Here is a 259,345-nt window from a genome sequence, read left to right as displayed (position 1 = left end):
TCACTTTCATCAAGAAACTCTTTAGTTCTTCTCTTTCTTCCATAAGGGTGGTGTCACCTACATATCTGAGGTTATTGATATTTCTCCCAGCAATCTTGATTCCAGCTTGTGCTTCATTCAGCCCAGTGTTACTCATGATGTACTCTGCATAGAAGTTAAATAAGCAGGGTGACAATATACAGCCTTGACGAACTCCTTTTCCTATTTGGAACCAGTCTGTTGTTCCATGTCCAGTTCTAACTGTTGCTTCCTGACTTGCATACACATTTCTCAAGAGGCAGGTCAGGTGGTCTGGTATTCCCATCTCTTGAAGAATTTTCCACAGTTTATTGTGATCCACACAGTCAAAGGCTTTGGCATAGTCAATAAAGCAGAAATAGATGTTTTTCTGTGACTCTCTTGCTTTTTCCATGATCCAGCAGATGTTGGCAATTTGATCTCTGGTTCCTCTGCCTTTTCTAAAACCAGCTTGAACATCTGGAGTTTCGTGGTTTACATACTGCTGAAGCCTGGCTTGGAGAATTTTGAGGATTACTTTACTAGCGTGTGAGATGAGTGCAATTGTGCAGTAGTTTGAGCATTCTTTGGCATTGTCTTTCTTTGGGATTGGAATGAAGGCTGACCTTTTCCAGTCCTGTGGCCACTGCTGAGTTTTCCAAATTTGCTGGCATATTGAGTGCAGCATCTTTCAGGATTTGAAATAGCTCAACTGGAATGCCATCACCTCCACCAGCTTTGTTCGTAGTGATGCTCCCTGTGGCCCACTTGACTTTGCATTCCAGGATGTTTGGCTCTAGGTGAGTGATCACACCATCATGATTATCTGGGTCATGAAGATCTTTTTAATATAGTTCTTCTGTGTATTCTTGCCACCTCTTCTGTTAGGTCCATACCATTTCTGTCCTTTATTGTGCCCATCTTTGCATGAAATATTCCCTTGGTATCTCTAATGTTCTTGAAGAAATCTCTAGTCTTTCCTATTCTATTGTTTTCCTCTATTTCTTTTCACTGATCACTGAGGAAGGCTTTCTTATCTCTCCTTGCTATTCTTTGGAACTCTGCATTCAAATGGGTATATCTTTTCTTTTCTCCTTTGCTTTTCCCTTCTCTTCTTTTCACAGCTATTTGTAAGGCTTCCTCAGATAGCTATTTTGCTTTTTTGCATTTCTTTTTCTTGGGGATGGTCTTGATCCCTGTCTCCTGTACAATGCACGAACCTCCATCCATAGTTCATCAGGCACTCTGTCCATCAGATCTAATCCCTTGAATCTATTTGTCACTTCCACTGTATAATCCTAAGGGATTTGATTTAGGTTATACCTGAATGGTCTAGTGGTTTTCCCTACTTTCTTCAGTTTAAGTCTGACTCTAACCCTAGGTACTTTGTGCTCCACCCAAATTGAAAGGACTTCCCCACTGTGGTTTGTTACCCAAATAGGGCATCTTTTCATACCTATTTACCTTTGTATATACTGTTCCTACTGGCTTTAATGCCCTTTCACCACATTACTTTATCCATTTGACATGTTTCTTGAAGTTTTACCTCAAATATCAGCCGCAGTATTACTAAATATGCAGAAAAAAGTGAATGTAGCAAGTCTGAGACTGTTGTTCTCTGCAAGTCCTGCTTTCAAGGTTGGCCTTTGGCTAGCACCTGGGAATTTGGATTTTAGGAGGGTTTCTAACTACCCTAACATATATCAGTGGATCATGGAGCCTAAACTGTGCTAGCAATATGGTTTATGCTAAACACCAGCTTTCCTTTTGGGAGTTTGAAATTTTTGTACATGCTTGGCAGAGTGCCTGCACAACTAACCTCTGATAAAAGCCATGGATTCCTAGGCTCAGGGAAGTTTCTCTGGTAGACAGCACCTCACAAGTGGGGTTATAGTTTCATGCTGGAGGAATTGATGATGTCCTGTGTGACTTTACTGGGAAGGGACTCTTGGATGTTTATGCTTGGTTTCCTTGGACTTTTCCCCATGCCTCCTTTCCCTTTGCTGATTATTTTTGTCTTTTGGCTATAATATATCATAGCTATGAGTACAGTGATATACTGAGTCCTCTGAGGCCTTCTAGTGAATCACTGAACCTGGGGACTCCTGACACACCTACTAGATGAAATTCTCCTTAATGTCTCCTCTCTTCCAGGAAGAAGTAAACAACTCATTTTCTGCATGCTCCTATAACACTTTCTACTGCCTTTTTCTTTATTTACAAATAGTTTGTTATCATATTTAATACATATAAAATATCACATAAACTATAAAGAATGAAAATATAATGGACACTCATGAAGTCACCATCCAATCTGAACTAGGATGTTATTTTGTTTCCCCGCCTCCTCCTAACTGTTATTTTGAATTTTGTATTTATAATTTCCTTGCTTTAAACAAATTGCATATATGCTTAGAAAACATATTATTTAATTTTTTTGTTTGCATTTGAGCTTCATAAGCATGGTATCATACTGTTTGTATTTTTTACCGTGATTGTCCTTTTTCATTCAACATTAAATTTCTAATATCTATGTTGTTGCAAGAAACTATGTTTCATTCATAGTCACTTGGGGACAATATTTTATTGTGCGGATATACCATAATTGCTTTATCTGTTCTGCTATTGATGGACATTTGAGATGTTTCCAGTTTTTGCTTTCAGCAGAGCTACTACTAAGATTCGTATAATTAATCCTTGGGGGCACTTGGGCAGGAGCGTCTTAGGATCCACACCTAGGAGCTGAATTGTCAGGTGGTAGAAAGACTCTACACATGGACATCATCAGATGGTCAACACCAAAATCGAATTGATTATATTCTTTGCAGCCAAAGATGGAGAAGCTCTATATAGTCAGCAAAAACAAGACTGGGAGCTGACTGTGGCTCAGATCATGTACTCCTTATTGCCAAATTTAGACTTAAGTTGAAGAAAGTAGGAAAAACTGCTAGACCATTCAGGTATGACCTAAATCAAACCCCTTAGGATTATAGAGTGGAAGTGACAAATAGATTTAAGGGACTAGATCTAATAGACAGAGTGCCTGATGAACTATGGGCAGAGGTTCATGACACTGTACAGGAGACAGAGATCAAGACCATCCCCAAGAAAAAGAAATGCAAAAAAGCAAAATGGCTGTCTGGGGAGACCTTACAAATAGCTGTGAAAAGAAGAGAAGCAAAAAGCAAAGGAGAAAAGGAAAGATATTCCCATTCGAATGTAGAGTTCAAAAGAATAGCAAGGAGAGATAAAAAAGCATTCCTCAGCAATCAATGCAAAGAAATAGAGGAAAAGAACAGAATGGGAAAGACTAGAGATCTCTTCAAGAAAATTAGAGATACCAAGGGAACATTTCATGCAAAGATGGGCACAATAAAGGACAGAAATGGTATGGACCTAACAGAAGCAGAAGATATTAAGAGGAAGTAGCAAGAATACACAGAAGAACTGTACAAAAAAGATCTTCATGACCCAGATAATCATGATGATGTGATCACTCACCTAGAGCCAGACATCCTGGAATGTGAAGTCAAGTGGGCCTTAGAAAGCATCATTGCAAACAAAGCTAGTGGAGGTGATGGCATTCCAGTAGAGCTATTTCAAATCCTGAAAAATGATGCTGTGAAAGTGCTGCACTCAATATGCCAGCAAATTTGGAAACTCGGCAATGGCCACAGGACTGGAAAGGTCAGCCTTCACTCCAATCCCAAAGAAAGGCAATGCCAAAGAATGCTCAAACTACCACACAGTTGCACTCATCTCACATGCTAGTAAACTAATGCTGAAAATTCTCCAAGCCAGGCTTTAGCAATACGTGAACCGTGAACTTCCTGATGTTCAAGCTAGTTTTAGAAAAGGCAGAGGAACCAGAGATCAAATTGCCAGCATCATGGAAACAGATCAAATTGCCAGCATCTGCTGGATCATGGAAAAAGCAAGAAAGTTCCAGAAAAACATCTATTTCTGCTTTATTGACTATGCCAAAGCCTTTGACTGTGTGGATCACAATAAGCTGTGGAAAATTCTGAATGAGATGGGAATACCAGACCATCTGCCTTGCCTCTTGAGAAATGTGTATGCATGTCAGGAAGCAACGGTTAGAACTGGACATGGAACAACAGACTGGTTCCAAATAGGAAAAGGAGTTCGTCAAGGCTGTATATTGTCACCCTGCTTATTTAACTTCTATGCAGAGTACATCATGAGAAATGCTGGGCTGGAGGAAGCATAAGCTGAAATGAAGATTGCCGGGAGAAATATCAATAACCTCAGATATGCAGATGACACCACCTTCATGGAAGAAAGTGAAGAGGAACTAAAAAGCCTCTTGATGAAAGTGAAAGAGGAGAGTGAAAAAGTTGGCTTAAAGCTCAACATTCAGAAAACGAAGATCATGGCATCTGGTCCCATCACTTCATGGCAAATAGATGGGGAAACAGTGGAAACAGTGTCAGACTTTATTTTTCTGGGCTCCAAAATCAGTGCAGATGGTGATTGCAGCCATGAAATTAAAAGATGCTTACTCCTTGGAAGGAAAGTTATGACCAACCTAGACAGCATATTCAAAAGCAGAGACATTACTTTGCCAACAAAGGTCCATCTAGTCAAGGCTATGGTTTTTCCAGTGGTGATGTATGGATGTGAGAGTTCGACTGTGAAGAAAGCTGAGCACTGAAGAATTGATACTTTTGAACTGTGGTGTTGGAGAAGACTCTTGAGAGTCCCTTGGACTGCAAGGAGATCCAACCAGTCAATCCTAAAGGAGATCAGTTCTGGGTGTTCATTGGAAGGACTGATGCTAAAGCTGAAACTTTGGTCACCTAATGCGAAAAGTTGACTCATTTGAAAAGACCCTGATGCTGGGAGGGATTGGGGGCAGGAGGAGAAGGGGATGACAGAGGATGAGATGGCTGGATGGCATCACTGACTCAATGGACATGAGTAAACTCCGGGAGTTGGTGATGGACAGGGAGGCCTGGCGTGCTGTGATTCATGGGGTCACAAAGAGTCGGCCATGGTGAGCAACTAAACTGAACTGAACTGAGAGTATGTGAATGATATACTTTATAAGCTAACACCTAATTGCTTTCTAAAGTGATTGAATCAATGTATATTCTCATCAGCAAAATATAAGGGTTTCCATTGATTTTCATTCTCTATAGCACTTGGTACTAGCCGACTTCTTTATCTCTTTCCAACTAATTGGTGTAAATGATATTAAAAGTATGTTAGACCTTTTCATTCTATTCTTTATTTCTCCCTCTTTTTAAAATTCATTAAACATTTATTAAGCATCCTCCATGAACTAGATGGCTTCCCAGGGGTTAAGAGCCCGCTTGCCAATGCAGGAGACATAAAGAAATACAGGTTTGATCCTTGGGTAGGGAAGATTTCCCTGGAGGAGGGCATGGCAACCCACTCCAGTATTCTTGCCTGGAGAATCCCTTGGCCAGAGGAACCTGGTGGGCCACAGTTCATGGGGTCACAAAGAGTTAGACACAACTGAAGTGACTCAGAATGCAACCATAAACTAGATATTTTTTAGGTACTAGGGAATTTAATGTCTTTTTTCTTTATATGCTCTTTTTTTGGCTGCACCATATAGTTTGTGGGATCTTAGTTCCCTGACCAAGGATTGAACCCTGGGCCCTGGCAGAATGCTGAGTTCTAACCACTGGACTGTCAGGGAATTCCCAGTGTCTTTTATTCTAATTTACATTAAAAAAAATTAGCAGCGATTGGTTTATTTTCTTTTTTTTTTTTTTTTTTTTTTTTAGGGAACTAATTTTATTTTTCTGAAAACATTAGGAACTATCACACACACACAAAAAAGCTGAATATCTGGCCATATCAAAAGCAAAATACAAGTAAAAATAACATTCAGAAATCATATTTAATCATAGAGAAATATGTTTTAAAATATAAAATTTAACACTTTCCTCCATAAAGCAAAACAAGTTTACTAAACCACAACACTGAAGTGGAGTTAAGTAATTTTTTAAAATAAAAATCAAAAGAGAAAAAGTACTCCATTCCCACCCTGGAATCCCATCATATATAAAATAATATGCTCAAACGTTAGTGGAAATAAACAATTGGTAAACTTGAAAATAAATCTTTCAATGAATGAACTCAGATTCCAACAGAACACAGTACTACCTTGTATTTGCAGAAGACCTTTTGTCATACTTAGGCCTTACCAAATACAAATATAAAAGGGGATTAAAACAAACTACTGTATCAAAATCTTTTATGTAGAGTAGCAGCTTTCACAAAATAAAACAAACCTAGTTCCATACAATTGTATGCATACAGCCAATTTTATTCCCAGAGTCCCAGAGTCTTGCACTATCAAAATAAAATTATCTTTGTCTTGGAAAAAGTCTGATGAAGGCACCAAAATCCTATTATTCACATTCCTCCAATGATACTTAGAATGCTGTTATCATCCTTTCAAAGTAACTTCAACTTATTAAGTTAACATTCTAAAAATATATAAGGAAGTGTCAGCCTCATCTGCATTACAAGTTCCTTTCTATTCATATAGCATGGGTTGGCCTTTCATTCACCTCTGACTCTATGCAACCCCATGGACCGTAGCCCACCAGGCTCCCCAGTCCATGGAATTCTCCAGGCAAGAATACTGGAGTGGTTTGCCATTTCCTTCTCCAGGTTTATTTTCTTATAAATTAATCAATTAATTCCTTTTTGCTTGCACTGGGTCTTTGCTGCTCTTCACGGGCTTTCTCTAGTTGCCTTAAGTGGAGGCTACCCTCTGGTTGAGGTGTATGGACTTCTCATGGCGGAGGTTTCTCCAGCTGAGGAGCACAGGCTGTAGGGCATGCAAGCTTTAGTAACTGTGGCACAGAAGCTCAGTAGTTGTGTCTCACGTGCTTAGTTGCCCTGCAGCATGTGGAATCTTCTCAGATCAAGGATCCAACCTGTGTCCCCTGCATTGGCAGCTGGATTCCTAACCACTGAACCAGCAGGGAAGTCCCTCTAATTTACATTTTTATATACAACTTACTTAAAGTGTATAAATACAAATCTTGAATGAATTTTATATATAAATACACCTGTATAACCCCTGCCTATATTAAGATTTGGAACATTCAGAGTCTCAGAATGCTCACTGTCTCATCTTACCCCCCAAAAATTATCTCCAACTCTGTTTCTGTGGATTAGTTTTGCCTGATCTTGAACTTTGTATAAATGAGTTGCTTAATTTCCATATATTTGGGGCTTCTTTTAATTTCTTGTTAATTTATTATTTAATTTATTGTGATCAGAGAACATAATGTGTAAGACTTCAGTTTTTTGAAGTCTCTTAAGATTTGTTTTATGGGCCAGCATATTGGTCTCTTTGGTGAATGTTTCCTTTGTATTTAAAAAGAATGTATTTTGCAGTTGATGGGTATAGTGTTGTATAAATATTCAATTATGTCAGTGTAGTAGGTTCAGATCTTCTGTATCCCTACATACTTTACTAGTTCTGTCAGTTGCTGAGACATGTGTGTGTTGGAGTCTCCAACAATGATTGTGGGTTTGTCTACTTTTTCGTTCTGTTATTTTTTGTTTTGTATATTTTATTTCTAAAGATGCAATTAGAAACTTGTATTTTCAGCTATACAAACACTTTTATCAGTGTGAACTTACCTTAAAGTCTATTTTGCACGATAATAATTTAGCTAAGCCAGCTTTCTTCTGTTTGTATTTTTTTGTGTTTTTTTTTAACCTTGATGAGCTTATATTTAAAGTGTGTCACTTGTAAATAGCATATAGTTGTATTTTTAAAATCCAGTCAGATAATCTTTATTTTTTATTTAGAGTTTTTACTTCATTTTCATTTAATTTTGTTATGATGTAGTGTGTTTATTTCTACTATTTTGCTGTTTATTTTGTACTAGCTGTTCTTTGTTCCTTCATTCTTTCTCTTTTTTGGCCTTTTGTGTTGAACAATGACTTAAAATTTTTTTATATATTTATTTTTGGCTGTGCTGGGTCTTCGCTGCTGCCTGGGCTTTTCTCTAGTTGCAATGAGTGGGAGCTACTCTAGTTGCAGGGCACACAGAATGTGCCCAGGAGGAGCCCGGCAGTGCACGAGCTTCTCGTTGCGGTGGCTTCTCCTGTTAAAGAGCACAAGCTCCAGGGCATGTGGGCTCAGTAGTTGTGGTACACTGGCCCAGTTGCCCCAGGCATGTGGAATTTTCCTGGACCAGGAATCGAATCTGTGTCTCCTGCATTGGCAGGCAGATTCTTTACTCTTGAGCCACTAGGGAAGCCCTGAACAATGATTTTTATCATTCCACTTTTTAGTCTTTATTTTCTTTAGTATTTAACTATTTAGATATTTGATTATTATTTGATTACTCTTTTAGTGGTGTGAACTGTGGTGCTGGAGAAGACTCTTGAGAGTCTCTGGGACAGCAAGGAGATCAAACTGGTCAATCCTAAAAGAAATCAACCCTGACTATTCATTAAGGACTGATCCTGAAGCTGAAGCCCCAATACTTGGGCCACCTGATGCAAAGAGCCGACTCATTAGAAAAGACCCTGATGCTGGGAAAGATTGAAGGCAAAAGAAGGAGGGGACGACAGAGGTTGGATGACATTGCTGACTCAATGGACATGAGTTTGAGCAAACTCTGAGAGATAGTGAAGGACAGAGAAGCCTGGCATACTGCAGTCCATGGGGTAGCAAAGAGCTGGAAAGAGATAAAGAAGTCAGCTAGTACCAAGTGTTGTAGAGAATGAAAATCAATGGAAACCCTTAAGGGCAGAAGGAGAAAGGAGTGACAGAGAATGAGACGGTTAGGTAACATCACTGACTAAATGGACATGAATCTGAGCAAACTTCAGGAGATGATGAAGGACAGAGGAGCTTGACATGTTGCAGTCCATGGGGTCGCAAAGAGTCGGACATGACTTAGTGACTGAACAACAACATGACAGGAGAGGGACCTGAACCAACGCAGAGGCAAAGGAGGGGGTGGATCAAAGTGTCTTTCTGAATTCAGGAGTCCATGACCTATGGGATGTGCCCAGGAGGGTGGTCCAAGAAGCTTCTAGCTTGAGGAAATATGCACAATAGATGGTATGTAAGAGGAGCCACCCCAAGTTGAAGGTCAGGAAAGGTGGCAGTGAGGAGATACCCCTCATCCAAGGTAAGGAGCAGTGGCTGTGCTTTGCTGGAGCAGCAGTGAAGAGATACCCCATGCAAGAGGGCATCAGAAGGCAGACACACTGAAACCATACTCACAGAAAACTAGTCAATCTAATCACACTAGGACCACAGCCTTGTCTAACTCAATGAAACTAAGCCATGCCCGCAGGGCAACCCAAGACGGGCGGGTCATGGTGGAGAAGTCTGACAGAATGTGGTCCACTGGAGAAGGAAATGGCAAGCCACTTCAGTATTCTTACCTTGACAACCCCATGGACAGTATGAAAAGGCAAAATGATAGGATACTGAAAGAGGAACTCCCCAGGTCAGTAGGTGCCCAATATGCTACTGGAGATCAGTGGAGAAATAACTCTAGAAAGAATGAAGGGATGGAGCCAAAGCAAAAACAATACTCAGCTGTGAATGTGACTGGTAATAGAAGCAAGGTCCGATGCTGTAAAGAGCAATATTGCATAGGAACCTGGAATGTCAGGTCCATGAATCAAGGCAAGAGATGGCAAGAGTGAAAGTCGACATTCTAGGAATCAGTGAACTAAAATGGACTGGAATGGGTGAATTTAACTCAGATGACCATTATATCTACTACTGCAGGCAGGAATCCCTCAGAAGAAATGGAGTAGCCATCATGGTCAACAAGAGAGTCCGAAATGCAGTACTTGGATACAATCTCAAAAATAACAGAATGATCTCTGTTTGTCTCCAAGGCAAACCATTCAGTACCACGGTAATCCAAGTCTATGCCCCAACCAGTAATGCTGAAGAAACTGAAGTTGAACGGTTCTATGAAGACCTACAAGACCTTTTAGAACTAACACCCAAAAAAGATGTCCTTTTCATTATAGGGGACTGGAATGCAAAAGTAGGAAGTCAAGAAACACCTGGAGTAACAGGCAAATTTGGCCTTGAAATGTGGAATGAAGCAGGGCAAAGACTAACAGAGTTTTGCCAAGAAAATGCACTGGTCATAGCAAACACCCTCTTCCAACAACAAAAGAGAAGACTCTACACATGGACATCACCAGATGGTCAACACTGAAATCAGATGGATTCTATTCTTTGCAGCCAAAGATGGAGAAGCTGTATACAGTCAACAAAAACAAGACCTGGAGCTGACTGTGGCTCAGATCATGAACTCCTTATTACCAAATTCAGATTCAAATTGAAGAAAGTAGGGAAAACCGCTAGACCATTCAGGTATGACCTAAAGCAAATCCCTTATGATTATACAGTGGAAGTGAGAAATAGATTTACGGGCCTAGATCTGATAGATAGAGTGCCTGATGAACTATGGAATGAGGTTCATGACATTGTACAGGAGACAGGGATCAAGACCATCCCCATGGAAAAGAAATGCAAAAAAGCAAAATGGCTGTCTGAGGAGGCCTTAGAAATAGCTGTGAAAAGAAGAGAAGCAAAAAGCAAAGGAGAAGAGGAAAGATATAAGCATCTGAATGCAGAGTTCCAAAGAATAGCAAGAAGGGATAAGAAAGCCTTCTTCAGCGATCAATGCAAAGAAATCGAGGAAAACAACAGAATGGGAAAGACTAGAGATCTCTTCAAGAAAATTAGAGATACCATGGGAACATTTCATACAAAGATGGGCTCGATAAAGGACAGAAATTGTATGGACCTAACAGAAGCAGAAGATACTAAGAAGAGGTGGCAAGAATACACAGAGGAACTGTACAAAAAGGATCTTCATGACCCAGATAATCACGATGATGTGATCACTCATCTAGAGCCAGACATCCTGGAATGTGAAGTCAAGTGGGCCTTAGAAAGTATCACTATTAACAAAGCTAGTGGAGGTGATGGCATTCCAGTAGAGCTATTTCAAATCCTGAAAGATGATGCTGTGAAAGTGCTGCACTCAATATGCCAGCAAATTTGGAAAACTCAGCAGTGGCCACAGGACTGGAAAAGGTCAGTTTTCATTCCAATCCCACAGAAAGGCAATGCCAAAGAATGCTCAAACTACCACACAATTGTGTACTCATCTCACATGCTAGTAAAGTACTGCTCAAAATTCTCCAAGCCAGACTTCAGCAGAACGTGAACCGTGAACTTTCTGATGTTCAAGCTGGTTTTAGAAAAGGCAGAGGAACCAGAGGTCAAATTGCCAATATCTGCTGGATCATGGAAAAAGCAAGAGAGTTCCAGAAAAACATCTATTTCTGCTTTATTGACTATGCCAAAGCCTTTGACTGTGTGGATCACAATAAACTGTGGAAGATTCTGAGAGAGATGGGAATACCAGACCATCTGACCTGCCTCTTGAGAAATGTGTATGCATGTCAGGAAGCAACAGTTAGAACTGGACATGGAACAACAGACTGGTTCCAAATAGGAAAAGGAGTTCGTCAAGGCTGTATATTGTCACCCTGCTTATTTAACTTCTATGCAGAGTACATCATGAGAAACGCTGGGCTGGAAGAAACACAAGCTGGAATCAAGTTTGCTGGGAGAAATATCAATAACCTCAGATATGCAGATGACACCACCCTTATGGCAGAAAGTGAAGAGGAACTAAAAAGCCTCTTGATGAAAGTGAAAGAAGAGAGTGAAAAAGTTGGCTTAAAGCTCAACATTCAGAAAACGAAGATCATGGCATCTGTTCCCATCACTTCATGGGAAATAGATGGGGAAACAGTGGAAACAGTGTCAGACTTTATTTTGGGGGGCTCCAAAATCACTACAGATGGTGATTGCAGCCATGAAATTAAAAGACGCTTACTCCTTGGAAGAAAAATTATGACCAACCTAGATAGCATATTCAAAAGCAGAGACATTACTTTGCCAACTAAGGTCCATCTAGTCAAGGTTATGGTTTTTCCTGTGGTCATGTATGGATGTGAGAGTTGGACTGTGAAGAAGGCTGAGCGCCGAAGAATTGATGTTTTGGAACTGTGGTGTTGGAGAAGACTCTTGAGAGTCCCTTGGACTGCAAGGAGATCCAACCAGTCCATTCTGAAGGAGATCAACCCTGGGATTTCTTTGGAAGGAATGATGCTAAAGCTGAAACTCCAGTACTCTGGCCACGTCATGAGAAGAGCTGACTCACTGGAAAAGACTTTGATGCTGGGAGGGATTGGGGGCAGGAGGAGAAGGGGACGACAGAGGATGTGATGGCTGGATGGCATCACTGACTCGATGGATGTAAGTCTGAGTGAACTCCGAGAGTTGGTGATGGACAAGGCAGCCTGGAGTGCTGCGATTCATGGGGTTGCAAAGAGTCGGACACGACTGAGCGACTGAACTGACTGACTGACTTACTGACTGAAACCCATTAACAGAGATAAGGAATATATTAGGTGTGCATGTTCAGAGGCAAAGACAATGAATTTTTGTTTTTCTTCCAACTTTTTTATTGTGGTAAAATACACGGAACATAAAATTTGCTACTGTAACCATTAAATAATGTATTTTTGTTTATTTTGGCAGCTCCGTGAGGCTTGGGGGATCTTAATTTTCCAACTAGGGATCAAACCCCAGCCCTTGGCAGTGAAACGTGGAGTCCTAACCACTAGACTGCAAGATAATTCCCCTATCTTATCCTTTTAAAAAAATATTTGATTATTTATTTGGCTGCATAGGGTCATAGGGAAAGAACCTGCATACAATGCAGGAGACCTGGGTTCAATTCCCAGGTTGCGAATATCCCCTGAAGAAGGGAATAGCAACCTACTCCAGTATTCTTGCCTGGAGAATCCCGTGGACAGAGGAGCCTGGCAGGCTATAGTCTAGAGGTTAGCAAAGAGTTGGACACAACTGAGCGGTTAACAACGGAGAAGGCAATGGCACCCCACTCCAGTACTCTTGCCTGGAGAATCCCAGGGACGGTGGAGCCTGGTGGGCTGCCGTCTATGGGGTTGCACAGAGTCGGACATGACTGGAGCGACTTAGCAGCAGCAGCAGCAGCAGCTTGAGGAGAAGAGCTTCTTTATATCTGAAAATGAAGATTAGAAGCCAGTAATGTATCAGACAAAAACTCATGAAAATTTTAATCATATGTAGCAGTTTATTTAATCCCTTGTAATTAATCTTTATTCTATTGTCCTTGCCTGATGATTGAGGTTGATCGTAACAGTGATAGTTTTAAGAAGTTTGTGAAGTTTTTGTTAAGGCTTGTATGATTGTCCCATGAAGTGGGTGCCTTGATCACTGGAGATGGTAGAGTGTATACTCTGAGTGAAAGATGCACTTTTAACTTTTTTTTTCCTTTGTGAAGGCATTAACCCTGCAGCCAGGAAAGGCTTTAACCCATTAAATAAGAAATGAAGTTTGTCTGGGAGCCAGAAAGCCAAGTGGCTGTCTTGGATTTCCCAGAGCCCTGACTGTTTTATTATAGCTTTTGTTTACCCATTTTAAATTCCCTGATTTACGAGTAGGCTGTTGCCATGTTACAAGGACATCAAGATGGTAAAAGTCTGACAATGAGGGGTTAATTTTTTGTAGAAGCAGAATGAAATTTATCTTCATAGATCATTATGAAATAATATTTATTAATTTTTATCAAAGTAACAAAAGACTTTAAAAACAAATATAAGTCTTTCAAAGGCAAAGAAATTCACACAGTCTGTTATCAAAAGTCACATTCATTCCAAAAAAACTGTGTTCTCTTAATAAAAAGAGAAAACCAAATAAATTCCAGTTTGGTACCAGCTTATAGTCACTGTGAAACAATAGTTATTCACTTAGCCAAAGTAACAATCAGTTCAGTTCAGTTCAGTTCAGTCGCTCAGTCATGTCTGACTCTTTGCAACCCCATGAACTGCAGCATGCCAGGCCTCCCTGTCCATCACTAACTCCCGGAGTCCACCCATGTCCATTGTGTCGGTGATGCCATCCAACCATCTCATCTTCTGTCATCCCCTTCTCCTCCTACCTTCAATCTTTCCCAGCATCAGGGTCTTTTCCAATGAGTCAGGTGGCCAAAGTATTGGAGTTTCAGCTTCAACATCAGTCCTTCCGATGAACACCCAGGACTGATCTATAGAGTGCTGAAATAAAGGACAGTTCATGGTTGCTTAAGGAAAGTAAGACATGGACTTTAGGATGGACTGGTTGGATCTCCTTGCAGTCCAAGGGACTCTCAAGAGTTTTCTCCAACACCACAGTTCAAAAGCATCAATTCTTCGGTGCTCAGCTTTCTTCACAGTCTAACTCTCACATCCATACATGGCCACTGGAAAAACCATAGCCTTGACTAGATGGAACTTTGTTGGCAAAGTAATGTCTCTGCTTTTGAATATGCTGTCTAGGTTGGTCATAACTTTCCTTCCAAGGAGTAAGCATCTTTTAATTTCATGGCTGCAATCACCATCTGCAGTGATTTTGGAGCCCCCCAGAATAAAGTCTGACACTGTTTCCACCATTTCCCCATCTATTTGCGATGAAGTGATGGGACCTGATGCCATGATCTTCGTTTTCTGAATGTTGAGCTTTAAGCCAACTTTTTCACTCTCCTTTTTCACTTTCATCAAGAGGCTCTTTAGTTCTTCACTTTCTGCCATAAGGGTGGTGTCATCTGCATATCTGCTGCTGCTGCTAATCTGAGGTTATCAGTATTTCTCCCGGCAATTTTGATTCCTGCTTGTGCTTCTTTCAGCCCAGCGTTTCTCATGATGTATTCTGCATATAAGTTAAATAAGCAGGGTGACAATATACAGCCTTGACCTACTCCTTTTCCTATTTGGAACCAGTCTGTTGTTCCATGTCCGGTTCTAACTGTTGCTTCCTAACCTGCATACAGGTTTCTTAAGAGGCAGGTCAGGTGGTCTGGCATTCCCATGTCTTTCAGAATTTTCCACAGTTGAATGTGATCCACACAGTCAAAGGCTTTGGCATAGTCAATAAAGCAGAAATAAAAGATTTCAAAGGCAGTTCAACATCTCAAGAAAACTTGTACTATCCACAAAACTCTTTTTTCAGGGTCTACTTTCCATAAACCTTTTTTTCACTTTCTGTATTTATCACTTTATTTGTCCATTCAGAGAACAGCCACCTGTAAGTCAGATTTACTTCCTTTTGCCTTAGTAAAATGCAATTCCACTCCTTATACCTTTTTAATAAAAGCACATGTCTTACTTTCCTTAAGCAACCATGAACTGTCCTTTATTTCAGCACTCTATAGATCAATAAACATAAATCACTTAAAGCTCTTATCTCATTTGCATTTTTTTTCCTTAAAAGTTTTTTCATATCAAGACTTTCCTTGTTGACACATTTGCAATAGATATAATAAGATCTTATTTAGTTTATATTAAATCTAGGCATAATAAAAGTATTATACTTAGTGTTGATGATTCTTAGATATGTCCATATTAATTAGATTAACAAACAAACATTAATATTGATACCAGGTATTAATTTAATATTGAATATTTCCCAGTTCATGTGAACCTGAAATTCATTCAGTTTAATTTATCTTGTGTTTAGAATTATTTGTTTTGTAAGCACTTACTTTTCTTTAAGCCAATTAAACTCTAGCTTATTTACAAATTAATTGTAGCAATATTATCAAAAGACAAAGACACACACTAAGACCTACATATCCAGACAGACAGAAATCTCATGTTTGAGATTTTAAATGTCCCTTTGCCTTTTTTTTTTGGCTTTAAGTTCTGCTAATTTGCCCAAGTCTGAAGCCTCAAGTAGAGTGAGCTGTGTATTTCAAGGACATGATAAGAATTAACTTTAGGCTTTTTCCTAGGTGACTTTCTGTTTTTTCAAGGTGAAGTGAAGTGAAGTGAAGTCACTCAGTCGTGTCCGACTCTTTGTGACCCCCATGGACTGTAGCCTACCAGGCTCCTCAGTCCATGGAATTTTCCAGGCAAGAGTACTGGAGTGGGTTGCCATTTCCTTCTCCAGGGGATCTTCCCAGGGGATCTTCCCAACCCAGGGATTGAACCCAGGTCTCCTGCATTGCAGGCAGACGCTTTACCATCTGAGCCACCAGGGAAGCCCTTTTTCAAGGCAGTTTGTATCAATCCCAATCTCCTAATTTATCCCTTCTCCCCTTACTCCCTGGTGACCGTAAGTTTGTTTTCTACCTCTATAGAAAACCTCTATTTCTGTTTTATAAATAAGTTCATTTATACTCTTTTTAAAAATATTCCACATATAAGCAATATCATATGATATGTCTTTCTCTGTCTGACTTCACCCGAGGTCCATACATGCTGCTGCAAACAGCATTATTTCACTTTTTATGGCCAAGGAATATTCCACTGTATATATGTACCACATCTTTCTTATTCACCCCTCTGTTGGTGGACATTTAGGTTGCTTCCTTGTCCTGTAAATGGTACTGCAATGAACATTGGGGTGCTTTATATTTTCAAATTATGGTTTTCTCTAGATATATGCCCAAGAGCAGGATTGGTGGATCATATAGTAGCTCTAATTTTAGTTTTTTAAGGAACTTTCACGCTGTTCTCCATAGTGGCTATACTAAGTCCCAGTAGTGCTATAACTGGATGTTTCGTTCTCCTATGACTGAACATTTATTTTCAGCATTTTAGAATCACCAGCGAGGGAGTTCCCTGGCAGTCCAGTGGTTAGGACTCAATGCTTCCATTGCAGGGGGTACAGGTTCAATCCCTGGTCAGGGAATTAAGATGCTGCAAGCCATGTGACACAGCCAAAAGAAAACCCCCGAAAATAAAATAAAATCTCCAATGGATAAACTTATATATATGTATTTTTGTATGACTGAAGGTAGATGTTTCTTTAATCTGATTTATAATACCTAAAAAAAATTCAGATTCAAATATTTGAGTATTTGTTAATTATAATGGTCAAAAAAATAGCTTGCTTGCAATTTCAAGCTGTTCTTCAGTTAAACTGAGATGGAAGCTTTAAAAAAGAGAAGGAAAAATTTATTTCTAAATGGAATCAAGAACACTATGTAATGGTGTGTATTCCCTATAAATATATAGATTTGAAAAAGCCCAATGGTATAATAAATGCTGAGGCCAAAAAATGAAAAAAAGAAATGATAAGAAAAAAGAGAAGATTACATCATGGCTAACCAAGTGCTGTATGCATATACTTGAGACTCTTCTAGCATTTTCTTGGATGCTGTGCACATGTGCTTTGGTACTGTTCTCTTTTGCTATAGTTTTATAGGAGTAGATAATTATATAGCCCTACATTTTTTTTTTAAAGAAAAGTAAAGAATTATCAGCTTCCTAATTATTGTGGTTTGAGGAGGTCAATAAATAACATTCCTGTCCTTTGGCCAAGATTGGAATGGATTGAAAGATTAGTGTGTTAACCAAGTGAGCTTGCTTATATTTCAATCCTGAATTGGATGGGCTTGCCATGTCATGTGTGTGCATGTGCTAAGTTGCTTCAGTCATGTCTGACTCTTTGTGCAACCCTATGGACTGCAACCCGCCAGGCTCCCCTGTTCATGGGATTCACCAGGCAAGAATACGGGAGTGGGTTGCCATGCCCTCCTTCAGGGGATCTTCCTGACCCAGGGATCAAACCTGCATCTCTTCTCCTGCATTTGCAGGCAGATTCTTTACCACTAGTGCCACCTGGGAAGCCCTTACCATGTTACGGGTACATCTAAACAGTCTCAGCTTTTCTTGGTGTGTACGGTAGAGGTGAGGGATGGTGTAATGTGCTGAAAAGTTATAGCAGAGACGAGCAGAAAAAATGTGCTTCATGCAGGTGGGTGGATCTGAGGGAGAGTGAGGAAAGGACTGGGAAAAGCAAGTGCGGTTCCTTCTCTGAAACCTATCAGTCATATAAGTCTGTCCTACTCTGGGAGGTGTGAGGAAAGAGGTAGAGAGGGGCCAGGCTTTTTGCACTAACTGTAGTATTTTCACGTGGAACATGAGGAGTTGTAAACAAATGATTTTCCTAATGTTAATAAATAACACACTTTAAAAATGACATGAAGTTCTATGCATAAATGGCAAGAAAAACTTTAGAAAAAAAAAGATCAACACAGAAAGATTAGATCCCCTAACGCAGCAATCATTAAACGGTCTTAGTGATTGCTTATAAAGAAAGCTGAGCACCGAAGAATTGATGCTTTTGAACTGTGGTGTTAGAGAAGACTCTTGAGAGTCCCTTGGACTGCTAGGAGATTCAACCAGTCCATCCTAAAGGAGATCAGTCCTGAGTGTTCATTGGAAGGACTGATGGTGAAGCTGAAACTCCAATTCTTTGGCCATCTGATGCAAAGAGCTGACTAATTTGAAAAGACCCTGATGCTGGGAAAGATTGAGGGCAGGAGAAGAAGAGGACGACAGAGGATGAGATGGTTGGATGACATCACCAACTCAATGGACATGAGTTTGGGTAGGCTCTGGGAGTTGGTGATGGACAGGGAGGCTTGGGTTTGCAAAGATTCAGGCACGACTGAGCAACTTAACTGAACTGAGTGATTGTTTTGTTTACTTTATAAATATATGGTTTATTTATTTTTAAATTATAGAGTAGTTGTAAAAATAAAATGAGAATATTACAGATAAATTAAGGTTCTCTTTGTCTGAACACATTTTTGGACTTCTAGCTCCCTTTCCAGAAGTATTCTCTACTTTTGGCTTATTATGTATCCACCCATCCTCCCAGGCCTATGAAAATACTTAAAAAAATTATTTATTTATTTATGTTATGTTTGGCTGCGCTGGGTCTTTGTTGCTTTGCTCTGGCTTTCTCTAGTTGCAACGAGTGGGGGCTACTCTTCCTTGTGGTGTGCAGTCTTCTCATAGATGTGTGGCTTCTTTCATTGCAGAGCACAGACTCCAGGTGCATGGGCTTTAGTAGTTGCAGCACGCAGGCTCAATAGTTGTGGCTCCCGGGCTCTAGAGCACAGGCTAAGTAGTCGTGGGCTTAGTTGCTCCCCGGCATGTGGGATCTTCCCTGATCAGGGATCAAAATGTGTCTGCAGGTAGATTCTTTACTGATGAGTCACCAGGGAAGCCCACTAGAGTCTTTTTATAACCTAATTTTGGAAATGACATCCCAGCATTTCTCTCGTATTATATGTTTTTTGAAAGAGAGTCATTAAATGTAGCCCACACTGGTGGCTCAGATGGTAAAAGTGTCTGCCTACAATGCAGGAGACCCAGGTTCGATCCCTGGGTCGGGAAGATCCCCTGGAGAAGGAAATGGCAACCCACTGCAGTACTCTTGCCTGGAAAATCCCATGGATGGAGGAGCCTGGTGGGCTGCAGTCCATGGGGTCACAAAGAGTCAGACACGACTGAGCGACTTCACTTTCACTTTCACACTCAAAGGGAAGGAGGAATTCCATAAGAATGTGATTGCCAGGAGGCAGGATGATCCGGGGCCATTTTAGAGGCTGCACGCCGTAGGCTGGCTCTCTTTAGGCTTGCAAGATGGCTGTTAACAACAATTGATAAACATTTTTCTCTGAGGTAAGATGCTTCAAAAGGACATTTCTGGCCCTATGCTGAAAGCTTTTCTGATCTCCCCATTTCCCAGTTCAATTCTATCAACAAGTTTTGGGTGTTTATTTTTGGCCAGGCTCTTTACTACTTGCTAGGGTTATATGGACCATATCTTCAGAAAGTTCACAAGTCATATTGTCATGGTGTACACATACTCATCTCTGCTTGCTCCTCTTACCTTAACCCCAGCTTCAAGACTTTTCTTTAAATACACCTGCTTTCTCCCCAGAGGCAGGTCATAGTTTCCCAGACTCTAGTCTGCCACTCTCCCCATTGGGTGGCAAATCAATACATTTCTGGAGAAGGCAATGGCAACCCACTCCAGTACTCTTGCCTGGAAAATCCCATGGACGGAGGAGCCTGGTAGGCTGCAGTCCGTGGGGTCGCTAAGAGTCGGACACGACTGAGAGACTGCACTTTCATTTTCACATTCATGCATTGGAGAAGGAAATGGCAACCCACTCCACTGTTCTTGCCTGGAGAATCCCAGGGACGGGGGAGCCTGGTGGGCTGCCGTCTATGGGGTCACAGAGTCGGACATGACTGAAGTGACTTAGCAGCAGCAGCAGCAGCAATACATTTCTTCTTCCTTTATCCTCAAAACTTTGTCCCCATCAATCTCATTTGGTGTGGTGACAAGGACCAAATTGTCAGTAACATATTTATTGACACATTACTATTCAACAACTCTTACGAGCTGTCAAATGTCGATATATATAGTACTCATTTATGAGTCTTAAATGTAATATTTTATTGTAGAACATATCGTTTTATTCATTCACATCTTATTGTACATTTCCTTTGTTTATATATTTCACAAGGAAGTGGGCCTGAATATGAACACGTCTTCTGCACACTTGTAGACATGAAATTGCTGGGTCATAAAAAAGCAGGTTTTAAATTTCACCACATGTGGCTTATTTTATGCTTCTTATTTTATGCTTCTACCTTGCATTCCACTTCCCAGAGTCCCTTCTCCTGAAATGGTCAGACTTTAATAACATTTCCCATCCGTAGATTTTTTTCATTATCTTATGAACAGATAATTTCAGTGTAACTTAAGTTACACGCAAAAACAGGGCCAGACGAGGCTTGATGTGGCAGAGAAGACTTTCAAGGTTTCACGGTAGGGTTTCACGGACTCTGTTACTACTACTCTTTGGTTTCCCTCAAAGTACTGGCAAATGATAAAGCAAACGAACAGACTGCGAGACCACTGGGATGCGCCCAGTCGACTCAAGGAGATGAAATCTGCCTCCGGTTGATGGCGACCCCCCACCTCACACAGTTGGTATGTCCTGGTGGCAGCCTCCCCCCGCAGTGCGGGTTGGTTCCGTCCTTGGACGCCCGCGCATGCGCCCGCCCCGAGAGCGCGTCGCGACCCCGCGGTGTTTCAGGTTCGCGCGCTCTCGCCCGCCTCAGATTCCTAACGAGCTGCGGCCGCTCGCGGCCGACAGGACCGGAGCGGAGGGGCTCATCCGCGCGGCGCCGACGGTCGGTGAGTACCAGCCGCTTCGGCACACCTCCAGCCGCCTTCTTCCCGCCTCCTCTTCTCCCTCAGTGGGGGCGCGGCCCACTCCTCCCGAGCGGAGTCTCTGACTTGGGGTTAGGACCCTCTTGATGCTGAGGCGGGTCTCTTCGGACGCCAAGGTGGGCGCCTGCTGACAGGACGGCCCTTCGGGACGGCAGGGTAGGCCGTTAGGACACCGAGGATGGCCCCTCAGGATACTGGGCGCCTTGACGCCGGTTGGGGCGCTGGGGACCCCGAATGGTCTTCCTCCCTCGACTGCCGGGCCCGCTCCCCTCAAACCGAGGGTGCGGCCTTCCTTCTCCCCAGGTCCCTTTCGGCCCTTCTGGGTCTCCTGCGACCGGCTCCGGTCCCCGCTCACCCCTCGAAGGCGTCTTTCTCACGCTGAGCACCCAGGGAGGGGGCTCCGTCTATGCCGCCTCCTTTCGTGGGGCCTCACAGCCGGGACCTCTCTCGGAGTCAGGTCTCCTGGGTCCCCCAGCCCCTTTCTCCTCACGCTCCCTATCTCCTCCAGGCTACTGTTTTCTGTTGGTTAGTGGTCTAGGTTATTTTGCCCAGAAATTAAGATTTTCCTTGGGAATCCTGATCGTCGTGTACCACTTCCCCCTGCCACAGAAGTAGTATGTTTCCGTTCTGTACGATGATAGACAGTGTTTCAGGCCTTTTACACATACACATTTGTTGAACGTTCACGACAGTCTTATGCCGTAGGTACTCTTACCGTCTTTAACTTATGTGTTAGATAACTGAGGATCAAAGACACACATGGTGTAAGCGGTTGAGCTGGTTTTGAATCCAGCCAGCCTGACTCCAGTGTTCTTGTATATAGTCACTGAATATGAATAAGTGAAAGTCTACTGTCTTTATTTTTTCCTGTCAGAGGCAGTGCCTTTTAGTTGAAATTAGATACATTGTGCTTCAATTATCAGCATTCCCATTTTGAATTTAAGAAATTGCCCAGATGTTTGATTTTGAGTTTCCTAACTTGTAAAATCATGGTAAAAGTGTTCTAAAATCATGAAACCTACCACGTAGAGTTTTTGGGAGGAATAACCTCTATAATGCATTTGAGGTACCTAAAATAGTGTCCAAGGACCCAGTAAATAACTATTACTCATTGTGTTTGGATTCTGTTTTTACACACTTGTCTTAAACTGAGGCTGAGTATAAACTGGGAAATAGAGCATGTGTGTGTAGGCATATAGAGCATCGGGGTGTGTGTGTGTGTGTGTGTGTGTGTGTGTGTAGGTGTGCATTTACTTTTTTTTAAATTGGAGAAACAGTAAAGCTCATATGATCAGTTGATGAAGAGCTTGGTACCAGATTTCTTGAATGGCAGATTATTTAGAAGTAAGAATCAATCAGAGAGGACTGTTAAGGTTCCAATGCCTCCAGGCTTTCAGAGCAATTTTGACAGGTTTGGTAGGTAGAATGTCAAGATTTAAAATTTTCTTGTCAGTGATTGTTCTTCGCATAGATCAAGATGATGGATGTGTTGAACAAAAATGACAAACAATATCTTACAAATTGGAGATTTTCCAGGACGCTACCAACTGTAATATAACGAGTCTCATTTTTGGGTCACCTTTCCTGCCTTTGCATTCTTTTAGAGACGTTTTGTTTCTGTTATGATTGAGAAGAGAGTGTTGATATCTAGACTCTGTTCCTTCTTTGCAGATACTTAGTGGTAATTCCTTCTGTAGACTCTATTCAAGTAGTTGAAGATAAGCCATTGTTTTAGTGATTTTTTTTTTTTTCATTTTGAAAGATGGCAACTTAAATAGGAGTTGAATTATGTTAGATTGCTTGTTTAAATTGGCTGAACAGTGACTTCTTTAGGGACTTCCCTGGTGGCTTAGCGGTAAAGAATCCGCCTGCAGTTCAGGAGCCACAGGAGACACGGGTTCAATCCCTGGGTGGGGAAGGTCCCTTAGAGGAGGAAATGGCAACCCACTCCAGTATTCTTGCATGGAGAATCCCATGGATAGAAGAGTCTGGCAGGTTACAGTCCATGGGGTCGTAAAGAGTTGGACACAACTGAAGCAACTTAGCACGCATGCACATGACCTTTTTTACTCTTAGAATTTCCATGGAAATAGTGTGGCTAAATGTCATGAAGCAATGGAATTTTGGAATCTGTCTGTGGGGTGCCTCTGACTTAATGCTTATTGATCCCTTATCTTATGATTCTTTGAAAGCCCACTTTGAGCCTGTAGATGATTCTGTGCTAAGGAGAACAGTTTTTGTTTCTTTACATATCTTTAAGAAATTAGATGTATTTGATGGTGTAGCACCATTGCTATCAGATTTGAACATATTGGTTTCAATAATTAAATGTACAGGAAAGTACATTTAATTATTGAAACCAATATGTTCAAATCTAGATATTTTCCTAGGGCACTATGGTTCCTCCTGTCTGACCCCATACTTATCCCTACTTCCAAGTCTTGTTCAAGCTGTTCTCTTAGATTCAAGGATCACCTCAAGTCTTATTGTTCTCCATATAGCAGTAGTTTCCTTTGACCTGTAATTTAGCCTTTTGTGCTCTTATATAGCATTCAGTAAGTTAAATATATATAATTTAAACATTTTATTGAATTATATTTTATAATTTAAATATATAGCATAAAGTATGCTAAGTCACTTCAGTTGTGTCTCTTGGCGATTCCATGGACTAGAACTCACTGGGCTCTTCTGTCCATGGGATTCTCCAGGTAAGAATCCTGGAGTGGGTTCCTATTTCCTCCTCCAGCGGATCTTCCTGACCCAGGGATAGAACTCGTGTCTCTTACATGTCCTGCATTGGCAGGCAGGTTCTTTACCACTGCTGCTACTGCTAAGTCACTTCAGTCGTGTCCAACTCTGTGCGATCCCATAGACGGCAGCCTACCAGGCTCCCCCGTCCCTGGGATTCTCCAGGCAAGAACACTGGAGTGGGTTGCCATTTCCTTCTCCAATGCATGAAAGTGAAAAGTGAAAGTGAAGTCTCTCAAGTCGTGTCCGACCCTCAGCGACCCCACGGACTGCAGCCTTCCAGGCTCCTCTGTCCATGGGATTTTCCAGGCAAGAGTACTGGAGTCTTTACCACTAGTACCACCAATTCATCTAATATTTATGTGTCATACCTTACATCAGAAATCCAAAGATTAAGTCATGGAATATTGGAGTCAGGATTTAGAGTCAAGAGATAGAAGCACAAGTCCCTGCTTTGTGACTTTGGGCAGGTTAGTGTTTTGAACCTAAGTTTCCTTATAATAATTATATATACTTCTTAGGTTTTTATAAGGATTAAATAAAATAGTCATTCACTCACAAGTATTTATTATTAAAAAAGTATTGTTTGCATATAGTGAAGTGAACCAGTCTTAACTGTATAGCTCAATATGTACATCCATGTAACTGCCACCCAAATCAAGATAGGAAACATTTTTGACACCTCAGAAGGATACCCTGTGCCCCTTTCCAGTTAGTACCCTCCAAAGGTAACTAAATCCAAAGGTAACTAGTGTTCTGACTTGGTCACCATAGCTTAATTTTTTTAAACAGCTTTATTGAGATATAATTCATATACCATAAAATTTACACACTAAAATGTACAATTCAGTGGCTTTTAGTATTTTTCACAGAGTTGTATAACCATCACAGCAATCAATTTTAGAACATTTCTTCACCCTAAAGAGAAATTCCACACCCCTAATTCATCAGTACCAATCCCCCTGAGCTGTAAGCAATCACTGATCTACTGTCTGTCTATTTAGATTTACCAGTATGGGTATTTCATGTAAATGGAATCAGACAGTATGTGGTCCTTCTGGCTTCTTTTTACTGATCACAATGTTTTCAAACTTCATCTGTGTTGTTGCATGTATCAGTGCTTCATTTCTTTTTATTGCTGGATAATTTTTCATTGTATGGATCTGATATACATTTTATTTATTCCTTCATCTGTTGATGGATATTTGGGTTGTTTCCATTTTGGGGCTGTCATGTAATGCTGCTTTGTGAATATTTATGTACAGGTTTTTGTGTGGACATAAATTGTAATTTCTTTCGGCTGTGTACGTAGGAGTGGAATTGTTGAGTTGCATGGTAACTGTAATTTCAACATTTTGAGGAGCTGCTAGACTGTTTTCCAGAGAGTCTTCTCTGTTTTACGTATCTGTCAGTAATGTATGCAGGTTCAATTTCTACACATCCTCGCCTAGACGTGTTACTGTTTATCTTTTTGATTATACACCCATTTGTGATATCTCATTGTGATTTTGATTTGCATTTCCCTAATGGCTAATCATATTGAGCATCTTTTCACCCATTTATTTGCTGTCTGTAAATAATCATTAAAGAAATGTGTACTTAGATTCTGTGACTGATTTTTATTGGGTTATTTGCTGTTTTATTTTTAAGTTATAAGAATATATATGTATATATATTTTAAGTACAACTCCTTAACATATATGTAATTTGTAAGAATTGTCTCCAGTTCTGTGGAATGTCCTTTTGCTTTCTTGATAGTGTCTTTGAAGCACACAATTTCTTGATTTTTGATGTCCAGTTTAGTTTTTCTTTTGTTGCTTGTGCTTTTGATGTCATATATAAGAAGCCATTATTGAATTCAAGCTTGTAAAAATTTGTCTGTTTTCTTCTATGAGTTTTATAATTCTAGCTTCTACATTTAAGTATTTGATCTGTTTTAAGTTAATTTTTGTATGGTGTGAGGGTAGGGATCAATTTCATTCTTTTGCATCTGGCTGTACAGTTTTTCCAACACCATATATTAGAAAGATGATTCTTTTCCCTATTGAGTGGTCTTGGCACTCTTGTTGAAAATAAGTTGACTGTAGATATGACAATGTATTTCCAGGTGTTAGTCCATCACCTTTTTTTCCCCAAGATAGTTTTGATTGTTTCAATTATTATTTTGAATTTCCATGCCAATTTTAGGATCAACTTGTCAGTTTTCACCAAAAAAAATCAACTAGGATTTTATTAGGGATTGCACTGACTGTGTATGTCAATTTGGGAAGTATTGCCATCTTAGTTTTGTCTGAGCTGCTGCTGCTGCTGCTAAGTCACTTCAGTCATGTCTGACACTGTGCGACCCCGTAGATGGAAGCCCACCAGGCTCCCCCGTACCTGCGATTCTCCAGGCAAGAATACTGGAGTGGGTTGCCATTTCCTTCTCCAATGCGAGAAAGTGAAGTTTCTCAGTCGTGTCCGACTCCCAGTGACCCCATGGACTGCAGCTTACCAGGCTCCTCTGTCCATGGGATTTTCCAGGCAAGAGTACTGGAGTGGGTTGCCAGTGCCTTCTCTGATTGTCTGATCTAGTGGCGGTGATGGAATTCCAGCTCAGCTATTTCAAATCCTAAAAGATGATGCTGTTAAAATGCTACACTCCTTATGCCAACAAATTTGGAAAACTAAGCAATGGCCACAGTCCTGGAAAAGTTTTCATTCCAATCCCAAAGAAAGCAATGCCAAAATACGTTGAAACTGCTGTACAGTTGTGCTTATTTCACATGCTAGCAAAGTAATGCTCAAAATTCTTCAAGCTAGGCTTTAACAGTACAGGAGCTGAGAACTTCCAGGGGTACCAGTTGGATCATAGAGAAAGCAAGGGAATTCCAGAAAAACATCTGCTTCGTTGACTATGCTAAAGCCTTTAACTATGTGGATCGCAACAAACTGGAAAATTCTTAAAGAGATGGGAATACCAGACTACCTTCCTGCCTCCTGTGAAACCTGTATGCGGGTCAAGAAGCAACAATTAGAACTGGACATAGAACAACAGACTGGTTCAAAATTTAGAAAGGAGTACATCAAGACTGTATATTGTCACCAATATTTAAGCTCTATGCAGAGTACACCATGCGAAATGTTGGGCTGGATGAATCACAAGCTGGAATCAAGATTGCTGGGAGAAATATCAACAACCTCAGATACACAGATAATACTACTCTAATGGCAGAAAGTGGAGAGGAACTAAAGAGCCTTTTGATGAGAGTGAAAGAGGAGAGTGAAAAGCTGGCTTAAAACAGCAGTCAAAAAACTAAGACCATGGTATCTGGTCCCATCACTTCATTGCAATTAGATGGGGAAAAAGTGGAAACAATGACAGATTTTATTTTCTTGGCCTCCCCAAACACTACAGACGGTGACTGCAGCCACGAAATTAAAAGACGCTTGCTCCTTAGAAGAAAAGCTGTGACAAATCTAGACAGTGTATTAAAAAGCAGAGACATCACTTTGCTGACAAAAGTCCGTCTAGTCAAAGCATTGGTTTTTCTAGTAGTCATGTATGGATGTGAGAGTTGGACCATAAAGAAGGCTGAACACTGAAGAACTGATGCTTTTGAATTGTGGTGCTAGAGAAGACTCTTGAGAAGACTCTTGGAGAAGACTCTTGATATCCACAGCAAGGATCTCAAACCAGTCAATCCTAAAGGAAATTAATCCTGGCTATTCATTGGAAGGACTGATGCTGAAATTGAAGCTCCAATATTTTTGCTACTTGATGCGAAGAGCCTACTCATTGGAAAAGACTTTGATGCTGATTGAGGGCAGGAGAAGAGGGTGACTGGATGAGATGGTTGGGTGGTATCATTGACTCAATGGATGTGAGTTTTAGCAAACTCTGGAAGATAGTAAAGGACAGGAAAGCCTGTCATGCTGCAGTCCATAGATTCTCAAAGAGTTGAACACAACAACTGAACAACAACATTTGTTTCCTAGGCTATCTTCACTCTTTTTCACTCTTTTTTTTTTTTTTTTTTTTCCTTTTCTGTTTGCTGTTGTGATTGGGTGAGTTCCAGTGCCCTCTCTTTAAGTGCAGTGACCCTTTTTTTTCTTGCTTCATCTGGTCTGCTGTTGAACCTTCACATTATATTTTCCATTTCAGTCATTGTATTCTTCAGCTCTGTGACTTCTATTTGGTGCTTCCTTTTATTTTCTGCCTCTGTTTTGAGATTTTCACTTTGTCCCTCCATTTTTCTCTTGAGCTTGGTGAATATCTTTATAACCATTCTTTTGTAGTTTCTTCAGGTTAAATCACTTATCTCTGTTTCATTAAGGTCTTTTTTTGAGGTGTTACCTTGTTCTTTTACTTGAAACATATTTGTTTTTTCATTTTCCTTGTCTCTGTGTTGGTTAGATACGCATTAGTTGGTTATGCATTAGATGAAATAGCCACTGTTTAGTTTTGAAAGAGTGACCCTGTGTAGGGGATGAATCTTATCATTCAACTTTGCCTTAGCTCTTGGTTGTCTCTCAAACCTTTGTGAATGTCCAAGCAGCCTACTTTATTTTCAGTGGCCCCCAGTAGTTTAAGATGTGCCAAGACCTGTCAGTATCCCAAAGTGGAAGAACTCTGCTCCTAGATAAAGGCTGATTCAAAGCCAGACTCTTAGGCAGCTGCTTTTAAATTATGCAGATAGGGACTTCCCTGGTGGTCCAGTGGTTAAGAATCTGCCTTCCAGTGTAGGGGACATGGATTTGATCCTTGATCAGGGAACCAAGATCTCATGCTGCAGGACAACTAAGCCTGTGTACTACAACTATTGAGCCTCTGCGTTAAAACAAGAGAAGCCCCTGCTACAACTAGAGAGAAGCCCGTGTGTCTCAGTGAAGAGCCTGCACACCACAACGAAAGATCCTATATGCTGCAATGAAGATCCCATGTGCCATAACTAAGAACTGACACAGCCAAATAAATGTTAAAAAAAATAGGCAGATAGCTACAGTCCTGCGGGATTCTGAGCGTAAGCCTTGTTGACCACTAGAATTTGGCAATCTAGAGGTGTCTTCTGGTGGCAACTGCAGAAATTAAGGCATCAGATGAGGGTACAAGCTCTGTTCTGTGAGATACTGACAAGCTGGAGCAAATCAGAGGAAGAGTGCAAAGATGTCACCCACCAGCCTTTGTCTCTGAATAATATTTCAGCAGGTGCTTAGATGTGTATTAAGTTAGATGCCTTCTCGTCAGGCCAGTTCTTTATGATAAGCAAATAAACCTTTTTCACAGAAAGTTTGGGTGTTTTTCAGTTGGCTTCTGTGCTAGGCTCTTGGTGGTTTTCTGTGTGTGTGAGCCCTTTGAGAACTGTTTCTCAGTTTACTATAGCCTTGTGGGTTTCAAGAATGCAAGCGCTGTCAGGTTTCAAAGTTAGATGTATTGGGGATCATCTCTCACGTGCGTGTTAAAAGTTGGGCTGCCAGATACAGGGTTCAAACCCTTCACTCCTCAGGGAGAAGATTGGGACTTTGAGTTCCTTCCTGATTGTGGGTCACTACATGAGGGTGTGGAATTTACTTTGAAGTAAATTTCTCTTGTTTGTCTGATGTGTAGGATTTGCTCAGCTATGGGGTTATGTGTGTGTGTATGTATAATTTTTTTTTCTTCCCTGCAGGAAATTGTTCTGTATGTAGCTGTAGATTTGTGGGAGGAAGCGAGTTCAAGATTCTGCAACATCACCATCTTGAACTGCAATTCCAAATTATCTTTTAATAACACAATCTTGATACTGACATTGGTATAACCCACTGATAGATTCCCCCCATTTTACTTATATTCATTTATGTGTTTCCGTGTATGTGTGTTAACTACTACAATTTTATCATTAGTGTGTAGGTTCCTGTATTATCCACAACAATTGAAAAATTAAACCGTTCCAATACCACAGGAACCCCTTTTCTAACCAAACCCGTGTCCTTCCTGCATATCCCCTCTCCTGTCCCTAACCCTTGACAATAATATGCTTGTTTTCTAAAATTTTGTCATTTCATGCATTTTTATAAATGGGATAATATAGAAAATAAAAGATTTATATATTTATTTATTTCATTGTTTGGCTGTGGTAGGGTCTTTATTGCTGCATGCAGGCTTTCTCTAGTTGTGGTGAGCAGGGGCTACTCTTCATTGTTGTGTGTGGACTTCTCACTGAGGCTGCTTCTCTTGTTCTGGAGCACAGGCTCTAGGTGCTCAGGCTTCAGTACTTGCAGCATATGGGTTCTAGAGTGCTGGCTCAGTAGTTGTGGCACACAGGCTTAGTTGCTCTGCAGCATGTGGGATCTTCCTGGACCAAGAATCCAGCTGGTGTCCCTCACATTGCAAGGTGGATTCTTAACTCCTGGACCACCAGGGAAGCCCTGTATAACATTTTTGTTGTTCAGTCAGTAAGTCATGTCTGACTGTGACCCCATGAACTGCAGCATGCCAAGCTTCCTTGTCCTTCACTATCTTCTGGAGTTTGCTCAGATTTATGTCCATTGAGTCAATGATGCTATCTAACCTTCTCATCCTCTGTTACCCACTTCTCCTTTTGCCTTCAGTCTTTTAGGATGGACTTTTTTTCTCAACACAAGTCCCTTAAGAGTCAACCAAGTTGTTGCATATATCAGTAGTTCATTCTTTTTCTTTCTTTTTAACTTGTTTGCCTTTTTGGCTGCGCTGGGTCTTAGTTGTTGCATGTGGGATCTTTGATCTTTATTGTGATATGTGAACTCTTAGTTCTATTAGGATGGTTAAAAAGTAATTGTGGTTTCACAACCCAATCAAAAAGTAGAAATAAGACCTAAAGAGACATTTCTCCAAAGACATGCTGCTGCTGCTGCTAAGTCGCTTCAGTTGTGTCTGACTCTGTGCTACCCCATAGTCGGCAGCCCACCAGGCTCCTCTGTCCCTGGAATTCTCCAGGCAAGAATACTGGAGTGGGTTGCCATTTCCTTCTCCAACGCATGCATGCGAAGTTGCTTCAGTCGTGTCCGACTCTGTGCAACCCTGTGGACAGCAGCCCACCAGGCTCCTCTGTCCATGGGATTCTCTAGGCAAGAATACTGGAGTGGGTTGCCATTTCTTTCTCCCTCCAAAGACATACAGATGGCTAATAAACACAGGAAAAGATGCTCTATATCGCTTGTTATTAGAGAGATGCAAGTCAAAAGTACAGTGAGATATCACTTCACACTGGTCAGAATGGATATCATCAAAAAGTCTACAAACAATAAATTCTGGAGAGGGTGTGGAGAAACGGGAACTCTCTTGCACTGTTGGTAGGAATGTAAATTGATACAGCTACGATGGAAGACAGTATGGAGATTCCTTAAAAAACTAGGAATAAAACTACCATATGACTCAGTAATCCCACTATTAGGCATATACCCTGGGAAAACCAAAGTTGAAAAAGACACATGTACCCCAATGTTCATTGCCTGCAATAGCTAGGACATGGAGGCAACCTAGATGTCCATTGATAGATGAATGGATAAAGCAGCTGTGGTACATATATACAATGGACTATTACTCATAGTGATAAAAAGAATTACATTTGAGTCAGTTCTAATGAGGTGGATGAACCTAGAATTTATTATACAGAGTGAGGTAAGTCAGAAAGAGGAAAACAGATATCATATACTAATACATATAAATGGAATCTAGAAGGATGGTACTGATTAAATTATTTCCAGGAGTGGAGATAAGTCTCCACTGTGTCTCCAGCAGTGGAGACACAGACATAGAGAATAGACTTATAGACATGGAGCGGTAGGGAAGGAAGGAGAGGATGGGTTGTATGGAGAGAGTAACATGGAAACATACATTACCATGTGTAAAATAGATATAGTAGCCAGTGGGAATTTGCTGTATGACTCAGAGAACTCAAACTGGGGCTCTGTAACAACCTAGAGGGGTGGGATGGGAAAGGTGGGAGGGAGGTCCAAGAGGGAGGGGATATATGTACCTATGACTGATTCATGTTGATGTTCGACAGAAACTAACACAATACTGTAAAATAATTATTCTTCAGTTAAAAATAAATAAATTTATATAAAATAGGTGCAGTTTTAGATCATGAATTTTACGTCATTAGAACTAGGCTCAAAGACATCTTTATTAATCAAAATAGAAACCATTACCGTCAACACATTTTTACCAATGAGAAATAAGTTTGTTTATTCCTGTAGCATAAAAATCCTTGCTTTGGGATTTGATGAACTCTTGGAAAGCATTTTCTGCCTCCTGCTGGTTATGGCGGAGAGGGCAATGGCACCCTACTCCAGTACCCTTGCCTGGAAAATCCCATGGAGGCTGGAGCATGGTAGGCTGCAGTCCATGGGGTCGCTGGGAGTGGGACATGACTGAGTGACTTCACTTTCACTTTTCACTTTCGTGCATTGGAGAAGGAAATGGCAACCCACTCCAGTATTCTTGTCTGGAGAATCCCAGGGACCGGGGAGCCTGGTGGGCTTCCGTCTATGGGGTCGCACCGAGTCGGCCACAACTGAAGCTACGTAGCAGCAGCAGCAGCATCTGGTTATGGAAACATTTTCCCTTCAAAAAGTTGTCAAGATGCTTGAAGAAGTGGTCGTTGGTTGGCGTGAGGTCAGATGAATATGGCAGATGACACAAAATTTCGTAGCCTAATTTGTTCAACTTTTGAAGTGTTGGTTGTGGGAAGTGCAGTGAGATGTTGTTATGGAGAAGAATTGGGCCTATTCTGTTAATCAGTGCCATCTGCGTGCCTTGAAGTTTTCGGTGCCTCTCATCGATTTGCTGAGCATACTTCTCAGATGTAATGGTTTCACTGGGATTCAGAAAGCTTTAGTGGATTAGACGGGCAGCAGACCACCAGACAGTGACCATGACCTCTTTTTGGTGCAAGTTTGGCGTTGGGAGGTGCTTTGAAGCTTCTTTTTGATCCAGCCGCTGAGCTGGTTGTTGCATAAAATCCACTTTTTGTCGCAATCTGATTGAGAAATGGTTCATAGTTGTTGCACAGGATAAGAGAAGATAATACTTTAAAATAATAATATTTTTGATGTGTGGTCAGCTCACAAGACACCCACTTATCAAGCTTTTTCACATTTCCAATTTGTGAGATTGAATTGTTTGGCAGCTTATTGTGGAATTGTAAGAGGATCAACTTTGATGATCCTCTTAACTGGTTGTTGTCAACTTCCGAGGGCCAGCCACCGTGCTCCTTATTCTCAAGGCTCTTGTTTCCTTTGTAAGACTTCTTGAACCACCACTGCACTGTATGTTTGTTAGCAATTCCTGGGCCAAAAGTGTTGCTGATGTTGTGAGTTGTCTTCACTGCTTTATGACCCATTTTGAACGCGAATAGGAAAGTTGCTTAAATTTACTTTTTGTCTAACATCATTTCAATAGTCTAAAATAAACACCAAGTAATAATGTCATTAGCAAAAAAACTAAAGTGAAAACTGTGCATTAAAATGATATATTACATAACCACATTTATTTAAAAATGTATTCCAATATCAAACAGCAAATTCAGCAATGCAGAACTGCAATTACTTTTGCACCAACCTAGTAGTTCCTGTTGGAAGCATGGAGTCTTAGCTTCCATAGACTACCAGGGAAGTTCTTCGTTGTTTTTTTTTTTTTCCATTGCTGAATATGTTCCATAGTATATATATACCACAGTTTGCTTAGCCACTCACCTACTGAAGGACTTTGAACTGTTTCCTCGATTTGCTATTACAAATAAAGCTGCTGTGAACATTTGTGTACAAGGTTTTCATGTGAATATAAAATTTTGTTTCTCTGGGATAAATACCCAGGAGTACAGTTATTGGGTTATGTGATAGTTAAGAAACTGCAGAACTCTTTTCAGAGTTGTACCATTTAACATTCCTACCAGCTTTGTATGAGTGATCCAGTTTCCCTGAACATTTGCCTGACTTTGGTGGTGTGACTTTTTACATTTTATTTATTTTGATAGGTGTGTATTCAATAGTATTATCTCGTGGTTTTAATAGATTCATTTTGAGTTGATTTTGTATAAAGCGTTAGCTTGAGGTTTTCTTTTTTCTTTTTGCCAATGGATTGATTTCTGCTTGCTTTAACATCATTTGTTGAAAAGACTTTCCCTACTAAATTAGATTTGAGTATGTTGTGATGGTTTCTGAGCTCTTTCTTCTTCATTGGTGTATGTCTATTATTCTTCCAATTCCACACTATTTTGATTACTGTAGTCATATAATAACCTTAATATGGAGTAGTGTGATTCCTCTCACTTTATTCTTTTTTGTCAGGATTGTTTAAGCCTTTTTAGGGCCTGTGCTTTTCCATGTAAATTTTATAATAAACTTGTCTAAGTCTATAAAAAGATATTGCATGGATTTTTATAGGAATTATGTTAAATCTAAGATGAATTGGGGCTCAGATGGTGAAGAATCTGCCTGCAGCATGGGAGACCCGGGTTCGATCCTTGGGTTGGGAAGATCCCGTGGAGAAGGGAATGGCTACTCACTCCAGTATACTTGCCTGGAGAATTCCATGGACAGAGGAGCCTGGTGGGCTGTAGTTCATGGGATTGCAAAGACTTGGACATGACTGAGAGACTGATACACTAAAATGAATTTGGGGTGAATTGACAGCATTATTATGTTGAGTCTTACAATCAGTGAGCATGTATGTTCCTCTGATTTAGATCTTTGGTTGCCTTCATTAATTACTAAGAGACGTTCAGTTCAGTTCAGTTGCTCAGTTGTGTCTAACTCTTTGCGACCCCATGGACTGCAGCACACCAGGCCTCCCTGTCCATCACCAACTCCCGGAGTTAACTCAAACTCAGGTCCATTGAGTTGGTGATGCCATCCAGTCATCTCAAATATTTAGGCATAAATCTAACAAAATATGTACAGGACTTACAAGCTGAAAACTATAAAACACTGCTAGTTTTTCTTTTTAATATTTAAAAATTTTAAGACTAGAAAGTTTGGATAAAGGAGAAAAGTATAATTTCACCACTAAATTGTTCTAAATTTTGCATAAGTAATTTATTTAATAAGTATTTGATGATTATCTATTATTTACAGAGAATGTGCTAAGTCCTAGGGCTACGCCTATCCTTGTCTTTCTGAAACCTACAATCTACTGGAAAAGACAGGTATTTCCTTAAAAAAATCACAAGCATAAATATATAGTTACAGCTGTGATTACTTACTTTGAGGGAAAGCTGATGCGTTGCGCATATGTGGTAAGAGATTTGATCAAGTTTGGGGGTCAAGAAGACTTCTCTTAGATCATAGTTCAGCTGAGATCTCAAGGATGAGAAGGAGTAAACTAGGTGAACGGGGGAGTGTTGGAGGGAATCTTTCATGCAGAAGAATTGTGTGAGAAGGCTTTGTGGCAGCAAAGTAGTATGGATGTAGCTTAAGAACTGAGGGAGTGGTTAGAGCAAGAGAAATCTGGCAGGAGGGCAGATAATACAGGGCATACCATATAGACCATATTAAGAGTAAAATGTCTTATATATGAAACAGTGAGATATTGAAGTTTTAAATAGTGCAATATTATTTATTTTGTTTGTTTTGGCCTTGCCATGTGAATTGTGGGACCTTAGTTCCCTTAGTTATTGGCCACTGCTGCTGCTACTGCTGCTAAGTCGCTTCAGTCGTGTCCGACTCTGTGCGACCCCCTAGATGGCAGCCCACTAGGCTCCCCTGTCCCCGTGATTCTCCAGGCAAGAACACTGGAGTAGGTTGCCATTTCCTTCTCCGATGCATGTAAGTGAAAAGTCAAAGTGAAGTCGCTCAGTCGTGTCCGACTCTTAGCGACCCCATGGACTGCAGCCCACCAGGCTCCTGCATCCATGGGATTTTCCAGGCAAGAGTGCTGGAATGGGGTGCCATTGCCTTCTCCGATTGGCCACTAAGATAGACTAAAAATGTTCCTACCTAGTGAGTCCCCGCCAGCTGTGAAAGTGAAATTATTGATATTCATGTCCTTCCTTTGCTTGGTTGGTGAATCTAGGGTCGGGGGATATATGGAAGAAGCTCTTGGTATGAATTGTAGAGATTCATGGTGTTCTTACTGAAAGTTAAGTAGTTTTCATGAATAAATATTTTTAATTTTGTTATATTCAGTTAGTTTCCAAGTTGAAATTTGTCAGCTTTTTAAGTTTCTTTTTGAGAAAAGATTTATTAACCTCTTTATTGTCATGACAAGTAGCCAGAAGTCTGTGGTTGAATTTCGGTCACAGTATCTACCTCTGTAACCACCTCCTTAATCAAGATACAGAACACTTACTTCAAGAGGTACCTTTATGCCTTTTACCAGCCATTTTTCTCCCTCCTCCATCCTGGCCTGAGGCAATTACTTGACTGTTTTTTTTTTTTTTTTTCCCACTGTTGATTATATTAGTCTTTTCTAGAATTTCAAACACAGTTATACCTCAAATACTGTGGTTCAGTTCCAGACCACTGCAGTAAATCAAAATAAAGTGAGTCACATGATTTTTTGTTTCCCAGTGCGTATAAAAGTTATGTTTACACTCTAGGCTGTTAAGCTTGCAGAACCTAAAAAAATAATTTTGTTGTTGTTCAACTGCTTAGTTGTGTCTGACTCTTTACAACCCCATGGACTGCAGCACACCAGGCTTCTCTGTCCTTCACTATCATCTGGAGTTTGCTCAAGTTCATGTCAATTGGATCCATCACCAATTGGTGATGCCATTCAACCATCTCATCCTCTGTTGTCCCCTTCTCTTTCTGCCCTCAATCTTTCACAGCATCAGGGTCTTTTCCAGTGAGTCAGCTCTTTGTATCAGGTGGCCAGACTATTGGAGCTTCAGCTTCAGTATCCGTCCTTCCAATGAATATTATGGGTTGACTTCCTTTAGGATTGATTGGTTTGATCTCCTTGCTGTCTAAGGAACTCTCAGGAGTCTTTTCTAGCACCGCAGTCAAAAGCATCAATTCTTTGGCGCTCAGCCTTCTTTATGGTCCAGTTCTCACATCCATACAATGTATCTATTGAATTAACGGGGAACTCTACCCAATACTCTGTAGCGGCCTATATGGAAAAAGAATCTTAAGAGTGAATATATGTATAACTGATTTATTTTGTTGTACACTTAAATCTATTAATAACACAAAATTTATAAATTGACTATAATGAAAATGAAAAAGTTGCTAAAAATTGCTGTCATCTGAATCTTCATTGAATTATACTAGTAACATAAAAAAATTACTGATCAAGAAAAAGAAAAAGAAAAATGGAAAAGAAAATCATTGAAAGTGGGTCACCTTGATAAATATAATGAAAAAGTTTGAAATGTTGCAAGAATTACCAAAATGTGACACACAGATACGAAGTGAGAAAAATACTGTTGGGAGACTTGCTCCACACACGATTGCTACAAACATTCCGTTTGTAAAAAAATGTAGTATCTACAAAGTACAAAAAATGAGGTATGCCTGTAAATGGAATCATATGGTATGTACTTATTTGTGTCTTGCTTTCTTTGCTCACCATAATGTTTTATGTAGTTTAATTGGTGAAGTAGTTTTCTATGGTATGGATAGACCAAAATTTGTTTATCCATTCCCCTATTGGTGGATATTTGGGCTGTTTAGAGATTTCATCTATTATGAATAGGGCTACTATGATGTGACTTTATTTCTTTTGGGTAAATACTTGAAATGGCTAGGTCATATAGTAGGTGTATGTTTTACTTTTTAAGAAACTGCCAAACTGTCTTTTCAAAGTGGTTGTACCACTTTTTATTCCTAACAGCAATGTATTAGCGTTCTAGCTGCTCCTGTATTCTTATCAATGCCTGATCTTTTTAGTCTTTTAAATTTTAGCCATGCTAGTGGATGTGTAGTGGTGTCTCATTTTATTTTTTTCCTTATCAATTTTATTGCAAAATGATTTATGTGTAATAAACTGCATCTATTTGAAGCATATAGTGTGATGAAATTTTCCAGTTGTATACACTTGTGAAACTGCTGCCAAAATCATGATACAGTAGGTTCCCATCACCCTCAAAAGCTTCCTCATGCTGTCTTCTGTCCTTCTCTTCTTACACTCCTGAACCTTAGTAACCACTGATTTACTTTTTGTCACTATAGGTTAGGTTACATTTTATATAAATGGAATAATACAACCTTTGCTCTTTGTGACTGGCTTATTTCTTTGGCTGTGATGGGTCTTACTTGCTGTGTTTGAACTTAGTTGCAGGATGTGGGACCTAGTTCTCTGACCAGGGATTGAACCCGGGTCCCCTCCTTTGGGAGCGTGGAGTCTTAACCATTGGACCACCAGGGAAATTTTTCATTCAGCAAAATGACTTTGAGGTTCACTCGTATTTTTGCTTGTGTCCTTTTTATTGCTGAGTAGTATTCTGTTGTATGAATAAATCACAATTTGTTTATTCATCTGTTGATGGACATTTGGGTCATCTCGTGGGGTTCCCTGGTGGCTCAGAGGGTAAAGTGTCTGCCTACAACGTGGGAGGCCTGGGTTCGATCCTTGGGTTGGGAAGATCCCCTGGAGAAGGAAATGGCAACCCACTCCTGTACTCTTCTTGCCTGGAAAATTCCATTGATGGAGGAGCTTCAGTCCATGGAATTGCAGAGTTGCACACGACTGAGCAATTTCACTTCTTAGTGCTTGACATTGTGTGAAAAGCTTCTTTGAACGTTACTGTACAAGTCTTTATGTGGTGACATGTTTTTGTTTCTGTTGAGTAAATAGTAGTAAGCAGAACGACTGGCCTGTATAGTAGTACACATTTAATTTTAAGAAACTGCCTGACAGTTTTCTAAAGTGGCTTAAAATTTTACATTTCCATTGGCAGTGTATGAGAGATCCATGTATTCCTCATTCCTGCCCACATTAGTGTTTTCAGTATTTTTAATTGTAACCATTATAATGGGTGTGTAGTGTTATGTCATTGTGGCTTTAATTTCTATTTTGATAACTAATGATGCAGAGCATCTTTTTCTGTTTGTTTTGCTTATTGGCTATTAGTACATTTGCTTTTGTGTCCATATCTTGCTCATTTAAAAAATTGGGTTGTCTTTATTATTGCATTATGAGAGTTATTTGGGCTTCCCTGGTGGCTCCAGTTGGTAAAGAATCCTCGTGCAGTGCAGGAGACCTGGGTTTGATCCCTGGGTTGGGAAAATACCCTGGAGAAGGAAATGGCAACCCACTCCAGTATTCTTGGCTGAGAAATCCCATGTACAGAGGGGCCTGGTGAGCTACAGTTAATGGGGTTGCAAGGTTGGACACGACTTAGCAACTAAACCATCACCACCATAAGAGTTCTTTATATATTGTGACTATGAGTCTTTTGCAAGATATATGCATTGCAAATATTTTCTCCCATTTTATGACTTGTCCTTTTGTTTTCTTATTGGTGTCTTTTGAAGAATATAAGTTTTAAGTTTCATTGAAGCCTAGTTTGTCAGTTTTTTAAAAAATTCTGTGTTTTTTACTCTTTGTATCCTGAGAAATCTTTGTTACTCAGGTCACAAAAATTTTACCTTTCAGTGTTAGAAGGCATGCACACACAAAAAAAACTCCAAAATGTAAGAAGGTAAAATAGTCATAATTCTTAAACACAAAAACACTGGGAGACTGGTTATGCACGTCAATTTAAATCTTCGGGTTGTTTCTGAAAATGAAGGGGTTTAGCTAGATCATTGGTAGTTCTAAACTCTTTTGGATTTTGAGCTCCTCTGAGAGTTGGATGAAAGCTATAAGAATTTTTCCCAGGGAGCATACAAAAACAAGACAGTTTTACACACAGTTTCAGGAGATTGTGAATCCCTTGAAGCCTAACCATAGGTCCTTTAAGGGCTTGGGGATTGGTTAAGAACCCTTAGCTAGCAGTTCTTTAAGTATTTTTCTAAGATTTATCTCTTTAATTTGCCAGATTCCTTTATACTTTTACCTCAGATGTCTTAGCTGTTTCTTTCTTGGTCTCCAAAAAGATTTGTTTTTCTTTGGGTAATTTCCATAATGGCGGTAACAGACCTAAGTCTAAAAGGAGGGATAGAGTGAGTGGTTAAAACTAAAAACTTCAGTGATTTTAGTAATTTATATTAGAATATGGCACTGTTTATACAAAGTTTTGTTTAGTGTGTGTTTTTTAAATATCTGTTACAGTTTGGTGTTTGAAGAATTGCTCCCCCAACTGCAGGATTATCATTAAAATTAATTCATTTTACTTTAGGAAGTAAAAATACGTCTAATTTATCTAAAAATTTGTCTAATAGTGTTATAGGTTAAATCCTTCCACATATTCATGTTTGATAAATTTTTTTTCTTGCAAATTGACAGTTCATGTCTCGTTATCTAATGGGATGTTAGTATTTTGTGTCAGTTTGTACTTTTTAAATATAATCAATAGCTTTTTTCATGTATGCTATAAATATTTTTCTAATTTTATTGTTACTATATGTATTTAAATATATATAGACTCAAAAGTTTAGGTGGCGGGCGCCTGGGCTGCTCCCTAGCTGAGCCACCGCCCGCTGGCTGGTCCCTGAGGCAGCTGGTGGGGTGGGGGTGCCGGGCGCACAGCCTTTCGCCATGTACACCTTTGAGGTGCGCGATGAGAACAGCAACGTCTGTGCCAACGAGGTGTTCTGGCTGCTGCTTGCCACCGGCCACTGGAAGCGGCTGCAGTGGGACAACCCCAGGTTCAGCCTGATGCTGGAAGAAAGAAACCGGCTGCCCTTCGGAAGACTGGATCGTGAACCTGGGCTGATGCAGTTGGTGAATTACTACAGAGGGGCCAACAAACTGTGTTGCAAAGCATCTTTAGTGAAGCTCATCAAAACCAGCCCACAACAGGCTGAGTCCTGCACATTGTTCTGCGAGTCCTATGTGATTTATCCAACCAACCTCAAGACTCTAGTTGCTCCAGCTCAGAATGGAATCTATCCACCGCTCCATAGTTCAAGGACAGACAACAGAGAATTTTTCCTGACTTAATAGAACAGAAAGAAAGAGGAGGGAGAGGGCAATGCTTGGATTGCAAAGTCATCAGCTAGAGCCAAAGGTGAAGGCATCCTCATCTTCTCAGAGGCTATAGAACTGTTGGATTTCATAGACAACCTAGGCCAGGTGCACGTGATCCAGAAATACCTGGAGCGCCTGCTGTTCCTGGAGCCTGGTCATCGCCAAGTTTGACATCCGAAGCTGGGTGGAGGACCGTCAGTTTAATATCTACCTCTTTAGAGAGGGTGTCCTGCAAACTGCTTCAGAACTGTATCAGGTGGATAATTTCCAAGATAAAACCAGCCACTTGACTAATCACTGCATTCAAAAGGAGTACTGAGAGAACTATGGGAAGTATGAAGAAGGGGAATGGAATTCTTTGAGGAGTTCAATCAGTACCTAACAAGTACTTTGAACATGACCCTGGAAAGTAGTATCTTACTACAAATCAAAGGTATAATAGAGTTACCCAGTCCTATCTCTTTTGGTTAAATGTGTCTTGATGGAGCTTTGGGAGTTTGTGCCTTTCAAGGAATTGTTCCATTTCAGTTGTCGAGTTTAAGGACAAAAATTATTTGTTATATCCCTTTATTATCCTTTTAATATCTATATTATTTGTAGTGATGAAACTTTTTAAAATCCTTATGCTTTATCCTTCAGTTACCTTATATTGGTAATTTATATCTTCTCTCTTTCACTTGGGCAGATTGGTTAGAGGCTTATCAGTTTTATTAATCTCAGAATTCTAAAAGTCAGCTTTTGGCTTTATAGATTTTCTCTGTCATTATTGTTTTCAATTTCTTCATGTTCTTTATTTTTTTTATTCTCCTTTTGAGGTGCTTGCTTTTCTTTTCTTTTTCTAGTTTCCTTAAAGTATAAGGTCAGGTCACTGATTTGAGATATTTAGTTTTTAAAAAAAATACAAGCATTTAATGCCATCAGCTTTCCTATAAGAACTCCTTAGCTGCATCCCACAGATTTTGCTTTCGTGTTTTTGTTTTCATTTTATTAAAATACTTTCTAGTTTCCCTTGTGGAAAAAAAAAGTTTATATGTAGCTTAAATTGTTAGAGAAATGTAAATCAGAACCATAATGAGGTATTACTTCATACTGGTCAGAATGACTAGTGAAAAGTCTACACATAACAAATGCTGGAGAGGGTGTGGAGGAAAGGGAACCCTCCTACTCTGCTGGTGGGAGTGTAAATTGGTGCAGCCACTATGGAAAACAGTATGGAAGTTCCTTAAATAAAAGTAGGGCTGCCATATGATCCAGTAACCCCACTCTTAGGCATATATCAGGAAAGATGAAAACTCTTAATTTGAGAAGATACAGATACCCTAGTGTTCACAACCGCACTATTTACAGTAGCCAAGACATGGAAAGAACTCAGGTGCCAATCTGGTTGGTTGGTTTAAGAAGATGTGCTATTGGAGGAATAGGAGCTGGGGGAGGGGGTGAGCATGCATGTGTGTGTCTGTGTGTCTGTGTATAAATAAAGTGGAGTATTATGCATAAGAATAAATGAAATAATACCATTTTCAGCAACATCAATGGACTTAGAGATTATCATACTAAGTGAAGTCAGATAAAGACAAAATGTTATATAATAACACATATGTGGAGTCTAGAAAATAATACAAGTGAATCTATATATAAAACAGAAACATACTCACAGACATAGTAAACAAACTTATGGTTACCAAAGGGGAAAGGAAAATTAGGGGTAGGGGATTAACAGATAGAAACTGCTATACATAAAATAGAGAAGCAGCAAGGATTTACTGTATATTACAGGGAACAGTGATATTTGATATCTTGTAATAACCTGTAAGGGAAAATAATCTGAAAAAATAACTGAATCATGTTGCTGTATGCCTAGAACCAACACAGTATTGTAGGTCATCTATACTACAATGAAAAATGTATGTGTTTAATATTTTCATCATTCTGTATGATTTCTTCTATTTCTTCAAGACTTAAGTCATTTAAAAATAAACATTAAGAATAGAGAAGAAATTTGTGTTTGGCTTCTATTCTTACAGTAGGGAATGATATTGTGAGTGACTAGATTGGAAGAGTTTGAGTGTGTCCTTTATTAGTGTGTCCTTTATTACTATCCTCCCTTACTACTCAGGTTGTCCAGATGTTTTTTGACAATGAGTTGTAACATTTCTCTTAGGAGTAATTGAATGATTAAACAATTTAAGAAGTTTGTAACACAGTTAATGTTCTTTTAAAATCAGTATTTAAGTCAGTGAGTCTCTGCTTTGGTTATAATAGAAAATCATCTGGAAAGTTTTTTTTTTTTTTCAAATTTAGGTAGATTTCTGCTGCTGCTGCTGCTAAGTCACTTTAGTCGTGTCCGACTCTGCGCAACCCCATAGATGGCAGCCTACCAGGCTCCGCTGTCCCTGTGATTCTCCAGGCAAGAATATTGGAGTGGGTTGCCATTTCCTTCTCCAATGCATGAAAGTGAAAAGTGAAAGTGAAGTCGCTGTGTCGTGTCTGACTCTCAGCGACCCCACGGACTGCAGCCCACCAGGCTCCTCCGTCCATGGGATTTTCAGGCAGGTAGATTTCATAGACCGTAAAATCCAGCAGTTATCTTTTTAAAGTGTATAATTTAATGGCTTTTTGTACATTCAAAATGTTGTGCAACTACCACTATGTTCCTTTTTTTTTAAAAGATTTATTTATTATTTTTGGCTTTGCTAGGTCTTTGTTGCTGTGTGCAGGCTTTCTCTAGTTGTGGCAAGCAAGGGTTATTCTTCATTGTGGTGTGCGGTCTTCTCATTGTGGTGGCTTCTTTTGTAGTAGAGCACCTGCTCCAGGTGCATGGGCTCAGTAGTTGTGGTTTGCAGCCTCTGGAGTACTGGCTCAGTAGTTGTGGTGCACAGGCTTAGTTGCCCCAGAACATGTGGAATCTTCCCAGGCCAGGGATTGAAACTGTGTCCCCTGCATCGGCAGGTGAATTCCCTGGACCACCAGGGAAGTCCACTTTCTAATTCTAAACATTTTCATCACCCCAAAAAGAAACCCAAGGCCATTAAGTAGTTACTCTGTATTTCTGTCTCCTCAAACCTCTAGTTATCTTAATCTGCTTTCTGTCTCTGTAGATTAGTCCATTCAGGATGTTTCATATAGACAGAATCGTATAATTTGTAGGCTTTTGTGTCTAGCTGCTTTCACTTAATGTGTTCTCAAGGTTTATCCATTTTGTAGCATGTGTTAGTACTTGGTTTCTTTTTAAGACTGACCAACATTCCATTGTATGGATGGATGTACCACATTTTGTGTATCCATTCATCATTTGGATTATTTCTGTTTTTGGATATTATGATTAATGATGTCGCTGCTGCTACTGCTGCTGCTGCATCGCTTCAGTCTTGTCTGACTCTGTGCGACCCCCTAGATGGCAGCCCGCCAGGCTCCCCCGTCCCTGGGATTCTCCAGGCAAGAACACTGGAGTGGGTTACCATTTCCTTCAATGCATGAAAGTGAAAAGTGAAAGTGAAGTCGCTCAGTCGTGTCCGACTCTTAGCGACCCCATGGACTGCAGCCTACCAGGCTCCTCCATCCATGGGATTTTCCAGGCAAGAGTACTGGAGTGGGGTGCCATTGTCTTCTCCATGAACATTTAAGTGCAAGTCTTTGTTTGAATACTTGTTTTTAACTTTCTTGGATGTTTACTTGGGAGTAGAATTACTAGACGTATTTTAATATTTTGAAGAATTGCCAAGCTGTTTTCCACAGCAGCTGCAGAATTTTATATCACACTATGAATGAATGAAACTTTTAATTTCTCTGCATCCTTGCCAATGTTTGCTGTTTTCTCTAAGAAAAAAATGCAACTGTATTGAGATATAATTCACTTACCATATAATCCATCCACTTAAAGCATATAATTGAAATGAAAAAATAGAACTGCTGTATGATTCAGCAGTTTTACCTCTGAGTATTTACTCAAAGAAAACAAAACACTGATTTGAAAAGGTATATGCATACCAGTGTTAATTACAGCATTATTAACAAAAACCCAAGATATGGATGGAAACCCTTTTGCTATTGAGTTGCGAGAGTTCTTTATTCTGTATACAGTTTCTTTATTACATAGATGCTTTACAGATACTTTTCTCATTCTTTATTTTTTTTTAAACTTCCTTAATATTGTGGTTTGGAGCACAGAGGTTTTTAATAAGATGAAGCTCTGTTTATTTATTTTTTCTTTTGTTGCTTATGCTTTTGATAACATATTTAATAAACTCACCTATCCAAGATTACAAAGCTTTATGCTTATGTTCTGCCTTAGAATTTTATAGATTATGCTCTTTCATTCAGGTCTTTGATCTGTTTCATGCAATTCTTTATTATGTGAGGTAAATGTCCAATTTCATTCTTCTTGCATTTGGGGATCTAGTTGTCAGAGTACCATTTACTGCAAAGACTTATACTTTGTCCATTGAATTATCTTGGCACTTTTGTTGAAAGCAATTGACAGTAAATGTGTGGATGTTTTCTGAACTCCTTGGTCTTCTGTTCCATTGATGTTATTTTTATTCTTGTGCCAGTGCCACACTGTCTTGATAATATAGCTTTGTAGTAAGTTTTGAAATTGAGATGTGTGAGTCTTTCAGCTTTGTTCCTTTTTTTCAAGATTGTTTTGGCTGTTCTGGGACTTCTGTTTTTCCTCTGTTTTGCATTTCCTCTGTGAATTTTAGGATCAACTTGTCTATGTCAACAAAAAAGCCAGTAGGAATTTTATTAGGAATTACGGGGTATTTGTAGAGCAGTTTGGGGAATATTGCTGTCTTAACAGTGTCAAGTCTTCTAATTCATGAACATGGGATGTCTTTGCATTTATCTTTTATATCTTCCAGCAATATTTTATAGTTTTTGGTTGCGAACCTTGCACTTTTGTTAAATTTTAAGAATTTTTTTATTTTTGGTGCTATTAAAATATAATTTGAAATTTTAATTTTTGGATTATTTATTGCTTATAGATAGCTGTTCAGTTGATTTCTGTATATTGATTTGTATCCAGCAATCTTACTGAACTTGTTCATTAGTTGTTTTTCAGTGGATTTCTTAGTTTTTTTTTTTGTTTTAAATTCAAGATCATGTCATCTACAAAAGGCAATAGTTTTACTTCTTCCTTTCCCATTTGGATTTTTTATTTCTTCTTATTCCATAATCGACCTGTTTAGAACCTGTAGTATAATGTTCAATAGAAATGATGAATGCAGACATGCTTGTTTTATTCCTATCCTAAGAGGAAAGCATTCAGTCTTTTACCTTTAAGTATGATTATTTGCAGTGGATTTTTTAAAAAAGTTGTCCTTTATTGGGTTGAGGCATTGATATTTAAAAAAAAAAGCTTTTAGATGAATAATAATATGCAGTTAGAGAGCCAGTTATTTAAGTTAATGTTTAAGGAACTATGATAAATTATTATATTATTCCTATTGAAATGTCACTAAAAAATGAGATTTATATATATATTTTTTCCTTTAGAGGAAAAATACAAATTTTATTTAGTAGATGAGTTCAGAAATCCAGTTTTACTTCTGTTAGATATCTTTTTCTTTTATATGACCAAATGATAAATAGAATCTAGAAAACTTATACTTTAAGGACATTATTTTTCCTTTTGCTGCTGCTGCTGCTGCTAAATTGCTTCAGTCGTGTCTCTGTGCGACCCCATAGACCGCAGCCCACCAGGCTCCTCTGTCCCTGGAATTCTCCAGGCAAGAATACTGGAGTGGGTTGCCATTTCCTTCTCCAATGCATGCATGCATGCTAAGTCGCTTCAGTCATGTCCGACTCTGTGCGACCCTGTGGACAGCAGCCCACCAGGCTCCTTTGTCCATGGGATTCTCTAGGCAAGAATACTGGAGTGGATTGCCATTTCCTTCTCCAATTTTTTTTTCCTTCTATTTCAGACAAAAGGATGCCACGGAGAAAAAAAAAAGTTAAAGAAGCCTCTGAAGCTCAGAACCTGGAGAAGAAAGATGTAGAAACTACCAGTTCTGTCAATGTCAAGAAGAAGCGTAGACTTGAGGATGCATACATTGTGATATCTGATAGTGATGGAGAGGTCAGTATTCCAAAGAGTAGAGCTCTAGGTCTCAAACTAGGCCTTCTTATCTGTGACTGGTTTGTTTGTGAGATTGAACTTTAATGACATCTTGCCAGATCATGCAGCTTTTACTCAGCTTCGTAAATGGAATTAAGAATTACTTAGAAGAAAGTAGTCATACAGTTTGGCTGAGGATGGATCATAGCTCCTCAGTTTTATAATATATTAACTGATGGTGATATTTTAAAACCATTTGAATAAATCAAATGGGAAAATTTTCATATGTCTATAAAGTGAGAGAAAGACAGCCTTTTAAGTCTCTAGATATACTCTGTCCAGTGTGGTAGCAACTAGCCACCTGTAGCTATTTAAATTAATTAAAATTAAATAAAAGGAAAAATCAGTTTATCTCTTGGACTAGTCACATCTAGTGTCTGCTGTGTTAGTGTAAGTATAGAACATTTCCCTTCATTATAGAGAGCTTTGTTGGACAGAGCTGTAATAGATTTTAAATCTTTCCCTTGATCTGTGTTTCCATTTGTTTATTGGAAATTTCTGCCTGTTTGTAGGTCATATCCAGTAAGACGGTGAAGTAAGTCACTGTTTTTTCATCTAAGTTTACCTCTCACTCTTCTTTATCTGCTATCTCATTTGATGGTAGAACCACTCATTTGCCTCAGGTTATAAAGCTCAGAATTGTCTCTGACTCTTCATTTTATTGAACTGCTTTTGTGACTGCCTTCTTTCACTTGACATATGTTTTCAAGGTTCATCCATATTGTAGCATAGAACAGTACTTAATCCCTGTTAAAAATTTTTATGAATTTATTTATTTTTGGCTGAGCTGGGTCTTTGTTGCTGCACACGGGCTTTCTCTAGTTGAGGTGAGTAGGGGCTACTTTCTAGTTGTGGTGCAGGGCTTCTCTTTGTGGTACCTTCTCTTGTTGCAGAGCACAGGCTTTAGGGCGTGCAGGCTCAGTAGTTGTGGGGCAGGGGATTAGTTGCCCTACTGCGTGTGAAATCTTCTCAGATCAAGGATTGAACCTGTATCCCCTGTGATAGCAGGCAGATTCTCAACCTCTGGGCTATCAGGGAAGTCTTCTTCATGCCTTTTTTCCCCTACAGTGACTGTACCATTTTACATTACCATTTTACATTCCCATCAGCAATATACTGGGATTCCATTTTCTCTACATTCTTGCTAACACTTGTTATTTTTAATAACAAGTTTAATTTTATATCACCCTAGTGGCTTCCCTGGTGACTCAGAGGTTAAAGCATCTGCCTGCAATGCAGGAGACCTGGGTTCGATCCCTGGGTCAGGAAGATCCCCTGGAGAAGGAAATGGCAACCCACTCCAGTATTCTTGCCTGGAGAATCCCATGGACGGAGGAGCCTGGTGGGCTACAGTCCACGGGGTCGCAAAGAGTCAGACACGACTTCACTTTCACTTTCACTTTGAGTGGATGTATCATGGTTTCTCATTGTGATTTTGACTTGAATTTCCCTAATGGCTAATGGACTTGTGCGTCTTTTTTTTACTTGTTAGCCATTTGTATAGGTTCTTTGAAGAAATGCCTGTTCAAGTTCTCCGTCCATTTTTACCTTGCAGTTTTTCTTTTTGTTGTTGAGTGGTTAAGTTTTCTTTTTCTATTTTGCATGTTAAACCTCTTATCAGATACATTATTTGCAAATATATTCTTCCATTCTAGGAGATGTCTTTTCACTTTCTTGATAATGTTCTTTGAGGCACAATAGTTTTAAATTTTGAAAAAGTCCAAGTTACCTTTTTTTCTCTCTTTGGTTATTTAATGCTTTTGGTGTTGTAGCTAAAGAATTATTACCAAATCTAAAGTCATGAAGTTGATTCCTAAGAGTTTTCTAATTTTAGCTCTTACAGTTTGGTCTTTGTTCCATTTTGAAATAATTTTTGTGTATGGTATGAGATGGCATGTGTGTGTGTAGTGTTAAAATATACATAACATAATTTAGGATTTTAACCATTTTTAGATTATATATATTCACATACATGTTGTTGTTGAATGGTGAAAGTTGCTCAGTTGTGTCCGACTCTTTGCGACCCCATTGACTCTACAGTCCATGGAATTCATCAGGCCAGAATACCAGAGTGGGTAGCCTGTGGATCTTACGAACCCTGGTCTCCCACATCGCAAGCAGATTCTTTACCAACTGAGCTATCAGAGAATCCCTAAACATGCTTCTGCCTGTTTTCAAACCAGGGACCTTTTGTGTATGGGGTGAACGTCATAACCACTACACTACAGAAATGCCCGTTGAATTGTAGGGGTTCTTTATATATTGTGGACAGTTAGCCCCTTGTCAGATAAATGATTTGGGCATATTTTCTCTCATTCCATAGGTTGCCTTTGTACTCTGTTGATAGTCTTTTTATGCAGAGTAGTTTTAAATTTAGTCCAGTTTATCTGGTTTTTGTATTACTGCGTGTGCTTTGGTGTCATATCCAAAAAGTCATGCCAAATCTTCCATGTCATGAAGCTTTTCCCCTATGTTTTCTTCTGTGTGTGCTCGGTCATGTCCAACTCTTTGTGATTCCATGCACTATAGCTGTCAGGCTCTGCTGTCTGTGGAATTTTTCAGGCAAGAATACTGGAGTAGGTTCCCATTTCCTTCCCCATGTTTTCTTCTAAGAGTTTTAAAATTTTAAGTGTTATATTTAGGTCTTTGATCGATTTTATGTAATTAGCTTTCGTGTATCATATAAGATAGGGATCTAACTTCTTTTTTGCTTGTGCATATCCAGTTTTTCCAGCACCATTTGTTGGTATTTTAACTTTTAACCTAGGTATTTGTTTATGTTTTATTTGGATTTCTTGTAGGTAGCACATGGTTTGAGGTTTCTAATTTTATACAGTTCTGAGAATCTCTTTTTTTAATGGATGTGGCTGGATTATTTATATGTAATAAAGTTACTGAGGTACTTTAAAAGGTACCATCCAACTGATTGTTTTCGCATTGGTTCTTTGTTTTCTTCCCATTCTTGTTGATTTAATTTTATTTTTGCATTATGTAGAAAATTGCTTTATTGAATAAATTAAATGTATAGAGAAAGATATTCTCAAGTTATCTTGCTTCTCCATTCTATACACCCTATTCCACATCCCTCACACCACTGATAACCAATTTCATTAATTGTTTTTAATTCTTAAAACATTGCTTTAAAGCAAAAATAAGCCCATTCATGTTTTTCTCTCTCTCTTTAAATATTTATTTATTTGGCAGTTTAGTTCAGTTTGGTTTAGTCGCTCAGTCGTATCCGACTCTGCGGCCCCATGAATCGCAGCACACCAGGCCTCCCTGTCCATTACTAATTCCCAGAGTTCATTCAAACTCATGTCTGTCGAGCTGGTGATGCCATCCAGCCATCTCATCCTCTGTCGTCCCCTTCTTCTTCTGCCCCCAATCCCTCCCTGCATCACGTCTTTTCCAGTGAGTCAACTCTTTGCATGAGGTGGCCAAAGTGTTGGAGTTTCAGCTTTAGCATCAGTCCTTCCAGTGAACACCCAGGACTGATCTCCTTTAGAATGGACTGGTTGGTTCTCCTTGCAGTCCAAGGGACTCTTAAGAGTCTTCTCCAATACCACAGTTCAAAAGCATCAATTCTTTAGCGCTCAGCTTTTTTCACAGTCCAACCCTCACATCCATACCTGACTGGAAAAACCATAGCCTTGGCTAGATGGACCTTTGTTGGCAAAGTAATGTCTCTGCTTTTGAATATGCTATCTAGGTTGGTCATAACTTTCCTTCCAAGGAGTAAGTGTCTTTTAATTTCATGGCTGCAGTCACCATCTGCAGTGATTTTGGAGCCCCCCAAAATAAAGTCTGACACTGTTTCCACTGTTTCCCCATCTATTTGCCATGAAGTGATGGGACCAGATGCCATAATCTTAGTTTTCTGAATGTTGTACTGCATCTTAGTTGTGGCACATGGGATGTTCAATCCTTGTTGTGACTTGAGGGATCTAGTTCCCTGACCAGGGATCAAACCCAGGCCCCTTGTACTGGGAGCACAGAGTCTTAGCCACTGCACTCCAGGGAAGTGTCCCCATTCATGTTTTCTTCTGCTTCTTTTTATGTGAAATGTTGCATATCTATTTGCATCCTGTTCTTCTCTCAGAACAGTGTATCTTGTAGCTTATTCCTTTCATTTTCTCATTGTTTTCTTGTATTTCTTTAGTGGCGCTTTCAGATTTTTACTTGAATCTGTTTTCCTTTGGAGACCACCCCCCTCCCTTTTTTTAAAGGGAACCCTCTTGCATTGTTGGTGGGAACGTAAATGGATACAGCTACTATGGAGAACAGTGTAGAGCATTCCAGATCAGCGGCAGCATGCAGATTCTTTTTTGGGGCCCCACCAGGGATCAAACCTGGGCCCCCTGCATTGGGAGCTCAGAATCTTAGCTCCTGGACCACCGGGGAAGTCCCTGTTTTTCTTTTTTGAGATAATTTTATTTATTTTCAGTTTTGGTTTTATCAAGTTTCAATTTATTTGTTCCTTTCCTTGTTGGTTTATGGTTTGAGCTTTCTGATTCTAGGCTTTTCTTAATCTGTAGATGGTTCTTTAAAATTTGTTTGGGATGTGGTAATTTCCTTTTCTGGGTTGATGATTAGAGAATATTCATAAACTTAAATGTTTTTATTTACATTTTCTCTTTCTGTTTTATAGTTGCTTGGTTTGAAATTTCTTTTTTTTATTCTTGTATTTACTGGACAAAAGCTTCTCTTTTGTCTTTTTAGTGTAATTCATTTTAGTTTTTTTATGGATGGTATTGTTGATATTAGAAGAGAGGTTGGCATGTTTATTTTTTTTCTTCAGGACCTGTCATGTTTTTCCTCCTTTCTTTTTATTTTATGAAATCTGAGGGGGTACCATCTCTTCTTTGTGTATCTTCCTCTTTTCTATTGGCAGTAGTCTTTGAGGTTGCCACTTTTGTTTCTTTCACTTTCAAGCCGTTTAAAATGTAGCTGATTATGTGAAATGCCACGTCTTGGACCAATGTTTGGTCTTAGTGTCAGACATTCTAATTTTGAAGGTGGTTTTGTCTGTGTTCTTAAGTTTTTCATCTCTTTTTCTTGTTTTTCATATAGTCTCTTAAGCCTTCTCTTTCTTTGTTCTGTTTACTCATAGACTTGCAATAGCACTGGGAACTCTGTTAGAATTTGCTGTTTCTCTGCTCACTGGTTATTTGAATTCTGTGGTATGATTTGTCTCCTAATAATGTTGAAGGCATTGGTCATAGGTGGTATTATTTCTGGTCCTTATTGCATGCTAAGTTGCTTCAATCGTGTCCAACTCTTTGTAACCCCATGGATTGTAGTCCATCAGGCTCCTCCGTTCATGGGATTTTCCAGGCAAAAATACTGGAGTGGGTTGCCATTTCCTCCTCCAGGGAATCTTCCTGACCCAGGGATGGAACCCAGGTCTCCTGCGTCTCCTGGATTGGCAGGCAGGTTCTTTACCACTAGTGCCACCTGGGAAGCCCTATTAGTTTTGTGTGTTTTTCTGGGAGGATATATGGAGAGAGTCAATTTAGGTAGGTGGCTCAGTGGTAAAGAATCCAGTGCAGGAGATGCACGGTAGATTCCTGGGTTGGGAAGATCTCCTGGAGGAGGAAATGGCAACCCACTCCGGTATTCTTGCCTGGAAAGTCTCATAGACAGAGGAGCCTGGCTGGCTACAGTCCACAGGGTCACAAAGAGTCAGACACAGCTAAGTGACTGAGCATGCACACACAATTACTGTTATCTTCTAGACCTTTCATTTTTAGCCATTCTGGATCACTTTGTTATAACCCAGCCTCATAGCATTGAGTTTAATTTTTTGTTATATTAATTTTATTTCTTTTTCTATATTCTTTGATTTTTGACTCTGCTTTTGGCATATATTTTGGTATATCTTTTTATATCTGTATTTATAGAAATGCTTTTCGTAGTTCCTTCTTTTTTTTTTTAAATTTAGCTCTCTGTAGTCTGGTTTGTCAGTTGTAAATAGTATCCTTTGATTTTCACTTATAGTGCATGCAATAGAAAATGAACTTATTTTACTTTCCATTTCTGATTTCTCTCAATTATTAGGTGTGTCATTTCTGCATATAATATTTACACGTTTTATTCTGTTCTTATCTCTACTTTTGTTTTAGTCTTAGTTCTAAAATTAAATATGTTAAATATTTTCTATCAATTCTTTTGCCAGGTTTTTCTAATCATTTTTTAGTTGAATAGTGCTTGATTTTTACTAGATTTGTCAAGTAGGTCTTGTGACTAGATTATTTCCTAAGTTGTTATGTTTTTGATACTGTTTTTCTATAGTCTTGATATCTGAAAGACTGCTTAATGAGATCCAACATCCTTGGTTTAAAATTTTCTTTTTTCCCTTGAGTTTCTTTAAAATGCTGCCTTCTTGATTTTTGCTTTGTATGTTATGTTTGATAAGTCTGATTTATTTTCCTTTTTTTGGTAAGTGACTAGTCCTTTTTGTTAGTATGAATGCCAAGAATTTTTCTTTAAGGTGAGATACGTATATTATATGTATGTGTTAGGAAACTGGTCAGAGTGAACTTTCAATATGTCAGTTCAGTTCAATTGCTCCGTCGTGTCTGACTCTTTGAGACCCCATGGAGTGTAGCTTGCCAAGCTTCCCTTTCCATCACCAACTCCCAGAGCTTGCTCAAATTCATGTCCATTGAGTCAGTGATGCCATCGAACCATCTCATCCTCTGCCTTTTTTCCCTTGTAAATTTTATTTATTATAATCTTAATGTCAGTTTGTTTCATTGTTTGTTTTCTTCGTCAGAGATCCCAGTTATATATTTATGGGATCACCTTTACCTGTATTCTTTTTTTTTTCATTTTTAATGACATTTATTGTTTTTATCTTAATTTTACAAGCAATACCTGTTGATTGTGGACAGTTAGAAACACGTAAAAGCCTAAAATAAAAAATGACAACCACCCACAAACCCCACCCTGTAGAGATAACCACCATTAGCATTTTGATGCATTCTGCCCCCACCACCTTCCACACACTGTAATTGAAGTATAATTTATCCAAAACACTGTATTAGTTCCAGGTGCACAAAATAGTGATTTGCATCCATTTTATCCAATCTATGGTACTTGTTTCCTCACAATAAATATTTTATGAAATGTTTTCATTTTTACTATTTGTATAGATTAAAAAAAGATACCTATATAATTGTTGTGAATTGTATTTCCATATACATACAAGCTCTTTGGGTATGTTTTTCTATGAAGTGTCTTAACATGTTTTTTGCCTGTGGGAGGGTGCTTTGTGTTGATTTGTAAGAGCTCTTTATATATAAGGAAAATTAGCCCTTTATCTGATAAATATGTTACATACTTTTCCCTGGTTGTTCTGTTGCTTTTTAAAGTACTGATTTAAAAGAAGTGAGTATGCACTGGGCTTAAACGTTATTACTGACTTTGAAACATTGAATCGAGGTTTCTCTGAACTTGGGTGCATACTTCCTGGTATTTTACAGATGGGCCAGTTTTTATATGAGCTTGACTATGACATAATTATATCTGTATATTACAGTGTTTTATTTTTATTGGTTCTGAATCTACATTTTTCTTTTTCTACCATAAAGATCTGTTTCTGATGTTTTCTTTGAACATTTACAAAGAATGTTACAAAACATTTACAAAAACACTGATTCTTTAGAGGTTTAGTGGCCTCTGTTAGCTGTAGAGGAGGATAGAAAGAGTACTACTTTTAATGGCAATCAACCTGATCATGTTTCTTGTTTTGCAACAGGAGCCAAAGGAGGAAAATGGATTGCAGAAAACGAAGGCAAAACTGTCAAATAGAGCAAAGTGTTTGGCTAAAAGAAAAATTGCACGTATGTTTTCATTTTTGTGTTGAGAATGGTTTGGAAGTTTCAGCAGTCATAGAATTGACACTAGTTTCTTCATTAAGAAGAGGTTTCTCTGAATAAGAATGTGTGTGGTTCTTGTTAATTCTGGATTCCATTAAAATTTGTGGGATCACAGTTACCTAGAGTGTATAAAATTGATTATTAAAGGCAGCATGTTGAAATTAAGAATGTACCCTTTCAGAGTTAGGCACACTTGGTTTTGAATCCTTGTTTCCACTTACTATGTGGACTTTAGGCAAGCCACTACAGCCTACTGCTGTTACCTCATCAATAAAATGAAGATAACACGTAGAAAATCACTTAGTGGCTCCAATAATGGTGTTACTGTTTTGATCACTAAAATTCTGTGTGTCTCCTTTACTCTCAGCACTTTATTCTGGTATCAGATGTGTAAGGTTTTTTTTTCTCCCCTACACAAAGCACTTCTCCAACTCTTTGGACACTGGGTGCCCTACAGTTTGTGGAAATATGACACTGTCAGATCCCACAAGCTAAAGGCATAGTTCTGCATGACTTCCCCTTCTTTTAGATGACAATTGCAAGTCCAGGTTGTTACCTATGCTTCTGACCCATTGGCTATAAATCAGAGGTTCTTGTGACCCTTTTTTGTGTTCAATTAATTTGCCAAAATGGCTCTCAGCATTTAGGGAACAGTTTACTTATTAGATGACTGGTTTATTATAAAGGATATAACTTAGTAACAGCCAGATTGACTTCCCTCGTGGCTCAGACTATAAAGTGTGTGCCTACAATGCCGGAGACCTGGGTTCAATCCCTGGGTCGGGAAGATCTCCTGGAGAAGGAAATGGCAACCCACTCCAGTATTCTTGCCTGGAGAATCCTATGGACAGAGGAGCCTGGTAGTCTACAATCCATGGGATCGCAAAGAGTTGGACATGACTGAGCAACTTCACTTTCACTTTCATTATAAAGGATGTAACTCAGTAACAGGCAGATTGAAGATACAGGGCAAGATATAGGAGACCTGGGACCTCCTTGACCTACCCAGGTTTGTCACCTTCTCAGTCCCTGTACATGTTCACCAACCTGGAGGCTCACCAAACATTATAGTTCAGGTATTTTATGAAGTCTTCATTATACAGGTATGATTGATTAAATCATTGTTCATTGGTGATTGGTCCAACTTCCAGCCAGTTGCTCTTCCTTCTCTGGAGGTTGGGGAGTTGGAATAAAAGTTCTAATCCTCTAGTAGCTTGGTTGGTTCCCCTGGCAACCAGCCCCCATCCTTAGGGGCTTTCCAAAAGTAAGTTCATTAATAGAATCTCTGGTGTGCCTAAAAGGGAATTGTTATGAATAACAAAAGATACCTTTATTGCTCTTTTCATTTAGGAAATTCCAGTTGTTAGGAGCTGTTAGGAAATTCCAGGATTATTAGAAGCTCTGTGTCAGGTGCCAAGATTCAGTATATATCATTATAAATCACAATATCACAAAAATTATTTATTGGAAGTTTTTTCTCTTCTGACTTTGTTACTCAATTGTGAAGTTATTTAATAATGACTATAATTTTGCATTTTAATGTCATGTGAGATGTTTAAGTATTTCAGTGAACTTGTTAAAATGTATGTTAACTAGCTGAGATTATTACAAAACGTTGAAGATACAGCAGAATTTTTTTCACTATTAATTTGAATTTAGGTGATTTAAAGTATAATTCTCAGCCTTATAAAATAAGCCATAATTGTTGTCGTTGCTAAATCGTTGTGGTGTATCTAGAGGTGGCTGTCACTGTGATCTCCATGAGGCAGCAGTGTGCAGTGGCATGAAGTAAGGTCTTAATTCCCTACCCAGGAGTTGAACCTGGGCAACGTGGATGAAAACCAGGAATCCAGACCAGCAAAGGCTAGAGGCTAATTTTTTTCCTGGGATCTTTGCCCCCAGTGAAAGATGCATTTATCATGGAGACAAAAACTGTAAATGCAGGTATAAAGTTTATTATTAGAGACATAACATAAGAACAAGTGGGAGGAACACAAAGAGAAACAGTTTGTTTAGTTAAGATAGAAGCAAGGCAGAGATGCACCTGGAGAGAAGGGGTGTGGGCATCCCCCATAGTGAGGAGCACAGAAAATGTTAAGTCATTTATATAGGACAGTTCTTCCTAGTCTTCTTTAGCCACTTATCTGGTTTCTTTTTCCACACCTGACCTGTCCTAACCCTCCCCTGGGTGTGCACAGACCTTTCAGTTAAGATGGATCCCACCGAAAAGGCTTATGGAAGGGGGGTAGCAAGGCTTACTTGGTCTGGCGTCCCCTGCCCTTTTGACCCCATGAAGGATTTTTGCGTATGCATAGTGTCTCCTTTGCCCTAAGGATGGGGGAGTGTGTGACCTCTTAATCTTTTAACAGGTTTTGGTCCCACTCTGTCCCTGCCCTAAAACTGCCCAATGTCCAGTTATTTACCCTGTTCTTGTTGGTTTTTATATTGAGGTATAGATCTTAAAATATAGACAGAAGTCCAGTCATAAATTTGTAGTCCTGGAGCCCATTTGTCTCTTACTTCAGGAAATGTAAACAGGGGCTGGTAATGAATGACCGGCCCTAGGAGATATGAACAGGAGGCCAGTTGTAGATAGCTGACCTGGGGCCCATCTATCTGCTGCCTCATCTATGAGTGTGTGTTAGTTACTCAGTTGTGTCTGACACTTTGTGATCCCATGGACTGTAGCCCACCAGGCTTCTCTGTCCATGGGATTCTCCAGGCAGGAATACTGGAGTGGATTGCCATGCTTTTCTCCAGGGGTCGAACGCAGGTCTCTTAAATCTGCCTTGACAGGTGGGTTCTTTACCACTGGTGATACTTAGTAGCTCAGACAGTAAAGAAGCTTTATGTGTAGTAGGTTTTAAAGTCAGGTAGCATCAGTCCTCCTGCTTTGTTCCTTTCCTTCAGTATTGTGTTGACTATTCTAGATCTTTTGCCCTTTCCATATGAACTTTTATTTTTTTCATTTTGAATGCCTTAATTTATATTAGTCAATAAAATATGTAAAGATTTAAGTGGGCAGACAATTCCCATCATCTTAATAAAGGCACTGTTTCCTTTGGAAAAGAAATTGATTGAAGTAGTTGTTACTACTTTTTATCTGAGCCTGGATAAAAGATTTATTTCTGACGAAGGAGTGAGTGAGGTCTCCACATACACAAAAAGGACTGTTATAAGAGAGATGAAAAAATGTAGCTTTTTTCCTGAGATGATTTAGAGAGCAGAACTAGGACACAGACCACAGGGAAGATGATCTGATTTCAAGAAAGAATTGTCTACTAGCTGAGCTGTCCAAAGATAGGGTGGGCCACCTGGCCAGGTAGGCAGAAAGCTGGCCTGGATGACTTTTAAGATTCTTTCCAGCTCTGATATTATATGAGGCTCTATTAAGTACAGAAGCAAAAAAAAAAGACCACACTTTGTAAACAGAATATCACTATCCTGGGGGCAAAAGTTGCTGCTGATGGTTTTCTGTTGGCTGACAAATGAACATTGCCTATGGAATGTGGAAGAGACACATTCTTAGTAGTGAAAATTAGGTTTACTTTGGGCCAGACTGGAATCAGCTTCTTTTTACATGCAAAATCTTAAAAAAAAATTCAACCATATACTTGGCATATAGTGGGGGCTTTATAAATATTTATTGAACATTAAGAACTGGTAGTTCTAGTTAAGATTATCCCCCATTTTAGAGAAGAAGAAACAGGGTGAGGCCAATTAAGTGACTTTTGTAAGATTATCCAACCACTAAGTGGGTGAGTCTTTATTCAAACAAGGACTATTAATTCTCATACTCAGGTTCAGTGAGTGAAAGAAAGTATTTGATATGAGTTTATCTCAAGCTGACATGTATGTGTGTGTGGACCTGATGGAGGCAGAGCAGTGGTCAGTGCCTTTGTCTGAGACCACATTTCTCTTGGGAGACAAACAGACTCTAGAGAGCATGTACCAGGACTGGCCAGCTCTCCAGATGACCATACCCTTCTTCTGATGTAATCACTCAACTTAATCCAAATCATTTCATTGATGTCTTAGCAAAAACAGTATTTTCATTTCAGTCCAGTGTTTAGTTTGGTGGGTGGGGGTGTGGGGCATGGGATGACCCAGGCTGGCAAGCTGCACTGGTTGGAGTAGGTGGTTTGCTTTTGTTGTTGTTGTTTAGTTGTTCTGTTGTATCTGACTTTTTTGCAACTCCATGGACTGTAGCCTGCCAGGCTCCTCTGTCCATGGATTACCCAGGCATGCGTACTGGAGTGGGTTGCCATTTCCTTCTCTCCATATAAACTTTAGAATAAGTTTGTTTGTATGTACAGAATTGCTGGAATTTTGATTTCGATTATATTGAATCTACAGATCAGGTTTGTAAAATTGATATCTTGACATTATATAAGTCTTTGTGTCCCATGATATGGAATCCCTTTAGTTAGTTAATTTTTACTTGATTTTGTTAATCAGAGTTTTGTAGCTCTCCTCATATAGATCTTGTACATTATTTTATTACCAATGTAAATGGTATTGTGTTTTAAGTTTCAAATTCATGTGTGCATGTAGTGCCTGACTCTTTGCAACCCCTGGACTGTAGCCTACCAGGCTCCTTTGTCGATGGAATTTTCTAGGCAAGAATATTAGAATGGGTTGCCATTTCCTACTCCAGGGGATCTTTCTGACTCAGGGATTGAACCTGTGTCTGTTGCATCTGCTGCAGTGGCAGATGTATTCTTTACCATTGCACCACCTGGAAAGCATCAGATTTCAAGTTACACTTGTTCATTTCTGGTATATGGAATGTGATTGACTACTGTTCTTGTATATCAGAACCTTAGTATAATTACTTCTAGGAATTTTGTTGATTTTGTTGGATTTTCTACTTAGATGATAGTGTGATTTGTGAACAAAGACAGTTTTACTTTTTCTCTTCCTTGTCTGTATGCCTTTTATTTCCTTTTCTTGTCTTACTGAGTTAGCTGGTATGTCCAGTACAGTGTTGAAAAGGAGTGATGAGAGGGCCATTGTAGCCTTTTTCCTATTTATAATGGGAAAGCTTTGAGTTTTTTCCTTTTAGCTATACGTTTTTCTTTATAGATTATTCTCCATCAAGTTGAGAAAATTCTCTATTCCTAATTTATCGAGAGGTTTTATCATGGATGAGTGATTTTATCCACTGCTTTTTCTGAATCTGTTGAATATGATCATGTGATTTTTCTTTTTCATTCTGTTTATGCATTGCATTATGTTAATTAATTTTTGAATGTTGAACTAGCATGCACATCTGGGATAAATTCCATTTGGTCATGGTGTACAATTCTTTTTATGTATTGTTAGGTTCAATTTGCTAATATTTTGTTAAGTTTTGCATCTGTGTTCATGAGAGATATTGGTCTGTACTTTTCTTGTAACATTTTTGTCTAGTTTTAGTGTTAGGGTTAATGTGGTCACATGGAATAACTTATGTAGTATTCCCTCTGTTTCTATCCTCTGAAAGAGATTGTAGAGAATTTGTATAATTTTTTCCTTAAATATTTGGTAAAATTTATTAGTGAATCCACCTGGGCCTGTTGTTTTTTGTTGTGCAAGGTTAATTATGAATTCTGTTTCTTTAATAGAAACTGTCAGACTGTCTTTTTTTTTTTAATGTGAGTGTTGGCAGATTGTGTCTTTCAAGAGAATTGGTCTGTTCCGTTGAGGTTATCAAATTTGTGGACATAGAGTTGTTCATGCTGCTGCTACTGCTAAGTCACTTCAGTCATGTCCAACTCTGTGCGATCCCATAGACGGCAGCTCACCAGGCTCCTCCGTCCCTGGGATTCTCCAGGCAAGAACACTGGAGTGGGTTGCCATTTCCTTCTCCAGTGCATGAAAGTGAAAAGTGAAAGTGAAGTCACTGAGTTGTGTCCAACTCTCAGCGACCCTATGGACTGCACCCCCCAGGATTCTCCATCCATGGGATTTTCCAGGCAAGAGTACTGGAGTGGGGTGCCGTTGCCTTTTCCGAGAGTTGTTCATAGTATTCCTTTATTATTCTTTTAATCTCCAAGAGGTCTGTAGTGATGTCCCCTCTTTCATTTCTGGTACTAGAAATTTGTGTCCTCTCTTAGTTTAGTCAGCCTAGCTAGTGGTTTATCAATTTTATTGATTTTTTAAAAAATATATCAGCTTTTATTTTGGTTCATTTTCTCTATTCACTTCTCAATTTCAATTTCATTGATTTCTGCTGTAGTTTTTATTATTTTTTCTTCTGCTTACTTTGTATTTAATTTGCTCTCTCTCTCGTTTTTTTTTTTTTTTTCTGGTTCCCTAAGGTTAGATGATTGATTTTAGATCTTTTTTTGTCAGTGTATGCACTCAGTGCTGTTAGATGATTGATTTTAGATCTTTTTTCCCAGTGTATGCACTCAATGCTATAAATCCCCTCTAAGCATTGCTTTTGCTGCATCCCAGAAATTTTGATAAGTTGTGTTTTCATTTTCATTTGATTCAAAGTATTTTTATATTTCTCTTGAGATTTCTTCTTTGAGCCATGAGTTATTTAAAGTATGTTGTTTAATCTCCATTTATTTTGAGATTTTCCTGTTATTTTTCTAATTGATTTCTAGTTTAATTTCATTGTGGTCTGAGAGCAGACATTGCATGATTTCTCTTGCTTTAAATTTGTTAAGGTACCGTGCCTGGTACGTTGTGGGAGTGATAGAGTCCTGTTTGTGGGAGGAGGCAGAGGATGCAAAGCAAACCGGTGAATCTATAAAGAAACCAGCCTCATAGGAGAGGGAGGGGAGGAGCCCAACTGTGAGGTGTGTGGGCTCAAGAACCATGTCTGAGTGGGAGTACTTTAATCGGGAAAGTTATGAATTGGAAAACAGCTTCTGGTTAACTAGGTTCACTTAACTGAAGGGCTCCAGCTTCAAAGGGCTCTAAGATGTCCTGCAGAAATTACTGGAGTCCTTACAGGAGAATCACTTCCAAGAAGAAGAGCAATTTCTTGTAGCAGATGTGCCAAGATTTGGCATTGGGATGGACACCTGTGTCTTTCCTCTGAGGCATGGCAGTCTTCCCTTGGTTCAAATTGCAGACTACATTCAGCCCATGGTTGCTGACCCTTATATGGTGGGCAGGATAGCCTGTGCCAATGACCTCAGTGACCTCTGTGCCATGGGGGGCACAGAATGTGACAACATGCTGATGCTTCTTGGAATCAGTCATAAAATGACCAACAGGGAAAGGGATAAAGTAATGCCCCTAAATATACAGGGTTTTAAAGATGCAGCAGAGGAGGTGGGAACGTCTATAACGGGTGGCCAAAGAGAGCTAAACCCCTGTGTTAAACCCATGGGTTGTTGTGGATACAACTGTCTGCCACCCCAATGAATTTGTCATGCCAGATAATGCAGTGCTGGATGTGCTTGTGTTGACAAAACGTTTGGGGATGCAAGTGATCATGGCCATGCACCAGTGGCTGGACATTCCTGATAAATGGAATAAAATCAAGCTAGTGGTTCCCCAGGAAGATGTGGAGCTGGAGTACCAGGAGGCAATGATGAACATGGCCAGGCTCAACAGGACAGTGGCAGGACTTGTGTGTACATTCAATGCCCATGCAGCCACCAACATCACAGGCTTTGGGATTCTGGGCCATGCACAAAACCTGGCCAAACAGTAGAGAAACAAGGTGTCTTTTGTGATTCATAACCTTCCTATCCTGGCCAAGATGGCAGCTGTGAGCAAGGCCTGTGGAAACATGTTTGGCCTTATGCATGGGACCTGTCCGGAGATGTCAAGAGGCCTCCTGATCTGTTTACTTTGTGAGCAAGTAACTCAGTTCTGTGCAGAGATAAAGTCCCCCAAATATGGTGAAGGCCAACAGGTATGGATTATTGGGATTATGGAGAAGGGTAACCACACATCCAGGATCATAGACAAGCCCCAGATCATTGAGGTTGCTTTGCAGTTGCCCACCCAGAATGTGAACCCCACACCTGGTGCCACCTCTTAATTTAGGCTGAAGCAGCTGTGTGGTTTTGTTTTAAATAGCTATTTCCTTTGTTGTCATTTCAATTAAAGACTATGAACAAAGAATAAGAAAAATAAAAGTTTTTATTTTGTCTTCACTTATTCTTTCTTTGGTATTCTTCCTTTGTTAATGTAGATCTGAGTTTTTGACCTAGATAATATTCCTTCTGTCTAAAGAACATCTTTCAACAATGTTTTACTCTACTTTCCTATTGCTTGCATGGTTTCTGAGAAGTCAGATGTAACTCTTATCTTCGTTGCTCTATAGGTAAGGTGTTTTTTCCCTATGGCTTTTTTCAGCACTTTATCTTGGATTTTCAGCAGTTTGAAAACTATATGCCTTGGTATAGTTTTGGGGGTGCATTTTTGCTGGTTGGTGTTTTTTTTTTTTAATTGAAGGATAATTGCTTTACAGTGTTGTGCTGGTCTCTACCATACATCAACATGAATCAGTCACATTCTTATCTATCTATCTATCTGTCTATCCCCTCTTGAGTCTCTCCCTACCCATTCCACCCCTATAGATGATCACAGAGTGCTAGGCTGGGCTCCCTGTGTTATACAGCAGCTTCCCTCTCGTACGTGTTTTACACTTGATAGTGTAAAAAGGGGTAGGCTACCCACTCCCGTATTCATGGGCTTCCCTGGTGGCTCACACGGTAAAGAATCTGCCTGCAATGCAGGAGGCCAGGGTTCCATCCCTGGGTTGGGAAGATCCCTTAGAGGAGGGCATGGCAACCCACTCCAGTATTCTCACCTGGAGAATCCCCATGGACAGAGGAGCTGGGCAGTCTATAGTCCATGGGGTTGCAAAGAGTTGGACAGGACTGTGTGAATAAGCATAGTGTATATAAGTCAGTGATACTTTTTCAATTTGTCCTACCCTGTCCGTCCCCCTCTGTGTCCACCAGACCATTCTCTATGTCTGCATAGAGAATAAATAAAAAAGTTCATCAGTACTATTTTTCTAGATTCCATCTGTATGTGTTAATATACGGTATTAGTTTTTCTCTTTCTGACTTACTTCACTCTGTGTAACATGCTCTAGGTTCGTCCACCTCACTACAACTGACTCAAATTCATTACTTTTTATGGCTGAGTATTATGTCATTGTATATATGTGCCACGACTTCTTTATCCATTCATCTGTTGATGGACATCTAGATTGCTTCCCTGTCCTGGCTATTGTCAGTAGTGCTGCAGTGAACACTGGGGTGCTTGTGTCTTTTTGAATTGTGGTTTTCTCAGAGTATTTGCCCAGTAGTGGGATTACTGGGTCATATAGTAGTTTTATTACTAGTTTGTTAAGGAATCTCCATACTGTTCTCCATAGTGGCTGTACCAATTTACATTCCCACCAAAAGGGCAGTAGGATTCCATTTTGTCCACATCCTCTCCAGCATTTATTGTTTGTAGTTTTTTTGTTGATGGTCATTCTGACTGGTATGAAGTGATACCTCATTGTAGTTTTGATTTGCATTTCTCTAAGTGATGTTGAACAATTTTTTCATGTGTTTATTAGCTATCTGTATGTCTTCTTTGAAGAAATGTCTGTTTCTGCTGCTCATTTTTTGATTGGGCTGTTCATTTTTTGATATTGAGCTGTATGAGTTGCATATATATTTTGGAGATTAATTCTTTGTCAGTTGCTTCATTTGCAGTTATTTTCTCCCATTCTGAGGGTTGTCTTTTAAAATTGTTCAACCTTTCCTTTCTTGTGCAAAAGCGTTTAATTTTGATTAGGTCTCATTGATTATTTTTGTTTTTATTTCCATTACTCTAGGAGGTGAGTCAAATAGGATCTTGCTATAATTTGTGTTGAAGAATATACTGCCTATGTTTTTCTCCAAGAACTTTATAGTTTCTGGCCTTACATTTAAATCTTTGATCCATTTTGAGTTTATTTTGTGTATGATATTAGGAAGTGTTCTAGTTTCATTCTTTCACATGTAGCTGTCCAGTTTTCCCAGCACCACTTATTGAAGAGGCTGTCTTTTCTCCATTGTATATATTCCTGCCTCCTTTGTCAAAGATAAGGTGCCCATAGGTGTGTGGGTTTATCTCTGGGCTTTTTATCTTGTTCCATTGGTCTGTATTTCTGTTTTTGTGCCAGTACCATACTGTATTGATGACTGTAGCTTTGTAGTATAGTCTGAAGGCAGGAAAGTTGATTTCTCCAGGTATGTTTTTCTCAAGATTGCTTTGGGTGTTTGGGGTCTTTTGTGTTTCCATACAGATTGTGAAATTTTCTGTTCTAGTTCTGTGAAAAATGTCATTGGTAGTTGGATAGGGATTACATTGAATCTGCAGATTGCTTTGGGTAGTATTATCATAATATTAATTTTTCCAATCTAAGAACATGTTATATCTCTCCATTTGTTTGTGTCATCTTTGATTTCTTTCATCATGTCTTATAGTTTTATGCATAGAGGTCTTTTGTCTCTTTAGGTAGGTTTACTCTTAGATATTTTATTCTTTTTGTTGCAATAGTTAATGGAATTGTTTCTTTAGTTTTTCTTTCTTATTTTTTATTGTTAGTGTATAGGAATGCAAGGGATTTCTGTGTATTTTATATCCTGTGACTTTACTATATTCATTGATTAGCTCTAGTAATATTCTGGTGGCATCTTTAGGGTTTTCTATGTATAATACCATGTTATCTTCAAATAGTGAGAGTTTTATTTTTTCTTCTCCAATCTAGATGTTTTTTATTTCTTTTCTGATTGCTGTTACTGGGACTTCCAAAACTATAATGACTAATAATGGTGGGAGTGATTACCCTTGTCTTCTTCCTAATCTTAGTGGAAATACTTTTAGTTTTTAAATAGTGAGAATGTTTTCTGTGGGTTTGTTGTATGTGGCCTTTATTATGTTTAGGTAGGTTCCTTCTGTGCCTACTTTCTGGAGAGTTTTTAATTGTAAATGAGTGTTGAATTTTGTTAAAAGCTTCCTCTGCATCTATTGAGACGATGGTATACTTTTTATCTTTCAGTTTGTTAATATGGTACATCACATTGACGTGTATATTGGAGAAGCCCCTAACCCTAACCCTAATTTTTTTATGGCAGGATAAACCCCACTTGATCATGGTGTATGATCCTTTTACTATGTTGTTGGGTTCTGTTTGCTAAAATTTTGTTTTGGATTTTTTCATCTGTGTTTGTCAGTGATATTGGCCTGTAATTGTCTTTTTTGTGATGTCTTCTTCTGGTTTTGTTATCAGGGTGATGGTGGCCTTATGGAATGAGTTTGGGAGTTTCTCTTCTTCTGCAGTGTTCTGGAAGAATTTGAGGAGGATAGATGTTAACTCTTCTCTAAATGTTCAGGAGAATTCACCTGTGAAGCCATCTGATCCTGAGCTTTTATTTGTTGGAAGATTTTTTATTGTAGTTTTGATTTCAGTGCCTGTAATTGGTCTGTTCATATTTCCTGTTTCTTCCTGGTTCAGTCCTGGAAGGTTATACTTTTCTAAGAATTTGTCCATTTCTTCCAGATTTGTCCATTTTATTGACATACAATTGCTCCAGAGTCCACAGTCTCAGGCTGATCAGTTCAGTTCAGTTCAGTTCAGTCCCTCAGTCGTGTCCGACTCTTTGCAACCCCATGAATTGCAGCACGCCAGGCCTCCCTGTCCATGACCATCTCCCAGAGTACACTCAGACTCACGTCCATGGAGTCCGTGATGCCATCCAGCCATCTCATCCTCGGTCGTCCCCTTCTCCTCCTGCCCCCAATCCCTCCCAGCATCAGAGTCTTTTCCAATGAGTCAACTCTTCGCATGAGCTGGCCAAAGTACTGGAGCTTCAGCTTTAGCATCATTCCTTCCAAAGAAATCCCAGGGTTGATCTCCTTCAGAATGGACTGGTTGGATATCCTTGCAGTCCAAGGTACTCTCAAGAGTCTTCTCCAATACCACAGTTCAAAAGCATCAATTCTTCAGCGCTCAGCCTTCTTCACAGTCCAACCCTCACATCCATACATGACCACAGGAAAAACCATAGCCTTGACTAGACGGACCTTAGTCAGCAAAGTAATGTCTCTGCTTTTGAATATACTATCTAGGTTGGTCATAAGTTTTCTTCCAAGGAGTAAGCGTCTTTTAATTTCATGACTGCAGTCACCATCTGTAGTGATTTTGGAGCCCCAAAAATAAAGTCTGACACTGTTTCTACTGTTTCTTCATCTATTTCCCAGGAAGTGATGGGACCGGATGCCATGATCTTAGTTTTCTGAATGTTGAGCTTTAAGCTAACTTTTTCACTCTCCTCTTTCACTGTCATCAAGAGCTTTTTAGCTCCTCTTCACTTTCTGCCATAAGGGTGGTGTCATCTGCATATCTGAGGTTATTGATATTTCTCCCAGCAAACTTGATTCCAGCTTGTGTTTCTTCCAGCCCAGCGTTTCTCATGATGTACTCTGCATAGAAGTTAAATAAGCAGGGTGACAATATACAGCCTTGACATAGTCCTTTTCCTATTTGGAACCAGTCTGTTGTTCCATGTCCAGTTCTAACTGTTGCTTCCTGACCTGCATACAGATTTCTCAAGAGGCAGGTCAGGTGGTCTGGTATTCCCATCTCTTGAAGAATTTTCCACAGTTGATTGTGATCCACACAGTCAAAGGCTTTGGCATAGTCAATAAAGCAGAAATAGATGTTTTTCTGGAACTCTCTTGCTTTTTCCATGATCCAGCGGATGTTGGCAATTTGATCTCTGGTTCCTCTGCCTTTTCTAAAACCAGCTTGAACATCGGGAAGTTCACGGTTCACGTTCTGCTGAAGCCTGGCTTGGAGAATTTTGAGCATTACTTTACTAGCGTGTGAGATGAGTGCAATTGTGCGGTAGTTTGAGCGATCCTTTGCATTGCCTTTCTTTGGGATTGGAATGAAGGCTGACCTTTTCCAGTCCTGAGGCCACTGCTGAGTTTTCCAAATTTGCTGGCATATTGAGTGCAGCACTTTCACAGCATCATCTTTCAGGATTTGAAACAGCTCCACTGGAATGCCATCACCTCCACTAGCTTTGTTCATAGTGATCCTTCCTAAGGCCCACTTGACTTCACATTCCAAGATGTCTGGCTCTAGATTAGTGATCACATCATCATGATTATCTGGGTCTTGAAGATCTTTTTTGTACAGTTGTTTCATGTATTCTTGCCACCTCTTCTTAATATCTTCTGCTTCTGTTAGGTCCATACCATTTCTGTCCTTTATCGAGCCCATCTTTACATGAAATGTTCCCATGGTATCTCTAATTTTCTTGAAGAGATCTCTAGTCTTTCCCATTCTGTTGTTTTCCTCTATTTCTTTGCATTGATCACTGAAGAAGGCTTTCTTATCTCTTCTTGCTATTCTTTGGAACTCTGCATTCAGATGCTTATATCTTTCCTTTTCTCCTTTGCTTTTCGCCTCTCTTCTTTTCACAGCTATTTGTAAGGCCTCCCCAGACAGCCATTTTGCTTTTTTGCATTTCTTTTCCATGGGGATGGTCTTGATCCCTATCTCCTGTACAGTGTCGCGAACTTCATCCCATAGTTCATCAGGCACTCTATCTATCAGATCTAGGCCCTTAAATCTATTTCTCACTTCCACTGTATAATCATAAGGGATTTGATTTAGGTCATAACCTGAATGGTCTAGTGGTTTCCCCTAGTTTCTTCAATTTGAATCTGAATTTGGTAATAAGGAGTTCATGATCTGAGCCACAGTCAGCTCCTGGTCTTGTTTTTGTTGACTGTATACAGCTTCTCCATCTTTGGCTGCAAAGAATATAATCATTCTGATTTCGGTGTTGACCATCTGGTGATGTCCGTGTGTAGAGTCTTCTCTTGTGTTATTGGAAGAGGGTGTTTGCTATGACCAGTGCATTTTCTTGGCAAAACTCTTTTAGTCTTTGCCCTGCTTCATTCCGCATTCCAAGGCCAAATTTGCATTACTCCAGGTGTTTCTTGACTTCCTACTTTTGCATTCCAGTCCCCTATAATGAAAAGGACATCGTTTTTGGGTATTAGTTCTACAAGGTCTTGTAGGTCTTCATAGAACCATTCAACTTCAGTTTCTTCAGCGTTACTGGTTGGGGCATAGACTTGGATAACTGTGATATTGAATGGTTTGCCTTGCAGACGAACAGAGATCATTCTGTTGTTTTTGAGATTGCATCCAAGTACTGCATTTCGGACTCTTTTGTTGACCATGATGGCTACTCCATTTCTTCTGAGGGATTCCTGCCCGCAGTAGTAGATATAATGGTCATCTGAGTTAAATTCACCCATTCCAGTCCATTTTAGTTTGCTGATTCCTAGAATGTCAACGTTCACCCTTGTCATCTCTTGTTTGACCACTTCCAATTTGCCTTGATTCATGGACCTGACATTCCAGGTTCCTATGCAATATTGCTCTTTACAGCATCGAATCTTGCTTCTATCACCAGTCACATCCACAGCTGGGTATCCTGTAGCTGCGAGAGTGCCTTCCCTTCTTCTTTGTTCACATAGTCCCTGGAGCTTAGCTTTGGTTTTGGTCCCACCTCTGTTGAAGCTTCAATACTTTGGCCACCTGATGAGAAGAACCAATCCATTGGAAAAGACCTTGGTGCTGGGGAAGATTGAAGGCAAAAGAAGGGGCAACAGAGTATGAGATGGTTAGATAACATCACTGACTCAATGGACATGAATTTGAGCAATCTCCAGGAGATAGTGGAGGACAAAGGAGCCTGGCATGCTACAGTGCATGGAGTCACAAAGAGTCAGACACAACTTACTGACTGAATACCAGTAACAGCTGCTTGTAGGCAACCTTCTGGTGTCTGTTCCCTGCCAATACAAGAGGGGGTGAAAATAGCAGCTTATTATGGCTCACCTCTCAGTCGGGCTGGGGAGATGGAGAGGTATAGCAGACACAATTGGGGTGTGTGGGGAGTACCTGCTTCAGCAGAGGCCTGTGAGAAGTTGCTATAGTCTAAGGTGGTTCATACACTCCCCTAGGACCAGACATCCTGGAATGTGAAGCCAAGTGGGCCTTAGGAAGCATCACTATGAACAAAGCTATTGGAGATGATGGAATTCCAGTTGAACTATTTCAAATCCTGAAAGATGATGCTATAAAAGTGCTGCACTCAATATGCCAGCAAATTTGGAAAACTCAGCAGTGGCCACAGGACTGGAAAAGGTCAGTTTTCATTCCAATCCCACACAAAGGTAATGCCAAAGAATGCTCAAACTACTGCACAGTTGTACTCATCTCACACGCTAGTAAAGCAGTGCTTAAAATTCTCCAAGCCAGGCTTCAGCAATATGTGAACTGTGAACTTCCAGATGTTCAAGCTGGTTTTAGAAAAGGCAGAGGAACCAGAGATCAAATTGCCAACATCCGCTGGATCATGGAAAAAGCAAGAGAGTTCCAGAAAAACATCTATTTCTGCTTTATTGACTATGCCAAAGCCTTTGACTGTGTGGATCACAATAAACTGTGGAAGATTCTGAAATTGGGAATACCAGACCACCTGACCTGCCTCTTAAGAAATCTGTATGCAGGTCAGGAAGCAACAGTTAGAACTGGACATGGAACAACAGACTGGTTCCAGATAGGAAAAGGACTATGTCAAGGCTGTATATTGTCACCCTGCTTATTTAACTTCTATGCAGAGTACATCATGAGAAACGCTGGGCTGGAGGAAGCACAAGCTGGAATCAAGTTTGCTGGGGGAAATATCAATAACCTCACATATGCAGATGACACCACCCTTATGGCAGAAATTGAAGAACTAAAGAGCCTCTTGATGACAGTGAAAGAGGAGAGTGAAAAAGTTGGCTTAAAGCTCAACATTCAGAAAACAAAGATCATGACATCTGGTCCCATCACTTTATGGGAAACAGTGGCTGACTTTATTTTTCTGGGCTCCAAAATCACTGCAGATGGTGACTGCAGCCATGAAATTAAAAGACGCTTGCTCCTTGGAGTGAAAGTTATGACCATCCTAGACAGCATGCTGAAAGGCAGAGACATTACTTTGCCAACAAAGGTCCATCTAGTCAAGGCTACGGTTTTTCCAGTGGTTATGTATGGATGTGAGAGTTGGACTGTGAAGAAAGCTGAGTGCCCAATAATTGATGCTTGTGAACTGTGGTGTTGGAGAAGACTCTTGAGAGTCCCTTGGACTGCAAGAAGATCCAACCAGTCCATTCTAAGGGAGATTAGTCCTGGGTGTTCATTGGACGGACTAATGTTGAAGCTGAAACTCCAGTACTTTGGCCACCTGATACGAAGAGCTGACTCACTTGAAAAGACCCTGATGCTGAGAATGATTGAGGGCTGGACGAGAAGGGGACGACAGAGGATGAGATGGTTAGATGGCATCACCGGCTCGATGGACATGGGTTTGGGTGGACTCTGGGAGTTTGTGATGGACAGAGAGGCCTGGTGTGCTGCGGTTGATGCGGTCGCAAAGAATCGGACACGACTGAGCGACTGAACTGAACTGAAGGGTAGTTGGTCCCTGGTTGTGTGTCCCTTGTTAGAGCCAAGCCACATAAGTTCACAGGAAGATGTGGACTGTGACCTCTGCCTGCTGACAGCTTGGTGGCAGCTGCTACCTTGGGGTTGGAACTGCAGTGGCAGTTTGTTCCCTGACTATTGTCTTGCCCTGGCTTTGACGGTGGCCAGTTGGCCTGAATACCTCTCTCTGGGATCATAAGTTGCATTTGCGACTCCTGCCACCTCTGGCACTTGTGCCAGCTTTGGTGGTGGCTGGCCAGCGCATCTGCCTCTGGGGTCGCAGTCCACAGCTGGGGCTTGTCGCACCTATGGCACTCTTGAAGGCTGGGTCCTGTTGTAAGTTGAGTGCACAGTTTTTGAGGATCCCCACAGCAATGATCTCCTGTCTCTCTGTCAGGCCCAACTCCCTGGAGTCCCTCAGCTGTGTTATACTAGCCACTTCAGAGTATCTTCACAGCAGTCAACCCCAGTCCTCTCCCTAGGGTCCAGCCCTCAAAGCCCTCAGCACCCAGCCCATACTGGCTGCACCAGGGCATGCCAACAGCATCTTGCCTGGTAAATGCTGGTCAGCAACAATCTCTGTGGTGATTTCTCTCCATTTTACCTTCTGAGCACATGTTGCTGCATTCCCCTCTGTGGTTCCAGAGCTCTTCCCCAACCCTGCAGTGAGGGGGTTTCCAAGTGTGCAGAACTTTTTCTTCTTCATGGCTCCCTCACCAAGGTGTAGGTCCCCATCCCAAATCCTTTGTCTCATTTTTCTCTTACAGCTTTTCCCCTACCTCATTCTGTGGAGATTGGTTTGCCTTTTTGGAAGTCTGGGGTCTTGCCAGCTTTCAGAAGGTGTTCTGTAGGAGTTGTTCCATACGCAGATATGTTTTTGAGATATTTGTGGGGAGGAAGGTGGACTCTGTATTTTACTCTGCTATCTTGCGGGATCTCCCTGTTTAGTGTTCCTTAAGCTTCCTGGATCTGTGGTTTAGTATCTGACCTTAATTTGGGGAAATTCTGAGTCATTATTATTTCACATAATTCTTTCGCTTCTATTTTTCTCATCCTTCTGGCAGTTGCATTATGTTTTTATTACTCTTTTTGTAGTTGTTCCACAGTCCTTGAATATTGTCTTATTCTTTTCAGTCTTTGTTCTCTTTATGTTTTAGTTTTGGTGGTTTCAATTAACATGTCTTCAAGCTCAGATTCTTTTTTAAAGTTGTGTCCAGTCTACTGATAAACCCATCAAAGCATTCTTCATTTCTGTTACAGTGTTTTTAATCTTTAGTATTTCTTTTTGTTTCTTTCTTAGGATTTCCATCTCTCTATTTACATTTCCCATCTGACCTTGTTTGTGCTCTAATTTATCCTTTAAAGCCCTTATTTTAATCATAATTGTTTTAAATTTCTAGCTTGATAATTACAGCATTAGCACCATGTCTGATTCTGATGCATAGTCTATCTTTTCAAATAGTAGTTTTTGCCTTTTAGTGTGACTTGTAATGTTTTCTTGATAGCTGGACACGATGTACCAGGTAAAAGAAACTACTCTAAATAGGCCTTTAGAAATGTGGTGTTAGGTGTGGCTAATAAGGGAAGTATTCATAGTTCCCTGATTGTGAAGTGAAAGTCTCTCAGTTGTGTCCAACTCTTTGCGATTCCATGGACTGTAGCCTGCCAGGCTCTTCTGTCCATGGGATTTCCCAGGCAAGAATACTGGAGTGGGTTGCCATTTCCTTCTCCAGGGGATCTTCCTGATGCAGGGATCAATCCCGTGTCTCCTGCCTTGGAGGCAGATTCCTTACCATCTGAGCCACCAGGGAAGTTCCCTAATTAGGTCTCACTATTTCAGTCTGTGAACTTCACAAGTGTTTCTAATTTTTTCCTCCCTCTTTAGGTGGGAGAGGATGGCTAGAGTAGGTTGGAGTTTGGCATGTCCCTTCTCACACGTCAGTTACACTGTTAGTCTAGACTGATTACTTAGTTTCTACTAGGGCAAGCCTTGCTGGAAAGAACAGAGGGCCCTGATAAATTTCAAAATAGCTCCTCTCTCCTACTCTGTTTGGGACATTTAAGAGGAAGTTTTCCCTATATTTATTGTGAGAATCTGGTTAAAATCTTGGAAATAAAACTTACAAGTCTGTGGGCCCCCTTTGACTGAGTTTCCCTGGAATTTTTAACTCCCAGACTTGTCCACACCAAGCCCCCAGCAATTTGTCCCTTACAGTTCAGATTTTCTTGGCACTGATTTCTGTGTTAGTTTTTACTCTTGAATCTCTGCTCTGATAAGCCATGACTCACTGTATTCCCTTGTTTGTCTCTCCATCTTGTGGGCAGCAATGTGCCCTGTGCCCTCCTTTCTCACAGATACAGGAAGAGTTGTTGATTTTTTCAGTTGCTTTATTAATAGCTTTTTACTCTTCAGGACAAAGCAGTGACTTACTTCCAGGTTTCTTACATGTGGAGTCAGAAATTGGTTCTGTAATTTCCATTATATTTTCACATGGCTTTTATAGACCTTTATCATTTTTATACATCTTCATGATTAGTATTTTGATAACATAGGAGTCTCTTGAGTTAACATGCCTTATATAACTTAACAGTGGCTTTGTTTTTAGGAAACTTAAGTCAGTCACCTTGTAGGTTATAGTGTGTGTGTGTGTCAGCCGCTCAGTCATGTCCAACTCTTTGTGACCCCGTGTACTGTAGCCTGCCATGCTCCTCTGTCCATGGGATTCTCTAGGCAAGAATACTGGAGTGGGTTGCTATTTACTTCTCCACAGGATCTTCCCGACCCAGGGACTGAACCCGAATCTCCTGCATTGCAGGCACATTCTTATACCACTGAGCCACCAGGGAAGCCCAGGTTATAGTGTAATGAACTTTTTTTTGTGTCTAACAGTTTTTCTTTTCAGTGATTGTTCAGAATAAACTCCCAGAAGTGGTATCAATTTGTTTGAGAATGCATATCTATACAGGTGCCTACACAATGCCTTGATGCTTTCGAAAGTGTTTTATAAACTTAAATTGTAACTGGCAATGTGTAGATATATTAAGTTTATCACAGTTGCAGAGCTCTGTTTTGCAAAAAAAAAGTTCTCAGGAAAAGATTTGGGCAGGAAGATAATTTACCTTTTGTTGTTGCATGAAATGTGCTCTGTCAGAACATTTGTTCTGTTCTCTCGGTTTACTTATTTATTTAGGCCATGCTGGGTCTTCATTGCAGTGCACGGGCTTCTCTAATTTTGTTGTATGGACTCTAGAGCGCACAGGCTTAGCGGTTGCAGCACATGGAGTTGTTGCCCTGTGGCATGTGGGGTCTTAGTTCCCCAGTCAGGGATCAAACCCCCATTTCCTGCATAGGAAGGTGGATTCTTAACCATTGGACAACCAGGAAGCCCCTCAACCTTTTTAAATAACCACAAATTTTACAGGTTATATCTGTTTTTGTGTTCTGGATTGTTTGGATTGTTGACAGCCTGTTTTCACATCTCAGTGGGCCAGCATGAATGTTGGGAGATCATAAATTTTGAAGAGCATAATCAGAATCATTTGATAAGCTAGTTGAGCCAATTCTCTTAGAGATTCTAATGTTGACACTTGCTGACATTTCCTCCTGGCTGGAATTCCAGTTTGTTTCTCCCTTTCTTCTAATGGTTGGGTTCTTATATTGTAGAGAGGTTAGGTAAAATATGTCCTAGTCAGTAGTGATGTTTATTAGACTCTAGTCTCAGATCATGGTTATATAAAAAATAAGAGTCAGTAACTAGTGAATAAGAATGTCCTTTTAATTCTGATTGTGGTTAGAGTAAATATGTAGTGGTGGCTTTGTCAGATTATGTGCTTGTATGTTATTGTTTGTTGTTTAGTTGCTAGTTGTATCTGACTCTTTTGTGACCCCATGGACTATAGCCTTACAGGCTCCTGTGTCCTTAGGATTTTCCAGGCAAGAATCCTGGAGTGGGTTGCTATTTCCTTCTCTAGGGCATCTTCCTGACCCAGGAATCAAACCTGCATCTCCTGCATTGGCAGGAGGATTCTTTACCACTGAGCCACCTGGGAAGGCAGGTGTTATTGTTAGTGAAAGACAATAATCTGAAGTTTTGGATTTCTTTAAATAAAATGTAATAACAGTAAATAATTTGTTAATTGATACAAACAGTTATTAGACACTTGTTATGTGCCAGGTACTATTCTAAATATTTTTCATGTATTATTTAACCATTGTAACAGACTTAAATACTATTATCTCTGTTTTTCTTGTGTGTGAAGTAAAACAAGTTTTATTAAATCATAGTATTTATATGAGAATTCTAATGTTAAGAGTATGTTTATATTTACTCTAGATACGTGGTCATGCAGATTAAAAGACACAAAGAAAAAAGAGGGAGGGAGATTATCAGAGACCAGCACCAGTATCCAGGTTTAGAGGATAAATAACATGCTCAAAATTTTACAACTAAAAAGGCATGCAATCAAGAATTAAACCCAGGTAGTCTGGCTGTGGGGGCTTCCCTGGTGGCTCAGATGGTAAGGAATGTGCCTGCAACATGGGAGACCTGGGTTCAATCCCTGAGTTGGGAAGATCCCCTGGAGAAGAGAACGGCAACCCACAGCAATAGAATTGCCTGGTGAATTCCATGGACAGAGGAGCCTGGCAGGCTACATATAGTCCTTGGGGTTGCAAAGAGTCAGACATGACTGAGGGACTTTCATTTCCTTCCTCATTCTGGCTGTGGAGCTTCCCGTCTATGTAGTTGAGAACAGAATCCTTACTAAGTTCTTGTTTTCATGTTAATGTAATAGCAAAGCCTACTTCTCTCCAGAATCTTTAGGAAATATGTTGTTCAGTCTTTCAGTCGTGTTCAACTCTTTGTGACCTCATGGACTGCAGCACACCATGCTTGCCTGTCCCTCACCATCTCCTGAAGTTTGCCCAAGTTCATGTCCATTGTGTCGGTGATGCCATCCAGCCATCTCATCATCTGACTCCCTCTTCTTCTGCCCTCTGTCTTTCCCAGCATCAGGGACTTTTCCAATGAGTCTACTATTTGCATCAGGTGACCAAAATACTGGAGCTTCAACTTCAGCATTAGTCCTTCTAATGAGTACTCAGGGTTGATTTCCTTTAAGATTAATTGGTTTGATCGCCTTGTTGTCCAAGGGACTCTTAATTAGAGAATACAAGATACTTTAAAAGACTGAATATTACAAAGAACTCATTTTGCATTATTACATGGTTTTGATTCTCTTAAACTGAACACAAAGGATATAATCAACATCAACATTTTCTTGATGACTTAGTGATTTCATTAACAATGAATAATCATGTTGTAAGAATGTCAGTCTTCCATTTTATCCATTCTATTGATATATAGTGGTAGCTCATTTTAACTTGCATTTTCCTTATGATTAATGATCTTTTCTTATGCTTAATGATTATTCCAAAATTTTCTTTTGTGAAGGATTTGTTCAGATCTGTTGTTCATTATTGATAAAATTAGATGGCTTGTTTTCTTACTATGGAGTATAGATATTTCATATACTTTGGATACAAGTCTTTTGTCAGATTATATATATTGTGAATATGTTCTCCCATTTTGTGACTTACCTTTTTCTTTTCTTTCTTTTTTACTTACAATTTTTTTTAATTAAAAAATATTTTTTTACTTTTTATTTTTGTAACAAAGAGAAGTTTTATATTTAGTTTTTTCTTTCTGTATCATGTCTAAGCAAAATTTGACTACCCCTCGGTTACAAAGATTTTCACCTGTGTTTTCTTTTAGGATTTTTTTAGTTTTAGCTTTTACATCTAGATATATATTCCATTTTGAGTTCAGTTCAGTTCAGTTCAGTCGCTCAGTCGTGTCCGACTCTTTGCGACCCCATGAATCGCAGCACGCCAGGCCTCCCTGTCCATCACCATCTCCTGGAGTTCACTCAGACTCACGTCCATGGAGTCCGTGATGCCATCCAGCCATCTCATCCTCGGTCGTCCCCTTCTCCTCCTACCCCCAATCCCTCCCAGCATCAGAGTCTTTTCCAATGAGTCAACTCTTCTCATGAGGTGGCCAAAGTATTGGGCCTCAGCTTTAGCATCATTCCTTCCAAAGAAATCCCAGGGTTGATCTCCTTCAGAATGGACTGGTTGGATATCCTTGCAGTCCAAGGGACTCTCAAGAGTCTTCTCCAACACCACAGTTCAAAAGCATCAATTCTTCAGTGCTCAGCCTTCTTCGCAGTCCAACCCTCACATCCATACATGACCACAGGAAAAACCATAGCCTTGACTAGACGGACCTTAGTCGGCAAAGTAATGTCTCTGCTTTTGAATATACTATCTAGGTTGGTCATAAGTTTTCTTCCAAGGAGTAAGTGTCTTTTAATTTCATGGCTGCAGTCACCATCTGCAGTGATTTTGGAGCCCCCCCAAAATAAAATCTGACACTGTTTCCACTGTTTCCCCATCTGTTTCCCATGAAGTGATAGTGTGAGATAAGGGTTAAATTGGAAAGCAGAGACATTACTTTGCCAACAAGGATCCGTCTAGTCAAGGCTGTGGTTTTTCCAGTGGTCATGTATAGATGTGAGAGTTGGACTGTGAAGAAAGCTGAGTGCCGAAGAATTGATGCTTTTGAACTGTGGTGTTGGAGAAGACTCTTGAGAGTCCCTTGGACTGCAAGAAGATCCAACCAGTCCATTCTAAAGGAGATCAGTCCTAGGTGTTCTTTGGAAGGAATGATGCTAAAGCTGAAACTCCAGTACTTTGGCCACCTCATGCGAAGAGTTGACTCATTGGAAAAGACTCTGATGCTGGGAGGGATTGGGGGCAGGAGAAGGGGACGACCGAGGATGAGATGGCTGGATGGCATCATGGACTCGATGGACATGAGTTTGAGTGAACTCCGGGAGATGGTGATGGACAGGGAGGCCTGGTGTACTGTGATTCATGGGGTCACAGAGTCAGACATGACTGAGCGACTGAATTGAACTGAACTGAACTGAAGGGTTAAAGGTTCATTTTTTCCCCTTATGGATATCCTGTTGTTCTGGTACCATTTGTTGAAAAGGCTTGTTGGTAGGAATCAAGTGAAAAATATTTGTGCATCTATTTCTGAATTTTCTATTACGTTATGTTTGATGAGCTTGTTTGGATTTTCATTGGGATTGTGTTGAATCAGTTTGGGGAGACTTGATATCTTATTTTCTGAATTATGTTGCTATTATTTTTTTCTCTAGTTTTTGTTAGAATTCACCAGTGATGAATGTCAGATAGCTTTGGATTTTCTGTATGGAGAGGTTTTTAATTACAGATTCATATTCTTTAATAGGTATAAGGCTGTTCAGATACTCTTTTTCTTCTGTGTTTGTTTTCATAATTTATGTTTTTCAGTGATATTTTTGTTTGTTTGTTTGTTTCAGTTAAGTCAGTGTTTCTCAGTCCTTTTTTCATTACTGTTCCCTGAAGGATCCTTTTTAGACTTTTTTTTTTCCTAGCCACCACTGTCCCCATGAAATTTTAATGCCATAGATAATGCTATATATTCTATTTATGTACTGACTTATACACCTGTACAGATTTCTTGGACTTCCAAGAACCAGTTTTTATCCACTTGGGGATGATATCATGCCAATTGAGAATGCATGCTTGATTGTCAAATTTATTGGCATAAAATTGTCCATGGTATTCTGTTTTTCTTTTCACGATTGTAGAATCTGTAGTGATATACCCCTCTTATTCCTGTATTGTTAGTTTACATGTTTAATTTTCTTCTTAATCAGTCTAATCAGAGATTTATAAATTTTATTGACCTTTTCATGGAACCAAGTTTTGTTATTAATTTTTATTTTCTGTGTTGTACACCATCTTCTATTTCATTGATATCTGCTCTTTATATTACTTTCTTCTTACTTTGGGTTAATTTTGCTCTTCATTGTTTAGCTTATTAAAGAGGAAAGCTTGGATCTCTGATTTTAAATTTTTCTTTTCTTATATGATCATGTAAAGCTATTCATATCCCTGTAAACATTGCATTATGTACTTCCAGAGATTTTGACTAGGAAAAAAAAGTCTAGAAAGGATTCTTCAGGGAATAGTAATGAAAAAAGGACTGAGAAATACTGACTTAATTGAAATAAATTAAAAACATCACTGAAAAACATAATTTATGAAAACTGACACAGAAGAAAGTACATCTGAATAACCTTATATCTATTAAAGAATTTGAATTTATAGTTAGAAAACCTCTCTATAAAGGAAATCTAAGGCCATCTGACATTCATTCACTGGTTAATTCTGATCTGTTTTCATTCTCATTAAGATCACTTTAAATTTATTTGGGTGCATTTTTTTATGTTGGAATTTAATCTTAGGGATCCTTCATCCTTACTGATTTTATTTTACTTTTTAAAAACAGGTTTAACATTTACCCGATTAAGTCAAAGATATACCAAAAGATATAGTCAAAGAAATGTCACTGCTTCCCTTATCCCTTCCACTTTGTACCCAACTACCTTTATATAACCATTTGAATTAATTTCTAATTCATCTTTCTTGTGTCACTCTTTGCAAAAATTAGCATACTATATAAACTTTTGTGTTTTGCTTCTTTTTTTTAGCTTAATACTGAATCTTTAAAATAATTCTATTCCTAGAGCATAGATACCTTCCTTATTCTTCTTACAGATTTATGTATGAATACCAAAATTTATTCAAGCAGTGTCCTGTGATGGTCATTACGTGTAGTCTATTGTTTTGCAAATTCAAACAATGCTGCAGTGAAAAATGAGTACATATTTGGTTTTGTTGTCATTGTTCAGTTGCTAAGTTGTGTCCAACTATTTGCAATCCTATAGACTACAGCATGCCAGGCTCCTCTGTCCTCCACTGTCCCCTGAAGTTTGCTCAAATTCTTACCCATTGAACTGGTGATGCTGTCTAACCGTCTCATCCTCTGTCACCCTCTTCTGCTTTTGCCTTCAATCTTTCCCAGCATCAGTCTTTTCCAGTGGATTGGCTCTTCACATCAGGTGGCCAAAATATTGGCGCTTCAGCTTTAGCATCAGTCCTTTCCTGAATATTCAGGGTTGATTTCCTTTAGGATTGACTAGTTTGGCCTCTTTGCAGTTCAAGGGACTCTCAAGAGTCTTCTCCAGCACCACAATTTGAAAGCATCAGTTCTTCAGTGTAGCCTTCTTTATGGTCCAACTCTCACATGCTGAAGCAGGCTGGTTGGTCTGCAGGTTACGGTTCTTGCCTCTGGCATGAGAGGTCCCAGTTTCAGGTCCCAGACGAGCCCCCAAGATGAAAGGTGGTTGCTGAGCCGTGAAAGACGCCGGGATTCTTGGCCTCTAGAGGAGAGGAATTCAATCTGGGGCCAGTGACGAAGCTTGATTACTCAGAACTTTTGTGTGATAAAGTTTTATTAAAGTATGAAAGAGATGGACAAAGCTTCTGGCATAGACATCAGAAGGGAGCAGAAAGAGTGCCCCCCTGCTAGCCTTTAGCAGTATGTTATATACATATCAGCAAGCTATTAATTAGAGAAAGGAGATGTCTCAGAGTGGCACCAGCCCCCTCACCCACAACATGCATTTTGAGATAACATTGGCTCCAGGTGAGTCATCCTGGGCCATAAAACGATTGACATGAATCTTAAATATATAGTTTCATTAACATAGATTAAGGAAATAGTGTATAAGTAAAACATATAGGTTTGTTGAGCCCTTATCTGAGTCTTAAGCAGAACAGAATTGAAGAGAGACAGAGTCTAGTGTAAATACATAGTTCATTAACATAGCTTAAGAAAACCGTTTCCATAAGAAAAATGCATTGGTTAGCTCAAGGTTTGAGAAAAGTTAAGTTCAGGTGGAACCAGGTGTCATCATGGCAACACAGAATTTTAAGGGAAACCTTTTAAATTTGTATAGAGAAGGGAATAAAATCTGACACTTGTGGTTTGTTTCCTCCTGCTGCTTAAAAGAGAGAGAAAAAATGCTAAGACTTGCAGCCTATTTCCTCCGTTTGGAGACCCCTGGCCTTCCTGCCTGTTACCCTCTCACTACTGGAAAAACCATAGCTTCACTATGCACACATTTGTCAGCAAAGTGATGTCTTTGTTTTTTAAATATGCTGTCTTGTGTATATTTATTTTTTTAAAAGTTGAAAATATATCGTTAGAGTACGTTGCTCGAATTGGGATTGCCGGGTCATATGTGTAGTTTGTTAGTCACTGCCAGAATCTTGTCCATAAGCATTGTACAAAATGGCAATATTATTTTTTATATTTATTAGCTAGAATAATTCTCTTTTGAAGTATTTTTTAAAATTTATTTAGTTTTAACTGGAGGATAATTGCTTTTCAATGTTGTATTGGTTTTGCCATACATCAGCATGAATCAGCCACAGGTATGCATATGTCCCCTCCCTTTGAAACCTCCCTCCCATCTCCCCCCCCACCCCGCTACATCCCAGCTCTCTAGGTTGTCACAGAGCACTGGGTTGAGCTCCCTGCATCATACAGCAAATTCCCAATGGTTATCTGTTTTACATATGGTAATGTGTATGTTTCAATGCTACTCTCCATTCATTCTACCCTCTCCTTCCCTCACTGTGTCTAACAAGTCTTTTCTCTATGTCTTCATCTCTGTTGCTGCTCTACAAATAGGTTAATCAGTACCATTTTTCTAGATTCCATATATATGTGTTAATATACAGTATTTGTTTTTATTTTTCTGACATGCTTCATCCTGCATAACAGGCTCTAGGTTCACCCACCTCACTACAACTGACTTTATTCCTTTAGGCTGAATAATAGTTATATATAGGTGAAAGTGAAAGTCACTCAGTTGTGTCCAACTCTTTGTGACTCCATGGACTATACAGTCCATGGAATTCTCCAGGCCAGAAAACTGGTTAACCGTTTCCTTTTCCAGGGGATCTTGCCAACCCAGGGATCAAACCCATGTCTCCTGCATTGCAGGCAGATTCTTTACCAGCTGAGCCACAAGGGAAGCCCGTTATATATATATATATACACCACACACACATATATACCACAACTTTATCCATTCATCTGTCGATGGACATCTAGGTTGCTTTCATGTCCTGGCTATTATAAATAGTGTTGCAATGAACATTGGGGTACATGTGCCTTTTAGAATGATTTTTCTCAGGGTATATGCCCAGTTGTGGGTTTGCTGGGTCGTATGGTAGTTTTATTCCTAGTTTGTTAGGGAATCTCCATACTGTTCTCCATAGTGGCTATATCAATTTACATTCCCACCAACAGTGCAAGAGGGTTCCCTTTTCTCTACACCATCTTATAACTCTTTAAAGAGAAGCTTCTTTTCATCTATTTGGTTATCTAGTAGTATAGCTTATATTGGAAGAATAAGACAAAAGCTTGGTTCTCTTTTTTTTTTTTTCAGTTTTCAAAATAATTGATTAATTGTTGATTGAATAACATATTGTTAACATTCTTCGACAGTGACCAATTAGTTTTTTTTTAAAGTACTATTATGAACTTATAGATTTAAACTTATTTGCGTGTTAGTCAACCAGTTGTGGCCAACTCTTTGTGACCCCATAGATTGTAGCCTGCCACCTCCTCTGTCCATGGAGTTCTCCAGGGAAGAATACTGGAGTGGGTTACCATTCCCTTCTCCAGTTAAACTTATTGTTTCAATTCATTGTATTTATTATCCTTGTTGATGTTTACTGGTCTCATTTTTGGCCATTGAGAACCTTTTTAAGTTGGGTCTTAAGTTCTTTTGATATAACCCTAGTAGTGTCTGGTAGATTCTTTGCTCATAGATATGACAGGTATTCTAATTCATCTATTAATATGTTTCATTCTCCAGACTTGCAGTCAACTACTCCTCTCCAGGGTACCCCAGTTGCTTTTAATGGGAAATGCTGTTTGCAGATGACACTCAGGTCTTTAGAGATGTTCTTTTCTACTGTATAAATCAGAAGATTCTGAAAAGTAAAATTACTCTGGCTTGATGTTGAGCATAAAGCAAATATGTATCAGTATGAAGTGATAGGTATTGAAAAACTCTGGATTGGGAGGTAGTTCCTCTTATTCACTCACCAGATATTACCTGTTAGGAGCCAGGTACTCTTCTCTTGTGCTGAAGATACAACAGTGAAGAAAAGTAGGCAGAAACTCTGCCTTCATAGGAGCTCACAGTTTCGTTAATCATGGACTCTTATAGCTGTTGCTACTGATCTTTACTGGTACCTTACCTTTTGGAGCTTTCCTTATTCACAAAATTGTACTAAGTGATCTTTAGTGTCTTCTCTTGAAAAGTTTAATAATTCTGTTTCTTGTCTACACACTTATTTAATGTTTGTGGTGTCACTCTCTCTCTTTTCCCTGTCTTCTTGCAGAAATGACAGAAGAAGAACAGTTTGCTCTGGCTCTCAAAATGAGTGAACAGGAAGCTAGGGAGGTGAACAGCCAGGAGGCGGAAGAAGAGGAGCTCTTGAGGAAAGCCATTGCGGAGAGCCTGAATGTAAATATGCTATGTTGAAAAAGTTTGTGAGCATTGATCAGCAATATTTTATTTCTGCAGCGTCATGGCTAATTAGGAACTAGCTGTAGTAAGTAGTTCATAGGGTTTTCAATTAACAGATATTTCCCATTATCATTTTTAAAATCTGTGTCAAATTGTGAACTCAATTTAGTGTTTTGTTAGTTCTATAGGGAAGAGTTTTTTACCTCACAGATTTTCAGTCCATGTCTTAAGAGAGCCATAGTATTTGGCAGCTTCTGAAAAGAGTTACTAAGTAATAAGAAACCAAAAGAGAGCAAGATAAGGTGCTTACTTTCCCTGTATTGTGGGGAAAACAAAGGGAATGAGAACTAGAGGTAGGTTATGAAGAGACAGAATGAGCAGTATTAAAAATTTTCAAATAATAATACATTGTGATTTGAATATGTGTAATTGAAGTTATTATAAATGTGAAAGATATTTGCCAGTGGCAGATCCTGAGCCATCCTTTATGCCATTCACTTTTCTATATTAGAAAAAGGTCTAGTATAGTGATCTAATACAGTGCTTTGTACATAGTAGGCATGTAGGCATTGTGGAATTTATTTGAATCGAGCATCTACGTTTTGGAGAGGAGAACCACTTAGGGACAGTGGACTCCTCTTTTTGTACTTCCTATGACCCTTCATGTATAGCTATCTTAATAATAAACCTGGTCTGGTGTGGGATCACTTGTTTCAGAGTTGCCGGCCTTCTGATGCTTCTGCTACCAGATCTCGACCTCTGGCCACTGGACCATCTTCACAGTCCCACCAACAGAAAACCACAGACTCTGGGACCACTGAAGGCATGTCTCCCTGTTCTGGCTCCTTCTTCTCATCAAGCATAACCATATCAGAGGGATATCATGCTGAGAGTAGATATACAGAAATGTCCAGAATCCCTTTGGTGGTATTAAAGAGGTTAAATCAGATAGTAGTTGAGTTCTCACTAATATCCAGCATACTTTTATCTCCCAGGAGAAGCCAACTTACTTTTGGTTAAACCCAAAGATGAGCCTTTTTTACCCACATTATGTAATTCTTGATAAGTGATAACTTACCAAACCCTCTTAATAAAAAATGGTTTGTCCTTAGCCCTACTTTTTCTCAAATACCTACAGGCATATGGCAGCTGGTACCTCCATCACTGTTTAAAGGCTCACATATCAGTCAGGGAAACGAGTCTGAGGAAAGAGAGGAGCCTTGGGACCACACTGAAAACACTGAAGAGGAGCCGGTCTCTGGCAGCTCAGGAAGCTGGGACCAATCAAGCCAGCCAGTGTTTGAGAATGAGAACGTTAAATGTTTTGACAGATGTACTGGCCACTTGGCTGAGCACACTCAGTGTGGGAAGCCACAGGAAAGTACTGGGAGGGGTTGTGCTTTTCAAAAAGCTGCCCAGGGTAGGGGGGACACATCTAGGCACTGTCTGCCTACCCCAGCAGATGCCAAAGGTCTCCAGGATATTGGGGGCACTGTACACTACTTCTGGGGTATTCCATTCTGCCCTGATGGAGTAGACCCTAACCAGTATACCAAGGTCATTCTCTGCCAGTTGGAGGTTTATCAAAAGAGCCTGAAAATGACTCAGAGGCAGCTCTTAAAAAAAAAAGGTTTTGGGGAACCAGTGTTACCTAGACCTCCTTCTCTGATCCAGAATGAATGTGGCCAAGGAGATCAGGCTAGTGAAAAAAATGAAGGCATCTCAGAAGATGTGGGAGATGAAGACAACGAGGAGAGGCAGGAGTCTAGGGCATCTGTCTGGCACTCAAAAACCAAGGATTTCCAAGAAAGTCCAATTAAAAGCTTGAAAGAGAAACTTTTGTTGGAGGAAGAACCAACAACCAGTCATGGTCAGGTAAGGGTCAGTGATGCTGTGATTAAGGATGATTTATTCACAGATTAAACAAGGATTATTTTAGCTGTTTTTTTTGTGTTGCCTTCTCCTCTCGGCTTTTAAAGTAGCACATATATGATCACTCTGAAAAGTTAGGAAAGTACAGAAGAGTGTAAAGAAGAAAAAATTGACCATAATACCAGCACCAAAAGGCAATCATTATTGCTTCTATGCATATAAAGTTATTTTTTTGTAAATTTTTCAACAAAATGAAGACTTTTCTGTATAAATTTTGTTCTTTCTCCTACTTAATAGCTTATTTTAGATCTTTTCCTATTCCTTATGCATTCTTGAAAACATTATTGTATCAGATGTATGTATCAGTTTATTTTTTGTTTTAAAATATGTATTTCTAAAAAGTTAAGTTTTTGAATAGGTAGTAATGTTCAACTGACTCAAAATTCAAAAAGATATAAATAAAGTTTGTCTTCTATCCCCATCCCCAGCCAACCAGTTCCCCTTCCTGGAGTCAACATTTATTACTGTTTTCTAGTGCATCCTTCTGAGGATTTCATGTGGTGCAAACAATGTGTATAGATACTTTTCCTCACCTTTTACACAGCTGATAGCATACTCTTCATTATTCTGTACCTTGCTTTTTTCATTTACTGTCTCTATGGGATCATTCCATAACAGTACATAAAGAATTTCTTCTTTTTCTTTTGGAGGGAGAATGTGTAATACACCATGTATGAATGAGTTTATTGTATCTAGTGTTCCTATTGGTGGACATTTAGGTTGTTTCCAAAATATTACTATTATAAACACTACTGCAGTGATTATTAATTTTTTTTAATTGGAAGAGGATTATTACTTTTGTGCATAAGATGTTTCATCTACATGGGAGATTTTATAGGGTAACTTGTTGGTATAATTGGTAGATCAAAGAATATATGTATTTACAATTTTGATAGCTGTTCCTAAATTGCCTTCTGTAGAGGTTGTATGCGTAGCAGCTTTCCCCATACCCATACCGGTACTGTATTGTCAGGACTTCTTGATCTTTGCCAGTCTGAGGATGAAACACAGTGGTATCATAGTGCAGTCTTAATTTTCACTTTTCTTATGTATGCTTGAGACGCATTTGTATTTCCTTTTTTGTCTGTTTACATCTTATGGGCATTTTTCTTTTATATCAGTCTTTTTCTTAGTGGTTTATAGACATCCTCTATGTATTAGGGGAAGTGGTCCTCTGTGATAGGAAGTGCAGGTAGTTTTCCAGTTGACTTTTTTACCTCACATAATCATGCGTTTCTTATTTTTGCTTGAGATTGTCAATAATTTACTGAAAATGATTTCCTATTTGGGCACATTTGCCTTTTAAGTCTTTTTCTGAGATACATAGATTATATTATATAGATGTATATTTGTATATATGGTAGGTTAAACTTATACAAATTCTTTATTAACTGTAATTTTCAAGGGTATAGAATATTTTATTACTGTACTGCTTTGTGTTGCTGTTTCTGTTATTGGACTCTTGAGTTTTTGGTTTTGTTTTACAGTCATGCTATTTTTATTTTTATTTTTTTGGTCTCTTAAGGGTTCAAGAAATGGTAGTGATGAGAAATTTCATTGCATTGTAGAGAGCATGGATTTGGAGTTTGAATTTTTATTTTAGTGTTTTAGTAACTGCCTTTGAGAAGGCCATTTAACTTCTGAATCTCAGTTTTAAAATATCTATAAAATGAAAGTAGTTATTCATATCTTTCAATAGTTTTAATGAATAAAGTGAATTCTGTGAAATGTCTAGTATAATACTTGGGAGATAATAGGCACTCAACAAATGGTAGTTTTCTCTAAGGGACCAGAAGGTTATTGATTGAAAATATATATGGGAATTTTTCTTCCCTAGCAGCCTTCTTCATCCATGTTCTAGAAAGATAGCTGTGTGGAAAGATAAAGCATTTTTCTTAACAGTTCTTCCAGTGATTTGCCTCTCTTCCAAAGGAAAGTTAAGTTATGCTTATGATAACATTTTGTTTATCCATTGTGATTCAGAGATGCTTCTTCTTAAAAGAATAAATTAAGTCCACAGAGTGAATGTTTAATATTTTACTGTAGTTCAAGTTGTTGGCTTGAAAGATCCCAGGGGCTGGAGTTTTAGAATACAGACTTGTGTCAGGTTCTGAGGTTTTAAACCAGTTCCTTTAGAATAGGCTGGAAGTGACTAGAACCTAATAGCTGGCTTTTTAGTTGAAGTTCTCTAACTTCATGAACAGGCCACCAAATACTACACATAGTATTATTATTTGGTACTATTTGGCTACAAGAAACCAAATCAGGCTAGCTTAATTTAAAAAAAGGACTCGATCATAAAAAAGATAGGTTCTCATAAATTCTCAAACAGAATGGTAAACCAAGCCTAGATAAGGTACTAGGTTTAGAAAATTCATCCCTGCCTCATAGTTATATCTGCTTCATTTTTCTCCCTGCAAACTGGCTTCCTTTGCTTCTCTGCTATACATGGTAGGTGGAAGACATTGATCGTCCAGTTCCCAAAGGTAAATACAGGTTACAGGAGATTTATTCTCTCCAAATTTCAACTTCAAACTTCTAGGAAATGACTTACGGCCCATATGGAGTTAGTCATCCTCCCCAGCCCAGTTGTCTGTGGTCCAGAGGGGCAATGATCCAAATTGTACAAATGGCTGTGAGCCTACTGCTGTGCCACCATTCAAGGGGAGTGAGGAACAGTCCTCAGGAAAAGGAGATCAGGTAGACAACCCAGCAAATACTCAGTTTAGTCACTAACATTAATTTTAGAAATCACTTAGAACTTGAAAAATGCCAAAAAGTGTAAAGAACAAAGTTGAAAGTATCCACAGTCTTACGATCCAATGATGTATTCCTTCATTTTTTTTCTGTACCTATTTTTTTTCTATAGTTTAGATCATATTGCTATATTTTTATATTTTAACTTAACATACAAACATTTTCTGATGTTAAAATTACTTATTTTTAATGGCTGCTTATGAGTTTACCATAATATTTAAATTATTTTCCTATTGATGGATATTTCAGTTGTGATAAACATCTAAGTAAAACTTTTATTTATTTAATTACACTAATTTGTGTCTTTAGGGATAGAGAACCAGAAAGATACTGGGTTAAAGAGTTATGAATGTAGAAAAAAAGACCTACTGTTTATTGCTAAATTGCTTTTAAGAAAGATTGTTCCAATTTGTACTATTTCCTTCCAGCAATGTATGAAAATGCCTAGTTCACTGCAGTCTTGCCAATGTAGAATAATATCTTTAAAAAACAAAGAGAAATTAATATCCTAATTCTATCAGCAAACAATGAAAATCTTGCAGTTGTGATTTCACATCTTGGTCTTTTGCTTTCAGGAACTGGGTAGAAAGAGTTTATGTGCTTGTTAAACATTTTCAGTGGCTTTGTATCACTGACTCAATGCACATGAGTTTGAGCAAACTCTGGGAGATAGTGAAGGACAGGGAAGCCTAGTGTGCTGCAGTCCATGGTGTTGCAAAGAGTTGGATGTGACTTAGTGACTGAACAACAGCATGGCTTTGCTGGAACTGCCCATATTTGAGACTCCTTGGTTAATAGAGATAGCAAGAGTCCCAGAAATAAGGACTCAGAGAAACATTTACCCTGGGGCAAATTACTTAGTCTATACGAAGGCTGCAGAAACTTTGTATAGACTAAGCGATTTGAATCAGATGATTGATAACTGGTTTCTGGCATCACTGCAATTATAGAGAAGATTTTAATGAAGATGGAGGGGTCATCTAAATGGCTTTACAGCAGGGAGAAGAAGGGTAGTATATTGATGTGGTCACTACTTTTCAGGGTCTAATCTTTGATTTTTAGTCCAGGTACTGGGATTTCTTTCCCAGGTTGTATGAGAATGTGAGAACTGACTTTGACTAACCAAATATCAAGCTGGTATGTATACCAAATCTCTGTTACTTTATTGTGGAAGAGAGACATTTTCATTGACCACAATACAAATACACCATCACACCTTTTTCAAGCTTGAAGGATCTGGAAGGCTAAAAGAATCATCAGAAAATGGAAATTTTAAGGTGTGGTTTAACTAGGCTGTGGAAAGACCTAATAAGCTACCAGTGCCTGATAGCAGAGGACATTCTGTGGTGATCAGATGATGTGTATGTCTATTTGCTTTCACTTGCAGATCACGATTTTGAAGCCACTGCTTGATTCTGGGTCTTTGGATTTTTCTTTTTTATTTGTTGCAAACTATCCATTTCCATTAGCATATTTGTTCATGCAGAGTACAGTGTCTTGATTAGGCCACCGGTTCCTTAGTGAAAGTTACATTCCTGTCATGCTTCTCTGTTCATTTTGATTAGCCGTGAATAGTCTAATCAGATTTTGTTTGCTTGTTTTGCTGTCTTATTTTCATATTCTGGAAGAACCTTACTTTGCCTCTGTGTTTAGATCACTGCCTTTGAGGTGTAAGTTTAGAAATTAAAAATGATTTATTGAAATAAAGACAGTTTTGGGATTCTGTATTGACATGGTTAGGAAGAAGATCATTTGGAGTCAGAAAGGTCCAAGCTCCACTTTGAACAACTCTATGATTTTGGGAAGAAAATTTAACCTGTTGAAGTTTCACGTTGCTCATTTTAAAAATAATTTAATAGCTTCTACTTCAGAAGGTTCATGTGAGGATTAAAGGATAATACGTGTAAAGTGATTAGCATAGGCCTGACACATAATAGGTGTAACAATAATTGAAAAAAAAATTAGACTGGAAAAGGTCGAGATGTGCTTTAGCCTAACATAGAGGTGGCAGTATCTCATAACTTGTTGATTAGTGCCTTATTTGTTTCTGAAGCCTGAGTCTTGATTGGCTAGTCATTCTAATAAAGTAAAATTCTATTAAATGGACACCAGGTGTCAGTATTTACCTTTTGGTGTTTTTTTTTAGATAACAGGAACAAAACTGTTTTGTAACCGTTGAGTTCAAACAAAAAGATAAGTATTTATTACTGTTGTATTTTAGTCCTTTTGACAGTTTTGTTCAACCCTCCTTTTTCATGATGACTACATTCCCAGTCATTGTACAGCTTTATCTTCTCTTTGACTGAGGACTCATCTAGGCTGTTCTTGTTTATTAGTATATTCCATCATTTACTTGAGAGATAGAGAGGTGCCTAACTTGTTTAGGTTATTTATATTCTGTTAGGAGACCCTGAAAACTTCAGCTTTATATCTGTTGGAAGAAGCTTCGCAGCCCAGGTACTTCATCAGAAGTACCCCTAAGTCAGCAGTAGCTGCTTTTCCCACACTTTTCCATGCATCTACGTTTAATGAGTTAACATTTGCACCAACTCTATTAATAGTCAAAGAAAATAATTTTTTCCTTATCCGGTCCCTATTTGTTGTGTTTCTTAAACGATATCTTTTGTAGCTAAATATTAACCATAGTGGCAGATTCATATCAAAAGGAATCTTTATAACCTTTTCTTTTGGATAGCCTATTTATGTCTTGGTTCTACCAAGAGATACTTCTTTCCATTGAGAGCTGAACTTTTCTCTGTATTTCTTCCTTCCACAACAAAAGCTTCATAATTGCTTTTCTGAAATCATAATTCATTTGACTCACTGATATTTATATGCTTTGTGTTTTACACAGTGCATTGTATAAATTATCTTGTTTAATTCTCACAGTAACACTGTGAAGCAGGTTTTAATACTATTTTAAGATGAGGAAACAGATTGAAATGTTACTTATCCAGGATTAAAAGTTAATAGGTCATTCACCTGTGATTTAAATTCCAGTGTTCTGATTCCACAGAATATGTTCTTTTTACTTAAAATCACTGACTTTTATAAAATGTTTTATTCTTATTACTATGTGCTGAGTGTTAATGTTGAACAATTACTATTTTTTTTTAAAGGAAGAAAAACCAGTTCATCTGTGCCTATATATTTAGGATGTTACATCTTTCTTTACAGTCTTCCCAACGACTCTTTGTTGAAGAAACCTCTGAAGAAGGAACTTCTGTACCTGCCTCACAGAGGTAAGATAAATATTATTATGGGTCTGAATTCTCCTCTGATAGTACCAGAATAAAAGATAGCCACATGAGTGAGACTGTATAGGAACAGCTTTCCCAGAGACCTTTTAGCTCTTTTATACACACAGCCAAAGAGAAATCGTTATCTTCCAGTTCTCAAATATGCATCTCATAGAAGCCTAGTGAATTAGGGTGGAAGAGATCTTAGAGGTTTACTTGTCTAACACAACTATCTTGGCACAAGTTCCATCTAAAGTGCTATTCCTGAAAAGCAGTCACATCCTGCTACTGTCTTAATGACATTCACTTCCTATGCCAATAACAAGGCTCTAGAATGATTTCTAAATCAAATCCCTAATACAATGGAAGTGAGAAATTGATTTAAGGGCCTAGATCTGATAGACAGAGTGCCTGGTGAACTATGGACGGAGGTTCGTGACATTGTACAGGAGACAGGGATCAAGACCATCCCCATGGAAAAGAAATGCAAAAAAGCGAAATGGCTTTCTTGGGAGGCCTTACAAATAGCTATGAAAAGAAGAGAAGCGAAAAGCAAAGGAGAAAAGGAAAGATGTAAGCATCTGAATGCAGAATTCCAAAGAATAGCAAGAAGAGATAAGAAAGCCTTCTTCAGTGATCAATGCAAAGAAATAGAGGAAAAGAACAGAATGGGAAAGACTAGAGATCTCTTCAAGAAAATTAGAGACACCAAGGGAACATTTCATGCAAAGATGGGCTCGATAAAGGACAGAAATGTTATGGACCTAACAGAAGCAGAAGATATTAAGAAGAAGTGGCAAGAAAACACAGAAGAACTATACGAAAAAGATCTTCATGACCAAGATAATCGCGATGGTGTGATCACTCACCTAGAGCGAGACATCCTGGAATGTGAAGTCAAGTGGGCCTTAGAAAGCATCACTACAAACAAAGCTAGTGGAGGTGATGGCATTCCAGTTGAGCTATTTCAAATCCTGAAAGATGATGCTATAAAAGTGCTGCACTCAATATGCCAGCAAATTTGGAAAACTCAGCAGTGGCCTCAGGACTGGAAAAGGTCAGCCTTCATTCCAATCCCTAAGAAAGGCAATGCCAAAGAATGCTCAAACTACCACACAATTGCACTCATCTCACACGCTAGTAAAGCAGTGCTTAAAATTCTCCAAGCCAGGCTTCAGCAATACGTGAACCATGAACTTCCTGATGTTCAAGCTAGTTTTAGAAAAGGCAGAGGAACCAGAGATCAAATTGCCAACATCTGCTGGATCATGGAAAAAGCAAGAGAGTTCCAGAAAAACTTCTATTTCTGCTTTATTGACTATGCCAAAGCCTTTGACTGTGTGGATCACAATAAACTGTGGAAAATTCTGAAAGACATGGGATTACCAGACCACCTGACCTGCCTCTTGAGAAACCTATATGCAGGTCAGGAAGCAACAGTTAGAACTGGACATGGAACAACAGACTGGTTCCAAATAGGAAAAGGACTATGTCAAGGCTGTATACTGTCACCCTGCTTATTTAACTTCTATGCAGAGTACATCATGAGAAATGCTGGGCTGGAAGAAGCACAAGCTGGAATCAAGATTGCTGGGCAAAATATCATCACCTCAGATATGCAGATGACACCACCCTTATGGCAGGAAATGAAGAAGAACTTGATGACGGTGAAAGAGGAGAGTGAAAAAGTTGGCTTAAAGCTCAACATTCAGAAAACTAAGATCATGGCATCTGGTCCCATCACTTCATGGCAAGTAGATGGGGAAACAGTAGAAACAGTGGCTGACTTTATTTTTCTGGGCTCCAAAATCGCTGCAGATGGTGATTGGAGCCATGAAATTAAAAGACGCTTGCTCCTTAGAAGGAAAGTTATAACCAACCTAGATAGCATATTCAAAAGCATAGACATTACTGTCCCAACAAAGGTCCATCTAGTCAAGGCTATTGGAGAAGGCAATGGCACCCCACTCCAGTACTCTTGCCTGGAAAATCCCATGGATGGAGGAGCCTGGTAGGCTGCAGTCCATGGGGTCGCTAAGTCGGGCACTACTGAGCGACTTCACTTTCACTTTTCACTTTCATGCATTGGAGAAGGAAATGGCAACCCACTCCAGTGTTCTTGTCTGGAGAATCCCAGGGACAGAGGAGCCTGGTGGGCTGCTGTCTGTGGGGTCGCATGGAGTTGGATATGACTGAAGTGACTTAGCAGCAGTAGTAGTCAAGGCTATGGTTTTTCCAGTGGCCATGTACGGATGTGAGAGTTGGACTATAAAGAAAGCTGAGCACTGAAGAATTGATGCTTTTGAACTGTGGTGTTGGAGAAGACTCTTGAGAGTCCCTTGGACTGCAAAGAGATCCAACCAGTCCATCCTAAAGGAGATCAATCCTGGGTGTTCTTTGGAAGGACTGATGTTAAAGCTGAAACTCCAATACTTTGGCCACCTGATGCAGAGAGCTGACTCATTTGAAAAGACTCTCATGCTGGGAAAGATTGAGGGCAGGAGGAGAAGGGGAAGACAGAGGATGAGATGGTTGGATGGCATCACTGACACAATGGACATGGGTGGACCCCGGGAGTTGGTGATGGACAGGGAGGCCTGGTGTGCTGTGGTTCATGGGGTCGCAGAGTCGGACACGACTGAGCAACTGAACTGAACTGAACTGAAAGGTTGATTGGTTATAAACTGCATTAATTAGATCAGACATCCAGTTATTTTTCTCTTTTATCATTAGTTGACCTTTGGGGATTATTCAAGAGCTTAATTTTGTGTTAACTGACTGTCATCTCCCAAACAGTAGTTGAGGCCCAATCATCATTTGCTGTTACTTAAGTTGATGTTCTTAGGCTTTTGGTTAAGTTGATAATACTGGGTGTTTCCTCCTGAGCTAAAGAATGTGACTTTGGTTTGATTCCTGCTGTTTAGACAGTTTTGGAAGTGGTTTTAACTGGAGTAGGCCTTCTGCTTCCTGCAGGCCTCTCTGCTTTGTTGTGGTGAGCCTTCTGCAGAGCAGATGTAGGTTTTAATAAATGATTATACGCTTTGTCACCAGGAGAGAGTTGGAATTGCAGGCAATGTGGTTTGACTTCAAATTGATTAGCCCATTTAATAAATGTCAGCAAATTGTTTTGTGATGGACCCTTTGAATAGAGCTCTAATATTACCTACAGAATAAACTGTATCTGGCTTAGGTTTATAACAAATGCTCTGAGATGTTTTATTTAGAGGGAGTAATCACTTGTGGTTTCTTATCAGGATTTGATTATTTATCATGAATCAGTGGTGGTTATTCTCTCTTCTCTGTGGTTCTTGGTTGCTGTGAGGATTTGTGTTTTTAAGCATTCTCTTGCATACTTGATTAAACTAATTGTAAAGCTCTGTGAAGCATGAGGGGGCTAGCTCAGATGCTCAGATCTCTAAGCCATGTGCTCCTATGTCAAGAAGAAATTGCACTCCATGAGCAGTCAGGGTAAACCAAAAGATTGGATGATGGTAGCCTTTCATAATTATGTTTTCCTCAGAAGAGATACTCAGCTTGGTTGGACAGATTTTTGCTGTAGGCAGTTTGGAATTGTATCTTATTTTTGTTGCATGTAGAGCTACATCTTGAGATAAATAGGAAATTTAACTGCAAGGTGAGGGAAAACCTATTGTGTCAGAAGAATCTTCACATCTTCTCTTATGAGTTTACAAAACTCTAGCTTTCAGAAGGCTGAGATGGAGACTGTAAAACACTTTTGACATCCTTATATTGGAGTAGAGTTTTTTTTTGGTTTTCTGTGATTCCATGGAGAGTCCTTACCCTTCAACCTTCCTTTGTGAAGACTCCAAAAGGGGATTCTTTTCATTCAGTGATTTCACTGAAACCAAAGTTGTAAGCATATTTATTTTCCCTGTTTTGGACTTGGAGTTTTCACTGCTGATTCCTTGCTTCCCTGTTGTGCTTTTGTGGTGTTGGACAGCAGGTATCAGATTACCTGTGGCTTTGTGAAAGACTAACCATTGCTTTTGGTCCTGTGTTCTGATTTATTTTACTGGGAATTCACTGGGGGTTTGATTCTTTTTTCAGCGTTGCTGCTTTGACCAGTAAGAGAAGCTCAGCCTTTATGCCAAAGAGTTCTGCAGAGGAAATCACTGTGTGTCCCGGTAAGTACCCCACTGTGTTTTTACTAGTTTCTGGTCCCTACCTTTTTGTGTCTATTAATTTTTCTGACTTTTCCAACCCACTCTCAGGAGGTTTATGTGTGATTGATGTGTGTATGTGTTCATACAACACGTATATATATATACATATACACTTATTTTGCTGGACATTGGCTCTGCATCTCACCTTTTCTCTTCTTAGAGATAGTTTGAAATTTACATGGCTCTTTTGTCTGCTTGTTTACTTACTGGTGTCATCAGAGATGGCAGCAAAGCCTTCGGAGCGTTTAAATCTACATTCAGAGCCTAGAGGACTTTATGGTTTGGTTTATGGGTTCTTAAAGTGGGTTGTCCTCAAAGTGGGTTGCATGTCATTAAGCAGTTTTTTTCACTGAGGCTTTTACTGGTTAGTTTTACATTGCCATTCGTGGAGTCAATTGCATAGGGAGTTCAGAAATTGAATTTTTTGCACAGTTCTGTCATTGACTTATTTTTAATCTCCAAATAGATACTTAACCTGGTTAAGTATTGTACTTTGCTTTTGTTAATAATAATGATGAAAATATACATGTACTTTGTTTAAGGTTTGAGAAGATGTTTATTGAAAGTTGCACGTGAAAATGTTTTGATGTACAAAATAATGTAAAATGAACTAAGATATCCATTATCTAAGTGAACTCTTGAGTTGAATCATTGTATATATGAAGGATTATTTTGTGATATGAATCACTACTTTCTAAGGAATTTGTTTTAGCTTAAATATATATATATATATATAGTATATTTGGCTTTTCTTAAAAATGAGGGCTAGTAAGTTATCAGTAGCCTCATTCATGTGAGTAACTTCCTCTTAACATTTAAACTCTTTGGACAGCGAGAATTGGACAAATGTTGCCTTAAGTCATATTTAGTTTTTCCTGAGATTGCATGTAACCTGTTGGGGTCAGAGAGACTCGTAGTTTTCTTATTTTGGTTTCTTTCAAGTTTTTTCCCACAGATACTCGTATTTAGTTTACACATTAGTCTAGGAAAGTCCTGCCAAAGTTTAAACATTTGACAACACATTATAAAAGTCTTTATTTATTTTTAAAGTTTAACTGTGTCATTTTTGTTGAAAGTGGTTTCTTTATTATTTGAAGTTTATGTGAATTATTGTCTAATGATGGCACTACCAAGTGCCATGATTTTGGCAGAAGCTCTCAGGAATACGGTGTCATTTTTGTGAAAAAATAGCATTACTCCCTCTCCATCTAGGCCTGTTGACCTATGTCATCTAGAGGGAAGCAGTAAGTTAAGGATGATGGCGTGTGGCATCACCCTGGGATCTTACAGGAGGAACCTGCAAATACAATAATATTGAAATCCTAATGAGAGGAAAGTTAATGAGGAAAAAGCAAGCCCTTCATCACTGTGGTTATATAACTTTTGTGATCATGATTTGCTGTCATTAACCTGCTAATTAACTCCAACTGTTTGTTGATATAAGCCACTTCTAAATGAGTTAGGTAAAAGGTTTCCCTAACATTATTGTTCTTTTTGCTAAGAAAGTATAACTACTTCTCTATGGAGCTAGACTCCTGAGTCTCTATAATTTAGTGGCTTAAAGACTTAAACATAAGACACCATAAAACTCCTAGAAGAGATCATAGGCAAAGTATTCTCTGATATAAATTATATCAATGCTTTCTTAGGTCAGCCCCCCAAGGCAATAGAAATAAAAGCAAAAATAAACAAATGGGACCTAATAAAACTTACAAGCTTTTACATAGTAAAGAAAACCATAAACAAAGCAAAAGATAACCAATTGAGTGGGAGAAAATATTTGCAAACTATACAACCAACAAGGATTTAATTTCCAAAATAGACAAACAGTTCATATACCTCAACAACAAAAATCAAACAACCTAATCAAAAAATGGGCAGGAGACCTAAATAGACATTTCTCCAAAGGTGAAATACAGATGGCCACCAGGCACATGAAAACATGCTTAACTTTGCTAATTATTAGAGAAATGCAAATCAAAACTGCAGTGAGGTACCATTGACCTCACACTGGTCAGAATGGCCATCATTAAAAAATCTAAACCTACCTTTGAAATAGAAACAGACTCACAGACCTAGAGACAAACTTTTGGTTGCCAAAAGGGAGTGAGGGAGGGATAAGTAGGAGGCTTGGGTTAACAAATGCAAACTGTTAAGGATAAACAATAAGGTTCTTCTGTATAGCACATAGAACTATATTTCATTTCCTGTGATACACCATAATGGAAAAGAATGTAAAAAGATGCATATATATGTATAACTGAATCATTTTGCTGTACAACAGAAATTAACACAACTTGTAAATCAACTATACTTCAATAAAAATAAAATATATAATTTAGAAGCTATATATAAAAATTTGTCCTAAATGAATGAAACACAGATTGAGTATAGTAGTCCATCTTACCTAGTTTGTTTTGTCTCATATTGCTTGCAGTTCCTGGGGTCTGATACTCAAATTATAACATCATCTTAGTGAAGAAGCAGGATTACAACATCATGCCCACATTGTGCATGATGCTAACATTATTTCTATGAAGCTAATGTCCTCTTAATTTGTCACTATCATTGAATACATAGTTAAATGTTTCAGCCATTTACAGAAAGCTTAATGAAGGACTTTTATTGTTACAGTGGTACAAGCAGTGAGCAGCTCTTTTATTTTCTAACAGATTAAATGTCATTTTTGAAAATAACTCTCAGGAAAGCTTGATAGAGAAGATTTTGAAGTTTATACACTATAAGTCTTTTTCCAACAAGGTGGTGAAATCTGTGTGTGTAACCAGTTTCAAAAAAATTATGATGTATTAAAATATGATTAACACTAGAAATGTATATAATCGTTCTTTGATGATTGAGAAGCTACCTCAGTACCTTTTAAGTATACTATTTGCCCAGCATTGGCTGCTTATTGTATTTGTGAAGCACAGAAATACCAGTTAGATGTATAGTGTGTATAGTGTAGATAACAGAAAACTTCCTGGATTGTGTTCTCAGATAAATTTCCTTTCTGGACTTATTGTCATCTTTTGAAATATTGTTTCTGTTCTTTTATCAAGTGATAGATGTCTAGACCAGAGGATGACAAACTTTTTCTGTTGGGTTGGTGCAAATGTAATTGTGGTTTCAGACTGGGAATTTTAAATCATTATCACTAGGCTCAAACACATCTTTATTAATCAAAATAGGAACTGTTACAGTCAACACATTTTGCCAACTAGAAATAAGTTTGTTTATTCCTGTAGCATAAAAATCTGTGTTTTGGGATTCGATGAACGCTTAGAAAGCATTTTCTGCCTCCTGCTGGTTGTGAAAGCACTTTCCCTGCAAAAAGGTTATCGAGATGGTTGAAGAAGTGGTAGTCATTGGCGAAAAAATAAAATCAGGTGAATATAGATGAGGCAGAACTTTGTACCCCAATTTGTTCAACTTTTGAAGCATTGGTTGTGTGATGTGCAATTGGATGTTGTACAGAAAAAAAGCCCTTTCTTTTGACCAATGCTGGCTGTGGGCATTGCTGTTTTTGGTGCATCTCATTGATTTGCTGAGCATACTTCTCAGATGTAATGGTTTGGCTGGGATTCAGAAAGTTGTAGTGAATCAGACAGGCAGCAGACCACCAAACAGTGACCATGACCTTTATTGGTTCAGGTTTGACTTAGGGAAGTGCTTTGGATTTTCTCGGTCCAGCCTCTGAGCTGGTTGTCTCCAGTTGTCTTATAAAATCCACTTTTGGTCACATGTCACAAGCTGATCTAGAAAATGGTTCATTTTTGTTGCACAGAATAAGAGAAGATGACACTTCAAAATGATGATTGTTTTGACTTGTGGTCAGCTCAAGAGGCACCCACTTTCTGAGCTTTTTCACCTTTCCAATTTGCTTCAAATGGCAAATGATCATAGAATGGTCGACATTTTCTTTGGCAACTTCTTATGGAGTTGAAAGAGGATCGGCTTCAGTGATTGCTCTCAGGTGGTCATTGTCACCTTCTATTGGCTGGCCACAATGCTTGTCTTCAAGGCTCTTGTCTTTGCAGATCTTCTTGAACAGCCACTGCACTCTACGTTCATTAGCAGTTCCTGGGCCAAATGTGTTGCTGATGTTGCAAGTTGTCTCTGCTGCTTTACAACCCGTTTTGAACTTGAATAAGAAAATTGCTCAAATTTGCTTTTTGTCTAACATCATTTCCCTAGTCTAAAATAAATATAAAATAAACAGCAAGTAATAAGTCATTAGCAAAAAAACATAAAATGAGAAATGCACATTCAGTTCAGTTCAGTCTCTCAGTCGTGTCCGACTCTTTGCAACCCCATGAATTGCAGCACACCAGGCCTCCCTGTCCATCACCAACTCCTGGAGTTTACCCAAACTCATGTCCATCGAGTCGGTGATGCCATCTAGCCATCTCATCCTCTGTCGTCCCCTTCTCCTCCTGTCCCCAATCCCTCCCAGCATCAGGGTCTTTTCCAGTGAGTCAACTCTTCGCATGAGGTGGCCACAGTATTGGAGTTTCAGCTTCAGCATCCATCCTTCCAATGAACCCCCAGGACTGATCTCCTTTAGGATGGACTGGTTGGATCTCCTTGCAGTCCAAGGGACTCTGAAAGAGTCTTCTCCAACACCATGATGTGTAACATAACTGCATTTATTTAAGAATGTATTCTAATATCAAACAGCAGATTTCAACAGCACAAAAGCAAAATTACTTTTGCACCAACCGAATATAAAAAGACTAGATAATAAATATTTTAAGCTTTGTGGGCCATACAAAGTACTTGAAATTACTCTGCTATTTTAACTTGAAAGCATTCATAGACAGTATAAAGAAGAATGAATGTGGCTGTGTCCCATTAAAACTTTATTTTCAAAAACAGGCAACTGGCTCTACTTGAACTGGTTGCGGACCCCGGAACCAGAGCGTGAGGGGTCCCCATCTTGCTGGGTTGGCCAAAAAGTTCCTTCAGTTTTAAAAGTAAAAATAAAAGATACATTTTTTTATTTTCACCAAGAACTTTATAGAACAGTGTATTCATTGTTTTGTTCCACTACCTTCTGCCATTTTCCAGGCAACTTCATAATTCCATTTTCCCAAAACTTATTATTTTATTTTTTAGCAAAGAACTGCTCCAAAGCCTTTTACAATCTTCCAGAGAAAGAAAATTTTTTCCATTAAGAGAATTTTGTAGAGACCAAAATAAACGTGCATCTGAAGATACAACTTTTGGCGAATACAGCAGAATGAACTTCCTAGCCAGGATATAGCAGTTTTTGCCTGGTCATCAAAGAAACATGCATCATGCATTATTTTGATGGAAGATTATGTATTTTCTTTTGACTAATTCTGGACCCTTTTCATTGAGTGCTGCTTTCAGTTGGTCTAATTGGGAGTAGTACTTGTTGGAATTAATCATTTAGCTTTCCAGAAGGACCTCATCATAGAAGGCTCCCTTCCAATCCCATTATATATACAGCATCACCTTCATTGGATGATCAGCCTTTGGTGTGGTTGGTGATGGTTCTTCTTACTTGCTCCATGATCTCTTCCATTCCACATCATTGTACAGTATGCACTTTTCACTGCCTGTCACAACTTGCTTTAAAAACAGAATGTTTTCGTTGCATTTAAGTAGAGAATTGCATATGGAAGTATGGTCAAGAATGCTTTTTCTGCTTAATTTATGTGGCACCCAAACATCAAAGCTATTAACATAACCAAACTGGTGCAATTTTTTTTCAACACTTGATTTGGATATTTTGAGTATGTCGGCTTTCTCCTGTGTGGTTAATGTTGATTATTCTCAGGTGATGTCTTGATTTGATTGCTGTCAACTTTAACTGGTTGACCTGACTGTGGAGCATTGTCCAGCCAGAAATCTTCTGCACAAAATTTCGCAAACCGCTTTTGACACATTCAATCAGTCACAGCACCTTCACCATATACTGCACAAATCTTTTCTTGTTTCAGGTGCATTTTTACCTTTCTTGAAGTAATAAAGCATGATATGCTGATAATGTTGTTTTTTTGCTTCTGTTTACAATACTAAAATGGCTACACAAAACCCACCAGTTTTGATAGGTTTTTTAAAAAATGCATGCTGATATAACAGCTGTCACAATACAATCTAATAAAATTGTTTCAAATGAAGTTAAAGACAACCAAGTGCTAGTAGAGCCATTGTACAGAAAAAAAGCGAAACCTTTTGGCCAACCCAATACTTCTTATTGCTAGTAGCCTATACAGTGCCTGGAACTTCTTTCATAAATATGTATTGCATTAATGTTGAATTAGTAGATGCTGCTTAAAGAATAGTTAAAGACATATCTTCGAGAATGTATTTGTAGTTCTGCTCCCAATTTTTATGTCTTCTCTAATCATCCCTTTAGCCTCAAGAATTAGCATTGGCAATGTTTTGTTTTAAATGTGTAAATATACTTTAAAGCCAGAACTGTGCTGGAAAAGAAGCCAAATGGATTAACAGATGAATGGATAAACAAATTGTGATATAGCCATACAGTGGAATGCTATTAAGCGGTAAAAAGGAATGAACTACTGATATATGTAACAACATGAATGCTTCTCATACACATGCTAGAAGAAAGAAATCAGACACAGAACATGACACACTGTGTTATTTCATTTATATGACTTTCTAGAAAAGGCAAAACTGTAGGAACATAAGGTAGATTGGTCATTGTAAGGAGCCAAGTGGGAGGAGGATTGACTGCAAAGGGGTACATAAGAACTTTTGAGGGTGCTTGAAATATTTTATATCTTGATTGTGGTTATGTGATATAAAGATGCCATGTATACATTGTATGCATTTGTCAAAACTTACTGTATACTGAAAATTGGTGCATTCTGTTATATATAAATTATGCTTCAGTAAAGTTCTTTTTTTTTAAATGGAGATAAGCATTAAAAATTTTCTTTAAATTTATTTAGTTTTGGCTGTGCTGAGTCTTCGTTGCTGTGTGGGCTTTTTCTGTATTGTGGTGAGCGGGGGCTACTCTCTAGTTGTGATGTGTGGGTTTCTCATTGCTCTGGCTGCTCTTGTAGAGCACAGGATCTGTAGAGTGCAGGGCTTCAGCAGCTGTGGCATGTGAGCTCAGTAGTTGCAGCTCCCGGGGTCTAGAGCACAGGCTCTATAATTGTGGCACATGGACTTAGTTGTTTCGTGGTGTGTGGAATCTTCCCAGACCAGGGATCCAACCCATGTCTGCTGCTTTAGCATCTGGATTCTTTACCACTGAGCCACCAGGGAAGCCCTCAGTAAAGTTTTAAGAAGAAACAAGCTTGATTTATATTGCTACTGCAGTATTATCTATCATAGTCTAAGGAAATAAGTGTTTTCTTTTAACTATGAAAATACAAACTGAAAATTAATGAAGTTTTGATTTTTTAAATTGCAGAGACACAGCTAAGTTCTCCTGAAACTTTTGACCTTGAAAAAGAAGGCTTTCCAGATGGCAGAGAGACCCTGGATGAAGTAAGAATAATGGCAGATAAAGAGGTGAATATTACTTTTAATTTTTCTCAGTGTTTTCTTTCTACTGGTCGTCCTTTCTCTGATGCAGTATTGACCTTGGATGAAGAGATTTAAGTGACAGTGGGTTAGGTTTTTATCTTAGATTCTTAAAAGTGAGTTCAGCACTATTTCTAAATATAACAGTAATTCCATTTCTTCAGTATTGTAATATGCTTTATTATGTCTAGTACAGATGGGAAAATGGAGATTTAGGATGTTTGAGTAGTGTTGACCTAAAAAATAGTCACAACCTAGAAGCTGAGAGTTATGTTTTATTTGGTGGGAATTTTTAGGGGGGAGGAGTCAGGTTATACAGAAACTCTTAACATGGAGCAGGTAATCTAAACATCAAAAGGTTATTGTTAATTAAGGAAAACCAAATATCTCAAGAAATTTAATGCTTTTCTTTGTGTGGGAAGATGCAAGAGTCTGGGCTTACTGAAATCATTCCTTTCATATGCATCTCAGCTGTCTGGAGCCAGTGCTCACCCTGGGGAGTGGTTGATGGCTCCTGATAGCAGGCATTGTTCTTCCTGGGCTCAGAAATTCACATTTGGAGGGCCAGAATCCCTGATGGCTATGACAGTCATGTTTATTGATGTGACAGGAAATACTCCATTTCATAGTAATTTGCTCAGATTCAGACTGCTAATAATGATAGCACCAGAATTTGGGCATAGATTTGTCTCCAAAGTCCTGGAGCATTTTCTGTTAACATAATGATGTAACAGAGATGAACAATCTTGGAAAAAGTTGCTACCTTTATATTGTGACCTAACTTTCAGCCCTAATTTTGAGATGTGATCAGAAATGCAAAATCTGGATAACAGCATGATAAAATAAGTCAATCTGTATTTGTACTAGTACCTTTCTTAAGTTCACATATCTGACATTAACCATAAGGCTGATTGACACAAGTTCATACGCCTGATTAAGATTCAGTGCATATTTTTTCATGTTGAGTCTGACAAAACAATTTAAATATCAATAACTCTTTTAAAGAATTTAGACCTTTAAAATGTGTTGTGAAAAGTAGCCTGAGACTTAAACTAGTTTTTCATGAAAATAAATTTTTTGGTTACACATGTGCATACGTTTTATTCTGAGCAATGCTCTTATTCTCAGCTTCATTCTCTTATTCCTTTTTATATTGTACATTTTTTTGAAAACAATTTTTGCCTTAGAAGTTATTAATAGATCCCCTTCCTAGTTTCTGTACTGCAGGTAACTGAGTGGAAATCCTGCTTTCGTGACTTGTGCCTGTTGTTTGGTTCCCTGGAACCTGATCTGTCACAACTGACAGATTGAGATTCCCTCATGCCTGTAGTGTTAGTTTCCTAACACCTTTTGGTGAGGAGTTCCCTATTTAAGAGCTGCTGAAGCTGGATCCTGCTACATAGTGTCAAAATGGCCTCAGGTTCTTATCTTAGGGAGAAACTATAACCTTCTCAGTAGGGATGGGGGAACAGAGTGTTGTTAACATAGTTATCTTAACATGCAGAAGAAGCTCTGCAAGCCTTTAGCTAATCAAGGCTGATTTCTTAAGCATCCATGACTGTGGAGGAAACAAGTTTTTGGGCAAAGAGCAAGAACCCTATTTAAAAGTTATGTATGTCTGAAGCACTACACATCAAGCGGATGGAATTGTATGGTCTTTTTCACATCTAATGTCCCCTTTTTGGTGTTGCTGTTTGCTAATATCTGTGGATGCTCTAAATAGTCTTAGAAGTTAACATTAAAGGAAGTTGGAGATGCTGTAGTTTTTAAGTTATTGCACAAACACTAGTTACAAGTCACTTACTAGAAAGATAGAATCTGGGCCTTTTTTGTGTACAATGATATTACAAAGGGTGTGGACTCTTGCCATTGGAATCTGTGTACAGGGTCATTTACCCCAAAATTTCTTGTTTATTGTGCAAGGAACTTGAGTATTGGAACTAGAAGACATGACTTTGAATTCCAACCCTATCACCTTGGTCAGATTAATTGCTTCGTTCATTTGTTTGGTTCAGATATTATAGTTTGTGTACTGTGTGCCAGTTACTGTTTTGGAGTCGTGAGATATAGGTAAATATAAAAACAACTCCTGCCCTCAAAGGGACACATAAACAGATAATTATAATGTGGTCTTGTTGCAGGAAGAGGGCGCTCGTCTAACACTAGGAAATGAATTGTCTGAGGATACACATGTGCTGACAAAGCAAGAGATTTTATTGGGAAAGGGCACCCGGGTGGAGAGCAGTAGGCTAAGGAAACCCAGGAGAACTGCTCTGCTGCGTGGCTCACAGTCTCGGGTTTTATGGTGATGGGATTAGTTTCCGGGTGGTCTTTGGCCAATCATTCTAATTCAGAGTCTTTCCTGGTGGTGCAAGCATCACTCAGCCAAGATGGATGCTAGCGAGAGGGATTCCGGGAAGTGGACGGACACGCAGTGTCTCCTTTAGACCTTTCCCGAACTCTTCCGGTTGGTGGTGGCTTATTAGTTCCGTATTCCTTATCAGGATCTCCTGTCATAAAACAACTCATGCAAATAGTTACTATGGTGCCTGACCAGGGTGGGTGGTTTCAGTGTGCTACCCCTAACAGTCTGACAAATGTAAGGTTAGAAAATGCCTGGGGCATTAGGGGAGGGCATTAGAGGAATGCCCTAATGGAGAAGAATGCTTTTCTGAATCTCAGTTCTTCATTTATAAAATGTAGACAGAAATAGCCTATTTTATTGGGTTGCTCTGATGATGAAATTAGATAAAGAATATGAAACATAGCAGGGATTTGGCACAAGTAGAAATATGCATGTGGAACTGCTTTGTAACACACTGTGGCTGCTCAGTGATATTAGCTTACTAATGACACAGAATTGCTTGACGGTAATTGAGGTATTTGGAATACCCTTGCCAGAACTGTAGTCCCTCTTGATTTGATTTCCTGCAGTGGTAAGGTTCTTTTGGAAATAATATTTTTGGATTATCTTGCTTGAGTGGGGGTCTCAGATATTCGTACTCAGAAGTCTGTTAACTGTGGGCTTTATTCAGACTCAGATACAGTTGACCCTTGAACAACAAGGGGGTTAGGGGTGCTGACTTTTCATGCAGTTGAAAACCTGTGTATAACTTATAGTGGGCCCTTGGTGTCTGTGTTTTCTCCCTAACACAGCCAACCGCAGTCTTAGAACTGTAGTATTTACTGTTGAAAAATATTTGTATATTAGTGGACCTGCACAACTATAGTCAGTTTAGTCAGTTGGTTAAATAAACTGTGTTAAATAGACTGTGTCTAAGATAAAAGGGGAGATAAACACTTTCCCAAACTATGCATAAATCTTATGGGGAATGGGTAAGGGAGTTGGTGACTGTAGGACATACTCTTATTTTCATTGGATCCATTTCTTGAGATGAAGTTTCTTTTCAGGCCAGCCTTTAATAGATCATGATTTGGTATACAAGTACCTGTTTTGAGAAAATACACATATAGTATTTTAAAAGCAGCAGGAGCAGCTCTGCAGAGACCCAGTCCCTGATTGCATAGTCCTCACAAAAGCTTCTTGGCTTGTATTTTTTTTTCCTTTTGAGGCTCCTCCATTATAGTTAATATTTAAATAGACATTTTTAATGGTGCTGGGAAAAAACTTGCTGCTGCTACTGCTGCTGCTGCTAAGTCCCTTCAGTCGTGTCCAACTCTGTGCGACCCCATAGATGGCAGCCCACCAGGCTCTGCTGTCCCTGGGATTCTCCAGGCAAGAACACTGGAGTGGGAAAAAACTTAGGTAAACATAAAAATGTTTAGAAACCTTCTGGATTGCCTATGAATGTGATTGGAAGTGGTCTTGTATTAGCAATAAAACAATAATAGATCAGCTTCTCCCTGTGAATACTATAATAATAGTTGAAGGTACCTTCTCTGCAGTTTATAGAGCTGGTGATGGAATACAAAGGAGTATAGTACTGGATGGGAATACAGGTATCATTCATGCCATATAACTTTTTTATGAGTGCATGTGTTAGTCGCTTAGTTGTGTCTGACACCTTGCTACTCCATGGACTGCAGCCTGCCAGGCTCCTCTATCCATGGAATTCTTCAGGCAAGAATACTGGAGTGGGTTGCCATTTCCTTCTCCAGTTTCTATGCTTAGTGAACTTTAGAACGCCAAGTTACTGCTCAACTGCCACTTAATTTTCAAGACTATTTGTAAATTATAGGGTATATTGACTTTTCTTCCTTCTCCTCAAATGGCTTTGCACTTACAGGACAACTTTTCCTTATACAAAGGAACCTGTGTTTGTGAGAATCTCAGTGACTAAGATTGAAATAAAAAGCACCTAGAACTTTTAGAAGAGAAGGCAATGGCAACCCACTCCAGTACTCTTGCCTGGGAAATCCCATGGGCAGAAGAGCCTGGTAGGCTGTAGTCCATTAGGTCGCTAAGAGTCAGACTCAACTGAGCAACTTCACTTTCACTTTTCACTTTCATGCATTGGAGAAGGAAATGGCAACCCATTCCAGTGTTCTTGCCTGGAGAATCCCAGGGACGGGGGAGCCTGGTGGGCTGCCATGTATGGGGTCGTACAGAGTTGGACATGACTGAAGCGACTTAGCAACAGCAGCAGCAGAACTTTTAGACCCACTTGACTTACCCCACATCCTAGAGAAGAATAATTTTAGAACCAGAGTGTCTCCTAATACCTGGCAGAGTCGGCTTCCAGAAACAAAGTGGGTGGGGAGTGCTTTTGTCATACTGTGGTGAAATACTGAGAGTTTGGATGCCTCCATAGGCCTGGGTTTGAGTCTACATTGTCCACGTAGTCATTTTGTGATCAGCAGATTACTTTGCCTTTTCAAGCCTTAATTTCCTCTTGTATAATACTGGAGTGAGTGATACCTCTGACAATTAGGTTGTTGTGAGGTATGGATATGGAAAATGCTTGGCCAAGCCTGGCATAGTACAGGAACTCAACCACTCTTGGTTCCTTTCTTATCTTTCTTCTCCGCATCCACCTTTCTAAGTAAAAAGCAGGTATGTGTTGAAAATAACATTTTCTGGCAGTTGTAGAAATTGTTTTACTTGGTATTTATTTAGATGGCCTGTTTCCCTCTCTTCTGGGTTACATTCACAGGTGATAAATTTTAGGGATGACCTAAACGGAGAAGGCAATGACACCCCACTCCAGTACTCTTGCCTGGAAAATCCCATGGATGGAGGAGCCTGGTAGGCTGCGGTCCATGGGGTCGATAAGAGTCGGACATGACTGAGCAACTTCACTTTCGCTTTTCACTTTCATGCATTGGAGAAGGAAATGGCAACCCACTCCAGTATTCTTGCCTGGACAATCGCAGGGACCGGGGAGCCTGGTGGGCTGCCGTCTATGGGGTCACATAGAGTCGGACGTGACTGAAGCGACTTAGCAGCAGCAGCAAACTTAGAGACTAAAAAGAGGAAAAAAACCCGGTTTTCTCAGAGCTTAAATGATCTATCCACTGCAGTTTTGGTCTCATTTTGTTCTTGTATCAGAAAAGGGTTTATTTTGTTTTCTATAGTAAAGCATAATGACGGCCTAGTTGCTCCTTGCTTTTAAATGGAAGCAGTGGCTATGCAGGATAGTTTCACATTGATTGGCTAGGACATGCTGTCCTTTGAAGCAAGTGTTAGGCAGTAGTGCTGCAGTGCTCACGCATACTGTTGAATTAATCACTGCAGAGTTCTTGGCTCTGACCTGTGAAGGTAAAATAAAACTGCCTGTGAGAGATACTGGGAACTGTAGGAAAAATGATGACTACAAAACACTGAAAAGGCAATAAGAATGGCTTTGTCAGAATTGTTTTAATGATTGCCTTCAGGCCTTCTTAAATGTTTGAGTCTTAGTTGTGTTTCCTCTTTCAACCTAAAAGAAACAAAACATAAGAGGTGGTTTGTCTTACTGGTATAAGCTGAGGCCTAGATTCTTAACTTAAATTTTAGTTGCGTTGCTTGAGCTCTTTTCTTTGCCCCTCACTCCTGATGTCCGAAGTTACTTACAATGATCACAGTTCTTTTTGTGTGTTTGTGGAATTAATTCTTTTTTTTCTTTCAGTTTCATTGAGATATGATTAATATATAGCTCTGTTTTGGAGAAGGAAATGGCAACCCACTCCAGTATTCTTGCCTAGAGGATCCTATGGACAGAGGAGCCTGGTGGGCTGCTGTCCATAGGGTTGCACAGAGTCAGACACGACTGAAGCGACTTAGCATGCATGCATGCATTGGAGAAGGAAATGGCAACCCACTCCAGTGTTCTTGCCTGGAGAATCCCAGAGACAGGAGGAGCCTGGTGGGCTGCCGTCTATGGGGTTGCACAGAGTCGGACACGACTGAAGTGACTTAGCAGCAGCAGCATAGCGTCGTTTAAGGAGTACAGTATAATGATTTAACTTACATGCATAGTTAAATGATTATCACAATAAGTTTAGTGAACACCTGTAATCTCATATAGATATAAAATTAAAGAAATAGAAATTTTTTTTCCTTGTGATGAGAACTCTAAGGATATACTCTAACAACTTTCTAATATATAACATACAGCAATGTTAATTATATTATTACATTGTAAATTACACCCTAAATACTTATCTTTCAATTAGGAGTTTATACCTTTTGACTGCCTTCATAATTCTTTTGTGAGATTGAAAAACTGTCTTTAAGATGCGGTTGCTAATACAAACTGAAACATAGCGTACTGACTTAACAAGGATAGTGCCTTGCAGTGGGATAGAGAGGAATGCTATCAGATTTTGGAGTCCAGTAATCTCTGGTTTGAATTTCAGCTTGGCTGAAATTTGTTCTGTGACTTTGGGCAAGTTGCTTTACTGTTTTAGACAATACTTTTCTCAAGTGTAAAAAGAATGTAGTAATCTTTGCAAGATTACCATGAGGTTTAAACTAGCATTATTACATGCAGAATGCTTAGCACACAGTAGGCAGACACTGAATGAGTATTAACTGTGTTAGTGTATCTCCCAATCTACTGTCCAGAATTTGGCAAAATGATTGGTATCATTGAAAGTAATTTAAAATACAGGATGGGAGCCTCTTGCAGTTCTTTTTGGGAAAAGATACTTTGTAAAGCTAATATAATTGCTATTTGTCATGTTCTTTAGGTTCTTCAAGTTGATAACAAGAAAGATGCTGAGAAAGAAATATCTACTTCTATCTTCTCATGTAGTGTCCAGGTATCCTGCCCACTCTGTGACCAAGGCTTCCCACCCACAAAGATTGAGCGACATGCCATGTATTGCAGTGGGCTGATAGGGCAAGATACAGGTAAAGCCACTCTTTACTTTGACTGCATGGTGGTTTTGTAATCCTGTACAGTACAGTGCAACAGAACTCTTCTTCAGTATTTAAGTTGTTGATTTTTTATATTTAGCTAAGTCTCTAGTGCTTTTGACATTCTTTACTATGTTGGCTGGCGTACTATTTTGTTGCACATAACCTCAGGACAAGGGGTTGGAAAAAATCTTTCATTTTTTAATGTTTCAAACTTATTCTTTGTTTGAGGCAGGCCATTTTACTTTAGGCAGGCCAGAGATCAATGTGATCCCATGGACCTTGCATTTCACATTGTATACAAATACTGAAACCCCTATGAAACTTGAGGAAATAAGTTCTAGAGTTGCCTGTTTTTCATTCAAAATAAGTCTCTTGTCAGGGGTGTGTGTGTGTGTGTGTAAATTTTACCTAAAGACAGTTACAGCTGAAAAATATCCCTAGTTTCTATTCCTCTCCTATATGTCTCTGATGCATCACCCTGGAGCTTTTGGTTATCTCTCAAAGAGTACACCAGAGGCCTTGGTTTGGGTACAGCATGAGATATTGGCCAAGAAAATCTGCTTGTTCATCACAGCCCTTGAAATACCACCCCTGATCTTGCCTTTCTAAACTCTAAATACGATAAAATCTGCACAGCTCTCTGTGGTCTAAGGATAATAGAATCTGCATACCTCTCTGTAGTCTAACATGTTGAACTGTAGTCTAACATGTTGAACGTAACCATCCGTTAGATTAGAGATGTTTCAACAGTTTTCTCAGTTCTACTTGGTTCCCATCACTCAGAGATGTTTAATTTGAAATTGTATAATTGTGAGGTATGGGAAAGAAAGACACATATGTTATTTAACTTTTCTGATGTTATACACTTCTCATTAATTAAATGAGGAAGTACCTAAACTTATAATTTAAATAAATTTGTTGATTTTTCTAATTGTAAAGTAGTACCTGTTCATTTTTAGTACAAATAATAATAATAGTGTACATTTATTGAGTACTTGAAATGAGTCAAGCACTATTTACATAAATGGGACCATGCCACATATAATTCTGTAGTTTGCTTTTTTTTTAAATTTAGATCTTTCTATTACAGATACATTTTTTTACATATTTGAGATCTGACTGTATGTAAAGTTTTGTTTTGTTTTTTTCTACTTATAGCATTAAAGTTTTCCCATGTCACTAAAAGTTAGGTGTAAAAATATTTTTAATATTATATTAAAATATTTAACATAATATTCTGTAATCCAAAGTGCCTTCATTTACTTGTCATATATTTAGAATGCTTCATGTTGCCATGTTATACTAACATGACACTGAGCTTTTAATGCCCCAAAATTGTTGCTATATTTTGGGGTTATTTTTTAAGGATATATTTTTAGTTTGGTTGGTAGTAAGAAAGAGATGGGCTCCACAGTCCAGTCAGTCTGAGACTGAGTCCTACCTCTGTCACTTACTACTCTGTGACCCTGTGGTAGTTTCTATTCATGCATCTGTCAACCAATAGAAATGACCTTATTTGGTTTTTATGAGGTTAAATGAGATATTTTAAGTAAAGTGTTCGATACAGTGCCTAGCACATTGTAAGTGCTTAAGAACTTTGAGCTGCTGTTATTGTTCCCAGTAGTGGAATTACTAGGTCAGATATTTTGTCATGATTTTTAAGGATTTTTATGAATAACACTGTAGTCTTTTAAATACTCTGAAAGTTGAAGACCTAAATCTGGTCAACTCCTTTAATTGAAGAGCACTGTAGGATTAGGATTTTAGATGCAGTTTTACTTTGATATAACTCTTTAGTTTGATTTTTAGTAGAGAGTTTTAGTAACTGAAAGAATTCTAAGGCTGGACGTTTGGTGACCAGAGAAGGGAGATACTGTTTTGTCTATCTCACTAAACATGCTTACCCAACTGGTATTAGTTACTGAATCAACACCCCATTCAGCACTGAGGTTCAGAAATAAACGAGTTTGAGAAACTGAATCCCCATTGAGCTCTACGAATAGATGACTTTCTTCCAGTCATAATTAAAAGGTAAAAAGTAGTATAGAGTAGAGTTTAGTGACATCTCCTAGACAGAACACTGATAAGTTTGTACTTAAACAGGAAGCTTTGGTATTCATCTTTGTCAGATATCTTTCAGCTTTATGATACTTGGTTTTAAGCTTGTTCTTCCTTGTGAGGTGTGGTGGGGCAACTCACAACATCAGATACTTGATTCAGGCTTGTTTATGAGTTTTCTCAAACCTAATGCAGACTTATACCACCAGAATCAGGTTATTCTCATTGAACTTGTTGAGAAGCTGACACCATCAGGTAGGCAAAGTAGACTGAGACTTGCATTGTTATCCGTTCAGGAAGTCTTTCAACTTCTCGAATCCATTGGGCCAGTGATCCTGTGTATTGCTGCTCAGTTGGATTTACACTCTGGGTCTTGAGGACTTTTTCAAACATTATAGATTTAAGTGTATTTTCCAATATAATTGGAAGCTCTTATACTCTTGACACTGTATGTCTTGTAGCTCTGATCCAAATGTCTCAGACCTCCATCCAAAGATGTCTGAGGTATCCCAAATGATAGTCATAGTTTTTTTTAAGGAAATTTATGTTAAAAATTAGTTCAGGGACTTCCTTGGTGATCCAGTGGTTAAAAGACTGTGGTTCCACAGCAGTGGGCACGGGCTCAATCCCTGGTCAGGGATCCTGCATGTCACATGGCACAGGCTCCCCGCTTCCCCCAAGGAAAAATCCAAAAGTATGATGAAGACATGTTAGAATACTGCAAACTTCTTTTCAACACCAGCTTGTTTACCTAGAACCAGAAATTTATTTTTGTTTATACTATTGCCTACCTACTTTAATTCATCCAAATACTTAATAGAAACACCTTTTTTTAAAATGTTGCTCTATCTTGTGTGGGTTACTAAAGAAGTTTAAGACAAGGTTTCTGCCATTAAGGAGCTTATAGTGTCATTGGGGAAATAAGCATTAACCTAAGAAATTAATTATAGGATGGCACAGCGTGAATATTGTGTACCTTGACAGTAAGTGCACCAGGAAAAAGGAGAGCTGCAGTGAACAGGGATGATATTGCCAGAGAATAGTGGGCTTAGCCTCAGCTGGATAGGTTTGGACAAACCCATAGGAAAGCAGGGGGCCCTTTATCCTTCAATGGGTTAGATAAGGTAGGAAGCAAGGGAAACAGCCACTAAATAACAGCTTCCTCTTAATCTTCCTAGTAATGTTAGCTTACCTAAATTACCCTTTCTGGTGACATTATTTAGGCCTTACAGGAAAATTTGGAGCAGGGAGTCCTCACAAAAAATGTCGCTCTCGCTGCTTATTCCTCTGCTTTCCTGGGGACTGAGCTTGCCGGCTCTAAGGTGGGATAGGGGAAGTACATTAGATGAATTATGTGAAACATGTACTAGTGTGGCATATAGTAGGTCTTCAGTGAATTTGCTGTCATTTGGTTTCTCTACCAGCTTGCCTGTCCTGTCTTCCTTGCCATGTACTGTAGTGTTTGTTCTGGTTCCTCTCAGCCTTATGACTGAAGAGAGGGCCGTCCTTAGCCTAATATTTTAATCTTTGGTGAAAGGAAGCCTCTCCTACAATGGAGGGGAAAGAGTTTTACACATTACCTCAGGATGAGAGACCATTAGCCAAATGCCTAAGGGGATGGAATAAGAGAAGACTTTCTTTCCAGAGCTAAGGATCCAGCTTTCCCCCTTCTTCCTGTTTTTCCCTGAATCTGATCCTAGACATGCTTGGTTTGGCTGTGTAAAAGAAATAGTAATTAGAGTCATTTACATTAAGTGTCTACCATTTATGCCTGTTATTGTGCAGCACAATAACAATTATGCATATCATTAAATATGTGTCTGATTAACTTTGCTGTAAGTTTTATTTGATTATAATACTACACTCTGGTTGAGTTGGCTCAGTCTGCTCAGTTTCTTGCTCAATGACATGGCTGTCTATTCACAACTGTGGACAAATTAGAGAGTGTTCTTTAAAGGCATTGTTTAAACTGTGACAGAAGCAGGTTGCCTTTACATTTGCTTTCTGAAGAATGTCTTTGAGATAATTTTTTCCTTTTTGTAATTTTATTTATTTTATTTTTGGCTGTGCTGGGTCTTTGTTGCTGTGCAAGCTTTTCTCTAGCTACAGAGTGCGGGGGCTACTCTCTAGTTATGGTGGTGTGCAGGCTTTTCATTGCAGATGCTTTTCTTGTTGCAGAGCACGAGCTCTAGGGTATGCAGGGTTCAGTAGTTGTGGTACATGGGCTCAGTAGTTGTGGCTCCAAGGCTCTAGAGCACAGGCTCAGTAGTTGTGGCATATGGGCTTAGTTGCACCCCACCGTGTAGAATCTTCCTGAATCAGGGATTGAACCTGTGTCTCCTGGGTTGGCAGGCAGATTTTTTTTTTTTTTTTTACCACTGAGCCATCATTGGCTCATTTTATTAAACATCTAGGAAGAAAAAAGTATTCATTTACTCATCCAATAAATACTTATTAAATGCCTACTATTAATACATGGAAGCGATAGTCAACAGAATATACAAAGTCCATGTTGTCAGGGATGTATTCTAGTAGTAGACTACTTCAATAAACAAACATATAATATGCCTACTATTAATACATGGAAGCGATAGTCAACAGAATATACAAAGTCCATGTTGTCAGGGATGTATTCTAGTAGTAGACTACTTCAATAAACAAACATATAATACATCTGAGAGAAAGAAAGTGAAAGTGTTAGTCATTCAGTCGTGTCTGACTCTGTGACCCCCTGGAGAGTAGCTCTCCAGTCTCCTCTATCCATGGAATTCTCTAGGCAAGAATACTGGAGTGGGTTGCTATTACCTTCTCCAGGGGATCTTCCCAACCCAGAGATTGAATTCAGGTCTCCTGCATTGCAGGCAGATTCTTTAATGTTTGAGCTACCCAGGAAGCCCCCTACAAATATGTCATGTTGGTAAGTATTTTAGAGAAAGAAATCAAAAGAAGAGAGGAATAGAGAGTACTGAGGACAGGAAGTGACAGTTTAAAATAGGTGGTGTGGAAGTTTCCATTGAGAAGGTGACATTTGAACAGAGGCCTGAGTGAGGGAATGAGGTGGGAGAATTTTGAGTGGAGAGGAGAGAGTGTTACAGGCAGTGGGAACAGTAAGTTCAGAGACCCTGAGGTGTGAACAGCCTTGGTGTGTATGGGGAATGATAGAGAAGCCAGTGTGGCTGGAGTGGAGTGAGGGAGAGATTAACAAAACCAGAGAGATAATTGAGAAGGGGACAAGTGAACAGATTACGTAGAACTCGTAGGTCATTAGTGAGGAACTTGAGCTTCTAAATAAGGAAACATTGGAGGGATTTGAGCAAAAAAAATGAATTAATATTTGAACAAAGGATCACTCTGGATGCTGTGTGAATAGATTGTTGATTGACAAGGATAGAAGCTTGTCAGTGTTTTATTTTTGGTAATATGATACAGTGAGAGAAACATGGGCTTGGAACTAGGTAGATCTGAACTTAAATTGCAGCTGTAATACTGGTCAGCTGGGTAATATTTGACAAATTACCTTACTCTTTGAGGATCAGGTTCCTTATTTGTAAAATTAGTCTAGCATCATTAGTATTGTCATGAGAATCAGAAATACTTTTATAAAGTACCCAGCACTGTGTCTGGATTGTTTTAGATACTGAATAAATGGTAGCTGCTGTTATTGTTCAGTATTTCAGCTAGAGCTAAAAGAAGGATGAAAGACAGGGAAAGGCATTAGGGCCAAAGTGCTAAGAATAAGTTAGTGAGAAATAGATCCTAGCGGAGTTAGGAAAGCTGAAGGCATTAACTATATACTCTTTGGGCCTAGATACAGAGGTGTGAATACTGCTAGGAGTGGATTTTCTCTTCATGGATATTTCATGGAAACATAATGGTGTGTAAGCGCATGGGTTGTTGTTTAGTCGCTCCATCATGTCTGACTCTTTGCGACCCCATGGACTGCAGCATGCCAGGCTTCTCTGTCCTTCACCATCTCCCAGAGTTTGCTCAAACTCATGTCCATTGAGTTGGTGATGCCATCCAGCCATCTTGTCCTGGGTCATCCCCTTCTCCTGCTTCAACCTTTCCCAGCATCAGGGTCTTTTCTAGTGAATCAGCTCTTCGCATCAGGTGGCGAAAGTATTGGATCTTCAGCTTCAGCATCAGCCCTTCCAATTGAATATTCAGGATTGATTTCCTACTGGTTTGATCTCCTTGCAGTCCAGAGGACTCTCAAGAATCTTCTCCAACACCACAGTTCAAAAGCATTAATTCTTCAGTGCTCAGCTTTCTTTATAGTCCAGCTCTCATATCCATACATGAGTACTGGAAAAACCATAGCTTTGACTATATGGATAGAGGTAAGAATCCTTAATGGAGATTTGCCTGAGAAATGTCAGAGAAATACTGAGACCTAGAATAGGTTTGATGTGGGTGACTTATCAAAAATCAGAAAACCTGAACGTCTCTAGGTAAAACATTTCTTAAATTGAACAGAGTTGACTTTTTCAGTTTTATATATGTGTATTTGCCTACCTGAATGTAATTTGTACTCCCATTCATTCTTCTCACTTGTGTTAATGTGGCTTTTGTGGTATCTAGGAAGATTAAGTATATTACTGTTGACAACTAACTATAGAGGTGTTAATAATACATGTCAGTAGTTAGGTGTATTGTTAGGAAGTAGCTTAAGTTTAGTAGAAATAGCATGGATTATGGAAACACACTGACCTGTGGGGATATATACACATCCAAACAAAGTGAGATTATAGTACTGTTGGGTAGATAAGACATACACATGAATAACTGTAATGCAAGATCAAAACTACTAAGGGGCATAAAGATAAATTCTGTGATATTTCAGAAGAAATGTGATTAGAGATTTAGAAGAAAGGCATTAATGTAAAACAGCAGGCAAAAATCAAATCATATAAATAGGAAGACATGAAAGGTGTACAAAAGAGCACATAATTCAGTGTAGTTGTAGTATGGACATAATGAAAATAAATAGTAAGCAGTTGGAGAATGACAAATGTAACTTGAATTATATGAGTTAATATAGGACAAGGTTTTTTTTCAACCTGTAAAAAATTATTTACGTGTTTACTCCAGTGTAGTATATAGGACTCTTTTGGGTGCAAGTGTTGGAAATGCAATTCAAGTGAAAAGTGAAAGTGTTAGTCACTCGGTTATGTCTGACTCTTTGCAACCCCATGAACTATAGCCTGCCAGGCTCTCCTCTGTCCATGGAATTCTCCAGGCAAGAATACTTGAGTGGGTAGCCATTCCCTTCTTCAGAGGATATTCCCAACCCAGGAATCAAACCCAAGTCTCCTTCATGGCAGACAAATTCATTAGCATATGAGCCACCAGGGAAGCCCTGGTAATCTTAAGCAAAAAAGAGAATTTAGTTTGCATAATAATTAGGAAGCCTGGGATAGGCTTCAGGCTGAGCCAAATCTGGGAGCTGAGATGATGTTTCTCTGTCTTTTGGCTCTGCTTTTCTCCATTCAACAGATAGACTTTGTTATTATTAAGGGACAGGCAGAGTGTCTGCCAGCAACCATAGAGTTTTAGCCTTTAATGGGAAAAAAGGAGTTCTTTCTCCTGAGACCATAAATCAATCTAAGAAAGACTCTGATGGTCTTTAAGTAACCACTCCTGGTTTAGTTACTATTATCAAGTGGATGGTTATGTATCATTTATTAACATGTCACAACAAATAACAGAAAACCCTGTTAGTATCTATCAGAAAATTTTATCAATTCTGATAACAGAAAACACCATATTAATTAATGTAACTAAGTGAGTTTAACATGTAAGGTTTCTTTTTCTCACATAACAAGATATCTGGAGTGAGGTAGTGGCTCAGTGACGTAATGAGGACCAAAGCTTTTCTGTTTCAGCTCTACAGTCCTTGACTTGTAGCTTCTTGACTTATGGTTTCAAGATGGCTGTTCTATCTCTAGACCTTAAATCTGTGTTCCAGGCAGGAAGAAAGGATAAAGGAGCATGATTGTAGGTTGTAATTACTGCAATCTATTAACTTATTCCTATAATAATCTCATGGAATTGAGTTTATTCCAAATTGTGGAAAAATTAGGTCAGTTATAGATTTAGTGTTTGTTCATGTCCTTTATGTGTGTGTTTATGTGTCTTTGAAGTCAGTCATTGATTAATTTGCTGTTAATGAAGTTTTCTGTTAGGTGCTGGGAGTGTTCACAGGGTGATAAGGTGATAAGTACTCACAGAGCTGATTGAACCTCAAATTTGTATTCAGGAAATTCACAGTCCAGTGAGGCAGACCGACTTGGACATGACTAAATATGATACAAATTAGTTGAAATGCTAAAATAGAGGCACTAATATCAGGTGTGGGTTTTTAACCCCCCCTCCCCCCTTTATTGAAAATGTGCATCTAAAATAGCAACAAGCCTTGTTAGGTGTAAAGTGTCTGAATTTCTGATTTTTTTCTTTAAGCCACACTGCAAAAAGTAAAATTACTGGATTATATATATAAAGTTTTAAGACTGTTTTCAGAAGATTCTACTCATTTAAATTCTCATTGGCAGCACATGACAGTTTTCCTTTCACCACACCATTACAGATACTGAGGAATGTTACTTTTTCTTTTTTGTTTTTAAAGCATGATATATTCATTAGATAATCAGTGATATTTCATTAGATTTTATATTTCTTTGATTAGTACAGTTGAATTTGCTTCTATTTTAAAAAAGCCAACTTGTATTTCTTCTTTGAAAAATTGTTATCTGAACTTTCCCAAGTATCTATTGGGTTCTTAATATTTTTCTTATCAATTTATGTAAGTTCTTTAGAAATGGTATTTGTCTTTTGCTTCAAAGGTGCTTTCCAGGTTTTTCCCACCCACCCATCAGTTCTTACCAAGTTTATAAATTAGTGCAGCTTGGCACAGCACCCCCTTCTTGTGTTTAAACAGTCAGAGCTTTTATTTCTTAAAGCAGAGACAGGGCTGATCCTGTAGAAAGATGCCTAATCACTGGCACTGGTATGGAGAAAAGAGTATTGGAATCCATGTAATTAGGGAGAGGGCTACAAGGAGAAATTGTAAAAAATTCATTGCTGCTGATAGTGGGAGAAGGAAGCTGAGAGGTAGGAAGAGATGGTGGTCTAGTACAGAGGTCAGTACGAGCTGGAAGTAATACATCTAAAGTAGATTTGTCTTTGATAGACTTGACTCCAGACTGTTCAGTGTTTCTGTAGAGGCCATTGTCTTATTTGAATGCCTACTAACATAGAAATACATCATAACTTTTAGCCACTGGATGAACCCTTAGATCAAGTACCTCCATTCCAGACTTGTGATGTTCTGTTGCTTGTAACTCTCTTTTGCATGCAACCCTCTCCTCTTGTATGAATAATGTAACAAAACTGTGTGGTCCTGTCCCATTCCTCCATGTTTGTCATCTAAATTGTCTTCAATTCAGGTAATTTTTGTTCCCCCTTTCTGTAGAACATTTTCTTGTATCAGCTCTGCTATGATGTGTAACAGTAAGGTTACTGTATGGTGTGGCATGTGAGATGGCAGTGTGACTGCAATCCATGTCTGCTTTAGTCCTCAGTGTCTTCACTCTTCCCATTTTGTTCCTCTAAACCTTGACTTTGTCTTTGTTTTAGTTAGTCCCTACTCATTATGACTTGCTGCTAAAGAGCCAGACATCAGGATTTCTTTTAGCATGTTTTTTTCTTCTAGATGTGCTTATTCCTTCCTTGAAAAAATAAAATAGTTCTTATTAACACCTAAATAATACCCAGAGCATTATGTGTTGAAGGAATATTAACAGCTAAAAACTACTAAAGAGAAGTTCTCTCACTTCATGATTTAGTCACACATTTTAATTCAGGCATCTAGAGCATTTTAAGAAAGAAGAAAGTTCAAGAAATTAATATTAGGTGTTATCTCCTTTGTAATTTTCATAGAACCACAGTCAGGACTATAAGTATCTTCAGTTCAGTTCAGTTCATTTCAGTCACTCAGCCGTGCCCGACTCTTTGTGATCCCATGAATTGCAGCACGCCAGGCCTCCCTGTCCATCACCAACTCCCGGAGTTCACTCAGACTCATGTCCATCGAGTCGGTGATGCCATCCAGCCATCTCATCCTCTGTCGTCCCCTTCTCCTCCTGCCCCCAATTCCTCCCAGCATCAGAGTCTTTTCCAATGAGTCAACTCTTCTCATGAGGTGGCCAAAGTATTGGAGTTTCAGCTTTAGCATCAGTCCTTCCAATGAACACCCAGGACTGATCTCCTTTAGAATGGACTGGTTGGATCTCCTTGCAGTCCAAGGGACTCTTAGAGGTTAAGTATTTTTTTATTTCTATTTTATCCATGAGGAATCTGGTATTAGAGAAGTTTAGTTCTTGTCCAGCATCAGATAGTTACGCAACAGAGTCTAAGTCCAAACCCAAGTCTACCTGACTCGAGAGCTAGCATTTTTATTCACTGCACTTCTGTTTTCTCTCTGCCTTTCAGTGTGTAGAGATGGGGACACACAGTCCGGGAAAGTATTGAGGAGCAGATATAAGCCTCAGTTTTAGGAAGGCAGAGTGCAATCCTTCACCCTTGAATGCAAGCGTGAAATCTGATCTCATCAGAATTGACCTTGTCAGCTTTTCAGTTACCTAGAAGAAACTGCTTGATGGATTCAGACTATTTTCTGGTGAATAGAGTTGGTATGACATAAGTCATCTCTGAAAACACATGTGCAAAGTCAAAGGAACAGATGAACTATCAAAATTACTTCTGGTGGTGGCTATGGAGATTGACCATTCACAGACTTGTTACTAAGGAGTTTTCTAATGGCTTAATATAAAAGGAGCACTTGATAGCAAGATAGATTTGTTTTCCCATTAAGTAAAAGGGTTTAATTTGTCAAGTCTTTATAAATCATACCCAGTACAGCTACCATTTATGAACATCTGCTATATACCAGAAACTGCCCTTTTTGTATATTCTGTTTTAATTCTCACAACAATCTTTTGTAGTAGGAAATGAAGGCTTGATGGGAAAATAATTTCCCCGAGGTCACATCCGTGATAAGTGGCAAGAACTCAGATATGCAACCAGCTTTAATTCAAAGCTTGTACTCCAGAGAATCATCCAGAAATATTCAGATTTTTTAAAAAATTTCAGATTACTGAATACAGTATGATAGTCAATATTTTAAGAATTTATAGTAAAACTATGGTTTTATAGAATGACAAAGTAATAATAACAATTTTGAGACTAAAGTCTTCTTGCTAGGAGTGGGTAGACAGATGATGGAATCAGGAAGAAGCACAGTTAGCTAATCAGTGTTGATAATAGTGTAGTTCTTAAGTTGGGTGATTAATTTGCATATATATTCTTTTGTATATGTTATAAAAACATTTTAAAGAGCTTGTATGTTTTTATTATGCTCCATTGTCATCCATTTCACTTTTGTAGGAACCTTGATAAAGCCAGCCACTAGTAAAATTCAGAGAAATTTATTTCATAGGGTTTTTTCTTCATATGAAGCTCATTGAGTATTATCTTAATTTAGGCTCTGAGTTAGATTTATAATCTAATTATAATTAATATAAATACATATATAAATATATAATTTAAATTATAATTTAGCCACTAGATTAGATTGTCATTAATAGTTTTTAACCACCTCTTTGGGGTTTTTCCAGGTTCTTTTATCGGTGCCACATGTCTTTCATACCAGTTTCTTGAAAAGACAATGGCCAGTTTAACTTTGATTATTGTCTTGCAAAAGGACTTTGTGTGTGCATGTTTATATTAATTACAAAAACATTTCAGACATAAAAATGGAAGGAATATTAGTGCCTTGAAACCCCCATGTGCTGCCCAGTCATCAACTTATGGTCACTGTTTCATCTGACAGACTTTTCTTAAAGAGACAGGTAGTAAATATTTTAGACTTCACACTCCTTATGGTCTCTGTCACAGCTTCTTAGCTCTGCCATTATAGTATGAACGCAACCATAGATAATATGTAAGTGAATGGGCTTCCTAGCTAGCACTAGTGGTAAAGAACCAACCTGCCAGCTCAGGAGACATAAAGATGTGGGTTTGATCCCTGGGTTGGGAAGATCCCCTGGAGGCAGGCATGGCAATCCACTCCAGTATTCTTGCCTGGAAAAATCCCTTGGACAGAGGAGCCTGATGGGATATGGTCCATAGGGTCGCACAGAGTTGGTTGGACATGACTGAAGCAACTTAGCATGCACTCACAAGATGGCTTTGTTCCAATTAAAGTTTATTTATAAAAATAGGTAATCAGACCATAATTGGAATGTCCCTGTTCTTCCACATTGGCTTTTCACAGTGTGTTTTGTAGATCACTAGAGTTCTGGGGATTTGGGCTAAGAGTGGGTAGGCCAGCGCTAATACTGTTGTTATAGTCCACCTTCACTACCCATTCATGCAGAGCTCTACTTTTATGTATTTTATTTATAAGGTCTGGAATGAGGTTTTGTTTGAAAACAGGATTCTCTTGTTTAGAAAAAAATGTTGAAATTCATGGGTATATAACAAATTCCTGGTCTTTATAATAATGACACCTACTATTATTACTGCTTTGTGCTAGGCACTGTGAACTTGCGTGCTTATGCTTATCTCACCTGATCTTTGCAGCAGCCTTGCAAATTACATTATATCACCCCCAGGGAGAAGTAAGTAACTGTCAAAATTCACTGAGCTAGTAAGTTGGATTGTTTGACTTTTTATTATCCATATGGGATTTTCTGTATGTCCTAAATTCCAGTCATTTGTAAATAGTATGTTGTACAGATATTTTCTTCTAGTCTGACTTGCCTATTCATTTTCTTATAGGTGTCTTGATGAGTGGAACTTTTAAGATAGAGGCTAATTTATTAATTTTTTTCTTTTATGGTTATTTTGTTTAGGCTTATATGTCTTGAATTGATTTTTGTGTATGGTTGCAGTAAGGGTTGAGGTTTATTTATTACATATGCATATCTAGTTATTCCAGACCTTTTTGTTGAAAAGACTTCCCTTTCTCATTGGGTTACCTTCGTGCTTTTGTAGAAAATCAAATGACTAAGTAAGTAAGGCTTGTGTTTGGGTTCTGTTATATTTGTAGTACCCCAGATATCTTGATTATAATAGTTTCTTAGAAAGTCTTGATGTCAGCTAGCAAAAGTTTGCTTTGTTCTTTTTAAAGACTACTGTGGACATTCTGGGCTTTTGCATTTGCATAGAGATTTAAAAGCCAACCATACATTACTTTAGTTCAGTTCAACTCAATTGCTCAGGTTTGTTCGACTCTTTGTGACCCCATGGACTGCAGTACGCCAGGCCTCCTTGTCCATCGCCAACTCCCAGAGTTTACTCAAACTCATGTCTGTTGAGTCGGTGATGACATCCAACCATCTCATCCTATTTCATCCCCTTCTCCTCCTGCCTTCAATCTTTCCCAGCATCAGGGTCTTTTCAAATGAGTCAGCTCTTTGCGTCAGGTGGGCAAAATATTGGAGTTTCAGCTTCAGCATCAGTCCTTCCAGTGAACATTCAGGGCTGATTTCCTTTAGGATGGACTGGTTTGATCTCCTTGCGGTCCAAGAGACTCTCAAGAGTCTTCTCCAACACCACAGTTCAAAATCATCAATTCTTTGGCGCTCAGCTTTCCTTATAGTCCAGCTCTCACATCCATACATGACTACTGGAAAAACACTTGACTAGACAGACCGTTGTTGGCAAAGTAATGTCTTTGCTTTTTAATATGCTGTCTAGGTTGGTCATAACTTTCCTTCCAAGGAGTAAGCATCTTTTAATTTCATGGCTCCAATCACCATCCGCAGTGATTTTGGAGCTCCCCAAAATAAAGTCTGACACTGTTTCCACTGTTTCCCCATCTATTTGCCATGAAGTCATGGGACCGAATGCCATGATCTTCGTTTTCTGAATGTTGAGCTTGAAGCCAACTTTTTCACTCTCCTCTTTCACTTTCATCAAGAGGCTTTTTAGTTCCTCTTCACTTTCTCCTATAAGGGTGGTGTCATCTGTATATCTGAGGTTATTGAGATTTCTCCCAGCAGTCTTGATTCCAGCTTGTGCTTCCTCCAGCCCAGCGTTACTCATGATGTACTCTGCATATAAGTTAAATAAGCACGGTGACAATTCACAGCCTTGACGTACTCCTTTTCCTATTTGGAACCAGTCTGTTGTTCCATATCCAATTCTAACTGTTGCTTCTTGACCTGCATATAGGTTTCTCAAGAGGCAGGTCAGGTGGTCTGGTATTCCCATATCTTTCAGAATTTTCCACAGTTTATTGTGATCCACACAGTCAAAGGTTTTGGCATAGTCAATAAAGCAGAAATAGATGTTTTTCTGGAATTCTCTTGCTTTTTCTGTGATCCAGCGGATATTGGCAATTTGATCTCTGGTTCCTCTGCCTTTTCTAAAACCAACTTGACCATCTGGAATTTCATGGTTCACGTACTGTTGAAGCTTGGCTTGGAGAATTTTGAGCATTACTTTGCTAGTGTGTGAGATGAGTGCAATTGTGTGGTAGTTTGAGCATTCTTTGGCATTGCCCTTCTTAGGGATTGGAATGAAAACTGACCTTTTCCAGTCCTGTGGCCACTGCTAAGTGGCCACTAAGTTACTTAGTTTCCAGCTTTGTTTCTGGTGATGTTCTGTTTCTTGAAGTGTATTTTATCTGATAGAACAACTAGACAATTCTAGCCATTTCAGCTCTTTTATGCCTGCTGCTTGCCTGGTGTATATTTTTTGGATGTTTACTTTTAACATGAAAGTGAAAGTCGCTGCTCAGTCGTGTCCAACTCTTGGTTACCCCGTGAACTGTATATGTATAGTCCATGGAATTCTCCAGGCCAGAATACTGGAGTGGGTAGCCGTTCCCTTCTCCAGGGGATCTTCCCAACCCAGGGATCAAACCCAGATCTCCCACATTGCAGTGGATTCTTTACCGGTTGAGCCACCAGGAAAGCTCACTTTTAACATAAATATATATATATATTTAAAGTATGTGTCTTGTAGACACCATATCATTGAGTCATGCTTTTTACCCATTCTGACACTGTTTAATTTTTAATTGGAAAATTTAGCTAATCATTTAATTATTGATGTGATTGGATTTAGGTCTACTATTTTGTTTTTTAAATTTTTGTCTCTTTTTTTTTTCTTATTTTCTACCTTCTTTTCATTATTGGAGTATATTATAGAATTACTTTTTTTCACTTTTATTTTTTAAAGCTGTAACTATTTTTAGTGGCTACTCTTGGGGGAAGGTAGTCTTCCACAGTCTGCTTAGCGTTAATACCACTTTATGAAGAGTATAGAAATCTCATAACTATAAAAGTCCATTTACTATCTTACGCTTTCTTTTATGCCGTAGTTGTCATATATCTACATATATTATAAATCCTGTAAAACAGTGTTACAGTTTTTTGCTGTGGATTGTAAAGAAACTAAGAGGAAAATGATCTTTTCTAGATATTTACCATTTTTTATATTCTTCAGTTCTTGATGATCCCCTTCAGTCTGAAGAATTGCCTTTAGTATTTCTTACAGTGTGGGCGTGCTGGCAACAAACTTCCATAATGATTCCTTAATAATTTTTTTATCTGGAAAATGTCTTGATTTTACCATCAGTCTTTTTTATTGTTTATATATTTTAAAATTGTTTGTCTGATTTTTAACTCTTTTACTTATTTTTTAATCTTTGCCTTAACCATTGCATTAAGATAAATGAATTAATAAGGACGTGCTATTTTATTAATATAACTAGTATGAAATTTAAAATGTGACTTTTTTCCAAAAGTTAATGCTGAGCTTGGTTTTCAAAGAGAACCAATCAGATCAGAATTCATCTTTTAACTCCATATCTAGCTCTTCTTTCTGATTTTTTAGTTCTATTAATATTATATTGGTTTTTTCAGTCATTGGAGTTCAACTTCTTAGGATCAGTATCTTTTGAATTATCAAATGTTGCCATTTTTATTTCAAGTGCTATATCCATTTAGGATTCATCTGCATTTCTGAAATCCTGTTCATAGGGCACTGTTCTGTTCAAATATCATCAATTGAATTCTATATGATTTAACTCCAAAACACTCAATCCAACAAATATGTTTGAGGGCCTTGTCATTATTTTTGAAGGATGTCTTCACTGAATATAGAATTTGGGATTGATAGGTTTTTCCCTTTTAGCAACTTAAAGATTTTGTTCCACTATCTTCTGGCTTCCATAGCTTCTGATAAGAAGTCATTCAAATGGTTGTACCCCTCTAAATTGAAAACAAGTCACATTTTCCTGATTCTCCTTGTATGTGAAATAATTAGGGATTGTATCCTGGAACTTGTGAATTTACATTGTGGGTGTTCTAGCATGTGTTTTATATATCAGAAAAGTATTGTATTTTGTTTCATCAGACAGTTCGCTGGACTAGAATCAACTACACACTCTCGTTTGGAGAAGCAGTTCAAATCTCAGTTTGGTTATTTATCCTTAACTGCAGTCTGTTTAGTGCATGAATGGTTCTGGAGTCAGCCCGAGACCTGGGCAGAGTTTCTTCACAGAATATGGAATTTCTCCTCTCTGGCTTTTCCTTCGAGAATATTACTCACTTTGGATTTGTCTCATCTTTTCTTATGATTAAATTTATGTTAAAATCTTTTTGGCAGGAATAATAACAAAGAGAATGTTATATTCCTCTAAGTGCATCGTGTCTTTTTCAGCTTGGACTGCTCCAACAAAGTACAATAGATTGAGTGATTTATAAACAACCGGTTGTTGGATGGCAACAACAATGGATGGATGGCATCACTGACTCAATGGACATGATTTTGGGCCGGCTCCGGGAGTTGGTGATGGACAGGGAATCCTGGTGTGCTGCAATTCATGGGGTTGCAAAGAGTCGGACACAACTGAACGACTGAACTGAACTGACAGAAACAACCGAAATTTATTTCTGACAGTTCTGGAGGCTGGAAGTCTGTGATCATTGTGCCAGAATGCTTAGGTTCTGGTGAGAGCCCTCTTATGGGTTGCAGACATCTGCGTCTTGCTGTGTCCTCAGGTGGCAGAAGGAGAGAGCTCTGGTCTCTTCAGTCCCTTATAGTAGCACTAATCCTATTCACACAGGCTCACCCTCTCAACCTAATCACTACCCGAAGGTCCCATATTCTAATAGCATCACATTGGGCATTAGGATTTCAATATATGAGTACTGGGGGAACACAAATATTCAGTCCATAACATATTACATCAGGGAGCAAATGATATCAGTTTTGTTATTGGGGTTGTTAAGTTTGATCCTCTCTCTAAGGTAGTGTCTGCCAGATCTCCTTCTGCAAAGATACCTCTCTATTTTGTAATCAGTATGTCATCTGTGGGATAATATACTCTGAGGCTGTATAAATAGCCTATTCCCAAACAGACATTCACCCATGGTTTTAGCATCCAGTGGTGAATCTTGCTTAAATTAATTGTTACTGTAATAGTAAATGGTGATTTTTTTTTTTTTTTTTGTATTCCTTCCATTCTTCTGTAAGAGAAACTTTCCCCTTTCCCGTTGAAAGTGAAAGTATTAGTCACTGAGTTGTGTCTGACTCTGACTCTTTGGACTGTAACCTGCCAGGTTCCTCTGTCCATGGAAGAATGGACAAGGCAAGAATTCTGAAGTGGGTTGCCATCCTGTTCTCCAGAGGATCTTCCTGACCTAGGAATCAAACCCAGGCCTCTTGCATTGCAGGCAGATTCTTTACCAACTGAGCCAGCAGGGAAGCCCCATTAATTTTTAAAAAATATGATATAAATTCATTTTTTAAAATTTAATGTGTCATAATTAATTCTTTCTAGCAGCTTTTCAAATTGTTCCAGATTTGACCAGTGAAAGTCCTTTCAGGTGCCTTGTATAACCTTTTGTCATGTGCCCATCAGTTTTACTTTCTACTAAAAGAAGTTATGATGTTGCTTTGACTTTTCCTATGTCAGCAGTGGAATTTGCCATTTATCCAGGAGTTCTACTCTTAGTCATTATGCTATTTTGCCTCCTAACAATTTTTTTAAAGCAGTACATCTTCATTATAGAAGATCTACATGGAAAAAAAATTTTTTAATTGAAGTGATGTTGGTTTATAACACTGGAAAATTTTACTCAGAAAAATCTCATCCATGATTTGGCCCAGTCCAAGATGACAGAGGATGAGATGGTTGGATGGCATCACCGACTCGATGGACAGTCTGAGCAAGCTCTGGGAGCTGATGATGGACAGGGTAGCCTGGTGTGCTGCAGTCTATGGGGTTGCAAAGAGTTGGACATGACTGAGCAACTGAACTGAATTGACCGAAGCCATTGTTAAGTTTGATGTGTATCTTTTCCTTTTTTTGTTTTTATTTACAGGCATACTTTGTTTTATTGCACTATTGTTTAGTGTGTGTGTGTGTTTACAAATTAAATATTTGTGGTAGTCCTTTGTCAAGCAAGACTGTCAGCACCATTTCTTCAACACCTTTTTGCTCACTTATGTCTCTGTGTCACATATTGGTAGTTCTTACAATATTTCAAATTTTTTTGTTCTTCTGTTTGTTATGGTGATCTGTGATCAGTGATATTTAATGTTACTACTGTAACTCACTGAAGGCTCGGAAGATGGTTAGCCCTTATCAGCAATAAAGTTTTTTTTTTTTAATAGTATAGTTGCTTTACACTACTGTGTCAGTTTCTGTTGTACAGTGAAGTGAATCAGCCATATGTATACATATATACCTGGCAATAAATATTTTTAATTAAGCTATGTACATTATTTTTTTTAAGACATGATGCTATTATATGCTTAAAATGCTACAGTATAAGAACCTACTGTATAGCACAGGGAACTCTACTCAGTACTCTGTAATGGCCTATATGGGAAAAGAATCTAAAAAAAGAATGGAGATATATATATATATATATATCTGATTCACTTTGCTCAACACCTGAAACTAACACAACATTGTAAATCAACTATATTCCAATAAAAGTTAAAAAACGAAGGTGCTTCGTTGGTGGCTCAGTGGTAAAGAATTCACCTGCCAGTGCAGGAGACATGGGTTCAATCCCTGATCGAACTCTGTAACTAGAGAAAAGCCTGCACAGTAACCAAGACCCAGCACAGCCAAAAATAAAATTATTTTTAAAAATTAAAAAAGATTATAGTATAGATATAATTTTCTTGTGCATTGGGAAACCAGAAAATCATGTGCAACTTGCTTTATTGCAGTGTTTGCTGCTTTGCACTTGTCTAGAACTGAACCCGCAATATCTCCAATGTATGCCGGTAATTAGGTTTGAACAGCAGGTTTATTTTGAGACCATTAAAAAATTTTTATTGTTTAGCAGTATAATGAATTCCTATGAACCCATTTTCTAGCTTCAACAGTTATCAACATATGACCAGTCTTTTTTTATATATAACATTCCTCCCATCTACCTCCCACTAGATTTTTTGAAGCAATTTTCAGATTATCTATAAATATTGTAATACTAAAAGGCAAAGACTATTTTTAAAAAAAATACAGCCACAGTACCATTTTCATACCAGTCATCAACATCTCCCTTTCCTCAGTCTTATCATAATATTTTTTTAATGGTTTGTTCAAATCAGGGTCCAAACAAGGTTCATGTATTACATTTGGTTGATGTCTTGCAAGTTTCTTTCTTTCCTTTTTATTATTATTAATTCATTTGGCTGTGCTAGGTCTTAGTTATGGCATGTGGGATCTTTAGCTGCACCATATGGGATTCCTGACCAGGGATCAACCTGGGTCTTGCATTGAGAGCACCGAGTCCTAGCTGCTGAACCACTGGAGAAGTCCCAGTGTCTTTCAGTTTTCTTTTAGTCTCTGTATCCTCTTCTCTTTGTTTTCTTTATAGTTTGTTAAAGAGACTGGCTTTTTGTCTTTCAGAATTTCCCTCCTAAATTTTGCTGATTGTGTGCTTATTGTCATCTTTAACATGGTCTTCTGTTCTGAACTATATTTTCTGGAAGCTTCTATTTTGATTTGAGGCTTGATCAGATTCCATTTAGATTTAAAAAAATTTTTTGTTGTTGTCGGCCTCACTCTTCATTGCTGCGTGCAGACTTTCTCTAGTTGGCTGTGAGCAGGGCCTTCATTCTTTTGCAGTGTTAGTGGCTTCTCTTGTTGTGAAGCACAGGCTCTAAGCACATGGGCTACAGTAGTTGCAGCACATTGCGTCATGTGGGATCTTTCATTGCAATTCTGAGACTCTCTAGTTGTGGTGCTTAGGCCCAGTAGTTGGGCCTGGGGCTTACTTGCTCCAAGACACGTCAAATCTTAGTTCCTCGACCAGGGATCCAACAGGTGTCCCCTTCATTGCAAGGTGGATTCTTAACCACTGGACCACCAGGAAAGTCCCTAGATTTTTTTTTTTTTAACAAGAGTATTTCATAGGTGGTGTATTATATCATTGTATCATTATAACAGATACATACTGTCTGGTTATCTTTCTTTTATAATATTAAGATTGATTCGTGGGATCAGCCTAATCCATCCATTTGAAAGTGTATTCAACTAAGAGTCATTGATGATCATTGCCCAGATCCATTATTTCATTAAGGGTATCTCTCAATATTTAAATAATTTTTTAAATTATAAAAGGAATATATGCTCATTAAAAAAAATTGGCAACATAGAAGGATAATCATCCAAAACTAATCATCCTCTAATCTCCTTGCTGCAATTACAGTTAATATTTTGGCTTATTTCCTTTCAGTCTTTATTTTAAATTTTCTGCATAGTGTTTCATTCTGTATTTGAACACTGAGTTGTTTAAATTTTTCATTGTTATAAAAATGCTTTGTTAGAATATCTTTGTCTTATGATTTTGTCTAAATTCAAGTGATTTCCTCAGAGTAGATTCCCACATTTTAATTCATGGATCAGAACATGTGAATTATGTTTAAATTCCTTATGAAAGTTAAAGTGTTAGTGGCTCAGTCATGTCTGATTCTTTGCGACCCTATGGACTGGAGTACGCCAGGCTCCTCTGTCCATGGAATTCTCCAGGCATGAATACTGGAGTGGGTAGCCATTCTTTTCTCCAGGGTATCTTCCTCACCCAGGGATTGAACCTAGGTCTCCTGTATTGCAGGCAGAATCTTTACATATTGTCAAATTGCTTAAATAAAAATGCCAACTATTAAAAAAAAAGATTGTCCTATAAATATACACATATACTAGTAGGGACAACACAAGTGATTGCTTTTCTAAGACCTCAAAATTATTTAATACCTCATAGGTTGAAGAATTTTATTCATAAAAATATAATGGTGTAGACCCTTTATTTCCATATCCTAAGTAGGAATTGTGTGGTTTAAGACACAGAATTAATTCTGTTCTGAGATTTAATTCTTTCCTTTAAGTCTCAGGGTGGTGGGGGCACTGCCAAGCATATTTTTATATGAGTATTTTTGTCTTATATGGAAAAATGTTGAAGAAACCATGCAGGGGTCAACTACAGCAGCGCTGAAGATTAAGGTCATTTGCTCAACATTCAAGTGTACTTTTTTGAGAAAGGCAAGCTTATCTCTTAAACTTAAATGAAAATTGCTACAACTTTAGTAGGGACAGAATGCCTGTGTGCCTTCTCCACAACAAAGAGGGCAGTTTGGTATTGTGGTGCTGGCTTTGGACTCTTAACAGACTTGGAATCATATCCAGGTATTTGCCAAATTAAAGCCTCTGAGCCTTTATTTGTTCATTTGTTCCTTGTACCCAGTGATGCCTGCCTTTTTTTTTTTTAGTTTTGCTTTATTTAGGAAGTATCAACATAGTCATTAGGATTTTTTAGTTAGGAACTATCACTAGTAGAATAAGATTATTAAGCCTAGTACCTGAGAGAACGTGAATTTGCTTATTGAATGGAATGAGGCAGATAGGGTCTTTTTATTTCAAGAGTATTTCACATCAAACTCTAGAGACATTTTCATCTAAGTTACAGAAATATTCTATTGTTTTTAAAGCCAAGAAAAGATTCCACTGAACTTGAGAATAAGAAACTAATTGATTCATTAAATATACATTTATATCTTATGTCAATTTTATGCCAAGAATATGGAATACTGAAGTGATTGAGAGTTGACTGGGGGAAATAAATAGGTAAAGCAATAATTAGAATGTTGTGTGGAAAACGCTGTGATACATGCACATAGAGTTCTGTTCAAGTGTGGAGATTGTGGCATTCTTGGGTTCGGAAAGGGCTTCCTGGGTACTGCCAACTGGCAATCCTGGGCCTAAATTATTCTTGGAATAGTATTTCTGAAAGACAGACTAGAGGAATTGAGAATAGAGATAAGAAGACAAGTAATGAAGCAGTGTCATGGGAACAGACAGATTTGAGAATCTCTTGGTGAGAGAATCAGTCAAACTTTGTGACTGAGGGCCAGGATGAATGAAGGCAGCTTTGACTTAGGTTTTTGGCTAAGCCTACTTAGCCAATTCAATGGAAGAAAAAGTCTTTTCAAGAAATGGTGCTGCCATACACAGGATAAATTAAGCTCAAGTGAATGTAAGCTCAAATGAATTAGAGACCTAAATGTGAAACTGGACACTATAAAAGTCCTAGAGGAAAACATAGGCAAAACACTGGCTGACATACATCACAGCAGTATCTTGTTTGATCCAGCTCCCAGAATAGTGGAAATAAAAATAAACAAACGGGATCTCCTTGAACTCAAAAGCTTTTGTGCAGCAGAGGAAATGATAAAATAAAAAGCCAACTCACAGACTGGGAGAAAATATTTGCAAATGATGTGACTGACAAGGGGTTAGTCTCAAGTCTACACACAATTCATGAAGCTGAACATCATCAAAACAAACAACCCAATCAAAAAATAGGCAGAAGACCTAAATAGACATTTTTCCAAAGAAGACCAGGCTGGCCAAGAGACACATGAAAAGATATTTAGCATTACTAATTATTGAAGTGAAGTCACTCAGTCGTGTCCGACTCTTAGCGACTCCATGGACTGTAGCCTACCAGGCTCCTCTGTCCATGGAATTATCCAGGCAAGAATACTGGAGGGGGTTGCCATTTCCTTCTCTAGAGGATCTTCCCAACCCAGGGATTGAACCCAGGTCTCCAGCATTGTAGACAGATGCTTTACCGTCTCAGCCACCAGGGAAGTAAACTACAATGAGATACCACCTTATACCAGTCAAAATGACTATCATCAAAAATTCCACAAACAAATGCTGGAGAGGGTTTAGAGAGAAGTGACAGTTTCAGGTGTGCACCAAAGGGATTCAGTCATACATATACATGTATCCATTCTCCCCCAAATTCCCCTCCTATCCAGGCTGCTACATGACATTGAGCAGTTACCTATACTATACAGTAGGTCCTTGCTGGTTATCCATTTAAAATACATCAATGTGTACCCATCCATCCCAAACTCCCTAACTATCCCGTCCCCCTGCACTGTAGGAAAGCAAATTGATATAGCCACTATGGAGAACAATATGGAGATTCCTTAAAAAACTGAAAATAGAGCTACCATATGACCCTGCAGTCCCACTTGTGGGTCTATATTTGGAGAAAAGCATGGTCTGAAAGGATACATGCACTCTGCAGTGTTCCTTGCAGCACTGTTCTGTAAGCCAAGACATGGAAACAAGCTAAATGAGCATTGACAGAGGAATATTTGAATAAAGAAGATGTAGTACATAGATACAATGGAATATTACTCAGCCATCAAAAAGAAACAATGTCATTTGCAGCAACATGGATGGACCTAAAGATTGTTATTCTGAATGAAGTCAGACAAGGAAGTGGAAACATCATATGACATCTTATATATGCAGAGTCTAAAAAGACATGATACAAATAACTTATTTACAAGATAGACTCACCAACTATCTGGGATAGTTAAGGAGTTTGGGATAGATGGGTACACATTGCTATATTTAAAATGGATAACCAGCAAAGACCTATATGACTGAATCCCTTTGGTGTCCACCTGAAACTGTCACAACATTGTTAATCAGCTATACTTCAATACAAAATTTAAAAAAAAGAAATGGCACTGGGACAACTTAATATCTGCATGTGAAAAAAGAAGTTGAACCCCTGCCTCACACCATCTACAAAATATGGATTGAAGACCTAAATGTAAGGGCTGAAATTATAAAACTCTCTTAAGGGTAAATTTCATGATCTTAGATTTTGGCAGCGGATTTTTAGATATGCAAAAGCACAAGCAACAAAAGAAAAATAGATTAAATTATCACAATTTAAATTATTTTGCATCAAAGAACACTATCAAGAAAGTGAAAAGGAAATTTAAAGAATGGGAGAAAATATTTGTGAATCATATATCTGATAAAGAGTCTAGATTTCAGAATATATATGGAATTCTTACCACTTAACATCAAAAAGGACTCAATTAAAAGACATTTTCTCCTAAGAATATATACAAATGGCTAGCAAACACTTGAAAAGTGTGAGTCAAAACCATGAGATACCACTTCATCTTCACTAGAATGGCTATTTTAAAAAATGAAAATAGCAAATGTTGGTAAAAATACAGAGAAATTGGAACTCCAGAACACTGTTGGGAATGTAAAATGGTGCAACTGCTGTGGGGAAAAAGGAATGAAGTACTATCATATGCCACAATATGGATAAACCTTGAAAACATATGTTAAGTGAAAGAAGTCAGTCACAAAAGCCCACATATTGTATGATTCCATTTATCAGACATGCCCAGAATAGGCAAGTCCATAGAGACAGAAAGCAAATTAGTGGTTGCCTAGGGCTGGGAGTTTGGGGGAAAAGGAGAATGGCTGCTAATGGGTACTAGTTTCTTTTTTAGTTAATGAAAATGTTAAAATAGGTAGTGATGATAATTATACAACTCTGTGAATATACTCAGAATATACTATGTAGTTTTATCCCAATAAAGGTGTTATGTTGAAACAAATATAATTGTTTCATATGTATGTAATTGCTGGAGAAGACTCTTGAGAGTCTCTTGGACTGCAAGGAGATCCAACCAGTCAATCTTAAAGGAAATCAATCCTGAATATTCACTGGAAGGGCTGATGCTGAAGCTGAAACTCTAATACTTTGGCCAGCTGATGTGAAGAACCAACCCACTGGAAAAGACCCTGATGCTGGGAAAGATTGAAGGCAAAAGGAGAAGAGGGTAGCAGATGATGAGATGGTTAGCATCAGCTACTCAATGGACATGAAGTTGAGCAAACTCTGGGAGACAGTGAAGGACAGGGAAGCCTGGCATACTGTAGTCCATGGGGTTGCAAAGAGTTGGACATAACATATCTATTGAACAACAATGACAACAACATTGAAACAGAATAGTGACAGCAGAGTCAGGATGAATATTGAAAGTTTGAGGATAGCATAGAAGTTGTGAAATAATTTCTGACAATAGAATATGGAATATGGACACATACTAGGATTGCTAGGCCACACTGAGGTGCTGCTTGAGGGTTTGGGTCTTAAATATAACATGAACATAGTCAGCACAGTTGTGCTGCTTAGGTAGTGACACATAATAAGTGGTGAATTAGAATTAACCAGAATTGGGTTTTGCGAGGCAGTACAGTAGAAATTAAAAGACGCTTACTCCTTGGAAGAAAACTTATGACCAACCTAGATAGTATATTCAAAAGCAGAGACATTACTTTGCCGACTAAGGTCCGTCTAGTCAAGGCTATGGTTTTTCCTGTGGTCATGTATGGATGTGAGAGTTGGACTGTGAAGAAAGCTGAGCACCAAAGAATTGATGCTTTTGAACTGTGGTGTTGGAGAAGACTCTTGAGGGTCCCTTGGACTGCAGGGAGATCCAACCAGGCCATTCTGAAGGAGATCAGCCCTGGGATTTCTTTGGAAGGAATGATGCTAAAGCTGAAACTCTAGTACTTTGGCCACCTCATGGGAAGAGTTGACTCATTGGAAAAGACTTTGATGCTGGGAGGGATTGGGGGCAGGAGAAGGGGATGATGGAGGATGAGATGGCTGGATGGCATCACCAACTTGATGGACATGAGTTTGAGTGAACTCCGGGAGATGGTGATGGACAGGGAGGCCTGGCGAGCTGCAATTCATGGGGTCGCAGAGTTGGACACGACTGAGCGACTGAACTGGACTGAATGTTACCCTGAGTGCTTTCTGTGCACAAACACTCTTAAACTTATTTGGATTATTTGATGTGAGCCTTACCAAAACCCAAGGAGATAGATGCTTATTATCATGTCATTTTGTGGGTAAGTCAAATGATACTCGGAGAGCGTAGGTAACTTATGGAAAGCAACACAACTAGTAGAGTCCCAACTTGGGGATGGATTTGTAATCTAACTATAAAGTTGATGCACGTTATTCCATTGTGTGTCACTGCTTCTTTGTATCTTGACAGTGCCAAGTCAAGTCCCAAGTACAGATTCCTAGGGTGTTTTCCATCCAGTAGTTTATAAAGACCTGAGTTAATGGCTGTAGGGTGATGAATGGCTCTCTCAGCTCTCAGTGATATTCTTCCTTTCTGTTTTGCTTACCTTGCCTAGGTAGTTGTTCTCCTGGAGTTGTCCTCAGACTCCATTGTTCCCTTTTGAAATCTTTGGCTGTTGTCACCAGCAACTGAGTTTTTGGATTTAAGTTTCATATTGAATTCTCATCCTGCAGCTAGTTGAAATGGCTCTCGCAGCACTCATAAACCAGAGTAGGAGACTCTTTTAGAGCAACTTACCACCTTTCTGATCCTTTGTAGGGGTGGTAGTTTTCAAAGGAAAAATGTAGCTGCAAGGCCCAGACCAAGTCTTCTCTGATCATAACATTTAATATAGAATTAGCATATAACTCTCAGCCATCTGCCAAATCTCTTTTCCACCTGCCCATTTATCATATTTGTCTTCCCATCCTTTGCCGTCTTATTTCCCAGGAGAGGCAGCCTGCTATTAGAGAAGAACATATATTTCTTTAAAGTGAGACTCATATTTTATTCTTGGTGCCATGTTTCTTTTTTTGTTGTTTTAGCTTTGTGATCTTGGTCAGTTTATTTCATAATATATAAAATACAAATAGTGATATGTGCCTTGCAGGACTGTTGTAAAGATTAACAATTATGTTTATTAAGTCCCTGGTACAGAAAAGTTTCCTCCCAGCTGCGGGAGGAATCTATCACTATGCCAAAGCCTTAGACTGTGTGGATCACAATAAACTGTGGAAAATTCTTCAAGAGATGGGAATACCAGACCACCTAACCTGCCTCTTGAGAAATCTGTATGCAGGTCAGGAAGCAACAGTTAGAACTGGACATGGAACAACAGACTGGTTCCAAATAGGAAAAGGAGTACGTCAAGGCTGTATATTGTCACCGTGCTTATTTAACTTCTATGCAGAGTACATCATGAGAAATGCTGGGCTGGAAGAAACACAAGCTGGAATCAAGATTGCCAGGAGAAATATCAATAACCTCAGATATGCAGATGACACCATCCTTATGGCAGAAAGTGAAGAGGAACTAAAAAGCCTCTTGATGAAAGTGAAAGAGGAGAGTGAAAAAGTTGACTTAAAGCTCAACATTCAGAAAACTAAGATCATGGCATCTGGTCCCATCACTTCATGGGAAATAGATGGGGAAACAGTGGAAACAGTGTCAGACTTTATTTTTTTGGGCTCCAAAATCACTGTAGATGGTGACTAAAGCCGTGAAATTAAAAGACGCTTACTCCTTGGAAGAAAAGTTATGACCAACCTAGATAGTATATTCAAAAGCAGAGACATTACTTTGCCGACTAAGGTCCATCTAGTCAAGGCTATGGTTTCTCGTGTGGTCATGTATGGATGTGAGAGTTGGACTGTGAAGAAGGCTGAGCACCAAACAATTGATGCTTTTGAACTGTGGTGTTGGAGAAGACTCTTGAGAGTCCCTTGGACTGCAAGGAGATCCAACCAGTCCATTCTGAAGGAGATCAACCCTGGGGTTTCTTTGGAAGGAATGATGCTAAAGCTGAAGCTCCAGTACTTTAGCCACCTCATGCGAAGAGTTGACTCATTGGAAAAGACTGATGCTGGGAGGGATTGGGGGCAGGAGGAGAAGGGGATGACCGAGGATGAGATGGCTGGATGGCATCACGGACTCAATGGACGTGAGTCTGAGTGAACTCCGGGAGATGGTGATGGACAGGGAGGCCTGGCGTGGTGTGATTCATGGGGTTGCAAAGAGTCAGACATGACTGAGCGACTGAACTGACTGACAGAAAAGGTTCTCATAAAATAAGAGTCCTTTTTCCCCATGAATCCCTTGCTGTGACTTAAACTGACAAATATTTATTAACATCTAATCTTTGCTAAACTGTGTTGGGGATGGTAAAGAGATCAAATCAAAATCTGGAATCTCTGGATTCTGAAGTTCTTGTGACGTAGAAAAATGACTGACAAATAACAGAAACGTGCTATTTACACAGGTATGAATTAATATACAGAGAGCTTCCCTGGTGGCTTATGCAGTAAAGAATATGCCTACAATGCAGGAAACTTCAGTTCAATCCCTGCCTTGGGAAAATCCCCTGGAGAAGGGAATGGCAACCCACTCCAGTGTTCTTTCCTGAAGAATTCCATGGACAGAGGAGCCTGGCGGATTACAGTCCATGGGTTTGCAAAGAGTCGAACACGACTGAGTGACTTAACACCTTCACCTTCATATTAATATTAATATAAAGTTCTGTAAACACTTAATTTCTTTCCCAGCCCTGTTTGTGAAGTGGTTTCTAAGTATTTCTTTTGGAAAAATACTTGATAGTTAAGATGGGAGACAAATAGAGAGGAGGTGGCAAACACTTAAAGGTTTATGTAGTCTGAAATGCCAATCTTTTAAGAATTGACTTCAGCAAGGCACTTGATAAAATCTCTCAGAGTCCTTGTACATAAGTTGGAGAAATGTGGGTTAGCTGATAGAATAGGAGGTGGGTTTTGTAGGTGGTTGTACAACTATGTCCAGGATGTTTTTCTCCTGCAGTACTTTATTTTTACTTATAAAATCTCTTAGTTGGAGGGAACTTAGATTATCTAGTCTAATTTGTGCCTAAGTCCTCACTATAAGCTGGTCTCTTTTTCTCCCTTTGAAGAGAAAAGGGAGAAATTAAAAAAAAAATTTTTTTTTAAATTTTCTAACTGGAAGTTTGTACTTCTTAATCTCCCTCACCTAATTCCTGTCCATGCCCCCCTGCCCCCTGCTGCCCACCCCTGGCAACTCCCTATTTGTTCTTTGTTTCTGTGACTCAGTTTCTGTTTTGATATATTTGTTTGTTTTATTTTTTAGATTCTACATATAGGTGAGATCATGTAGTGCTTGTCTTTCTCTGTCTGACTTACGTCACTTAGCATAATACTCTCTAGGTCCATCCGTGTTGCTGCAAATGGCAAGGGCTTTTTTTTTTTTTAATGTCTGAATAATATTCCATTGACACACATATCACCTCTTCTCTATCCATTCATCTGTTACACTTACATTGCTTCCATATCTTGGCTATTGTAAATAATGCTGCAGTGACCATAGGGATACATATATTTTTGAATTACAGTTTTCATTCTTTTCAGGTAAATGCATACTTTTTAAAATTTTTAATTTAGTAGTATAGAAAACTATATAGTGAAAAATATGCCTACTGCCTATTCTAGTCCCCTGGTGTCCCTGACATCCTCCCCAGAGACAAGACATTATAGTTGCTTCTGTATATGATCATGTTTTATTTTACATATCTCTTTAACATTGTATTACAGTGATTTTAGTGTCTGTGCTGTCTCCCTTAGTAAATTGTGTGCTTCTTAAGAGAAAGGACCATGCCTCATAATTTCCTGTTATCTCTCCAAATTACTCACATATTAAAGATTCTCAATAAATATTTGCTTGATTAAGTATTTAAAGGAAATTTGGAGTAGGAGAAGATAGGCTTCTCTGGTAACATGCCACAGTTTTCTGTGTCCTTGGCCTAATCATTTACAACCATTTTTCCCCAGTGACTTGGATGAAGATGTAGAAAGCATGCTTGTCATATATGCAGATGAACCAGAGCTGGAACAGAGAGCTAGTATAACATCAGATGACAGAATCAAGACTTCAGATGATCTCAACAGACTGCAGTGTGCAACTGAAAAGAACAGGGATAAATATAAAGCCCTGTTGAAGGGGAAAAATACCCAACAATTTAGTTACCCAAATATAGAATTAGGAGACCTTCTTGATAGCATTTTGAAGATGATTTGGGAGGAAGGGGGATATATCTTAATTGCCTTTAAGTTCAGTTTAAGTCAGTAGAATATCAGGATTGTCACAGGCTTGGCTGAATTAGTCTAGATAAGGTAGCTTGTGGTACTTGTGTTCTCTTTACTGGTCAGACTGCTTGTTGGAATATTGGGTCTGTTTTGGGGTGCCACACATATGGAAGATTTAACAGATTGGGGTATATGTAGAGGTTAACGCGAAAGATAAAACATGGGTATAAGAATCAGACAGATCTAGACTGTGTCCTGGGTTGTTCTTCCTAGTTGTGATAGCTTGGCAAAGTCAATTCCTTTGAGTTTATTTTTGTACCTTTAAAATAGGACAGAATAATAATACCAGTCGCTGCTGCTGCTGTTGCTGCTGCTGCTGCTGCTGCTAAGTCGCTTCAGTCGTGTCGGACTCTGTGCGACCCCATAGATGGCAGCCCATGAGTCTCTGGAGGATCATTAAAAGGATTAGAGCTACCTTAGGCCCTCAAAAGGATCTGTATTCCAAGTCTTATTACAGATTGGCTTAATGACTAGATATAATACCTGTTTTGAAGGTTACAAGTAATGCAGCTTGTTCCATGTTCAAAGAACTGACTTGTGGAAAAGGGGGGTAAACGTATCCATACAGCCCGTAAATGCAGATTGAGCTAGAAATGTTGTGTAGCAGTAGAATGGGTTTCTCTAGGAGGAAGTGAGTTCTCCTCAGTAATTGGACATAGTCAGTTGAGACTGTATAATCACTTGTCAGGAATACTTTTAGAGGCATTTTTATGAGTGGTAGGTTGGACTAAAAGGGTAGGTAAACAATGGCCAGCCAGAGCCAAATACAGTCAGACATCTGTTTTTGTAAATAAAGTTTTAAGATGGTGAAGAATCTGACTGCAATGCCAGAGACCTGGGTTCTATCCTGAGTTGGGAAGATCCACTGGAGAAGGACATGGCAACCCACTCCAGTATTCTTGCCTGGAGAATCCCATGGACAGAGAAGCCTGATGGGAAGCCTATAGTCCATAGGGTTGCAAAAGAGTCGGACATGACTGCAGTTACTTAACACACACCACACCCCATTATAATGTTGTCTGTGGCTGCCTTCCTACTATAGGAACGCTCATGCCCAGTTGAGTAGTTGTGACAGAGACCATATGGCCTTCCAAACCTAAACTACTTACTGTCTGGTCCTGTATAGAAAAAATTGGCTAACCTCTGGTTTAGGTAAATGCTTCCACAACCTAAATTACTTTGTGAACTGATAACCTTTCTAAATCTTCTATCATGGGAATTTCAAGTGTCAAGAGGGACAAAGGCAAGGTTTAAAGTGAGATGTTCATAATTCTTGTTAACTGCAAGGAATGAAGACTGAAAAAGAGTTGGTTAATTAACTTCCAAAACCCTTTAAGAGAATGTGCTTTTGTAAACATACCTTTTGGTATGAGAAAAGAATTTGTATACCACCTGGGCTAAAGCCCAGGTATTGTATTCACTAGAATTAGGAGGAGGTGGTCCTAGTGTAGTGGAAAAGACTGATTGTGTCAACTGTTCTGAGCTCTGCTTTTCTCACTGGTAAATGGAACCCTTTCCAGTGTTTTATAAAGATTGGAGCTAATGTTGGCACTCAGATGTAGCTGTCATTGCTATGTATCAAAAAGCATCTTATTGGAGCATGTATCACACCAGACAGAATTTTCACTGGGAAAGTATAAATCCTTCCCCTGAGTTCTACAAATTGAGATAGTACACAGAAACTTTTCTTGGTGTGGAATAGATCTTTAGATCTAATGGCAAATAGAGGAAAAATAGATCTCATTGCAAATATGGAAATACCTTGCTGCTGGCAGTTTCAGTCCATTTATGCAAGTAATATTCTCTATAGTAGAAAGGCAGAGGTTTCCTAGTCACCTCTCCCATTTGGAACAGAATTTTAAACTTTTCTACTTCCAATACATTTTATATTTACAGTCTACTGCCAGCTAACAGATTTGCTTCTTTTTTTTGTTTGTTTTATTTCTTGTCTTTCTTTTTTTGTTGAAAGTGTTGACTCGGAGTCAAAGAGAGGCCTTGAACAGACGTGACAGTGTGACAACTGCTCAGACTTCCCTAGACATTGACAAGTAAGTAGGTGCACTGTGTTTACAGAGCTCTTGCTTAACATACCATTGCTTAGACCGAATGAGAGACCAGTTCCTCTCTTACTCTGGGTTTCTCTGACCAGGCAATCAAATCTTTGCTTAACGCCTGAATTTCTTTTAGTATTCTCAGTTTATGTCAGTATTCGTGGCCTCTTGTGTCCCTTTTTGCTACTCTGAAAAGACCCTGCCACCTACTCCACTTCCACATTGCTCTGAGCTTTCTGTTTTCTTTGAATTTGCGTTTTGGTGTTGGTGCTTTGGGGAAGTAGTGAGCTATTTTGCAATGTCATGGTGCAGAAGTTGAGTTGCAACAAGTTGGGCAATATTGAAGACTTTCTTGGGTTGTGGGTTGCAGCTTGACTAAGAACGCACATCCATTCCCAGTGGAGGCAGAGGCAAGGGGAGGTCAAGTATAAGTGCTACCTCCTAAAAGTAAAGATATCACCATCAATACATTAGAGCAGTTAGTAATTAGAAACATTTTTCTTTGAAACACAGATCCTGTCTTAGACTCTAAATTTCATAGCTGCCGTCCTTAATCCAATTGAGCAGAGCTGATCCACTTCCTTTTTTTAGACTCCTACCATCATGCAGATATTCTTCTAGGACTGTATTCATCACACTGTTGCACTAATCTTTTTTCTTTGATTTTTGACATTTCTGTCTCCCTGGCTAGGCTGTGAGTTATAATATTTGAAGACAGATACTTGCCTTCATTCATGTTTATATCCCCAGCATCTAATAGAATGTGTGTGAGACAGCAATAACAGTAATACCTCTTTGTTGAGCTTTTAATATTATGTGCCAGCCACTGTGCTGAGTGCTTTATTTACTTCATAACTATCACAATTGTTGATATGGTAGTATTTTTTTCTTTTTTAAAAATAGATATAGAAACTGAAGAGAAATTAGGTAACTGGTTATGATCATGTGCCCAGAACTGGCAAAGTCTACCTGACTCAAAAACTTATGCTGCTTTTACAGTGCTGCATCTCTCATGTAAGTAGGGTATTAATAGTGCTTTTTACATTAATGGATAAACCTTGAAAGGTACACTAGTCTAACTTTTCTCATAAAGCAGAATTTCACTTGTAGTCTCTCTGATGATTAATTACTTGAGAGACTTATTTCTCCTATTTTAAAGACCTCTCAGAGAAACTTCTTAAAGGCAGTCTAAATCTTTCTGTAGTAACTGAGTGGCAACAGCCAGAAGTTTTGGAAGGTTTTCTTTAGCTTTGTAAAACTAAGATGATCTTATGAGTCAGGCAGACCTGGCTTCTGACAGTTATTAGCTATATAGGACATTGGGGAGAGTAGTGCCTTCCTAACCTGGCCAAGGAATTAATTGACAAATTGTGTTTAAAGGACCATGCACCAGTTCTCACCATAGAGAAAATACATCATGAATGTTCATTTTCTTCCTTTGTCTCCAGTGATTCCATTTTCACTCATGCCCAATAAACTTTACCTCAAGGACATAATTTCCTCTGTTTACACAAAGTCTACGTTATAAAAAGATAAAAATAGCTGTATATATGAAGTTATGCAAAAGCCTCTGGCAGAACCACATGGTTTTAGTAACTTCCTAGCTGTAGAATTGAGGAAGGCAGCATATAGACAGACTTAATTTACTAATCAGACAAGTTCACCCTCCCTGGTAGAAATGTCATTTTTGATTTAATGCTCTTGGTGTTCCCTTTTCTGTCTAAATTTTTAACTTCCCTTTGAAAAAACTATTGCACTTAATTTGAGAAGAGTTTGATGGAATATTTTATGTCTGGAGAGCAATCAGCATTGTTTGAGTTAGTTAGAAGAGCTTATTTCATTATCATCCTACTGCTGCAACAGCAGGATACAAAGAAACAGCCAGGGAAAACCACTAATCACTCAGTCCTTTGGATTGGCATTGGGTTCATTTTATTGATGATCCTGCTGAGCGATTCTGCTTTGGTTGACATTTCTCCTCCATAGAATAAGATGTAAAAACACAATTTGAGATGTATCTAGGAGTATAGAGGCAAAAGCAAATCTTTTTTTTTTTTTTAACAGCTTTTTCTCCATTTTTTTCTGATTGGCTAGGGATGAGAAATGTTACCTCTGTAAATCCCTTGTTCCACTCAGAGAGTACCAGTGTCATGTAGAGTCCTGTCTCCAGCTTGCAAGAGGCGACCAAGGAGATGAGCATGAAGAGAGTGAGAGAGTATGCACAGCTGCGGGGAGGAAGCGTCCACAGCGGCTGAGGAACCTAAAGGTATGTATGGAGTGTTTTAGGAAAGGTTACCTAGTTCTTCACATTTCTGTTCAGGGCTTTCTTTGTCCCCTTCCTCCCTCTTTCCTTTTCTTCTGTTTATCTTGAAACTAGATTTGTGCTTTTTAAAATTATTTTTTCTTTTAATTAAAGAGTAATATATACTCAAGTAGTATACACTTAATATAGAAAATACAGGAAGTTAAAAAAAAAGTATGAAGAATCAGGGGGAATTATCACCCATAATTTAGTTACTCAAAGATGACATCTTTTAGTATTTTGGCCTATTTTTTTTCCAGTCTTTTTTTTCCTATGCATTTTAAATTAATTGTATATGTACATACACAGTTATCATTGTAGCATAACAAACTTCCTAAGCATATTTTTAAACTGTTTCTGAAATTACTCTTAATGTTTGTATCATACAGTCAATTAACCATTCTCATATTATTGGACATTCAGATTGTTTCCAGTTCTTTTGTATTATAACGCTATGTTTAAAGGATTAATTAGTCTTTGTATTATTTCCTTAGAATAGATTTCCTGAAGTGGAGCTCTTAGGACAATGAATCTAAACATTTTAAAATCTCTTGAAACATATTGCCAAATGACTTTCCAGAAAGTATATTCTAGAAATATCCCCACTGCCAGGAACATATCACGATCAACTCTGCTGAACACCTCATGTACCTAGCCTTATTAAGAAGTCATAGGATCTGGCCCTGGTCACTGGGAATATGTGCTTTCTGGCCTTTGTGATTAGAAAACAGGAAGAGCAAGTCTTGGCTTTGAAATTAAAGATAAAGCAGCAGCTCCATATTCTAGACTTACTGACATAGCAATCATTGCACACCAAGATGGAGAAGCCATAATACGTCATGAAGGGAAAAAGGGACCCCTGTATGAATGGGGTGATTTTTGAGGTTGTAATTTGGAATTGAGGCTTATGGGTATGTGTTTATACCACAGAGCTAGTTTTTTCTCTGGCAACACTGTCTCTAAAAGCTAACTTGAAACTTGTTATTTTCTGTTTTAAGTCTCTCCAAAGCTATCATAGGTCAAATGTTACTATAGAATAAACTACAATCACAGAAAACTAATCAAACTGATCACATGGACCACAGCCGTGTCAATGAAACTATGAGCCATGCCATGTAGGGCCACCCAAGACGGATGGGTCATGGTGGAGAGTTCTGAGAAAGTGTGGTCCACTGGAGAGGGGAATGGCAAACCACTTCAGTATTCTTGCCATGAGAACCCCATGAACAGTATGAAAAGGCAAAAAGATATGACACTGAAATATGCAATCCCCAGGTCGGTAGGTACCCCACATGCTACTGGAGAAGAGTGGAGAAATAACTCCAAAAAGAGTGAAGAGACAGAGCCAAAGCGAAAACAACGCTCAGTTGTGGATGTTACTGGTGATGGAAGTAAAGTCCGATGCTGTAAAGAGCAATCTCCTTGGAAGAAAAGCCATGATTGACTTAGACAGCATATTAAAAAGCAGAGACATTACTTTGCTGACAAAGGTCCATCTAGTCAAAGCTGTGATTTTTCCAGTAGTCATGTATAGATGTGAGAGTTGGACTGTAAAGAAAGCTGAGTGCTGAAGAATTGATGCTTTTGAACTGTGGTGTTGGAAAAGACTCTTGAGAATCCCTTGACTGCAAGGAGATCAAGCCAGTCAATCCTAAAGGAAATCAGTCCTGAATATTCATTGGAAGGACTGATGCTGAAGCTGAAACTCCAATACTTTGGCTACCTAATGTGAAGAACTGACTCATTGGAAAAGACCCTAATGCTGGGAAAGATTGAAGGCAGGAGAAGGGGTTGACAGAGGATGAGATGGTTGGATGACATCACCAATTCAATGGACATGAGTTTGAGCAAGTTCCAGGAGTTGGTGATGGACAGGGAAGCCTGGCGTGCTGCCGTCCATGGGGTCACAAAGAGTCGAACACAACTGAGTGACTGAACTAAACTGAACTGAGAATAATTTGCCTTGACTCTGGTATCCATTCCTGGATATATTCTTGGCATAAAGATGTATCTATTAATCATGTTTGCTTTTTTACTGTGTAAAAGTGATTAAGTCACTCAGTCATGTTGGACTCTTTGAGACAGCATGGACTGTAGCCTGCCAGGCTTCTCTGTCCATGAAATTCTCCAGGCAAGAATACTGGTGTGAGTTACCATTTCTTTCTCCAGGGGATCTTCCTGACCCAGAGTTTGAACCCAGGTCTTCTGCATTGCAGGCAGATTCTTTACCACCTTAGCCAGCAGGGAAGCCCTTTTTTTTTTTTTTTTTTAAATTGTGTACCCTCCTTTATTAGAAAGCAAAAGACTTCCATTCAGCTGTGTCTCCACACACACCTCTTCTCTCCTGGAGATATCTATGATCTAGGCTAGGGAAGTTGTATTTTAGACTCTCTGTGTAAGCTTTTCATCACTTTTTCTCTGACACAGGATAAAGGCCAAAATGAAGGCCGTCTCCTCCGTCTCTTGGAACAGTCTGAGTACAAGACTGCAGGTGAGGCCCTCAGGACCAGTTTTCTGAGCTTCTGCCTAAGGCCTTCCAGTAAACATAGCCACTACCAACTCTTTTACTACAGTTTTTACTAGAGTTATGAGGGTGTACATTTGACCCAGTCAGCTGGCCTTTGAGACTTGATCTAGATCATCTCTCCCTAAGGAAGATTAAATACTCTGTCTTGTTTGTCATGTGTTTTGTTTCAGCTTTTATAAAGCTTGAGCTTTCTACTGCCTGTTGAACTGGGGAAAAAACATTTCCACATCATAGGGCAATGGCACAAGCCCTTAATACCTTTTACATTGAAAACCAGACATTACTGTCTCCTTATGTTTTGTGCATTATTCATGTTACCTTTAGCTTAGTGTCTCAATCTATTCTCCTGAGAGTCTGTAGCATTGCATAGAGTTAGTAATACCAACTTCATAGATTGAAAGGATTATATCTAGTAAAGCTCCGTATATATTCCCTGATGTAAATAGGCTCTTGATAAATGTTAGCTGCTATTATTATTGTTCTTGTTGTTGATAGTTGCTTTTGTTAAAATTTACTAGACGTAGATGAAAGAAGAGCTTTCGCTTAGGTCTGATGAGATTTGCTTGCCATCTAGTTCTAATAGTTCATTCCCACCAAGTGAATCTGTTGTGTCTTCTGATGACTATAGAAAGGCTGCCTCTCTGAGCCCCATAGCCTGCTGCCTTTAGGTCAGCAGATTATAGATCTGCAGGTAGCATATATTCCTTGGCAACTCGTTGTTCCTCAAGTCCAGATTTGAAGCAGGTTTATTCAGTGGTTATTCATTCAAAAGTGTTCACCTCTGTACTTCTGCAGCTAAGCCTATTGGATGCTAATGCTCACATTCCATTGGTCTGGGGATTGGAGATCTGAGCCACCTGGATAAGCCTGATGAAGAACAGTGCCCAGAACATAGGAAGCACATGAACAGTGAAAAGTATTATGATTGTAGCACTACTAAAAAGATTATTACTTTTTCTCTCCTATCACAGATACAGAGATAAAGACCAAGTTTTCAGAAACAGGAGCCTTCAGGTGAGTTGAGATGTGCATTGACGTGTGGCTGTCAGCAGTTTTAGAAACAGGCCTGGTCCTGTATTCTGTGTATAATGTGGTATTCAAACATTTGAAGTAGAAAGCTGTGGAGCGTGTGACCATTCTTGATATAACTCTGTGACCCTCATATGTCTAGGCTAAGAATTGGATGACTACCTCCGTTCATTTCTGGTGTTAATATAAGCACAGAAAAAGCTGTCATACTCTTTTTTGCCTGTCTATCCCCACCCAGCCCTCATCTTTTGACTTAGAAGTCAAACAGTTTGGGAATTTGGGTCTGAATCCTCATTTTCTCACTGCCTGACTGTGTGGCTTTGGGTATATGATTTACCCAGTGTCCTCATCTGTGAAAGGGAAATGACAGTACTTATCTGATTGAATTATTCCAAAGATTATATGAGCTAGTAGTATATGTAAATACCCCTGAGACACATACTTATTGCTTATTAGTAGGTGTATCGTGAATTCTGATGTTTTTTTCTCCTCTCTAGGGTGTCTTCACCAGGGCTAGAAGAAGCAGGCTGCAGCAGAGCGATGCAGAATTCCCTTACACATCTCAATTCAAATGAGTCTCCCATCAAGTCTTTTGTTTCTGTTTCAGAAGCCACAGATTGCTTAGTGGACTTTAAAAAGCAGCTTATTGTCCAGCCACGTAGCCAGACACAAACCAAACCAGGCAGAGGAAGAAGGAGGAAATCCTGAATTTCTAGGGTCCGAAGGTTGACGAAATCATTAGCAATAGAAGTCTGCCATGTTTATTAAGCCTTAGTGGCCTGCAGTTCATTGTTAAGGAAGTTTTGTCCCTACAGTTTCTACTACCAGCATCTACTCAGCATTCTGGTTTTTATGTTTTCTATGAGCTATACAGACAACTGTGTGTAGTGTTTTGTTTTGTAACAGTCTGTTTGAATTCAAGTATAGTTAAAAAGAAAATTTAAGTATATTTATCTATGTTTGTATGAAGTCTTATTTCAATAAGATGGAGAGTTTCCTTTTTGTCTCTGTTTTGCAGTGCTTGGGGAGGGGTGTTTTAATTATGGAGCTAGTTCTCAGACTCATAAATTGTATGTTTTGGAATTCCATTACTGGTCTCTGACATACTGCCTATATTCACTGAATGTGTAGTGTACAGTTTTACTGTTTTGACCTTCTCTGACATCATTCTGGAAGATGCCAAGGGATTGAATGCTACTTCTGTTCTCCTGTCCTTACTGTTCAGTGACTTGTCACTTCATCTTGCTGCCTCACCCAGTTAAGAATTCTCAGCCAGAGCACAGGACCTTTGAAGAAATATGTCCAGTCATTCTTTCCAGGAATTTGTAAATGAACTCTCAAGTTATTAATTTCTATACAATTATTTTTTCTTTCTGGATTAACCAGTGGGGATGCCTTGCATATTCATCTGCTAAAGCTGAAATTGCTTCTCTTGCCATCAGAGGTCATAGCAGCAACAGGAAGTAACTTCTATTTCAGTACATCAGTAGAAGAATGCATGTTCTTAACCTCGTTGCTCAGGATCTTCCAGTGAAGAACAGAGCTGTGGTCCATCCTCAGTGTACAGATAGACTCCAAAGATGAGAGGATGTTGAATGGCAGAAGCAACTACTTAAGGGAGATGACCAAACAAGGATGTTGAGAAAACTAGCATTGGCCCAAGTTGATTTGATGTCTTAGTGGAAGTTGATATGAGATGACTACCAAGCAGGAAAGGATCTTGGGGCAGGATAAATGGGATACCACTCAGACTCTCCTGACTTCTGATTTACCAAGTCCAAAATTTTCCTTTCCTTTATTTTTTAAAATTTAATATTTTAATTCATTTATTTGCACTGGGTCTTAGTTGTGGCATGCAGAATCTTTAGTTTGACATGCAGACTCTTGGCAGCATATGGGATCTAGTTCCCTGACTGGGGATCAACCCAGGCCCCCTGCATTGGGAGCTCAGAGTCTTAGCCACTGGACCACCAGGGAAGTCCTTCCTTTATTTTAAAACAAATGTGAAGTATATGTTAAACTGGGAAGTTCAGAGATAGCTGGACACAGCACAGGCTTTTAATGCACTGTTTCCTGCCTAGCTGCCTTTGCATACAAGCTCTTAGAGTTAGAAGAAGGCGGGATGGCAGGCTCACTCTGTTTCTTCCATGTCATGGTGTTGGATGGCACTGACATTGTGGCCAGCATCACATAATTGCTGTTATTTTTTGAGCATTTGCTATGGTTTAGACAACGTGTGTGCCTTTGTTTAATCCTCACAGCAACCTTATAAGGTAGGTATTATCCCCCCCCCCCCCCGCCCCCAATTTTCGGATGAGGAAACAGGCTTAGAGTGAAAAAATAAAAAACACTTTTTGTCCTTGGCAGTGAGACTACAGTGCTCTGCCTCTTCAGTCCTAACAAAAATCCTAGTATTGATTATTTTCCCATTTTCCTTCTAATGAGAAGTAGTTTATCAGTTATGTCCCATCACTTTAACTTTCACTAGTTTTCTTTCTCAGTAAACGGCAGTTTATTGGAGGTAAAGTTCTATAAATGGGGTAGTATGTTTATCTCTCTGCCTGGAGATAAGAATAGGGAAAGGGCTGATTCTGGAAAGGGAATTATTTAACTTATAGTTGAGCAGTCTCCCTAGAACATGAATCAGTGGCAAATTGTTGGAGGAGGGTGTAGATCAGCGGGACTACTACTGATAGGCTTATTTGTTAACTAATGTGGAATCAGGAGAAAACAAGCCATCTCCCTAGGCCCTCCACCTCTATCTTTGGTAAAGGCTGCTTGCTCATTTGTCTTATTCTCCCAATACTGGTGGTCCTGTGTGAGGGACCTTAGACAGTGAAGAGACAAAGTCAGTGGAAAGAATATGACATCAGCTTGAAACTTTGGCCACCTGATGCAAAGAAATGACTCATTTGAAAAGACCCTGATGCTGGGAAAGATTGAAGGTGGGAGAAGGGGACAACAAGATGAGATGGGTGGATGCCATCACTGACTCAATGGACATGAGTGAGTAGACTCTGGGAGTTGGTGATGGACAGGGAAGCCTGGCGTGCTGCAGTTCATGGGGTCACAAAGAGTCAAACACGACTGAGCAACTGAATTGAACTGAATCTGAAGCTCTGCTTCCGATACAAGTTAACATCTATGAGACCTAGTTTCCTTTTCTGTAAATTGGGGAAAAGCTTACAGGGCTCTAAAGAGTAAGATTATGTATATAAAAGCACAGTATCTATCTCATAGAAGGTGAGTGAATGGCAGTAGTTGTTATTTCAATGTGTTGCTAGTTTTGTATGTCTTAAGCAGTGTCATGGTGAGAGGTGGAAAAGCCAGAGAGGTGATGTGCAGATGTGAGAGGATACAGTTTGATGACCTTAGTTCCATCAAGTACTAGCCTTCCACAGCAAACTCAGATGTCAAGCTTGCCTCAGGCCATCAGGTTTTGGGGTTTTGTTTCTTGTTTTTGTTTTACTTCTTAAAGATGGGAAGCAGCTGTTCTGCTAGTGTTGCCAACTCGAGGAGCTGGGAAACTCCGTGAACTTCACAAGGCATTGTGATGAATGGGGAAGGAGAAGGTAACTTTTCTATTCGGGATGGTGGTTGTGTTATTTCACTTCATCCTTATAACAGCCCTCTAGCCGAGGCTGTGCCTTGCCCATTTCCCCTGGGCACTCATTATTCTACTACATACCCACAGGGTCCTATTGCAAGGACCTGCAACTCTCTGCCTTAGCACTTCTCTAGGCTAGTGTGCAGCAGAGTTGGGAGTGCCAGGAAGTGAGGGCCTCTGAGGCAGCCCTCAACCAGTGAAAATGGAATTTGGAGGATAAATTTCCCAGCTTCCTCACCTCACTTAGGTTCATTCTACATGTCTTCCAGCGTTCCTTCAGGGCTTGAACCTCAGGAGCTCTCAGCTCAGCAGTAGCTTAATTATGTATGCTCTGTTGACTTCCTTCCCTTCCTATCTCATTTCCAGCTCCCCTGTCAGTACTTCCTGGATCAGGGCTGGGACTAAGGTGAGGGACCCTCACTCTTTAGTTCCTGTAAAGTAAGAGTTGACACTAGTATGAACTTCAAAGGGTTTCTCCACATTTTGTAGCTAGGTACTTCACATGCATTGCCCTAATCCTAACCCTGGCCTGGATTGCTTCCCAATTAAACGACACTCAAATTAGGTCCACTTCTGGAGGAACCTGTCCTAAGGCATTATTAGTCTTTATGTTTTATACACAGAAAACAGGCTCAGCGAAGTGTAAAAACTCATCTTGATTCATACAACTGGTAAATGAGATGAGATTCAAACCCAGGTCTGTCTGACACCAGTGCCGATTGTCTCTACTATTCCGCACTACGTCATAACCCCACTTGTCACAAAACCCAGTGGGAATTTTAAACTTGGATGGGCCCATTCTCACCTGTGAGGCAGAGCAGCTTTGGCCCTAAGTTGGTCTAGAAGATGGGAATTGGGGTGAGGGAAAGGCAGGTAGTAAGTAGATGGTAGTACCAGTGGGAAGATGGAAGAATGTATAAACCCAGAGTAGGAAGGCTGCTGAAGCCATCTGTATCTGGAAGGCAAGAAGAGATTACTTATTTCCTCTCAGTTTCAAAAGCCCTGTACTATTGAGGTTGTGGGAGAGTTCTTCAATTTAAGAAAAATTAACTGATACCTCTTCCCTGGTGGCTCAGATGGTAAAGAATCCACCTGCAATGCAGGAGACCCAGGTTCAATCCCTGGGTTGGGAAAATCCCCTGGAGAAGGAAATGGCAACCCACTCTAGTGTTCTTGCCTTGGAAATCCCTTGGGCAGAGAAGCCTAGTGGGATACAGTCCATGAGGTTGCAGAGTCTGATACAACTGGACAACTTACATCTTCAGTTTTCATCTCATGTTAGATCTAGAACAGGGGCGCCAAAGACAAATAAGAATCATTCTTTGAGAGTCCACAGTGCAGTAGGGGAAGGCAAACAGATTCTATTGATAGATTGTAGTCAATGCAATGATACAGGGAGATCAAGACACTATGGGATCAATAGGCTGCTACTCAGCTAGGATCAGGGCCAGGAGGAGCTTGTCTGAGAAGGCTCCCAGCATTGTTGATGTCTAAGGTGTAATTTAAAGAATGAGGAAAAGTTAAGTGGAAAAGCTGGGTGGGGCAAAGAGGGAGTCAATCCAGGCAGATCAGCATGAACAAAACACTTAACAGTAAAGAGCAGCTTGATGGGTATAGGAGAGCTGGAGTAAAAGGGCATGGGGGGAAAGGCAGGAAGCTTATTTGGGCTTGAGGGCCTGTGTGCCTGGCCTTGGGGCACTGTCAGCTGTGAGAAGCAAGCCTGGGAGCAGCTCAGAACAAGGATGGCCTGGCTCTCATCCCAGCCATGGTACTTGGGCTATAGCCCACGTTTCCCCCAGCTATCTGCCTCTCCTCTTTCCTTAGTTCCCCCTGAACAGCTGGAGATTGGTGCTTAGGGTCCATGAGGACCCTTGTCAGGACTTGTCCTTCCCCTTGTTGGTCAGTGGTCATCTGGTCTGAAGAGAACTGCTGATCCCTGCTATGCCTCTGCTCCAGTCAGGGCTGTCATAGTAGTTCACAGACCCCAAGCCCAGGCTGCTTCCTCCCTGCATAGGCTCTGACATAGGCCTTCTTTGACACTCTGCCTAGGGTACTGGGACCCCTGCTGCTGGGGAAATAGACACGGGACTTCCAGAAATACAGACAAAGAGCCCTGGCATTGCTTGTCAGGGATGTATCCTCACTCAGGTTCAGGAGAGAGCAAACTGTCAGCATGAATCACAGCTGGGCCTTTGGCATTCAGTTCTGTGTTCTCTCCTAACTAAACAAAGTTGAGAGAGACGAGCCCCAGGCTAGGCAGGCTGCTATGTTGTGAATGACGGCCACTCTGTCCTCCCCACCCCCATTCCCAATTTTCCTGCCTTTAGAGCTTATCTGCCTGATTGCTGCCCACTGAACTGTGCAGTAGGGCTGATGTCTGCCATGTTTCCAGGTCCAGTCATGCCCCAGACTGACAGAACAGGTATCATCCTTGGTCTCCATCCTGGTGTCATGTGTAGGCCGAGTACTGTTATGGTTAATGGTAAGGTTACTGTTGATGAGGTAGCCGGAAGTTTTAAAGTATCTGCTCACCAATTTCGAGGGAAATTGGTGCACTATGTCTAGTTACCATGGTGGGTAGGTATCTCAGTCCATTTGGCTTGCTATTAAATACTACCACAGACTGAGTGGCTTATAAACAATGGGAATGTATTTCTCACAGTTCTGGCAGCTGGACATCTAAGATCAATGTGCCAACGTGGTCAGATGAAGGCCCTCTTTCAGGTTGTAGACCACCCACTTCCTGTATCCTCACATGGCAGAAGAGGCAAGGGAGCTCTCAGTGACATATGATGAGAACACTAGTCCCATTCATTAGGGTTTCACCCTTAGGACCTAATCACCTCCCAAAGACCCTACTTCCTAATACCATCATCTTCAGCATGAGGCTTTCAACATAAGGATTAGGTTGGTGGGGGTGGGGGACAAAACTGTTTAGACCACAACACTGGGCACAGTGATATCCCAGCTTTCTGCACATTCCAGAAGACATTCAGGGAAAACCAGCTGGCTGGCCCACAGCTCCACTGCAGCTTGAGATTCCTCTTCCCCTTCTGGTAAGGAAGTCCCACAGTGTGAACCTACTGTTAACCTCTTGGCCTATAGACTAAACTCCAGTCTGGCTGCCTCTCACCCCACCATATATCCTCACCTACATGTGTCATCTTGAGGTCCTTGGAGCTGAACCCCAATTCCATGAAGTTGCCTTGTGCTCCGTGATTTTGTACATGTTGTTCTCTTTGTCAAGGACACACTCCCACTCTTCCTTCAGTGCTCAGCTTCCTCAATTTCTGCCCACTCTGGGGCAGGGTTAGTCTCTTCCTCTTGTACTCCCACATTGCCTCTTGTTCATTTAGTAAGTCCTTCCATGTTTTGGAAAATTGTCCATTGAATTGCATATTTCCCAGGCTAGGTTCCTCTAGTTCCTTTCCAGTGGTGAGCCACCACTTCAGAACTCAGACTCGGAGTGCCTGTAAAATGGATGGAGCTTCCCAGCATTGCAGAGGGGACATCCTAGGGCTCTTGACTCAGTTCAGACCTCTCAACTTCCTGTGGTGATCTTGCTTAAATTTGCACCATGGTCCTGCCTAACCCAGCCTCCCCTTAAGACAGACTCAGAGGGAAGTGCACCTTCCTGAATTAGCTGGTGTCTAGTGAGAGGGTGGGGTTTGGTGACATTGTAACTCATATCACTGGTGAGTTTCACTTTGGAGTGCAAACCAGGCCAGTGGATGTCTCGTTGAGAAAGAAGAGCTCAGATCTAAGGAGAGTGACCAACTGCTGCTTCTCCCAGGTAAGATCCTTCTCTAATTACTGCCAACCTCAGTTCCATCCCCTTGCTCTCATCTCTCCTACTTAGGCCATCCTGGATGAGTGGAGGCTGGAAAGACTAAGTTGGTTCTTCTTCAGTGGTGGTTCCCATCCTCGATAGAGGTCCCTGGCATACCTTTCAGAAGGAAGGCCTGTTCGATGTAGCTGATTCAGCTGAATAATGCCAAGAGACCCCTAGTTATTCAAACATGAGACCCTAGGCTGGGTTCAGGGATCTAGTGATGTGGGAGACATGTCCCTCGCCATAGGGACTCTCAGCTAGAAGAGACACAAATGAATGCATTTACCAGAAGTGTAAACATGGGTTACTTGAGAGAAGCTTTTAGTCTCTGATGTGTAGAAGTGCTGAATAAATATTGAATAGAAGAAGGAATGAATAAGAGAGTGAATGAATGAATGAATGAGCTAGCTGGGCCTCGAAAGGAGAGTGAAATCTCACCATGTGTGTATCCCTAGGCCTTCCTCTCCCAAATATAATTGCCTTATTTACCCCATTTTATCCTCAAAAGAGACCTCTAACATATGTGGAACATATGTTTGACAGATTTGAGAGAGAGTATAGGTATATGTGACTTTGGGGAGATTTGTTGGAAACTGATTTCTTGGTTCTCTGAATAAGAAAAAACTCCTCATCTCTCAATTTTTCTAGCTGTTAGGCAAGTTTTACTGGCAGCTGCTTAGGCCAAGCTCTGTGCTGGGCACTGAAGAAATAATGATTCAGACACAGCAATTCTAGGGAAGGGTGTGAACAAAGGCTGAACAGCCAGAGATAGGACAAAGCTCATAGTGTGTCTGGAATATGAAGGGGAGGAGCAAAAGAGGAAGCTTGGGTTGAGGACAATGTCAGGGGCCTGCAATGCCACAATAAAGTGTTAGGGACTTGTTTTTTCTGCAGTAGAAACCATCACAGTGTGAAGGTTGTCTTCCTTTCTTAGGGGAGATGGGACTGGGGAATGACATGATAAAGTCTATTTTTGCACAGTCACTCTGGGTGACTTGTTTGTTGTGGGTAGGGTGGGGAGGTAGACACACAGGAGCAAGAGTATCAATTAGGAGACTGTTGGAATAGTCAGGTGAGTAGGAGGTCTAGGACAGTGTCTGTGGGAACCGGGAGGTGGGGACGCACAGGGGAGCTCTTTCCACTCTCAGCTTTTTCATCCTGAGAAATGATTGCATAGAGGAAATGAAGGCCAGGGATGTATAGAGGCAACATGAATGCCTCCAGCCAAGGTGAAGGACAGGAGAAGAATTTCATGAGGAAAAGTGAAGGAGAAAATGAATGTGATTTTGACCATTGAGTTTGAAGAAGCTTCTCCAGCATCCAGAGATGCTAACAAACCATTGGAATTTGGCTCAGAACAGGGGTAGATTTGAGAACCTTCACACAGAGGTTTTAATCAATCCTTGGGGATGAGTGAGACAAAGAGGAAGCATTGGAGAAGCAGGCTATGGCCAGAAACTTGAGAGCCACATTGTTTAAGAGGAGCAAAGTAAAGGAGTTATTGATGAAGACTATGAGAGACTCAGGAAGGAGGCCAGGAAAGACTGATGGGCGCATCCAGGGGAGAAGAGAACTTTGCAGTGAAGAGAAGTCTCATGGCTTTGCATGCCTGAGAGGACAGAAGGGTGAGGACTGAGGAAAAGGCTGGAATTGGGCCGTCAGGAGATCACGGGTGACAATAGGAAGGGCAAATTCATGGATGTGTTGGGAGTGACAGGTGGGGAGAGGTTGCGATGGTGGGAAGGCAACTTTCCCAAAGTTTACCTGTTATAGGAGAGGGCCAGATGCCTTCTGCCCATCTTGGGCCCTCCAGTGCACCACCCCTGAAGGGCACTTGAATCACTGAAGTCTTCTTTGGAAACTTCCTGGTCCCCTTTTAATTCATACCCAGATGAAAAAAAAAAAAAGGCCTTGAGATGGAGAGGGTCTTCCTAGGTGGCGCTAGTGGTAAAGAACACCCCTGTCAGTGCAAGAGATATTAATCCCTGGGTCGAGAAGATCCCCTGGAGGAGGGTGTGGCAACCCACTCCAGTATTCTTGCCAGGAGAATCCCATGGACAGAGGAGCCTGATGGGCTAGAGTTCCTAGGGTCGCAAAGAGACACGACTGAGGTGACTTAGCATGCATGCATGAGATGGAGAGGCCTGGTGCTGCCACTCTGTGGAGAGCTGTGTCCTCAACTTTGAGCACAGGGCTCTTTCAGGTCAGCGTCATCCCACCTTCTGAAGCCCACCATTTTGTTTGTGTTGTACATCACAGTTCCCAAAGCATTTTCCCTATTGTCACTCTGTTTTAACTCTGGTGACAACCTTGCAAATGTAGATACTATCATCTCCTGTTTTTTACACATAATGAACCTGAAATGCAAAGTCATACACGCCCAAAGTCATAGCACTAGTGGAACCCTTTTCTGAAGTGTAGATCCGTCCCTGTCCCCATCTCTCTTCAGCATGAAATTCACTCAACTTGTCATGAAAGTGCCAAGCCAGCCTGCTTGCTTCTGCAGCAGATCTTAACCCGCTCCCCACTTATCTCACACCCTTTGTTCCAACCTCGAGCACAGCCCTGAACTCCCCAGTGCAGCAGCAAGTCCCCCTCTGTCGCTGCCCGTGTCAGCCATACTGTGACCATTGGTAAAGCTGTGAAGCCCCTGAGGGTGTGGCCTAGGTCTGCATCTGTACATCAGCACATGGCACAGTAGGCATTGTTGTTTAGTTGCTAAGTTGTATCTGATTCTGTGCCCCATGGACTGAAGCCCACCAGGCTCCTGTGTCCATGGGATTTCCCAGGCAAGAATACTATAGTGGGTTGCCTTTTCCTTCTCCAGGGGATCTTTCCAACCCAGGGATCAAACTTGTGTCCCCTGCATTGGCAGGCAGATTCTTCACCACTAAGCCACCAGGAAAGCCACAGTAGACATTAGGGGCTGGTAAATGTGAATAAATGACAGAATGAATGAATGGCACTGGGATGAGAAATCAGCCTTGCCAGTGCTCTCTTGCTGTACATGCTCTGGAAAATGAGGGCCTTCTGGTTGATTTACTAAAGAATCTTTGATGGTCAGAGATTCTGAGCTCTGCCCACATCTTCCTTCCTGGTCCCCTTCAAAAGGAAGAAAGTTAAAGGTCTTCATCACAGCCTCTGAGGTTCATCGCAGACGGTGGAGTATGTGGTTCATCCAGGCTACCCCTTTTCTCCCATAGGAGGGCACCCCTCACCATCGTGGAACCACATGGACTCCATTGGGTCTCTAGGGTTGCAGCAAGGGGAAGGAGCCCCTGGCTGCCCCCAAGAAGGCTTGCCTTGCCCCTCAAACACCTCTGAGATGGTAAGTTCAACACTAGGTCCCTGTCCCATGCCTCTTCAGGCAGGGGTGGCCCCACCACGTAGCCATGGGCTCACACCCATGCAGCCCTTTCCAGTGTACTGAGCCTTTCATATCTGATCTAGTAACTTCCTCTTTCAACACCTCTCACCACTGAGAGGTGGGGGTTATCTTTTCCTCTAACATAAGGATGAAGGGGCTTGGAGAGGTGATGTGCTTTGAGTTTAAGGCATGACAGGAGCTTGAGCTGAGGTGTTTCAGCTCCAAATATATCACTTTTGGCACCTTGGGTTGTCTCAGTCCGGAAAGGACCCTCCAGGGTTTTTCTGGTAGAAAGTTTAAGGCCCTTTCTTTCCTCACTTCTCTAGCCATTCCTGTACATCTTTTTCCCCTCAAAGTGGCCACTTTAGTCAGGCACACAGAGATTATTTCAGTGCTGAACTCAACTTGGAGGTTATTGTGGTCCGTATACCTTAGGTTAGCTCAGAGTGAGTTTCTCTTTTTCTGTCATCTTGACCAAGATTTAGAAGCCCTTCCCTACCACACCCTTGAGCAGGAAACACTTGGGTAAGTCATTTCATATCTTTTCATCTCTGTTTCTTCATCAGTGCAAGGGAGGAAAATGGAGGGAAATGTCTAAGCCCCTCACCCTGAAGGATTCAGTGAGCTGTTGGAGATAAAGGAACTGCACAGAGGAGGCACTCATGAAGGGGTTCTTGAATTGGTCCCTGCAGTTTCTTTAGTTTCCCAGCCCATTCTGACATCTGCTGGATTTGGCTTGTTGCCCACCCTGTGGGGGCATCATCCCTCACTGCATTTCATGCCCCCACTTTACCCTTGTCCAACCTCTGCCCCAGACCCTGCTGTAAACATTTCCTCTATGCACAGCCTGTAACTGGGCCCCAGAAGGGAGCAGGGACTCTGCTGCCGTCTGCCCTGCTGGGCTTGCTCTAGGGCCTGCCACCTCCTCTTCTCTTACGTCACACCACTCTCTCCTGAGACTTGTACACTGGTCCTATACCAACCCTGCTGGCTCAACTGTGCACACCTGCAGTTTAAAGACAGTTCTGTTTGGCTTTGGGGGATCTTCACATGCAGCCAAACATCCTGTGGCCTTGGGTCCCCACTCAGCACCACAGGCCTCCGTCTCAGCTCCCCTTCCCATAGTGATCTAAGAACTATATGGTGTTGGAGCCCAGCACCACCTGCGTCCCTTCCGCGTCTGTTCCCTCAGGACTCTGTCTCCAGAAGGGACATGGAGTCAGGCTCCCCAGGCTGGTTGTAACTTGTACTCTGAGAAAAGGGAACCACGTTGAGCATGTCCTGTAGACCGGCCACTGTCTCACCACTTCACAGAGGTGTCTCACCTCACTGTCTTCTCAGTCCTCTCACACTACTGAGAAGGGGGTGCTATTTTTATTCCTGCTTGACAGAGGAGAGGTGAGGTGATGAACCCAGACTGACCAACACAGCAAGTTGATCAAAGAGTCCAGCATTGAAGTCACATAAAATCCACCCTTACTCTCCTGGCTGAGGTCTCTCCCCACTCTTCTTGGGGGGAGGTTGAGGGGGGAGACTCCAGTAGCTTCTCCTGGCTGCTGCATGCCCACCAGCACTGGCCAGGGAGTATTATTATTCTCCTGGTGTTGCATAAGAGGTAATTCTCATCATGTCAGAGAGAAGTTTGACTTGCCCAGGGCCACATTGCCAGGACTTCCCTGGTAGCTCAGAAGTTAAAGAATCTGCCTGCATTGCGGGAGAACTGGGTTTGATCCCTGGTTGGGAAGATCCCCTAGAGAAGGAAATAGGTACCCACTCTATTATCCTTGCCTGGAGAATTCCATGGGCAAAGCAGCCTGGTGTGCTACACCCCAACCCCATGAGGTCTCAAAGAGTCAGACATGACCGAGTGACTAACACTTTCACATTGCTAGGAAGTGGCAGGGCAAGGACTCAGGTGTAAGCTTTCTCACCCCAAGTTCTTGATGATGGAGTTTCTTCATCAGCTTTGGGTTTTTTCGGTGTTTTTACAAGGCTTCACATTTATTTGGAAACATCTCTGTAGTCAGAGAGGTCTGGATTCAAGTCCCACTCTTCCCCTTACTACTTGGATTAGGCAGATGACTGGCCTTCCCTGAACCTCAGTTTCCTCATTTGTGACATAGTAATAGCCTCTCCTAGCACGCCTGGCTACTGGAAGCAATAACATGAATGTGAAACTGAACATCTGGCACTCCAGTTAGAATCCTTTGCTTCTGTAGGGATCTGTTTCCCATTCTCTTCCTAAAGCAGGGGTGGGATTGAGTTGCTTCTATCTCCCCATTGGGCAACCTCCCCCTCCCTGGCTCTCCCTACCTTCTTATCCAGGTGCCTGAGTGGTACTTTTCAGATATAGGCCCGGGATGGGGCAGCAGGTCATAAGAATTCTATTCCTATGAGATGGGTGGTGGGGGTCTGGGAGAGTGGAATCAGGGCCTGGGGCCCTCTGAAAAACTCAAGGAGACTGCTGAGGTCTCTTGGAATGACCAGCCAGAGGGTTGTCCAGGGGAGGTTCCCACACAGACTTGAGGTACTGGAGCTTTTCTTAAGCTCCACTGAGCTTCTGTGGAGAAGAACCTGGTGTCCCATCCTCTGCTTTCCCTGCCTGCCTGCCCCTCCCTTCACTCTGATCCACTCCTGGCCCAGCCTTCCCCTGTATCCATCCCCTTTGCTCTGAAGAAAATCCCTTTGTGTTCTTCCTCCAAATCTTCAAATGGCTCATTCCTTTCCTTCATTTAGGTCACTTCCACAGGGAAACCTTTCCTGACCAGTATCCCAAAATACCTCTTCCTCCCCTGGTCACTCCTGAACTTCTATTTCTGCCTTTCTTTTCTACCATTACTACCAGAACTGTATTATGTGTTTCTGTGCTTATTTTCTGCCCCCTACACGAATCTGAGTTCCACAGGAGCAGGCTCAGCTGGTTGTGCAATATATGGTGCTTAGAATAGTGCTGGATACGTATTAGGGGCTCAGTCAATGTCTGTGGGAAGGATGGCCAAACTGTGGGAGGCCTGTCCTCCACAGTGTGGCCCCCAAACTCTCCTGGGCCGGGCTTGCCCAGGTGCCACAGTGGAGTGTATCAGAAGAGGGGAGCCCCTGAACCTGAAGGCATTCACACATTTGTTCATTCATTTGTTCATCCAACAATAATGCACTGAGCAGCTTGGCTCTGGGTACTGGGGAACCAGAGCTAGTCAGTAGTGGGGTGATAGGGGAGAAGCCTCACCATCTCTGAATTCAAAGAAGTGGAGGGAGTTGCAGAGAGCTGACAAGGAGCCATGTGGGAATACAGCCGGAGGAAGTGTGTGGGTCTTTCCTCCAGAGAGGAGCCTTCTGAGAGTGTAGGAGCTGGTGCAGGCTGTGAGCAGCGGGAAAGCCACAGGTGTGTGAAGAGGTGAGGAGTGGGGCTGGACAGTTGCTGGGAGAGCAGCAAGGCTCTCGGGGCTCAAGCAGGGCTCAGGTCAGCCCCTAGGAAAGCTGAGGGAGGGCTGCTGGTCTGAGTTAGGGAAGGGAGGTGTGAGCTGGGCCAGGCTGGCCTCTGCCCTGGTTGGAGTTGGGGGATATGGCTAGGCCAGCAGGCCACCTGTCCAGATGTCTGCCCATTTCTCCTCAGGTACAGGAGTGCCTACAGCAGTTCAAGGTGACAGGGGCGCAGCTGCGGCAGATCCAGACCAGCCTCCTGGGCTCCATGGAGCAGGCACTGAGGGGGCAAGCAGGCCGTGCCCCTGCTGTCCGGATGCTGCCCACATATGTGGGGTCTACCCCACATGGCACTGGTGGGTGGCACAGATTAAGATGGGTGGCCAGGCCTGCAGAGAGGGTTCTGATCTGGGAGAGAGGTGGGTGGAGGGGGGTGGGGTGTGTTCCTTACCCCTTGCTCCATCTCTAAGGTCCCTTGATGAGCCTGCACAGGCCTTAGGAATGTTTCTGGGAGGTGGAGGGCTTGGTCTCACCAGCTGCATGCCTTTCTGTGACCTGCTTGCCCACAGAGCAAGGGGACTTCGTGGTGCTGGAGCTGGGGGCCACAGGGGCCTCACTGCGTGTTCTATGGGTGACCCTAACGGGCATTGAGGGGCACAAGGTGGAGCCCCGGAGCCAGGAGTTTGTGATCCCCCAGGAAGTGATGCTGGGTCCTGGTCAGCAGGTGAGCACTCAGTGCATAGGCTCCGGGCCTGGCTGGGCAGCTGGGGCTCCAGTGGGCAGAGTTAAGCCCCAAACCCCATTCCACAGCTCTTTGACTTTGCCGCCCGCTGCCTGTCTGAGTTCCTGGATGTGCTGCCTGTGGGCAATCAGGGTCTGCAGCTTGGGTTCAGCTTCTCCTTCCCTTGTCACCAGACAGGCCTGGACAAGGTGAGGCAGAGTGGCTATGGGGACAGTGGGTGGAGGGGCTGCAGGGCCTTGAAGGTCGTTGGATTGACCTGACTTTCCTGCCTCCAGAGCACCCTCATTTCGTGGACCAAAGGTTTTAAGTGCAGTGATGTGGAAGGCCAGGATGTGGTCCAATTGCTACGAGATGCCATCCAGAGGCAGGGAGTGAGTAGAGGCAGGGGAGCAAATAGGGCTGTGTCTTGGGTTCTGGGAGGGCCTGCTTTCCTATTCTGTTGATATCCTTTATCCACTTAACCCTGGGGGTAAATACTGCTACCATTCTTATTTTATGGGCTTCCCTGGTAGCTCAGCTGGGATTCTAAACCCAGGAGAATCCAGGAGACCCCAGTTTGATTCCTGGGTGGGGAAGATCTGCTGGAGAAGGGATAGGCTACTCACTGCAGTATTCTTGGGCTTCTCTGGTGGCTCAGATGGTAAAGAATCTGCTGCAATGTGGGAGACCAGGGTTTGATCCCTGGGTTGGGAAGATCCCCTGAAGGAGGGCACAATAACCCACTCCAGTATTCTTGCCTGGAGAATACCCATGGACAGAGGAAGCTGGCTGGTGAGCTACAGTCCACGGGGTTGCAAAGAGTTGGACACAACTGAGTGACTAAGCACACAACACAGTCTCATTTTATAGGTGAGGATACTGAGACTAAGAAGGGTCAAATAAATATTGAGGACTAGAGGGGAAACAGATGAAAAGACTTGACCCTGTCCTCAAGGACCTTGCAAGCCTAATGGGGACAGCATCCCAATAAAAGATTGTCCCTGTTGAGAAGGTGATTCCGATGATTCTGGGAACACAGGGAAGGGTGCACTGTGGCCTGAGCAGAGACCTGAAGGAGAAGCTTGCCAGGTGCATAAGCTGTGGCTGGGGAGGAAGCTCTAATTTCAGTGAAGGGCATTTTTAGAAGTCTGAGTGGCTAAGAAAGGCTGCTCTGGATCCATTGGACTCACCACCATGGGTGCTATGTGAGTAGCTGGAAGTCAGGACTGAGAGGAGCAGGCTTGGGAAGATAGGCTGGGACTAGGGCAAGCAAGTGAGGTAAGTACAGCGCAGCCTTCAAGGTGACATGCTTGTTTACCCTTGTCCTGGTCTTGTGAGGAGCACTGGGGTTCCGGAAGTAGTGGCTGAGGCTGAGAGCCTCTGGGAACTCCAGGGCCTGAGACAGGGGCAGAGGAACCAAGCAGCAGGGGTAAGAGGGAAGAAAATCCTTTATAGGGTGGGAGGGCCTCCAGCATACATGGCACAAATGTGTGGGGCAGGTAGACACACCTTTGGGGGACCCTGCATGTCTCCATCAAATCCAGGGCCCCAGCCCCACCCATCCCCCGGGCTCCCCAACCTCTGTTCTCTCTCTGTTGCCCAGGCCTACAGCATTGATGTTGTTGCTGTGGTGAATGACACCGTGGGCACCATGATGGGCTGTGAGCCAGGGGTCGGGCCATGTGAAGTTGGGCTGGTTGTAGGTAAGTCACGCAGGCGTTTGTGATAGTGGATGGAGGGCCTGGATGCCTGGTGGGCAGGCCCTGATGGGGTTGTCCCTGCCAGACACCGGCACCAATGCATGTTACATGGAGGAGGCAAGGCACGTGGCGGTGCTGGACGAAGACCGGGGCCGCGTCTGCATCAGCATCGAGTGGGGCTCCTTCAGTGACGAGGGGGCCCTGGGGCCAGTGCAGACCATCTTCGACCGCACCCTGGACCATGAGTCATTGAACCCGGGTGCCCAGAGGTGGCCTAACCTTCTCTCTAGGTCCTACAACTGCTTTGCTCTTCTCCCGCTCTGCTGTTCCTGTGCTCTAGTCTTCAGGGCCACACCTCCCGCTCCCTGCTTGCATCCTAGGGGGCCTTGGGCAGTCTCAAAGAAGGAGTGGCTCAAGGTTCTAGAATGCAGAGTTTTCAACTCTTATTCCTGACTCTGACCAGCTCCGACAGGGGTTAGGGGTTGGGAGTAGTCAAGCAAAGGGTCTCCTACCCTCCTTGGGTCCTTCCAGGAGCCCCCTTGAACTTTATCTAAACCAGAGGGGGTAGTGTGGTCTGGGTAAACACCCAACTATCTCCGAGGAGGCCATTTGCTTCTGGACCCTTCAGTCAAGGACCCCAAAGAAAATAAGCTCTCTTTGGGAGTTCTTGGAGGTGGGGGTAGGAGGGCTGAGGGCTTAGGAAAGGCTCTGGCCAGCCATCCTTCCGGCCTGTAGGTTTGAGAAGATGATTGGGGGTCTGTACCTGGGTGAGCTGGTGCGGCTGGTGCTGGCTCACCTGGCCCAGCGTGGGGCCCTGTTTGGCGGCCACACCTCCCCTGTCCTGAGAAGCCAAGGCAGCATCCTCCTGGAACACGTGGCTGAGATGGAGGAGTAAGTGCGGCAGGCAAGGGAGCTGTGACAAAGGGACTCCTGGCTTGGGAGTTGGGGGGATGGTTTTCCCCTGAGGGAGCCGTGCATGGAGCTTTGGTGGGGGCAGGGAGCTTCTGGCCTCCTTGAGCCCCAAAGCAATACCCTGTCCCCGCTAGTCCCTCTGCTGGGGCAGCCCGTGTGCACGCTGTCCTGCAGGACTTGGGCCTGAACCCGAAGGCCTCAGATGCTGAGTGGGTGCAGTGTGTGTGCATGGCTGTGTGCACGCGGGCTGCCCAGCTCTGCGCTGCTGCTCTGGCCGCTGTCCTCTCCCGCCTCCAGCACAGCCGGGAGCAGCAGGCTCTTCAGATCGCTGTGGCTACCGGAGGCCGAGTGTTTGAGCGACACCCCAGGTACTTGGAATACAGCATGAACCTGTGTGAGCAGGTCACCCGAGCATGTGTGTGTGTGTGATACCAGAGGGCACTCTGGTACCACAGATGCAAGGCAGTGGATGTAAATGGCTCCCTAGCAGAATAAAGATGGACGGAGGGTTAGGGGAGGCCAGAAGAGGTCAAAGGAGAGAAAGAGGGTTCTCTTGGGTATGCAAGGGAGGGAATCACAGGAACACTGGGTGAATGGCTGGTGCATAGATGGGTTTAGAACTGAACTGATTTGAAGTGAGGGAGCCCAGGGCTTCGGCATGCTGCGGGGGTCAGGGCCAGGTGCCAAGCCAGGGTGCACCTGCTGTGTGTCTGTGTAGGTTTCTCAGTGTCCTGCGGGAGACAGTGATGCTCCTGGCCCCCGACTGCAATGTCTCCTTCATCCCCTCTGTGGATGGGGGTGGCCGGGGCGTGGCAATGGTGACTGCTGTGGCTGCCCGCCTGGCTGCCCACCGGCGCCTGTTGGAGGAGACCTTGGCACCATTCCGGTTGACCCGGGAGCAGCTGGCAGAAGTGCAGGCACAGATGCGAGAGGCCATGGCCAAGGGGCTCCAAGGGGAAGCCTCCTCCCTCCGCATGCTGCCCACTTATGTGCGGGCCACGCCTGATGGCAGCGGTAAGGACCCGGCCTGAACGTGGAGTAGGGACATGGGCTCCCGGGGTCACAGCATGTGTGGGGCTGGAGCCTCCAGCTCCATCCTAGAGCTGAGGGTCTCTGCCTCACAGAGCGTGGGGACTTCCTGGCCCTGGACCTGGGGGGCACCAACTTTCGAGTCCTCCTGGTGCGTGTGGCCACGGGAGGTGTGCAGATCTCCAGCCAGATCTATTCCATCCCGGAGTGCGTGGCCCAGGGCTCTGGACAGCAGGTACCCATGGCCTGGGGCTGATGTCAGGGGCCAGGGAAGGGCCTAGTGGCCTGCTCCCTGACTTGCTCCTACCCCACAGCTCTTTGACCATATTGTGGACTGCATTGTGGACTTCCAGCAGAAGCAGGGCCTGAGTGGGCAGAGTCTCCCCCTGGGTTTCACCTTCTCCTTCCCGTGCAGGCAGATGGGCCTGGACCAGGTGAGAAAGGTGGGGTCCGAGGAAGCCATCCTCAGGGGCTTTCCACTAACATGCTCTTCATGGAGTGGGCAGGAGGTCCAGAAGGGGCTTTATGAGCTGGGGAGAGGACCAGCTGGAGGCCCTGCAGGGCTGTGCTTTGAACCTAGCCTCAGTTTTCCCAGACATGGCAGGCTCAGGTGAAAGGGATGTGGTAAAATGGCCTGGAATCCAGGGCCATGGAAAGACGTGGGATGGAGAAGGACAAAGTTAGTTATCCCTAGAGGCTCCCAGTGGGCAGGAGAGTGGAGTCAGTGTTAGGTCTGGGCACCTGGGAGCAGTGTAGGCCTGCAGGCTGAAGGCAGAGTTTGTTCTGTCTCTCAAAGCAGCTTGTGGTTGCATGGTTTATACAGACAAAGCTAGTGGAGGTGATGGAATTCCAGTTGAGCTATTTTAAATCCTGAAAGATGATGCTGTGAAAGTGCTGCACTCAATATGCCAGCAAATTTGGAAAACTCAGCAGTGGCCACAGGACTGGAAAAGGTCAGTTTTCATCCCAATCCCAAAGAAAGGCAATTCCAAAGAATGCTCAAACTACTGCACAATTGCACTCATCTCACATACTAGTAAAGTAATGCTTAAAATTCTCCAAGCCAGGCTTCAGCAATACGTGAACCGTGAACTTCCAGATGTTCAAGCTGGTTTTAGAAAAGGCAGAGGAACCAGAGATCAAATTGCCAACATCCACTGGATCATCAAAACAGCAAGAGAATTCCAGAAAAACATCTATTTCTGCTTTATTGACTATGCCAAAACCTTTGACTGTGTGGATCACAATAAACTGTGGAAAATTCTTCAAGAGATAGGAATACCAGACCACCTGACCTGCCTCTTGAGAAACCTATATGCAGGTCAGGAAGCAACAGTTAGAACTGGACATGGAACAACAGACTGGTTCCAAATAGGAAAAGGAGTACGTCAAGGCTGTAAATTGTCACCGTGCTTATTTAACTTCTATGCAGAGTACATCATGAGAAATGCTGGGCTGGAAGAAGCACAAGCTGGAATCAAGATTGCCAGGAGAAATATCACTAACCTCAGATATGCAGATGACACCACCCTTATGGCAGAAAGTGAAGAGGAACTAAAAAGCCTCTTGATGAAAGTGAAAGAGGAGAGTGAAAAAGTTGACTTAAAGCTCAACATTTAGAAAACGAAGATCATGGCATCTGGTCCCATCACTTCATGGGAAATAGATGGGGAAACAGTGGAAACAGTGTCAGACTTTGTTTTGGGGGGCTCCAAAATCACTGCAGGTGGTGACTGCAGCCGTGAAATTAAAAGACGCTTACTCCTTGGAAGGTAAGTTATGACCAACCTAGATAGCATATTCAAAAGCAGAGACGTTACTTTGCCGACTAAGGCCCATCTAGTCAAGGCTATGGTTTCTCCAGTGGTTGTGTACGGATGTGAGAGTTGGACTATGAAGAAACCTGAGTGCCAAAGAATTGATGCTTTTGAACTGTGGTGTTGGAGAAGACTCTTGAGAATCCCTTGGACTGCAAGGAGATCCAACCAGTCCATTCTAAAGGAAATCAGTCCTGGGTGTTCATTGGAAGGACTGATGCTAAAGCTGAAACTCCAATACTTTGGCCACCTCGTGCAAAGAGTTGACTCACTGGAAAGGACTCTGATGCTGGGAGGGATTGGGGGCAGGAGGAGAAGGGGACAACAGAGGATGAGATGGCTGGATGGCATCACTGACTCGATGGATATGAGTTTGCACGAACTCCAGGAGTTGATGGACAGGGAGGCCTGGTATGCTGTGATTCATGGGGTCGCAAAGAGTTGGACACAGCTGAGTGACTGAACTGAACTGAACTAATCTCATTCCCAGCCTTGCTGATGTTAGCCTGGTTCAGGGATAGGTGCCTGGCTGGGGTTGGCGGAGGGACAGACACAGGTCTCGACACAATACCTCCACATCCTTCATCAGGAATGCTAGACTTCTCATGCATACCCCTAAGGACTGCCACGGGGACAGCTCCTCCCAGACCTCCGATCCAAGTTCCTAGGAGTCTTCTCAACACCCCCAACTTCTGCTAAAAAGCTCCTCTGGCGAGGAGCTCGCTGGCACTGAAGGTGCGCACCAGGTTCTTCCACACCTGTGCTTTCTGGAAAGTTCTGCCTCCTCTACTCCAAGCAGCCTTCCTGTGATTTTCACTTGCCCTCTGCTTGCACTCTGACCTCTCAGACATGGACCTCTGTGCTCCAGTTTCCTTTGGATCGTGCAGCGGGCAGTGTCTATCTGCTGGTCTGCCTCTCTGCTGTGTCTCCCTCCAGTCTAAGCATCCTGGCACTTTTTTATTATTCCTTGTAAGGTGAGAGAGAATGGCTTTCCAGGTGGCCTAGTGATAAAGAATCTGCCTACAATGCTGGAGACAAGGGTTTGATCCCCGGGTCGGGAAGATCCCCTGGAGAAGGAAATAGCAGCCACTCCAGTATTCTTGCCTAGAGAATCCCACTGTTGCCTGGAGAGGAGCTTTGGCTATAGTCCATGGGGTCTCAAAAGAGTTGGACACAACAACAACAATAACAAAAGGTGTGAGAAGCAGGTGGAACTCTGTGCAAAATCAGGCATGCAGGAAACATGGTCCTATTCATTTTCTATAACAGAACTCAATTTCTATGTTAAGCCAGCATTCTTTTCAGGAGTGAAAACTTAATGTTAATCAATTCAGGGACCCCCTTATCCAGGCAGGGGTCCCTCCTTTGCTGTATAGAATGTGCAAACAAGCCGGGAGTTTGGGGAGACATCTAGGTGCCTGCTATTTGGACTCCCTCTCTTGTTCTCTTGGGTCTTGACATCTCTCTTGACACCTTACCTTCCCCTCCATGGAAGGAGGTCAGAGGCTGTTCCTGTTCTCAGATTATCCAAATCCCTTTTGTTTCCTCCCCTCCCCTACAGTGGCAGGCCCAGAGTGGAGGGTTTAGGACATCTTTCTCAGAAAGCCATCCTGAACCTGGCTCCGACTCCTGCCCACTTCACCTTCCCCTGACCAGGGGGTCTTCCTCTTATCTGGGAGCAGGGAAACTTTGCTGTTACTCACCAGCTGGCTCTTCCTCTTACCCACTCTTTCTCTCTGGTTTCTCTTTTTGAGACAATGAGCACAGATCACACTCTAGCTGTGGTTCTATAGGAAAAGGAATAAAAGGAAACTACTGGGAGAAATGTCATTTAATATTTCTAAAATCTCCTGCCCCAAAGATTCCCAGATCTGCTCTTTGTGCTTCTACTTGGGCAGAACAGTCATTTCTCCTAATGGTGGTAGACTAGTTCCCCCATCCCCATCCCACCCAGAGGAAGCACAATAAGAAAAGAACAGTCCCAAGTACAGCCAGGCTGCCATTACTAAGTCCACAGTTTAAGGCCAGTTTCTCACAGGGAATTGCTGTGTCCCCTCCTGTCCTGCTCAGGTGTCTGTTCCTGGCTCTTCCATTCACTCCTCATTTGTAGATGAAACATGCGTGTGAACCTCCCATTGACTCAGCTCTGTCCCAGCTCAGAATTTCTCCCTCTCAAGTGGCTCTTGCTAGTTGTTTCTGTAGGAGCAGACTGCTGTCATTTAGACCTCTCTCTGTCCTTCCCTTTCTCAACACACAGCACTCATTCTGTTCATTCCTAACCCGATTACAAAGGACCATTCCTTCTGGGCAGATGTCTTAAAATGGCCAGACCTTCAGACCATCTCAGCATTCTGGCACTAAAAATAGAAGACGTAGGTTGGATGGTTATTAATAGGCTTCTTCACACTGGGGAGTTGAGAGGGGGCAGAGGGCAAGGCCCTCAGCCATATGGGTAGAGTAGGACAGCCTCCCCCTGGGGAGGGAACCCTATACACTATATTCTGATGGGATACAGGCTTCGGGGAGGCAAAGAGAGATTCCAGGGGGCCTCCAGCTTCCTGCCTCCCCTTGGTCCCACCCCAGGGCATCCTCCTGAACTGGACAAAGGGTTTCAATGCATCTGACTGCGAGGGCCAAGACGTTGTGTGTCTGCTGCGGGAAGCCATCAGGCGCCGACAGGTAAGGAGTCTGTCTCCAGGGCTGCTTTGTTGCAACAGGGCCTGAAGGGAGCGAGGGGTCTCCGTCTGCCTGCTGGGGGGCCCTCTGCAGTAGAGACCTCTGGGTCTGGTGCTGGTTGCTGTGACAACCGTGTTGCCCAGCAACTAGAGGCATCCTTTTTCGTACAGGCAGTGGAGCTGAATGTGGTTGCCATTGTCAATGACACGGTGGGGACCATGATGTCCTGTGGCTACGAGGACCCCCATTGCGAGGTCGGCCTCATCGTCGGTGAGGAGAGCCCTGCCTTTTGTGCCTCTACTGCCTGATGCTAATTTACTGCCTCCTGTTGATTCCTCAGGTTGGACGTTCCCCTCACCTTGGGGATGTGGCATCATGCCAACCTGAGCCCATGGGGCCCTGGAACACTATTGGGTTGAGAGTCTGGAGCTTGGCTGTCTAGCCCAGCTCAACTGCTGACTCATAGGCATTTAAGCTCTCTGAACCTCAGTTTGCTTATCTGTTAAATGAATGTGAGCTGTGGAATGTTACAGATTTGAGTAGAAACACTAGCTCTGTCGGGCTTCCTGGGTAGCTCAGCTGGTAAAGAATCTTCCTGCAATGCAGGAGACCCCAGTTTGATTCCTAGGTCAGAAAGTTCCCCTGGAGAAGGGATAGGCTACCCACTCCAGTATTCTTGGGATTCCCTGGTGGCTCAGATGGTAAAAAATCCACCTGCAATACAGGAGACAAGGGTTCAATCCCTGGGTGGGGAAGATCCCCTGGAGGAGGGCATGGCAACCCACTCCAGTATTCTTGCCTGGAGAATCCCCATGGGCAGAGGAGCCTGGCTGACTACAGTCCATGGGGTCACAAAGAGTCAGACATGACTGAGGGACTAAGTACAGCACAGCACACTAGCTCTGTCACTTCCCCCTGTATGACTTTGGGCAAATCGCCAAAGCCTCTGTTTCCTCATCTCTAAGGTGGAGATGATAACATAACAATGCCTTGTCTGAAGGGGTGATGAGGATGAAATGAGAGGGGACAAAGTATAGCAGGATGCCTGGCTCAAGACACACACAGTATTTGGAATGCAGTGGACCCCAGGGGTGGGGGTGTGCAGAGAATGAGTTGAGATGGTCCTTTGACAAGTCCAAGATTTTAAGTCTTTATTAAGCTCCTCTCCTCTGGCCAGTTGGAGGCTGGATGTAGGGACAGGAAGACATTAAGAAGGGGAAAATATCTGCCTTCTCGGAACTGACTGTTTAGCGAGGATTGAGTCCAGAAGAGCACCTGGCCATCAGAGAGAGCTGAACCCAACCTTAAGTGCCAGGGCAATGAAGCCAAGATCAGAAAAGAAGCAGTCCCAACATGAGTGAGACTTGAAAAGAAAGCCTTGAAAAAAGGGATTGGCTAGATGGAGGAGGAGGGCTCTCATAGCTCCTTGGACATCCGTTTCTTAGAGTGAGAGGTATGTGGCAGCCTCGCAGGAGACTGGGAGCTTCTTGATCATAGTGCCTAGCACTGGCAGGTGCTGGAGAGAGGTGGCCCAGATTGCTGTGTGGATAAGTAACTGGATGGAGGAGTTCCGAGGGCCAACACACCTGCTTAGAGCTGACTGTGTGTTGGGAAGAGGAAGGAAATACCTTTACCCAGGGTGTGCCCTCTGTCTGTAAGCTTCTTGGCGTCAAGGTCATATCTAAATGTCGTGTTCCCTCTGTGGGTTTTCCTAACTTTTGAGGCAGGAAGACTCACCTGTGCTTGGGCATCCCATGATGCTCTTCTTTGCACCTCTGTTGGGGCAGCACCACAGCTGGCTTCTCATTGCCCAGGCTCTGGCCACTGTGGGGCTCCTCCTCATATCTCATTTTTATGTCCCTGGTCCCTGGCCCAGCACCTGCTATTTGACTAAAGCACCTGCTATTTGACTGAAGGCCAGTCCCAGAAGGTGTGGGCCTCTCACCTGTGTGACTGCAGGGCTGCCATACATCTCCCAGGAGATGACATGACTGACAGGCATTTGGGGAGCACGCTGAGGCAGCATGGGAGATGGATTGATGGTGGTGCTGGTAGGGGAAGTAGTGGAGGCCCAGAGGGCTTGGTGGTGGCAAGGTCTGCAGAAGGGATATGAGAAAGGAAGGAAAGAGGACTGACCTGGCCCTGGAACAGGCCAATGAACATGTGGAGATGGAGAGGGTAGGAAATGAGGGCAAATGTTGCCATCTTGGTGGGAGGGGCTCCAAGGGATCCTGTGGGCATCAGTCAATGCAGACACCCCGTCTGGGCCCTCTGCAGGAACAGGCACCAATGCCTGCTACATGGAGGAGCTCCGGAATGTGGCCAGTGTGGATGGGGACTCAGGCCAGATGTGCATCAACACGGAGTGGGGCGCCTTTGGGGATGACGGCTCTCTCAGCACACTCAGCACCCGCTTTGATGCCTGTGTGGACCAGGCATCCATCAATCCCGGCAAGCAGAGGTATGGGTTGGGCCAGGCGGCTGTGATTGGTGGTGGCCGGCACTGGTTGATATGGCTGGTGGCTGGGGGTGGCTGGGGCTGGGGCCTTAGCCCTGTGGGCACACACACATGTTCATGCAGGTTTGAGAAGATGATCAGTGGCATGTACTTGGGAGAGATCGTCCGCCACATCCTCTTGCATCTGACTGGCCTTGGAGTTCTCTTCCGGGGCCAGCAGACCCAGCGCCTTCAGACCAGGGACATCTTCAAGACCAAGTTTCTCTCTGAGATTGAAAGGTGCTGAGGCCTATATTATGTCCCTCTACCTCCCAAAGGACTCTTTCCTGGGGTGGAATGCTGGTTGGAGGGAGGTCCACCCTAGAGGACGGAAAAGTAATGAGAGGGGGTGCTCATGCAGGACCTGCCCCTCTGTTCCCTCCTGTTCCTAGTGATAGCCTAGCCCTGAGGCAGGTCCGAGCCATCCTGGAGGATCTGGGGCTGCCCCTGACCTCAGACGATGCTCTGATGGTCCTGGAGGTGTGCCAGGCTGTGTCCAAGAGGGCTGCCCAGCTTTGTGGGGCAGGCATGGCTGCTGTGGTGGAGAAGATTCGTGAGAACCGGGGCCTGGAAGAGCTGACCATATCCGTGGGGGTGGATGGGACCCTCTACAAGCTGCACCCTCAGTGAGTCTGAGTGGCGGGCTGGGCAGGGGGCTGTGGCCAAGTGGGACTGGATGACCTAGGCTCACATTGGCCTCTCCCCCTCACAGCTTCTCCAGCCTGGTGGCAGCCACGGTGCGGGAGCTGGCCCCTCGCTGTGTGGTCACCTTCCTGCAGTCAGAGGATGGGTCTGGCAAAGGTGCAGCCCTGGTCACTGCTGTTGCCTGCCGCCTTGCCCAGAGGACTCGTGTCTGAAGAAGTCTCTAGCAACCAGTTCTGTTGGTCCAGGGCTGTGACCCTGTCTGTCCCCAAGCCAGGCCCTGACACCCAGGACGTTCCAGAATAGTCATGTGTGACCCCCGCTGGGGAGACCCTTAGCTCTTCCTGAGAGAAGGAGCACTTGGGTTAGCAATATATATATATAATTTATTTACATTCACGTCCGCTAAAATCCCTACGTGCCCTGGCGGCCGGGCAAGGCTGTGTACATAAGGCCAAGTGTAAGTGCACGAATGCACTTAAAACAGAGTCAGGGCACAAACTTCACACCACAGGTCCCACATGGGGCACCTGCCAGCCCCAGGAATGGGCATGCCACGGCACGCACACTTGCCATTGTCCAGCCCGGGACTCCCATTGCATATTCACATGCCCTGTTGGGCAGGGCTCCTCATGGCTGGGGGCAGGAGAGGGAGGACAGGGAGGAGCCGTTGGGTGTCCCTGGGTAGGTGGGAGAAGGGCAGCATGTGAGAGGCAGGTGTGGATTGACACCGGGCTTGAGAGACGTGAGCAGCCTCTGGGTGTGCGGCATGAGATGCGTGTCAGGGGGACACAGGTGATAGGAGCACACAGGACATGCGTGGGGACATGGCCGTGTGGTGGTTGTGTGCCTGAATGCAGGGGCCGCCCCCTGTTCAGCTGTGGCCTTCAGTCCCGAAGGCTTGGAGCCGAGTCCCTCAGATGTGCCCCTACCCAGCAGGCACGGAAATGTTTGCATAAGATCCAGCTCAGGCAGGAGCTCTGGGGCCATGTCCCGAGCCCATGGCGTGCGTGCCTGCCCGCGTGTACGCGGCCCCCTGGCCAGGGCAGGAGGAGAGGTAACATCACACGCACAGACACACACACCAGTGGGGTGGGCCCAGCCTGAGCTCCAGGCGCCATCCACCCTGGGACCCGGGGGCCCGGGCAGAGTGAGAGCAGGTGGCAGTGCCAGCCTGGCTGGACAGGCCGTGGAGGGGAGGGAGTGCGGGCAGGGTCTGAAAGGGCCAGTGATAGGGGACAGCGTCCGCCAGGAGGGGGCCTGTCCGCGCAGCCCTCCCCGGTGGTGGGGAAGGGCCTTGTCTTGGCTTCTGCCTGTTCCTGGCGGGCGCCAAAGCTGGTGAGAGTGTAGGCATTGTGGGCCTTGCCGGCCTCAACACTCGGCCTCTGACACTGTGAAGAGACCGGCATCTGGCTGGCCCAGTCCGGCCACTGCTGCTGCCAGCTGGCTGAGGTTGCCGTTGGGGAAGTGCCGCGCCTCCCACAGGTTGAGGATCATGGCTGTGGGGCTGGGCTTGGAGGCAAAGAAGCTGAGATGGCTGCAGAAGGGAGGGGAGCGCGTCAGCAGCCTGGCCTCACCGGGCGCTGCTGCCTCCGCCCTCCTAGACCACCTGAGGACAGGGCCTCCCTTCGGTCAGCAAAGGGGAAGCCTCACCTGCTGGGGCTAGACCACAGGCCCCACCATGCGTCTTGTCCACCCACCCCTGCTGCCCCACATCCCCGCCCAAGCTGGGCTGCAGGTGGCCTTCATATCCCCTCCTTGCCCACCTCCCACCCACCTGTCCAGGTGGAGTTTCTGGGCCAGAGTCCGCCAGTCGGCACCCCGACTGCAGGGTGGGTCCAGGCTGGTAATGATCTTCTGCCGAATGAGGAAGGGGATCTTGAAGGCACTGGGGCCCACTAGGGCTGGGACCCCCCCTTCACTCTCCAGGACCAGCAGCTCAGAGAATCTCGTGTCCTGGGAATAGGGAAGGATGGAGGTACCTGTTACAACTTGTCCAGCCCAGCCCACGTGCTGGGTGGTGGACGCTTGGACCATCCCAGGGCACACATGGGTACCCACCATGGGCCAGGTTCCTGCTCCCTGGAGTGTGGGGGTGCAGCCACCTGCCCGTAGTCACACAGCCAGTGAGGGGAGGAGCCTCTGACCCCGTTCTCCTTCCCCCTCCACCCCTCCCTGGTCACCCCTGCCAGCCTCTGCCGACCCCTGAACTCCCTGCTCTCCTCGCTCTGCCTCTCCCCTCCACACTGCTTCCTCACGGTTGCCTGTCTACCTCGCACTCATCCTTCCGAGCCCCGAACAAGCCCCTCCTCTCACGGAAGTCCTCCAGGGCCCCCAGACCAGCTCTGTCTCCCACTCCCGTCCTGTGGCTCCCCTACCCTCTCCACCCCGTCCCCAAGCCCCACAGTCTCTGGCTACCTCTGTCTACATGGGCATCTCCACCTCCCTCCTCGGGACACTTGGAGGAAGCTGCCACACAGTTTCTAGGAGGTGGGCTTGGGGGGCCGGGTAGGCCCAGAGTGGGGAGCAGGTTATGCGGTGTGGCCCACCTTGGTGATGTTGAAGTTGACGTTGAAGCTCTGCCCGTCGCCCTCCACCTGCCACACCCACACCTTGCAGGCCAGGTCGCTGGTGCTGGGGCTGACGCGCTCCAGGGTGAAAGTGCAGTGCAGGTGCTGCTGTGTGCCATTCCAGATGTGATAAAAGGGAATCTCCTGGGGGCGGGGGGTTACGGAGAGGCGGCGTCAGGGGGGCGGGCTTGGGGGAGCCCAGCTCCAAGCACCCCGAGCATCCTCACCTGGTAGCTGACGAGCAGCTTGCTCTTCCACAGGGAGCTGGGCACATCGTGGATGGACAAGCGCAGGTTGTGGTAGCTATCCTTGAAGTGCAGGACGCGGGGCTCCTGGATCAGCTGTCCTCCCAGCTGTTTCTCCAGCTGTACCACCTCCTGCAGTGCCCTGGGTGTCAGCCAAGCCCCCAGGGGCGCCCTCTCTACTGCCCCCCTCCCAGGGCCAGGGGTGGTGTGGCAGGTACCTTGAGTGCGTCGTGGGTGTCGTGCAGGCAGTAGACTCGGATGTTGTACTCGAGGGAGGTGCATGCCACTGGGGCGAACAGGAGCAGTTTGAGGCGCTTGGCGGCAGCCACGCTGAGGGCCTCTCCCACCAGGGCAAAGCGGCCCAGCTGCTCCGTGAAGACGTAGCAGGCGCCGGCCTCTAGCTGGCAGTAGTAGAGGTGACAGGGCGCCTCCTCCCCCAGGTGTAGCACGTCCTGTGGGCAGGGCCTGACGGGTCAGCTGGCGGCCAGCTGCAGCTCTGAGGGCCCGACGGGCCAGCTGGCGGCCAGCTGCAGCTCTGAGGGCCCGACGGGCCAGCTGGCGGCCAGCTGCAGTTCTGAGGGCCTGACGGGTCAGCGGGCGGCCAGCTGCCTCTCTAAGGAGTGGCCAGAAACTGGGGAGGGTGCAAGGCCCGGGGGCCAGGCAGGAAGGCAGACCCCACTCTGAGCCTGGGGGGACAGGGGAGGCTTCAGGCTCACCTCCCAGCTGCCTTCGCAGGACTGCTTTTTGAGGCGCAGGCTCCAGCTCTCGGGGCTGGGCTCCCCACAGTGGTCCATGGTGAGGATGACGGGGCGCGTGAGCAGGACTCCGGGGGGCCCACAGCTAACGATGGGACTCAGCAGGGTCTGACAGCCAGCTAGGGGCAACCTCAAGTGGGAAAATATGGGTGGGAAGGGAAAGGTGTCAGGGGGACAATCTTGGGAGCCTGGGGAGATGGCTGAGGAACTGAGTGGCACTTAGGGATGCTCCCTCCCTCCCCCTGCCCTCCCTTGGGCCAGGCCAGAGCAGACCCCACCTTAGGTCAGGGGAGAGGGCAGGGACCCCCCCGGCCCCACCAGCAGGGCCCATGCCCACACCTCACGTCTTCTGGCTTGTGCAGTGTGAGGTAGATCTCGTAGATCTTTCCTCGGGGTATGGCGTCCGGGGGGATGAGGAGGCTGATGCCTGTGACGGGGGGGCCGGAGCTTATTAGGGCTGCAGAGCCACCGAATGCCCCACTCTGCCAGCCCTGCCCTGAGCCTCCCTCCGAGGACTGACTGGTGCCAGCCTGGCCTGGGAACAGAGGTGCCACTGGGACTGCCAGGCTGGCCAGTGGGCACAAAGCTGAGGGAACTCATGTGGGCAATGCATGCCTAGTTAGCCTGGGTACAGAAACTTCTGGATGCTGTACCTCCCTCCCTCATCACCCACTTAAAACCTGCCCCGCCTCCAGGATAAGTCCAGCTCCTGATAGTTAAGGCCCTTGGCCCTGGGCCTGGCCTGCCCTGCACACTTGCTGTTCTGAAGCCACCCCCTAGCTATGCCTCTGGGTGCTCTGTCATCCTGGTCTCCCCGAGCTCCTCTCCTCCCCCTGAGCTCAGCTACTTCTGGGCAGGTACCTCAGCTCTGTTGCTCTGTGCTGGGCAGCGGCCCCCTGTGGGTGGGGCTGGGCCCTTTAACAACCCTGCCAGCTTTGGCAGCCCTCCCTAGTTTGGATGCCATTGCACATGCGTCCTGCCTGGCTGATTCACCTTTGTCCCAGTGTCTAAAGGGGCAGCATCTGAAAGCATCTGCTGGGGCCCGGGAGGGAGAGTGAAGCCAGAAGTGGCGGAGTTGTGGCTCCTGCCCTCTTCACGCTGCTGTGCTGCCTCCTGGTGCAGCTGCCAGGGTGGTGACCGACAGTCTGAGTGACCCGTGTGTGAGTGCTCTGGGGCGGGGTATGCTCAGTCAGGTACTTATTCAGCAAATGCAAACGCTGAGGGGAAACCATGAGCCCTGCTCTCATGGAGCGCTCAGCCCGCAGGGAAACAGGTAAGTGGACGGCAGCAAAGGGTGCTGAGTGTTGGGTGAGAGCAGAGAGGCGCACAGCACCCCCGGCCACCACCCTGCTGGGAAGTGAGGGGCAGATGGTCACTGAGCACCCACTGGGTGCCTGCCCTTTTCTAAGATCTTGACAAGGACGATCTCCTAGCAGCCCCCCTGACGGAGACCATGAAGCAGAGAAAGAGAGGGAGAGCTGCCAGACCAGAAGGGGAAGTAGCAGTTAGGCCAGTGGATGGGGGCAGAGAGGCCATGTGTGTGAAGGGCAGCCCAGTGTTATTTGGGTTCATGAAAGCACAACGAGGCTACCAAGTGCAGGAGAAGCATGTGGGGGAGGGAAGGCCACAGGGGATGAGTCCTTGTGGTTCTGTCATGCAGGCTTTGAGGGGGAAAGTAGAAACTCGAGAAAGAGACGTGGTCAAGTCTGGCTCCGCTGTGAACCAGACGAGAGGCAGGTGTGGTGGCCTAGGCCAGGAGAGGCTGCAGGAAACACAAGCAGGAGGAGGCAGGCACAGCGGCGAAGAAAGAAGGATGCGATCAGTGCATGAATGAAGCTGGGGTGGAGGTGAAGGGGGAAAGTGAAGAAGAGCAGGAGGCAAGGTGACTCCCAGTTTCTCTCGAGCAACTCGACTGCGCTGTCCCTGAGGTAGGGAACACAGGGAGGGAGGAGGTTCTGGGGGAGGGTGGGAGACAGTGCTGTTTTAGGCACGAGGAACCTGAGGTGCTGTGAGACATACAGATGGAGCTGCCCAGGAAGCAGCTGGGTGTGCGATTCCGTCACCCAGGAGAACCGCGGCTGGGGATGGACGAGTGGGAGTGATCTACACAGACACGGCGACTGAGGCCGTGGAGTGGGTCAGATCTGCGGAGAGGGCCCCGGGAGAGGCCTCTGAGAAACACCGGGTTTAGGGAGCAGGCTCCAGAAGTAGCTGGAGGGGGACGAGGAGGTCTGGGCCATGCAGGGTCACTGAAACTGAGGGAACAGAGGATGTCAGGGTGGGAGCAGGCACCGTGGCTCTTTCTCAGATGTCCTAAGGGTTTCCGTGAGGTGCTGGATGGAACAGCCCCTGTCCGGATGTTTTTCCTCTGCTCTCTCTCCACTAGTTCCCCCCAGCTCCCTGGGGCCTAGGGCCCAGCACACATAGGCTGGCGGGCTCTGCAGATGAATGGGCAGTAGTCCTGTGTCCTTGGGCAACAGAAGGGAGACAGCTCTGGCCTCCATCTCAGTGCCAGTCCCAGAGACTGAATCCTCTCCAGTACTCTGTCCTCTTTCCTTGCTGGGCTGGCCCAGCTCTCAGGGTGAGGCTGAGAGGCACTGAGGAGGATGTCCTACCCTCCTCCAGGAGGGACTCATGCTAGTCTTGCCTCCTAGAGCTCCCTGGGGGCAACCCAGGGGTGTTACCCACCTGTATTAGGGATCATCAGCCGGCCCCCGAGGAAGTTGAAGGTCCCATAGGCCATGTTGCTGGTGCCGCGGGGCAGGGAGCGGAAGTAGTTCTGGGTGGAGAGGCGGGAGACGAAGTCCTCCGCCTCCGAAGTGGGTGAGCTGTGGTGCAGCGTGTGGCGGCCGCTGCCCAGTGGGCTGAGCAGGTGCCCGTTGGTGAGCTGGAACTTGGGGCTGGGCCCATCTTGCCGGGGACACAGACTGCCCTGGTAGGTGGTGGTGGTGGTGCTGAGGTCTGGCTGGATGGTGAGCAGATGGGGACTGTCTGCAAGGATCAAGATGGACTCAGAATGGCACAGGGGCTGGCGGGGCAGCCTTGTGTGGGTGACTGTTGGAGTGGAGGCCCCGGCACGAGTGCAGGGGGCTGGGGCACCCCACCTGCTTTGCTGGGCTTGATGCTGACGGGCTGGAAGCCTGAGGTGAGGATGGACGAGTCGGCCACATCCGAGTCCAGTCCCTCCTTCTTGCGGCAGTACACAAGAATGAGGACGAGCAGCAGCAAGAGGAGGCACACGGCCACGGCTATGAGGCCCACATAGAGGGCCACGTCCTCTGGGCCGGAAGCAGCTGTGGGAGAGAGTACAGCCTTGAGAGGGGTAGGGTCAGGAGGCCAGGAAGGAGAGATGAGCAGTCTACACAGCAGGGGGATGGGGCCTCCGCTCCTTGGGCATCAGCGCCAGGGGGTGGCGGGATGCTGGCGGCAGCGGCATGAAATGTCAGCACGTGTGCATTCCAGTCCTGCACCCGCCACCGCCTTGCTGTGTCACTCCGGGCAGACGGCATGCCTCACCAGCTCAATTCATGCTGAAGTTGCTGCTGACGAGAATGGAGGTGGGGAAGAGCCACTTCCCTGGGTGGCCTGGAGCCCTGCTAAACCGGCTCTTCTGGGGCCATGGGGCCAGGGGCAGCTGAGACTGAGGGTGAGTGCCTAGGATCCCTAAAGCAGGGAATCTGCTTTCTGGGGCAGGGGGTGAGGGTGGGGGATTCTGCCAATCTGATTCCTGGCCAACCCCTGGACCAGGAGCAGGGATGCTGGGCTCTTCTCCTCTTCTGCCTCCCCCCCAGGCCTGGGGCAGGGCTGAGGAGAGAGTGATTGACTGCCCGGAGGAAGCGATATTGATTTTAGAAGGGTTTTGCATAATGAAAGAAATGTCCATCAGAAAGGAATTGACACAGATAATTAGGTTTTTAATTGAAAGAATGGGGGAGGGTGTGTTCTAGAGAAAAAAAAAAATCCAACAGAGATCTTTAATTGTTAGTTACGGCCTTGTAATTAACAGGCCTCACAAGCCTGGTGTCCCCACAGGACTTGTATGTGCACTTGGGGGACGGGGCAGAGGTAAAACTGTAGGAGAGGATGGGAAGGGGTTTGGGAGACGATCCCAGAGGCTTGGTGTGCACGGTAAAACCACCGACGTATGCAAGTCTCAGGGCAGGTGTGGGAAGTACTGGGGAGTATGTGGGCACATGTTGGGTGTGTTAGGGATGGGGGGTCCCCCAAAGGTTCTGAGCTTTGAAGAGAAGGTGCAGCCTGTGGCAGGGGACTGACTCCCTGAGCCATCACTGCCCTGGGGCAGGGCAGGGCCAATCCTGGAAAACTCAAGAGGGCTCCTGGGTGGAAAGGACTCACTGTGCACACAGAGGTCGCTGGTACAATTGCGGGTATCCAGGTCAGCGCCTTGGCACTCCTCGCCTCCATTGCGCGGTGCGGGGTCTGAGCACTCACGGCTCCGCCAGTGGGTACAGTCGAGCCCACAGGCTGACCACTTGCTCCATGGGCTCCAGCTGCCATCCACTAGACATGAGACAGACACGGACAGAGAGGAGACGGCATGGTCAGCCCAGGGAGCTATAGCCCAGGCTGTCTGCCAGCGTGGTCCTGCTGGGCAGCCAGACCTGGTGCAACGCCAGGGCCAGGGCCAAGCCTGCCAGTCTGCAAGCCCTCTGGTGTCCAGTGGGCCTGGATGACGCATGCTAATGACAGGAGGCACAATGACGCTGGGCCTGCTCGGCTCTCCCCACACCAGGGGCCGTCCTGGCCCTGGGGCAGAGAGGGCCCTCAGTTGCACGATGACCCCTTGATCCCAGGCGCGGGTGGCTCTGCAGTACCAGGCTGGGCCCTGCCCCACATGGACTGTCCCTGTCCCGATGGTACCTCAGACCCTTTGACTTGGCCCCTCCACTGAGGCTGAGCCTGCACACAGACTGAGCCCTGCCTCTGATCACACTGAACCCCATCCTGGCCTTGGACTGAGCCTGGCCCTGCGTGCGGGTGGGTGGGATGGAGCCAATGGGGAGCAGGCTGGTGGGCACGATGGAGCCAGGGCACGGAGATGGCGTGGTGAAGAGCGATGCGGGAGGTGGCGGCCCCTGGTACCTGGGCACAGGGTGGCGCAGGCTGTTTTCTGGACATTCTGCCCCTCACAGAAGGCGCCCCCGTTGAGAGGCGCCGGGTTGGTGCAGCTCCGGCTCCTTTTCTGCCAGCCGCGCCCACAGCTGGCGCTGCAGACAGACCACTCAGTCCACGTCGACCACCCACCGTTCACTGGCCGGACAGAGAAGGACTGGGTCAGGGAGCGGGGGCTTCCTTGGACACGCTGGCCCAGGGGCCAGAGCAGGACAGAGGGGTTGTGAGCTGGAAGTGGGCAGGCTGCAGCTGGGCTGAGAGAAAAGCCCTGGAGGGGAGGCCACGCTTCTGCCCTTCTGCCCTCTGGGGCCTGGCAACGCCTGCTCCACAGCCCCTTTCCTGGTGGGCACTGCAGGCGCTCAGGACAGCCAGCCCTAGCTGCAGCTCCCATACGCTCCTCCAACCCAACCCCCAGCCTTTTCAGGGTGACTCCAGCACCCCTCCTCCTGTCTGCTCCTGGGGGTGCCTGGGTCACTCTTCCACCCTGGGTCTGTCGCTTTTTTAGACTTCCATCTTGTCCCTTCATCTCCTCCTGCACCATGTCCCCTGACCACAGGTAAGCCAAGGGATGGTCCGGCCACCAATAACACCTCTGTCCAGACAGGCCCTTCCACTCCTCAGCAGCCACAGCCAGCCCTTTCCCCATCCTCCCCCATCCTCCCCCATCAGGCCACGGCTCGGTCGGCCCGGTCCTGGCTCTGCAGGGAGCCAGCCATGTGTGGTTGCCGCAGAGGCACCCCAGTGCCTCGCCTATGCCCGGAGCCCTTCCACCCCGCCAGCACCGGGGCCCACCATAGACGATGACAGCAGCGGAGGCGCTGCGGCGACGAGCCACGATGTTCTTGGCCACGCAGGTGTAGTTGGCTGTGTCGGCCAGGCGGGCCTGTCGCACCACTAGGCTGTGCTCCCGCGTGATGTACACATTGGGGTCCATGGATGGGTCCACAAGGTCCTCGTTCCGGAGCCACTCCACCTGGGGGAGGGAGCCATGCCACTGCCCCGCCTGACTGCGCTGGCCCTGCCTGGAGCGAGCGTGGCCCCGGGGTTGGGGGATCAGCCTGGAAGGCTGGGCAGGGCGGGGCTGAGACCTGGGAGCACTGCCCACCTGGAGCGGTACTGCCCACCTGGAGCAGCACCGCAGCCCTTCTCACCTCGGCTGGGGGGATGCCCTCCGGTGGGCGGCAGGGCAGCACGATGCCCTGCTCCAGCGACACCTCCTTGGCCAGTGGTTCCTGCTCAAAGTTCTTCCGCAAATCTGGGGGCAGAACAGAAGCGTCTCTGTGCCTGAGTGCCGCAAGTTGGGTCAGCCTGGCTGACCCTGTCCGCTGGTCCTGCAGAGACTATGGCCCAGGCCAGGAAGAAGTGTCCAGTGCCCAGGGGGAACGTAGGGGGTGGCTGGGCGGCATCCGTAAGCACTCCCTCCAGCCGTCAAGGCGGGGCCTGAGGATTTCTTATGGGACCTCCTCCCGGGTGACACCCTGAGGCCCCTCTGCCCCGGACTCACAGGCAATGCGGATATAGGCCTTCTGACTCTTGGTGGTGCCCGAGGAGCTCCACGCCACGCACTGGCACCAGAACTCCTCCAGCCCGAACACCTTCTCCACCTGCTGCCTCGACACATTGATGCGGACCTCCATGGAGGGCAGTCCTGAGAGGGGAGGGGCGGGGAGCAAGGGCGTGTCTCGCGCATGGTCCTCGTGGGCCAGTCCCCTGCGGCGTCCCGGCACCACCACAGACACTCCCTCTGCTGAGCAGGAGAGCTGGCGGACACTGGGGGCGGTCCTCTGCCTGGAGAAGGGGCTCCCGGGGAAGTCCCTTTGTATCTCCTGAAAGTCAGGAGTGGGTACTTGGTCACCCAAGGCCTATCTCCCTGGAGTCAGAAAAAGTCAGGAAAGGGGTTTCCTGCTCTTTCAGAGATAGTCACAGAGGAACCTGGGGCAATGGAGGCTGACCTCTAAAGGACCCCAGGCAGAAGGGGAGAGGCAGATAGGCCAGCCCTGGCGGCCATTGTGGGTAAAAGCGAAAGGTAAGGAGGGATTTAGGGCTTCCCTGGTGGCTCAGATGGTGAAGGATCTGCGTGCAACGCTGCAGACCCAGGTTCGAGTCCTGGGTCAGGAAGATCCTCTGGAGGAGGAAATGGCTACCCACTCCAGTTTTCTTGCCTGGAGAATCCCATGGGCAGAGGAGCCTGCTGCTGCTAAGTTGCTTCAGTCGTGTCCCGACTGTGTGCAACCCCATAGACAGCAGCCCATCAGGCTCCCCCATCCCGGAGTGGGTTGCCATTTCCTTCTCCAATGCATGAAAGTGAAAAGTGAAAGTGAAGTCGCTCAGTCGTGTCTGATTCTTAGCGGCCCCATGGACTGCAGCCTACCAGGCTCCTCCTTCCATGGGATTTTCCAGGCAAGAGTACTGGAGTGGGGTGTCATTGCCTTCTCCACAGAGTCGCAAAGAGTCGGACAGGACTGAGTGACTAACACTTTCACTTTCACGGAGTTATCTGGCTGGCCTCCTGGGGTTAGTAGGTAGATCCTGATGTGTGATGATATAATAACAGCTATTAACAAGATAATGACAGTGATTATGTAGTATGATAATAGACCCCTGGGGCTTAGACAGTGTTTCCCGTGTGCTGGCTTATCTTCTCCAGTCAGCTCGCTTGGAGGTATCTGCTCCCATTCTGTGGATGGGGAAACAGGCTCATAGAGGCAGTGACTTGCCAGAGGCGCCCAGGGCTGCCAGCTGTCTGAGTCCAGAATGTGTTCAGGGTTCATGGGAGTGGGGGGTTGGGGTACTAGGGGTGCCCCTTGTACCAGGAGAAATGCTGGTAATGGGGAGAGACAGCCCACAGAGAGGAAGCTGGCCTGTGAGGGTGTCTGGGACCTTCTTTATCCTGTATGGACTGGGCCCGAAGGATCCCTTCTCAAGGGTGGACACAGTACCTAGCCCCCACACATCTGCCACACCCAGAACCAGGTGTGGGTTGTCTTGGGAGGGTCCAGGCCTCTGAGGACCCAGAAGGGTGGGGGGGACCCCAGCCCTCCTCCAGCCCCTTGGCCCTTAGCTGAAACCAGTGTCCCCAGGAGTGAGAAAAGACTGTTTGTTTCCAATTCCTCCTCCTCCTGACCCCAATTTCCCTCGGGTCACTGGCTTATCAGAAAGAGGGAGAGAGGCTGGTGCTTCCATTGTTAACAGAGAAATTCAATTAGGGCTGCCTTGCAGGAGGAGCAGCGGCCCAGCTGAGCAGGCAAGCCAGGAGGCTGTTTTCTGTCTTAATTTCTCTAAACGTGTCTTTCCCTGACCCTTGCCCAGAACCCTCCTCCTGAGTCTGTCCAGCTCCCACACAGGTCCCCAGATATTTCTATCACCCACCTTTGTCCCCTTGCACTGTGAGTTCTCACAGGAGATGGGGGGTCACCTCTGGCTGAGGTCACTGTCACCGGAGATCCCTCCATTCTGGGCACCGCCTGCCCCATACCTTAAGGGGCTGAATGTGAATGTCCTTAGGGGTGGGGTGAGGGCTGAGAGGTGAGAAGGGGTCCCTCACAGGGGGTGCTATCTGTCAAGCATCTGAGAAGGAGCTGTGTACCTACTTGGGGGCGGAGACAGGGTCCACCCTCTCAGCCTCTGGGGTTAGTGATGGGAGACTTGCTGAACATCCTGAACCAGGTGCTTCTCCTCTCTTGGGTGGACAGGTCTATGGAAGGACTGCTGCGTCTCCCAGGGTGGTGGGGGGAGCTCACGCACCACCCAGGCAGCTTAGCTCAGGGAGAACAGCACTAAATTTAAAGTGCTCCTATTTCTTCCCCCCGTCTCCTCCCTCTTCTGTCCTGCCACCTCCTCCTCTCCTTCTTGCTGCCACAAATGAGGGCCAAGTTTGTCCACGAGCTCTAGATCGAGGCAGCGCCCTTGAGCCCCACAAGCTCTGGGGGTGGGGGAGACCCGAGCCGGCTGGGCCTTGAAGTGAGGGGCTGTGCCCTCCCAGCTGCAGGTTGCCGAGCAGCCGGGCTCCCGGGAGCAGTTTCTGGGCACGGCTGTGTCTGCACCTGCCTGGTAAATGGGAGCAGATGCCAGCCTGAGGGAGGGCGGCAGGGAGGTAGGGGTCCCTGCTGGCCCAGGCCCGGGAGCATGTCGGGTATGTGCAGGCATGTGAGGGCTTGGGTGTGTGGAGAGGCCCTGGTGTGTGCATGCTGAGTGTTTCTGGGAGGTGGAGGGGTGGGGGTGGGGGCCTCTGAGGCCAAGCGAGTGCGTAGGGTACCTTCTTACCAAACTGCTTTTCATAATCAGTCAGTTTGTTTAACACACAATAAATTATACTCCCAGACCAGAGTCCAGTACTTGGTAAATTTCCAACTTTAACACTATCAGTGGGTTTGGGTTTAAGAGTTTTCAGGCTTTGGTCCCTTCCCCCTGGTCCCCTGGATGAGGAATCGGGGCAAGCAAACGGGAGACCAGATACTCTCTCCTGGGTTGTCCACTCAGCCATCCCCACCCCCACGCAGGGCTCCAGATTTGGGCTGACCTCTGCCTCTGTCATGCCTGCCTGACCACAGCATGCCTGGGTCAGGGTATTGGGTTTGTGTGTATCATGGGTGTCAACCACTGCCTGGGCATCCATTTGTGGGTGAGGGAAACCCATCTCTTTGCCTCAAAGCACTCAGCGGCTTTGGGTTAAGAAGTCAATAAGATCAAAGAAAATTCAAATGGGCTGGCCATGGGAGGCCTGAGGTAGGAGGCTCAGAGCAGGAGGGGACCCTGGTGGCCACGGGTGGGATGTGTCTCTGTGAGCCCTGCTCTCCACCTGGCTTGAAGGGAGCAAGGCCAGCAGAGCTTGTGGGACTGGCCTGGACTGCTTTGCAGGCAAGAGCCTGGGTCTCGCCTAAGCCGTGGATACCAGACCTCACGAGGGCAGGAGACAAGGAGGGGTGTATGTGGGAAGCCTGGAAGAGCAGGTTGTGAGCAGTTGGGGGCTGGCCTGGAGACTTCCCAAGAGGTTCCAGGACAGGCCCTCAAGGCTGCAGGGAGACAGGCTATAGTAATTTCCTCTTCCTCACCTGTTCCTTCCCTGGGGGACCTACCTCAGCAGCAAGAGGACTCTTGATGCTGCAAAGTGAGGCTGGGCCCTGGGCATGTGGCAGGAAGACAGAGAAGACCTGGAGCTAGGCTCCAATTGGGTATGAGAAATCTCACAGCTGCCCGCAGTAACCTGCCAGGGGCCCCTCCTCATCCCCATTTTACAAATAAGGAAACTGAGGCCCATGGGGGAAGGGGACCGACCTGCCAGAGAGGCCACGGACCCTATCCATTCCCCTCCCAAGGGTAGGAAGCAGAACTGGATCACTGGCACCAAGAGACTTGTGGGCTAAATTCCTAGCACCTCACCCAGACCTGGCACATGGCAGGTGCTCCGTTGACACCTGAGGACTGCAAGAAGGCTGCTGCCAGCAGCAGGGGTGTGTAAGGCCAGGACAAGGCAGGCTCAAGGACTTGGCTGGGGGCTCATGCTGAGGACCCCGCTGACGCTGCTAGGTTAGGATGGCATGTGACCCCTGTGGACCAAAAGACCTGTTTGGAGCCCTGGATGAGTCAGAGCATCTATAACACGACAGACTGGCTCTGAGGACTAAATCACACACTGCCCAGACTCAGGGCTTGTCTGCTCACACCTGCATTCTTGTGCAAGCTTCTGTGTTCACCAGGGCAGGGCCCTGTCCCCTGGCCTCCCTCTGCCCAACCCTACCTCCTACAGCGCAATGTGGCTGCAGCTTCCTTGTCCCACTGACCACCCCATCCACCCCCACTTCTGCTGCCCCAGGCCTGGGCCTCTGGCCAGCCTGCTGTGCCCTGCATTTGTCCTTTGACCTGCTAGGCATTCCAGGTGGTTTTAAGACCGGGGATGGAAGGCAGCCCTCATTCCGGAATTCCTTCCTGGGCTGCCCGGTTTCTTCTGCCTGGAGCATGGGCCACCGCTCTGGGCCTTGGTCTCCTACCAGCTCTTGGCATCACTGTGAATTGTTCTGGGTGCCCTCTGCTGGCCCTATGACTCAGACCTCACTCAAGTGGCCACATCCAGCACAGGGTCTGTGTGCTGTGTGTCTCAGGCTGGCTGAGCCTAGGTGGGAAGGGGCTCCAGGCTTAACCTGAGGACTCAGCATGTGTGGGGGGCTCCATGGAGCATCATGGCAAAGTGAAGTCGCTCAGTTGTGTCCAGCTGTTTGCAACTCCACAGACTATAGCCCGCCAGGCTCCTCTGTCCATGGAATTCCCCAGGCAAGAATACTGGAGTGGGTAGCTGTTCCCTCCTCCAGGGGATCTTCTGGACCCAGAGATTAAACCCAGGTCTCCTGCCTTGCAGGCAGATTCTTTACTGTCTGAGCCACCAGGGAAGGGGGCCAGAAATGAGCTTAACTGGGGTCCAGTTAGTGAGGAGGAGAGGCTGTTGTTGGCTCCACTGGCCCTGTTCTCGGAGCACAGGTTCCCAAACAATGGCTCTCTGCCCCCATCCCCAGGGCTGGAGGAGGGAAATGAAGGGGCCCACAGAAGGAGCACTTCTTGGGTCTGCCTCTCCTGTCAGCCCTCACATGGGCCCTGAGCGTCACTCACAGCACCAGTCATGTCACTCGGTAGCTTGAAATCCCACAGCACTGTGACCTCACTCCAGAGCTGAATGGGTGAGGCTCCTGGGTGGCCCCAGTGCCCCCGGCATCCACTCCACCCCCTTCCCCCTGAGCCCTGATCCATCTATCTGCCTTCAGGCCTTTGTTGGCGCTGTATCCTTTCCTGGGTCGCCTGGGACAGCCATCCCCTCTTCTTGCCCAGACCAGGGTTACACGTCCCTGCCCTGAAGAGCCCACCCTGGCAGCCCCAGCTCTCAGGACTCATGGAGAGGTCACTATGCCGCCCACCCTCTCTGCGGGGTTGTATCTCCAGCTGGGGAGTGGTTGCTCGGGGAGTGAGTGCACCAACAAACCATCACGGAATTGAGGTCTGTGAGCTCTTCTGTCATCTGGGACCCACTCTTTCCAAATCTTTCTCTGCTGGCACCACTCACCAGGCAACCAACCCCTCAGATGGAGCCGCCAGGACCTGCCCCACCATCCACAGAGCTCCCTGGGATATTTTGGTGGTGAGGCTTCCCTTTTACTCCCCCACCAAGCGATGAAGAATGGTGAAGGTAGGCCTCCCAGAGATGACTTTGGTGTGTACACAGAGGGTCCTGCCCACACAGAGCTGGTTAGTTTCACCCTGGCCTCTGCTCTCGGGTGGGCAGCAGGGCCCCCTCTCTGAGCCTCCACTGCCTCGGGGGCTGAGATGCCCCCCGCAAGTCCCCTCCCCCCACCATGTCCCTCTCTCCTTGCCCCTTCCTGGCCTTACCGCTGCTCCCATCCGTGCTGCGCTCAATCACGTGGTCCACCTGGCGCACCCACTCCCCGTTGCACTTGAAGAAGATCTGTGTGGCGGGTGTGGCCTTGCACACCAGCAGCACTGGCTTGTTCTTGACTATGTATACGTCCTCAGGCTCCACCAGGAAGTGGGGAAGCAGGTCTGGGCTGGAGCCGGGCACCGGGTTGGGCACTGGGTTGGGCACCGGGTTGGCCACCGTGGCACTCTGCTGGGCACCTGCGGTAGGAGCAAACAGGGCCGGTGAGTCAGGGGGTGGGCTCTGCTGGACTTGGTGCCACCTGCCTGCTCAGGGGCCAGGGCCAGGCCATGAGGAGACACCTGTGGGGCCAGGCTCTGCTGCTTCCAGTCCAGTGACCTGGGCTGCTTAAGTGGGCCCTCGCCAACCCTCAGTGTAGAACAGGAGGAGCAGCAGCCCTCCCCACCTCTCCAACCCGCACCCCCCCCACCCGCGACTTATGAAGACCTGTGGAGACCTGAAATGAGACAAAGGCGAACGTGCCAGCCTGTGGCGATTGTCAGGGCTCATTACTCCCCTGGTGGAGGTTCAGGGATGTGGGGAGGTGCCAGGGGAGAGCTGGAGGAGGGAGAGGGCCCCGGCAGCCAGGGGTTAGGGGTCTCAGGAGTCCCTTCCTCTGGTGCCGGGCTGCCTGGGGGGCTGCTTCTGGCTTGCTCCCCATTCCTGGCCCCTGCACTTAGTAGGAGCTGAGAAAATAGCACGTGAATGAACCTGTGACAGGTTCGGATGTGAAGGGGTGCTCGTGGCAGTGTGACAGGTGAGGCCACTGTAGTGGGGAGGGGCGAATCGGGGTGAGCCTGGGCTGCTGGGTGGGTGGGTCTCAGGCAGGGTGGAAGCCAGGAAGGCGTGTCTGGGAGCCTGAGCCTAAAGTCTCACTCTTTAAGGAGAACTGAACATGAGTTTCCTTCTAATTTTAACTGAAAACCACAGCTATCCCACAAGTCATTTGTTGCTAATTACACAGGTAATTGGCTCTGAGGCTTTGGTGGAAGCAAACCCCTCAGCAGTCTGCTCCTCCAACAGGACCCGGAGAGGGCGGGGAGGGGTCAGGGGCAGAGTAGCCTCAGCCCCCACACCCACCAGACAGGTCCCCTGACAGCCGGGCCTCTCTCGGGGCTGCATTCACTTCCCCCAGCACACACTCCCAACCAACAGGGGCCTCTGGGCATATGGAAGGAAATGCTTGGACTTCAGAGACCCTGCTAGGATGACTTTGGGTGAGTTACCCCTTCTGTGGAGGTCCTGACTGCCCACTGCAGGTCTGGAGGTGCCTCCCGCAGTGGCTTCCCAGCTACACTACCCTCCTCACCTGCAGCCCAAAATCCGTGGAGGGCTTCTAATGGGTGGCCTGGGTCTTTGGGCCCAGGGGGCATCCACACTGCTTTTTCTCTCTTGCTGGTACAGGGAACCTTTCTTTCCAAGCAGGGACTTCCCTCCACTCAAGACTGTGATTTTGGGGAGGGGATCTGTGCCTGGTCTGTAGGCACCAAGCAGGTGAGCTGGGAAAGTCTGCAGAGGCTGAGAAACCTGCTGTGACTGCAGGTAACCCCGACTCCCCCAACCCCAGGCTGCTTCTCTGCCTGCAAACTGGGTGGGGAGGGGTGTGTGTTAGTCACTCAGCCATGTCCGACTCTGCGACCCCACGGACTATAGCACACCAGACTCCTTTGTCCATGGGATTCTCCTGGCAAGAACACTGGAATGGGTTGCCATGCCTTCCTCTAGGGGATCTTCCCGACCCAGGGCTCGAACCCGGATCTCCTGCACTGCTGACTGTTTACTGTTTGAGCCACCAGCAAAGCAGGGAATGGTACCCAGTTCTTTGGGCTCTCGTGAGGGGGAAAAGGACAAAGGCACAGTGCTCGGTCGATGTCAGTTGCTATCTGCACCCAGAGCTTTTACCTGACAGTGGCAAAGGGCTCCAGCTCCCTCCGAGCAATCTCTTCAGGGATGAGGGCTGACGAGGAAACTGAGGCACAGAGCTTGCCCCCAGTGTCTGGAGCAGTGGGCTCATCCACCTCTATCCCCAGCCTGTCCCCACGCCTCCGTGCACTTCGTGCTACACTGCAGTGAAGGCTAAGCTGCCTGGAACCACGCTTGCAGTTGGGAAGACAAGCTCCTCTGGTCCCGCCCCACCCACTCCTGAAAAACCTCCATGGGGCTTGGCCAGTCTGCAGGTGTGTTTCAAGGTGAGGAAGGTGGGGGATGCTGGCAAAGGGGAGGAGCCCTCCAGATACTTTACAGATGTGGAGACTGAGGCCTGAGGGAGAAGCCACTTACCCTGTCCCCCAGCTTCAGCCTGGGGCTCTGGGGGGCCACATGCTGACCCTTTGATGTGACATTCACTTGTCACTCAGCAGCCCTGACCCAGGCAGCAGGCTCAGCCAGGGTGAGGCTGAGTTGTGCTCTGGCTTCCCAAGGTCTGGAGGGTGAATAGGAGGAGGGACTCCCAAGGAAGGGCACTGTGGGTCAGGAGCCTCTCTAGATGCCTACTGGGGAAGCCAGAGCGTCTCTGCAGACCCCCAGGCCACACAGAGCAGAGCCCATGGAGGTGGGGGCAAGCACCACAGGCTCCAGAAGAGACCTGAGCAGCAGATTCTGGGCCTGCCCATGCCCCGCCTTGCACAGGCTCGATGTGATGGCCCAGTTCTGCCTACTGGCTCAGGGCTGGGTGGGCAGGGGTCCTGACTGGGGAAGGCGCGTGGCCCCCCAGCTTTCCTATCGATCACTGCACCAAGCACTGCTCACGTCAGCCGCCCGCTGAACCCAGCACAATCCCTCATGTCTGCATTTAACTGCTAATGAAAAATAAATGTACTGTGACCAATAAGGGACATAGCTCACTTCTCCTGGGCCTCCGCCACGCCACGTGGGCACGGTCTCCCCTCCCCGCCCCCCCCCGGTGGGGCATTTATTGGGTGGACCCAGGGGCCCCCTCTAGGCTGCATTATGCCCTCTGGCAAGGACACTGTAAGGCCATGGGTGGGGGTAAATTCAGCCCCTCTTGGGGCTGCTGGAAGCTTCCTGGGTGGTCAGAGCTGGTTTCCCCTCTGTCTGGCCCCAGAGTGCACTACGTGACCTCCACCCTTGTGGTCAGCGCTTGTGATCTGCCTTCCCCACTCACCATCCCAGTTAGGTCTCTCTCCTGGACTAAAGCCCAGTAAGAGCCTTGGGTCTCTCCCTCTCCACATTGCAGGCTGCCAGCACGAGTGATCTTTGCCTTTGACGTGAAACCCTGTATTTGCTCAGGGTCATATGCTATATGATGCCTTCAAAAGGACATGACTTCATGTGCCAGCCTGGGTGGGAGCAGAATTCGGGGGAGAATGACTACATGTATGGCTGAGTCCCTTCACTGTTCACCTGAAACCATCACAACATTGTTAACTGGCTATACCCCAATACAAAATGTATGTTTCGGTGTTAAAAAATAAACAAAAAAAGGCACGACTCCACTCCCCACTGCAGCCTTCCTCCTCTGCTGGCACTCTCCTACCTTCTCCTCAGGGCCAATTCTATTCACTTCTTCTGCAAGAGGACTCCCCCACCTGGCCGATTTCCCCGCTTCGCCTCTAGGACCCATCCTCACTGGAGCTGTTATCACAGGAGAAGCAAGCGTGTGGCCAAGGCCTCTGTCCCCACTCCCAGCCTGTCCTTCCCTGGACCCTGCCGCCCAGCTCAGGCTGCCTAGTGCTGGGGAGGGCAAGTGGGGATTAGGATTTGGGTACCCACTCCTGCTCCCTTCTGGCTGTGAGGTGATGAGCACGGGAGGAAGGCTTTCCCAATGCAGATGCTGGGGCTGTGGGACCGCAGGCAGGGGCAGGGCCTGCCAGCCTCACCCCCCAGCTCTCCAGAAGCTCCGCCTGCCACACCCTGGCCAGGCCTCTTCTATTTGCCCAACCACCCTCTCAGAGTTCAGTTGGAAGACTTCTTTCACTTACTAGTGGATCCCTGATGGGCTCTTGGTTACTGAGAACGGCAGATGGGGCTTGAAGCTGATGCTCGGGGCTTGAAGTGGGAACCCCGCTTCCAGTGAGCCCTGGGGCTGGCCGGCTGGCCCCCATGCATCTCAGGAGGGCTACCTGTCATTGGCCCAGGCAAGACCTGGGCTCCTGTCTGAGCGAGTTCACAGTCCAGTGGAGGAGGCAGCATGCCCAGTCCTGAATGTGGCACATACCCTGGAGTGAGGCTCAAGGGACAGTGTGGGCACAGGAGCAAGTCGATGAGGAGTATGGAGCCAAGAAGGCATCCTGGAGGAGGTGGCTTGTTGGCTGAAATTTGATGTCTGGGTGGGGGAGTTTCCAGATGGACCTCACAGGGCCGGCCCACTAGAGCCCATTCCACTGAAGCCCTCCCCATCCAACCCTCTACAGCCATCCTGCTTCCCTCCACACATTCCTCACGGGGAAGATCTCTGCATTGCCCTGCACACAACACCCCAGAGGCTTCCCACTGCCCTCCCAACAAACTCCAAGGACATACGCCTGTCCCCTCTCTGACTCACCTCCTACTTCCCTGCACTCCCTCTACTCTGGCCATGCTGCCCGGCTCCTGGTCCTCACACAAGCCCAGCTGTGTCCTGCCTGACAGTTTCTGCTGTCTCCTTCTTCTAAAATCCTTCTCCTCCTGGCCTGGGCACTCTGGGCTCTGCTCAGACCTTCACAGAGGAACTGCCCCAAGTCCCTTGTAGCCCTTACACCCACACTTTCTGAATTAGCACCCCTATGACCTGCTTCTTTGGGATTGTCTTGATCACTGCCTCCTGTACAGTGTTACACACTTCCATCCATAGTTCTTCAGGCACTCTGTTTACCAGATCTAATCCCATCAATCTATTCATCACCTCCACTGTATAATCATAAGGGATTTGATTTAAGTTGTACCTGAATGGCCAAGTGGATAGCCCTACTTTCTTCAATTTCAGTCTGAATTTTACAAAAAGGAGCTCATGATCTGAGCCACAGTCAGCCCCAGGTCTTGTTTTTGCTGCCTATATAGAATTTCTCCATCTTTGGCTGCAAAGAACATAGTCAGTCTGATTTTGGTACTGACCATCTTGTGATGTCCATGTGTAGAGTCATCTCTTGGGTTGTTGGAAAAGAGTGTTTGCTATGACAAATGTGTTCTTTTAACATTGTATAGGAGGCAGTAACCAAAAACATCCCAAAGAAAACAAAATGCAAGAAGGTAAAGTGTTGTCTCAGAAAGTTTTATAAATAGGTGAGGAAAGAAGAGAAGTGAAAGGCAAGGGAGAAAGGGGAAGATATACCCATCTGAATGCAGAGTTCCAGAGAATAGCAAGGAGAGATAAGAAGGCCTCTCATGTGAACAATGCAAAGATATAGAGGAAAACAACAGAATGGGAAAGACTAGAGAGCTCTTTAAGAAAATTGGAGTTATCAAGGGAACATTTCACGCAAAGATGGGCATGATAAAGGACAAAAACAGTGAAGACCTAAAAAAAGCAGAAGAGATTAACAAGAGGTGACAAGAATACACAGAAGAACTATATCAGGAAAAGGTCTTAAAGACCTCATATCCACGATGGTGTCGTCATTCACCCAGAGCCAGACATCCTGGAGTGTGAAGTCAAGTAGGCCTTAGGAAGCATCACTATGAACAAAGCTAGTGGAGCTGACAGAACTCCAGTCGAGCTACTTAAGATCCTAAAAGATGCTGTTAAAGTGCTGCACTACACATATCAGCAAATTTGGAAAACTCAGCAGTGGCCACGGGGCTGAGAAAGGTCAGTTTTCATGACAATCCCAGAGAAGGGCAATCCCCAAACTGTTGGAACTACCACACGATTGTGCTCATTTCACATACTAACAAGGTTATGCTCAAAATCCTTCAATTTAGGCTTCAACAGTACACAAACCGAGAACTTCCAGATGTATAAGCCGGACTTAGAAAAGACAGAGGAACCAGAGATCAAATTGTCAACATTCTGTGGATCATGGAGAAAGGATGGAAATTCCAGAAAAACATCTATTTCTGCTTCATTGACTATGCTAGAGCCTTTGACTGTGTGAATCACAACAAACTGTGGAAATTCTGAAACAGATGGAAGGACCAGACCACCTTACCTGTCTCCCAAGAAACCTGTATCCAGGTCAAGAAGTAACTGTTAGAACTAGACATGAACTCCTTTCCAAACTGGGAAAGGAGTATGACAAGGCCGTGTACTGTCACCCTGATTATTTAACTTACATGCAGAATTTGTGCATGGTACATCATGCAAAATGCCAGGCTGGATGAATCACAAGCTGAAATCAAGATTGCTGGGAGAAATATCAATAACCTCAGATATGCAGATCACACCACCTAATGGCAGAAAGTGAACAGGAACTAAAGTCTCTTGATGAGGGTGAAAGAGGAGAGTGAAAAAGATGGCTTGAAACTCAACATTCAAAAACCTAAGATCATGGCATTTAGTCCCATCACTTTATGACAGATAGATGCGGAAACAATGGAAACAGTGACAGACTTTATTTTCTTGGGCTCCAAAATCACTGGGGATGGTGACTGCAGCCATGAAATTAAAAGATGCTTGCTCCTTGGAAGGAAAGCTGTGACAAAACTAGATAGCGTATTACTAAGAAGAGACAACACTGCTGACAAAGAGCCATCTAGTCAAAGCTATGGTTTTTCAGTAGTCATGTATGAATGTGAGAGTTGGACCATAAAGGCTGACTGCCAAGGAATTGACGCTTTCAAATTGTGGTTCTGGAGAAGACTCTTGAGAGTCCCTTGGACTGCAAGGAGATCAAACCAGTGAATCCTAAAAGAAATCAACCCTAAATATTCATTGGAAGGACTGATGCTGAAGTTGAAGCTCCAATACTTTGGCTACCTGATGCAAAGAGCCAACTCATTGAAAAAGACCCCGATGCCGGGAAAGATTGAAAGCAGAAGGAGAAGGGGATGACAGAGGATGAGATGGCTGGATGGCATCACCGACACAATGGACATGAGTTTGAGTGAACTCCGGGAATTGGTGATGGACAGGGAGGCCTGGTGTGCTGCAGACCATGGGGTCGCAAAGAGTCGGACACGACTGAGCAACTGAACTGACTCAATGGACATGAACTTGAGGAAACTCAGAGATAGTGAAGGACAGAGGAGCCTTGCGTGCTGTAGTCCGTGGGGTTGCAGAGTCAGACGTGACTTAAGAGATTGAAAAATTACCTGCTTCAGAACCCTCAGCAATTTACAGAATCCTTTATTTCTGGAGTGTTTGTGGAGTGACTGAATGACTGCCCCCTTTTCCTCCTTGAACTTCAGATTTGCCTAAGGACGGCCCCCTTCACTCTTGACCTGCAGGGAGACACAGAGAGAGCTCAGAGTGGCCCACAGGCAGAGATGTGGGTAGGGAGATGGCTCTGCACTCCAACCTGCCCCCGCCACACCCCAACATCCTGCTGCTCTGATGCTGAGCCTCCCTTTTCTCACCAGCAGCCTGGGATGATAAGACCTACTCGTGTAACTCTGAGGCCCAGGGTAGGTGTGAAAGTGCTTTCAAGTGTTTTATTTTTAAAAGCAGCACGAAACTATGAGGTGTGATTAATCAAGCAATTAATGAACTCGTATTTACTGAGTGAGGACTCAGTCCCACGGAGCAGGGTGGGAGGGCTGGGGGCAGGGTGTCATCTGGACTCACTCAGCTGGGAGCTGTGGATGGCCCAGTCCTGGTCCACAACTTGCTCCTGTTTAACCTCCCAACAGCCAGGCCTGCGTCAATGGTGAGGGGGAGGGGCGGCAAGCCCCTGCTTTTGCCACTTCCCTGAGAAATGTCCTGGGTGTGGAGATGGGTGGAGGAAGGAAAGGGGGCTAGGGGCCTGGCAGCCTCTGTCTTTCTCTTCCTGGCTGTCCACTCAGCACTGCATCCCCACCCCACCCCCCACCCCTGGGCACTGTGCTCCCAGTCTCTCCAAGCTGGAGACATGCATTTGGTAGGTCCGCTTGGGGCCTGGGTGTCCTGCTCCACAGGCCTGGGTGGGGAGACAAGAGTCCACAGGATGGTGTGCCACACACTTTGCCTGGCATTTGAGGCTCTACTGGCCCAGGGCCTGAGCTGCCACCTGGCCTTGCCTCCAGGGCCTCCCTTCAAGTGTGTAGGTTGGCATCTTGACCCTTTGCAGTTGTGCAGAGTGTTAGCTGCTCAGTCATGTCTGACTCTTTGCAATCGCATGGACTGTAGCCTGCCAGGGTCCTCTGTCCATGGAATTCTCCAGGCAAGAATACTGAAGTGGGGAGCCATTCGCTTCTCCAAGGGATCTTCCCAATGCAGGTGCATATCCTGCCCGGGGCCTTGTCTCCCTCCCCTGTCCGGCTGACAGTGTCTGATTTTCTGCAGGGAATGCCTGGCCCTCCCCCAGCTCCATCCATATGGCCATTCGGTCTGGGTGGGCTGACATCATCTCTGGTCTCAGAGGTAGGTATGTGGCACCAACTGGTGCCCAGATGAGCAGGTCACCCCACTGCAAAAGGTGGGACTTTGGGATTTGGTTTGGGCTGCTGTGAAGAGAGAACCTCTCTGTTGGACCAGTCCTGCCGGCCGTGCAGGCCATCGGAGGTCAAGTGAATGGGAGGCCGTCCACGGGTCTGAAGCAGAGGCTTGGAGAATGGAGGCAACCAAGGAAGAAAGGAGATCGACTCCTCACTCCGTGGGAAGCCTGGGAGGAAGAGCTGTGCCTGGATTCCTTTCTCTGCCTGAAGTCAGTTGGAGTGAGGATCCTTTCATTGCTTTGATCCGGTCCCCATCTGCTCTCTGCCTGGGTGACTTCTACTTGTCCTTCTAGGCCTGCTCAAATGCCCACTCCTCTAGGAAGCCTTCCCTGACCCCTAGACAGAGCTGGCCACACCTCCCCCGGGCTCCCACAGGCTGTGGATGAACTCACCCCACACCATGTGGTCACCCTTTATGAATCTGTCTCCCTACTCAGAATGTAGGTTCCTTGAGGGCAGGGACTGAATGGTGACATCACCCTAACCCTTAAGCATCCCCTAGAGCCTGGCCAGGGACTGACACACAGCGAGTGTCCAGTGAGTGCTTGTTGAATGAATGTTGAAGATGATTGCCTTGACAGGGACCACAGCCCAGAAAGGAGGGTTGAACGAGGGGGACACACTCTCAGCTTGGTCTGGAAGCTAGCTCTGCTTTCTTTCCAAACAGTCAATTCTAGAACCCCGCTGTGCTGGACTGTGCGGAGGCGGGCCAGGGGACAGCGGAGAAGCTGTTGTTCAGGGTCTAGAGGAGACAGAGGGGTGGGAGCCACGGCCACAGTGGTGGGGAGCGTGCAGAGGGGGTGCAGACGCACACTGGAACAGGGATTTGTGCTCTCCTGCCCATCTGCACCCCTGCAGCCAGAGACGCCCTCGCAAGTTTCTATTTTTTAAATGTGGGCAATTTTATGATGAGGGAGCTTCACTCAGAGGCTCTGATAAGCAGGGGTGAAGTTAGCATTTGCTGTTGAAAAAACACACACAGCGGCGGAGTGGAGGGATGGTGGGTGGGAGGCCATGAAGAGACAGCTCTGGGGGCTACATGAAGGACTCTGAGCTTCCAGGTGGCAACTCAGAGCCACGGACCTGCCTGGAGGTGACGACGGGGTGCCACGAGGCCACAGCAAGGTGGAGGTGTGCCCCGGTATTTTTCTAAATCCAACATGTGAAAACCTCGCTCTGTCCACCAGCTGCTTCCGGGGGTCACTGCCTGCTGCAGACTCCTGTGCCGTCCCCTGCTTCTTGAGCTTCAGTTTCCTCTTTTGGGGCAAATAGTGCTGACCTGGCCCCAGGACAAGGTGGGTCAGGAGCACCGCCCCTGGGGCCTCCAGGCGTGCCCCAGGGCTGCTCTTCTTTCCCTTCCCGGCCCTATGGTGTTTCCTTCAATCTTCTGTCTCCCTGACTGTGGCTCCAAACATCACAGGACTTCCCGGACGGCAGGAATGGTCCTGAGCTCAGGCTCTTCTGCCCTGGCGTGTGGTCAGTAAATGAGGGGACGCATGACTGCAGGCCCTCTTGTCAGGGAGCATGCCGGAGGTGGCAGACTGGAGTGACAGCCCCTCGCCGTGTCCCTCGGAAGGAAGGGCTGATCCCCCAACCCTTGCTCTCACACATGTGTGAGTGGCACTGTGGTTTCTATGGTAATGCATGTGTGAAAGTGTCACAGAGACAGCAGCCACCTTGCCAAGACTGGAGGAAAGTCACCCAGCTCCCCAGCGGGCTCCAGGGGCCTGGTCACAAGGACAGACACAGGCGTCATGGGGAGGACAGGCAGACGGGCTGACCTGCAAAGAACAAGGCAGTTGGGGCTAGGCATGGTGCCACCTTGTGCACATGGGGTGGGTGACTGGATCACTCTGCCCACCAGCTGTCGCAGCCCAGGCTTAAACCTCTGGCGGCTGCCCTCAGGTGGCTCCCAGCCCCTCCTTGTTTCATAGACAAGGAGCATGAAGCTCAGGACTTGTCTTAAGGTCACACAGCCACAGAAGGAGGGCCTGCTCTCCACACCCACTGACCAAGCCAGGCCTAGGGAAGGAGTGATGGACCTTTCCTGGAGCCAGACCTGGCCCCCGCTATCATACCACCCCTTGTGAGCAAGGGTTGGCTTACACACTGCTTTCTAAACCCTCCAAGCTCACCCCTCCCCAGGGCCTTTGCATAGCTCTTTCCTCTGCCTGCAACACGCTGCCCCCTGCTCTACCACAGGGCCCTCCTCTAATCCCTCAGGTCTCATCTTCAACTTTACTTCCTTTAGGAGGCCATCCTTGACTGAGGTGGCTGTTTTTCAGTCACTCAGTCGCATCTGACTCTTTGCAACCCCATGGACTGCAGCATACCAGGTTTCCCTGTCCATCACCAACTCCCAGAATTTACTCAAACTGATGTCCATTGAGTTGGTGATGCTATCCAACTATTTCATCCTCTGTCATTCCCTTCTCTTCCTGTCTTCAACCTTTCCCAGCATCTGGGGCTTTTCCAATGAGTCGGCTCTTTGCATCAGGTGGCCAAAGTATTGGAGCTTCAGCTTCAGCATCAGTCCTTCCAATGAATATTCAGGGTTGATTTCTTTTAGGATTCATTGGTTTGATCTCCTTGCAGTCCAAGGGACTCTCAAGGGTCTTCTCCAGTACCACAACTCAAAAGCATCAATTCCTGTGGCACTCAGCCTTCTTTATGGTCCAACTCTCACATCCGAACATGACTGCTGGAAAAACAGAGCTTTGACTAGAGAGGCCTTTGTCGTTAGTGATGTTTCTGCTTTTAAATATGCTGTCTAGGTTTGTCACAGCTTTCCTTCCAAGGAACAAGCGTCTTTTAATTTCATGTCTGTGGTAGGCCCTTTGTTATTTTTGGCTGCGCCATGCAGCTTGAAGACTCTTAGTTCCCCGATCAGGGATCGAACCCACACCTCCTGTAATGGAAGCGTGGAGTATTAACCACTGGATCGCCAGGGAAGTCCCTTGGGTATGCCCTCTAAACCAGCCCCTCGCCCCTTCCCTGGTCTGTTTTCCTCATAGCACCCACCACTCTCTGAAATAGTGTACTTGTGTGCTGCTTTTTGTCTAGGTCTCCTTCCCCTGGAAGGTGTCATGACAATGGAGACCACACTTGTCTTGTTCACAGCTATAGTCCCAGGCCTGGCACTCAGGTGGTGTTGATAAGCACGTGCTGAATGCACCAATGAACAAACTCTGTCTTCCAACTTTGGTCCAGAGCATTGCTAAGAGCCCCGAAACCCACCCGTGAAGGGGACTTAGAAACTATCAGGGGCCTGGGGAAAGAGTGCTTGAAGCGGGGTAGACCTCCAGGGAGCCCCTCCCAGGGCCCCTTCTGGCCACAGGGTCTTGCTTTGGACCAGAGAAATAGTTAATAAAGCTGAGGCCTAAATAAGCATTTGATTAACAAACGATAAAATAGCTATTGTGTCCCTGAATTAAGCTGTAATTGTGGCTGATAATTGGCTGGTTAGAATTTAATAAGCTGCAATTAAATAGAATGGAATCCAGGGTAATTATGTGGTCGCACAGCCCAGAGAGAACCAGGGAAGGAAGGCTTTTCCCTGCTTTGGAATCTTCTGCCAGTGCCGTGTGTGTGGCTGTGAGTGTGTTTCTGGCGATGGTGATCGTGGCGGGGTGTGTGTGTGCAAGGCAGGCCTCCTCTACCTTTCACCTGGCAGAGGTGGGCAGGTGGGTGCAGGCCTAGCCCCTCACCAGTGCTTGGCGGCGGGAGATAGTCATCTGAGCCGTGTCAGGGCCTGTTGCAGCTCCAGGTGGAAGAGACACAAAAGGCTCCCTGGCAAGTGTTTCCCGCGAGGTGGGAGGCCATGGGAGGGTGGCCAGGAGGGCACTGGGAGCATGAGGGAGGCAGGCAGGTGGGGAGAGGGTCTGCCTGTCTTCCTAGTGAGAAAACGGGCTCAGATAGGGCAAGAACTTGCTCAAGGTCACACAGCCATCAGCGGCTGGGCGGGACCAGATTCTCAGGTTGGATCAGGAGTGATTCCGGCTGGCCAGGAGGCTGGAAGGTGCTCCCCTCTCCCTGCAGCCCCTGCAGCTCCCCAGGCACCCCACCTCCATCCGTGTCCTTCACCAAGGAAACATGGGCGAAGTAAGGAGGGCGTGACTGCTTCCCGAGTGCAGCCTTAAGACAAACTGTGCCCCTGCTCCCATTCCCTCTCCTGTGGCTGGCCTGCCCGCCTGAGCTCCCCGGGTGCTCAGCAGGACACTGCTACCTCTGCCCCTAGCCCAGGAATGGCCCCCTCAAGTCTGAGGAGATGATGAGCGGCATCGCCGAGGCTCCGTTTATGACCCTATCAGCATTTTTACAATGTTGCCGGCAATTAATTTAATTAAAGACCCTGTCCTGGATATGGTGGGGTTTCATGTCTCACTGGTTTAATGTGAGCCCCGCCTGAGCGGGGGCCAGGAGGGCATCCAGGGCTCAGCTCAGGGTGCCCAGGGCGGGACAGTGCACCCCCAGACGGAGCTCAGAGGTGAGACAGGGCGCCACCCAGTGATCTGCCCTACACCGCCCACAACCACAGCCAGCCCCAGCTCACGCACGCAGGCTCTTACACATACATGCACACGTGCACACATGTCCACTCTCACACACACCTTACACAGTCACACCCTAGTAACAGTGGTGAACTTCACATGCACATGACAATTCTAGGAGCCAAACTATGCTAAAGCTCTAATTTCCAGGCGAGAAAACCGAGGCGGGGACAAGGGAAGCACACGCTGAGGGATGGATTCCCATACAGTGCCCCACGCCCTTGACCAGGTCACACTGATTTAGCAAGCGCCCCGGACACGAGCCACACAGCAGTGCCCCAGGCAGACTCCTGTCCCTGCCCCGTGGGGCATCCAGGAGCCACAGCCCCGGTGGGAAGTCCTGGGCATAGAGCACAGCAGCACTGCCCATTGTCCTCCGGCCTAAATCCGGCCAGGTGGCTGATGCCCTCACGAGGATGGTGACCCAGTGGCCAGGCCATCCTGTGACCCCATTCTCAGCAGGGACCTGAAAACCCATGCCAGATCCAGCTCCTGTTGGCAGGGGTGGTAGGTGGACGCAAGCCCAGCTCCTCCTTGGTCCCTTGTCCATGCAGCCTCTTGGCTGTGCTCTGCCCTCTCCTGGGGCCCCCTTTTTCCATAGCTCCCCACCCCCACAACCTCCTGCTCTCCAGTGGGGCCCCTCACTGGCCCTCACAGCTGAGCTGCATGCTGACATCTCCCCTGCCTCTGGATGCCCCTCGACCTCACACTGGGCATGCCCCTAGCTGGGTTTGGTGGGTCCCCCAAACCTGCTCCCAGAGACTGTGCTATTGGCAGAGACACAGCGGGGCTGCCAGGCCTTCTCGTGCCCTCACAGTCCACCATTCTAGCTTCTCTCAACCTCTCTCCCACCCACTCCCTCCTTTCTTGCACTTTGGGGCTACTCCCACCCCCAGCCCCTGAAACCTGTCTTTAGGTGACCATCTCTTGTCTTTGTCAACAATGCCAACACAGTGCTATTTCTAGAAAGAAAATCTGATCCTGCCCTTTGAACTCCTGCAACAGCTCCCACTGATCACAGGGTAAAGGTGGGTTCCCCAAACACCCCCCCTCATTCCCCCTGCACACCCAGTGTAGCAGCCTCAACTCTGGCACCAACCCACAACCTACCTCCCTTGTCACTTGCAAGCTCAGGAGTGTATCTCCCAGCAATGAGCCCAGGGTATGGGCTCCCTGAGTGCAGGAGCAGGGCCAGTCCCCACTCTGTCTTTACCTGGCTGTGTGGCCTTGGGTAAGTCATTGCCCTCTCTGGGCCCCAGCAGGAATGGGACAGCATCAGGGGTGGCAAACTCAGTGCTTCAGGGGCTGATGAAGCCCAGGAGAAGTAGAAAGTGAAGATGCCTGTCCCAGGGGCCAGCTCAGCTCAGCCAACTGCTGCCATGTGGCAGACCAGCCAGGAAGTGCTGGAGTTTTTGTTTTTTCTTTCAAGAGAAGCTAGAAATCATTTTTATGTGAAATTTCCTGTTTTAAAATGTTGACAACTAATTTAAACATTTAGACACTGTGTGGGCCAAACAAGTTGGCAGGCCAAAGCCAGATTGGACAATGTCCAAGGTCTCCTTCGATTGTACAGAGCTAAGAACTGGGGTCACAGCAGGGTCGGGGGAGCCCCCTCTCTGTCACCACTCTGCCTACCTGGCTTCCTTCCCTCCCCCGCTCCTCCCACCTTTGCCAGCATCCACCCTATCATTCTGTCTTCACCTTGGGACCCCCCCTTCATCAAGGTCTCCCAAAGGAGGTTTCCCTGGGGCCTGGTGGAGGCTGGAGGGGTCATTCGCCTATCACCCCAGGGTCATCACAAGGGTCATCCTCAGCTGAGGTCTGAAGGCACTGCTCTCTCCCAGAGCCTGGGGGTCTGAGAACCAGCAGGAAGCTGCTTCCTGGTGGGGATGGTGGTGGCTTAGGGGCTGCCCCACCTTGCCTGCCTTTGCTCTGGGCCTCAGATCCTGAGAGGGGAACTGAGAGAAGTTTTCTGGAGATGAGATCACAGGCAGGTCAGGGGTAAGCACTCCACAGAGAACATCTCTGCTACGATCCCCCCAAATCTAGGCTGGTAGGAACTCAGGCCTGGCTATGGCCTTAGAGCTGGGAAGAGGGTGTTAGACTGCAGCCATCAAACCCCAACAAGACAGTAATGAGCCCTCACCCCTTTTTAATTACCCGCTGTCCAAATAATTACCAGCTTGTTTATTTCACTTAATGGCAGCCGTACTTTTTTTCTCCTGATATTGATTTCATGTTTTCCTGGTTTGTTCATTATCTTTCCTGCCCCTTTAATGGGCTTGGAGGTCTTGCCACTGGAGGAGAGGGGGCTGGAGGAAGTGCGGTGGAGGAAGGAGAGGTGCCCTGGGCCTTGCTGTGCAGCCTGAGGTGAGCTACTGCCTTCTCTGGGCCGTGAGTCCCAGAATCCCAGACCCCTGTACATCCTCCTGTCCTTGATGTAACCAGGGCGGAACACTTGAAAATGAAAGAAAGGAAGGAGAGGGCAGCAGGAGAGAAGCAAGTATACTTCCTCCCAAGGAAGCCCTACAGGATGGGCAGAGACTCAGACAAGTGGGAGGGTTGGAGGGGTATGGAACAGGGGAGGGGGCAGTGAGGGGACACTAAGGGCAGAATGAAGTGAGCAGTGGGTACTCCTGGAGACCAGCCTGGAGGAGGCTGCAGTGTGGAGGGCCACTGGCCAGTGGGGGTGCAGAGGGGCTGGTGGGCCTCCTTACCCCTGTGTCCCCCAGATCTGATGGGGCAGGGAACAGGGGCATCTATCTTCAAGAAATCCAGCCCCTCCCGGCCTGACCTCCATCCTTGGCCTCTGCCTCACCTACCTGCCACTGTCATGGCAACATGGGTGATGCTCTGATGTCATCTGGGGTGTGAAAGAACCACTCATTTCTCTGATCTGGGGGGCGGACAGCAAGGAGAGATGGGGGGGAAGGGGGAGAGGAGGCCCAGGGCTTCTTTGGGTGAATATTTAGAGCCTCTTGAAGGGGTCATTAGCTCTTAATAAATCACTAATAATTGCATGAATATTTAAATCTTAATAAAAAAATACAGTAGGCCCAGTGAGTTTCCCTGTGTGGGTATTTATTGCTATCAGCCTGGAATATATAAAAGTTGGTATTGGTCTGACTGAACTGCTGTTATCGCCATAGCTAAACGGGTAATTGGGAGTGAGAGACGCTATCAGCGGATATAAATTACATACAGTAAACCAAGGGCATTAACTGAGGGTTTATTATCAATTATCTCTGTGCTCGTTTCCCTTAAAACGAACTTTAAGTATATTAATGAGAAACTTTACAGGTCTTAATGAATTGAGGGAAACGAGTGGGTGCCAAGGGCCCCCACATTTCCGCCCCCATGCAGTGCTCTCTCTGGGACCCCCAGTGGCCTGTTTCTGGGTGGGGGGGGTCCTCCCCACAAGAGAAGCCCTGGAGGGAGGGCTCTTGGGTCAGCGTGCCAGGTCACAGACACCTGCTTTCCTGCCGGGACCAGCGGGGACAGCCGGTCAGTCTCTGAGGCTGGCAATGGGGCAGTTCCACCCAGGCAGCCTTTCTTCCAACAAGACCCCTCCAGGGCCTGATCCTGGCTGTTGGATGTGGAGAATCAGATAGGGCCTGACTTCAGCGAGCTGTGGATGAGGCCGACCTTCATCTCCACCCAAACCGGTAGGCAGGCATCGCCGTCAGAGCAACACAAACGGATGGTGAGGGGCTGGGAGGCCAAGAGGGAATGCGAGTCTGGGTGGGGCTGTGGGCGTCTTGTGGAAGCTCGGCAGACAGGGCATTTGGGTAGCATCTGTGTCTACCCTGCTCCGGAGCACATCTGCCCCCTTTTGATAGGCCAGCTCACTTGAAGGTCGGTGCGACCTTTTTCTGGGCCAGTTCACCACCCAGCAGCCTCGGCTCCCTCCGGGACTTCCCGCCAGGGCTGAGCTGCTCTCCCTGCCCATCCTCAGCCTCTCCTGCCAGGCCTTGAGTAGCAACCTGGATTTTCCACGAAGGGCAAAACCCAGGTCCCTCTCTTACGAGCTTACTCGTGGGAGACAGATGCTGGCCTGATATCAGGGGCATAAGTCCAAGGTTACAACTAGTAGTCAGAGAAACACTGGTGGCAAGAGAGCACATAACTTGGGGGAGAGTGTGATCCAAGGTGTCCAAGAGGACTTCCTGGAGGTGGTGTCACTGAGCTACGTAAAATGCCTTGAAGACCCGAGGGTGTCTAAGGTGCCTGCTCCTCTCTATCAAAGCCAAGAAAACCATTTGTTTAACTCTTCTGCCCCCTTGCAGCCTAGGTTCCTTCTCTTTCCCCCTCCTTGGGGCTCCCATTCTGCTCTCCCTCCTGCTTATTCCTAACTCAGCCGTCCAGTCGGGCTCTCACCTCACTTCTCCCCTCTGCCAAGGAACCCCTCTGAGTCAAGAGCTCCTCTTGGCCTCCACCTTGAGGGCTTGGCCCAGGCTCCTCCCTCCCTCCTGTTCCTCTCATCTGTGTGCTCCTCGTTCCTGGAGAACAGCAGGCTTCAACAAGGATGTCGGAGCAGAAGACTCCGAAATCCCCTGGCAGGACCTTCAGGCTTGTCTCTGCAGGATGCTTCCTCCCAGCCATCCTGTGTGGCTCCCACAGTGGCCCGCTCCCTGCACAAACAGCACTGTCACGGCCCTGGCTGGGTACCTGCTGGCTCTGCCTCTCCTGTCTCTTGGTCTCCCGTCCCTTCAGATGTCACAGGCCATCGTCCTTTCAACTCATCGTCCAACACCCAGCCTTCCGTCTGTTCTCCTGCCCCTCCAAGCTCAGCTCTGCCTCAGAGCCACTGTGCCTGGTATTCCTGCTCCCCTGGTGCTGTGGCTATCCATTGTCCGGACTCTCCATTGTCCGGAGCTCAGCTCATGGCACCTGCTCGGAGCGCCTTTGCCTGGGCTGCCCAGCCGAAATAGCATCCCTGTCATTTCCTAGTGCCCCCCGCCTCGACCTCCATCAATGGTAGCATCCTTGTCGCCCCTCTGATAGGTTCCCTATTTCACTTGTTTGTTTTTTTGTTGTCTGTTTGCCTGGAACCAGAGGCCCTGTCACTGCATATTTCTGAGTGAAGGAATGGCTGTGTTCTGGAGAATCTGCTCCACACCAGGCCCTGAGGTCTTGGCCATGGAGGGTCTTTGGGACACACACCATTTGGCCGGGGGCAGGCACGGAATGCAGCGTGCATGCCCTGCTGCAGGGCTGGGGTGGGGCAGGAGGGGAAAAGGCTGGAGAGAACAGTAAGGAAAGGCATTCCGGGCTGGGGGAGCAACAGGAGTAAGAAGTCTGAGGCAGGACGTATCTGGTGACAGCATGGATGGGATGAGAAAGGGCGTGAATCTACACCAGGACATTGAGCTTGGGAAAGCCAGGAAGGTTCTGGAGCAGGGCCGATGGGATCAGCGATGAGGAGAGAGATGGCTCTGTTTGGGAGAGAGAGGGGAGTGAAGGCTGTCACCAGGGGGCAGGGAGCTGTCTGCCTTGGAACAGGATGCTGGAGAGCAGGAGTGGATGTGAAAAGCCTCTGGGGGTTGAGGGGCCAGGGTAAGAAGAGTCACCATCCTGGCGGGGAGGGAGGCGGGCGGGGAGCAGAGATGAGTCTGTCATTTCCTGGTTGAGTGGGTAGACGGTGATGCAGCCAGGCATACACTACTGGAGAAGTCTTGGCCTGCTACTCACACTTGGGGGTGGGGTCGGGGAGACAAGATCGGTGTCCTCTGGAAAGGTGGGGCTCCTCCGACAAGCTGAGAGAGCCACAAGCCTGCCCTGCACAGACACAAGTGTGTGATGACGGCTGGCCACTGGGGCCCTGGGGTGGGGGTCCATGGCTGGACTGAGCGGGCTCTATGACTCCCCGTGAGCAGGGCCGCCCGGGGCTGGGCTGCTGGGCCTCTGTCTTCCAAATGGAACAACAGGAGGCCAGCCTGGCTTTCTGAGGCTGCAGACCGCAAGTCCACGGGCTCCTAGGTGTGTCCTGTAGGTTGAAATCAACTTTTGGAGATTAGGAATTTTCACACGAACACAGGTATCTACCCCCATTGATGAATCAGAAGCTAGGGCCACACCAGGCCTTCACGTCCAGGAGCCTCCACTGGGAACACTCTTCAGGCATGGCACAGCTCACCACAGCCCCTGTGGGCCCATCCACCCAGTACCTTGGCCTGCTAGAACTAGGGGGTGTCCACGTCTGGCTCAGGTCATCCCCAGCCACCCGCTTAGCTCAGTCTGGACACTGCTACCCCTCACACACACCTCACCCAGCAAAGCCTGGTGGCCTGAGGGACCCCAGTGTGTCTCCAGGACATAATAAGGCCTGAGGGCTCTGATCTCTGCTGAGACACTGCCTTCAGCTTGGACCTGCATTTAGTTACAGCTTTATTTAAAAGGTGCTTTTACTCCCCTAAACACCTCCCCACTGGCTTCACTCTCCAGCCCTCCACCTTGTTTCCACGCCTCCGGGCCCCATCTCCCTCCCTGCTGTCTCCTGCCTCTGTAAATAATCTTCTCCTCTGTGCCTATAATTAGCCCCAAGTAGAATAATTCATAACAAACTTTATTTCTTGTGGCATCTTTCTTGCTAACGTGTCACTGAGTACCTCACAGGATCAGCAGGAGGGAAACCAGACTCGGGAAACGGCTGAGCGCTGGCTCCGAGCTCCCTCCTCAGCTGTCCTCACCCACGGGAGCCAGGTCTGCAGGAAAGACCTGGCTCATCCTCTGCCAACCTAGGCAGGCAGGTGGGTGCCGGGGCACGGCCAGGGTGGATGCAGAACATGGATGACCGATCCGAACGCTCTTCCCTGGGTGATCCTAATTGTAACAGTAATCATAATAATAGCAGCTCACAGTTGTATAGTGTTCACTATGCCCCCCAGCTCTGCTTTTAAAGAGCAGTGTTGTCTTTATTTTGACACACAAAGTAAAATGCACCCCCTTTAAATCTACAGTCTGGTGACTTCTGACAAATGTATCCAACACCACAATCAGAGAACTGTATCATCCCCCAAACGTCCCCCGAGCCCCTTTGCTATCAGTCTCTCTACCAACCTCAGTAACCACTGACCTGCTTTCTGTCGCAATAGTTCTGCCTTTTCTAGAATCTCATAGGAAGGGAATTATACAGTATGTAGGCTTTTGTGTCTGGTTTCTTTCCCTTAGCACAATGCCTTTGAGGTTCATCGACATTATCTGAATCGGGGCTTGGTTCCTTTTGGTTGCTGAGCAGTATTCCATTGTATGAATGGGCTGTGGCTTGTTTATCCATTCACTGGAGCTGTTTCTAGATTTTGGGGATGACAAAGCTGCCTTTGGTGGACACGTTTTCACTTCTCACGGGAGTGGGGTTACAAAGGCAAATGGAAAGTGTGTGTTGAACTTGATAAGAAATTCTTTTTGTTACATATATTCTACATGTTTATACATAACATCTCAATTTCCTCAACAACTTTTTGAGTTAGGTATTATCATTATCCCCATTTCACAGGTGAAAAACTGAAGCTCAGAGAGGTGAAGTAACTTGCCACGGGCAGGCTTTCCATTTGCCTTTGCAGCCCCACTCCCATGAGAAGCCAAGACGTGTCCATCAAAGGCAGCTTTGTCATTCCTGAAACCTAGAAACAGCTCTGGTGAATGGATAAACAAGTTGCAGTCCATCTATACCATGGAATACTGCTCAGCAATGAAAGGGAACCAACCACTGATTCAGATGACAATGTTGACGGCAGAACCAGAAGTCTGGCTCTAGAGTCTGTGCCCCAAGGCGCCGGCTATTCTGCCGCTCAGAGCTTTCCTGGGCTCAGCCCTGGGCAAGGTCCGGGGTGGTGGGCAGATCTCTGACCTGGGAACTGAAGGCCGGAATCTGAGTCCCAGCTCCCTGTCTGGCTAGTAGAGTGCCCACACAAGTCCCTCTGACCCTGGCTGATCCGTGTCTTAAAGTGGCACCCTGCGTCACTGAGAGTGCTGTGGTTCGAAGGAAATAAACTGGAGCAGAACTTTGGCGCCCCCTACAGCTCCAGCTCTGTGATCATGACCATGCTGTCCTGACCCCAGAACATTCCAAGTTCAGCAGAAGGGACAAGAATGGTTCCTGACATACCCACTGCCTGCCATGACTTCAACACGTGACCAAGTCACACTGCATCCATCCAATGCCTCGTCATTCATCTTCCTCTGCTATAGACTGAAAGTGATCCCTCAAAATTTGTCTGTTGAAATCCTAACCCCCAGTGTGATGATATTAGTAGGTGGGCCTTTTGAGGTGATTAGGTCATGAGGGTGGAGGCCTCATGAATGGGATTAGTGCCTGTATAAAAGAGGCCTCAGAGTATTCCCTGGCCCCTTCCAACCATGTGAGGACCCAGAAAGAAGATGCTGTCTGTGGACCAGGAGACAGGCTCTTGTGCTGTGCTGTGCTTAGTCACTCAGTCGGGTCTGACTCTTTGCGACCCCATGGACTGTAACCCGCCAGGCTCCTCCATCCATGGGGATTCTCCAGGCAAGAACACAAGAGTGGGTTGCCACTCCTTCCTTCAAGGAATCTTCCCAACCCAGGGATCGAACCCAGGTCTCCTGCATTGTGGGCGGATTCTTTATCAGCTGAGCCACCAGGAAAGCTACCGAGAGCCAAGTCTGCCAGTGCCTTGATCTTGGGCGGCCCAGCCTCCAGAACTGTGAGAAATACACTTCTGCTGACAAGCCATCCATGGTGTGGTGTTTGGTCACAGCAGCCCAAACGGAGTGAGATGCCCTCTGGCTGGTGGACAGAGATTTCCAGTGAGGGAACCAAGGCCAGAGTGAGGAGACCAGAGTGCAGAAGCTATCCCTTCCTCAGTACTCAGGGGCAGTGGGGGCACCCAAGAAGAGGGCAAAAATGGAGATGCAGGAAGCTCTCCCCAGTCCCACCCCCACCTGCTTACAAGGTTGTCAATGTGGGGTCACCTGGGCAGGTCTCTCCATCATCTGGTCCCATTTGTCTCACCGGAGAATAAGATTTCTCTGAAGTTGGCTTGGATGTAATACATCCCCTGAAAGCGTTAGTCACTCAGTTGTGTCTCTTTGCAACCCCAAAGATGGTAGCCCACTACACTCTTCTGTCCATGGGATTCTCCAGGCAAGAATACTAGAGTGGGCTGCCCTTTCCTTCTCCAGGGGATCTTCCCAACCCAGGGGATTGAACTGGGATCTCCTGCATTGCAGGCAGATTCTTTACCATCTGAGGCACCAGGAAAGCCCTAGTATATTCCCGGCGTCAGTGGTTTAGAAGATGATCATCAGGAAGGCCTGGGACAAGAAGCTTCCCTCTTGTTCTGTCCACTAGCTGTCTCTAGGGAGTGCTCACAGGGCTCACAGGGGACAGAGAATCCCCACTAGTCCCTCACATGAGCCCGCAGCCACCCTGAGCTCTGTCCCAGACCATCAGCATCTGAGGAGGGTAAGGATCCCTGTCAAACAGAGAAAGAGATCAGGAGATGTGGCTACTCCCCTGCTGAGCCCAACTTTTCATTAAAACAGGAGCGTGGAAGGGAAAACTGCTGATGTGTTACCCCACTGAGGGAAGCTGCAAGGCTCGGTGGTGGGAATGAATAATTCTGTCCCCTCTCCAGACTAACAGCCCAGCCCCTATCACTGCACCCGCGCACACTTACCCATCCCACCTTATGCCTCTGAGTGTCTTCCCTCTCTGACACTCAGCTCTGGTCTCCTCTGTTTTAAACCAGCAAGCTCTTTACAAGCGCTTCCTCTTCCTCAACAACTCTCTCACCCCCGCAAGGCCAGAGACACCTGAAGAAGGTAAACACTTCAAAAAGGAGGCGGTGAAAGCATCGTGGGAAAAGGAACCCAGGGTGCTGCCTGCCTCCTCATGTCTGCTCTCTTGGGACCCCACTGACTATCCCCCAAGTGCCACTACTCTCAGGCAAGTCTGCCTTCCTCATGCTTGTCCCCTGCTTTCTTGTCACATTTGGGCTGGCCCTGCCAGGGAGTTCAGGGGCTAAGGGAAGACTCCTGCAGACTGGGCAAGTCCAAATTTTTGCTGGGGGTGAAGACATGGGACAGCCCAGGCTGTGGCACCTGGGACAGCCCATGCTGCCCAACCAGCCAGCCCTCCCCAGCCAGCCAGCAGCTCAGCAATGCTGTTATCTCGCCCCATTGAGCCAATGTGACAGCAGCCATCCATCACCCAGCTCCAGCATACGTGCCCTAGGAAGCATGTCCATTCCCCTCAGTACCTGCAGATCAGGGAATGGTGAGCAGGTAGAAGGGAGAGGTAAGCAAAGTGCTGGGAGGGATCAGAAGAGGTAGATGTGACTCCCCAAAGGAAGAGACAGGAGTGGTGTTGGGAAGGCAGGGGCAATTGAGAAGGTCCTTGAAGGTGGCACAGAGTATCGGTAGATGGATTAAACAGGTGCAAAATCACAAAAGCAGGAAAAATAGCATGCTCAATAACTGGACACCTATTACCTGCCCTTTAAGCCTCCATCTTCCCCGTTTTCCCAATAGCAGCTCTATTTCTTTGAGGATCTCCTGCTGACCCATATTCAGTCATGTGGTTTTGGGGGAAATGACCCCCTCTTCCCAGCTCTGGAAGTAGGCCTTGATTGACTTAAACCAATTGTCTTTTCTTCCCTGGCTGGAGAATAATTTGGGAGAGGCATGGGAGCTGGTGAATGAAGTTTTTTCCTAAATGGTGTGGGGCAAGGATGCAGGGGCTGGGCTGCTGCACCCATTCTGTTGCCAGACAGGGAGAGTATGGAGTTGTTGGGGGCTGCCCTGAGGAGGCCAAGGATGTCACCAACACCAGAGAAGGCAGAGCAGAGAAACGGGGAGAGTAGTTCCAAAGTGACATTGCTTGAGTCAATGAACCAAACCTTCCCCAAGGTCAGCCATACTTCTGGGCTTTCCAGTTGCAAGAGTCAATAACATCCACTGACTGTCTAGGTATGGAGTTGAGTTTTCTGTCATATTATAATCAAAAGATTCTTAACGGAGACTCCAGTTTGGTTGGAGTATAGGAAGCATAAAAAGAGAGTAAATGATATAACTGGCAAGATGGATCAGGAACATTTTACCAATGGATTGAATGACAGGTTTATTTTCATAGGCACTGGGGACTCATGGGGCCCAAGTAGATCACACTGGGTTCCCAGATCCTAAAGTACCCTCTAAATTGGCCTCACAAATCCCTATTTCCTACCTCTCCAGCCCCCTTCCACCAGAGTTAAGCCACAGAATCAGGTTTGTAAGAAGCATAATCTATTCATCCTCCACTGCCACCTTTCCTGGAACAAGCTCTGGGGACGTCAGGGGAAGCCTATGGTGTGGGGTGTCCTCACCTGGGAGAATGGAGGCTCCACAGGGAAAATGTTTGCTTCATCCCCTAATGTGTTGCCAGCATCTAAAACTGGCACACAGTAGGTAGGTGCCCAATGAATCTTGGCAAATGGATCAATGATTTCTCTGGAGATGGCAGAGGAGGGTAGCAGAGGCTGGAGAGGCAGGCCCCGAAAGCCAGCCAAGAAACCGCATGGGACTGTCCATGGTGCTGAAATCCTTGCTGCGCCCAAGACCGCTATCCGTGGTGCTAAAACAGAGCTCACAGCTAGCTTACTCGGTCCATCCATAGTGACTTGGAAAAGGCTCAAAGAATCTTAGGAACCACAGTGAGGAAGAAGACTCCATAATCTTGCCTCCCCATGCTAATCCTAGTCCCCCAAGACCTTCTGCACAAGATAGATAACCTGGCACAGACCCAAGAAGGCCTCTTCCTTGATGGTGACCCTGTCCCCAGTGCAGATATCAGTCCATCCTCATGTGGCCAAGCTCTCCAGGGCTGTGGCTCCCTGAAGGGTTTGAACATCAGCCTCTATTCAGCCAGTCTCTGCTGGGGACCCAGGGAGAGGCAGCCAGGCAGAGACGGACTCTGGGCAGGCAGCCGGGGAGAGAAGCCGCAATGCCAACAGCATTAACTGGAAGGTCTGGCAGGAGACTCTAGTCCTCACTGGCTCATGGGCACTGCCAGGCAAGGCACCTGTGCTAGGAGACAGTACACAGAGGAGGATGGTGGGTACTGTGTAATGACAGGTGAGATGGCAGGGACAAGCTAGAGACACAGGTCAACAGTGAGAATGAAATTCTGGGAGTGGGGCTAAGGAACTCATGGGATGGAGTTTATAGGGGGTGCAGAACAGTAATGGGGGTGATGGACTGGGGAGGAAGTAAAGGGAGTTTCAGAACAGAGGTGGACTGGTGAGAGAGGAACAAACACAGCCCTAAACACAGTCCTAAACACAGACTCCCTCCCTCCCTCTCTCTCTCACACACACAGGGACAGTATTGTTAGATCTGGCCCAGGCATTTGGCTCTGCTGGGGACTTTCTCTCTGACATCATCCCCACAGTGCGGAGACCTCCTAACATTCTAATTTTGCCCAAGAACTACACTGATTCTGCTATCCATGAACCTATCTAAACCCTTCTGGAAGCAATTTGTATTTCCAGCCTGTATCACCTCTAGGGAAAATGATTTTCAAAGTTTATTCCCTGCTGAGTGCAGCAGGATTTCCTGTTATCGGTTTTAAACTTCCCTCTCTTGCGTTTTGGTGGGGGGTGAGGAATGGAGAGGGGTTCATTCTTTCAGGCTGGGATTTAGTGAAGGAGCTGTATTCCCTCCTCTATGCCCTTTCTGATTTTATAGATTTCTACCATATTCCCTCTTAGCCTCTCTCTGTACACTGAAGGTGTCCCGGGTGGGCTAGAATGATTTTATATGACAGTTTCCTTCTCATCACAACTCTCTCAATAACAACCACTCACAGTCGCACTGAACTTACAGTTACCTACACATCATCAACTGGGTGAGATCTCAGTCTCTCCCATTCTGTGAAGGCGGCCCCCAGGGATCATTACCTGCATTTCACAGAGGTACAAACTGAGGGTCAAGGAAAGAAATAAATTTCCCAGACTATGTGAGTCTGTAACCCAGGGTCCCCTCAGTCTTGGGCTGGTGCTCCCCTAAGGAGACAGGACCACAAGCACACAGAGTGCTGGATGCTCATATACCTCACTCGTGTGTTGGGAGCAGAGGATATTTTTGGCTCACTTCAAATTCCCTTCCCAACCATATCCAGGCTTCTATTGCCCTTCTGGGTCCCTCTTTAGGAAAGATGCTTCAAATACCCTCCACTAGACACCATCCACATCATTTTCCCCAAACAGAAATTTGCTGGCCATTCTCTGCCCAGCCTGTTGCCTGTCAAGATATGAGTTTCCTAAAGCTTATCCCTCATCAGCCTGGCATGTTACTTCTACCCAGGAGAGTTTAGATTTAACTGCAAACTTGGTGATTTCACTGTACACATTCTCTTCCAGATCTTTTATTTAAATGTTAAAAAAAAAAAAAAAAAAGATTAGCTCCAATTCTTGGCCGAGTGCATGTTACACTTTTCTATCCAGAAGACTGTTTTTTCATTCAGACCTTTTGTTTCCCTTCTTTGTCAGCTTTTTATCAATGATAAAACAGTTGCTTCAAATTCCAGATGAATCCGGTTTTTGGACACACTTATATGTGGAACTCACACTCCAGAACACTTAGGATACATGCAACTGGAGAACACACACACACACACACACACACACACCGTTTATCATGGCACTTATTTACGCTCATGCTGGTACCTCTACACCTAGGCTCAGGCTCAGAAGTATCTACCCTGCCCCCACATACTTCCCTCCGCACTCACTTGCACACCTGCACATTGAGGAGGAACTTGGTGCTGCTCTTTGAGAAACCCAGTGATTTCATATGTTTGACAGGAGGGAAGGGGATGGAGCCAGGCAGGGAAATGCCAACACATAAGAGAAATGGATCAGAGGCCCCGGAGCATCTGGAAATGTTGGGAGGGGATCAGGGAAATTCCTGAAATTTGGACCAGGGTGCTTAGAGAATCCTGGATGAAGACCTCTTTCAGCCACAGGCAGGGTGCCCAGCTGCCTCCACCTGGGAGCATTCTTGTGAGTCTCATACACTGAGTATGCAGTGGACCAGGCAGGCAGCCGTCGTTCACACTGAGAAGAGCAGGTAGCCCCTGAATCGGCCTTGTGGAGCAGGCCTCCCTGCATTCCAAGCATGCATAAAGGCACCTTCACCCATGGGCACACACTTGTCCAATCACATCAATGCTGATGTCCAGGTGTGCAAACCAACCCTGGCCACAGGCACCATTCCCAGGCTCACATGAGGCACAAGAACATCTGTCACTCCAACCACGCCACCCTGAGATCACCTCTCTCCCTGGTCACAGTGCCTGCAGAGTGCAAGGGTGGCCCACAGTACCAGGAGGGGACTTGGAACTACTCAATGTTTTCATGAGAAGTGGCTGCCACCTGAAATCCCCAACAGGTGATAATTCCCAGCCTAGAGAGTCATGTGAGCACCAACCAGGGCCCAGAGCACCTCCATCGACCTCTCACACTGCACTGTCTTGGAGCTGTCGCCTGTCACAGGGTGGGCCCAGCCTGCCAGCCACTCTGGCCCCACTACAGGAACAGAGCACACCGAGGTGGTCCCCGCTGGGGCCCTCATAGCGCCCATGTGGCTCCTCAGAGAACTGGGAGGGACACTGGCAAATTGAATTGTATTTAGGGAACCATCTCCCAGCACCTGGGGACAGCTTCCCCTGTGAAGGGGAGGGTGCGGGAGCTCAGACTCCTGCAGGGGTGTAGGCAGAGGGCAAGAGGGTGGGAGGCACTCACATGCCGGGATAGATATGTCTCTAAGCGGGCAGAGCCCTGTTCCCCTCTGCCTCTGCGCTGCTGCTTGGGAGTTCTGAAGTCAAATCCCTCTTGCTCTCTTTTTCGTCCTCTCCTGGCATTTTTCTTCCCCTCAGGGTCCTTTGAGGAGAAGGCTCCATAGAAAGATCTTTAAATGAATGGCCCCTCCTGGGCTCTGGGGAATATATTAGAGTTCTGAAGAGATGGCCAAAACAGGGGAAGTAATCCAGGGAAGACAGGAGACATATCGGGCAGGACGGCCTGCTAATGCCAGCCATGCATCTCGGCAGGGCTGGGGAGCTGTGGGTCACTTCTCATAGGCAGTCAGGACAGGCCCTGAGAGGAGGAGGGAGGAGAGGGGGAACCCATTATCTCAGCTCATTCTTTGTTCTCCTCCGCACTCCCAACAACGTGCAATTATTTCATTTCTTCATTTGTTCACTGGCTTGTGGCCCATCTCCTCCACCAGAACATTGGCTCTGGGAGGGTGTGGGTACGGCTCTGCCCTACTTCCCAGCATCCCTGGGGTCTGGATAAGACCCGCCCCCACCCCCCAGTGGAGGTGATGCTCAACAATCATTCGTTGAAGACATGAGTTGAGAAATGAACAAATGAGTGGGTGAGTGAACAAATTAATGAGCAAATTCACCCAGGGCAGATTCGCACTCAGTCTGCACCCGAACCTATCTGGAGACGAAGCCAGGCCCCTGAGGCTGCCCAGAGTAAGTCCCACTCAAGTCCACGGGAATGACCTGAAAACTCTCTCAAGTCAGGCTCCTTCCTGCTCAGCTGTCCCTGCTGCTCCCTGGGCCTTAACCAACTGCGTGTCCTCCAGGCGGGAGTGGCCACCGCTTGTGCCATCCCATGCTTGGTGCCAGGCAGAGAAGAGATCTATAGAAGCATGAGTCTCAGCAGAGGCCAGCCCCGTGCAGACCCCTGATGCTCCTCTCACCCCTCCTCTGTCCAGGCGGTGACAAGCCCTGCCTGTCCACCTTCACTGTGGCTGGAACTCTGCCAAGTCTGGGGTGCAGGGCTTGTCAGCCCTCATCTGGACCGTCTTGGTACTGGGCTTTGCTCCCTCACCCACTGATCTGCCACTGCGCCACCATGATCCTGATCACGTGGTTTCCTGGATTGAGTCTCCAGCAGCTTCCCCACTATCTCTGGGATGGCTGGAGGAGAGACTCCTCAGTGTGGCATGGGGGCCCTTGCACAATGTGGACTCAACTCCTCTTCACAACCTCAACTTCTGCCACTATCACCATAGCAACAGCAAGGACAGCAGCTAACAGGTCCGAGCTCTCATCACACACTCTGCCCTGAGCTGCATGCGTGGCTTATTTGACCCTCTCACGATAGCATCATATAGTATAGGTGATTGCTGTCCCCATTGTACAGATGGGAAAATGAGGTGGAACGAAAGCAACCAAGTGACTTGCTCCAGGTTGAACGGCAATGTTACAACAAGAATTATTATTAGAGCTAAAACGTCTGGAGCTTGAACTCTATTCCTGGCGCTGTTCCAAGCATTCCACAACTGCTACTCCACATAGTGTTCAGACCAGCCCTCTGAAATCACACTGCCAGCCAAACACTTGACTTGTCCATGCCTCGGTTTCCATGGCTGTAAAACGGGGAGCATCATGACAGCACCTCCTCAGAGGTCTGTTGTGAAGCTTCGATGAGACAATGTATGAAGATGTTTAGCACAAAACAGGCTGGTTTCTGAGCAGCGCTGTGCCACAGCGTGCTCTGGGAAGATGCAGGCACAGCAGTGGGGGTGGGCTGGGTGAGGGCAAGATGGGGGAGGACGTCTGCCAGGAGGTGGCAGTCAGACTCTGGGGGTCTTAGGGGGCGGAGGAGGAGAAGGTGCAAGATTGCAGGGTTGTGGGGAGGGCTGGCTCTGGGCAGCACAGGAGTCCAAGATGGTACCCAGGGCACTCATCTCACGTGGCTGGAGGATATTTTAGGGAGACAGGCCCATGTGCCAGCCCTGGCCCATCACTGGCATGGCTTCCAGGAAGTGGAAAGAGGGGCTGACACAAGGTTCGCCCTCCAGGGGATGCAGCCCTTAGGACACTCTTGAGCACTCCTGGGCTTTGATGCAAGGACCCCTGCTGTGTCTCCGTAGAAGGTGATGGACAACACCCTGGCACTGGAGACCCAGCCCCAGGGATGGGGAGAAGGAGCCTCAGGGGGACTCCATGCCAGCTGACTGGAGTTGCCAGCTGCAGTCCCATAAATCGCACCCTGGCCCAGGCTGGCAGTCCATTAACATGAAAGATTTTATCGCATTTTACAACCTCCCTGTCTTGTACGGCGACAGCAGGTAATTAAAACAATAATTGTTTTCTGATGTTGCTTCTGCTGAACGATAAAAGCTTCCAGTTATTTTCCTTTCACTGGGGTGGGTGGGGGAGGGGCCTGCTGATCTAGGGGTATGGGGGTGGGGTGCAGGACCACATAAGTTTGGGAGGTGCACAAGTAGGACAAAGGGTCCCTGTGTGACCCCCCCGGAGTGAAGCCTGCAGGAGCCTGATTTCCACTTGGCCAGGTTCTGAGCGTGTCCCGTCACACACACATGCCAGTGCACATGTCCCCTGTTCATGCCCAGACCTCAGTTGCCCCGGGAGTTGCTCTGGAGAGGGCCACCCTGCTTGGAAGCCCCTGGGAGGGAAGGAGAGCGTCCCTGGTCAAGAAGACGGGCAGAAGCTGGGTCCCTGGAGGAGCTAGTCTGTCCACAGCCCTAGGGAACCCTCAGTGGCTCCCATTCACTCGGAGAGGGAGGCACGGACAGGCTCTCAAGAGTGGGGATGATGAGGAAGTCGAGGGCCAGAGGCTTGTGGGTGCCAGCCCTAGTGCTGATGAACTTGTACCCAGGTGCCTGGAAGCCTGGCACAGCAGAGGTGACTTGCCTGAGAGGGCTGGTGTCCTTCAAGTCCCATACAGAGCTTGACTCAAGGATAACAGGATGCACAGCACAGTGAGGGGTCTTTTGTGCCCCCTGAACTATCATCTATCCTCCCCTTTCCCATCCCTCCATCCGTCCACCCACCCATTTACCCACCCCTTCATTTGTCCACCCATCTGTCCTCTCTCCTGCCTGTCTATCCATCTGACACGTTCTGACCTTCTACTTAGTGCCAGCATTACTCCAGCCTCACGGGACACAGTGAGCAGTGGGCGGGCCACAGCCCCTGGAGAATGTTATGTCCTAACATAAGGGTGGAAGTAGAAAAGAAGTACACAAGCCAATAAAGAGGGTCCTCCAATGCGGATAAGTGCCACAAAAAGCTAAGTCGGTGGCAGGCTGCTACTTGAGGTTAGGGGCCTGGTTTCCACCTCCTGGTCCTGAGACTTGCTCCTTCCTTGCCACCTCCAGCCTCACACCCAGGAAACCCAAGGTGGGTACGGGTGGGTGTGGGACAGTGACTGGTGTGATCTCTGCTTGTATCTATGAATGACGTCACACCTGGGGGCTCCCCCCGCAACAGCCCCCTAGGCCTGCAGTCGACACCCTAATGCTTTAAAACAAATACTTCTTAATCACTAAAAATTGAAATGATTTCATGTGAAAATGTTAATGTATTCGGAATCACAGCCACGCACTGCGTCTGACAAATTAGCACCCAGCCCGCCGCATTGTTTGTAGCTGCATTTATCCCTGTGACGAGACACACACACAAAACGGAGCACAGGGGTGGCAAGGGCAGCTCCCCACTGGGGGCGTGTGTGTAGGAAGGAGGCGGGGGTGGGGGGAGATCGAGCACGGGAGGGCAGAGAGAGGCCTGGCCCTTCCCTGACAGCCTGCCTGACCCACTGCCGGGCCAAGTGCCCCCTCTATCTGTCCCAAACCCCCGACTTGCCCTTTGAGGCCAGTCCTGGGCTGTGTAACCCACACCAGGCAGGGTTGGCTGGCCTGGCGGCAGCCTGATGAACATAAACATGAATTCAGGCTACTGGCAAAGCTGGGCACCAGGAGAGGAGAAAAACAATTTTTGCAAGAATTTAATGATTTCAAAAATAAGCATAAGTATGTGGAAAACTGGAACCCTCATGCATTGCTGGTAGAAATACAAAATGGTGCAGTGCTGAGGAAAACAGTCTGGTGATTCCTCAAGAAATTAGACCTAGAATTACCATATGACCCAGCAAATTCCACTCCTGGGTATATACCCAAGAGAACTAAAAACGGGTGTTTAAACAAATACTCGCACACAAATGTTCAGAGCAGCGTTATTCACAAGAGCCCCAACACTGGAAACAACCCAAATGTCCATCAGCCAACGATAATGGATAAACGAAATGCCATCTATCCATACAATGGAACGTTAATTAGTCATAAAAAGAAATGATGCACTGATACATGCTACTATCTGCATGAACCTCAGAATCATGCTAAGTCAGAGAGGCCAGATAGTAAAGGACACACATGGTATGATTCCATTCTCATGAAATACCCAGAATAGACAAATCTGTAGTGACAGAAAGCAAGCTGGGGTTCGCCAGGGGCTGGGGAGAGGGGGGAATGGGGGAGTGACAGCTAATGGGGTCTCCCCTGGGGCTGATTAAAATGTTTTGGAATTAGATAGAAGTGATGGCTGCATAACATTGTGAACGTACTAAAGTGTGCACTTTAAAATGGCTAATTTTATGTTATATGAATTTTACCTCGATTCTCTATATAATAAAGTACTCAAGAAGGGTGTGATTCTCGACCGCATTGGACTTCCCTAGCTCATTTTAGAGAGTCATATCTAAGACTGGGAGGCAGTGGGGACTGCAGGCCTTGAGACAGCAAGGTGGTGTGAAGGGACCTGTCCTACTTTCTCCCCACATCCTCCGTCCTCCCCACCCTCACTCGGCTCCTGCTCTCTATTCTAAGGCCTTGGGTCCAGCACCAATGCAGCCCAGGCCCAGGTCATCCTCCCTATTTCTCAGATGAGGCAGAGGGTGGGCCCCCTGAACTAAGAGCAGCCTGGGACTCAAGTCTCCTGACTCCCAGTCCAGGGTGATGTGCAACCAGCCCAGGCCTGGGCTCTCCTGATCTGCCTTCAGAGGGACTTTAACCACTCAGCTCCTCTGACTGCACCTTTCGGGAAGCTGAGGGGGCACACGGCACAAATGAGCACGGAGACAAGTCCCACTTCTCTCCACCCAGCTCCACACTTCCCTGTGCCAGGATCACAGTGCACCTCCACAAATCATGCTCTTCCCAGCTTTGAGGCGCTGCCCACATGGCTGGCTCTTTCTTGTCATTAGGGTCTCAGCTCACGATCACCTCCTTGGAGAGGCCTGACCATCCAGGCTAATATGCCAGCCAACACGCCTGCATCTAGCTCACCCAGGGTCACGGGTCACATGGCCCTCTCTGCCTGCCTTCCCAATCCTGGAAAGCATTCCTCATTATCTGAGTCTGTCTACTTTTTATGAGCGTGGTGATGGAGCTCGCCTTGTTCAGTGGCTATCCGTAGGTCCGCAGTAGGTCCGCATCACTGCTTCCTTAAGGACTGATGTGTTTGCATCTTCACTCAGCCCTGTCCCCAATCCATCCTCTCAACTTTCCTCAAAAGCTCCCTGGGGCCCTCGGCCTTCTGCCCAACCCCCTGGCACAGATCTGTGCTCAGAGGGGCTGGGGCTGGGACCTGGCCTGCGGTGGCTGCGTGTGACTCAGGCAGTCACTTCCCCTCTGAGGCTGCCTGCATAAAGCTGTGCGCAAGAGCTTTGCAAGCGTTGAGCAATCTCAACCATCCAGCCCCTGATCCCTGTGCTCAGGCTCCTGCTCTGCAGCCCTCAAGGATCCCTTTCTAGCTTCTAATGTCCTTCTCTTGAAGCTCTTCAGATTCCAAGTGGCCATTACTCCCTGCCCACCGGACCTGTCCCTTTCCCTAAGGCTGGTTCATGCTTGGGCACAGGAACTCAGGCACCAATTTCTGGTGCCATTTGCTCACGAGCATGTGCACGCACGCTTTCCAGGCCTCGTCTGCAGGGGCTTTCCCTGCAGCCCTCCTTGCAGCTGCCACTCCATCCTCAAAACTTTAAAACTCCTCCCCGGACTCCTGGGCTCTCTCTGTAGCCTCTTTCTGGCTTCCTCAGGATCACTCTCCCAATCCTCCATTTCCATCTCAGCCGCAGCCATTCCCCAGTCACCCCTTACAACAGGACTCGAGCTCACTGTGACCAGCTCCTTCTGAACAGGCCTTGCATCTCCACTTCCTGCCATCCATGCCCCTCAAAGCGCCCGTCCCTGGTTTCCCATAAGCTTTTAGACTCTTCCACCTGACTGGCTGCTGCCACCTCTGCTGAACAGGTGAAATCTAAGGCCCCAAATGCAGGCTCTAGTGTCGGAAGGGAGAGGAGGAAGGCTTCCGCACAACTTCTTGGTGTTGTCCTGGGGTGAGAATGCAGCCTCAAGGTACCTGGGGGCGGGGGTGCATATGACAGGGGTGTACACCGGTCAAGGAGGTAGCCAGGTCCCAGCCCCTCCCTACCCAGGAAAATGGGCTCTCAGTGCCCAGATCCAGCTTTTCAAGGGAATCCCCAAATCTGGACTTGTATATGAACTTACTATTGTCTAGAATGTTCTGTCTGCCACGTGAGTTTGCCATGCCCTGCACACTGCCACCCAGCCACCTCTGGGTGGGTACTTTGTCCTCCCGAGACCTGGTGCTAGGGTCCCTTCAGATACAGGACATTGAAATCCAGCCAAGCTGGCATAAGCCTAAAGCAGGGAGCTCTTGGTTCAAGCGCTGGGAAGGCTGGTGGGGGGAGCTCACAGGACTGAGGGAAAAGCTGTGGGCTCCTGAGTCTCTGGGGCCACCAGACAGCTCCCTCTCCTGCCTGTCTCTGTGTGTTGGCCTTACTCCCCTCTGCAGCCAGGCTCTCTCCATACAAGGGGGAAATGGCTGCCACTGGTCCAACATCTCTGCTTGCATCTTCACAGCTGCCGATCCCAGAGGGAAAAAGGAGGGCTCCTCCACTGCCAGGTGGGAAAAACCATGGGAAGGATCCTGATTGGCTTAGGCCAGGTCCAGGGCCTCTATGGACCAATCACCATGCCTAAGATCTCCACTAGGATTTGCCAGCCTGGTCAGGTGTTTTCTAGGAGGAGGGTGGGGCCCCCTGATTGACAGTCCCACCAGGACCTCTCCAAGGTGTTGGAGAGGTCACCTAGAGAAGAGTGCTATGCTGGTGACGTGTGTTGAGTAGTCAAAACAATGAGCACCAAAGAAACGACAAAATTCCACGAGGTGAGCTCATCCCTCCAGAGAGCCAAGTTCCCAAAGGTAAGGCGCTTCTCAAAAGAGTGGGGCTGAGGGTGGAGGCCAAGTCAGTTCCAAAGTCCACCCTTTCCCCTTTACTGTGGGACCTCACGAGGGCCACCTGCTACCACTCCACAGTCTCCCTGACAGGTCCCAACAGAGTCTGTTTCAACAGCCCCACCAATGGGGAGCCCCTGCCTGCCAAGGCCAGTTGTCACTGCTCATTAGGAAGGTCTTTCTCAGCCTCTCATGTCTGACCTGCTGGTCTTGACCCTACCCTCTAAGGCTATACAGAACAAAGCAAATCCACTTCTCCCTCCTGCCTTCAGTGCCTTGCATTACACAGGACCGCCCCATCACTGCCCTGACCTTTTGAGGACCTCTCTCCCAGGACATGACTTTGTCTCTCCCTCGGTTAACCCATTGGATCTGCCAGCCCTGACCACCCCGGTCACACTTTCTTTGCTTCACCTGACTAGAACCTTTCTGTTGCTTGTGGCCAAAGTCCCTGACTGATGTCCATGCTCTAGGCAGGGCCTGGCAGGGTGAAGCTCACAGCTCTATAAGGCCCTCTTGCAGCTTCTCCCCTGTTGAGGCTCCCCATCCCTGTTCTGCTTCTGACATCATTTTCCCAGGCTTGAAAGCTCTGAATCATGCTTGCCTCATTCCCATCCCTCACCCCTACATGCAACATCCAGAGGCTCCTCCCTTCAAACGTCTCCCACATCCATCTCTGACTCCATCCCCACTGCCTGATCCCTGAGAAGGGAGGCCTCGTCATTTCTTGCCTGGATGACCGCTGCAGCCTCCTGGCTGGTCTCCTTGCCTCCAGCCTCTCTCTGCTCTCATCCATCCTCCATGTGCTGCCAGATTAATCTTCCTTAAACACTGCTCACTGCCTGTCACTCCCCAGCTCAACGATGTAGCCAGCCCTGTCGCTCACTGGTCCCCCACAGGCACCGTCTGCTTCAGCCAGGCTGCGCCTCCTGGCTCCCCTGTACACACGCTGTCACCAGGGAACGCCTGTGTGCTCTTTCCCCTCCCTTCCCTGTCTGGCCAGCGCTACCACATGCTAAGGTCTCAGGCAGGGTCCCTCTCCTCCTCTGGCCTTGGGACACCCACAGTTGGGAACAAAGGAAGTGGTGTGGCCAGGGTCAGCCCTGAAGCCACAATCTAGTCTGCAGGTCAGCAGATGGGTTGTCCTTGCCTGGCCTGTCTGGGCTCTTGACTGCTGCTGTGGCCCCCACCACCTCTCAGCTCTGCATGTCCTGGGAACCCACCCTGGCTTCCAGGCTGTTCAGGAGTCACACCTGGTCAAGTCCTCTGGACGAGACATTTCTCCCTACATCCACCTTCCTTCTCAGGCCCCCTCATGAATGCCCATCACCCCCGAAAGAGCACCTTCCCAAGATTCTAGATCTGCAGGGTCCTGCCCCGATGCTCCCTGCCACTGTTGTCAACCAAGAACCTGCTCCCCCTACCACTTACGGGGGTGTCACAGAGGGAGGCCAAGAGTGAGATCCCCGTCACTGTCCACACAGCATTGGCAGCAGCTCCCATTTATAGAACATTCAGCCTGGGTCTGGCATTGGGCTAAGTGTTCCAAACAGAATAACTAATTTAATCCTCACAACCTTAACGAAGTAGAGGCCTTTCATTATCCAGAGTTTCTAGATGAGAAAATCGAGGCACAGAGAGATGAAATCACCTATCTAAGGTCACCCAGTTTAGGATTCTGTTTCAGAGCCCTGACTCTTAACCATCTAGTACCTGACACCCCATCCTACAGTCCACTGAACAGCTGGGGAGGTCAACGGATCCAGCAGGGAGGATCCCAAGGAGCCATTGTCACTCTCTTTTTCTGACCACTTCTTCATAGGGCTGGGGTGACCAGGGGAAAGCCGTATGCTGAAGCCAGCTCATCCTGGCTTAGGAGAGCCTGTTGTTAGAATTTCTGGAATTTTGCAAGCTGGTCAACATCACATTGGTAGCTTGAAATAGGCCATCGTGGGAGTATTTACACCATAGAAATTGGCAGCTCTGTCCCGCATTTTCCCGGAGAGCCAACTGTTAAACATTCACCAGCACATCACTGCTGGGGAGGGGCGGCTGACCACCCTCCGAAGGGCATCCTAGCCTATGGGTGCCAGGCTTCAGGCAACTCACCCCAAAGACAAGCCCCCTCAGTGCAGCCAGGAGTCTTAAAAGCAAGCGGTCTTGAGAGGACTGGGTGGGTCTCAAAGATGGGCCTCTGGCTGTGTGATCTCAAAAGATCTGAAGGAAAGCACTCTCAGAAAGTGTCAGGGCAGTATATTCTAACCAAACATGCCCAACATGGAAAGCTGGCCACCAACCAAGGGCAGTGCCACTGATGAGACCAAGCTGGGAAGCCTACGCTCAGGTCCAGCAGAGGTTTGTGGGAAATGCCAACACAACCTGGGGCAGCGGGGGCTTGGAGGAGGAGGCCCCAGAAAGGGTGGGCCTTCTGACTGGTTGGGAGGTGCTGGGAGGCCTGCCTCTCCACTCCACCATTTTACACCTGAGGACACTGAAGTGGAGAGGCAGGATAAACACTAGTAAGAAAGCACTGAAGGCCAGAGGTGAGATCAGGACAGGCTTAGTGGCTGCTGTGAATGAGCTTAGGCCACTAGGTCCTAATAAACCACAGCCCAGGTCCAGGCACAGGCCTGGAGCAGTCACGGGGCAGATGAGTCAACTGTGGCCGAAGAAGCAAGAAGGCTGTATTTGGTGGATGCGTCAGCTATGTTCTTTGACTGCAAGCAACAGAAATCGATTCTTACAGATTTAAGCAAAAAGGGGGAAGTTCTAGTGAGAAACCAGGTTGCTGAGAGAAGGGGAAAGAGGCTTAAAAAGCACGCTCTGAAGCAGTAAAGGAACCAGGATAGGGAAATTACCAACCTGCCTTACCTGGGCCCTGCTTTCAAGATGAAGGGGCTGAATACTGACCATGCGCGTACCAAAGGAGAGGTCAGAGGGTCCCGGCGGGGCTAGGAATGGAAGCTGGACAGATACAAACCCAACAACAGTTGTCCACTGCAACAGCCCCATCCTGGTGAACCCGATGCAGACCCCAGGCATGGTTCTGGTAGCGCATCTGAGCCAGCTTCAGATGACCAAGGGACACTGGGAGACAAGCTGGGACCCCCAAAGACCTGTCACACCAGACCAGCTTCTCTTATCATAGAGTTACTGCTCTGATAGGTTAGGCCCGGACCGGAGACAGTGTGCCTGGACTTCAGCCAGGTACCTGATAAAATATCTCAAGATCAGCAAATGTAGATGCACAAACCAGGTGGTAACAACATTAAAGGGAACGCAAAATCTTTGGAATGGCCAGGATTGTTTTCTAACACAGCTGATTAAATGACTAATGTTGCCCCACAGTTGGGTCTTTACCTTTGAGCCTCAGGCTGTGCCCTTTGAGCTAGTCAGGATTTTTATTAAATACTTGGATAAAATGCACTGATAGCATACTGGTTAATCTGAGGATCACGTGCCAGTCCCTTCTCCCTGGACGAGAAGCTGTGAGTAACAGCCGTGGTAAGAGGACAGCGACATAGGTGGCTTGGGCCCAAGCTATCCTGCACGACCATAGCCACTGGCTGTGGGGACGGGCTCATTCTGACAGCATTTGAGTCGGAACAATGAGGAGAGGCTAGGACTTTTGTTGGATGGCTAAGGGAAGAGAGATTCTCTATTTTTTCCTGGATTGGGCCTGCAAGGATGTAGCTCTGATAATTCCTGGCAGCTATCTTGGGACTGTGAGAGGAAAGGTTTTTGGAGAGTGGCAGCAATACTTCCCTCCCCTGCCAGAGCAGAGATGAGGGGTGAATCCTGGTCACACATTTTCCCTGGATCCAACCATGCCTGAAGCCAGAGCTACCCCTGGCCTTTCAGTTACACGTGGCAAAAAATCCTTCCCTGCTCCCTTTTTTTGCTTAAGCCAGTTGGGTTGGGTTTTCCAATATTTGCAACAGACATACTTAGTATCCTATGACAGTCCGTGCCAGGGCATTGTGTCACAGTGGGATGCCCTCCTGGGACTGATATCCAGAGAAGCTAACAAAGACGTTGGAGATAGAGAAGGGGACTTGGAACCTGCTACATGAGGAACAGCTGAGTGGACAGGAGGTGCCTGACCTGGGAAAGGGCAGATGTGGCCTTGTATTAAGTAACTGAAAAGGGAGAATCCACCCACTGTGGCTCCAGAAAGAAAAGTCAAGAACTATCTGGGGAAGCTTCCCACAAAAGATTCATCTTATGTAAGAAAGTTGTTTTGAACAGTCCTAGCCACCCTGTGTGTGTGTGTGGCCCCGGCTAAGTTGGAAAGCTGACCCCCAGGGATTTTTATAATTAAAATCCTGTGACCTGGACATCCCAGCCCAGGTTTAGAAAGAGCCTGTACCCTGGTGGCAGGGTGGTATGAAGAGGCAGGATGTAGGGGGAAAATGGGCTCTGGGAGACAGGGGATTAGGGCTTCCCAGCTGGAGCAAGTGGTAAAGAATCTGCCTGCCAATGCAGGAGACCTAAGAGACGCAGGTTCGATCCTTGGTCTGGGAAGATCCCCTGGAGGAGGGCATGGCTATCCACTTCAGTATTCTTGGCCTGGAGAATACCATGGACAGAGGAGCCTGGCAGGCTACAGTTCATAGGATCACAAAAAGTCAGACAGGACTGAAGAGATTTACCATACACGCAGACTTCGGATTAGCCCAAGATCATGCAGAGAAGCAAGGTCCTGTGACTCTCCAGTGGGCTTTTAAGTCCATGGGACACCAGACAAGGCCCTGACAGTAAATGGACATATGGGACCCTGTTCTGTCCCCTGCTGGTGTGGGTGGGGGAGGTGAGGCCAAGCAGTAACAAAGTCCCAGCTCTGCCGTTTCTCTAAGGCTCAATGTTCTCATCTAACAAATGGGACTAACCTCATCTACCTCCTGGGTTGTCCTGCGGATCTGATCACAAGATGCCGGTAGAGTCTAGCACTGGGCAGGTTTCCACCATCTCCAAGGTAATTATGACCATAGATGTGACAGTTTCTGATTCCGAAGCCTCCTCCTATTAACGCCCCAGGCTTCCAATCCTCTTAGCAGAAGGAAGAGACACCCGAACCCCATCCTGAAACCCCAGGCCTGCCTAGTATAGCAGCGCGGGACCTCGGGAAGCCGTGCCCTCCCACATCTGGAAAATGAGACGAACCCCAGCGGCGCACGCCTACGGGAGGTGCTCCAGCAATCGCCTCCTCTCCGCCGCGAGGTCAGCCGGGGGGCTCTGGCAGCGCTACCCCCACCAGACCGCCAGAGGGGCCCACTGCCGGGGCCACGTCTCCGGCGATCCGGGAGCAGGCGGCGCGGGTGAGAGCTACAGCCGGGCGAGCGCGGCAACCGAGGAGCCGCAGAGGCCGCCTTGCTGCCGTGCCCGGAGGCTGGACGCCTGCTCCCCGGGCGGCAGCCGAGCGCTCAGCCAGGAACTTGTTAACAGGCCCCGAACAAAGAGCCGCTAATCCGGCGGGCGGCCGCGGGCGGGCTGGCGGGCGGAGGGATCCCGCCCCTTCCCCGCTCGGCCGCCGAGTTTACCGCGCACTCATTACCCCGCGCCGGGCATGGGCGGGGGCCGGGGCCCAGGCCACCGGGCTGGACTCGCGGTGCCCCTTCTCCCAGGATGGCCCCCGGGGCGCGCCCCTCCCCAGGGCCCGGGCGGGCGCCGCGTCTAACTGCTAATCCCTGGGCTCGGGTTCCCATTGGCTCGGGCACCTGCCGCCCCAGGCCGCTCACGTGCCCCGCAGCTCGCCCACCCAGCGGGAGGCTTGCCGCTAGCCCCGGACCCCCGCCCGCCGAGCTATCCCGGACAACGTGGTGGGGGTTGTTTGGGAAGAGGGGAAGGCTCCGGTCACGCTGGGACGATAAGGAATCATTCCTACCTGCCAGTGCCCGTCATCCCCCTTTTTTATTTTGGTGGGGGAGGGGGAGAGAAGGGCTGGAAAGATGCGGATATGGGAAAAACCAACAGCCCCTCAACTCCATCTGGTCTGTGCTCCAGTAAGGAGGGTCTAAATCGGGGTGTATCTCCCTGCAGGCTCTGGGCTAAACCTGCTGGGGTGGGGCACGGGGAGTCGCACCCGCCACCCTGGCTGGAGAGGTCTGCGCTGGGGGTGGGTTACAGGGCCCAGAGCTCCCTCTCCAAGGGTCAGTCTAGACTGACTGCCCCTCCCCAGACCTCAGCCAGGCATTCGCCTGGAGCTCAAGGTGACCCCGAGCCTTCCAGAGGGACACAGCTGTGACATCCTGGCGTGGGGAGGGGCCTGAATCTGGGGGACTCACCCATCAGGACACTGGCCCTTGGTGCTCTCACTGTGGACAGGCAGGGAGTTGAGTCCCCTTCCCCATCTAAGTGGGACCTCAAATATGCCCTTTGTGGCCTACTCTGGGGAGCAACTGCCACTTAGGCTTCTCCCGATGGCCATGAATCTCCCTGTCTCCTCCATCTCAAACAGGGCTGGGGTGGCCCAGCCAATGACCACTCTCCCTCTGGAGAGAGAGAGGGGCAGGGGGCTTCTGATCACCGCCCTACCCCTGTCATCCCTCAAAGGGGGCAGAGAAAAGACAACAGGCCAGCCCCCCATCCCCAGGCCTCTGCCCTCTTTCCTGGACCCCTAGCTGCACCCTCTTCCACAAAGAGGGAGGGCTCCCCCACTCTCTATAGTAGAGGAGAGGAAGGAACAGTGCTCTTTGCCGTATCCATCACCTCGATTGCTCACATTTATTGAGCACCTCCTGTATGCCAGGATGGACATGCATCAATCTGCCTAATCCATACAAGGACCCTGTGAATTAGGTCCTTTAATAATATTTTGGCTGATTCCCAGATGGTGCTAGTGGTGAAGAACCCGCCTGCCAATGCAGGAGACATAAGAGACACGGGTTCGATCCCTGGGTGGGGAAGATCCCCTGGAGGAGGAAATGGCAGCCCACTCAGCCTGGAGAATCTCATGGACAGAGAAGCCTGGTGGGCTACAGTCCTCGAGGTCACACAGAGTTGGACACGGCTGAAGCAACTTAGCACGCATGCACACATGATATTTTAGAGACAAGAAATGAAGGAGTACAGGGAGGAGCTACATCCACGGCCAGGACTAGGGTGAGGCAGAGGGTGTCGAGAACACAGATGTAAGGAAGTCTTTGCTCTCAGGGTCAGACCCTGCACTTGCACGACTTAAATCTTGCATCCTAGGCCCCTCCCTTGCCTCACCCTTGTTGGAGCCCTGGTCCAAACCCAGACCCCAGAGCCTGCCAACTCAACCACCCTACCACCTCCGACACATGCCTGGGGTTCTGGCTCCCAGGGGGCCAAAGGCTGTTTGCGGCATCTTCTGTCAGTCCCCGGGAAGTGGTAGGCCTCAGGCACTGGCACGCTGACCTTCTGGGGATCCTGCGAAGGCCTGTTTTTGCCACTGGGGGGTGTGCAACCAGCTAAACAGGACCTGGCTTCCTTGCCAGGGCCCTGGAACTCCCAGCTCCCACGTCTATGTCACAGTCACCTTCGGCCCTGCTGCAACAGCCACCTGGTTCCAAGGCAACACAGGCAGCTGCTGCCAGCGTGGTTGGTGGCTTTGGCAGGTGCTGGGCAGGTGTGAACAGTTCCTGGGGGAACCTGCTGCTGAGTACACAGTCTATCTTGGGCTCAGGAGGCAGCCTCTCTGGGCATAGCCCCCAGTAGTTATCTAGCCCAGCCCATTAGCATACAGAGGAAGACAGCCCAGAGAGGTTAAGTAGTTTGTCCAGGGTCACACAGCAATCCAATGGCAGAGTCTGAACCAGAATTGAATTGCATCTAGGGTGCCCACCCCTGCTTTGCTGCTATGTTCTGTGTGTCAGAGCTGGTCACCACAGATCCAGGACAAACTAGGCCCAAATCATCATCTTCACAGAACCTCCAAAGTTCTTTGCACCCTGGGGGGACTGGTGTTTGAATCAAGTGTCTGAAGCAGGTGCCCTGCAAGGGGTGGTATGAGTATAGATGAGGTGGGGTGGGTAGGAGGCTTCTTCCAACTAGAAGCAATGACTTCTCCCAGGGGCAGCAAGAAGTGAAACAGTTTATAGAGATGGTCTTCTCTCTTATGTATGAGGTTGGAGCCTGACACAGCTTAAGACCCCACCCTGTCCTAACTCACTTCCCTTCAAATGCCAGGGAAAATGGAGGAAGGAGGCACACAGGTACCCACTCCATGTTGGGGTCCACCTGGGCGCTCAGTGTTGCCCATCAACTCATTACTCTAACCCGAGGGAGCAGAGGTGACCCCATTCTCCAAAGGTGGGAACAGGCTGGGGAGAAAAAATTTTCTCATCCAAGGTCAGGTGGCTTAGACTGAAACCTGGCCTGTCCTGTCTGCCTCCAAAGCCCTGCCCTTTCCACTCTACCTTACAGGCTCCCCAGAGGCAGGAAAGCAAATAAAAGTAAAGTCGTTCAGCTGTGTGCGACTCTGCAAACCTATGGACTGTAGCATGTCAGGCTCCTCCAGCCATGGGATTTTCCAGGCAAGAATACTTGAGTGGGTTGCTATTTCCTTCTCCAGGGGATCTTCCTGACCCAGGGATGGAACTCGGGTCTCCCACATTGCAGGCAGACTCTTTACCATCTGAGCCACCAGGGAATCACAGGAGGACCCTTCAATGCCACTTTCATGGGAGCAGACAAGGGGAACGGAGAGCTGGGTCAGCAGAATTGACTGCAGGAAGCTGGGTGCCCATCCGGGCGGTGAGGAGGGTTGGGGCCCAGGGGCTGGGCTCTGCTGGATCGGGGAACTGGGAGCCCTGCTTGTTGCTCAGTGAACCTCCAGTCTTGGTGTCAACGCCAGCCCTGAGCACTGGAGTGGGGCCCGAGGAAGAGGCCACTCAGACAGATGGTCAGGGTCAGTACGGGTACTACCAGAGGGGGGTGCCCCTCAGCCCCACCTTCCAGGGGCTGGAGTTAGCAGGTCTGGGGCCCAGAATTACATTATTCACATGAGAAGACACCCACCTGGAAACATCTATGCCTGGGAGGGCTGGGACAGGCAAGGTTCCTGTTCCACAGACATGGGCGCACCTGTGAGGGACCCACAACATACAGGCTCCAGGGAGCCATCTGTGTGGGGGCGTCGGCTAGCTGGTCCTGGCCCTGGACAGGAGCCATCGCCGGCCTCCCTGGAGCAGGGCAGTCTGTGTTTAGGCACAGGGATGGCTGTGAGGCGGGTGGACGAGGAGAGCTGCGAGGGGACAGAGCAAACTTCTCCCCACTCCCCAGCCACAGCACCCATCCCACTGCCCCCTTGTCTAGCCAGAGAACTCAAACTCAAGCAGAGGAAATAAAGAGAGAAATCAGCATTTGACTGGCTGTGACTCGGAGCATGTTGGGGGCTGAGAACAGGGTCATGGTGCCATTGACAATGGCAATACTTGTGGGAAGCCTTGGCACGAGTGAGGAGGTGCCTCCCCGCCCCAGATGCCTCTGGCAGCTGCCCCAGGCCACTCCAGGGCTAAAGAGTCAGTGCCTCTGTCCTGGAGCCCACTTGGCGCTTACCAGTGGGCCCTGGCCCCCTCACGGGTCTTAGGAGGAGTGGGGGAGGCCTCTTGGAGGGGGCTAGATTGAAGCTGGAGGCTGAGAAGAGCACAGCACAGTGGGGACTGGCAGCCGCAGCGAGGGCTTGGCCTGGCCCTGACCAGAATTTGAGGATGCCGGGGTATAGGATGGGGACCGTGGCTGGCTGGCGGGGGGAGGGGGCACCACGTTTTGCAAGGCATGGGAAGTACAGTGGGTGGAAGCCAGAGCTTGTCCGGGAGTGTGGATGGCCGGAGTCAGGGAGGACGCCTAACCTGCCAACATATCTGCCCAGGGATGTGTGTGCTGCAGGTGTTTCCCTAAGGGCTTCTGGGCTCGGGGTTCAGACTTTACCTGCTGCCACTGGGGTGCCACAGAAGGCGTTCTCGTGCTTTCTAGCCTGGGCACTGGCAGCATCAGTCTAGGTGGAGGATGCAGAGGAGGGAGGGAGTGAGGGGTGGCCACGGCACCAGCCCAGGTGAGAAAGGTGAGGGGGAAAGGGCTGGGGTGGGGAGGGGCAAAGGAGGAGCGGGACATGAGCAAAGTCACAAGTCAGGCTGAGCTGGAGGACCTGGTGACAGATTAGACATGAAGCGTGAAGGAGAAGGTTAGAGCCAAGAGAGGCTCCAAGGTTTCCCGCCTCAGGCTGGGGGAAAGGGGGAGGGGGCCTGGGAGGACGGACTGCAGGAGAGGGCTGGCCTGGAAAGAGCAGGTCTGGGCATTTGCATGAAACAATGTGTGTGTGCATGCATGCGTGTGCATGTGTGTGTGTGTGTGTGTGTGTGTGCCTGTACACTTGTTCTCAGGAGGCAGCCAAGCCCAGCACTAGGGTCCTTGCCTGGAGAAATTCCTCATACCTGGCTCAGGGCAGCTTCTGCCTCTGAGGCTTCATGGCTTCAGTCTGCAGGTCTGGGGCCCAGAGCAGCGCGAGGCAAGAGAAAGGGTTGTAAGACAGGGGAGTCCTGGCCCCTGGGCATGCATGCTAAGTCACTTCAGTAATGTCCAACTCTTTGTGATCCTATGGACTGTAGCCCACCAGGCTCCTCTGTCCCTGGGGATTATCCAGGCAAGAATACTGGAGTGGGTTGCCATGCTCTTCTCCAGGGGATCTTCCCCACCCAGGAATCAAACTTGTGTCTCTTATATCTCCTCCACTGGCAGGTGAGTTCTTTACCACTAGCGCTACCTGGGAAGTCCCCTGGCCCCTGGCTGAGGCCAAAGTTGGCTGCTCCTAGGAACCAGGTCCATCAGTGCGTCTAGGTTGGGGGTCTGGTACCTGCATCAATGCCAGTCCCCAAGCTCCTAAAGGAATTTCCTCCCAGCACAGGGCAGGAGAAGCAGGAGGGCCAGAGGACCAGCCCTCTCCTGTGGGCGCCTGGGGGGCCACCAAAGAGCAGACCCCCCTCCCAAGGCATGGTGAGTGAGAGCAGAGTATCTCTTAGCCCTGAAGAATGAAGACCCCCTCCCAGCAACCAATGACCCCAGCTGATGGGGGGTGGAAAGTGGGTCTGGATCAACCCTTTAGGTGGGAGAGGGGCTGAGGAAGTGACCACGGCTCAGGGATGCCCCTCAGCTCCCCCCTTTCAGGAGGTCCAGTTCCCCGTGGGCCCCTCCCCTCAGGAGTGCAGAGATCTGAGATCAGGAAGCCGGCAGGTGTGTTCAGCCCACAGGGGCGGGGAGGCAGGTGCCAGCTGTGTGAGCGGGTATGAATGGGAAAAGCCTGTGAGACAGGTGGTTTCTGCGTGTGGGGGCACAGAGAGGACCTGCCTGGGTGAGTGTGCCAAGGGACAGGCTTTAGACAGAGGGTGGGCACCTGGCCTGGGGAGCAGGGGGCTCTGATCCTGCTGGCCCCCGGCGCCCCCTGCAGCCTGGCTGGCTGTCCCTCCCTCAGACCCATTTTTCACTGGCTGCTGTTGCCAAGGAGCTGAATGGACGATGCGGGAGGAGCCAGGGTCAGCGCAGGGCCAGCATGCTGGGCACATGTGCCCAGAACCTGTGGGGGCCAGCAGTAAAGGGGCCTGAAATGACAAGAAGGGCCCTGTGCCCTTCAGCAGCCCCTCACACAGACCTGAGGGTTGATGCCGGAGGCAGGCTCTGCTCCAGGGCAGCCCTGCGGCACTGGTGCCCACCCGCCAGGGCCCTGGGCAACCTTGCACGAGGCCCCGACAGATGCCCCATGGCCCTGGGATGCGGTTCCTGGACTCTATGTCCTCCTGAGGGATCCACGGAGCACCCCCCAGGGCTGCGGCACCCGGACTCACCAGTACCCATCACCCTCTCATCTACACATGCTCACCTGTGCCACTGCTCACAACCGTCACACACGTGCAGCAGGCCTGCCACCACACATGCTCATCTGGCCACACACATACCCGGGCTGCACACATCGCCAGCCCCCGTCGTCGCCAGGGCACACATGCCAGCCCAGAGCCCTCACACGTGCTCACGGGGGCGACATGCAGATATGACCACGCAACCTTCCCGCATGCATCTGACTCAGTAAACAAGCCCTGGGCCCCTACCGGGTATCTAGCAACACCTCCCCCCCGGTGCACGGGGCATGAACACCCCCCAGCTCACCACAGTCAGTGGCTCAACCCGTGCCCCCTGAATAATGCACACATACTCCTAACATGCACGTGTGTGCAACAGAACACACACCCAGTGGTAGTGCAATCTCCCAGATGTGGAGGGGAGGTCATGGGCAGAGGGGTTTGTTAAAGTGAGGATTCGGTGGGGGGATGCTGGGGGGATGGAAAAGGAGAGTGGATGGGGTGAGGGAGGGAAGATTGAAGGGGGCAGGGTGGGGAGGGCGGCTAGCCAGTGAATGCAGGATGCACTACGCAGAGACCCTTGAAGGAAACGGACATCGGCCTCAATCATCAGGCTGCTTTCTGAGCTTTCACTCATTCCTCTCCAGTCAGTCTGGCTTCCTTTCTCAGGAACCCTAGTGCTCCCTCTGACACCTCTGGGATTAACAATGGCCTGGCCAGGCTCAGCGGCAGCCCCCAGGGTCTCAGGGCTGCAAGAATCAAGAATTGCTAGGGCAAGCTCCATGCCCCCCGATCACACAAATGACCCCCTCCCGCCCACATAGGTGCTCAGCTCTGCTAAGTGCAGGGGGGCGGGCAGCCATCAGGAGGCCCCAGCAACTCAGCCCAGGTGGAAGGAAGCTTGGGGAGAGCAGACAAAGGGTGCAGGGGAACTCCTCCCACCCCCAGGAGTGGGCTGAGGGCTGAGTTATGGGGCAGGTGAGGGTGGCCAAAGGCACACGAGGGGAGGGAGAAGGGTTGTGCAGAGGAACAGAGAGGGGAGAGCGGTAGAGCTTCCCCACACACAACTCTGGCCCCTATGCACCAGGAAGGCCAGGAGCCACAGTGCCGGCCCGGGGCCCTGGTGCTTCCACTGTGCAGGACTGCAAGGGCTCGGGGGCTGGTGTATGCGCCTCCACGCCTGAGTGTGCGCCTGTGCGAGCGTGTGTGGCGGGGACAGAGGAGGACACTGTGTTCCGGACGTGGGCAGCGGCCAGGTGCCAAGCTGGGAATTGTGAGTAGCTGTTTGGGGCAGATGCTGCCGGGAAACGGTATCTTAAACCCCGTCCCTCAATTTCCTGGGCACTTGGGATGTGGTCAAAACCCTCTCACCGGCTAACCGGCCAAGCCAGACTCCCCGGGGCTTTGATCTAAACCCCCAACCCTGCACTGAGGCCGGGCAACCAGCAAACTTCCCCCGCCTAGAGGAGTGGGGCGTCTACACTCGCCAGCCCCACGCGCTGACAGCTGCTCCTGGACTTGGCAGAACCCAGGCTTCCGGGGAAGCGCGCGGGGAAGCTGCGCAGCAGCGACAGGCGGCCCCCGCGTCCCGCCTCGCAAAGTTTGGCCTCGGGGGGCTCCCAACCCGGTCCAGCAGCGCGGGTCAGAAGACCCCTAGAGCAGCGAGCATTCGCGCGCACGGTCCCCCGCAAGCCTTCCCAGAGCGCGCGCGTGACTCACCCGAACCGCGGAGCCAGGCGGCGAGGACTATGCCCAGGAGCGCTGGCCACAGGCCGGACCGGACGGCCATGGCCGCGGGCAGGCGGGCGGGCCGGGCGCGGGGCCCCGCGGACAGGAGGGCGCCTTTCAGCGCCTCAGCCCAGAGCCACGGCCCCGGACACCCCTGGGGCCCATGCCAGCGGACTGCGCTGCCTCCGGGCGGCCGGCTGCGGGGCGCACGCGGCGCGTGCCTCCCCTGGGCACCGGGAGCGCAGCAATGCAGCCGGGGCGGAGCGCAGCGCCAGCCGCGCCGCGCACAGAGCCAGCCGCCGCGCGGAGCCCGCAGCCGGGGAGCGGGCCGGCGGGCGCCGCAAAACCCGGACTGGAGCGACGGAGCTGGGCGGCGTCAGGGCGGGGCGGGGGAAGGAAGGAGGGGCCCAGCAGCCCCGCGCCGCGCGAACGGGCCACCCCCAGCTCTGGGGATCCCTCTCGGCGTTGCCCGAGGCTCCCCCAGGGAGAGGCTGGGGTGGTGGGCGGGAGGCCTCCCACCTCCCTGCGCGATCTCCAGGGACCGGCCAAAAGTCTGAAACCCGGAGTGGATCGATTCTCCGGATCCGGGTTCTCCCGGGCCCGCCAGCCAGCGCACAGGTGGCCCGGGAGGGGCCCAGGGCTGCAGCGATCCCGGCGCGGCGCCAGGCTGCAGACAGCGGCCAGGGACAGCGGTGTCCGGCGGCGGTTCCGCGCAGCCCTCTCCCTCACCCCACCCTGCTCCGCACCTCCCGGCCGTGCTCCGAGGCTTTCGGCGTGTTGCTGTACGCCACCCAGCCCGCGGCTCGGATAGGGGACTGCGGGAAGCTCCCGGGCCCTGGCCCGCGCGCAGAGGTACGCGGGTAGGACAGACTAGGGGCCACCCGCAGTCCCAGCCACAGAACCAGGTGGGCCTCAGAGTGATCCTAGGTTTCTCTAACCCCACGGCACCGTTAACCTAAAGAAAACAACGCTAGGACGCAGCGCAATCAACAAGACGTGCAGTGTTTGCGCCTGGAGCGCGCACCTCGCAGGAGACGTGGGCGTGAAGGAACCACTGGGTTTTGGGAGCTAGAGAGTTCTGGGGGTAGAGTCTAGGGGCCTCCGTCTTCTAGCTCTGTGACCTTGGGCAAGTCACGGTGTCTCCCGGAGCCTCCAGCAACGACCGCTGCTGGAGCCTCCTGTTCCCCACCCCCATACCCTAATCGGGTTTAAATAAACAGAGGGTTGCCTTGAAGGAGAAAGGAAATGACGGACGCGCACCATGTGCACAAGGAGAGTGGTTAGAAAAAGAAGATCCTACTCTGTGTCGGGAGGAGAATGAGAAGGGTAAGGGCAGGGTCGCAAAGTAAAATGCCTGTAGTCAGTGGGCATTCTAAAAGGCCAGTCGATGATATATAATCAATTGATGCTGCACGCTGGGCGACATAAGAATGGTCTTTGCTTCCACAAAGAGATACGAGCTCTCCTATATTTCTTGAAACACGAGGCCCTCTCTCGGTCTGTCTTTTGTTTCCCACTTTTGAGAGAGAAGGGTTGTGAGAAATGTTTTGCTTTCCTCTTAACTTTGCTGTGAAAAACACCAGACAGTGTCCAGTTAGGTATCTATAGATGCTGGACTTCAGTGCCAAGGAGAGACTGGGCACAGGGTCCCATCTCCAGGCGCAGCTGGTTCTCTTTTCCAGGTGCCAGGTTGAGAGGGTGGGGCCCAATGGGGCCACATCTTCCAAATTTTCAGTAGAAGCCATTGTATATGAAGTTTTTTTTAATTTAAAAATTTTAACTAAAAATTAAAAAAAATTAATTTCATGTAAGCCCAGATGAAAATGTCCACAAATATCCACCAGCTCTGGGTTTTGAACTCTGCTTTGGGGTTTGCTTGTGCATAGACTGTGTCAGGGGCCCCTAATCTACCCAACAGGACTGTGTGTGTGAGTTGTGCGGAGCAGTATGCCCAGGCGGCTCCCTCTGACACTATACCTCATCCCACTTTCAGGAAAGACATGGGTGAGAGAGGTGAAACAATAGCAGAATCTTCATTTTCAGCCCCCATTTGGGTACTGGAGGGAAGTAGTTGAGGATGAAAGACTGGGATTGGGGCTAGGGTATAAGATGATGTCCTAATGGTGTGTGCTAGACTCTGCTATGTCTATTACATTTGCTTTGATCCTGACAAGGAATCCTATTAAATGAACATTATTATACCTGTTTTATAGATGAGGTCATTGAGGCTCGGGGGAGGAAAGAACCCTATGCCCAGGGCCAATCTTATTCAATCACTGTGAGGTTAGCTGAGATGACTCTGTACAAGATTTGATTTCAATGTCCATGCTCCTTAAATTTCATCCTGCAGCTTTTGCTTTGGGATGAGAACTTGGGAATGAGGTTTGGGGTAGAGGAAGAGAAAGAGTCTTTCTGTATTCAGTTCTGGCCCCCTCTCTTCAGCTGGAGTAAGCTGGTGTGTGTAGCAGTCGTGATAGACTAGGTTGCGTTGTAGTAACCGCCCCCAAGTCTCTGTGGCTTGTCAACAAAGACGTATTTCTCATGGGTCCACTGCTCCGGATCTTCTTCACTCAAGGACTTGAGCTGACAAAGCAGCCACTCTCCCATGAGGGAGAGGAAACGAGAGCTCTGGAGGTACACCCTCCCCCCAGTCAGTGGCTCAGCCTAGAAAGGACATCACTCCCACTCACAATTCAACGGTCAGAACTATGGCCCCACTCGAGGATAAGAAAGCGCATACCTACCGCATGCCTGGAAGGCAGCTACTGGAATAGATGCGCAGCAGCAGGGGCGATGGCCACAGCCTCCAGCCCCAGCACGCCCCTCCCCTTGCCTTCTCTGCAGCTCTGTGTAGGCCCTGGCCATGGTGGCCTCCCTTCTGTTTCTCCAGCACCCAGGCTCATACCACCTCCATCCCTTCCTGTGCCCAGATCTTCGCATGCATGGCTGCTTTCAGTCACTCAGGTCAGCTGCCCTCTTCCAAGTGGTACTCAGGGCCATGTCAGGAAAAGAAGTAGGAATTCCCTTGTGGAGATGGGCGAGTAGACGTCTCACCTGAATTCTATATAAAAATCCAGGTTGGAGGGCTCCCAGGAAGGGCTCATCTCAGACCCAAAGCTTGATGGCCAGATAAGAGGGCACCTGATACCTCCAACCTGATTTACTCTTGAGCATCAGACTCCAAGGGAAGGAGGAGCTAGACCCTCCCTGGGGGAGGGGGGTGCTCCTGCAAGTGTCTGTAGCCCCTTGCAATACCCCCCTGACAGGACACCTGCTCTGCTGGACAGAAATGTCTCTTCTCAAGGGAGCAGGAATCTGTCCCTCATTGGGTTCATCTTCTGGGGCCACGTCAAGCATGTCTGCCACTTCTTTCCTTCAGAAAACTTACTTCTTTGACTTTGGAACACAAAGTCTGGGTCTGCCCTGGATTCTCTCTCTCCAGTTCTGCTGATACAGGTACCCTTAACACATTGCCCCCCTGCCCCCCGCCCTGCCCGCCCCTTGCAGGAGTTCTCCAGTGGGAACATTTCTCTGAAGCCATCTCCTGAAGTGAGATGGCATATCTCCTGCCCATATGGCCTTGTGCACGCATGAGTAGGGTCCCAGTCAGCTTTGATCAGTGACATTGTACTGTTATGCCCACCAGACTGAGGGACCTCAGAGTTCATGGCAAGACCATTACTGACTTGAAGATGTGCCAGAGGCTCCTGTGATGGGGATTAAAATGCAAATCTCCAATCCCTGCTCCTTCCCCATTCTCATTCAGGGGAGACGTCTAGGAATCCACGCTTTTACCAAGCCCCTACCATCCCCTACCGGTTATTTTTTTTTCTTACTGGTGCCAGTGGTCTGAAAACCTCTCTTTGAGGAACACTGCCCTAGGTCTTTGCCATGGGTGCTGCCAACAACAGGGTGTTACCCATCTACCCTGGGTTGCTGGTTTTCTGAATTTAAATCCAGAAACTTCAATTCGTCCCAGTCTTATTCCACTGTATTACATCTAATCCCTGTCTCCCACATCGAGCCCTCTCAGGATATGGAGGATATAGGGCAGGGGGCTTGCTGTTTTCTTCAGCTTCCTGTCATTCCCAGATGAGTCTGGGAAGTTGTATATGCTTTCAATCAAGTTGTTACTAAACAGATGGCTCAGAGCAGGACCAAGGACAGCTCAGTGGCTCTCTATATGCTACCTACAAGTTGCAGTGGGACAATAAGTCAGCTTCTCTTTCATCCACTTGGGAAACTTCTGATCACTCCATCCTTTAGCTCACATATAACTGCCACATCCACAGAATAAATGGAAATACCCTGTGTAGCCAAAGATTCATGAGCCCCCTGCTTTGCTCTGATCTACTAGGCCAATAACCCAATCAAACAGGAAATTAGTTTGGCAGGAAGGACTTGTTCTTGGTGGCCCCAGATTGGCTCTTGATGGTCCCTTCCATGATTCCAGCATTCATATCTGCCCACTGCTCAGCATTTAGTTTCTGTCTTCTGAAAGCAGTATCTTCCTCTCTTTCCTTTGAGGGAGCACACTTCCCCACCGTCAGTGCATGAGATTCATGTGGGGCTACCCCACCCCAGTTCCAGAGGATGGTACATATTTCAGGATGCACAGCATCCACTATTCCCTAAACTGTGTGATTCAATCAAGGATGAATGTGTGAACAAAGTCACACCACTAAGGCTCATTTCTAGGACTTTTGTTGGGACTAAGGAGAGAAAGAATTTCTTCTCTTCCTGGACTTGAAGAAGGAAAGAGGTGATCTTAGGGCTTCCATCCTGTGAGGAGCACATGCCCAAGACTAAAGCTTGGGCAAAGAAGAGCAGAGCCTGGAGAAGAAAGAAGGGCTAAACCCTGGTTCTTCATTCAAATCCCCTGGATCCAGCTGCTCCTGAAGCTACCAGATACACACTTGTTTTTCAGAGTGTTTTTTGTTGTTGTTGTTGTTGTTGCTAAAGCCCACTTGGGTTTCTATCATTTTTTTTTAATGTGAAAGAATGACACAGAATCATCCTTTATAAAAATCTGTTCTAGAGCCTTGCCTAGGATAGGGAAAGTATTTATTAGTGCCTAGTGTTTGCATGGCTCAGTGTTACCCTTTGGGGGAAACTGCAGCCTGTGGGAGAAGACATAGCATTAGGCTGTAGTGAGAGCTCGGCTATAACACAAATGAATGTGTAGGGGTTAAGAAGGTAGAGAGACTAGAAACAAACCTCTTCACAGGACCCCCAGCAATAACTGGACCATTCCCTTCTGCACATAGAATCCCAACATCCACCCATTCCCTGAACCCAAAACACACACACACACACACACACACAGCATACCCTTTTAGAGGGTTTTAGTTTATATCTGCTCAAGTAAACCAATTCATCCCTGCACTTTCCTGCTCATTGGTACAGAGCACTGTGCAATTTAACAAAAGTATCTTCCTGGTTCTTCATTAAGCATATTTTCTTTTAGAATTCTGTCTTAATTCTTTCAGGTCATTATAACATCATTATCCTTGGTGGCTCAGATAGTAAAGAATATGCCTGCAATGCAGGAAACCTGAGTTTGATCCCTGGGTTGGGTAGATCCCCTGGAGGAGGGCATGGCAACCCACCCCAGTATTCTTGCCTGGAGAATCCCATGGACAGAGGAGCCTGGTGGGCTACAGTCCATAGGGTCGCACAGTCAGACATGACTGAAGTGACTTAACACAGCACAGCATATAACAAAACACCATATAATATCCACTCAATCTCTGCTTCTAACACAAATGGACTTTCCACATGCTACCCACACAGATGCACACAATCAATAATATAATCAATCAATACTGAATCAATATTGAGAACAATCAATAAAAAACACATATTATCTCTGTGTATTTACATATGTAAAAATACTGCCAGATATCTCCACTTCTTTCATGCACAGACTATTTTTTGTGTCCATGCTCCATGCAGTCCCATGCTACTGAGAATTTTGTGCCTGGTTCCCTCCTATGCCTCTGCTCAAGAAATGAGGCGTTCTCACCATGGAGTCTTCAGGACCAAGGCCAGCGCCTGACATTTCTTGAGATACCGTTTGCCCAGCACAGGACTAAGCTCCTTACCTGGTTAATCTCTATGGATTCTCACGGCCCCTTAGGAAACAGATGGTGTTATAACCCCCACTGTGTGGACACAAAAACCAAAGCACAGAGAAGGGATGTACTTGCCTAAAGCCACTCAGCTTGTAAGGGATGGGACAAGGATTTAAACTCAGACTCTGCTCCAAAAATGTCTGTTGAGTGATTGAAAGAATGTTCAGTCTAACAAATGGTTTTATTAGAGACACATGATCCTATGGTATACGTGCTACCACACACACACAATCAGAAACACAACCAGAGATAACCTTTCCAGCTCCATGAACCCTATGGCATCTGCGACTCACGCGTTTCCCTGGCTACACGGCCCCCATCTCTAATGTTCCCCACTGGGCGCTCTCAGGCAGGTTTGAAGGTGAGGTGTTCCCTGCTGAGGGGCCAGGGTGAAAAGGAGGGGGTGGGGGAATTGTCAGGAAGGGGCAGGGGGAGCTGAGGAGGAGGAGGAGGACAGGATTGGACCAAGTGGAAACCTGGCACCATGCCCTCTGCAGATGACCTGATGAGCATTTTGCAGAGTTAATTTCATTAGCGTCTCTGGGAGATGAACAATTAGCAAGATGCTCTGATGCCTTTAAAAGCTTAAGAGAGGGAGAAGGATGCCTTTCTGGCTTCCCCATCTGACCGCAGTGTCCCTCCCTCCCTGTACTTTTGCTGTTTCTCCCTCCATCTCCATCTTCATCTCCCACCCACTCTCACTCCACCTTCCCCTCTCCTGCCATCACGGAATCACTTATACCCCCCACCACCCCTCCCGGCTCCTCAGCCTCCACGATGGCCCCTCCTTCCTTCTTCTAGGCTCCCATCTGCCCCTTGGCAGCCCCATGTTGGACCACTGCCCACAGAGCATCAATTGGTCCCCTGTGTTCTGATCACTCAGACACCCAGGGCTGATGCTTGGCACTGGTCCAGTCTTGCAAAGAGCTTTCCTTTAGCACCCACAAAAGGCAGGGTCAGGTAGAAAGCCTCTGTTTTTTTTTTTTTCCTACTGATTTTGGTACCAGGTCTTTGGCAATCCCCAGAGGAGGTTACATCCCTGACAACTTGGAGCTCCCATTGCAATCCAGAAGCTGGTGGGTGTGCAGGGCTGGAGTAACTTTCTGCCTCCTTCTTGGAACTGGGAGGAGGTTGGGGGGGGTGGTCCCTGGAGAGAGACCCAGGTCAGTGTGGCTCTAGTGCACAGATGGAAAAGGGGGCTCCAGACACTTGGGTTAGTGTTTGTTTCAGCCTCCAATTACACACTTCTTGTGTTGGGATCACACTCCTTATTGTGACTTCTCCAAGTCCTGGTCAGTTGGAGGGGTCCTGGTCCAGTGACCAGACTCTCTTGAGTCTCTTTGAAGTTCCTTGGGGCAGCTTTGCCATAGTGAGGCCCTGCCAGCCAGGGCCCAGCCTTTGTGAGTTGAGATTCCAAGTTCTCTTGGACTAGGTGGGGGCTCCAGACAGACCCTGTCCTCTCAGCTCAGGTTATCTCTGGTCGTTCTATTTCCCTTCCACCCCAGAGCCCTCCCTTGGTCAGGGCATCGGGGAGGCACACTGGGAGCTTGCTAAAACCCAGATTTCTGGACTCCCTCCCAGGCTTACTATGGGTTCCCAGCGGGGGTAGGGGCCAGGGCTCTGCATTTTAAGAGATTTCCATCTGGGCCCACTACACCGAGAGCCATGGCCCGTGACGTCAGGGGTTGTAGGCTGCTGGAGCAAGAAACTCTCACTCTACATCATGAGTTCTCATCAGGGGCAGTATCACTCCAGGGGTGATATGAAAAGAATTGGTTTTTTGAGGGTGGAGGTGGGTGAAAAAATCTGACTCTTTCTCTGTATAAAGCACAGTACGCCAACAGATAGACAGGGTATTTTGGTATTACAATTTCAGGGAGGGGGCGATTAGGAAAAAAAAATGTAGAGGCTCCTTATGGGGGTGAGAGTGAAAAATAGGTTGAGGAACACTGTTTACTACTGAAAGGTCCTAAAAAGCATGAGAGCATGACACAAACTAACCCTCCATACGGGGACACAAGCATATATACACCCGGTTGCACATACACACACACACTCAGATTTGCACACGTCAGCACACTCTGCACAGAATGCATCCAGAGGCTTCTGCTCACACATATGCAGATACACACGCTCCCATCCTCACCCTCCCACACAGGCACCAGGAGGCTCCAATAACACTGCATTAGTGAAGAGGGGACTAGGTTAGGATTTTAATAAGCCCTTAAATAAATAAATATATAAACCCCCTTTACCGGGGCCTCTGTGCTTCTTATTAATGTGACATCCTTGGCCTCACGCTTCTGGAGAACAGAGTTGTCTCCATGTGTGTGGGCGTGTTTCTGAGGTGCTGTGTGTTCTGCGCATGGCTGTGAAGGAGCTTGCCTGTGACTGGGTGTTGTGTACAGGTGTTTGTGAGGTGTGTGCTGGGGCAGAGTGTTGTGAGCAACAGGCCAGAAAGGAGTGTGTGTGTGTACACTTGGGAGTAACTCTGGGGTTCTTAGCCAGACACTGGCCAATTTTCATGGAGCCTGGACTCCGAATTCTCTCTGTTCATCATTGTCTTGCTTACTTTTGTCAACACATAGTACGCGCTCCATAACTATGTGCTGAATAAGTGAGTGACTAAATGAGTGTAATTACAAAGCATCTTGAGCTTTGTTCTCTGATTTAAACTTCATAAGTTGCCCCATGTCCTAGGTCTCACCATGCCCATTTTACAGATGAGAAAACTGAGGCCAGGGCATTGAAGGCAGCATGCTGCACCATCACCATTAAGTAAGTGTTAGTTTATTACAAGTCTTCCACTTCCCAGGCTTTACTCAGGGCCCATTGCTACCCTACAGGCCCTAGGGAGATCCAAGTAGGGTGTCCCAGAATCACTTCCAAAAGGGCTGGTGAAGAGGTGGCCATGTTGGAACCCAACATCTTCCTGAGAGGTTCCTGACAACCCCCCTCCACTTTTCCCTCTGCTCCTCCATGGTACCACCAGACCCCTGGCCCTCACAGCCTGCAGTCCCAGTCCCTGGAGGGCCAGCTGAAACTAGGCAGAGCAGATGGGGGATGCTCACCCAGCAAGGCAATTCTGACTCAGTCCCTCGGGGGTTGGTACATACTGTGTGCCAAGGTTAATTAAACTGGTAATTAGAAGGAGAGATGCTTAATCTATCCGGTTAATAAAATAACCCCCTTGCATGAGCACGTGCACGCAGTTGGTTGGCTGGATGGAAGCGGAGAGGCTGCAGCCCTGGTGTTATGGGATCAGTAGAGTGGAATGCTCCCTGCTCCCTTGGGCACTGTCCTCCTGCCCTCTCTGCTCCCCGAGTCCTAGAACCAATTCCTGGGTCTGCCTCTGTCACCTTAGGTTGGGATCTTGGAGGGAGCTGTGAGGAACGTCAGGTGTAGGGAGGCAGCTAGGGTACCCTGTCCTGGGGATGCCCCAAGGTGGAAAGGCAGCGCTCACAGGGTTTGCCAGCCACCAGCCCAGCCTGCCGTGGGTTGGGGGGAGGCTCCAATGCCAACTGGGACCCTCATGCCTTCCTTTGACTCTTCATGTCACTTCCTTCCAGGGCTAAGTCTGACCATTCTACTCTAAATAACATCCTTGGTGAATATCTTTAACAATTAAATTGTAATTTCATGTATAAAACATGAATACCTTATTTTTCTTAAAAAAAAAAAAATAAAGACTACAAATGCCATCCCTCCTCCCAAATCTCAGGTTTTGCCAGGGAAGGGACCACAGATGAAAGTCTGGTGGGTCACCTTCAGGGCCTTTCTCTGCTTGTACGCAGGTATAACATGTTGAGATAAGGAGGTGAAGTTTTGCTTGATGTTAGATTTTTTTGGTAACGTAGTGTCTTACTGTGTCTCTCGTTCTGCTGTGTGTGTGTTTTCCCCATTCAATGCGCAGAACTGACTCTTCAATCAGATTTCACAAAGATGGGAGTTTCCAGGTAGGGAGAGGAGTCTTCCTCGCCCTCAGGACCTCATGCTGAGAATGGCCTGGGGCCTGCACCAGGGCATTCTCTGACTGTGGACTCTCAGCTCGGTGGGTCCAACCCTGCGCTCCCCAGGCTGCTAGCCCAATCCCATCTGCCTGAGTGCTCCCCCGGACCCTGTTACTCTTCAGTGATTTGACTGAGTTGGGGTCAAGCAGTGCCCCCTCCCTCCTCCAGCCTCTGTTGCTGAGACACCGGGGCTGCTCCCACCAGGCTGTGTGTGTGTGTGAGGCTGCCATGGCCCCATTGCAGCAGCAACCCCCATCAACCTCACTGGCCCCCTAGCTCAGGCAGGGGTTTCTCAAAGCAACCGGCTGCCTCCTGCTTCCCACCTCCAAGAACCACCCTGGGGGACTGAGTGACACCTTCCCTGGGGGTTTCCTTGAGGACAAAAGAGCTCAGCTCACCTGTATGTACGGCTTGCCAGGGAGAGGAGCTGCTGAGCTCTCTGCCAGCTCCTGGCAACTGTGACAGGCAGGCCCAGCTGATCGGCAGAAGGCAGCAGGCAAGGGAGGAAGTGGGTCCCTGCGGTGTTCTTACTGCAGGGTAAGGGGCTTTACTAACCTCCTAGTGATCGGTTTAATAGTTGTTGAAGTCAGGTGAATTCAACAACTGGAGCAGGCGGCACTGAGGCTGTAGTGCCTGAGCTGATGTAAAGTGGGGGGTCTGAAGGGGCTTTAGCTACCAGAGCCCCAAGTCAGCTTCTAATCTAAAGGGCTTAACAGGACACTTTTTAAAGGGCAAGAAACAGGTTAGAGAGTGAAGGCAGGGCTAGACAGGGCATGGGCTCAGCCTACCCATTCATCTACCATCCAGCCACCCATCTACTCATCCACCCACCCATCCACTCACCGATCTACCCATCCACCCATCTACCAAGCTACCATCTATCCACTCATCCACAGACTCATCTACTCACCCAGCTACCAACCTACCATCTATCCACTCATCCACAGACTCATCTACTCACCCATCCACCAACCTACCGTCTATCCACTCATCCACAGACTCATCTACTCACCCATCCACCAACCTACCGTCTATCCACTCATCCACAGACTCATCTACTCACCCATCTACCAACCTACCATCTATCCACTCATCCACAGACTCATCTACTCACTCATCCACCCATCTATCCAGCTACCTACTTACCCATTTCCTCACTGACCTATCCACCCATCCACTCATCTACCCACAAACCCATCCACCCACCCATCCACAAACCCACCCATCCATCTACTCACCTACTCACTCATCTTCCTACCTACCCATCCACCATCCACGAACCATCTCTCCAACCATGAACTCATTCGTTTAGCAAGCATTTTTTGACCCCTAACTTTATGCCAAGCCCTGTGCTGCGTATGGATCTTGTTTTCTTGGATCTCATTATTCCAGAGGGGCTGTCAGGCAGGACAGAGACTGGCAATAAGTAAACCAACAAGATGGTGGAAAAATATAAAGTGGTAAAGTGAGAGAGAGTGGAGGGGAGAAGGCATGGAAAGCAAGGAAACTCTGAGAAAGTGATGTTTCAGCTGAGACCTGAGTGAGGAGAAAGTGACAGTTGCTTGAAGTTCTGGGGGAAGAGTGTTTCCGGCAGAGGAAACAGCAAGCACAAAACATCTGAGAAGGAAATTAACTTGGTGTACTTGTGCCGCCACAGGAAAAGCGGTGTGGCTGGGGCACAAGGGGCTGGCAGAAGGGGATACAGGGGGTTGGGTCTGAGAGGTGGCAGACCCAGATCCCAGGCACACTCGAGGGGGAAGGAGGAGGAACTGGACTCGTCCAAGAACAAAGGGAAGCCAGTGGAGAGTTTAGAAGGAGGAATGATATGATGTGATCTGCTCCTGAAACTCACTCTTCTTGATGCCTTAAAGTGATGACTATAAAACAAGGCGGGGAGGAGGGTGGTGGCCAGTGATTCCTAAGTCCCTTTCCATTTTAAAATCCTGCAGTTCCTCACTTGTCTTCAATTCTAAAACAACATGAAAGATGATCTCTAACATCTGAAGGGTGTTTTCACCATTTACAGTTCACATGTGTGGAACGATTCTGTGTAACTCTCACAGTAGCTCCGTTCAGTATCAAGGAAGTGACCTCCTCCGAGTGCCTGCAGGGCAGCCCCAGATTGGAGCCTCCCAACCTGAAGCCCTAAAAAGCGCTGCTCTTCAGTGCCTGCTGGAAGGGTGGGAATGCCGCTGTTTGTCTTGCTGTGAACGTCTGTTACTTGTGGCTGGGCCCCCAGACACCCTCTTCTGGTAGCAGCAGTACCTTGTCCCTTTGGAGAACCTCCTCCAGCACCACTCACAGTCTCTGTGGTTCAGGTGGAGCCACTGCTCTCCCTGGCTTCAGGAGTGATCAGTCAGGGATCCCAGTATCCTGGCTTCCATTACCCTGGTGGTTGGTTCAGGTTAGGCTCCCAGTTTGTGCCACTGAGAATCAACCCTGGGACTTAAACCAGGACTTAAGCTTAATGGGAGATGTTTCCTTTCAGATGAGGTTGTTCATATGTCAGCATACCTGACATGAGTGGGTGATGGCCATTTATTGGCAAGATGCTGCCCCTAAAGAGAGCTAACAGAGACAAGGAGAGAGACTCATTCTGTTAAAGTGCCCTGATCCAGCCATACCTAAAGGCAACATCCTCTTCCTAACTTTTCAATTACAAGAACCCATGAATTCCCTTTTGTGCTTGAGCAACTTTGAGATATGATTTCTGACCCTTGAAGCCAAATGGGTCCTCACCAATGCACACTTGCACAACCCTTGAAGATTTATAAAAACACAGTCACACACAGAGCTGGGTTCATTCTTACAGCAGGTCTGGGAGGTAGGCATTATTATCTCCATTCCACAGAGGAGGCCAGCTCAGCCAAAAGTCAAGATGTGTTGCCAGGCTCAGGGCTGGGGCTCATACCCAAGACTTCTGTTACTCTCATCTTGGAGGGTGAGTGCAGTCTCTTTGTACAGGTCTCCTCCAAGCATCCCTGTCTGATCATGAGTAAGCCCTCTGTTCACATTTTGCCTACCCAGTAGCAGGCCCCACTTTCCTGGCTCCTCTTTCCTGGTCACTGTCCCCACCAGCCTGCAGTCCTTGTAAGCCTGGTGCCTGTGGCTTGCCTCCACTGACATTTAAGCAGGCAAAGCCCTTTTAGGAATGTGAGTGACTCTAGGGAGACAGACAAGGCCTCTAAGACCTTTCTCCAACCTGCTGGGAAGCCACAAGCCACAGAGGAGAAGTGGGATGTAGAGTCCCAGTCCTACTCTTCTCATAAGCAGTGTGACTTTACACACGTGATTTAAGCTCTCAATTGCCTCGTCTGTGAGTGGACCTAGTAACACACCAGTTTCAGGTGATAAACAGTCATGCCCGTTTCTTCAGCTGCATTCCCCTCTGCCCTGTGCAGTTTCCTGGATGTGGGCTCCCCTTTCTGGGGACACTTGGTCTCCTCCTCCAGGATCCACTCCTTCACTGAGGGCCTATTTATTTATTCAATGCCTATTGCATTCCAGGCTCTGCTCCCAAAGGTGGGAAACAGCAGGGAACAAGACAAGAGCTTGCATTCTATAGAACAGGGACCGACTACAACCACATAAAGGAAATAGCTTCATACAGGTGCTCCACGGAAAACAAATAAGCAAAACCCAAGGAGATGAGACCGTGCTCAGAGGAAGGAGGGGGGCACTAAGTGGGTGAGGAGACTTAGCCACTGAGACCTAAATGATGAGAGGAAGGCAACCAAGGCAAGAACCGATAGTTTGAAAATATACAACAAAAAATTAAAAATAATAATACAAATTAAAAAATAAAGAAAACAAGTACTGATGGTTTGAGCATCCCAGGCAGAGAGCACAGCAAGTGCAAAGGCCCTGAGGTAGGACCAATTGGAGGAACAGTAGGCTGGCGTGGATGGAGAGCTGAGTGAGGAAAAGATGGCCCATGAAGTTGGAGAAGTAAATAGGGTAGTCTCTGTGGCCTTTGTAAACTGTGAATAGGATTGGAGCTTTATTACATGTGCGATGGGAAGCCATGCAGGGGATGTAGGCAGGTGAGGGACGGATCCTACACTCATTCTAGGAGGAGTGATCTGGCAGCTCTGGGGTTGATTAGCAGGGGCAAAGAGCAAGCAGGGCTGCCAGCCTGAGCCCCTGTCTCATCCAGACCCTTCTGGAGCTCAGCCCACCCGTCCAGCCCACCCCCAACCAAGTAGATGGTGTTGGGACCCCCTAGTGCTCTCTGCTCACCTGCAGATCGTGTGACTAGTGCTGAGCACCCAGAGAAAGATGCACTTTGATAAACTCGAGCAGACACTATGGTTTCTCCACCAGTGTCCTCAGCTCCTCTTTGATGACGCATCCCCAAGGATTCGCACCACCCCCCCAGCCCCACCCCCACCTGCCCTCATGTGGGAAATGGTCCGGAGTTTCCTATTACTAAAGAAGCCTCTTGTAATGTGGGAGACCTGGGTTCGAACCCTGGATCAGGAAGATCCCCTGGAGGAGGGCATGGCAGCCCACTCCAGTATTCTTGCCTGGAGAATTCCCAGAAGCCTGGCGGCCTACAGAGACGGATGCAACTGACGCAACTAAGCAGTGGCAGCATCACTGATAAAGACACGCCTCCTCCCAGGTAATTTGCGCCAAAGGAAGATCCCTTCCTTCTAATGCCAGAGACTACTTCCCTTCTCAGTAGCATCTCAGGATTTGGAGGGGCCAAACCCCCTCCCCACCCCCACCCCCCACCCCGGCATCTGTGGCTGCAGGAGGCAGCCATGTGAGCAGCAGGGTGTGCCCTTAGGACCACGTGCGTGAGAGCTGACGACCGAGGGCAGGAGGCAGGCAAGGATCCTGGTGGAGCAGAGAGAGGCCCCAGGCTACGGGAACCCAGCCACCATCGCTTGTCTGTTCCCATCAGGAGAGCCATCGGCCTTGCCGGCTATTTCATCTGTGTTTATTTGTCTGTCTGCCTGTGTTCTGCTCTATCTTCTGATGTGTCTGTCTCTCAGTCTTCAGAGGCCCCTTCAGCTGGAGTCAGTGTTTCTGAAGTCAGACACAGCCCGCGTCTTTCCCCCCGGGGGCCGGGCATGCACGCGTTCTGGCCACGGGGAGCTGGTCCACGCCCCGTGAGAAAGAGTAAAAACAGCTCCTCAGGCTGCGCAGTACTTTACAGTTTGCATGTCTCTGTCCCACGCGTATGTTTAATTATATCCTTGCCTTGTTCCCGAAGAAGTTCAAGGCGATGGTCCTCTGTTCTTCGCAGCGGCATGGGCCCCAACCCAGCCCCTTGCTAGGCAAGGACACAGAGGTTCAGGGGGGCTTCGTCAAGGTCATGGAGCAAGCGCTCAGGCCAGAGCGAGGACCTGAGCCTCGAGCTTGGGTTGGATTCCTCTTGCAGGAAGTTTCCAGAGGCCTCCTTCTCCCGGAGGTTTGGAGCTTGCTCTGCCTGGGGTGTTACTGGCACCTGCTCTGTCACAGGTTCAGTGGGTAAAGCCAGGTGCTCCTGGCTTGTCTGGGCCCTGGTACAAGCCTCAGTCCTTCTGTCTGGAGCCCTGGGGAGCAGTAAAGTGGGAAATCCCATGGAAAGGGAGATGGAGATTGAGACTCTGGGCTGGGGGTGGGGGCAGCAAGGGGTGGTGAACGCCCCTGCCTCTCCCCACTATGCAGCCTGGACATGAGGGCCTGAGGCCTGGGGAGGGCTGGAGGGGTCTGGAGGGGTCTGGCAGGGGCATGGGGAAAGAAGGGGCTACCCAGATGACAGCAGGTGACAGGATGACTCAGAGCCCAAGCTGCTGCCGCTGCATCAAAGGAGGGGCACAAGGGGGGACGATGAGCCTTGGCAACCGCTCCCCCAGCTGCTCTGGGTTTGAAGCTGAGCCACTTTGCTGGCTCCAGCACAGCGCGAACAGGTGGCAGCAAGATTGGCAGAGCCAGGAAAATCCATCTTGCGGAGGCCAGCGTGCAGCAGAGCGGGAGAGGAGCAGCCAGACGCGGGGGAGGAAGGGGGGAGGGGCAGGGGCTGTGGGGAAGAGACCCTCCACTCCCTTCCACAAGCCCGGCCACCCCCAGGGGCAGATCCTCTCTGCCCCCCCCCTGCCCCCCAGGTGTCTACATGTCCCCATGCAGCCACCTCTGCACACCCAGGCCAAGGCACCCAAGAGCCCTCAAGGACCCTGAGGGCTCACAGGCTGACCAGGTCTCCTCCTCAAAGGCTCACTTGGGGCATCTACCTTCCCCTTTCGCCCCACTGCCCACACCCCCCAGTCAGCTCTGGGAGTAGATGTTTGCCAGTTGGGTTGTCTGGCACTGGGGACACCTGAGCACCTGCTGAGGAAAGAGGCACCTGGGCCTCCCAGGTGGGCTCCCAACTCCAGGAGCTGCAAGTCAAGCTTTTTTGCCTGGTTTCTGCTCTGTCAGGATGGGGTGGGTGGCCCAACATATGCAGAAGCATCTGGTGAGTTGGCTGGGTATGGGCTTTACCCTGTGGTGCCCTAACTCCTGACCCCAGAGCTCCACTAGCATCTCATGAACTCTGCCTTAGCGAGGCCATGCTTGCCTCTCAGCAGTTGCAAGGCTGTGTGTGATGCTACTGACACACTTGATTGATGCCCAAATAAACCAGGCGGTCCTGCATTCAGTCAGGCCCCATTCAGGAGATGGCTGTGAAGGCTCTCCTCTGGGTCAAGTGCTATTCCAGGTGTGCTGGACACAGCAGGGAACAGGGCAGACAAAGTCCAGGGCTCATGGCCCTTGCATGATAGAGGGACAAGTCAAACCAGCAAACATGGCAATTTTAGATAGTGTCAAGTGTATGTAGAAATATACCAATGTCAAAAGGAACTGGAGAGGTGGCCTTCTAGACGGGGTAGCCAGGAAGGGCTTCTCTGAGGAGGTGGCATTTGAGCTGAGACCTGAATAAGGAGTCAATCACAGAAGGAGCTGAGGAAGTGTTCCTGGCAGAGGGAGCTCAGTGTGCAAAGGTCTTGAGGCAAAACAACCTTGACAAGTTGAGGAATAGAAGGAAGACCAGTGATGGCAGAAATAGTTAGGACCTGGATCATACAGGACCTGAAGGCCACGGGCAGGAACTCAGCTTTTGTCCTAAGTGAGCTGATGCAGAAGAGATCCATCTACTGGCCGTGGGGAGGACAGATTGGACCAGGCTGAGGTGAGGAGAAAGGCACTGGGAGACAGGCAGAGGCAGTTGCTGTAGAGATGGGGGCGCCAAACTGGAGTGGAGGTGGGGAGGGGGAAAGAAGCTGCTGGATTGGGCTGTGTTTTTGAAGCTGAGCCTATAGGACCACTCTGGAGTTGGATGCAGAAGAATTAAAGACAGGTTTGGAGTTGAGTTAGGGGAAGGGGACATTCCCAGGGTAGGGAAGGACTGGGGACTCCCACAGGATTAGGGAGGAGACATAGGGGAATTCTTTCTCTTCTTCCAAAAGTGGAACCCAAAGGGGATTCCCGTGCTCTGCATGGCCTGGGGCAGTACGTGCCCCTGTCGCTGGCCCCCACCTATCAGGTGAGTGTCTATCCTTACCCCATGGATGTGTCCCCCAGGGCCCCAGATCTCCCGTCCATCCTGAGCAAGTCGTGTCCCTTCTTAAAGATGGACGGCACTTTACAAACTCCATATGCTCAGTTTTCTTTTATTATTTTAATTTCTAAATACTTGGGAAGGTTTCCAGCATTGGCTTCTGCTGTAATTCTGGCGCCAACAAACACACTTTGCTCTCTCCCCCTCCACCTCATCCCTGCCTTTATCCAAACCACAGAGATTTCTTCCAACCTGGAGAGGCTTCAGGAAGGGAAATTTAGCCAGCATGTGGATGTCCCATGGGTCTGGTCAAAGATGGAACTGACCCCAGAGGCTGTGTGTCGGGGGCTGACCAGGTGGGTAGGAGTTCAGGGTCTCCCTCAAGCTGGGAGTTTCTAGAGAAGCTGTCAAAGAGATCCCGGCAGGGGATGGGAACTGCAGCCTTCCTCATACTGCCCAGGCCACACAGTCTTTCCCCAAGCCTTCTCCCTTTCCCAAGGCCACAGGGAGCGACGTCTCCCGTCCTCTTATACTAAATTCCCCAGTGCTCACTTCCTCCAGCAGTTGGGCTTTTTTATGGCCCAGACAGCTCCCAGGGACTTTGCTTTTCTGTCTGCCTGGAGTGCTGTCCCCCCAAACCTTTGCAAAGTTTGCCCCTTCTTACACCAATGTCCCATCTTCTGGCAAAGCCTCCTCTGGACACTCAATCTGAGTTGGTGCCTGTGAACCGTCCTTGAGACTCATGCTGAAATCTCATGCATTGTTTTGATGACATGATCCCATGGGAGAAAGATCTTATCCATCTTTGGTTTGCTGCTGTGCCTCTAGTGACTGGAGCAGTGCCTGGAGTGGAGTCACAAGTACTTATTGAATGAATGAATGGGTTTCCTGCCATCTCCTGGCTCTGCCAGCTCCCATTTGTGGAAGAAAGATGGGGTGTCCCAGACAACACGGACTTAGGTATATGGAGGACAGGACAACATTTACTGACTGGTCACACATACCAAGACCAGTACAATATGTTACCCTCTCCTATACACAAGAAAATGAAAGATCAAAGGAATAAAAGAATCTGCTCAGAAGCAGACAGCTTATAAGCAGGGGAGCCACAGTTGGGAATCTCAGCTTTCCTACCTACCATGCTGCAGATGGACCAGAGATAGATGGCCAATTTCAATAAAGGGAGTAATAAAGTGCACTCAATACCCCTACAATTATCGACCATAAGTCAATGGCACTTTGATGACTCAGAAGGAGATGATTTCAAAGCCCCAGGGGGGCCCTGTCCTCCAGGGTCCCTATCTCACACATGGCGCCGCACCTGTGCACAGTGTGGGCCAGGTACAGCTGCAGTGACCCTGGGGGCTGCTTTGCAGGCTACACTATCTCATCTCTGCAGGTCGTCCTTTGCTTATTTATACCAAAGGAAGAGAACAGTGCATTGATGTGGACTTTTCCTCAGTGTGT

General features: G+C 45.4%; 3 protein-coding genes and 2 pseudogenes across 3 annotated transcripts; 4 read left to right on the top strand and 1 right to left on the bottom strand.

The window, feature by feature from the left end:
• Positions 1-21,019: 21,019 nt before the first annotated feature.
• On the top strand, positions 21,020-150,018 carry UIMC1 (ubiquitin interaction motif containing 1). The gene is made up of 15 exons (XM_068980374.1): positions 21,020-21,112; positions 46,835-46,989; positions 54,788-54,872; positions 83,789-83,913; positions 84,634-84,739; positions 85,055-85,791; positions 91,783-91,847; positions 95,913-95,989; positions 103,440-103,540; positions 110,684-110,846; positions 143,232-143,310; positions 145,408-145,579; positions 148,043-148,106; positions 149,114-149,156; positions 149,669-150,018. Exons 2-15 carry the CDS (start codon positions 46,843-46,845, stop codon positions 149,877-149,879), a joined length of 2,175 nt encoding a protein of 724 aa, XP_068836475.1. The 5' UTR covers positions 21,020-21,112; positions 46,835-46,842; the 3' UTR covers positions 149,880-150,018.
• On the top strand, positions 40,482-41,384 carry LOC138086233 (tubulin--tyrosine ligase pseudogene; annotated as a pseudogene).
• LOC138086539 (selenide, water dikinase 1 pseudogene) lies at positions 61,719-62,898 on the top strand (annotated as a pseudogene).
• Positions 150,019-156,385: 6,367 nt separating the features above from the next.
• On the top strand, positions 156,386-175,693 carry HK3 (hexokinase 3). The gene is made up of 19 exons (XM_068979702.1): positions 156,386-156,571; positions 159,814-159,938; positions 163,591-163,753; positions 163,967-164,121; positions 164,208-164,327; positions 164,415-164,510; positions 165,722-165,821; positions 165,904-166,087; positions 166,554-166,709; positions 166,865-167,098; positions 167,449-167,744; positions 167,855-167,994; positions 168,074-168,193; positions 172,160-172,255; positions 172,423-172,522; positions 174,530-174,713; positions 174,834-174,989; positions 175,142-175,375; positions 175,462-175,693. Exons 2-19 carry the CDS (start codon positions 159,843-159,845, stop codon positions 175,604-175,606), a joined length of 2,775 nt encoding a protein of 924 aa, XP_068835803.1. The 5' UTR covers positions 156,386-156,571; positions 159,814-159,842; the 3' UTR covers positions 175,607-175,693.
• Positions 175,694-176,762: 1,069 nt separating this feature from the next.
• Positions 176,763-240,267, bottom strand: UNC5A (unc-5 netrin receptor A). The gene is made up of 15 exons (XM_068980815.1): positions 240,198-240,267; positions 191,466-191,711; positions 185,599-185,742; positions 185,246-185,349; positions 184,887-185,067; positions 183,318-183,482; positions 182,066-182,254; positions 181,650-181,952; positions 179,301-179,388; positions 178,923-179,091; positions 178,425-178,658; positions 178,189-178,338; positions 177,941-178,105; positions 177,169-177,347; positions 176,763-176,928 (listed from the first exon to the last, which is right to left on the bottom strand). The coding sequence occupies exons 1-15, from the start codon at positions 240,265-240,267 to the stop codon at positions 176,763-176,765; spliced, it is 2,553 nt and encodes an 850-aa protein (XP_068836916.1).
• Between the last annotated feature and the right edge of the window lie 19,078 nt (positions 240,268-259,345).

The sequence above is a fragment of the Capricornis sumatraensis genome, chromosome 9 (assembly GCF_032405125.1).
Source record: "Capricornis sumatraensis isolate serow.1 chromosome 9, serow.2, whole genome shotgun sequence".
Lineage (NCBI taxonomy): Eukaryota > Metazoa > Chordata > Mammalia > Artiodactyla > Bovidae > Capricornis > Capricornis sumatraensis.
The sequence above is the reverse complement of the archived record's forward strand: the minus strand, read 5'-3'. Positions and strand labels throughout refer to the sequence as shown.

Coding starts and splice junctions, on each gene's coding strand:
- UIMC1 (XM_068980374.1), top strand. CDS start 46,843: ATGCCACGGAGAAAAAAAAAAGTTAAAGAAGCCTCTGAAGCTCAGAAC. Junction 91,848..95,912: donor TCTGTACCTGCCTCACAGAG/GTAAGATAAATA, acceptor TTCTTTTTTCAG/CGTTGCTGCTTTGACCAGTA. Junction 103,541..110,683: donor GAATAATGGCAGATAAAGAG/GTGAATATTACT, acceptor CATGTTCTTTAG/GTTCTTCAAGTTGATAACAA.
- HK3 (XM_068979702.1), top strand. CDS start 159,843: ATGGACTCCATTGGGTCTCTAGGGTTGCAGCAAGGGGAAGGAGCCCCT. Junction 164,328..164,414: donor ACCAGACAGGCCTGGACAAG/GTGAGGCAGAGT, acceptor TCCTGCCTCCAG/AGCACCCTCATTTCGTGGAC. Junction 164,511..165,721: donor ATGCCATCCAGAGGCAGGGA/GTGAGTAGAGGC, acceptor TCTGTTGCCCAG/GCCTACAGCATTGATGTTGT.
- UNC5A (XM_068980815.1), bottom strand. CDS start 240,267: ATGGCCGTCCGGTCCGGCCTGTGGCCAGCGCTCCTGGGCATAGTCCTC. Junction 179,389..181,649: donor GCTGATGATCCCTAATACAG/GTGGGTAACACC, acceptor CCCCCGTCACAG/GCATCAGCCTCCTCATCCCC. Junction 176,929..177,168: donor CAGAAACTCCACCTGGACAG/GTGGGTGGGAGG, acceptor TCCCTTCTGCAG/CCATCTCAGCTTCTTTGCCT.